Source organism: Castor canadensis, chromosome 1, assembly GCF_047511655.1.
Source record: "Castor canadensis chromosome 1, mCasCan1.hap1v2, whole genome shotgun sequence".
Classification (NCBI taxonomy): Eukaryota; Metazoa; Chordata; class Mammalia; order Rodentia; family Castoridae; genus Castor; species Castor canadensis.
Window position 1 is genome coordinate 62727404 of NC_133386.1, and position 288358 is coordinate 63015761.

The 288358-nt window shown below is 38.8% G+C and overlaps 3 protein-coding genes and 1 non-coding gene across 12 annotated transcripts; 3 read left to right on the top strand and 1 right to left on the bottom strand.

The window, feature by feature from the left end:
* The first annotated feature begins 2303 nt into the window (after nt 1-2303).
* Nucleotides 2304-29112, top strand: Pnisr (PNN interacting serine and arginine rich protein). Of its 7 annotated transcripts, none has more exons than XM_074077884.1 (14): nt 2304-2437; nt 11961-12027; nt 12973-13144; nt 13879-13996; nt 15421-15609; nt 16997-17220; nt 18794-18965; nt 20098-20288; nt 22343-22480; nt 23632-23731; nt 24450-24503; nt 25614-25784; nt 26536-27613; nt 27853-29112. In XM_074077884.1, exons 4-14 carry the CDS (start codon nt 13909-13911, stop codon nt 27881-27883), a joined length of 2436 nt encoding a protein of 811 aa, XP_073933985.1. In that variant the 5' UTR covers nt 2304-2437; nt 11961-12027; nt 12973-13144; nt 13879-13908; the 3' UTR covers nt 27884-29112. The 7 variants fall into 7 exon arrangements, with proteins under 7 accessions (XP_073933985.1, XP_020032953.2, XP_073933990.1 ...); XM_020177364.2 differs by having other exon boundaries at nt 13883-13996; XM_074077889.1 differs by having other exon boundaries at nt 12973-13089.
* A 2716-nt stretch (nt 29113-31828) lies between these two features.
* Nucleotides 31829-60229, top strand: Coq3 (coenzyme Q3, methyltransferase). Its single transcript, XM_020177367.2, has 7 exons — nt 31829-32549; nt 41154-41280; nt 44107-44259; nt 49900-49999; nt 51676-51918; nt 53594-53753; nt 55032-60229. The coding sequence occupies exons 1-7, from the start codon at nt 32441-32443 to the stop codon at nt 55247-55249; spliced, it is 1110 nt and encodes a 369-aa protein (XP_020032956.1). The 5' UTR covers nt 31829-32440; the 3' UTR covers nt 55250-60229.
* An 11041-nt stretch (nt 60230-71270) lies between these two features.
* Nucleotides 71271-135750, top strand: Faxc (failed axon connections homolog, metaxin like GST domain containing). Of its 3 annotated transcripts, XM_074077893.1 has the most exons (7): nt 71271-71406; nt 72197-72318; nt 77872-78007; nt 89314-89510; nt 98598-98821; nt 122382-122498; nt 129968-135750. In XM_074077893.1, the coding sequence occupies exons 2-7, from the start codon at nt 72212-72214 to the stop codon at nt 130255-130257; spliced, it is 1071 nt and encodes a 356-aa protein (XP_073933994.1). In that variant the 5' UTR covers nt 71271-71406; nt 72197-72211; the 3' UTR covers nt 130258-135750. The 3 variants fall into 3 exon arrangements, with proteins under 3 accessions (XP_073933994.1, XP_073933995.1, XP_020032955.1); XM_074077894.1 differs by lacking the exon at nt 72197-72318 and having other exon boundaries at nt 71284-71406; XM_020177366.2 differs by lacking the exon at nt 71271-71406 and having other exon boundaries at nt 71506-72318.
* LOC141415733 (5S ribosomal RNA) lies at nt 109043-109161 on the bottom strand. Its single transcript, XR_012440677.1, has one exon. It is a non-coding gene; the product is annotated as a 5S ribosomal RNA (ribosomal RNA).
* Nucleotides 135751-288358: the final 152608 nt, after the last annotated feature.

The window sequence follows — 288358 nt, forward strand, 5'->3', positions numbered from 1 at the left end:
CCTCCCCTAGAATCTTTTATTTCAAAAACTGCAAACAAAGGAAATTAATAAAATTAATTTTCAAAGTCCCCTGATTGTTAGTCCTTAACAGCAGACTGCCAGGTAACACTGGCATGAATGTGGCTGCTACTAGCACTTAGTAATCAGGATATAGAATGACCAAACTGAATTTTATGTACATGGCAGCTGCTCAAGCAGACACTGCAAACACTACAGCACACATTTTGAGAAAACTTGGGTGTTGAAATACATACACAGGAGCCCAGAATGGTGGCTCACTCCAGTAATCCTAGCACTCAGGAGGCTGAGCTAAAAGATCTTGAGTTTGAGGCCATGCTGGGCTACCTAGAAAGACCCTGTATCAAAAACAAGCAACCAAACCCAAAACAAAAATACAGTACTTTCCTCCATAATGTTACAGGGAAATTCTAGAAGAGAGTGGTTAAGAAAGGAAAATAGACTGTAAAATTCATTTTCTGGTCGGCAGTCAGTGATTGCTGAGTGTCTCATTGAACTGGCACCAAGGAGCAAAATGGTGTGACATCTAATAATCCCCTCCATATGACAACAGGTATATCCAAAATGGTGTACACTGGGGTCAATATTAATTAAATTGCTTGGCAAACAGAAAGCTTTCTGAATAATAAAGAAGTATGCTGAACACTTGGAGGGCAGAGGTGGGGGAAAATCCTTCAAAATTATCTCAATTTTACAAGAGAAACCAGCAAACAGTTACAGGACGATTATAGGGAGTATGAAGATAGTTCAGTAGGGTGGGTTTTACCGAGAAGACAGGCTTTTTCTCTGATTAGAATGTTTCTCAGAGAAACTTGGAAAATATAATCACAGAGCTAAATCAGAGACAACTACTAATAACATGGTATATATATGTCTTACTTTTTGCTCCATAAAAACCGTATTAGACTGTTGAGTCATCTTAAACACACCAAGTAGAAACAAAGGATGAACGCAATGGAGTTTTCCTTTTCACTCCAGTAATAGTCTCATGAACTCACCACATAGTATTGCCAGATATAATTAATAAACTTCTCTCCCAAAATAAAATTACATTTTGAAGGTTATTTAAGTTTGAGGACCAACAGCTCTTTAGTTGGTGACTTCAGTAATCCAGGAGTATCTGGATTTCAACTCTTTAATTAGAGGAGACTGAACTTTATACAAAGGGCATCTGTAGGCTCACATCTGTATTTATCTTCATCCATCCAGCTGCACTGTTTTGTCTCTATTGTAAATTTTCTGTTTCTCATGTACAAAAATTCCCAATGTAACGGTTTAGATTCTTAGTGCAATCTTTCTTTAGTCACCAGTTTACTTCTGGAAAAGTTTACTTCCAAGATTTCACTAAAAGACAAATACTGTACTTTTGGAGCATTTATTGAGCTTGTTAGTTTGAAGTTCCTGGCCTGGAAATTGGTACTTTTAACACCTGAACATTGTTCATATTAAAACACCGTGGGATGAAAGTGCACCGAAGTGCACTGCACACGTCAAATCGCTCGGAAAACTGCCTCCCGCCACTTTTTTCCTGAAGTTGGGGAGAAAGAACTTTTGACCACTGCTGCCATGTCCCCAGGATCCCAGGAGGGGGCGCGACGCTCTGGGGTTCACAAAGACCCGGCCGCCGCAGGCCCTGCTGAGGCCCGGGTTTGCCACCCGGCCGGACCGCTCGGCCGGTCTGGAAGTGGAGCCACGAACGAATCATCTTCCAAAGCCGGGATGTTTCTGGGGAGGCACACTTCCCCTTGAAGTGCAGGGCACTTAGCCTCTTGGCTTTCTGCCTACTGTACAGATGAAAATGGCTCAGGCACGACGCAGTCAGCATTAAGATGTAACGAAGGGCGGGCGGGTGGGGCACAGCTATGAATCTCAGCTGTTGTGAAGGAGGCGACGGGGGGGAGGGTGAAGTTAGCAAAATCCCACACAAGCCGGTCAGGGTGTTACACGTCTGTAATCCCAGCTATACCGAGGTTTAGGTAGGAAAAAATTGTAATCCGAGGCCAGTCCCAGCAAAAAAAAAAAAATCCGCCAAATCCGATCTTAAAAATAACGAAAGCAAAAACGGCTGGGGGATGGATCAAGTCCTTGCTTGGCAAACGGAGGGACCTGGCTTCAAAACCCAGTCTAGTTAAAAACAAAAAAAGTCCCTCATGTAGAAGAATGTTTCGTTGCAAAAGTGGTGGGTTTGCCCTTAACAAAAATGGCGGAGAAGCAAGTTAACTCGATACAATCACGTGCTCACCAGCCCAGATGAGAACTAGTATGGCTTCAGATGTGAAGCGGATGTTATTACTATTCACTTCCGGTTGAGACCTGCCGGGCGCCATCTTGTCTTCTTCGTGAAGAACTAGAAGCATCGAAAGGGTTGGAGCGGTATTATAGGAACGGTGGCGATAGCGGTGTTCCGGAACGGGAGTGGGTAAGTGATGGAGCACAATTATACGTGGGGACGTGCCGGACTTTTACAGTACTCTTGTTTCTGTAACAAAGGTAGCATGGCTTAAAACAGGCTGCGTACGCTGCTTGGCGCGACCGCTGAACCTTCTCTTAAAGCAGCGGCGTCCGCGCGACTTGGTGAATCGGAGCGCTGCTCTCGGTGAAAAAGAAATGTTCTTATTAAAGAGAATTCCCGACCCGTCTAATTAGGAGGTTCTTCTCGGATGAGAATGATCTAATTGTTGGGCTCCTACCCGGCCGTTAAGCAGTGCGCGTGCGCAGTGAGAACTGGGGAGGGGTGGAGTGCAGGCCAGACCTGGAACTTAAGGCCCGGTGCAGCTCCCACGACGCAGGCGCGGCTGCGCGGGACCGCGACCTGCTACAAAACCTTCTACATCTTGGGTTCTCCTCCCTTTTAGGAAGTGAGGGATGCTATGTGTTTACCCACACAAAGGAAGCTAATAGCATCCAGTATTTCAGTTTTGTCCTCTGATGGGGGTAGTATCATCTATACAAATTGGGCACCGGACAGATTTTGATTGTGTTAAATTAACATTCTTATTCCTTCTGGCCCAAATAAACTAAGCTTGGAATTCCTCATTTGAGTTCACCAAGGCCTAAAGAGGAACATTCAAGATTTTACTTGATGGGATTGTTTTGTAAAAGTGTTGAGGGGCTATAGGAAGACTAATAGAAAACCAATTTTTTTGAGACGCTCTTGAGAGGCGCCATATTTTTATTTTCGCTGGGACTGGGGCTTGAGTTCCGGCCTTTTGCTTGTAAAACAGGCACTCTACTGCTTCAGCCGGACCTCAAGTCCATTTTGCTGTGGTTATTCATTTGGAGATGGGTTGTCAGGAACTGTTTGCCTGGGCTGGCCTCAACCTGGGTTCTCCCTAGTAGCTAGTATTACAGGTGTGAACCCTGGCACCTGGCTTTATATTTTTAAAAATTATTAATAAGCTTTATATTTTAGAACTTTTTTTTTCCTTACAGAGAAATTGAGCATATAGTGCACCCAGTTAGTATGGAACTCATTACAATTAATGGACCAATATTAGTAAATTAACTGATAGTTTATTTCTAATTCCTTTGTTTTTCCTGAAGTTCTTTTGCTGTGCAGGGTCCTGTCTAGGACACCACATTACATTTAGTTGTCACGTGCCCTTAGGCTCCTCTTGGCTGTGGCAGTTTCTCATGCTTTTCTTGTTTATGTATCCCAACTACCCCACCTCCCCCTTCATCCCTTGAAGTCCTAACCTCAGAATCTTAGACTATAAGACTATTTGGAGATAGAGTCTTTAAAGAGGTAAAATGAGGTCGTTTGGGTCAACCCTAATCCAGCATGACTGGTTCCTTAGAAGAAGAGTTTTGAACACAGAGGGAAGACTATCTGTAAACTAAGAAGAGAGGCCTCAGAATGAAATCAGACCTGCTGAAGCTTTGATTTTAGACTTCTAGCCTCTAGAATGAGGAAATAAATTTCTGTTGTTTAGCCACCTACTCTGTGGTATATAATTATGGCAGCCCTAACAAACTTATGTACAGTGACCTTCACATTTTTTGAGGAGTGTTGATCAGGTATATTGTAGGATCCTCTAGTAGAATTTGCCAAGTGGTTTTTAGGGATTTGGGAAAGATGATCACAAGTAAAGTTCCCTTTTCATTGCACTTTGTCAGGGCTACATATGATTAACGTTACTTTACACCTTGATACTGACTTTATTCTCTTGCCTAAGGTAACGTTTGTCAAGTTTTTCCTGTACCTCCATGTACTTTTTGGAAGGAAATGGCTTTGCATTACCTACTTTGAAGGACTGGAGAATTCTACCCCCCTTCATTAGGCTAGAGTTTCATGATTATTTGGAAATCTTGGTTGTAGATTTGTTTCTTTCCTCTCATTTGTTAACTTAAAATTCGATACTACTTTATTTTGTTGATCAAATTGTTTGTTTTGACAGTTGATCTTTTTTTCCTACTTTTATTTTTTTATTAGCATGTTATTGTTGACTGCATTGTGGTATTTACAAAAGTGGTTACAGTTTATCTTAGATTCACCTTATTTGTCTCTTGTTCCCCTTTTATCTGTCCCTGTGTTTTCTGCCCTAGTACTAGAATCTGCCATTTCTCTAAGCACCCCTAATTCTTTTTTATTGCAGAATGATATTAGAACCAAGTTCTAAGTGCTTAGATATGCTCATTGCTACTGGGTGTTTTAGGCCTTTTCTCTACATTTATCTTTTAATTACCAGTATTTTTGAGGTATTTATAACCAAACTACTCAATTGTCCAATTTTTTTCAGTACCATACCTCTTTTGAGCCACAAGCTACAAAATATTTTACTATATACTAAAATGCATGTGAATCAAGTAGCAAAAAATTTTTACCACATCCCAAATGATTATAAGATTTATCATTACCAGTGCCATTTTTACCTAGCCTGAATTGAACAAATGAATTCTTTCTGTCTTTGAAGTCAGTGACTTGGCAGGGGCAAAGAGGTTTACTATATATTTTGTGATTTAGCTTTGTGTTTGTTTGGTGTGAGAACTATTTCACAACATACTCATCTAAGGATATATGTGTTTCTAAATCTCTTTGATTTTGCATTTGATGTTTAAGGGCTTTATTTTATTAATACTTGCTTTTGAGACATGGTCTCAATATATAGTCTAGGCTGGCCTCTAACTCACTGTGTAGCCTAGGCTGACCTTAAACATGAGATCGTCCTGCTTCAGCCTCCCTAGTGAGGGAATTAAGATGTCCACCACTATGTCTGGCTTAATTTATTTTTTTAAGACAGTGTCTTCATATATAGTCCACACTGGCCTCAGTTTGCTAATGTAACCCTGACTGGCCTTGAATTCACAGTCATTCCATCTCTGCCTCCAGGGTGCTGAGAGTGGGTCACCAAGCCTAGCTGGAATCAATTTTTCTTTCTTTTTTTTTTTTGGTTGGGACTGGAGTTTGAACTCAAGGATTGTGCTTGCAAAGCAGGCACTCTGTGGCTTGAGGCACACTTCTGGTCCATTCTTTTGGTTATCTTGGAGATGGGGTCTCTTGAACCATTTGCCTGGGTTCAGGAACTTGATCCTCCTAATCTCAGCCTCTCATGTGGTTAGGATTACAAGTGAGCCACTGGCACCTGGCTCTGGAATCAATTTTTTTTTTTTTTTTCTTTCAGTGGGCATGGGGTTTGCACTCAGGGTTTTGCACTTGCAAAGTAGGTGCTCTACTGCTTGAGCCATACCTCCAGGTCTGGAGTCAATTTTTAATGTTATAAAATTACAGTATCAGTATTAAAATGCCATTTTCATGTTTGAATATTAATGTATTGACTGGATGACATTTTAATGAATAAAATATTTAACCACTTAATAGTGATAAGGCACTATGGAGAACTCATATAATTTTCTTTGCTCTTGAGAAAGTTCTATTTTGAGCCAAGACAAAAATATGAAAATCCAATGCATTTATTCTATAAGAACTATTGTATATCATGGAAATTTTCAAACAATACAAAAGTATAGTGGACACCCAATCTTTAACAGTTGCCAACATTTTCCAACTCATTATTATTATTATTTTTTCTTTTTTTGATGATGCTGGGGTTAGAACTCAGGCCCTCACATTTACTAGACAGGCATTCTACCACCAAAGCCACTCAGCTGGCCCTTTTTTGTGTTGGTTTTTTTTTGAGATAGGGTATTGTGAACTTTTGCATGGCTGGCTTCAAAATGCAGTCCTTCTGATTTCTGCCTCCTAAGTAGCTAGGATTACAGGTGTGAGCCACTGGTGTCCAGCTTCCAAATCATTATTAAACCAGTGCATCAATGTCCTTTTTTAATGGTATGAGGTTACAGCATTCATGAAACCACACGGGGCTGGAGGTGTAACTCAGTAGTAGTACTTGCTTAGGTTGCTTGAGACCATGGCTCTATCCTCAGCACCTCAAGAAAAAAATAAACTGCAGTGAATTTAAAAATACAGTTCTCCCTCCCTATCATTGTGTTCTATGTGTGTGTTTTCAACCAACTACAGATCAAAAATACTTGGAGAAAAATGCATCTACATTGAAAATACACAGATCTTTCTTGTCATTCTTTAAACAACACATCAACTGTTTACATATCATTTACATTGTATTAGGTATTCTAAGTAATCTAGATTATTTTATTTTATTTTGCAGTAGGGGAGCTTGACCCAGGACCTTGTGCTTGCTAGGGAGGTACTCCACCACTTGAACAATGCCCTTAGTCTGAGATGATTTAAAGTATAAGAGAGGATGTCTGTAACTTACATACAAATACTATGCCATTTTATATAAGGAACTCAGATTTGAGTATGCTGGATGATCCTGGAATCAATCACCCCAAAGAGGGAGAAACTGTGTATCTTTGATGGTGCACCTTCATATTCCTTCTGTTTTCTAAATTTTGCATTTGTTAATTTTGTTAGTAGTGAATTATGGTAAAATGGAGAGAGAAAGAATAGGGCCTCTAAATTCTTGACATGAAATCACTGCAGTCTTGCTATTTAGTTAAAAAAATAATGAACTCTTTATCAAGTGTTATACTAGGTTAAAATTTATTTAAAAGTTTATATTAAGTATTTGAATAATTCTAGTTTTCTTTAACCAAGTCTGCCTAATATCTGTTCATTTTCTACAAATTTTAGCGTAATTCTAAATTTAGTTGTCATGACCAGATGTTCCTCTTTTGAACTAGATTATCGAAATTTATTCTAAATCCTGTAAAAAATGAAAAACAAAGGTCAGGTGATTTGTTCCCATGTCTCATAGTAGATGACTTTCATGTAAGTTTTATTTTCTATACCAGTCCTTTTGGATTATGCCCATCAGCTTCCCTTGATGCCTTATATCTTTTAAAATCTACATATTTGTAAAGGTACACTCATGATAAAATGATACAGAAAATACAGAAGCATATAAAATTTAAAAATCAAAATTTCCTGATTGTTGTTTCTCCTTTCCCAAGCTTGCCAGTTTTAAGGGGTTTTATTATTTAGTAATTTTCTGTATGTAATTGTATGGTGAAAAAGAAAAGGCTGCAAGTGGCATTATTTCTCATGCTGTGTTCTTATATTTTTTTCCATTTAGTGATATAGTTGGTACATTTGTATACATGTCAGTACATAAAAATCTTCCTTATTAATTTTAATGGCTAGTAGAGGTCCATTATATGGTTCACTGTAATTTATTTAACTTATTTTCTTTTACATAAATTGCACTAAAAGTTCATGTTTATTGTTAGAAAAGTTGCTTAGACATTTTGGGGGGAGGGGTAGTAATGGGATTTGAATTCAAGGCCTGGCACTTTTGCTAAGCTGGTAGGTGTTCTACCACTTGAGCCACACCTCCAATACTGCTCAGGTTTTTAAAAATTATACTGTTAGTATACTTATTTGGGGCTTTACTTTCTGAAGTAGAATTGCTTAGCTAGAGGAATGAGTGTTTGTAATTTTGATGGAATCATCTGTTTTATACAATTTTAGAGTGATGATTTAAATCAAATACATTTGGGCACAGTAGATCTTTGGCATGAAAAGCAGTTGTATTAGAATGGGCATCATGACTGGAATTATGGCTTAAGTGGTAGAGTATCTGCTTTGCAAGCATGAAGCCCTGAGTTCAAATCCCAGTCCCACCAAAAAAAAAAAAAAGTAGAATGGGCATCAGAAGCCAGGTTAGTGGCACAGGAGGTGGAGTTCAGGAGATCCTATCTGACCAGGCATGGTGGTATGTCTGGCATCCCAGGTATAAGGGGATGCACGAAGGGGAAGATTGTGGTCCAGGATGGCCTAGATATTAAGCAAGAACCTATCCCAAAAATAACCAGAGCAAAAAAGACTCAAGTGATAGAGTACCTGCCTAGTAAGCACAAGGCCCAGTACCACCACCAAAAAAAAAAAAATGGGCCTCAGAAAAATAGTAATTTGTCTGACACATAGTAACTAGAAAATAATTTTTGTATGATCACTTCAGTGTTACAAATCCTGAGAGTGTTATTTACTGGACAAATTAGGTCCTATCTTAAAATTAAAACTTAATTGGAAACAGTCCTTTAAAAATGCTTTGAGGTAGAAGTCACCTATATACTGAACATGAGTCTTTTTATATTTTATAAAGAGTTTAAACAAATATATCAAACAATTGCTATTCAGTGGTTCTTAAAACAGCTGTGAGTCAAATTAAGGATACACTGTTCCACAATTTCCTTTTAGTTGGAATTCTTCATTGCAGCTGCCACTCAGTCTTTGTCATTTATCTGCTAGTTGATGTCTTCTGTTGAGTGGATTCCATCTGAAGAATAGATTCCAACAACAAGTTTCCAAAGAGTAAGGTGCTGTTGGCATGAACCTGATTCTGACCAGTTGGTCTTCTTCATATATCTCTTGAATCTCCATACTGCTCTGTTACTATTTTCAGTTCTCTTAAGGTCATGGGCTTTTCTGGGTCCCATATAGTTTGAATCAAATCACAAACCTCTAGTGCTTTCTGTACCCACTCTGTCCTCACATTGTGCTTTCCCTGTCAACTGTCCCAGCCAACCTAAGTGTGTTTCAGAAAGACTAACCTTTTAGAGTTCTGTCTCTACCTTCATTCAGTGATCATCCTTGGTTACCAAATCAAGTTCCTCAAACCCACATTTAATAAAAGCACTTTAATAACTCCTGATTTCTTGGCTGTTACTGTCACCTTCTTTGCTGTTTTTTTTTTTTTTTTTTTTAATTCTCTCCTCATAAGTTCACATCTTTTTCTGGTTTTCTGTTTTTTTTTTTTTTTCTGGTTTTCTCAGTTTAAATGTATCAAATACTGTATTTGAATAGCTTCAAAAACTTTTGGGAAGACAAGCTTTGGAAAACATAGCAATAGTTATATATAAGTAATTGGTTTAAACATGTAGAGAAATGGCTATCTTTTAAGCTTTTGAAAATATGCAAACAAAATGTCTTTGCATAGGAAAACTTTGGAAAAAAAATTTGAGATGGGTTGGGGCTTGCTAAATTGTCCAGACTGCTCTTGAACTTGAAGCCCTCCTACCTCAACCTCCCAATAGCTTGTATTACAGGCACAAGACACCACGCCTGGCTTTAAAACAATAACAAAAGTATCAGTCTATGATTTTGTGAGAAGTACGGTCAGGAAGACAAACTCAGACTGAAGAACTTTTCCAATGATAAAATGAAATCTGGGTGATTCTTGGATTGCTTCTGGAGAAGCAGTAGTTGTAAACTTGAATAGTACTACTAGAAGTGATACTAAGAAAGCCCTGGTGATGATATTAAGCATCACTAATTGGAGGTTTCTGTGCTAAGTTTTCATATGTTTCTCACAATAATCAATAATCCTATTTGGTGGACACTATTTCTTCCATTTTACAGGTGGGAAATTCAGGGATTAGAGAGTAATTTGACCATGTTTAGACGGGTATGGTAGACCTGATGAACCAGGGCTTGTGTTCTGAAGTCTAAGTAACAAGTGAAAACCAGAAGACTTAAAAGGAGAACTGAAAAAGGTTGTCCATGATAGCCATTAAATACGAATAAGAAAAAGAAACTTAATTTTTATTGGTTTCTGGAAAAATAAAATTAATTAATTTATTGGCTGTACTGGATTTTGAACTCGGGATCTCATTTTTGCTACACAGGTGCTCTACTACCTGAACCATGCCTCCATTCCTTGGAAAAGTATATTTATTGGAAATGATGGCTGTCATTATACATCATTTAATCATAAAAACTGGTTTTACTATTTGCAACTCCTGTAGGTATTATATAGAGCTAGTGAAAATGTCTACATTGTACAAATTTATAACTCTGGACAGAAAATCCCATGCATTGAACTCTGATAAGCTGTTAAAGCCTTGGAAAAGAGGGTAAAGCTATACTTAATTATTTATTTGTGTTTTCTATGCTGTGGTTTGAACTCAGGGCCTTGTGAGTGTTAGACACTGTACCACTTAACTCACATCCCCAGTCCCTGCTTTAGTTATTTTTCCAGATAGGGTCTCTCATTTTTGTTTGGGGACCTCAGTCCTCTTACCAATGCCTTCCATGTAGCTGAGATTGCAGTCGTGTACCACCATGCCTAGTTTACTGGTTAAGATGGGATCTTACTACTTTTTTGCTCAGACTGTCCCTGAACCTCAATCTTTATCTCTGCCTCCTGAGTAGCTGGGATTACAGGCTGAGCTACCTTACTTAAACCTAGGCCAGCTTTTTGGTTGTCATAAATACGTGTCAACAGCTTCCTTGTCATTAACTTTTAAACTTAGAAAGGAGGAGCTAGTGACCTCGGTTATTCATTTGTGTTTATTTAGTGCCTGCTATAAATAAGATAGTTTCCTGTACCTTATGGAATTTATATAAAAGGTTGAGTAAATTTGACTATCACTTTTAAGAATCTCTTGCTGTAATGGAAAGAAAACTAAACTATTTCAGGGATACACTGGTATCTCTTTGCTGATGATAATTTCTAAGCATAGAATTCATTTTATTACCGCCTTTTCCCCATTTTTTAAATTGTTGTGCTGGGTGGGGGTACATTGTGGCATTTACAAAAGTTCTTACAATGTATCAGATATATCATACTTGAATTTACCCTCTCCACCATTCTTTATTCCTCCCTCCCTTCATTCCTGGAATAGTTTCAACAGGTCTTACTTTTCCATTTACATATGTGTGTACATAGTATTTGCACTGTATTCACCCTCCTACACCCTTTCCCCACTTTCTTCTCCCTCCCACTGGTACCAACCCTCCCAGGCTCCCAGGCAGGACCTGTTCTGTTTTGTTCTCTTCTTCTCCAATTTTGTAATACATTTTTGCTTGTTTTAGATAGCTACACAGGGAGTTTCCTTTTGGCATTTCCATGTTTATATGTATGATAGCCCAATTATTACCTCTTAAGTTAATACAAAATGGGTGAATCTTTTCCACTTTCTTCTTTTTTTTCTTTTTTTTTTGGTGGCACTGGGTTTGAACTCGGGGTTTTGCACTTGCAGAATAGGTGCTCTGCACCTATCTCCAGTCTTCCTTCCTTCCTTCCTTCCTTCCTCCCTCCCTCCCTCCCTCCATCTCTCTCTCAGTGTCAGGGGTCAAACCCAGGGTCTTGTTCATCCTAGGCAAGTATTCTACCTCTGAACTACATCCCCAATCCTAAAATCTTCTCAAATGTTTGTTCCTTTTTTTTTTCCCCTCATTTTCTAAGTTATATGATACTGTTTTGCATATGAATAAGTTCAAGTAAATAGAAGATATTTTGAAAATTTAAAGATGTTAAAAGCTTTGACTTTTCATTTCCAATGTGTCTTTCTTCCTTCACTTAGTAATGGAGATAAATTCCCCATTACAAAATTAGGAGAAAGTCTTCCTTAAAGATCCAAATTAATTTGGAGATGATCACACTTCCATATTGTATGACCAGAATTTATTTTTATTGTAATCATCATAATCTGTGAGTAAACACATTTTTTTCCCGTAGGACATAGATATTCTTCCTGCTGTGCTGTTATGCTGTAGTCCAAATCAGCTGAAGTTTTAAACAAAAGGTAAGCCTCTAAGATCAGTTAAAATAGCAGTTGGTATTTTCTTCTTGGTGTTTCTGTTTATTTATTCATGTATTTATTAACTTTAATCGAAATTAATGTAATTGAAGTTACTTTTCAAGGGCTCTGTTGACTAATTTAGCTTTTTGGTTTTTTTTTTTTTTTTTTTTTTTTGGCTGTGTGTATATTTGAACTCAGGGCCTTGAGATTGCTAAGCAGGAACTCTGCCACTTGAGTCATGTCCCCCATCCTTTTTGCTTTAATTCTTTTGCATAGTTTCTTGTGTTTTCGCCTGGGCCAGCCTGTACCCCATCCTCCTCTTTACTTCTCCCTCGTAGCTGGGATGACAGGTGCTCATCACCACACCCAGTTTTATTGGTTGAGATGGGGGTCTCAATAACTTTTTGCCCACGGTGGAGCTCAAACCACAGTCCTCCCCATCTCTTCCTCTTTAGTTTTAAAAGACTTTCAAGTTATAGTTGAGAAACAGGAGAGAGAAAGAAGGGGGAGAGAAAAAAACCCAAAACATTGAAGAAAGTTTAGAAAAAGAAGTATTGTTGTATTAGCTTGTAACTAATGAAACCCAATTCTGGTTACTGCCCTCAGTTGTAGTGCTGTGTAGTGCTTATTTTGCCAAATTCTATTAACACCATTGTAATAGACTTAAGATTAGTATTAACTAGAGGACAAGTACATTTGACTCATAAGTAAAGCAAGACAACACAAAAATACACCTTACAGTGTTCTTCAACTGAGAAATCAAGATCTGCCACTGATAGAATTATTTAACATTCTGAGAATACTGCCAAGACTGGAATGGCAAACTCTTAATAAAAGTTTGAATTGTAATAGCCAGCTGTCCCATTAGAGTTGCTGTCTTAACTTTCTTATCAAGTTTTCTTTTTTGTGTCTTTGTAATACTAAGGCTTGCTTTTGTTTTGTTTTTAGGATAAGGAAAGGAACAATCTAGAAGGAAGATTTATTTCAGTAGACATTTATTAAATACCTGCTGTATGTTAAGCCTTGGGATACAGAAATAAAGAAGAAACATACTGTGCTTACCATGTATGTCATTGATTCTTGAACAGGGTTGTATATCCATGTTGGATAAAGTACAAAGGTATTAGACTTGTAGGAATTTTAAATTTTATTTGAAAAGTTCTCAGACATATTTATAGGAAGAAAGCCTATGTGATGATTTCCTCTCCTTCCAAGCCTATTTCTTAGATTTAGTAGTCACAAACCAAGTACCTTTTCCGCTTCTGCTTCATGCTATTTATGTATTAAGAAACAGGTCTTGGGGGAGTGTCTTACTTTTGAGCTTTGCTTGATTGCTTCTTCGGATATCCTTTATCTTGATCATTTATCACCTGTAATTTCATTACACTGGAAGCTCAGTTGGATTCACTTAAAACGCTTTCGGTGAGAAAATTCGTAGTGATTCTGGGAACATAATAATGTTCCTTAATAGACAATAATAGATAATAATGTATCTTAATAGACTGTTCATAATCTATTGGGGGAGCTATTTTGGCAACCTTTGAACTTTTGATTTCTCATTAACTTTTCTTTTCCTGAATCAATTACTTGGCAGTATGGTAGTTTTTAAATTCTGTTTTATCTTCTGCATTTATTGGCTATAATTATTTATAAGAACTTTTCTTCATCAGCTAGAGCTATTTGATTACCTTTTTAAAGAAGTCTTGGTTGCAGGGAGAGTAAATCACTTTTTATAATCTTAAAAATAAATTAGATTTCTAGAGATTTATATTGAGGATATATATAGAGAAATATAGAGATGTAAATCTGTGTTTCTCTGTGTCTATCTCTTTCTCTGTATTTAATTTGTCGAAGATAGAAAACCAATATATTTTCAAAGAAAGGATGTGGGATCAAGGAGGACAACCTTGGCAGCAGTGGCCCCTGAACCAACAACAATGGATGCAGTCATTTCAGCACCAACAGGATCCAAGTAAGGGAAAAACTGAATTTGGACTGGGTTGGGGAAGTGGATACTTGGAGATAGATAGGAGGTAAGATGATAGAATTGGGATTGGTTTATTGAATCACTTAACGGTCAGAAGTAATCTTATAAATAGCCTTGCCATATAGTGAGAAATGCTTTTTTGTTTGACTTTCTCAGAAGATAGAAAGCTTTAAGAAGATTGTATATATTTAATCTGATTTAGTCTTATTTGTCTAAAGAAAAAGTATTAATAGAACATACTTCTTATTCTGAATCTTACAATTAAATTCTCTTCAACCATGGCATGGTATATCATTTTAAGATTTCTCTTCAGTATGGAATATTTCAAGCATATACAAAGCTAAGAAAGAAGAGTATAAGGAGCCGCCATTTATTTTTTAAATTTTATAGTTGTTTAACTATAACCAATTTTGTTTCATCCATATGACCACTTTAATTTTGATACAATTTTTTTTTTTTTTTTGAGTCAGGGTCTTACTATGTAGCCCAGGCTGGCCTTAAACTCACAGTGCCTCTGCCTACATCTCCCAAGTGCTGAGATTACTGGCATGTACCATCGCTCCTGGAGCACTGTTTCTCATATTTTAATAGCTATATAACATTCTTTTGTAGGACTGTACTGTACTGTAACAAACCCACATTTTGGATATTTGAATATTTATAGCTTTTCTCTTTTCAAATAGCATAAACTTGTATACATATCATTCACTTGTTCTTAGTAAAAGAGCTAGGTTTGCTAGATTACAGATTTTTATATATATATATATATTTATTTATTTATTTATTTATTTTGTTGGTACTGGGGTTTGAACTCAAGGCCTTGTGCTTAACTAGGCAAGTGCTCTTACCACTTCAGCCATGCCCCCCAACCCTCTTTTGTTTTTAGATATTTTTCAGATAGGGTCTTGAGCTTTTGCTCTGGCTGGCTTTGGACTGCAATCCTCCTAGCTTTGCCTCTTACATAAGCTGCAATTATAGGCATATGCCACCATGCTTGGCTTGTTTATTGAAATGGGGTCTTAATAACTTTTTGCCAGGGCTGACCTCAAACCGCCATCCTCCTGATCTCCACCTCCCAAGTCACTGGGATTACAGGCATGTGGTTTAAAAAGGGGAGGCTGACTTTTAAAACTCAGTTAGCTAAGATATAGGATAGATTCCCTATGACTTAGTATTAGAGATTAAGAGGTGTATGTGCGTGTGCATGTGTGTGTGCCTTTTCTGAAACTCTTAAGTAGTTTATGGTCTAGCCTGGATATGGATTGTTTTCTTTGCATCCTTTCAGACAAAAAATTCTGTAATATTTAAAGTCTGTAGTAAAGAATAACTGAGATGATTATTTTACATGGAGGCACTAGTATTGTAATTCCTACATTGTGAATGCTGAATTATACGTTAATTTATGTTAGGCCAGATTGACTGGGCTGCATTGGCTCAAGCTTGGATTGCCCAAAGAGAAGCTTCAGGACAACAAAGCATCGTAGAACAACCACCAGGAATGATGCCAAATGGACAGGATATGTCTACAATAGAATCTGGTCCAAACAATCATGGGAATTTTCAAGGGGATTCGAACTTTAACAGAATGTGGCAACCAGGTTTGTTTATGTTTTCCAAAATTTAGGACTTTTTAAAATGTCATGAGGATTAATAGTACATTGTTCAATTTGCTTAGTTTTATGACTTCTTGGAGTTGATGCTCCTTAAAGAATAGGCAGTCTCGATTTGACCTTGATGTTTTGTGGTTAAAATTGTTCTGTTCTCAGTCTGCTAGCATTGTGGCACTCAGTTTGATTTTTTTCTTGGTTCTTCATTCCTAGGCTGACAGGGGCTGGGAACACACTGGAAACCTCACTTGGCATCTAGGGAAGAGAGCATTCTTTGTCTCTCTGTTGCAACCTCTGGCCTTTTCAGAAGCAGCACTGGCAGAGTAATACATGTCTAGCTTCTAATCCAAGAAAAATTGTGTCACTATGTGACAAATAAGTCTGTCAAATATACTCTGCCCCTACCATGCACCCACCTTTTTCTTCCCTTTTTTTCAGATAGTGATGATCTTCCATAAGCTTTTGTTTGTTTTATTTTTTGTTTGTTTGTTTTGACTTCACAGTATGATTCAGATTCCTTGGTGCTAATTCAGTTTTCCATGGTTGTGTTACTATTTTTAATAATCGAAACCATTTATAGAAGAATTTAATATTTGGGTATGCCAATGGTGAATTCACATCTTCCTTTTGTTATTATTTATTGTTTCTCATATTACTGTAAGAATAGAAAACACAAAATGGAATTCCCTAATATTCTGAAAAGAATAGCAATTCTAACCTATCAAAGATTCTAATCTTTGATACTGTGAAGTGACTTATTTCTTTCTTCTTGAAAGCCAAATTTCCCCAAGTTTGAAAATGTTTTAGTTCCTAAGTTCAAGTTTATAAATGACTCACTCTGGCATCGTCTCTTCTCCCACCTCCCCCTCCCCCAATGGTGTACTTTACTGGCTTTCTTTATGACCCTGGGGAAGTTCTTTACCTGTGTGTGCCTCCCTTTTCCCTCCTGAAATTGGCAAATATAATATTTGTTTTCTCCCTACCTCACAGGGATGTTGTGAGGATAAATGTGTTCATGGAAGAAAGAAATTATATAGAATTTTAAGTTACTGTTTTTATCGTGTTATTCAACAGAAATAGAAAAATTCAACAAAAAAGTTGCTTTGGATTTTGTTTTATTCATTGATTTTGAGCGTTTAGTCTCCATTTGTTTAGGCTATGAATTAGAGTGGTATTAACTCATTCGAATTATTTATGAGATAGTTTAGTTCATTGCTTTTTTTTTTTAACATATACAAAAAGAATTTTACCAAGAAGCCATAAGTTGTTTTTTTAAATCTTTCTTTACTGAAAAATGTAGTTTTCTTGAGATCTGAAAAATTTGTGTTGATTTTGCTATAACCCCTGTTGAATATTTTTATACCTAAATCCTAAATAGAATGGGGAATGCATCAGCAACCCCCACACCCCCCTCCAGATCAACCATGGATGCCGCCAACACCAGGCCCAATGGACATTGTTCCTCCTTCTGAAGACAGCAACAGTCAGGACAGTGGGGAATTTGCCCCTGACAACAGGCATATATTTAACCAGAACAATCACAACTTTGGTGGACCACCCGATAATTTTGCAGTGGGGCCAGTGAACCAGTTTGACTATCAGGTGAAAGATACTTTACTGCTTTAATATCATAGATGTGCACGTAATCCATTCTTTGGAAGTGTCTCATCAAAAATACCTAAGATATGTGTTTTACTTTTCATAGTTGTACAGATAAGCAGTGTCTCTGAAAAATTACCAATTTTTTAAGTTTTAAAGTTATTTAATTTTTTTATTTCCTGAAAGTTTCTTTGTTAAGAAAATGGTACAAAGGATCGTTAGGGGAAGATTGGATAAAATGAAAATTGTGTAAGTGCGATAGCTAAAGATGCCTTGTTTTCTAATTTCAAGGTGATATATCTAAATGATAAATAAAGTTTAGAAAATGCACAATAGTTGAATGCATTATTTGTCAGTAATAATTACGGTTAAGACATGAACAAAATACATAAACATTGACCTTCTTTCTAACTATATATAATTCCTTCGATGTAGAATTTTGGCCTGTTTTTCCAAAAAGAGGTTTATTTTGTTTTGTTTTTTTTAATTTTCCCATTCTGACATGACATGTTCATTCCTAGGGACATAGAACTCTATGAGGAAGAGTATTAATTGTGTGGCCTTTATTCTCTTTATCTTCTCTGCTAAGGTGTATCCTTAAATTAAAACAGTAGATGTCATTATGAAATAATAGTATTGCAATTGTTACTTTGTAAACTGAATTGTCATAATTTAAAATTTTGAGAAAATATATATTTAACCACTTAATTCTAAGATGGGTTTGACAATATATTCACCTTGAAAGAGTCATCCTTCAGTGAATATATGTTCACTTAGTTCTTGTGTAGTCACACTTTATGCCAGTTTTTGTTTTGCTTTTGAAGAAATGTGGCAGGGAGCTGCTTCTTGCCCTAGTTTTTCTTGATGGATCCCATGTTAAGAAAACAAACCTCAATTGGCAGTTGCCTAAAAACCTCTGAAAATATCAAAATTGTTAAAAAAAAAAAAAAGTAATAATTGCTGTAGTAATTCAGTAACTGTCTTTGATTATAAATAAAAATATCCTGCAAAGTTATAGAAACAACTTAAGTTTATTGGAAATAGGCAGTTGAAATTGACAAAAAAATAATTTCCTGTATTTTTGAGTTAAAAATAAGCCAGGCATGGTGGGGCTTGCCTATAATCCCAGCTCTTGGAATATAGTCAGGAGGATCAAGAGTTTGAGGTCAAGCTGGCCTGGACTACATAGTGAGACCTTTTGTCATAAAACAAAAAGAAAAAAAGTGAAATTGAAACATATTTAATGTCTTGGTGGTGGTAGGTTTTATAAATAGATTCTGAAGAAATGTATATATGTATATATATATACACACACATACACGCTCTTCTTGATAGTAATGTATCAGCTGGCTTTTAAAGGATCTTTGCATTTACAAAGGCAGAATATCTTCATGCTTCTTAAGAACAAGTGAGTTTAGGTTCTTGGGATTATAGAAATGTCAGTGGACATTAGAACCTTGGAATTCTTGGATTTGCTTCACACATGGATTTCTACTGTCCCAGTTCATAACAAGCGTGTGTCCCACAGAGTATATTGTACTAAATTGAAGAAAAATAAAATGCAATACTCTTTCAGCATGGGGCTGCTTTTGGTCCACCGCAAGGTGGATTTCATCCTCCTTATTGGCAACCAGGACCTCCAGGACCCCCCGCACCTCCCCAGAATCGACGAGAAAGGCCATCATCATTCAGGGATCGACAACGTTCACCTATTGCACTGCCTGTGAAGCAAGAGCCTCCACAAATTGGTAGCTATTTAACTAAATTTGTAGAACCACAATTGGCACGATGCCTCTTTCACTATATAAAGTATGTTTTGTTAAATTATTCCTGTAGCCCTCTAAAAGAGTAGAAATAATGGTACTAAAAATACCCAGTTTTGTCATCATAAACCTAGAATTACACAAAGATACACTGATCAAAAACATTATATGTTTTGAATAATTTTCTTTAAATCCTTTATCTTCAACTGTAGATTTGTGATGAAATGTAAATTTTTGATGACCATAGCATCTTCATATTTTCTTCAATGTTGACATTTTGGTACTTATGCCGCCAATGAATAGTTCCCTTTTTTAAAACCTAGGTATTCTGTCTTGGGTCTCTTTCTAGTCTCAGTTTGTGAGATAAACTGCTGCCAGATTAGTTTTCCTTTGATTATTTCACTTTCTATGAGTATTCTTGTGCTTTTGTTTGAGTTGCTGTTTTCATATTTTGGAGGCAATTTAGTATCTAAGAATTTGGCTCTGAATTATCCCACTTCACAATATACTGACTTTTTAACCTTGGGCATATTGCTTTATCTCTTTGAGCTTCAGTTTCTGCACCTACAATAAAGATCAAATACAGTGATCTCTAGGGTTTTGTATGTATTAAACAAGGTGACAGTTTAATATGTTTTTATTGTTCCCTGGCAAATTGTAAGCATTGTTTCATGCTTACATTTGATTATGTTACATTGATCACGTTCCTTGCTGCTATTAAAAGTATTAAAAGGGTTGTTTTTTTTTTAAAGCACAGCATTAATAGATTTTGTTTCTGTTTTTTTTTTTTTTCTTTTTCTTGGTGGGCACTGGTATTTGAGTGCAGGACCTGCGTAAGAACACTGGTAGGCAGATACTCTTATCATTGACCCACTCAGCCATTTTTTGTTATGGGTTTTTTTGAGATAGGGAACTATTTGCCGGGGCTGGGTTTGAACCCGGAGCTTCCTGATTTGTGTCTCCTGAGTGATTAGGATTCCAACTGTGAGCTACAGGCACCTAACTTTGATCCTGTTTTTACTCACAAAGTTTGTAGACAATCAGGAGTAAGGAACTCATTTGTTTATTACGGTTTTGACTTAGTTGACTTGTAAATATTTTTTCCTGTGTGAAACAGATGCAGTAAAACGCAGAACTCTTCCAGCTTGGATTCGTGAAGGTCTTGAAAAAATGGAACGGGAAAAGCAGAAGAAATTAGAGAAAGAAAGAATGGAACAACAGCGTTCACAGTTGTCCAAAAAAGAAAAGAAAGCCACAGAAGATGCCGAAGGAGGAGATGGCCCTCGTTTACCTCAGAGAAGTAAATTTGTAAGTAGAATCCCCTCACCTGAAACTGTGATCATCTGTCTTCTGAGATCATTTGCAGTAAATATACTGGGAGCTTATGGGGGTTTCGTGGTTTTGCTTTGGCGGGGTGGAGGTGAGATGGGTCGTGTTAGGTAGCCCAGCAATTGCTGGCCTTGAATTGATAGTCCTTCTCCCTCAGCCCCCAAGTTCTGGAGTTATAGTCCTACACTACCATGCCTGATGAAATACATATTTTATGTATGTGTTACTGAGAGTAGAAGAAGGAAGGGGGCCAATGAATTTGCAAAATATTTTATTCCAAAGATACATTATTTTGAATAGGTCTTTTGTTTGTAGACTAATCTGTAATTGTTTGTTATGGTGTAGCTGACTCCCTAGTGGTGGATTTAGTTAAAGAAAACGATGTTAAATGGCAATAGAAAAATAAACCTGCCTTTCTGTGAATATTTCAATATATGGTTTTACTTAATGATATAATAATTTTCATTGTTTTTGACACAAGCACTGAAAGTAGCAGTGTTTTAATTCTTTAAATTTTCATTCATCAATTAGACGACATGAAAGATGTAGGAATTTTTCTATTCCTCAGTAACATGCTTCTAGCTGGTATGACAGTCACATCACTGGCTAGTGTACACCTCAGGAAATGGGTCGTCCTCTTAAGGCCATTTTCTGCTTCAGAAATAAGACAAGTAGAGCAGTATAACTAGATTTTTATTAGATAATGGTCATGTTTCAATGTTGTCATAAATTTATTTATCTTGAAAGACTCATGCCAAAGCTATGTTTTGTTCTGGATGTTAGGAAAATAAGAAACAACAGAAAAAGAGTAATATTAAAGTTTATCTTTTCTTAAAGAAAGAAAGAAATCTTTTCATGAAACAATAGTTCTCCAGATTTTTGGTTTTTTTTGAAGTATCAAAAAAATTGTTTGGAGATTGTTCTCCCAATGCCTTCAGACTTGTGTTACATATATTTGTCCCCTGGTTCAAATAGTCTTCCCATGGTAGTATTTAGGTGATCATTTCTTAGGATATTTCAGAGTGACTGTGGTAAGAAAGGGGTTTTTAAGGTATGGTATCTGGCTACTAAAACCATACAAAGACAGAGACAAACTGTTGGCATTTCCTTAGTCTAAAGTAGGTCTAATTTCTTACCCATCTGTCCATTATGTTAGCCCCTCCCCACACCAAAAACAAAAAGGGCACATTTCTCTAAGTTTCAGGACAAGCTGACATCTTGGAACTGACTAGAGATTTTTCATATTAAGTCATATGACTTCAGGTAAATAGCTTAAGTATATAGCTGTAAACGTTATATTGAATAATATGACTCTGGTCCATATTTCTGAAATTCTACAAACTGTTCATTTCAGGGCCATCATATATAAGGGATATTCAACAGATGTGTCTCTGAACATGTTTTTCTGATTGTTTACAAAGTAAGATAAAAATTGATTAAGCTGGATGTGGTTGTTGATGCCTGTCATCCTAGTTATTTGGGAGCCAGGTATTGAGAGGATTGTGGTTCAAGGCCAGCCTGGGCAAATCTCACAAATAACCAAAGCAAAAAGGACTGGGGGACACATGGCTCAAGTGGTAGAGCAGAACCTGCCTAGTAAGTGTAAGACACTGAGTTCAAATACTGGTACTCCCCCCCCAAAAAAAAATGGAGAGCAAAAGAAATTGAAAAAATAATTGATTTTCATAGACTTCTTGTGACCTTACATTTCTTCCCATGTTATACTTTTAAATTGCCAAATGAAATCTGTAGTACAGAAATGCAATGTAGAGTCAGGTGTGGCAGGCATATGCCTATGATCCAAGCACTTGGAAGGCTGAGGCAGGAGGATCTTGACTTTGAGGTGAACCTGGACTACATAGTGAGACCTTGTCTCACTTGCTTTAATAAAGCACTTGCTTTTGCATCCATGAAGCCTTGGTTCAGTCCCCAGCACCGAAAAAGAAAAAAAAAATGTAAAAGCAATTATACCTTTTTATTTCTGTTTCATCAATTATATAACTATAAATCTGAGTTATATACTATGTTTGTAGGATAGTGATGAGGAAGATGAAGATGCTGAAAACATTGAGGCTGCAAGCAGTGGAAAAGTCACCAGAAGTCCATCTCCAGTTACTCAAGAAGAACATAGTGAGCCAGAGATGACTGAAGAAGAGAAAGAGTATCAGATGGTAAAATATTTTTTACCATGTACAAGAATTTCTTTTGCTTGTAATTTTAACTGTGATAATAAACTATGTAAAACATTTAAACTGAGAACTTTGAAACAATTATGATGTATTTATTGCATAGATTTGCTAGATATACCATGTTAACAAAATTCAGATAATATTCCTAGTACCTCACCCACTCTACACAATCCAGATAATATTTACAATATAAAATCATAGCCTGTGAAGTAGTTATTAAGCCTATTTCTTAATACCAATATTATAAATGTTATTTTGCTATGTGAGACCCAAGGGAACTTTTTTTTTTAAATAGAATACTGAGAAATATTGAAAGAATTCAAGGAAGAATTAGTTTTATACGTACTGGGACTTGAACATAGTTAAACATATTTCTTCATTGTAAGAATTCGTAAAGCCTGTATTATCTGTAGAGTGTATTGCCACTTTGTGAGATTGTGAATATGCCTCATTTCCCATATTGAAAGACCAGTGATCCTTTGAATGCATTTAGGAGGTGCTAATTCATTGTACTCTTATTTTAATAAGATGTGTAATCAGCAGCACAGAGAGGCTAAGGGACAGGCTAAGAGCTTACCTTTCAGATAGTTGTTGGAGCCAAACCAGGGCTAGTATCCAGCTCTTCAAATTCTCTCTCTGTTACATTATGTTAACTTTTACTTAACATTATTGCTATAGTTTGAGTTTATTTCAAAAGGACTTTATCTGGCACAATGAAATAACAAAATCCTTCTTATTTTTCTTGTTTATTTCCCCCCTCAGATTTTTAACTTAACCTGGAGAAGTTACTTAAGAAATTAGCATTGTAATGCTTACCAATATCATTAAATGAAAAGATACTGATTTTTAACTTGAAAAACTTGCAGAAATTTTTATTAATAGAATTTTTTACTTTTTATCTATAAAATAAAGAGTTCTGTGTCTCTGTAGACAAATTTGTAGGGTTTTTATGATACCTATAATTTTGAATTTTTTCAGGTTTTAGTACATAATTTTCAAAATAGTCATAGTAATGGCTGGTCTGATCTCAAAATGTTTTATTAAAATGGCTTTGCACTTTTTTTTTTAATAAGCTATTAGTAGTCATAATGATTAAATTAGAAAATATTACTATATAAAATATTCTTCCTTAGATGTTGCTGACAAAAATGCTTCTGACTGAGATTCTGCTGGATGTCACAGATGAAGAAATTTATTATGTAGCCAAAGATGCACACCGGAAAGCAACGAAAGGTATATTGTGGGTGTTTTGGTTTTGTTTTTATGGGGTATTTTGGCTTCATTGAATATTTTGGACTTTTTTGTTGTCCTCTGGATTACTATCAGATACCAAATATTCTCTTCTTGCATGATTTAACTCTTTGAGAAAGATTAGATTTGTAGACACCAGATACAAATATTTTTGTTTGATCTGACATACCCGAGCACAAAGTAGCAATTACACTGTTGTACTGTAGAATGCATTTTGGGAAATTCCTAGTGTTCAATTTATTTCACCTGATTTTTTTTTTTTTTTTTTTTTTTTTATAGATACCATGGTATTTGTGTATGACTTACAATACAGGTTAATTTGACAGTGAATTTAAATTATAAACCATCAGAATTTTCAGTTTTATCAATTCTAATAGAAGCAAGTGATTTCCACCCTTCCCCGTGATTTTAGTAGCACTTGAAAAAAACATACTGAAAACAAAAATTATGTGTCATGTCTCAGAAATAGAAATACAGTCAACATTTTTTCCTCTTTCTGAACCAATTTCAGCTTACCCAGAATTATAATTTCAAAGCCAGACGTGCTACTGGTTTAAAATGAATGTTATGTTTTTAATGTTTCTTCTCTCCCCAAAAAGCAGCAATAGTAGTAGATTTAACAATACCGTAGACTGTCATGACTATGAAATCGTGGCTATTTGTGTTAACATGTTGTTCCTGTTGTTGATGTGATACAAAGCTCCTGCAAAACAGCTGGCACAGTCCAGTGCACTGGCTTCCCTCACTGGACTCGGTAAGTGTTCTCCTTATTTGTGAGAGGGCCTAAAGGGAAAAATCACACTTACCTTGTCTCTCTACATGTTCTGTTTTGAAACTGAACTATTCCTACTCAGTTTATAAAACCTAAGCCTCAGGATATCTGTCTTTTAAGAGGTTTTATCTATTTTTTTGACTAAAGCATTCACAGTAGAACAATTACAAATGTGGTGGACAGTTCATAATTTATTGGGGCAAGTTAAATGGAGGATTTTCTCATTAATTGCTCCAATATGTATATTTCATATATATGTATTTGTACTTAATAGATTTTATAATTTAGCATTGATAGTCTCTAAACTCACTCAGAATTAATTGCATACATACCTTAGGAATTTACCTATCTATCCACTAATGCTTTTCATGATTTATATGAATTGTGTGCAGTAAATCAAGTGTTAACATAGAGGAAAAGGGCTTATTTTATCATAGTATAATGGTAGTAATGTGTTCATAATTTGCTATTTGCATGATATATTATCAAGGCTCCAAAGCTTGAATTTGCCTTTTCCACATCTCCTTTTCAAATTAGTTTGTGTGAAGAAGAAGACAAACGGGTAGAACAAAATGCCCATTTGGTTTTGTTATGTTTACTGTTTAGATTGCTTCTGGGTGGGGAGTTAGTTCATACCATTTCTACATTAGTGAGAATTATAATATTCTAAGATTTTTTTAGGGAAAAATTGCTGAGCATCCTACCTTAGATTCAAAACTATGAACAATAAAAGAATTAATTTTAGAAATATTTTCAGGGTCTCAAATTTTATTAAGGTAGTAGAATTGGTTAAGCATTAGTGAGTCTTTTATTGCCCTGTTAAATGGTTATTATATCTGGCATTATTATGATTCCTTAATGATGTGAAATATGTTAAATATCTAGAAAAAATAAGATACTATATAACCATTGCCTGAGGATTCTGTGAGCTCCTTAAACATTTGAATTTATGCTTCTCCCCACCCCGAATAAGCATATTCTTCCCAGGAAAAAGCAATGAAAAAAACAAATGAGCTTTCTTCTCGGACCTTAAGAAGTTTTTAGTGGCTAATATAATTTTTTCATATGATAGACTGAGCTTTATGCACACAGGTGGACTAGGTGGTTATGGATCAGGAGATAGTGAAGATGAGAGGAGCGACAGAGGCTCTGAGTCATCTGACACTGATGATGAAGAATTACGGCACCGAATCCGGCAAAAACAGGAAGCTTTTTGGAGAAAAGAAAAAGAACAGCAGCTGTTACATGATAAACAGATGGAAGGTATATCTTTTAGATTTATGTAGTTTATTTTGTATGTAATTCTTTTAATTTTAAATAAAACTAAAAATATCAGAGGGTAGAATTTGAGGGTAGATTTTAAATAATATGTGATACAACTGTAACTAGGAAATCTATTTAGCTTATTTTTATGTCTTGTTTAAATTGCTGAAGTGAAAACAAAAACTTTTGAAATGAGGAGCCAGGTGCAAGGCCCTGAGTTTAAACCCCAGTACCACCAAATTAAAAAATATATGTATTTTTCATGAGAATGATTTAAGGTTTTACATGATAATACTAGAATAAATGAAAGAGAACATTTGCTTTAAGCTTCCTTTTTGAAGAATCTTGTTTGGACACATTCAAAAGTGATTATTAAAAGCTAACAGTTAAAATTTTCTAGGAATCACTTACCTCTAAACTGTGTAATTATACAAAAGGAAAACTTATTCCTTCATAAGTACCTTTGAAGATTTTACATGAAAAAAGAAAAAAAGGCAGGTTGTGTCAGTATTTTTTAAATTGATTATATATATTAAAATGATAATATTTTAGATATGTTGGGGTTATAAAATATTGAAAGTAATTCAACCTGTTTCTTTTTACCTTTTTAATGTGGTTACTAGAAAGCTTTGCATATGGTTGAACCCACTTCTGTTAAACTGTGCAACTTTACTGTTGTGGACTGGTAACTTCAAGTTTGGTGGTATGGGAGTTTTTCATTTCACATTCTTTTTGTCTTTCTCTGTTTCAGAAGAAAAACAGCAAACAGAAAGGGTTACAAAAGAGATGAATGAATTTATCCACAAAGAGCAAAATAGCTTATCGCTACTAGAAGCAAGAGAAGCAGACGGTGATATGGTTAATGAAAAGAAAAGAACTTCAAATGAAACTACATCAGTTTTAGAACCCAAAAAAGAGCATAAAGAAAAAGAGAAACAAAGAAGTAGATCAGGAAGTTCTAGTAGTGGAAGTTCCAGTAGCAATAGCAGAACTAGTAGTAGTAGTAGTACCGCCTCTAGCTCTTCATACAGCTCTAGCTCAGGTAGTAGTCCTACTTCTTCTCGGTCTTCTTCTCCTAAAAGGAAAAAGAGACATAGTAGGAGTAGATCTCCAACAATTAAAGCTAGACGTAGCAGAAGTAGAAGCTACTCTCGGAGAATTAAAATAGAGAGCAATAGGGCTAGGGTAAAAATTAGAGACAGGAGGAGATCTAATAGAAGTAGTGTTGAAAGAGAAAGACGAAGAAATCGGAGTCCTTCCCGAGAGAGACGTAGAAGTAGAAGTCGCTCAAGGGATAGACGAACCAATCGTTCCAGTCGCAGTAGGAGTCGAGATAGGCGTAAAATTGAGGATCAACGTGGAAATCTTAGTGGGAGCAGTCATAAGCATAAAGGTGAGGCTAAAGAACAAGAGAGGAAAAAGGAGAGGAGTCGAAGTGTAGATAGGAAAAAGAAAGACAAAGAAAGGGAGCGTGAACAGGATAAAAGAAAAGAGAAACAAAAAAGGGAAGAAAAAGATTTTAAGTTTAGTAGTCAGGATGATAGGTTAAAAAGGAAACGAGAAAGTGAAAGAACATTCTCTAGAAGTGGTTCTATATCTGTTAAAATCATAAGACATGATTCTAGACAGGATAGTAAGAAGAGTACTACCAAAGATAGTAAAAAGCATTCAGGCTCTGATTCTAGTGGAAGGAGCAGTTCTGAATCTCCAGGAAGTAGCAAAGAAAAGAAGGCTAAGAAGCCTAAACATAGTCGATCGCGATCCATGGAGAAATCTCAAAGGTCTGGTAAGAAGGCAAGCCGCAAACACAAGTCTAAGTCCCGATCAAGGTAGTATACTTTTTAAAGTATTTTGTCTGATTTTTAAAAAAAAAAATTGACTGAATTTATTCAAAGTTGAAAGTGTCCTTTCTCTCTCTCTCTTTAATAAACTCAGTTTGGTACTTGATAAATGATCATAGTTTTAAATAATGTTAGAAATCCTAATAATAGTATTTATTTAAAATTGAAGAACTTTAGTTTAAAATACATTTTTATTTTTAAATTTTGTCTTTTCCCTTTTTTTTCAGATCAACAACCCCTCCCCGTCGTAAGCGCTGAGGAATGATGTGGCAAGAATGCCATGATGTTGTTTAAAAATTCCATGAGTTTAAAGGGCTTGTCTCATTATAGAGGCACATTGTGGCTGTGTAGGTGAAACCAGAATCTTTTTTTTTTTTTTTTAATCTGTAAATAGGTGTACTTTTTCCAAATGCTGCTCCAAGTTACTTAATAGGATTTCTTTGTATTACATTTTTTCAAAAAATAGTGCATAATAAGACTATAAACATGCCATTCTCTTTCAGCTGTAATGTTCTTAAAATTACTCTTGAATGTACTGTGATGTCAATAAAGCTCTTTAGTTCATTTTTGTTAAACTCTTGCACCTTAATTTTATGATTTTAATCTAAGGAACGTACTTTTATAAAATGGCAGCTGGAATTTTGTATAACAGGTTTTAAAGGTACTTCTTCCCACCTTCCCCAAAGAAAATGGTTTAACTTAATAGTTTGTCAAAGTTTGTATATTGTACCCATGGACTTGTCAAATTCTAACTTTCAGAGTGTGGAAGAGGGCCAGAAAACGACCTTTACTTTTCATTTGAAAGCATTTGACCAGCTTTCTAAACTTTTCTTCTTGTTAGGGGGATTTTCAAGTAATATATTCTCTGTGTGTATAAAATATGGTTCACTCCTGTAAAATGAAATTGCTGGAATCAATCAAGCCAGTGCACCACTAGAGTTATTTGTAATGAACAGTTGTGTTTGACACTTAATAATCAAGTCTGGAACTATGTTTTACAGTCACCACTTCTCTTTAAACATGTTGGGGTTACTATAGAAATAGTACTTACAACTCAGCATATTTATTTATATTTTTAAAGTATAATGTGACCTCAGCTCAGTTTAGAAATACTGTATTATGCAGGTTTCTGTCAACTGCATAGCATTAAAATGGTCTGATTTTGTCAGTTTCCAAAAATTATGGTCAGTGGCTGGTCTTGTTTAAGGCAGTCATAACTTAAGAGTGGAATGAGGCTCTCAAGAATTTTAACTTAAGTGCTCAACTGCTTTCAGGGTCCATTTTTTATGATTATGCACTTATGCAGTGATAGATGAATCTTTGAAAACAAATGCTTTTAAATTTTAATTTAAAAAGAAAAAGCAAGTGCAGGACACAGAAAAGTTTTAAAGTATGCCTTCTTACAAGCAATAGTTAATTTTAAAAATAATGCCAGATTTTTGCCAAGATCAGTGTTTTCTCAAAATAAAGATTAAAATAGATTTGTATGGTGTGCTCTTGTACCTCTACTAGGTTCTTAAATAATTTTGAGCAGTTATGCATTTATCTAAAGGATATAAATCAACTGTGAATAAATGCATGTTTACCAAAATGGCTGTTTACAGTGCATTTAGTTCTGATGTTTATAAAGTTGACATTTCACAGAATAACTTTAAAATAGTTTGGAATTCTATATAGTTTAGTCATCAGTAACATCTGGAGACAGGAAAATGTGCAATATTTTTATGTAGGTAAGCTAACAGTGTACCTAATTGAATTACCTGATTAATTTGTAAGTTGTATAACATTTTCATATCTTGAAATGTTTTTAGATCAATCTTCAAGTGAATTATTTTCAAAATAAAATTCTACAGAAAAAATCTGGCTATGATATAAACATTTTTGGACAAGATAGGAGCTAGAGCTGAAAAAAATTTAAGTTATATTTGTTCTGCCATAGTTTGCAAGGTTCTTAATGTGTTTAAATCTGTAGATTTAAAAGAAAACAAACAAAAAAAAAACCCAGTACCCACAACATTTGTGATTACTAATAGATACATCACTGTTAGAATTAAATATTTGGGTTTTTCAGATTTTTATCTGAAAAATGGTAAGATTTTATGAAATAGGGCTTCCATGGTTTAGGATGTATATACTAAAACACAAAGGTTAACTAGATACAGAATTTGATTATGAAATTTTTCAAAAGTGACACCAGAAAATTAATAGATTCAACTTTTGAGACAGTCATTGATCTAGTTTGGATAGTAGAAACTGTCTTTAAGAGATTCTCTTAAAATATTTCTAGTGTATTAATCATACTTGTTTTTGTGGAGTGGGGATAAACTATACCTTAAGAGAATAAATGTCATTAGGAAGAGGTAATTGCAAGATTTGTTTCAGGCCCCAAAGTATAAATAAAGGTTGGTGTGGAATCTTCATTTAGTGCACATGGTGTCTGCCATTTTGTTGGCATTTTTTTCTAATGGAAAAACCTAATACATAATAGGTGAAATCCCAACCATAGTCTATTTTTTAGTGTGAATTACTTTGCTTCTTCAAAGAAACACATGAAGTGTAATGATGGATGAATTTTTAATTTTTATTTGGAAATTTTTACATACGACTTAGGTCCTTATGGATGCTTTTACATTTAAGTTTTTCTTCTCCTGTATAAATTAAACTATTTTAATTTATTGAAATTTCTAAACTATACTAAGACTAGTTTAATGGAAGTAGTACAGTAATTGCATTTAACCCAGCTCTGGCAACTGGTTTAGGCAAATCACCGAATTCTTATGGGCCTCAACTACACCTATATAAGAAAGGAATCAGGTGATCTCAAAAGTCATTGAACACTTCTAGTCTTTAAGTTCTTCAGCTTTAAGTAGAATTTGGTTGTAAAGTCTAGAATCTGGAGCAGAAAGCGAGCTTTTTTAATTAGCAACACACAAGTTACATTTGTATCATAAAACTTATCAGGTATCCACAGTTTTCCTATAAAAGTTATATCTTGGTTATATCTGCACATTCTGGTTATGATAGTGCAAATTATGATATAATTATCCTCAGTAACCAGTTAATGTAGAATTTTTTGAGTAAATATGAAAATTTGCCACTTAATCTGAGTGGGTGTAGTATATTATTTCAAAGGGGTAAAACTTAAGTCCTTTGGGACTGGGAAGTATGGCTCAAGCAGTAGAGTACCCCCCCCCCAAAAAAAAATCCTTTTTCCAGGCTCTGGAGGCCCAGGCCTATAGTCCTAGCTACTTGGGAAGCTGAGATCGGGAGGATGGTGATTTGAGGCCAATCTGCTTCTCACCCAGCCCTCCAAAAAGAAATGTGAAACTCCAATGGGAAAAAAAAAAAAAAAGCTGGACATCGTGGTACACATCTGTCATCCTAGCTGCTGTGGGAAGCATAAAATAGGATCATGGTGCAGGCCGGCCAGGGCAAAAAATGAGACCCTATCTCCAAAATAACCAGGGCCGGAAGTGTGTCTCAGGCAGTAAAACACCTGCCTAACAAGCACAAAGCACTGAGTTCAAGCTCCAGTACTGCCAAAAATTAAAATAAGTCCTTACTTGGCTTTGCATGTAAAATTAAATTCCAAGGTATTAAATAGGTGTTAAAAGTTACCAGTTTCCAACACATTTGTAACTGAGATCATAGAAACAGTCTAGGAAATGCCTCCAACAATGGCACATACTGCATTATGGTAAATCCAACTACTTCAACACAGTTCAGGTTTAAGGGTCATTGGAAAAGCTTTCCGCTGATGTTTAGAGAAAAGTACTTTGAGATAGTGTTGTATAGCTGGGCCAAACTCCCTCAGGGGATTCAAAAGAATTTTCCTACCAGAATTAAGGCAAATCCATGATTGCTTCTGTTGAACTGAAAATTTGTGGGAAGGCTCTGAAGTCCACTGCGGTATGGTACATTCAAATGAAGCACAAAGCATATGCATAAAGTTCTTAGTGGTTTTTTCCCCCTCGAATCTGTTACTTCAAGACGTATAAGACATACTAAATTTTCTTTTGTGCAAAGCTTTCTGCTTTTACTACATCTAAAGAGGAGATCAAAGAGAACATAGCTACGAGCCTGCAACGATTTAGGCTCAGGAGCTGTAGGTGAAACACTACTCCTGAGTAGTAAATTTCCCTAGTTAAAAAGAACCTTAGCTTATTTGAGCTTACCTGTTGAAAATGTAGAATTTTTTTTTTTGCCTTAAGTGTTGGAAATTTGTTACTCCTATGCAAGAAGGACTTTTGTACGTTTAGAAATAAAATGTTACCACTGTTCCTAGCTCTAAATGAAGTTGCCTAGACTGAGTAATAACAGTTTTCTGCTATATAATGTATATTGCATCCAGGATATGTTACTTGCAGAAAATAAATTTTAAATTTGGGCTTCTGGCCCTAAATAGTATTTAAGTGCCTTGAAAGGGAAACAATTCTACCCTTAGGGAAGAAGTGCTTCCATGTTTTCGTGATTTTAAGCATTAGGATCAGTGCGTTACAAGAATTTAAATGTCCTTGGGGACACTCAAATATGAAATGCAACTACTAGGAATAAAAGATAACAGCACACAGTAGCATGGCTGATGTCTAGTACGTGGTTTGAGGTGGTCATATAGGAATAGACAGGATATTCAAAGTCATTTATAGTATTGGTAAGATTTTACAAATTCATTGCATAAACAGTTTGTTAGATGTTGAGCTTGAATGGTAAGGGGCCACACATTCATTGAAACACAGAAGTCATTTGAGTCTCGGAACCTTTCTGTTGGGGATCTGTTGCAAGAGGGACCGGAAAAGGAGTTGGATTCTTGTCGCGATGTGGGGAGGCCGGAAACTGAGCTCCAGCGGGAGTCGTGTTTTAGGAATGCTTGGCTCTGGGTTCCGGAGCACACAAGCCGCGGGACGTCTCTTAGCTTCGTGGGCGGGTGAGTTGTGCGGAGGTCACTCATGCATCCTCCCTTTCCACGGTGTGGACGGGCGGTTCTGCGCAGGCGCGGGGAAGGGCGGTGGGCTCCCAGCACAGAAGCTGCGGCTCGGGACCCCGCCTGGGCTCTGCATTGAGCGTGTGGTGTAGGTGTGGTCCCCTTGTTTGCAGAGGCTGAGAAAAATGTGGGGACTAGAGGTCCTGGCCGAGAAGAGCGCGACCGCAGGCGGCCGCCATCGTCCCGTGACCTTTGCCTCGCTACAGTTGAGCTGCCCGCCGGATCGCGCCGCCCACGCCGTCAGTGCGGCCTCTGACGGTTCTGCCTGCAGCCTCTCCGGGCAGGAGACACGCGGCTGGTCTCACCATCATTCTGGTTCTGTGTGCCCGTATCTTGCTTTTTTTTTTTTTTCCTTCAAATATTCAACATGTTTGCAAATAAGATGAAGAAAATAATTCATTGCATTTGACGCAGTCATTAGATGACTGCCTGATTGTTGAACTCTCAGCATTATTAATCAGAAAGTTAACTTCATCCCCTACGTGCAACTCAATAGCTCTTGTATGGTAGGAACTGCCATTGGCACTGAGAATTTAAAAATGAATACTTAAAAAGTCTTTTTAAAAAACAGGATAAAACTAAGATGAGGCTATGAGGGGAAAAAAGGAGGGGGGGAGGTGCTAACAGCCTACTAGTAGAGTTAGTTAGTTGTTACCCTCATACAGTAAAAAGTAGTACAGCCAATACAAACGATTTAAATCCATTTGTATCCACATGGGAAAATGGTTAGGGTATAGTTTTAAGGACAAAAGTTGTAAGTCAGTATGTAAGTTTGATACATAGATATAGGTGGAGTTATATACCCAGTTTTAGCAATGATTGCCTATGATGGAGTAGGTATCATTTAAATACTTTTTTTCTGATTTTTAAAAAGTAAACATATGTCTTTTATAATCAAATTTAGAAAAGAACCAGTAAAACCATCTCCAGATTTTGGAAGGTGAACATACAAAGAACATTTAACCCATATTTGGGATCAGGAGAACTTCTTGAATGAGATACTTAGACAACTGTCTTGAAGGAGTTGGCCAGTTTCAGAAGCACTTAGAGAGGGCAAAGAACCAGTGAGAGAATCGGGGAGGAGTTTTGTCACAAACTACAAAGTGTTCCTTGAAAAGTGAAGTGTGTGGATGGAGAACAGGAAATGAGGGTAAGGGATGGGATCAGAGACCTTTGGGATGGTTGTAAGTTCATGAAAAGCCATGTATTCCTCCTGAGGTGGTCTGCATATATGGAGCACTATAGAAATTAATGAAGGAGCAGTATAACCAGACTTACTTGTTTAAAAGAAGTAACCCTTGGCAGCTCTGTAGAAAGTGGGATGGGAATAGTCAGTTCTGGGCTCCAAGAGAGGCCTTTGAGGAATCCAGACAATAGACAATGATTGCTGAAAAAAAGTATTGGTAGGATGAAAGTGTTGCCTGTCTTGTTCACTACTGTAAGCATGATGCTGGTTAGGTGCTGAAAAAAATGACTTGAATGAATTAAATGAAGTTTCCCCCATTCCTTTAAACTCTTAAATAACTAGGATTCAAGTGAGAGAATTGATAGCACTCTGTTTATTAATACAAACTCGGTTGCTTTATGGTAATAAAGTTTTTAAAGCTCTTGAGAACTCTTTAACAATGCTCATGAGTGAGGAACTCACTTTCCAGAAATTGAGGAGGTCCCAGGGAGATCAAGGGTTGTCATGGAGGGCAAGTACTATTAACATCTCAGAGGTTTGGATTCATACTAGTGCCTTACGTATTCATATCTGTGTATCACACTTTACATAATTCCTAATAAAGTCTCATTTACCTGTCTAAAGTCATATAGGAGCTGATAGCAAAAGGCAGATTAGATAGAGTTGGTGGAAGAGGGAGTAACATGAGCAAAAGCCGGGAAGCATGAACTTTATATATATAAAACACTACCATGTAATGTTGGGCCAGATTGAATGGCCTGTTAAAAAACAAAACAAAACAAAACAAAAACCCCATCTGATTGCTGGTGGTTCATATCTGTACTCCTGTTTGAAGCCAGCCCAGGTAAATAATTCACAAGACCCTATCTCAAAAATGCCCAACATAAAAAAGGACTGGTGGAGTGCCTCAAGGGGTAGAGTATCTGAACACCTGCCTAGCAAGCATGAAGCCCTGAGTTCAGACCACAGTACCACCAAAAACAAAAACAAAACAACAACAAAAAAACATAGCAAACAATAAAGAACCCAAGAGAAAACTATGCTTAGGCTAAAAAAAGGCAAAACATGTAGGTGACAGTTATACCTAAGAATGATAGTTAGCCTCACCATGATAAATTAAAACTATACTGATACACCATTTTCAGCCATTGGATTAGCAAAGATCAGAGCATTTGATTAACCTATTGTATAGGTAAGTGTGGGAGACCAGGCACTAGGCCCTCTTATATACTACCCATAAGATTTTAAATTGGTTCAACATCTGTGGGTAGCCATGACAAATTTATAAATGCACACACTCTTTGACATAATTCATGGGATTTCACCTATAGGTACTCTGAAACACATAGAAATTCCCTTTGTCATTCAATCTCATGATTTTGGTAGTAGCAAAAAGCCAAAATAATAACCTAAGTGCTCATTAATAAGGGACTGCTTAAGTAAATTGTGATATAGCCATACAATGGATTGCTGCACCACTATTAGTTTTATTTTTAAAAAAGGAACCTGTCTCCAAGACATATTGATGGCGGTGGGGTGGGGGTCAGTGTCCGAGAGCAAGATACGGAAGAGTATGTATATTCTGCTACGCTTTGTGTACAACGAGAGAAATTGATAAATTAAAATTATTGCATATGTATAAAATACTTCTGGAAGCTTACAAACAAATCTAGTAACATTAGTGGCCTGTCAGGAGAGAAATTGGAAAGCTGCAGTGAGGAAGGGAGGTACCCTTTTATACTTTGTGATTTTTTTTTTTAAAACTTTTTATTTTGAAATTATTTAAGAATCATAGGAAGTTGCAGACATAGTACAGAGTATATCCATATGTTCTTCGTCCATTTCCTCAATGATTACATCTTACATAACCATAGTATATTATCAAAGCCAGGAAAAATGATATGATCTAAACTGCAGACCTTATTTGAATTTCACTGCCTTTACATGCGTTCATTGTGTGTGTGTGTGTGTGTGTGTGTGTGTGTGTGAGTGTGTGAGAGAGAGAGAGAGAGAGAGAGAAATTCATCCTGTGTACAGATTTTCATAACAACCACCACAATCAAGATACATAATGACAAATTTCCTGGAGCTACTCTTTTATAATCAGATCCTACCCCTAACCTTAACCCTTGACAATCACTTACCCAGTCTCCATAACTATAATTGTGCCATTTCAAAAGCGTTATGTGTATATGTATGGAATTGTCAGTATATATCTTTGTATCTTTTAATATTGAGAGTTTTGCTCAGTATGAATACCCTTAAAACCCATCTAAGTTTGCATGTACCAGTAGTCCATTCCTTTTTATTTCAGAGTATAGTATGATATGAAAATACCATGGTTTATTTAGCTGTTCATTTATTATAGTCCATTTTTGTTGTTTTCAGTTTGGGCCCTTAAAAATAAAGCTGCTATAAATATTTATGTACAGGTTTTGTGTGGACATGACATGTTTTTCACTTCTCTGTGATAAATCACCAGGGAGTGAAGTTGTTGAATTGTATGGTAAATGTATGTTTTATTTTATTGGGAACCACTAGAGTGGCTTTACCATTTCACATTTCCACTATCAATATATAAGATGTAAGTAAGTCAGGCGTGGTGGCTCACTCCTGTAATATTAGCTACTCAGGAGGTGGAGGTTGAGAGGATTGGAGTTCCAGGCCAGCCAGGGCCAATAGTTCTCAAGATCCCATCTCAGTCAATAAAAAGCAGGGCATAGTGGCACACACCTGTCATCCCAGCTACACAGGAAACAATGGGAGTATTACAGTTCAGCCAACTCTGGCAAAAAAAAAAAGCCTATTTAAAAAAATAACTAAAGCAAAAAGGGCTGGGGGCATGACTCAAGTGGTAGAGTGCTTGCTTGCCTTGCAACTTGCAAACAAAAGTTCCCTAATACAAACTCCATTACTTTAAGCAAAAAAAAAAAAAAAAAAGATCTAGTTCTTTCACATCCTGGGTAAAATCAGGATTTTTTAATTTTAGCCATTTTGATAGGTGTATGGTAGAATCTTACTGTGACATTCATTTGCATTATCCTAATGGCTCTTAGTATCGGACCATGTTTTATACTTATCTTCTAATTCTCATATCCTTTTTATAATTGGATTCCTTTTTTTGGGAGGGTGTTGGTTTTTATTATTGAGTTTAAAAAGTTCCTTACATGTTCCAGATACAAGTCCTTGGCCAGACACGTGTTTTGCACATATTTCCTCCCAGTCTGGGACTTACCTTTTCTTTATTTTACCAGTCTTGTGTAAGAACTCTGGGCCTAGATTTCTTCTAAGTCTGTAGTTTTGTATTTTGTGTTTAGGTCATTGATCTATCATTATGAATTCTTTTTTTTTCTGGGGTTTGAACTTAAGGCTTTATGCTTGCAAAGCGGCCCTCTACCACTTGAGCCACACCTCCAATATATTTTGCTCTGGTTATTTTGGAGATGGAGTCTCAAGACTCCACATTGGCCTCAACTGATCTCAGCCTCCCGAGGAGCTAGGATTACAGACATTAGCCACCTAGTAACTGGCCTTGAATTCCTTTTTGTAAAAGATATATGATACAGGTTGAAGGTTTTTTTTGCTTATGAAATTCAGTTGTTTCAATATCAGTTATTGAAAAAGACTGTCTATTGAATTGCTTTTGAACCATTGTCGAAAATTATTTGGGTGACTATTTGTTGGTCTGTTTCTAGATTCTTTTGTTCCAATACGACACTGTCTTGATTGTCTCTCTAATAAGACTTAAAAATGGTAGTGTGATTCCTGCAACTTTATGTTTTCAATATTGTTTTAGCCATTCTATTTCTTTTGCCTTTCCATGTATACTTGGAATCACTTTGTACTTAAAAAAACTAAACTAAAGCTGTTAGATTTTAATAGGAATTGTGATAAATGTGTAGATCAGTTTGAAGGAAATTGATGTCTACTATGTTGTCTTCAATCAATAAACGTAATATGTATCATCTTTATTGGGCCATCTGATTTCTTTCATGAGCATGCAACTTTGTAGTTGTTACTGTACAGGTCTTATACATGTTTTGTTAGATTTACATAATACTGAAAGTACTTCATTCTTTTTGAAATGATTTTGTACGAAAGGGCATTTTGAATTTTGCTTTTCAGTTGTTTGTTACTAGTGTATAGGAACATTTGTGTATTGACGTTGTAATCTTTGGCCTTGCTGAACTCACTTTTTAGTTGCAGGAACTTTTTAAATTTTAGTAAGAATGGTGAGAATGGACATGCCTACCTTGTTCCTGACTTTAGGGAGTACCTGATTATTCTTTCATCATTAATTTCTATGTGAACTGTAGCATTTTTATAGATACTTTGTAAAATAATTTTCCTTTGTTCTTAATTTGCTGAGAGTTTTTTTTATCATAAATAAGTATGGGTTTTTGTAAAATGCTTTGTCTGCAAACCAGTATGATTGTATGTTTTCTCTTATTGTTATGTGATCAATTATATTCATTGATTTTCTAATATTGAACTAGTGTTACATGACTGGAATAAATCTCACTTGGTTGTGCTATTCTTTGTGTGTGTGTGTGTGTGTGTGTGTGTGTGTGTGTGTGTGTGTGTAATTCTATTGATAATATTTGTTGAGAATTTTGTGTCTGTTCTTGTGGTCTGTGTCCCTCACTCATGTTTTATGGAAGATTGTATAGAATTGATTGGCATTTCTTCTTTAAATGTTCAATAGAATTTACCAGTGAAGCTATCTGAGCCTGGAAATCTATTTTTAGCAGGCTTTAACTATGAATTCACTTTCTTTATTTATTATGAACTATTCAGACTATCAGTTTCATCTTTGGTGAGTTTGGGATGGTTGTAGTTTTCAAGACAATTAGTCTATTTTGTCTGAGTTGTACAATTTCTATATGTAGAGTTGTTTATAGTATTCCCCCATCATCCTTTTAATGTCTGCCAGGTCTGTAGTGATACGTCCTCTTTAACTTCTGATATTGGTAACTTAGGTCTTCTCTTTGTCAGCTTTGCTAGAGGTTTATCAATTTTATTGATCTTTGCAATGAATCCACTCTAGGTTTTATTTGCTTTGCTTTCAATATCATTGATTTCTACTTTTATCTGTATTTTTTTTTTGCTTGCTTTGGATTTTTTGTTGTTGTTGTTCTGCTTTCCAAAGTGTCATCCCCATCCCCTCATGTATCTTTCCCCTACCCCAATCCTGGGAATTGAATTCATGGCCCACAGGTCTCCTTAGGGATCAAACCCAAGCTCTACCAGTCTACCGTTCACTTCTACCCCAGAGCTATACCCGTTTTCCTAGTTTCTTGAGGAAGAAACTTAGATTGTTAATTTGAGAACTTTTCTTCCAGTATCAATATTTTAACACTTGAAATTTTTTTAGTATTACTTAAAAATACCCACAGATTTTTATATATTATGTATTTGTTTTCATTTAGCTCACTGTTTCTGAAATTTTGTCTTTGGGTGATGCATTGTTTAGAAATATGTTGTTTAATTTTCAAGTGTTTTTCTCCGTTCATTTTCTCTTCCTGTTACTTATTTTAATTTGATTCTGTTGTAGTAAAAAACTTACTTTGTATAATTTTAACTGTTTTAAAATTGTGCAGATTTGTTTTATGTTCCAGGATACATAAAACAAATGGCCTATCTTTATGAATGCTCCATGCATGCTTAAAAGAATCTGTTCCAGTTTGGGTGGAGTGTTTTTTATTTTTCAATTAGATTTTATTAGTTGATGGTGTTGTTCAGTTCTAGATCTTTGCTGATTCTTTACCCAGTGGTTCTATCAATTACTGAGAGATGTTAAAGTCCTCTGTTATAGTTGTGGGTTTGTTTATTTCTGCTGATTTCAGTTTTGTAAATTTTTGCTTTTTGTATTTTGTTTTGATCAAGGTTTTTTTTTTTTTTTGGTAGTATGAAGTTTGAACTCAAGGCCTTTGGTGTCACAGGGATTTGAACTCAGGGTCTTATGCTTGCTAGGCAGGTACTCTATTACTTTGGCCACACTCTCACCCTACATTTGTCACTCTTTGTCTCTGATACTTTTCTATGCTATAAAGTCTTCTTTGTCTAAATGTTTATTGAACAACTGAGTATTCTGCAACAATAGTAACTGGTTCATAAAGCAGTTTGAACATATAGACAGTGGGTATTTATTTTAGGATGTGTATGTATTTAAAATATGTTTTATATACTGTTTTCTCCCTATAAAGGGTGTTGAGCATATCTAAAAATCCGTATCATGTAGCTAATGTGGAATTGGCAGAATTTTTTTAAAAATTTTTTTGTGGTACTGGGGCTTAAACTCAGGGCTTCAAGTTTACAAAGCAGGGGCTCACAGCAGATGCTTGCCACTTGAACCTCACCTCCAGTCCATTTTGCTCTTGTTATTATAGAGGTAGGGTCTCCCGGGTTGTTTTACCAGGCTGGCCTCAAACCGAAGAACCTTGATCCTCCTAATCTCAGCCTTCCAAGTAGGTAGGATTATGGCATGAGCCACCAGCACCCCACATGCTAATTACAATTTCAGAAGTGTCTGTCTAGAATTAGATGGCAAAAAGCGAAAGCTTTATCTGAAATCCAAATTTAAGACATTCCGTTGTGGCTGGGCACCAGTGGCTTGTGCCTATAATTCTGGCTGCTTGGGAGGATGAGATTGGAGAAGGTTCAGGTCAACCTGGTCAAATAGTCACTGAGCCCCCCTCTCCAAAATAACTAGAGAAAAATGAACTGGTACAAGATACAAGTGGAAGACTGCCTGCTTTGCAAGAGCTTTTCCCTGAGTTCAACCCCAGTTTCAACAAACATAATAAAAATAAAGAGCTTTACTTTATTAAGTAAAATCCCAAGTTAAGAAACTCCTTTGTAGCTGAGTTCTGGTGACTCGTGCCTGTAATCCTAGCTACTTGGGAGGCTGAAATCAGAGTATCTCAGTTCTAGGCCAGCATGGGCAAATAGTTCATGAGACCCCTCTCAGGAAATAACTGGACATGTCCATTGGGAGGATTGTGGTTCCAGACCAGCATGGGCAAAAGTTAGCAAGACTCCATGTTGATGACAAAAAAGCCTGGCATGGTGGTACATGGCTATCATCCCTGCTATAAAACAGGAGGATCATGAGACCCCCTAACTCCAACATAACCAGAGCCAAAAGGGCTGGGCCATGTAGCTCAAGTGGTGGAGTACCTACCTAGCAAGTGAAGCCAAGTTCACAACTCAGTACTTCAAAAAAGAAAAGAAGAAATTCCTTTGTTTGTCAATTGCAATAAAACCTGAGAGTGCCATAAAATAGAAGTTATTCAATTATATGCATACCAGGAATTCTCACTATGTGGTGTTTTTCTCTAGTTATTTAATTTTTTTTTCAGTTTACTCAGAGAATCAGCTCAGTTGGACTCTACAAATTAAACCAAGGCTTTTCAGTGAATATAGAGCCATGTGGTTCGAATCCTATAGGATGATCTTTCCCTGTTTGACTAGAATAAAAAGTTACAGGTGAGTTTTTATTACTCTTGTGAATATTTATGTAATTATGTACTATAGTAGTCAGTATTGATTGTATTTAATAAACTGTTGGCATGTAATAATTCATGTGGTTGGTCTAAGGTCAAACCTTTATTTAAATAAGGGTATTATAGGGAAGTGAAAGTACTTCAAGTAATATAGTCTTCTAAAAATAAAATCTGTCTCTGAATTTGGATATTATACTGTATTACTCTATCAACTTTTGGTGGACTTGAAATTTTCCAAATTTAAAAACTACTAGAAAATAAATTAGTGAAACATTTCAGTAAGACTGGGCACCAGTGACTCTTGCCTATAATCCTAGCTACTCAGAAGGCAGAGATCAGGAGGATCACAATTTGAAGTAAGTCACAGCAAATAGTTCGTGAGACCCTATCTCAAAAAAACCCAATTCAGAAAAGAGCTGGCAGAGTGGCTCAAGTGTGAGACCCTGAGTTCAAACCCAGTACCACCGAAAAATAAAATATTTAAATAAATAAAAAGTAGCTTAGTCAAACCACATTTTTACTTTTGAAATTTCTTTTGATTATTGATTTATTTTACTGTGATTGGTCAAAACTGAATGTAATAAAATCTGTAAATAAGGTAGGCTTTGATTCATTCTTACTACCTATAATGTATACTTATTTTCCTTATCATATTTTTGTTGCTCCAAAATCATAAATGTCTGCATTATGCAGCTCAGTTGACCATGAAGAAGTTTTCAGTCAATCTGGAATTATTGTCATTTGTATATAAAACCATTGTGTGATCTGCTGAGTGTTTCCCTGACCTTAATTTTGGGAAAATATGCCTCCCAAAAAGTAAGTGGTACCCCCAAAGCAAAGTAAAAGTTATGGTAATCTTTCCAAGCCAGAAAAAAAGAAAGTCACTTAATATGCTTAATTTAAGTGATAAAACGAAAATTTGAGAGTTGTTAAAAGGTGGCATATCTTTGGCCGAAGTTGAGTGGCAACATGGGAAAAGTGGATCAAGCATCCACAATACAGTACTAAAGTCTATGCATCCTGAACACTTACTGTTTTCCTCAGTGGTGGTTTCCTTGGAACCATATACCCATCCATACCAAGAATTTACTATAATGTCTTTCTATGTTTATATTTTATAAACCATTTTCTAACCTTGTGAAAAATATTGCATAGCATTAATTAAGACCAGCTGTTTTCTAAATGCTTGCTTCTGCATCTTTGAAATTGGATGTGTGTAAAATCATTCTTAGTTAACTGAGCATCTTAGTCAACTGAGCAAATTACCTAATATTATCAATTATAAATTAGTCCTATATTACTGAGTTTGCTTCAAGTATGAAAAAGGAATCTAATAGTCCTAAGATAATATTAAAGAAAAGTGACATTTGAATCTTAAATGAAAAAAAAGTAGTGTAGAATGTATTCTCCATATGTAGCTAAGATAAACAGTGAACATTTAAATGTCGTTACCTTCTCTAACTTGACAACCTTACCATTTTTTACCTAAGCAGACCTTTAGAGTATTTTTCCTTACTGTACTCTGACTTAGAACTCAGCGTGGTGTCTATATAATTTTGGTTTTGTCTCTGTTTATTCTTATTTGTAATAAATAAATAAAAATTGGCAATTGTATGCTTTTCTGGGCCACTTCCTTCATACTACTTATTTGATAAATGTCTCCTGATTTGTTCCAGGAACTGTACTGGTCACTAGAAATAAAATTATATGCAAGATGCTTATTGTCTTCACAGTGCTTATGGTCTAGTGTGAGACAGACATGACCAAATAATTATATAATCCCATGAAGAAGTACAAAGTAATGTAGCAAGTTAAAATAGGGGACTCTGTCTCAGTTTTGAGGATAAAGGAAGACTTCATAAATAAAATTCCATTTAAAGTAAGACATGAAAATGAGAAAGAATTAATTAGGTGTTTGAGGAAGGAAAGTGGAGATGTGAGAAGTATGTTCCAGGCACAGGGGATATATGCGAAGCACCTGAAGAAAGTAAGCATGGCCAGTTTGAAGAACTGAAAGAAGGCCCATGGTGGCTAAGAGTGAGGAGGATGAAGAGAGTAAGAGAAGGTGAGTTTGAAGAGGAAGGAAAGTAGTGACTAAATAATTCTGAACTTTATAGCCATGCTAAGGATTTTAGTCTTTTGCCTAATGCTACTAGGAAGCCATGGAAGCATTTTTTGTGAGAAAATAGCATGATCAGATTTGTATTTGGGAATAACTACCCTAGAATGCATCATGGAGAAGAGATTAGGAAGCGATGAGGTAGGGAACCACCAGCTTAGTTAGCAGCTAGGACAATAGTCAGGAAAGAGATGATGGGAACTTGGAGTAGGATGATAGCAGTAGAAATGGAGTGAAGAAGGTAGAGGCACCTGTATTCAACTTCTGGCTCCACCACCTACTTAATTTCTCTGAGCCTTTCTTTTCTTACCTGCACCCACATTTCGAGCTGTCTGAAGAATTGAGTGAGATGACATGTGCAGAGTTCTGGTATTTAGTAAGTGCTCAATAAATGGAAGCTACTATTACTAATTTTAGATGTGACCCAGAAGGCCAAGTTTTATAAAATTCTGTTTTTAGTTGTAACTTACTTCAAAAGCAAATTAATTTTGTTTCTCTAAGAATATATATATATGTGAATATATATTTGTGTGTGTGTGATTATGAGAAAACTTAGTATTAAACCATAGAAATTGAACAATAAATATATTTAGAATCTAATAAATTAGAATACCTTTCTATACAATTTATCCCATATTATACTTTTTTAATAAAACATTATTTGCCTGACTCTTTGTTTTCCCCTCTTAGGTCTCCTTGGAAAAAATTATATAGTACTTCACAAACCACAGTCGACAGCAAGGAGGTAAAAACCTTCCTGGCCTTGGCTCACAAGTGGTGGGATGAGTATGGAGCTTATGCACCTCTTCATTCTATGAATGACCTAAGGATACCATTTATCAGGTAACATTCTGGGAACTAAGTCTTTACAAATGCAACTCTCTAATTATTGATCTTCTTTTACATTTGTTTTCTTTTGGTTTTACTTAGGTTCAAAATGCTGCATCTTAAGTTTGCTTTGGAAATTAGGGAGATTCTCTTCAATTTGAAACCATTTGAAACCATTAATTTTTAGTAAGATTACCCAAGGTCTAGACGACTTTCATAACTTAACCTGAAGCATTTTGGGTATATCTGTTATTTATAATTAAATTCTTTTGAAAGGAAACTAAGATCCCATGTTACCAAGGCCATTTTTATAGCTACTGACTTGCAATGGCCTCATCGACCTTGAAGCAGTTCTAATAAAGGGAATACTCTGGATACAGATTGATTCAACACATACTTATTTTTTTGAGACCGTACTTTGTATGGAGCTCTGAGGCTATATCCTGAAAGCCACTAAGATTAATGAAACATAGTCCATATGTTTCAGTCTGTGCATTTGCTGTAGGAGATAAAGGCAAGAGTTCACTTATTCATCAAACATTTTTGAGCAGCTGATATAGGCAAGGCACTGTAATGGACACAGAATAACAGAGTTGGACTCTCTTCTCAAGGAACTTCCTGATTGTTTTTTGCTGGTTTATCCAGAATCTGTGCAGTGAAAAGGGGAATATTGACACTTTTTTAGTACCACGGAATTTGTGGATCGCTGAAATACGAAGGCAGAGAAAAACAAGAATATTTACTGTTAGGCTAGATAGCATCAGTATCACCTGGGAACTCATTAGGAATGCAGATTCTCAAGTCTCATCCTAGACCTGTAGCTCTGGGGTGTCAATAATCTGTTCAGTAAATCTTCCAGGTGATTCTGACACATAATAAGTTTGGGAACTCTATTCAAACTACTATCACATCTTTTTTTTTTTTTTTTTTTTTCAAGGGCCTGGCACCAGGTCTAGTCTTTTTTTTTTTTTTTTTTTTTCATTTTTCTTTTATTATTCATTTGTGTATACAAGGATTGGTTCATTTCTCCCCACTGCCCCCACCCCCTCCCTTACCACCCACTCCGCCCCCTCCCTCTCCCCCCCCCAATACCCAGCAGAAACTATTTTGCCCTTATTTCTTATTTTGTTGTAGAGAAAGTATAAGCAATAATAGGAAGGAACAAGGGTTTTTGCTGGTTGAGATAAGGATAGCTATACAGGGCATTGACTCACATTGATTTCCTGTGCGTGGGTGTTACCTTCTAGGTTAATTCTTTTTGATCTAACCTTTTCTCTAGTACCTGGTACCCTTTTCCTATTGGCCTCAGTTGCTTTAAGGTATCTGCTTTAGTTTCTCTGCGTTAAGGGCAACAAATGCTAGCTAGCTTTTTAGGTGTCTTACCTATCCTCATCCCTCCCTTGTGTGCTCTCACTTTTATCATGTGCTCAAAGTCCAGTCCCCTTGTTGTGTTTGCCCTTGATCTAATGTCCACATATGAGGGAGAACATACGATTTTTGGTTTTTTGAGCCAGGCTAACCTCACTCAGAATGATGTTCTCCAATTCCATCCATTTACCAGCGAATGATAACATTTCGTTCTTCTTCATGGCTGCATAAAATTCCATTGTGTATAGATACCACATTTTCTTAATCCATTCGTCAGTGCTGGGGCATCTTGGCTGTTTCCATAACTTGGCTATTGTGAATAGTGCCGCAATAAACATGGATGTGCAGGTGCCTCTGGAGTAACAGTCTTTTGGGTATATCCCCAAGAGTGGTATTGCTGGATCAAATGGTAGATCGATGTCCAGCTTTTTAAGTAGCCTCCAAATTTGTTTCCAGAGTGGTTGTACTAGTCTACATTCCCACCAACAGTGTAAGAGGGTTCCTTTTTCCCCGCATCCTCGCCAACACCTGTTGTTGGTGGTATTGCTGATGATGGCTATTCTAACAGGGGTGAGGTGGAATCTTAGTGTGGTTTTAATTTGCATTTCCTTTATTGCTAGATATGGTGAGCATTTTTTCATGTGTTTTCTGGCCATTTGAATTTCTTCTTTTGAGAAAGTTCTGTTTAGTTCACATGCCCATTTCTTTATTGGTTCATTAGTTTTGGGAGAATTTAGTTTTTTAAGTTCCCTGTATATTCTGGTTATCAGTCCTTTGATGTATAGTTGGCAAATATTTTCTCCCACTCTGTGGGTGTTCTCTTCAGTTTAGAGACCATTTCTTTTGATGAACAGAAGCTTTTTAGTTTTATGAGGTCCCATTTATCTATGCTATCTCTTAGTTGCTGTGCTGCTGGGGTTTCATTGAGAAAGTTCTTACCTATACCTACTAACTCCAGAGTATTTCCTACTCTTTCTTGTATCAACTTAAGAGTTTGGGGTCTGATATTAAGATCCTTGATCCATTTTGAGTTAATCTTGGTATAGGGTGATATACATGGATCTAGTTTCAGTTTTTTGCAGACTGCTAACCAGTTTTCCCACCAGTTTTTGTTGAAGAGGCTGCTATTTCTCCATCGTATATTTTTAGCTCCTTTGTCAAAGATAAGTTGCTTATAGTTGTGTGGCTTCATATCTGGATCCTCTATTCTGTTCCACTGGTCTTCATGTCTGTTTTTGTGCCAGTACCATACTGTTTTTATTGTTATTGCTTTGTAATATAGTTTGAAGTCAGGTATTGTGATACCTCCTGCATTGTTCTTTTGACTGAGTATTGCCTTGGCTATTCGTGCCTCTTGTGTTTCCATATAAATTTAACAGTAGATTTTTCAATCTCTTTAATGAATGTCATTGGAATTTTGATGGGAATTGCATTAAACATGTAGATTACTTTGGGGAGTATCGATATTTTTACTATGTTGATTCTACCAATCCATGAGCACGGGAGATCTCTCCACTTTCTATAGTCTTCCTCAATCTCTTTCTTCAGAAGTGTATAGTTTTCCTTGTAGAGGTCTTTCACATCTTTTGTTAGGTTTACACCTAGGTATTTGATTTTTTTTGAGGCTGTTGTAAATGGAATTGTTTTCATATATTCTTTTTCAGTTTGTTCATTATTAGTGTATAGAAATGCTAATGATTTTTCTATGTTGATTTTATATCCTGCTACCTTGCTATAGCTATTGATGATGTCTAGAAGCTTCTGAGTAGAGTTTTTTGGGTCTTTAAGGTATAGGATCATGTCGTCTGCAAATAGGGATATTTTGACAGTTTCTTTACCTATTTGTATTCCTTTTATTCCTTCTTCTTGCCTAATTGCTCTGGCTAGGAATTCCAGTACTATGTTGAATAGGAGTGGAGATGGTGGGCATCCTTGTCTGGTTCCTGATTTTAGAGGGAATGGTTTTAATTTTTCTCCGTTAAGTATAATGCTGGCTGTAGGTTTGTCATATATAGCTTTTATAATGTTGAGGTACTTTCCTTCTATTCCTAGTTTTCTTAGAGCTTTTATCATGAAATGATGTTGGATCTTATCAAAGGCTTTTTCTGCATCTATTGAGATGATCAAGTGGTTTTTGTCTTTGCTTCTGTTAATGTGGTTTATTACGTTTATTGATTTTCGTATGTTGAACCACCCCTGCATTCCTGGGATGAAGCCTACTTGGTCGTGGTGAATAATCTTTTTGATGTGTTGCTGAATTCGGTTTACCATTATTTTGTTGAGGATTTTTGCATCAATGTTCATTAAGGAGATTGGTCTATAGTTCTCCTTTTTGGAGGTGTCTTTGCCTGGTTTTGGGATAAGTGTAATACTGGCTTCATAAAATGTGTTTGGCAGTCTTCCTTCCCTTTCTATTTCATGGAACAGTTTAAGGAGGGTTGGTATCAGTTCTTCTTTAAAGGTCTGATAGAATTCAGCAGAGAATCCATCAGGTCCTGGACTTTTCTCTTTGGGGAGACTCTTGATTGCTGCTTCAATTTCATTTTGTGTTATAGGTCTATTCAGGTGATTAATTTCCTCTTGGTTCAGTTTTGGATGATCATATGTATCTAGAAATCTGTCCATTTCTTTTAGATTTTCAAATTTATTTGAATATAGGTTCTCAAAGTAGTCTCTGATGATTTCCTGGACTTCCATGGTGTTTGTTGTTATCTCCCCTTTTGCATTCCTAATTCTACTAATTTGGGTTTTTTCTCTCCTCATTTTAGTCAGGTTTGCCAGGGGTCTATCGATCTTGTTTATTTTTTCAAAGAACCAACTTTTTGTTTCATTAATTCTTTGTATGGTTTTTTTGGTTTCTATTTCATTGATTTCAGCTCTTATTTTTATTATTTCTCTCCTTCTATTTGTTTTGGGATTTGCTTGTTCTTGTTTTTCTAGGAGTTTGAGATGTATCATTAGGTCATTGATTTGGGATCTTTCAATCTTTTTAATATATGCACTCATGGCTATAAACTTTCCTCTCAAGACTGCCTTAGCTGTGTCCCATAGGTTCTGGTAGGTTGTGTTTTCATTTTCATTGACTTCCAGGAACTTTTTAATTTCCTCTTTTATTGCATCGATGATCCACTCTTCATTAAGTAATGAGTTATTTAGTTTCCAGCTGTTTGCATGTTTTTTGTCTTTTGTTGTTGAGTTCTACTTTTACTGCATTGCTACTATCACATCTTTATATGGACCTTATTTGGTCCAAATATGAGGATCTTATTTGGATCCTCTAGGATGGCGCAAACTATGGTTGCAAATTTTAGCTTTCTTCTCAGCATCACTGGAAACCATAAGAGGGGAGTAGTAAGGTCTAAGTATGATACACAGAGTCATATTTTGATTGAAAAATGGATCCAACTTAATTTTTAATGGGTCCTTCCTATCCATTATAAAATCCCAAAGTGATGTACTTAACTACTGTCTGGGATATTCTAAGAATTCAACTCATTTTAATATAAGATATAACCTAAGGGCTTCATTTTATATATAATATTTATTTTTCATAAAAATAGTCCAGTTTAAAAGCTTAATTATAGTTATTTGTTTACATGTTCAAATGTGAAAGCACCACTAATTTAGAAAATTAAAAGAGACTTACTTAAGAAGGTACTATAGACAACTTCTGTAAATACAGGTCTTCTATCTGCTTCTTTTAAGCTCTGTGAAATAACCATTTGTTGTTGACATAAAGTGGTTTTAGCAAGAACTGACAGCATAGTCAGTAGATATTTATATTATATTTGTATTCACACTGTTGAGACAGTTTGGTTCAACAAGTATCTGAATAAAGCTAGGTTACTCTTAACGAGAGTATTTTGAAAATGTTTCTATTATTACTAAAGCAATAATTAAGGCATAATTACTAAGGGATTATTTTGGAGCTTTGCTCTTAAACTTTCTGTTTTTGATTATTGAAAATACTGTATGAATTATGTATAAGTTATTTAGTTCTAAAAATAAAAGACCTATTTATCCAAAAATCTCAATAATCCACTTAAAATGGTGACTAAGAGCCAGGCTTGGTGACACATTTTCTGTAATCCCAATCTTTGAAGACTAAGGCAGGAGGATTGTGAGTTTGAGTCTAGCCTGGGCTATATAATGAGATGGAAAAAAAGAAGGTAAATTAATTAATTAGATAAAGTAAAGATTAACATATTCTTAAAAATTGTATATTTTTAAGGTGTTTTACTGGTAAAAATTAATCATTTATTTTTACATATTTTGAATTTTTAAAAGAGACAATCTTTTGAAAACAGTTGCTAATCACCAGCCAGGAAAGCCTTTGTCAGCGATGAAGATTCTTGATGTTGGCTGTGGTGGTGGATTATTAACTGAAGTAAGTGATTTACAGCTTTTTGGCCAGTTTTAACTGGGAAAAAAAATTGAAAAGTGTTTTTATGCCTCATTTTGGCCTAACAAATAATCCTGTTTATTTTTAAATGAGTAATGTTGATTCTAATCTTTTTGTGATTATAAAAGTAGTATATGCGCTTTAAAATTAGAAAATATATAAAAATTTCAAGAAATTTTAGTGAAGTTTTTTTTTTTTAATAAAAAATAAGAATGGGTCATTCAAATAGCTTTGTGTGATTTCTTATGTCCCAAAAAATTAGGCAGTTTCTACTGTAAATCAATTTTAGGCTATCCTTTTACACTTTTTTTCAGTAACAACACCTCAACGGTTTTGTTTACTTGTGGGACTCTTTCCTTGTTAGTGATTTAGACTACTTGGAAGAGTAGTCATTTTTCCTATGAAGTCTTTTTTCCTATGGCTTTAGCTGATAGTAAATTTTGCACCTTACAGTGCTACTTTGAATCCTTGTATCAACACAGAAACTTTTTATTGTAATGTTAAATCATAATTTGATACCAAAAGATTATTTTCAGTAACCAGGTAGCAGGTGGTTCATGCTGAGATCAGGAGGTTTGTGGTTCAAGGCCAGCCTGAGAAAATAATTCAAGAGACCTGATCTCCAAAATAACCAGAGTAAAATGGACTAGAGGTATGGCTCAAGCAGTACAGTGCCTGCTTTGCAAGCACAAAGCCCTGAGTTCAAACCCAAGGTCCATTAAAAAAAAAAAAAAAGATTTTCTAGCAACAGTGGAGGATTCAGAAGTGGTGAGGCTCAATGGGATGTGGTACTGCTGAAGTCCATTTAACTCAGCCAAGTTGACAGTGAGACTAATAGAGGCCTTTGATGCACAGTTAAGTTCCTATATGCACAAAAGCATGTTTTTTTGTTTTTTTGTTTTTTTATGATGAAAAGAAAGCATGTTCTTTATCTGGCAGTGGGCTGGTTTCTTTTGACCTCAATCATAAAATTTCAGGAAACCTAAAATATGTGAAAATATATCCCTTAAGATCAAGAATATGTGGTGTACAAATTTCAGATGGCTAAGATTTTACCATGTGTTCAGTAGTTTGCTTAGTGTACTGTTTCTTATGTCTCTAAAGTGAAAATAATGTGACATACTTTTAGCCTATTGATTAACCTTATCTAATGTAAATACCGTGCAGCTTTGGTTAAAATTAAACATGTATTTAAATACTTTGGCATGCCATGGGAAGTGTCCAGATATGAAAGCCAAACAAAGAATTAGCTATGAAAAGTTATTTCTAGGGGCTCAGGATGCAGCTCTGCGTTTAATACCTAGTACCATAAAAGAAAAGAAAACTCTTAAAATAAAAATACTAATTAGAAAGTCTGAATATTTCCAAAATGATAGCTGCCTTTACCATGGCATGTTATATTCATTATATTTTAAATACATTAAAACTGTACTACATGCATATAAATTTAAGTTTGTTATTTTTGTCTCACTTTTAAACTTTTTATTATGAAAAATTTCAAACATACACAAACTAGGGAAAATGGTATATGAACCCAAGTACCCATAAATGATCTCAAGTAATTATCATCTCATGGTAATGTTGTTACATTTTTGATAAGCTGTTTATTATCAACATGTGTTCTGTTTTTTTCATGAGAATAATGCTTTTTATGCCATTAGCCTCTAGGGCGACTAGGGGCTTCAGTTATGGGAATCGATCCTGTGGATGAAAACATTAAAATAGCACGGCATCATAAATCATTTGATCCAGTCCTAGATAAGAGGATAGAGTACAGAGTCTGTTCTGTGGAAGAGATTGTGGAAGAGACTGCAGAAACTTTTGATGCTGTGATAGCTTCTGAAGTTGTAGAACATGTGATTGAACTAGAAACATTTATACAGTGCTGCTGTCAAGTGTTAAAAGTAAGACTTACAAAATTTACCTGTTTGTTTTTTGTTTTAAGTTTGTGTATGTATCCATAGCAACAAAATGTTCCATAATGCAGACAAGGTATAGGAGAGAAAGAACCAAGAAGCAAGAGCTGGGAGACAGCATTTCTGCTGAAGATCACATCTGCCTCTCTGATTGCCCTCAGTATTTATTTATTTATTTATTTATTTATTTATTTATTTATTTGTATGTATGTACATGTATATATATATGTATATATATATACATATATACACAAAACAGTTTTCAGCTTCTGAAAGAGTTCTGCTCCTTTATACATATGATCTTACTTAATATTACTTACAGCCAGGTGAGGAATGAAAGGCAGGATTTGTGAATATCACTGGGCCTTGAGGTTAAAGGTCACTGGCTCTTAGGTGGGACTTAAGGCTAGAATTTTTTATTCCAAGTCTGGTTTTTCTCATCACTTACTATGCTTATGTAATTTGCCACAGTTTTAGTCCTCTAAATGTGGTTTCAAATTTTCTTTTAATAAATATCCCTAAATTACCAGTTGCATTGTTATTTTAACTGGTGTTTATATATTTAAGATGTAGCACCCTAATGTCAGAAGCTAAAAGAATGAAATGCTTACCCCATATCTAAATAGAACTCTTAAAAAAGAAATCTTTATTTTAAATCAATTTTAGATTTGTAACATTAGATTAGATATTCATGAGCGATTCATAAGAAGGTATCTTGGAATATTAGAGTTTTGCAGAGAAAAGTTACAATGTGTAATGATGTAGTGTAATATTTCAGTTTTTAATTTAAGAGCACACCCCAATATTTCTGGGTCTCCACTTACCTTTTTTATTTTTGATTTGGGATGATAGTTGAGGTAAATTATCTTTTTCCCCATCATACATGCAGAGAGAGTAATATGATTATTTTGGAGGAAATGTTTGGCATTGTGTCCCTATCAGGCTAATGAGAATGTGTAAGGAGGGAAGGAATATTAATGTCCTTGCTGTTTTTGAGACTAAAAATAAAAATAAATATAAATATAGTCATTAAAAAATTATAGACTAAATAGTCCCATAAATGGTTTGCGTTTGTGTCTATCTTAATCTCTTCATAATCTTTTTGAAAGCAAATCACATCAAAACAAAAAACATTTAACCCGTAATCATTAATGTTTTGATCAGAGCACACTTAACTGCCAAGTGCTGCCCTGTACAAGATGTGTAGCTCTGTCCTTCATCAAACATGTTAGATAGGCTTAGCTCCTGAGGGATAATGAATAGAAAATATCCTATATGTTAGAATAGAAACATGGACATGTAACAAGCAAGAACAGCCTGATCTCATTTCTATATTTTATTGTACCATATTTGATATGTACAAAAGAATATATCTGTGTCATAAATGTGTCACAGTAATGCATGATTTTACGAGTTGTAAGCCCTGTTGTGTAGACTGAACGAGTGAGTCTGTAATAGATTGCCTAAATAGTGGATTTCCTAAGAAGAAAAAATATGATTTTGGTAAATTATGTTTTATTTATATTTATGTATATTAACCATATTTAAATCATTTGGAAAGGAGGAGGAGAAAGTGGGAAGCCAAGTCTTTTTCTGATACTTGTAACCTTTTAAATTTTACTTCTAGATAACTTTACTTCTATATAATTTTGCTTCTTTTTAGCCTGGTGGTTCTTTATTCATTACTACAATCAACAAAACACAACTGTCCTATGCCTTGGCAATTGTTTTTTCAGAGCAAATTGCAGGTTTTGTGCCAAAAGGTACTCATATGTGGGAGAAGTTTGTTTCACCTGAGAAGCTAGAGAGCATTCTGGAATCAAGTAAGTATGAAGAAATTTTTCCAGTTTTCAAGCCCTAAAGTAAATTAATGCACCTATAATTATTAATGCACCTATAATTATTAATCACACAGTCTAGCACTTAATTAAACACTGTTTAATCACTGTTTTTTTGATGCTGGTTTCATGTCTTCAGCTATATCATAAACTTCTTGAAGTTAGACTTAAGAAGTAGACACCACTTCTTTCTTACCTGACACCTAACCCAGTGCCAACCAAATAATAGATGATCAGTGAATAGTTTTTAGTTATTTAGTACTCATTTGTTTAAGGATGAGGTACAAATATCTATTGCTAACATATAGTTTGCCCTAACAAGTCCTGCTCGTATTGGCTTATCTTACATACTGTTTTTCCTGGTTCTTCTATATATTCTATATATTTTGAACTTACATGTCACTTTTTATATATTTTTATGTTACCTATAGTACACCTTATATTATGGTTATTTTCACTTTTTCTGGCCTGTAAGCTCTTTGAAGGCACAATTATGTCTCCTTCTTGTACGCTATGCAGTGCCTCACTCTGCTTTACATACAACAAACACACAATTTATGTGTTGAATTTCTGACAGTGTTTCTTAGTTCATTTATTTGGCATTTGCTATTCTTGTTGAGTAGTTGGATTCATTTTGTTTGTCATGCTTTTTGTTAATATAACAATAGATCAACAATGTAAGTTCTAGAAATTTCTGTAACTTTGTTGAAATAGAGTAGAAAAAATATTTTAAAGATACTTTATGGACACTGAATGCCAGTGGCTCATGCCCTAATCCTAGCTACTTGGGAGGCTGAGATAGGAAGATCAAGGTTCGAGGCCAATCTGGGCAAATAGTTCTCAAGAGCCCATCTCTAAAAATAACCAGAGTGAAAATGGACTGGAGGTATGGCTCAAGTGGTAGAGCATCTGCTTTATAAGTGTGAAGCCCAGAGTTAAAACCCCAGTCCTCTTTCCCCCAAAAAGAAAAGATACTTTGTGGAACCTATCTCTGTTGATGGATGTTTTCTAATCACAGCTAGTGTTTACGAGTAGTTAACCAAATTCCAGACGCTGAGCTACTTTACACACATTCTTCCTCTAATTCCAGAAGCTCTATGATATAGATTCTATACATGTGAGAAAACTGAAGTCTGGTCTGTACATGGTTACAAAGTATTTTTGCTCACTTAGCCATTCTTAATTAATTTGAAGGGTGTGGGTGACTTTTGGTCCTTGGAAGGCAAATGTTTATTAAGTCCATGCTTGCTTCTATTTTTTCAGATGGTCTGTCAGTTTTAACTGTGGCAGGAATGCTCTATAACCCCTTCTCAGGTTATTGGCATTGGAGTGAAAATAACAGCCTTAACTACGCAGCCCATGCTGTGAGATGCATGGTACAGGAACACCCAGGGCCTGCTGAGTTTGTTTTAATGGGTGAAACAGAACTCCATGGTAATGCTTCCACCAGTGCAGGTGTGCGTGAAGAGCTGAAGAAATGAATAATTTCTGAGGACTGTAGTAACATGACTTAGAAGTCTAATGTTCACGAATTTAAAAAATACAGTTTTTCTTTAGAGAAAGAATCATGAAGATAAGGTCAACCAAAAGGGCTAAATTCTTGAGCAAAAGTTCTTATGTTATTTAATAGCTACTTTTCAGGGATTTTGTGGACAAGATTTTTTTTGTGTGTGAATTAAGTTTTATCAAGGTATTGTGTGATCTAGGAGTTCCTCAGTCTTTGATATATAAAAAGGGTATGCATATTTCATCTTACAGATTATACATTTTTCCAAAATATGCCTATATATGCTATTATTTATTTTAACTTAATAAGAAATCTGTATTATCTGTTTCCCTCTTCATTTGGTTTTGATAAAGTCAGTAATGCTCCTGGCTGATAAAAACCAACCACATTTTTGTATCACTTATACTTGGGAAGATAAAATATATTTTTCCTTTAACTTTGTTGGAAAGCTGAGTTGTAAGTATGTACTGGATTTGAATTCAGACATTAAAATCAAGAAGTTGAGATTATGTTAGACACATTTTTGTGTACAGTTTCTAAAATCTTTATGGTGCTTTTTTTTAAATAGAAAGAACTTTTTAAAACTTAATTTAAAAATCAGTTATGAAAATTTTCTTTTTCAGATAATATTTTTACAGTTAAAAGGGCTGACTTGAAATACATATTTTTGCTTCTGCACATGTTACAAGTCTGGCTTTTCTCAAAGTCCAGATCTTGTATAAGGACATACAGACGCAGGGTATGTGTGGATTGAAAGCACGTGACCCTTGTAGAAGTCAGCTTTTCTAGCTTTTACTTGTACATTTTCAACTCATAAGTTTTCTGTATTCATTTGTCAATCTCTAGTGACAAACACTTCCTATCTTATCATTTGTTCTCAAAGGTATTTGTAGGAAGGAAACTGTAATTTAAAGAATTAGAAGAGAAATTTTAATAACAGGTATCCCTGGCTTATTAGGGGACTAAAAAACTAGGAGTTTTATTAGCTATCATTTAAAACTTTGATCCTTAGGCTAAATTCTAATGGTTTTCTTACCAAAATAAAGCCACCGCAATCTATCTTTTGGAACAAAAAGTATTGGTAGTAAAGAAAGAGATTATGAATGTTCACAATTACTGAATATATACATTGTTAAGTGATGAAAGTTGAGGATGGTTCAGTAATAACTGCTTCTGTGTCTTATTTCCTATGGGAATAAAGAGATAAAAATATTGTACCCCTGTGTATACTCTAATTTGAGCTTATAGGCCAATTTCAACCCAGTTCCAAGGAAAACAGGCTCAAAAGACATTATGATTTTTATAACTGTATGTGTAAACTTCTACAGCTTGAATAGCTCTAATTTCCAGAGTCACCTACTTTTGAAAAAATAGTAAATAATATTTAGGGTGATCGTAGGGCATTTAATCTATAAAACTTCCCTCAGAAACTCTGGGTACATGAGAGTCCCCTTCAAGAAACAATATGGAAACTTTAGGGCTGATAGTCCAACAAGAGATTGTATGTTGTTTTAGGAAGAAAAAGAATAAGGCAAGAGAGAACAGAAAAATGGATTTGCTTGGGATCTTGGTCTGAAGTTAGAGGAAACTGAGAGGTGACCTGTGCCACCTAATTTTCTTGAAGGGAGTCAGATTTCTCAATATTGGTCTGTCTAGTTTTCTTTATTTCAGAACAATTCTTCCATCTTTCTTTGACATTCATGACTTTGACAACTGAAGAGCACTGGAGTGTTATTTAGTTATCAAGTTGTATTGTTACACTGCAACTTTTAAATTTTCTTCATGATTAAATTCAACTATTACATTTTTGTAAAGAATTCCACAGAAGTGATATTGTGCCCTTCTCAGTGCATTCTGTCAGGAGACAACATGGTATCTCATTGTCTTGTTACTTACTGGTGAACTGGTGATGTTAACTTTCATCACTTGATTGATTAGTGTGTACTAGATTTCTTCATTATAAAGTTACTACTTTTCCCTTGGTAATAGATAAATATTTTATAGCATAATGCCTTGAAAATATTTTAAATATTCTATTTTTCTTCATATTTTCCCTACTAGTTTTATTGCCTATTTATAATTCTTACTTGAAACGATGACTATGGTGTTATCTAATGGTAGTTTTATTCTCTTTTTCTACACTTATTAATGGAATTCTGCTAAAAGGAAATGCTACCCTTTTTCCATGCACTTATTTATTCATTTTTATATTGGACTCATGTATATTTGTTATCTTCTATGAATTATAAATCCATTACTGTGCTTTTTGTTACATTGTTCCAGATTTCACCATTGAGAGCCTCTCTTGTGTCCTTCCATGTTCTCATAATTTTAGAACATACCCTTACTTTCTGGTAGTACAAGAGTGTCCAAGGTTGATCCATATTTTTCCTCATCCAGTCCTGGATTCAGGAGTCCCTATCCCTTTTCTTGGAGAATGAAATTTAGAAACCAAGATCTGAGTACTTATAAGGAGTGCTTATAAGACTAGCCAGCTGGATGCCAGTGGCTCACGCCTGTAATCCTAGCTATTTGGGAGGCTGAGATTGAGAGGATCGAGGTTTGAGACCAGTCCAGACAAATAGTCCATGAGACCTTCATCTCCAAAATAACCAGAGCAAAATGGACTAGAGATGTGGCTCAAGCAGTAGAGCCTGCTTTGCAGTGTAAATCCCAAAGTTCAAACCAGGTCCCATCAAAAAACAAAACAAAACAAAGAAAAAAGAGAGAGAGAGAGAGAGAGACTGGCCTACTTTAGGTTTAGGATGGCATGATAATATAAGGATGAAGATAGTTAAGGGGCAATGGTAGATACCCAGATCTTTATTTGCTCAGTACCCTTCTCTTGTCCATTTGGTGAGTCACTGACCCTCTTTTAAGACTCAGTCTAAATATCACTTCTCTGTGAGTCTGTTTCTGACTAGCTCCCCATCTCAGGTAGAATTGACTGTTCACATCTTAGAGCTACCTCCTTTCCATTCCCTCTTCCCTCAATCTGATACTCTGTATTTATTCTGGTAAGTATGTTTGTAATATTTTAGTGCTCTTAACTCTGTTGGAAAACTGTTCCTAGCACTCTGGAGGATGAGGAAGAAGGATCTCAAGTTCAAGGCCTACCTGGCTACATAGTGCATCTAATGCCACCGTGGGGGATATAGCAAGACCCTGTCTCAGAAAACAAGAAGGAAGAGAGAGAAAAAGAGAGAGCCAGAGAGAGATTTAGTTAGTTAGTTAGTTAGTTGTCTTATCTCTATATATCTTATTATATCTGACACATAAGTCCATTATAAAATAAGAGTTGAAATGAATAACTACTTGTCTTACTAGATCCAACTCAAAACGGAAGTATAGCAAGGCAACAGTGTCTCATGCGGATCGCAGTTTGAAGCCAGCCGAGGCAAATAATTCACGAGACCCTATCTCAAGAAACCCATCAAAAAAGGACTGGTCAAATGGTTCAAGGTATAGGCCCTGAGTTCAGGCTACAGTACCACAAAAGAAAGAAAAAGCAAGTATACCCATAAAATGAAATCAAGGTATAGGGGTCCACAATCTAGGTCATAGTCAATTTCCCTCAACTTTGAGATATTCCTGTTCCCTTTTAGCTTTGCCTCTACTTTCTTTTTTAACTGATCTATTCAGTCATTCATATGGAAAATTAAAGGCACTTGTATTGCCTTCAGTGAGATGGCTCATTCAGTCAAGCAGCCACAGTAAAAGCTAAAAACATTAATATAAAAATTTCAAACAGATTATTTGCTGGATGCCAACACCACCCAACAGATTAGTTACTCATTACAAATGAATAAATATTCCTTTAAAATAGAAATATTAAACTTAGCATCACTTACAATGGGACGGGTTAACATTATATCCTCCTGATATGGTATTTTCTTGCTAAAAGTATTGAAAGCTAATGAAACTTCTAGGCCTGTTTCTATAAATAAAGGACAGTGGGGAATAAACTGAAAGAAACCACAAGAGGAAAGCCAAATCCAGAATGTGAAACATTCTACACATTAATAGGCTTGTACTGAGAGGTTAAAAATGACCCACACAGTGCATGATCATTCTGGACAGAAGAAACAAAATCAGCACAACAAAACATATTTAAAATATGTTTGAGACAATTGGAGAAATTTAAATATGATTTGGATGTGTACTGTTTGTGAAGTAACATTGTGGAATTACAATTTTTCTAATACCTGATAATATGTCTATAAAGAAAATGTTTTTGTTCTTAGGAACTCCTGGTGAGGGGTAAAATATCTGCGAACTTTGTTCAAAGAGTTTTATTTATCTGTTTGGTGGTAGTGGTACTGGGGTTTGAACTCAGGGTCTCATGCTTGCTAGGGCAGTGCTCTACCACTTGAGCCACTCCACCAGCCCTTTCTTATGTGGGTATTTTTGAGATAGGGTCTTTCAAACTATTTGCCTGGGCTGGAGGATTGAATTGCTTCAAACTGTGTATCCTCCCCTGATCTCTACCACCTGAAGAGCTAGGATTACAGGCATTAGAAACTGGCACCTGGCTAAAGGGTTTTAAAAAGTGAAAATGTGGGCTGGTGGTATGGCTTATGTGATAGACCTCTAGCCTAGCAAGTGTGATGCCCTGAGTTCAAACCCCAGTAGTGCCAAAAAATGAAAACAAGCCATATTGTTAGAAAAGGATAACAGGAAAATGAGAATAATTAAAGACAGGTAGATGAAATACTTTTTAGAACTTTAGAACTTTTCTGTGAATGTGTTCTTGCTTATATGTAAACACAGAACATACATGTAGCAAAATGTTAAAACTGGTGAATCTAAGTGAAGAAATCATTGTATCCCTCAACTTTTCTGTAAGTTTGAAATCTTTCAAAATCAAAAAGAGCAAAAAACATTAGTGAAATTGTAATTTCTATTGGTAAAGGAAAAAAAAAAAAACCCTGCATCACTGAATGTAAAATTCTGCCTCATACTGTTTTTGAGAAAGAATTCATAAATGGCTTTTGTCACTTATGTAATTCTTTGAATTTATGAGGTGCCCGGACATATACTAAATGCTGTGCACACAGAATCTCACTGTACCCTCACAACAGCCTCATGAGGAGGGGACTGCTGCCAGCTCAGTTCCAAAGAGCTTTAAGTGACATGTTCAGCACAGGCAGAGTCTGAACCCAGGCAGTCTGATTCTTGACTCTGTGTATTTTACCTCCTGTCCGTGCCATCATATGTCACAGAAGCAACATGACACTTACAGAGTATTATCACACATTTGAATGGGCTGTGTGCAAGGTAGCATCTTCAAAAGCATTGAAATTAAATAGCTTCATGAAGTTTAGAATATGGCTATTTCCTTCAGTTTGCTTAGAGCTTCATTGCTCTTTTATGTCTAAAACAACTGCATACTGCTAATTTCAACTTAATAAAGGGCTTTGAAGAACTTGAATATCTATATTTCCTATATTACAAATGCAGGTTTCAGTGCTGTATTAATGATAAAGAAAAACATGGAGTTAAAATAGTACCCATCAAAATATCTTAATATAGCAAAAAAGTCAAATTTTTGTATACTAAAATATCTCCTCGATGTGTGTTAGGTACACTCAAGAAGGCTTTATGCTACTGTTGACCTGGAGCAACACTGGAAAGTACCAATTAGAGGTTTTGAGGCTGCTCAATAACCAGGCACATTCAAGTCACACTTTTTGGAAATCTTTTTAAACCTATGCTGGTGCGGTCCCTACAATTTCATAAAATATATTTGCATCATTATAGGCTACAGAAGTAGATCTGAACACTTAAGAAAGTGTCAGTGTGAACATAATGGAAACAAGACTAAATGAAAGTATTAGGGCAGTCAGTACATAGCTACTTTTATTAACTTACAATGTGACTCCTAGAAAGGAGATGCAAATGATGCAAATCCTTTCTGTATCACAGAAGCATCCCGACACTGACTTTTTGCACAAAAATCAAACAAAATATTTCATTTTGAGAGGAAGTTTTACATTTTTTATGAACCTTGGAGTTGGGAGATAGGTTATGTCCTTTCTGCTCACTGCCATTACTCTTGTGTAAAAGCTTATGTTTCTTCAGTCCTTAGTCCAGCTCTCCTGTCTACTCTTTTATTGCAAACCCCCTCTTCAGGTCACTTCTCTTACTCATAGGGTCTTTGTTTTTCTCCTTCCTTAGCCTTCTCACATTCCTGAGTAACTCCAATGAATGATCCTTGTATTTGGTTCACGTCCTGCCTCGTCAGCAATAGGACCTTATCTCCAGAGGTCTCTACCTTCACAGGCACACTTGACAAAGACTCTACAAACTTCAGTTTCAGCCAACCTCTCAACCAAGTCAGTTTAGCCAGAATCCCCTATCCTCTATATTTGATCACCCTTGATAATTGATCAAATTCTCTTTCCCTTCATCCCCCAGGTAAGAACTAATGATCCTGACCTGCCTTCAGCAAGATTCCTGTTAGGTAATTTTAACAACATAGCCATGATGTCTTTGAGTAATTTCCTATCCACTGATCTCCTCCCACCTTTACCTCTACAACCACCACGACCACCACCTGTCTCCCCATATTGCACCTTTGGCTATAAATCTCCACTGTCCCTTGTTGTATTTAAAAGTGAGCTCAGCCTTTCTAATTTTTTTTTTTAACTACAGAATCTCTTGAATAAGGCCTTCCTTACATTTAGGATCAGGGTAAGTTTTTCTTTTAACATACTCCAGCACTCAAGGCCCCCTTACAACACTGAAGTCATAAACTTGAACATCCCATTCAGAAGAGAAGGCTCTCTAAAATCATGTTAGAAAGCCGAGAAGCCACAAAAGAAAAAAAAAGTGAAAAACACCAAGCTGGGAAATTATTTGCAAATCAATTTATAGGTAAAGAGTTATTTCTCTCAACTAAGAGCTCATAGAGATCCATTATTTAAAAAAACAACCAGCCCAATAAAAAGCAACTCACAGAAAAGACAATACAAATGTGTCTTTTAAAAAAAAAATGCACAGCTGGATATGGTGGCTCATGCCTATAATCCCAGCTACTTGGGAGGCAGAGATCAGAAGGATCAAGTCCAACACAGACAAAAAACCAAGACCCCATCTCAACAAAAACAAACCGGGGATGGTGATGTGCCTGTCATCCCAGCTACAAGAGAGATGTAGGTAGGAAGATCACGGTCAGAGACTGGTCTCCAGCAAAAAGTGAGGCCCTATCTGAAAAATAAAGCAAAAAGGGCTGGGGTATGACTTGTGGTAGAGTACCTACCTTGCAAGCACAAGACCCTGAGTTCAACCCCCAGTACTGCAATTAAGAGACATTGCTTTCTCACTTTTAAATTAGGAGAGTTCAAACTATTTAAGACTGTCATGGGGTTTTAAGGGAACATATGAGGGGAAACAAGACACTTTCGAACTATGAAGAGTACCATTTATCAATTTTATCAAGCCTGGCTTCTGCCTCCTCAGTACTGATTGTCCTCACCCACTGTTGTGGTTTGTCCCTAAGAGTCTCTGTGTTGGAGTTTGTCCTCAAGGTGGTGGTACTGGAAGGTGGTGCACAACCTTTGGGAGGTGGGGCTAGTGGGAAGTTCTTAGGTCCTTGAAAGGGCATATTTATCTCCTAGAGTGAGTTCTTCAGAGAATAAAGTCATTAAGAAAGCCTGAACCTGACACCTGAGTCTCTCTGACTTCTCCATCAAGATTTGATCCCTTCCCCTTGCTGGCACTTCTGTGATCTGGTTCTCTCCAGAGCCAGTACTGTGCTGTTTGGACTTATAATCTCCAAAACTGTGAACTAAATAAGAATAGCTTTTCTTTTTTTTTTTAATAAAGTTAGGCTGGCTCAGGTATTTTGTTATAGTAATGGAAAATGGACTAATATATCTACTAGGGTCAGTCTACTGACTGCTCTGCTCTGCTGACTAAATGTATTTTACTTGACTTTTTGGAAGCATATGACTCTATTGATGTGACCTGAATTTTCTCAAAACTCTTTTTCCTTCTGTATCCCCAGCAACTGTCTTCCTTCCTACCCTGTTGCTGCATCTTAGTTCCTGGATGAGCCTATCTTCCTTTGCCCATCCTCTAAATGTGGTATTTGCACTGCCAAACAAATACACTGCCCAAACTCAAAATGTCCTAAAATCTTCTCAAGATCCATTTCTCAATTGCCCCTCACTCATCTGAGCCTAGTTATTATTTGCATATCTTTTCTCAGCACTAAGTTAATCCTGTAGGACTTGCTTTCTGAAAGTTGCTTTATGATTTATAAAATCCTCAAGTTCAGAGGATAAGAAAGTGGAAGGTTTGATGAAATAGCACAATAAATTTTATTACCTAGGAGTGGCGACAGTGTCAACATCACATGCAGTTATCACAGCAGCAAGGCCTTAAATCTCATAAGCTATATATTTAAAACTTGAATTATAATGTAAAAATAATTTCTAGTATAAGTTTTTAAAATTTGTATTTTGCTCATTTGCTTATGCTCTTTGTATTGGTGCTTAAGGAATGTGCCGTGTCATTAATTGCCCCAGCAGGGAAACACAAATCATGGTTTACTGGCCTTTCTCAGTTTTCTCTTATTCCTTCTCACATCTCTCTTGTCTCATTGCTTCCTCCCTCAGCATCCAGCACTTGGGCATCAGACATGCATTAATTACTCTTCTAGAGTCTTGGTCTATTTTCTATTCCTGATTCTCCCACACCTTTTATCTGTATGTGATGGCCAAACTAATAAAAAAATGGTGATTTGATTGGGTTGATTAGGAACTATCCAATAAGGGGATGCCCTTTGGGGTCAAAGTTCTTGATTCCTCACAAGCCAGAGGTGTAGATCATTGTTACTCAGTGTGATTTGCTATCACATGGAAACTTGAAATGCAGAATCTCAGGCCCCACCACATAACTACTAGATCAGAATTTGCATTTTAACAAGATTTCCCATAATTCTATGCACCGTAATATTTGAGAAGCATCGATCTAATCGTCCTTTATTTGACATCATTGGCAGAGCCCCAAGTGATAGGGATGCAATTTTTTTTTGTTTGTTTTATTTTGTTAAGAGAGGCTCTTGCTAGGTAGCCCAGGCTGGCTTCAAACTCTGGCTCAATCCTCCTACCTCAGCTTCCTGAGTGCTGGGATGACAGGCATGCACAACCATACCCAGCTATACATATGCACTTTAAATTTTGGGAAACACATTTGGCTATACCTTGTCCAATTGGCATAGCAAGGCTGAAGATCCACATGACACAGGGCATGGCAGTATCTGGAGAAGGAATTTTCTGAAACTCCCTTTCTCAAAAGGTAACAGTATAACTGAGAAGCATATGAGGTTTTGTAGTCACTCAATTTAGAGATAGTTCAGAATTGAGCCACAGACTGATAGCAGAAGGCTGGAATACCTGTACCTGGAGTGACAGTGTCGATTGTGGAAAGCCCACATTGCTGCTGATGTGAGACACATTTGGGTTTGAATCCTGGCTCTTACCATTACTCATCTATGACAACTGAAGTAGTTAATTGTCTCGCCCTCCTGGGGGTGGGCGCTCAGTTTTCTCATTTGTAAAATTGAGTGAAAATACTTATAATTTTTTTGACAAAGTACCCCCCAAAAACAGTAGACAGGCAGGTACTCAGTTCCTTCCCTTTTCAACAACTCAATTAAAATTAGTTTTTTGTTTAAAAAAAAGTCCTTGGAGGGTGTCCACTCTCTCCATTCTTATTCAACATAGTCTTGGAATTTCTAGCCAGAGCAATAAGACAGGAAGAAGAAATAAAAGAAATACAAATAGAAAAGGAAGAAGTCAAACTATCCCTATTTGCAGATGACATGATCTTATACCTAAAAGACTTGTAAAACACCAATAAACCTTCAGCAAAGTAGCAGGATACAAAATCAATTTACAAAAATCATAGCCTTTCTATACAGCAACAATGAACAGACCAAGAAAGAATATAGGAAAACAATTCAATTTAAAATAGCCTCAAAAAAATACTGAGGAATAAACAAAGAATATGAAAGACATCTACAATGAAAACTATAAACCACTGAAGAAAGAAATCAAAGAAGACTACAGAAGATTGAAAGATCTCCCATGGTCAAGAATTGGTGGAATCAACACAGTGAAAATGGCCATATTACCAAAAGCAATCTACATGTTCAGTGCAACACCCATCAAAATTTATCACAGAGATTGAAAACTCAACCCTAAAGTTCATTTGGAAGCACAAAAGACCTCAAATAGCCAAGGCAATACTGAACAAAAAGATCAATGCTGGAGGTATCACAATACCTGACTTCAAACTATACCACAGAGCCACAGCAATGGAACAGCATGGTACTGGTACAAAAACAGACATGAAGACCATAACAGAATAGAATCCACAGAGCTATGGCTACCTGATTTTTAACAAAGGTCCCAAAAGCATACAATGGAGAAAAGATAGCCTCTTCAACAAATGTTGCTAGGAAAACTGGAGCTCTGCCTGCAGAAAACAAACTAGATCCATGTCTTTCACACTGTTTAATTGTGAACTCAAAGTGGAGTAAGGACCTTAATATAAGACCTGAAACTTTGAAACTAGGAAAGAGCAGGGAATACACTGGAATCAAAAGGTATAGGTGATGACTTCCTAACTAGAACTCAAATGACTCAGCAACTGAGAGAAAGTATTGATAAATGGGACTACATGAAATTAAAAACTTCTGCACAACCAAAGAAGTGGTCACCAGATTGAAGAGGCTGCCCACAGAATGGGAGGAAGTCTTTGTCAGCTATATATCTGGCAAGAGATTAATAATCAGAATATACAGGGAGTTAAAAAAAAAAACTCCCCAAAAGTCAATGATCCCATGAAGAAATGGGCAAATGAACTGAACAGGGGTTTTCAAAAGAAGAAGTCCAAATGGCAAAAAAAAAAAAAAAAAGAAAAAACACATGAAGAAATGCTCAACATCCCTAGCCATAAAGGAAATGCAAATCAAAACCACATTAAGATTCCACCTCACTCCCGTTAGAATGGCTACCATCAAGAACATGAACCACAACATATGTCGGCGAGGATGTAAATTAGAATAACCACTATAGAAAACAGTAGGAAGGTTCCTCAAAAAACTGAAAAAAAAAAAAAAAACCTGCCATATGATCCAGTAATACCACTCCTAGGGATATACTTGAAGGAATGTAAGTCAGGTTACAATAAAGTCACCTGCACACTCATGTTTATTGCAGCATTACTCACAATAGCTAAGCTATGGAAACAGCCAAGATGCCCCACTACTGATGAATGGATTAAGAAAATGTGGTATTTCTGAAACTAGATCCCTGTGCTTCACCCTGTACCAAAATCAACTCAAAGTGGAATAAAGACCTTAATATAAGGCCTGAAACCTTGAAACAACTCCCAAGAAGTGGTAGGAAATACACTGGAACATATAGATACAGGGAACAACTTTCTAAATAGAACTCAAAAGGCCCAACATCTAAGAGAAAGAATGAACAAATGGGACTGCATCAAACTAAAGAGCTTCTGCACAGCTAAGCCCACAGAATGGGAGAAAATCTTTGCCAGCTACTCATCTGATAAGGGACTAGTATCCCGGCTCTATAGAGAACTCAAAAAACTTCAACTGCCAAAGAATCAACATCCCAATGAAAAAAATGGGCACAAGAATTAAACAGAATTCTCAAGGGAAGAGGTACAAATGGGTAAATACGTGAAGAAGTATTCAACTTCCCTGGCTATAAAAGAGATGGAAATTTAAAAAAAACACTTAGATTTCATCTCACCCCAGTTAGATTGCCCATAATCAAGGGTAATAACAACAACAAATGCTGGCAAGGATGCAGCATGACAGTAACCCTTTGGTGGGAATGCAAATCAGTACAATCATTATGGAAAGCAGTACAGAGATTCCTCAAAAAGTTAAAGATAGACCTGTCATATGATCTAGTGATATGGCTCCTGGGCATCTACCCAAAGGATTGTAAGTCAGGATACAATAGACACACCTGTACACGGATATTCATTACAGCACTATTCACAATAGCCAGGTGCCCTACAACTGATGAATGGATCAAGAAAATGTGGTAAATATACACAGTGGAGTTTTACTGAGCCATAAGGAATAATGACATGGTTTGAAGGTAAATGGATGCATTTGGAGAACATCATGTTAAGTGAGGTAAGCCAGGCTCAGAAAAACAAAGACCACATGTTTTCTCTCATATGTGGGAGATAGATCCAGAAGATAAACCTGTACACAAAAACAAGTGTGATCATATACAAACTCATATATAGAACATGTTTGCAATAGTGGATCTACTCTAAAGGAAAAGAGAATGATAGAGCATCAGTTACATCATAAAGCATAACATCTGTGAAGGTAGAGAATATCCAGATATGTATTGAAAAATGGTGGGGGAAGGTAAAGGGGTAAAGGAGAGCAATGGAAAGGGTTAAATGGACAAAAGTAAAGTATACCTACAGCGGGGATATATTGAGGAACCCCTTTGAACATCAACTCAAATATTAATCATGAAAAACAGGACTGTAAAATAGGTACAGTGCATATGTGTGTGTGGGTACAAATGGGAGAGGGGAGGGTGAATGAAGATTAAGGTAAGGTATATGGCTGATAGATTTCACCTATATGAAATAGAACAAAGAAACCTTGAAATAGTTTTTAAATGGGGAGGGGAGGAAGGTCGTAGGACAGATGATGGGGAAATGAAACTTATGTACAACATAAGCCTAATCAGAATTGTCATTATGAATCCTCTCATTAATAATGATTATATCATAATAAAAATTTAAAAAAGAAAATGTATTTATATGCAATGGAATTTTATTTAACCATAAAGAAAAATGAAATTTTGTCATTTGTAGGTAAATGGATGGAATTGAAGACCATCACCTTAAGTGAAGTTAGCCAGGTTCAGAAAACAAAGGCCACATGTTTTCTCTCATGTGGAATATAGACCTAACATGAATACAAGCAATATTACGAAAAACAAGTCACACTAAGGGGACATCACATACAAGAGGGGGAGAGTAAAAGAAGGAAGGTGAATATAGTTGTACTTCCTATGCAAGAATGAATATAGAATTTTTAAACCTGTTGATTCACCATAAGAAGGAGTCTAAGGCAGAAAGAAGAAAAACAGAGATGAACCAATTCAGGTTATAATACATATATACATGTAAATATCACAAGAAAACTCCCTGTATAGCTATTTTAAAAAAAAGGTTTTTTTTTTACAAAATTGGAGAACAGGAGGGCAGAACAGGTCCTGTCTGGGGGGTTGGTACCAGTGGGAGGAGAAAGGGTGTAAGAGGGTGAATATGATGCAAATACTGTATACACATATATGTGAATGGAAAAATGAGACCTATTGAAACTATTCCAGGAATTGGGGGAGATAAAGGAGAATGATGGAGAGGGTGAATTCAAGTATGATATATTTGATATATTGTAAGAACTTTTGTAAATGTCATAATGTACCCCCCAGCACTACAATAATTAAAAAATTACAAGTCCTTGTGTAAGGGGACCAATGACAGAGGTGACTCCATTTTGGATTAGAGAGGCACTTTAAAAACAGACATCTATCTAAAGTGCATGGGGAACAACAGGTTTCTCAGAGGAATAACAAGCCTCTCACTAAAATATCAAAATGCAGCTGCACAATATGGGTAGTGGACTCCAAGTCCAGGACAAGCTGACCAGACCTTCTTGGAATGCTCAGTTTGATAAGGAGAAGGATGTGCCAACCAATCACAAATGTAGTTTCAAGGTAGAATAGTTGGACCTAAGCCAGTTAGTGCCCTATATCATCTAGACTTCAGCCTTTTGTTTAACTTAGCTTTTTCACTAAGTGCCACCCATCAGGGTGCTTTGCTCTCCTTTTAGTAAACTTTGTGCTTGTTTTACTCTTAACTCCTGATCTGGTGTCTTCAATCATCGACTACGCCAGAACACGAACTTGGGATCAATAATCCAGTATCACTTGGAAAAAAAAAAGTTGCCTGTAGTTTCAAGCTAATGTCTGATTTTGACACTAAGTCTTTTAAAATTATTGGTAATGGTGGGTGGATGAGGTAAAGATGCCCACTCTGGCTCCTGGAGTCCTTATACCATTTTACTAGCTGGTGGAGCTTGGCAAGAAGAGCTAAAACTCAGACATGATTGGGTCCTACACTTCAACCTGCAGAGTGAAGAGGGTCTGCAGAGCTTCTGTGAGTAGAGCCTGGGACCTGGCTGTCCACTAGCCAGGAGTTGCTGTTCTTTGAAGAATCAGTCTCTCTGGTTCCCTGGTGAACCCTGCTCTGTTTAGCTCTCCTCTGTTGAGTTCATTACACTACTAGCACTTCTCTGGGGCTGAGTCCCTGCCCTTGAAAAGGAAACAGTCCCTGCCTGTTTTCCTTCTCTCCAAGGCTGGATTGCACCCTTAGTTTTTTCATGTGAGACTCAGCCTGACCTTGGACGAAGAGTTAGCTAAGGCATTGCTGCTGTAACTTCCCAGCTATAGCTGCTTTGCTTGTTTCCCAAAAGTTCATTCTTATACCAAACTTTTGCCCAACTCCCAGGCAGCTAAGAGCCTCTTCTGCCTCCTTTCATCTTACACAGCCTTAGAAATACTTATTTTTGTCTTCTGTGTCATGAGCCTAAAAGTTAAAATTTAACACACATCAGATTAAGATCCTATTTTAGCTTCTCTCCTGGGATTTTATTTTACCTATACCTGCTTCTTAAAGATGCTCGTTGCACTGCATTTGAAAATTTAAGCCATATTTGAATCAGAGAACAGATAATGCTCAACAATCATCCGATACTTACAGGAGGCAGCAGTGGACTACTGGCCTTGGTGAGTGGATGCATCAGATCTGCTCAGCAGAACAGTGGTAAGAGTGAATAGCAGTAGGTGGCTCTCTGGGGTGAATACATTAAAATTCCTCAGGTTTCTTTCTAACCTTGGTATAAGTTTCACCAGCATTGACTCCCTTTTTGCTGTCAGTATTTCTCTGCTCAAGGTAATTTATGCCCATCCCAATGGCTGGACCTAGATAGTCAAGCCAATATTTGGTACTTTGGTACCAAATATCAAGCTCACGTTCTTTACATGTTGGCTCAACGTTTACTGACGGCAAAGGCTGATGCTATGTGGGGAAGGCACAGAAGAAGCCTGGAGAAATCCGATAGGCTTTTCTTCCCTCTTCCAAAGTCTCTCAGCTCTGATCCCAAACTCACCCACTCTGCTTCCTATGGACAAGATCCACCTGCTTCTTGGACCCTCTCCCTAGAAGTTAGTCTGGTGACCATCAAGTCAACCTCTTCAGGGAAGTTTAACTTCTAACTACACACTCTACTTCCTTCTGAAGGTCAGGACTACTCCCTTTCCTGGTGGTGATTTGGCACCCAGAAATGCTGGGGCTTGGGCACCAGCCAGGTAAGCCCTTCCCTCCCTATTTCCTTGCGGCTTACAACATGCCTATATTTTATCAACAGTACAACTGCTTGTGCTAAGGGGCTTGTGTAGTTGTGGAAGTAAAAATGAAACGGGAACCCCTTTCACCCCAATCTCTGCCGCCTTAACTAAGCAAAAGCCTGGAGGTTTCCCATTTGCATCCTGTCGCCTCAAGAGTGATGAATCCCCACATCTTCAATTCTGTTTTCATTATCTCCAAACTAAAACTAGTCATGTTCTTGTTAGAATTTGTGTATATAAATTCATAAACTTCTGTGAAACATGATTCTGTTCTTTGTACTTAGAAACTTAATAAAAACAACGAAGGAGAGGGACACTGAACACAAACAGCTGTTTGACAAATCTTCTGCACTTAAAAAGGGTGTGGGACCCACAAAACCTTTATCAGCGAGCGTTCCACAATAATGATTTCAAAGGGGGAAAAGACAAGCTGGGTCTGTCAGAGAGAAATCTTCTCACAGTATGTTTTATTTGCCAAAACTTGGGCAACTGTAATGCCATAACTGTTTTTATAAGCTGTGTAACTCCTCAGCGCTTTCCCGATGGCCAGACAATCTGATTCCCAACCTTAATCCCGGCCCTGGTGCCCAGCCCCCGCCTGGTGGCGGTGGCGTTTCCTGCCCACAGCTCTGCGCGGCCGCAGGTGAGTCCCGCGCGCTCCCCGCTCTCGGGCCTGCGGGAGGGGCTGGAGCGAAGGCAGGGGACGGGCCCCGGAGTGTGTGTGTTGGGGCGGGGAGGGGGTGTGGAACACAGAGATCCGGGCCCGGGTTGCAGCTTGCTCACCGTGGAGCCGCATATCCAGCCACCTCCGCAGTCCTTGTCCTCGCGGGCTGCGGCGAGCGGTTCCTGGGCGTGCCTCCCGGAGGCGCTGAGCGTCCGCGGCGCGCCCCAGCCCTGCAGCTCGGCCCGGGCGGAGGCCGCCGGACCGCGGAGATGCGGGGCGGGGGCAGGGCGCGGGGTAGGTGACTTTATCCCGCCTCTGTTTCCCTGCCCGAAGGAGCAATGACATCACGCGGCCTTCTCCAGGAGCCGACACAAAGAGCGGCGTGGAGAGGCCGCTGCTGGGGGAGCCGGCGGCCGCTGCTGCCTCCCAGGACCTCGGGGCCTCGCCGGCCAGGCCCACCGCCCGCGGCCTGCGCCCTTCTTCCTCCTCCGCTACCACCACCGCCTCCGCGGTCGCCGCCGCCTGCGCCCTCCGCGCGCAGCTGAGCCCGCGCCGGGCCAAGCCGGCCCCTTCCCATGCGGGCGGCGCGGGCCCTGGGAGGGTCGCCCGGAGCCAGCCGCGCAGCATGCACTGGGGGGTTGGCTTTGCCTCGTCCAGGCCGTGCTTGGTGGATCTGAGCTGGAACCAGAGTGTCTCCTTCTTCGGCTGGTGGGCCGGGTCCGAGGAGCCCTTCTCTTTTTATGGGGACATCATCGCTTTCCCTTTGCAGGATTACGGTGGGATCATGGCAGGGCTGGGCTCCGATCCCTGGTGGAAGAAAACCCTTTACTTGACTGGGGGAGCTTTGCTGGCCGCAGCTGCGTATCTGCTCCACGAACTCCTGGTCATTAGGTGAGCCGGAGAAAGGGCCCCGCGCACTGGCGGCGAGAGGGGCACCTGGCTAGGGAGGGGCTGGCGCAAGGGGGTGGGGGTTGTCCCATGCCAGCCCCTCGGTCACGACATCCAAATGCCCAAGCGTCCTGCTCTTTCCTTCCCTCAAAGACATTTCGTGGTCACCTGTATGTGAGGGGCAGTTTAGAGTTGATGGGAGAATTAAACTGGTACTGACTAGGAGGGAAAAACATTTGTCTCTCACCGGTTCGTTGCTTTTAGCAAAGTGCTGTGTGTCATTAGTCGTTACGGAACAAAATGGCCTGTAAGAAACGTCCATAAGAAGATCCTAGGTGCAATCAATGCATTCGTAACAACAGAATTAGTCTTTGTAGAAAAACTAGTGGTTTATTGGCTGATAGGTAATAATGTTGAAATATTAGCTACTAATCTCATCTTTTCCTTAAAGGTTAGTGCTTCACTATCCCTCCCTAAATGTCAGACATCATCAAGAGGTTGCAGTAGCAAAAGCTCCCTCGGGTCCCTGTTAAAGATGAATGGCTAAATGAAGCAAACAGTTTTGATGCAGCCTTAACGTGGTTATCCACTCCTCTGATATTGAAGGCGAAGCACCTTGTGGCTTAAATGTCATTGTTATATGAGCAGTAGGAGATCTGAGGCAGGACTAGCACATGGGCGTGTTTGACATAACACAGAGTTCCCTGGGCAGTAAACAAAATTACTTCCACTGATGCCGCAGAATATTTGCTGGATTGACTTGAAAATTACAAAAAAAAAAAAAGCAAACGGAGACCCCTTTCTATTGGTACAACTAGCCCATGTGAGATCTTTGGTGGAGCAGAATACTGACACAATCTTTGGTCAATTGGTACATCAGTTTTGGGTTAAAATGTCCATGCATTTGGGCCCTCAGTCATTGGATGATTATGGGAAGCAGGCCAGTTATCAGGAGCTCAGAATATCCCTTCTGGCCAGTATTTTCTGAAAAAAGGAGAAATGTCCACACCACTTTTTTCCAGGGGTACATCCTGCACAAGTGGTTATAACAAAAGACTGTGGCAGGTGACCCTTAACAGGATTGCAGTGATTCCAGGAGAGCATTGTGACAGCCTCACTCAGTCTTGAGTATTTCTTGTGCCTGAGAGGCTCAAATCATTTAGGCCTGGGAAAATGTGTCAGCTTTCATATTGTTTAGCTATGATCGAGGACTGAGAAGTTTATTTTAAGCTTGCTACACATTTAATTCTCTGACTTAGCTCAGTGCCTTGAATCTAGCTGAGCCAAATAGAAAATTTTAAAGTGAATTATCTCCCTAGATTATTCCATATTTGTGTTAGTTTTAGAATTCTATTTCAAGTTAGGTTTCAAGCCATATAAAGAACTAAAACATTTGTGCAGTGTTTTAGATTGAACCAGTTGTGTTTCAATTACATTCCTCTCCAAAGCCTTTGAGGATCCTGAATCATGTGGTTCTCAGCATTTCTCCCGTTTGTGGAGGGAGTGAAGGCTTCCCAAGGCTGAATGCAAGCATGACTTAAATGACCTTGCAGAAATATTGGGGTGCTTAGAGCTCACTTTGCATTCCCTGTCAGGGGTGAACCCTGACACTGGTGAGCCCTTTGCTCATAGCTAGCTCCTTCCCTAGTTAGTGGACCAAAATGCCCAGTATTAGAGTACTCACTTCATTAAGGAGTTTTAAATCCTGTGTTTGTTCACTTTTGCTTCTTCACAAGAAGAATTGGTAACACTATTGCAATACAGACAATGAAAAGGGGCTACCCATTCTTGAGCACTTAGTAGGGACTCTGTTTTGTATATGTGGCTGCCTTTAGCCCTAACAACTATTACTTTGAGACTTGATCTCCATTTTGTAGCACAACTTGCCTAACATCACACAGTAAGGAAGAGGAGTAGGATTCAGATTCAAGTGTGAGAATGTGTGTTCCACATGGAATCTGCACTTTTTTAACACTGCCTCCTGGAAAGTGCCCATTCTGAAATGTTTTGTTGGGGGAAGCAGAAGAGGAGTGTGGAAGACAGGCCTGTGGTGGAGGCCCAATGTTCTGCCACCTTCTAAGGGCAGAAGGATGGGGGAAAAAGAGACTGGAGGGTCGAAGACAGACTTCAGAGGTTATAAAATAGAGACTTCTGCTTAGTGCCCAGTGGCTCACACCTGTAATCCTAGCTACTCAGGAGGCAGAGATAGAAGAATCATGGTTCAAAGCCAGCTCAGGCAAATAGTTCAAGAGACCCTATCTCAAAAAAAAAAAAAAAATCACAAAACAGGGCTGGTGGACTGGCTCAAGTGGTAAGAGTGCCTGCTACCAAAAAAAAAAAAAAAGATAGAGACTTCTATATAAGGAGAAATCTAAGTTTCAGTTGTTTATGTAGTTGAGGCAAAAAACAAAACAAAATCTGAAATGTGTGGGATGGAAGATACACCCTAAAATGACCACCCTAAGTTGACTGGTAATTGCAAAATTCTCCCCATTCTCTTTGGACCTTCTGCTGCACACACTTGACCTTAATCTGTGGCTATGTATCTGGAATGGAAAATAAAGTTGATAAATAGAATTATTTAAGAAGTCTAATTCATGAGTAGAACCAAAGCAGATATTTTCGAGTTTTATTTGTGGGGGGCGGTGCTCAACTGGGATGATACTTTGGGTTTTATCCATTCTTTTTCCACTATCATATTTTAAAACATTGTATTTTTAGACATTCGTTATTGTAACCCTCTAATTTATTTTCCATGAATAGAGATAGTCTGACAGCTATCTTAAATTTAATCAGGCATTTGGAGATTTGTTGTTTGTAAATTGAATGATCAAGCAATGTCTTCATTACCAGTGGCTCATTTGCACTTTTGGCACTCCAACTCAGCCTGTCCTAGAAAACTTACTTTGTGAACCAGAGCAGCCCATGGCTCCACATCTGGTCTCCACAAACTAACAACTGACTCATCAGCCATGCACAGAAGGCCCAGTCATCTGTGATCTCAATAGCTAAGGGAGTAGGAACTAGTTGGTACTCTGCAAGTTTTATCATATTCCAACCTCATGGTAAGGGCATTTTATAAAATACAGCTGTATAGGCAGCAACCCACTGGATCCTCTGATCATAAACTAAAGAGGTTTCTGACTTGTGGAAGGAGGGCTCTGGAGCCAGATCATCTGGATTTGAATTCAGATTCTGTGTTTAACCAGCCATGTCCCTTGGATATGATAGTAAGCTCTTAATTGCTTAATTTTCTCACTGTAAAATGGGGATAGTAATAGTAGCCCTGCTCATAGAGTTGATTTAATGTGTTAAGACATGTGAAATGCTCAGAACAGAGTTTCTCATTTTGTGCGCATTCAGTCAAGATAGCCTTTACCAGCTATCATGGGCAAATGGTTTGAGACAAACTGGCTGCATTAAAAAAAAAATAATTGGGGAATTGCCTATTTTGGTGTCTCTGAAGTGCTTCAGAGCTTAGAAACTGGAGTTACAGACTCAATCTTAAATTGATGTGCCTTGGGCAAATTACTTAACTTCTCTGAACGTTAGTTTCCTTGTCTACTGAAAATATAATTGGGCATGACGCTCTAAATTTAAACTACAACAATATCTGCTCTATAGTGTTATTGTTAGAATTCAATAAGCTAATATGCAGGATGTGTATAAAGCCAATGGCATATAATTGGCACATAATTAGAATTCATTATGACTTGGCCCAGATTAGCCACCAGAATTAGATCTTTCTGGCCAGTGGGGCAGGAGAGTTTGTATTTGTCTCCTCTCCTTCCGGTTCTTAAAATCTTGCCTCACTAATTTACATGAAAATACCACTTTGTGATATGAATTATTGTATTGTACATAATCAGTTAGTTAAATTGTGAAGTCTACAGCTCATCCCGTCTATAAATGTAGTCTGAGTGGGTTCTTTTTAAACATTTTTATTAGCATGCAATAGTTGTACAGGGAGTTTTGTTGTGACATTTTCATATATGCATACAGTGTACCCTAGTTTGGTTCATCCCTTCCAATTCTCCCTCTTCCCTCTCCCCCTCTGAGTGGGTTCTTGATTTTAATATCTGATCTACCACACTTCATCTAAAGGAAAGCTTTTATTTTTAGCAAAGATTGACAGGAAAAAAGCAAATATTTTTGCCCTTTGGACTTGAGCAGTATCTTTAGAATGAGCCACTCTGAGCTGTTTAAGTCGAATTGGTTTTGGGTGGTAAAAATCTCCAAGAGATTTTGCTTTACAGAATGGAGGTTCTGAAGTGAGTATCTATGTAGTGATGATAAAAAGTTTGTCTTTGATCAAGTAGAAATAGATGTATAATTAAACTAGGATCTATGGGAGGAAACCAAAAGTTTAGGAAGGGTCAGTAGAAAAGTGAAATTTATCTGACTGGAGCATAGCTAGGCAGAGTGAAAGATGGAAATTGGGAAAGGTTCCTAAGGGGCAGTATATGATTGGGGCATGTGGAGTGGGGAGATTTTGTAGCTTAAGGGAATGAGACCATATCTCTGGATGAGAATAAATTCCACTACTCTTATGTAATGCTTGGCAGCTCATTAAATGTTTGAGATATTGCCTAATGTAATCCACATGATAATAAATACAGAATTTGTACCGCCCTGACTCTCTGGGTGAAGGGAGGTAGAGAGATCTGGAGTGAGTTGGCCTGCAGGAAGCAGGGCTTATACTTGATCCCAAGTTTCCATACTTGGAATGCAGTATTTGTTCTACTGTGTGGTCAAAGAAAAAGGACACATGCCTTAGACAAAAAGGAGAAAAGCAGGATTACTAAAAACATATGGGAGTAGCCTCTGAAGGCAGAGAAGGGGAGGTAAGGGCACAGGCAGCTTAGAAGAGGGACCCGAGTGTTCAAAGTCTCAGATTCCCTGTAGATTTGGGTCATGGCACAGCAGATCTGCACTGTTAGTCCTGAGCCTTAATGATGGAGAATGTTTCACTTATAATCTAATGGCCAGGTGCATAGGCTCTGACAACCTGGTTCAGTCTAGATTCTGCTGTCTAGATTTACTAGTAACGTGTGACATTGGGCAGATTATCCTCTGTGCTCCAGTATCTTCATCTGTAAACCATGTGTGATAGTAGCACCTACTTTCTAAGGTTATTGTGCAGATTGAATGAGATAATACCTGTGAAACCCTCAGAACCAGGTGTGACACATAGTAAGCACAAAATACCATTTTTATCCATCCAACTTGTTCCTGGCAGGTAGAGATACAGCCTGCTAGAGAAGTGGTGGACCTGTTTCAGGAAATAGTCTTCCTGCCTGTAGGCTATAGTTAACAGAAGCAGGCTGATTTTTAGTTACTTTTCTGAGCCATTGGGGATATGCTGGTGTCAGAGTTTGTAAGGTCCTTTTGTGTTTTGATTAAATTTCCGTTCTTTAAGTACTGGGTGAGGTAAGTCTGGTAAGCCTTCTGACAAACATTTCTGCTTATTCACTGAGGACTGCAACCTCTCAAGACTTAAAGGAACAGAAGATACAACATGCAGATTGTTCTTTATTTATGTTTTGGTTTTGACAGGAAACAGCAAGAGCTTGACTCCAAAGATGCCATTATTTTGCATCAGTTTGCAAGACCTAACAATGGTGTTCCCAGTTTATCTCCTTTCTGTTTGAAAATGGAAACCTATTTAAGGATGGCTGACTTACCCTATCAGGTATTTGTTTACAAATATGTTTTATTCTTATGACATCAATATCAGTTAGAGGGGGAAATATTTAATGTCACATAAGTGGATGTCAGAGAAGGTGACATCTGAACGTAGCAGTGCCCAGGTCTTAGTAAGATAGAGACTTGATTCCAAAACTCTGGGCCTACTGCTTGCTGGGCGAGTGCTCTATCAGTTGAACCATGTCCCCAATCCCTGTTGATTTGTTAGGTCCATTTTAATGGTGGGTCATAAGACTTTTGAGGGAATCAGGGCTATAATATTTTCCGTCAACATAGAATATACTTTGATTGATAGTTTGGGTAGGCTATTGATAAGAGTGACAGTGCCACTGCCTGGTGGGTTTTTTTCCTTAGGTTTTCATTTATTGACAGCATTAAGTTTTATTCTTCATGAATCTGGGCTTAGAGGGCCCAGTAGGCACCAGGTAGGTTTTTGTCTATATTGTGAGCTTTTCCATGTTCTGTTCAAGTGGCTTTAAGGGAAGCACTTACTCATTTCAGCATTAAAAAAGGAACAGAAGAATGTATTTAAGGGTATCCATTTTCCTCTGAGGAATGCTTGAGCACAAATATGACACGCTGTGTTTTCAATGTCATTTAATTCTAGATATTTTTAAAGATTTCCTTTGTGCTTTTCTGTTTTAACCAAATTCTAGCCTTATGGATTATTTTCTTTCTTTCTTTTGTGGATTTTTTTTAAGCTTTGATTTTTGTGTTTGTAATTTTATGGTCAGAGAAGATAGTCTCTGTGATATTGATTCCTTGGAATTTACTGAGGTGTTAGCCTCAGTAAAATGGTTAAAATAATTAAATGATAACATCTGTGAGTATAGAGTACAAAGCTCTTTATATATCTACATGCTTGGACATGTTTAGTGCATTAGTTAGACCTGTATTTCTGCTGTTTTTTTGGAGGGGGGGGCGTTCTGCTTGTTTTACTAATTTCTGAAAGGAGTAATTAAAGATATTCAAGTGTATTTGTTGATTTATTTCCTGTCCTTCTATTAGCTCTTACTTCATATAATATTAATTATATACCTGAGGTTATATTGTTGGATAAATATAATATGAAAGAGCCCATCTTCTACTACTTTGTTTCTTCTTCCAATATATATTTTCCATCATTGTCTTTTATGATTATTTTAAATTTTGAATTCTGAAATGTCAGATATTAATATGGATTCTCCAGCTTTACTTTTTTTAAGACTTTTTATTGTTGTACTAGGGGTACATGGTGACATTTACACAAGCTGTTATAGGATATCATAGTTGAATTCACCGCTTCCATCATTCTTCTTGGTCCCCCCACCCCCTCCACCTTTCTTTTGGTTCATATTTGCTTGGGATATCTTCTCCATCTCTTTCTCTATCTTTTTGTGTATTTGTTTCTCATAAGCAATGTATTATTATGTTGAATCTGAGTGTCTTTTAATTGGTGAGTTTTACCCATTTATATTTGTAATGATTGTAGTATTAGGGCTTATTTTTAACATCTTATTTAATATTTTTGTCCTTACTATGCCTTCATTTCTTCCCTCAGTTCTTGCTTTCTAACAGACAGAGAAACATTTTTTCTTATCATTTCTTATCACAAGTTCTTATTTTCTTTTTTTGGTAATTGCTCTTAAGTCCCAAATTTGTGTTTGTTTTTTTGTATTCATTTGTTAAATTATTGACGTCTGTATTTGCCCTTCAGTAATACAAACACATTAGCAGTTCTTATGTACTTTGGATCTCTCCCTTTCTTCCCTGCCTTTATCCCAGTTGTGTTGCTATCATTTGGCATTTTAATTCTGGAATTTTGTAATCTTTTCCATTTTGGTTTGTTCTTCATAGATAACAAACTTTTCTAAGTTATTTGACTAGCCTTATTTCCATATATCTTATCCTACAGGATTTATTTATCTTTTTATTTGAGTAATTCTTTGATGAATATTTTCAGAGTAAACCTTTATCGTGGCAAACCTTTGGTACTTTGCATGCCTAGGAATACCTTTAGCAGAGCCTTAACGTTTGATAAGTCTGTGTTCATAGTTCTTTTCCTTCTGTGGTTTTTTTTATGTCTTTTTTACATTGGTGTTGCTATTGAGAAACTTGACCTTAATCTCACATTTCTTCTTTTCCTTTCTAAATTCTTTTAGAATTGGCTTTTAATAATGTTTTGTGGGACAACCTCTCTTGGGATTCCCTCCCAACTTTCTATCTCAATAAACTCACTTTACTGAAAAAAAATCTTTTGTGTGTGTGTGTGTTACTGGGTTTGAACTCAGACCCTTGTGCCACATCCCCAGCCCTTTTTTCCTCCAACTATATTTAAGGTAGGGTCTTGAATTTTTTTGGTCAGGGCCTTGAAGCCTGATTCCCCTACCTAGGCCTTCAACATGGCTGGGATCACAGGGGTGTGCTACCACGCCCACCTTTTTTTGTTTAATTTTTTGAGGCAGGTTCTCACATTGTAGCCTCAGTCCTCTTACCTTATCTTCTCACATACGTGCCACCACAACAAGCTTAATCTTCATATTCTTGAGTTTCACTATACTGTGCCTTACATTGGTCTTTATATATCCTCATTAGTTCTTTATAACCTCTTTTTATCTGGGGTCCTCCATTTCTCTTTTAGTTCTGGGAAAATTAATGACTAATTTTCTTAAAATGTGTCCTTTTCTTTTATATTTATTTACTTCCCCCTCTTCTTTCCTGTTCCCTATTATCTAGATATTAGAACCTCTGCTTTTACTTTCCTTATTGCCTTGTTCTATCTTTCACTTCTCTGCTTCCTGTCTCTGAGTTTCCATTGTACTTCTTTGTCCTATTTTTGCATTCATCATGTTATTTATCTCATCTGTTGTGTTCTTTATTTCAACTTTTGTCTTTTTTTCTTAATATTGCTCCATAGTTAGCATTCCTAATCTCCTCCTCCATCTCTTGGAGGATATCCGTTATACTAATTAAAAGTTTTTGGGGTGTCCCAATAACTGCTTCACATTGCACATGTTCAGTGTGTTACCTTTTTCTTGTGGTACTTGTGCTCCTCAGTGTCTAGTTGTTTGGGTTGAGAGCTCCTTTTTGCAGAGATCCCAGCTTCCCTGCCTGGGGAATTTATACTGAGCAAGGGTGAAAGCCTTGGCTATGATTTGTGTGCCTGAGAGGGAGTAGTCAGGAAAGAGAAGAGGTGAGCTCCAGATAGCATCCAAACACTGTGATGCATCCTTTCAGTTTGCTGGCACTCCTCCTGGATTTACTTTAGGCTCTTACAAAGGAGCAGCTTTGGGAGGAGGCAGCCTCCTCAGGTTGTAACAGACCAGCTGGTGGGCTGTATCCCCTCCAATACCTGACTCCATGTAGCCTCTGCTTTCTGAGCCAGGGTGGAAGAGGGGATGGGGCTGGCAGTGCTGGGACAAAGTGATAGACAGACACACTTTCAACTTGGTAAGTGCAGGCTATATGGAGGGGGGAGCACTGAATCTGGACTTCCAGTGGGGAGATCCAGGAGGACATGGAATGTTTGGGAATAGACAGGGAGTCTTTGTGACTAGACTGGAATGTAAGGGGTGGATCTGGAGAGAGAAGCAAGGAGGAGAGTGTGCAATGTAGCTAAACCAGCAGTGGAGAAGATAACAGTGAAAACAGACAAAGCTTGACTCATCTAAATGCATTGAGTCAGATTTAGAAGGTGATTGTTTAGCTTGGTGTTGGCAGCCATCACTGAAAGATGTGTGTCCCTGAGGTACTTAAATTAGAGGAAGAGATTATACCCAGCAGCCCCCTGTCCATTCCATCATCACTCTCACCTAGATCACTTCACTTAGTCATGACAGCCTTGGGACAATTAGGGTCCAAAACCTGGACTTTGTGCTTGACCATGAGTGGCTGCTTTCAAGATCTTGGGTGCTCTCCCACCCTTGATGAAATAATCTGCTGTTTGTGTGACTCCAGGGCTTTCTGCCCTTTCCTTTCTTTCCTGTAAGCTGCCAGTTGCTCTGTGATACCGACTTGTCTTTACCTGCAGCCTAAGTACCATTGCTCTTTGCCAGAGCAGCTGCTGTTAGTGACATAAGTGGGACCATAGGACTCATGCTCCTTGTGAAGTTGGAAATCTACTACACAGTGAGAAGGGGCATGCATACCCCTTCTAAAACTGTTTCCTCTTAAGTATGCTTTTTTTTTTTGTGGGATTGAGGTTTGAACTCAGTGCTTTGTGCTTAACAAGCAGGCACTCTACTGCTTGAGCCATGCCTCCAGTCCAAAATTATTATTATTTTTTTTTTGGTGGCACTGGGGTTTGAATTCAGGACCTCACACTTGCTAGGCAGGGGCTCTTACTGCTTAACTCACTCTGCCAGCCTTTAAGTATACTTTAAAAAAATAAAAGAATCATATAGGGTTGTTTTTGTCTTCTGTGAGATCTCTAACTGGAAAATAAATGGAAAGTATATTCATGGGTTTTCAAAGCCTAAGTCAAAGGAAAATGGTTCTGTGGTGCAAAAAGCAATGCTCTATGCTGGCTGAGGTTGTCCTGAGTACTATGCATTGGCAGCACATAGTTTTTTTTTTAATTCATATGTGCATACAATGTTTGGGTCATTTCTCTTCCTCCCCCCACCCCCTCCCTCTGCCCCCCACCCCCTCGCTACCTGGCAGAAACTATTTTGCCCTTATCTCTAATTTTGTTGAAGAGAGAGTATAAGCAATAATAGGAAGGAATAAGGGTTTTTGCTAGTTGAGATAAGGATAGTTATACATGGAGTTGACTCACATTGATTTCCTGTGCGTGTGTGTTACCTTCTAGGTTAATTCTTCTTGATCTAACCTTTTCTCTAGTTCCTGGTCCCCTTCTCCTATTTGCCTCAGTTGCTTTAAAGTATCTGCTTTAGTTTCTCTGTGTTGAGGGCAACAAATGCTATCTAGTTTTTTAGGTGTCTTACCTATCCTCATACCTTCCTTGTGTGTTCTCGCTTTATCATGTGATCAAAGTCCAATCCCCTTGTTGTATTTGCCCTTGATCTAATGTCTGCATATGAGGGAGAACATACGATTTTTGGTTTTTTGGGCCAGGCTAACCTCACTCAGAATGATGTTCTCCAATTCCATCCATTTACCAGCTAATGATAACATTTCGTTCTTCATGGCTGCATAAAATTCCATTGTGTATAAATACCACATTTTCTTAATCCATTTGTCAGTGGTGGGGCATCTTGGCTGTTTCCATATCTTGGCTATTGTGAATAGTGCCACAATAAACATGGGTGTGCAGGTGCCTCTGGAGTAACCTGTGTCACAGTGTTTTGGGTATATCCCTAAGAGTGGTATTGCTGGATCAAATGGTAGATCAATGTTTAGCTTTTTAAGTAGCCTCCAAATTTTTTTCCAGAGTGGTTGTACTAGTCTACATTCCCACCAGCAGTGTAAGAGGGTTCCTTTTTCCCTGCATCCTCGCCAATTGCTAATGATGGCTATTCTAACAGGGGTGAGGTGGAATCTTAGTGTGTTTTTAATTTGCATTTCCTTTATTGCTAGAGATGGTGAGCATTTTTTCATGTGTTTTTTGGCCATTTGAATTTCTTCTTTTGAGAAAGTTCTGTTTAGTTCACTTGCCCTTCTCTTTATTGGTTCATTAGTTTTGGGAGGCAGCACATAGATGTTGATGAAGCTGTGCCTCTGGAGAACCTGGAAGTGCTGGGGGAGCCCATTGCTTGACTGGTCAGAATGAAGGTGTTTGGTCATGGACCCAGGGAGCTCTACCCTCTGCCCCTTCTTTTCCCTGTGACATTTAAAAAAGATTAAAATTCCATGTTCCTAAGATCACAACTTTATATATGAAGCTTTTTAACATCTTTAATCTTAATGGGATGAGAATGAATATTTGATGATCACTAATAGGAAATTATGAGTTTTTTTTAAGCTTAATATATTGGATTATATATTTAAATCAACATATGAATATTGGTAGTTCAACTTTAAAAATCTTTTGTTTTGTAATATTTAGAGATTCCCAGGAAGTTGCAAAAAAATGCACAGGGAGATATGGCTAATTAAAAAAAAAACAAAACCAGGCCACTCGAGCCATGCCGACAGCTTAATGTATCTCCGCATTGTGTCTACAAAATGTGCTTAAATTATTTCATATTTAGCCAGTGGGAGATGTTTCATGATAGTCCCAGGGTACAGTGAATGTAACTGATAGCAGTTCAGCTGAAAGGTTGGGGGCTACCATAACAAGTCATAACCCCAAGGACACTGAAATCTCTCTTAGGCACTCAAATTCTTCATTTCAAGATGGTGGTGATGATGGTGGTGTTGGTTCATTAGTTAAAGGCATTCTGTCTCACACGTGCGTTTTCCCACTTACTCCTAGCAACTGTTATTATCCCCATTCTATAGATGAAGAAATTGAGGCCCGTGGAGGCTTGAGGGAGACACAGAAATATCCAAGATCATATATTGAATACATAATGGCACCAGATTTTAAAACCAAAGCCTATGCCTTTTGCTGCTGTGCTAATAATGTAGTGAACATTGAGCTGCCTTATTCTCACTTGGGTCAGACCTGCAGTGAGGAGCATCAGCTTGGAAAAAATCAATTCCAAAACTACTCAGTGGACTAGTCACACTAATTGCTTAAATAGCAATACAGCAGGAGTTCTCTAGTATATTTAAGGACGTTAAGAAAAATTAAGTATTTTAAATATATATATATATATATGTGTATATATATATGTGTATATATATGTAATCTTAATACAACCACATTCAGAAAAACTGAAATGTACTGGAAAGAAAAGATCACCTGCATTTATTTCACCCATAGTCTACCAATTACTTTGGACATTTTTGTGTTTCTCTTTACTATTTTTAAATTCATCTATTTTTACTTAGTAAGCAAAATATCACTTGTGATCATGAAAAACATGTAGACTTTTCATTTCCATAAACATTGATCACTAATTTTTTCCCTCTCTACTCTGATATTAGAAAATGGTCAACATAAATGTGTACTGAGAACCCAGAGCATAGCGTGGCCTAGAGGCCAATGTGTAAACCATTGTTCTGCATGGGAGAGGAATGTGTACTGTGCAGTGCAAAGCCTGAAGGAAGAACAAATAATGCTCTTACCTTGGTGAAAGAGTTCACTAAGACATGAACTTTGAACTGAATTTTTTAAGATGGATAGGACATCACAGAGGATGGGGGCAGGGATTCTTATAAAAGTTGGAGTGCACAGAGTAACTTGGCTGAATGTGGGCAGTTGAACCAGAAGACCAGAGGCTGACAGGTGGGCAGAGGCTAGATGGTGTGGCTCTAGATTGCTGTGTAAGGGAGGTTAGACTATGTTAAAGTCAACAGATAATGGCTTTTTGAGCACCAGAGTTCTCATTACAAAGAGTTGATGGCATATGGAGAATAGATTGCATCTAACATGAGCAGAGTCCAGAGAATGTATTAAGGAGATACGGGTAGTTATGAAGAGAAATCTGCTATGTCGTTTGGCAAATTTACATCTTTGGCATACAAATTATAAGAAGGTGAGATGCAGTTAGTAACTTTTAGAGGTATCATGGATAGTATCCATGATGATTTCTAAGGGTGCCATGCATGGTTGTGCATGTTGCTTGCAGCACAGTAAGTATCTGGCCAAAAATTGAGGTTGACATCTTGACGCAGTTCTACTTGCCAAGCTGTGAACCTTGGCATGGACTACCTCTACCCAGAGGAGATTCCCTTTTCTAAATTACACAAAGCCAACATGGCCAGTAACCCCACTACTTCTTACCCTTTCCCAGGGTAAGGCCTGCTTTCTTTGGTTATAATAAGCAAGGAGGTAAAGTATCAAGACCCTAAGGCATAGCAAGCTGTCAAAGTCTCTGCTAGTCTACTAGACAGTGGTGAGCAACACTTAGCTAGTACTTGCTCTGCTTTTCAGCCTTCCCCAAATGTGGTAATTGCTACCATTCGGAGACGCCCAGGACCCTGAAGCAGAGCCTAATTCCGTCCTGAGCACAAATGAGTGGCTGCCTTTAAAGGGCATCATAATCTTGTTATCATAGCCCGGTTTTCTCACTCAAGGCTAATTTGGTAGTCAAGCTTACATTAGTACATGATATAGAAGAAGCATAATTCCTAGAGGCCAACAGACTTATCTAAGAAATTTTGTAGTATTCCATTTTTATCTCTGGGGTAATATGTGCTATTTGGCTTTGGGGGAAAAGCACACACAGAAATCCTGACATGATTTAAGCAAGAACAACTTAAATGGTAGTCACCTTTGCTAATCCCATTGTTTTTCCACAGAAGCAGTAGTTGTTCTTTTAATCTCTCTGCAAACATTAGGGTTTCAAGTCTAAATGTGATATTTGGCCAGTAGTCTTCTAGAATGAACCCTCATAGTTTTTGTCCTAATACTTCTTGGTAGAGAGGTATCTTCTTGTTTAAGTCCTCATACAAATGGTTCAGTAATTTAAATTTTGTTTCTCTTGGAAGTAAAATGGGCAAGTGTTTGCCTTTAGAGCAGGGATTGGCAAATGATAGCCTGCAGGCCAAATCAGGCCTGTGAGTGAAGAATTTCTACATTTTTAAATAGTTGGGGAGAAAATGTCGAAAGAAAACAATATTTTGTATCACATGAAATTTAAATTTCAGTACCCTCAATAACTTCAGTGAAACGGTCATGCTCATTCACTTGGATATCATCAGTGGTTGCTCTCCTGCTTCAACTGCAGTGTTGAGTTATTGCAATAGAAGCCATGTGGTCTGCTTGAAATATTCACTACCTGGCCCTCTATGGACAAAGTCTTCTGACCTCTACTCTAGAGAAACAGTTTAAAGGCATACAGGATTGATACATCCAGAAGTTTATCTAATGTTGTCTTCTTTGAAAAACAAAACAAAACAAAACCCTACAACTTGCCAGGGGTGGTGGCGATGCTATAATTTTAGCTACTCGGGGAGATTGGGAGAATTGAGGTTTGAAGCCAAATGGGAAAAAAGTGAGACTCCATCTCAAAAAAATAAACAGAGAGTGGTGACAATACAGCTACAGGGAGGCATAGGTAGGAAGATCATGGTCCAAGACCAGCCTCAGACAAAAACATGAGACCTTATCCAACAAGTAACTAAAGCAAAAAGGGCTTGGGGGCATGGCTCAAGGCTCAAGTGTTAAAGCCTAGCAAGTATAAGTCCCTGAATTCAAATCCAAATAACCCCTACAATTTTATTGAGATATAATTGACATGTATCAAACTGTGCACATTTCAAGTATATAATTTGATAAATTTTGATCTAGATAAATACTCATGAAGCTTTTATTGTAATCAAGATCTTCCTTTTTTCCCTTCCTGTCCCACATTGTCCCCAACAAACACTGATTAGTTTGTATTTTCTAAAAATAAAATCTATGGAAGGTACTCTTTTTTTAATCTTAATTTTACTCAGCAAAATTATATTTTGAAACTTATCCATGTTGTATGTATCAATAGTATTCCCTTTTTAAAAAAAACTGAGTAGCATTTCATTGTAAGGGTATGTTACATTAGTTCATTACCTCATCATGGGCATTTTTTTCTGTTTCTGATTATTGCAAATAAATATATGAACTTTTGTGTACTAGTCTTTGCATGGACATAAGCTTTCTTGTTTCTTGAGTAAATGCTTAGGGATGAAATGGTTTCATTATAAGGCAGGTAGGTATGAACTTTTTAAGAAACTTTCAGAGGGTTTTTTTATTTTTTGGCAGCATTGGGGTTTGAATTCAGGGCCTTGGACTTGCAAGGCAGGTGCTCTTTTTAAAATTTTATTTTTATTGTTGTGCTGACTGGGGGTACATTGTGCCTTTTACAAATGTTCTTACAATATATCAACTATGTTATACTTGAATTCACCCCCTCTACCATTCTCCTTTATCTTTCCCTCCCCCTATGGGAGAAATAGTTTCAATAGGTATCTTTTTTCCACTTTTCCTTTTACATTCATGTGTATACAGTAATTAGGCAGAGGCTCTTATTGCTTGAGCTACTTCATCAGCTTCAAATTGGTTGTACCACATAACATTCCCACCAGCAACATCTTAGAGTACCAGATCTTTCATAGGAGTCAGTATTTGCTGTTACCTAACAGTGTCTGTACTGTCTGTTTGTATGAAGTATGAAGAGTTCGTAATAATCTAATTAATTTAGGCTTGGTGGACAGCAAAAAAACTGACTCAGTTTTAGCAACCTACTTGGGGTCAGAATGACCTAAAAAAGTGATTGAAAACCTGGAATTATTACCATAGACTCCCCTCTCATCAATTTGGTTATGATCTTGACTTTTTACACCGCAGAGGGCACCTGTCACTGTGTAATTGGAAGTGTCGATAAGGTATGTGACCCCAGCCCCTCACTCTGTGCTGAGACACTATAAGTTTCTACCATGTGAACAAATCAAAGGAAAACTTGTAAAAAGTTTGTTAAAAAAAAAAAAACAAAGAGTCAGGGCACTATCACTAAGACTCTGAACCAGAGGTCTGGACCACAGCCTAGGAACCTGCATGTTTTTAAGCATAAATTGTACAAAGGGGTTTCATTGTGATATTTCCATATGTACATATAATGTGCTTTGATCAAATTCTCTTTCTTCATTACTCTTTCTGCTCTCCCCCCTCCCTTTTTTTTTTTTTTTACAATTTTTAAGGGATTATTCTGTTTTCATAATACATATAGTGGGAACCTACATTTTTAAGAGGCACTGTAATCAAGTCTGTCATACATGCTTTGCTCCACCCCAGTGTTACAATTTTGGGATGACTTAGGTTCGGTGTGATGGAATTAGCTTTATTTGAGTATAACATACTGACTTCACGTGAGGTCTTTGGTTAGTAGCCTAGTTGGTATAAGTTTCCTCATGACTCATCTTTACTTATTTATAGTTTTTGGTAACTTATACATTATAGCTAGACTGACCACTACCAGGACCATTTCAACCATTTCAAGCCCTTTCTCTTCCCCTCCTTCTCCTGCAGGGTCTTTCTTTTTTTTCTTTTTCTGTTTTCCTTCAATAAGCCTGAGTCCAGAGTCCATGATTGAATCTATGGGACTAAGCTGATACCTTAATGTAAAGTAGATTTTTTGTTTTTGTTTTTTTTTGTTGCTTTTTTTTCTTCTAGAGTAGCCATTTATTGTGTTAAACAGTTCATATGCCTCTGTCATTCACTTGGACAGGCACTATCATGTATAAGGTTGGAATATTCTTTTCTGTTCATGATACAGTGAAATTTAAATATAATGTTGTTTTCTCTTTTTAAAAACACACCCTGTTTAGAACTATTTTGGTGGAAAACTCTCTGCTCAAGGGAAAATGCCTTGGATTGAATATAATAATGAAAAAGTTTCTGGCACAGAATTTATAATTGATTTTCTGGAAGAGAAACTTGGAGTGAATTTAAACAAAAACCTTGGCCCTCATGAAAGAGCCGTGTCCCGAGCAGTGACCAAGATGGTGGAGGAGCACTTCTACTGGTGAGTCCCCACGATGTGTCCCCCTCCTTTCAGAGTAAGCCCAAGTTTTATATCATCTTTAAGGTACTCCTCCCACCTCCTCATAAGTTTCCCGTTAACAGTTTGGGATGAGAAATCTGACTGACTTAGGGTTAAAGTTACGATTGTGGTTCCTAGGTATCTAGATTAGTGGTTAAAGGTATTTCCTGTAGATGTCCAGCTAGTTAATATTTTTGTAGATACCTGTCACAACTACTTAACTCTGCCATTTTATCACTAAAGCAGCCATAGACAGTGGGTCAGTGAATAAGCATGACTATGGTTTGTTAAAACTTTATTATGGGCATTGAAATATGAACTTCACTTAATATAACATAGCCTTTTGATTTCTTTCCAACTGTTTAAATATGTAAAACCGTCACAAGCCTGTGCCCTGCGGTTTGCTGGCCCTTGATCTACACTGGAACTCAACAAGGTTGGGCTTGGGACTCTTCACTAATGCAAACTGTGAGGAGGGAATGACAAACTAAATCAAGATAGAATTCCTAGGTGAAATAAGCTGCACAACCTTTATGAAATTACTGTCAGTTTTCCTTAGGTAATAAGACATCTCTGTGTTCTAGAGTAAAGCGTACATGTCTACAGCTTCTCTGTTCTGATTTTCTACCACTTAGTTTGTATTCCCCATGTGTGAAACATCACACAAGTTGCCCTGTTCTGCTTGCCATGGCCTTGAACTGGCTGCCCTTCCATGTGAGTGAAACATGTCTGGATCTTCTTACTTTGTGAACTCATTGCTGTCTCTCTCTTCCATTCATTTGCTGACATGTTGCCCTTTTCTCTACATCCCTATAAATGAGAGAAAGTTTATCCCTGAGTTCTAAAGTTTGTCTTGTCCCAAAGATTTAATTAAGAATTGTTAAGTCTACTTTTTTCACATTCATTGTTACTTCCGGACCAGATGCTGTCCTTGCAGCTTTTACTGAGAGATACCCTCTGTGTGGGGCTAATTGTAGAAGATTCTTTCTCCTCATCTCCCTAATTCATCCACTCTGCTTTCTTTCTAAATGGAAAACTTCCATTTCTGTTTGAGATTTTAAGTAAGATTTTAAGATTTTTCTCTTCCTACTTTGGGTTCTTGCTCAGTTTATCCTAAGTCTGACTTGCACTCCACTTCCTCTTGCCCCTCATTGTGGAGATGAAGGAGTACTGAGGTAGAAGGGACCTCAGGCAAGGGTGGAAACAGTGCGTACAAATCAGTGTGGAAGAGATCAGACTGTTTGGAAGGAACCTGGCTGTTTTCCATATAACACTGATGAACTGCTGGGGCTCTGCTTTCTGTGCAGACCAAAATGCATGACTGCCTATGACTTTCTTGGCTTCAGGGAAAAAGCTAAGGGACAGAGCCCATCTCACTTGATAGCCAAGTTCCAGACCCAACTCTGCAGTGATAGAGGGAAATAGAGAGCCCATACAGGGTCACGCTGACTCTCATACCTTCTTTTGACAGATAGGCATTGTAAGTTTCCTGAGAAGCTGAAGGTCCTACATTTTAGTTGGTACTTTGGCTAGAACTTCTAGATTTCTGTACTGGCTCAGAAAATGTATATTTTGGATAGAAAATTTCTCATTCAGCAGAATTCCCAGCTTCCTCATGTCAGTTTGCTGGGGATGCATGCACCACTTTATGTGACTTTACTCCCCGGTACAAAGTTCACAGACTGCATCCCCACTCCATCTTTTTGTTCACCAGCCCTCAGCTAGTGAGGGAAGGCAAGCTTGGATGTGAATGGAGAGAAGGAAGCAGCAGGTGTACCTTGATATGGAAGGATCTTTTTTAGTGGTGGTTGGAGAGTTTTGGGGTTTGAATTTAGGGCTTTGTTCTTGTTAGGCACACTCTCTATCACTTGAGCCATGCCCCAGCCCAGGGAACCATCTTAATTTTATGGATCATAAACTTCCAAGTGCTTGATTTGCTTGGGTTATATATAGACTCCTCTAAGGATAATTTTATTTCTTGATTCACTTTTTAATTAGAAAAATACTTTTTGGGGGTTGGCTTTTGTAGTGGACATAGGAAGAAAGCTCTTGATGGAGATTCAGATATCCAGTCAACTTTCAAAATAGCATTTCTAATTCCTCCAATTCCCTTTTCTCTTTACTAGAAGGAGAAAACCAAACCTTTCTCTGTTTCTTAAAGTTCCCAAGCCTTTAGCTAACACCTTGCTTTGGGGAGACCCTGAAGAGACTTTTCTGAGAACTCTAAGTACCAATTCAGAAAAGAACCACTCCCCCACCTCCACAAGAAAGTGCCTCAGGCAGAGAGTCCCCGGGCATTCTTCCCTCAGGCCCCTCTCTTACTCCCTATCGGCCCCTTTCTTACTCCCCACCTCCATTCTGGTCCAGGAGACCACACGCTTTTATGGAAGTCAGGCCTGACACCTCTGTGATCTTAATATGAGAGAGAATTAGTTTTCTGTGAGATCGTGTTACATTTTACAAACGTTGGATGTCTGGACTGTGTGTGTCTGTACTCACAGAGGTGAGGAGGAAGTTCAGTAAACCCACTGTTTACCTCAATTGTTTAATGATCTGGAGATTTTAGATATATTTTATTTTGACCCAAAATCTTAAAAATACTTCAGGTATATTTTTCTGAAAAGGCAAGAGCGATGTAAAGCTGCCATTATTATGTAATGTCATAATTTTGAAACTGTTCTAGGTCTGTTCAAATAAGCACACTCAGCTATAAAGTAGTTTTCTTGCATTTGAAATCTATACTCCTTACAGTACAGTCCCACTGTACCGTAAAAGCTGTAATTGAAGACAAAGAGGACTTTTTTCTTAACTCCTTTGTTCTGCTGAATGCTTAAGTTAGGTCCAATGCAGGGGAGCTGGTATAAAGCGATGTCTAAGAGGCAGGGGATCAAATTACTGGAATGAAATTGATTTTGGGTAATATTCTACAGCTTCTTTGGTGGCACGTGCTGCTTCCTTGTAGACACTGGTGAATGCCTTAAGATATCTCAACCCCATTGAGAAGTGTGCAGAGTGTCACTGGTTACACTATCTAGTCATAACATTTTCATCCATAAAAACATAGGCTTTAGAACAGTGAATTCAAATTTGCTTCTTGGTTGGCCATTATTTTAAAATTTTGACCTGGCATTTTTCTTTTGGTGCTGGGGACTGAACCTAAAACCTTGCACATACTAGGTAAGTGCTCTAGCAGTGAGCCACATCTCCAGCCTGAGCTTGACTTTTGATACAGTTTCATGACTGAAGGTAACAGGGTGCTCTCAGAGATGGTTTATCCAAGGAGATCTGTTTTAAAAGCCAGGACATATGCTCTGATTCCAACTCAATTGATGTGTTCTCATTCTTTTTCCTACCCAGTTTTAGCTATAGTCAGGCTCTGTTTGGAAGAACTAGTCTAAGGTTTGTGAAACTTGGTGAAATTACAGAAACACATCTTATATTCCTATATCCTCTAGCAGAGAAAGGCACCCACATGGAGAAAGGCATTCTTATGAGTTGGAAGACCTTATTCTGACACTCAGTAGCTTCCATGGTTTGCAGTTTTCCATATATAAATATTTGTTCTACCATAGGCCTTGCATCATGTCAGGTTATACTAAGAGATATCTTTAGGTCTCAGATATAGCTAGCAAGTACAAGGCCCTAAAATTGACTGCCTAATACAGCAAAACAAAAACTAACAAATAAACAACAACAACCAAAAGCCAGCACAAACCAGAGTTCTCTTCATTAGAACACTGGGGACAGCATTTCTTTGCCTGTTTTCTTGGTCTTTAAAATGTTTGAGCAAGCTTTATTCTTCTGTTCTAAAATAATTTAAAAAATTCCTTGACCCCATTTTTGCAGAAGAGATTAGATGTATTATTGTGATAAGGAAAATGATTGTCTCAAATTCCTGAAATAGGTTCTCAGATGATAAATTACTTTAATTGCTTAGCTTAGTCCACTTTCCAAAATGGCCTTTCATGCCCTGTCCAGTTAATAATTCATGATTCCCTGTGCAGTGGGCTTCCTCCCTGTGGAGAAGGAGGAGCCATAAAGCCCCGAAGAGAAGAGTGACAGCCCTTTCTTCATCCTTCCTAGCACTTCTCTCTCCATTTTTCTACTTAAGTATGTCATCCATTAGAAACACTACTTAGCAGTAGTTGACTCAGATCAGAGAAAAGCTGTTTTTTTTTCATTAAATCGATAATTCATTTTTCAGCAAAGGAAATGAATGACCATCAGTAGCCAGGCACTGTGTCCCTATCCTCAAGTGCCTTACAGGCTGAAGGAAGACATGAAATCTTATTATGGTCATTGCTGGGGACAGTATGACAGATCAGCTTTTTTGGGGTGGTACTGGGGTTTGAATGTAGGACCTTGTGCTTACTAGGCAAGCATTTGAGCTATGCACCCAACCCTGAGGGGAGAATGTAAAGAATAGAGGGAAGGCAGCAAGTACCTGCTGGAGAGATGAGGGAAGGCGTCCCAAAGGAGGCAGTCTAGGGACAAGTGGAGTAGCTATTGAAGGAGCTGATGGCAAGGAAGATTAGGATGTCCAGGCAGAGTAGGCAGCATCTGCAAAAGTTTAGTGGAAAAGAGGAGGTGTTTGGGAAGTGTCTTAGTCTATCCAGGCTACCACAACAGAGTACCATAGACTGGATTTTTTTTTTTTTTTTTGGTGGGACTGGGGTTTGAACTCAGGACTTAATGCTTGCAAAGCAGGCACTCTGCTGCTTGAGCCATACCTCCAATCCATGTTGCTGTGCTCATTTTAGAGACAGAGTCTCAAGAACTGTTTTCCCAGGCTGGCCTGGAACTGCAATTATCCATATCTCAGCCTCCCAAGTAACTAGGATTGTAGGCATGAGCCATCATCCCTGGCTGGTTGGGTGAATTATAAACAATTTATTTCTCACTGTTGTGGAGTCTTGGAAGTCCCAGGTCAAGGATCTGGCAGATTTGGTGTCTGGTAAGGGCCTCTTTCCTGGTTCACAGACAACCATCCTCGCACTGTAACCTCATATGGCAGAAGGAGTGAGGGAGCTCTCCGGGGTCCCATGAGCCTTCATGACTTAATCAACTGCAAAAGTCCCCACTTCTTAGTAGCATTACTTTGGGGATTAGGTTTCCTTGTAAGAAATTTTTGGGTACATGAACATTCAGTCTGCAGCAGAGAGGTGCCTGTAATTCTGTATGGTGGGTGCTTCAGGTGCATGGGAGGCAGTACAGAGAGATGGAGCCAGGAAAAGGCCAGACCATGCAGCGGTTAGACCACAGGAGTTTGAATGTCCAGTGATTCGTGAAGAATAACTCCTGGGATTCTGACTGGGTAAAGAGAAGCAGGATTGAAGTAAGCAAAGATGATGAATCCAGTTTTGGAAATGTTGGTTTGCATTTCCTGAGGCTCTTCCATGTGGAATCCATGGATCTTATGACAGATGTCTGAGCTGGATATGGATTTGGGAAACAGTTTGAATTCTTGACTGTGAATTAGATTACCTCATGAATGTAGAGTAAGTAGGTAGGAGGATAAAAGAAAAAACAGATAAAAATCTTAAGAACATGTGAGAGGCAGGAGAAAAAGCTGTAGAGATGTAAGTGAAGGGAAAGTTCCAGGAAAGAGGCTGATAGTATCAGATGCTATATATAGAAAGATGGTGTATTTGGATGTATAAGAAGATGATTGCTGATGTGGATGAGACTGGTTTAAGTGGAATGATGAAGTGGATGGACAGAGTTTTCAGGAATCTTGGCTGTAGAAGGAGATGTATTCTTGGTTGTAATGTATGGGCACACACACAATGTGATGTCTTCCACCTGTTATAGTTGACTTAAGAGTCTGTAATGCTCCCATTTTCTTTGGTATTTAAAGTTGATATCCACTTCACTAAGCTTGATTCCTAAAAAACCTGCCTGATCCTTATTTGTCTCGACACAGGTTTGTAATATTGGACACAGGAAGTGAAAGAGAGGAAGAGAAATGAAGAGCTCAGCAGGGAAAAGGAAAGAGGAAGACCAGTTTGTGAGGTCATTTTTAGCTGAAAAATTCTGGCTCCACTGCAGCCAGAGAACTTCACAACTTTGCATTGATAGAATCTCCTTCCTACTGGGCTCCTCAACAGCAGCTGCCTTTCTGTCACCTGCTACTCTATCCATTGTTGTATTCTACATATGCTCTGACACACATTTCCTGCCATACGGAGGAAATAGAAGCAATCAGCCAGGAACTCTGTACCTATCTGTCCAGCTGCTCCTTTCTCTTCTCCTCCATCTCAAATAAAGAGATGTCCCTACTTCTTTCCAAGCTGTACCTTCCAGTCTGGTCTTCTCATCTTCTAACTTTCCTTTGAACTATGATTTCCCCAACACTGCTTCTCACTCTAGAAACTTCCTTAGGTGACCTCATCTTCTTTCAGAGGTTTAGAATTGCCATAAACATGCCCCTGCCCACCAGTTCTCCATCCAGAGGCTAACCCTGTCTCCTTAGTTCTCTGTTTTCTAAATGTCTTTGTCTGGGGGTTCCATGGAGCCTTCAAGTATAACAGGCTAACTCATCTTTCGTTGCCCAAATCTGTTCAACTTTGTGTAATTCTGTATTGATTAGCAGACTGTCCACCCAAATCATTAGCCTAGGAGAAGGTACCTAACTTTCTTTGTTGCCTTGGCCAATAGACTCTTTTCCTTGTGCCTCAGTATTTCTTCCATACACTTCCTATGTAGCATCTCTGCTATTGCCTGCATCAGTGGTCTTGTCATGATCTTCAAACCAGCCTTTCTACCAGCATTGCTACAAGTCTGGTTATGTACCTTGTCTGCTTAAAACCTTCCAATAGTTAATCTTTGGTTTTGGAATAAAATGATTCAACCAGGCCTCAGGCCTGTTGGGATCTAATCCTTGTAACCCTAAGTCTCATCTCTTACAAGTTTCCTCACATGCACCTCCTGGAGTTCTCACAGGTCGCACACAGCCCGTGTTCTTTGTGTATGCACCTTCTCTCTCTGCTCACCTGGTGGGCTTCTTCTCGTCCTTCAGTGGTGCTGATGATAGCACCTGTGTAAATGACTGCAGAGAATTTATTTTCTCTTCATATCAACCTGTCAGCTTAGAGCCACATGTTCCTCAGTTTTACATTTTAGACACTTCCTAGACTCTATTATTACTTGGTCATGCTCATTTTAGGGTATTTTAGTTTTATCTTCACCATTGGCTTCCCAAATCATCAGTTGTTATATAATTCTTTTATTGGGAATTTACACCTAGCACAATTAAAATCAAAGCACTGAATTATTCTAATTGAATTTGAAAATTTCTACCTGAATTATTATAGGTGTAAAAAGAGCAAGTAGAAAAGCTTTTAGTTTTATATGTTTATATGGAATTTATCAGAATCAATGTGAGATATCAAAAGATCCATCAAATGCTCTGACACACAAATTAGTCACCATTTTGCTAAAACTTTTCCCATTTTCAGCAAAATCTATTTCTTGACTCTGCAATACTTTATTTGGAGAGACTTAGAAAAAAAGAGTACAGAAAGCCAGGCATGGTATGTATGCCTGCAATCCCAGCACTCAAGAGGCTGATGCAGGAGGATTGTGAGTTCGAGGCCAGCCTAGACTTCATAGTGAGAACTTGTCTCAAGGAAAAAAAAAAAAAGCCTCACAAAGCTTTTAACAGAGCTTTGTAAAACTTTCTATCAAAGATTTTCTGTTGAAAAGGTAATGAGCATTACATATCGTTGTAGGATAAAGAGCATGTAAAACTCAGAAAGATTTAAAAATTTTAGAGAATCTATTTTGTTTATAGTTTCAATCTGTTAGAGGAGAGCACACTAAAAGAACAAAACTATATAAAATGATAAAAATTTGGGGGCTGAGATAGAACCCAGGACCTCACTAGTGCTCTACCATTGAACTACAACCCCAGTCCTTGTGTTTTTCTTAAGGTGGGAAATAACATTTCATTGAAACTATAATTTATTATCAACCCTCGTGTTTTCTCAGAAATCTTTTTCACATTTCTAATTTTTTTGAAATGGCCATTGCTGCTATATTAACCTATATTAGGAGTAGCTGTAACCATCAGTGCTTTTTTTTTCACTAGGAAAAATTAGAATATCTTTTACCTGTACTCTCACAGCTACATTCTCCTCAGTGGTAAATCCTTTAATTTCTATCTACTAACATTATTAGCCATAAACACGTTCCTGCAATTACACAAGTTCAGAAAACAAAATCAGCAAAGGTCTAGATATTGCATCCATCAGGACACATGATCAGCAAGTAGCTTTTTAACTGATCATATATGTTGCATAGGAGCACCAGGATGGGTGAATTTGCCAGAAGCACTACCCAGATGGGAAAAGTGATTCAGCCAAGTTCTTTTTGTACTTACATTAGAATCTTTGAAAACAAACTGAGGTAGAGAGCTGATTTTCAGGAGAATAATCATTTACACAATATTTACAGATTTTATAAGTCATAATAAACACAGACAGGTATACCTTCTTCCTAATCCTCTGCCCCAAAAGTTTCTTTTCTAAAAACCTTTCTTATATCATGACATATAAAGTATATACACAGAGTGTACTGAACTAAAATGTATAGCTTAATTAGCACAGAGCACATACCTGTAGAACCATCATTATACCTGAGAAGAGACCCATGCCAGATCCGTTTTTGCTTCTGCCTGCTGCCATGTACCCCACAGGCACTTGCCATCCTGACTAAAAGACTGCAAAGTGGGTTTCTCCTTGTTTTCTGTGGGGTTGCATAAGAGGAATCGGAAACATAGCCCTGAGAGGTAGGGGTTGGAGATGGAGCTGGAGTGGGTGGCAGGAGAGTTTTGGTAGAACTGGAACCTATGGCATTGTTACATGGATTTTTTTTTTAACAAACCATTTTTCTCAATACCCATGCATTTAAGCATCAACCATAGCCTATTGTAATATCTGCCATACATATTAAAAACTGATTTTTCAGTTCCTCCAGAATGCACTAAATTCTGCACAACTCATTGAAAAGTGACTGTGGAACTGATGAATATCTGATGCCTGGTAGTAACTTGTTTCCGCACAATTCCAGGACATTAGCTTATTGCCAGTGGGTGGACAATCTCAATGAGACCCGGAAGATGCTCTCTCTTAGTGGTGGTGGTCCCTTCAGTAACCTGCTGAGGTGGGTCGTGTGCCACATAACGAAAGGAATCGTGAAGCGCGAGATGCATGGCCACGGCATTGGCCGCTTCTCAGAGGACGAGATTTACATGCTGATGGAGAAGGACATGCGGTCTTTAGCAGGGCTTTTGGGTAATGTACCACGCCTTCTATTCTGTATTTTATATATATCCTTACTTTCTGCATGATTAGTAAAACACTGCTAATTAACTTGGTTTCTTTGCTTCTGCATGTAGGTTGCAGTTCCACCATTTAACCAAGTCCCCTAATCTTTAGGATTGTGTTCGGTGTGATCACTGCTGTCTGTGATTAGTTTTGTGAGGTCCCAAGCTTTAGATCACTATCTAAGTGATCTAAATGATGCTGGCATTTCTGAATGTGCTGTGAGAAAAAGGTGATTTTGAGCAAGGATGTTCTTCCATATATAATAAGTCAGGTTAAAAGGCTGCTTGTGAACATACCTGCTCAGAAGTTTGATTGTGTGTTGGTCAACAGCAAGTAAAATTTGAGAGTCATGATGATAGCACTGGTTCTGACATGTTCTGTGTACATATGCAACCTTTGTCATTTTCTCATCCCTTCCATTTCTGTATGTATCCTTAGTCCTCTTCTTAGTAACATGTTTCCACCCTGATTTTATATTTATTTCACACAATGGGCTTATCTGTATCAGGGAAGCCCTCACAGAGAGGTAGAGCTTGTCCATGGGTTTGTGAGGGTGGATGCACTCTTGCTCACCTGGCTAGCTGCTGGTGGCTGGGCTGTTGTGGTTCTGCACTGGGCAGAGCTGGATTCTTGGCTATGACAGTTCGTGAAGAGATCATTTGAATTCAAGACCTTCTACGTGTGAAACAATGTTTTCTAACGGGTACAACTAATGTACAGAAACCCAGTCAATCCTTTGGTGGGGGGAGCTGCTGATTTTGTTTGAAGAAAGTAGGTTTTTTTACTAGTCCTCCTTTGACAGCAGTACTTTCCAGGTTCATCCTCATCCTCATTCTGGAGCCTGTTAGATATCTCACCTCCATTAGGCTGTGAGAGTGTAATAATTTGTTTCATGAAACCTGATGCCCTAGGTGCTGGAGTCTGTGCTAGCTACAACCTGTCCCTTGCAGAGTGACCTGCTCTGACTGCTCATACCACTACACACTCCAGACACTTGCTAGACCTGGAGTCCTCCCTTCAGCCCCAGACTATCAGTCTCAGATCCTGTGACCATATCCATCTCTTGGCCAGGTTTGCTCTGATGGCTGTCATCTGTGAGGGTTGATGCTGGCTGGACTCCTCCAAAAACTGTGTGTGGCTTGAAGACTAACCACCTTCTAGACCTTCTGTTGTTTTGTTTTACTGAGAACAGGTGGACCTGCTTGATGTAGATATGAATGGAATTAGCTTCCAGCATGCTTGTTCCTTTGGAAACAATACTGAACAGTGGCTCTGTTTCTGACATCCTCTTCTGCCTAGCTGGCTCATGCTGTTGGGAGCCTCAGCAAGCACAGGGTTGAGTTATAGCACAGATTGTGCCTATAAAGTGCTGCTCACCCTTAACATTTTAACAGTGTTGCTTTCTTAACCAGACAGGGGTGATTATCGTCCTTCTGGGGTATTTCTGGTCGAGAGAATCAAGGAACAGGGTGATAGCAATAGCAGTGATAACTGACAATATTTCTCTAGCGTTTAATGAATTAAATAATGATTTCTCCATGATTTCTAGGAGATGGTAATGATAGTGAGGCTGTCTACCTGGCAAGTATAGTAGTCCCTCCATCCATGGTTCTTTTGCTCTAGTTTCAGATACCTATCGCCAACTATGGTCTGAATACTAAGTGAGAAATCCTATTTAACAGGTACCATGTCACAGTGTTAAGTTGCGTGCTGTTCTGAGTAACATCGTAAAGTCTCTTTCCTGCTTGGCCCAGCCAAGCAGGATATGCCATCTTTGTCTGGCATATCCGTGCTGCATACACTGCCCATTAGTCACTTACTAGCCCTCTTTGCTATCAGATCAACTGTCATAAGGTATCATAGCACTTTCATTGAAATAACCCTTATTTTACTTACTAATGGTCCCAAGGTACAAAAGTAGTGATGGTGGCAAATTGGATATGCCAAAATGAAGCTGTAAAGTGTTTCCCTTAAGTGAAAGGGTGAAAGTTCTCAACTTAATATGAAAAACTAAAAAAATCCCATGCTGCATTTGCTGAGATCTATAGTAGTTTATTATTGTTAATCTCTGACTGTGTCTAATTTATAAATTAAACACATTACCATAGGTATGTAGGAATAGGAAAAAAGTATATAGCCTATGTACAGTTTGGTACCATCCGTGGTTTTAGGCATCTTCTAGGGGTCTTGGAATGTATCCATCAAGGATGAGGGGAAACATCTGTTCCTGTATCACAGGGTGAGGACTAGATGAGATAACATGCAAAGTACTCACTACAGGTTCTGGCTGTTAAAAAGTACTAAATAAATATTGGCTATTATCATGATCACTTTCACAGATTTTGTATGTAATATAACTTCATTAGAAATATTATTTTCTAATAGTGTTTAGGAAAATTTGCTGGTTGGGCTTTAAACGAGTGATTGATTTATCTTGTTAAATGTTTCATAGACCTTACATGATATGGTACACTCTTAATTATGCATTCTTCCATTTCCACATCTTAACCCAAGACACTATACTGACTGACTGATAGCCTAAGAAAGAACATTTGCTGCCTATTTCTTCCCTCTCCCACTTTCTTTGTGGTAAATTATGCAAAGATAATGCAGTTTCATATTACTCTGAATGAAGTAAAAACACAGCTTAACTTTGTAGCCAGACAAATGGTGATTAAGAATATTTTAAGCTAGATGTGGTGGCACATGCAGGATGATTGAGAGTTCCAGGACCATCCTGGGCTACAAATGAGACCCTGTTTTAAAAAAAAAAAAAACAAATTCAGCCACATGTGGGTAGTGGCTTATAACCTATAGCCCCAGCTATGAAGGAGGCTGAGGCAGGAGGAGCTTGAGCCCACAAATTTGAGACAAACCTGGGCGACAGAGTGAAATACCCTTTGTGGGGGGAAAGACTATTTCAAAGTTCCAAATTTATTGAAATTATTTTATGAGAAATCATAAATGTAATTCATTAGTAGAATGTGCTTGATTTGGGCTTACTTAGAGGAAAAGTGTTCAAGTTGAAGTCGTTTAAGCTTATTTTAATCAGCTTTGAGGCAATAAGCTACTAGCTAATAAAAACGGAGATACTTTCATAAAAGCTAACTCTTGATAGCATTTCTTTCTCTAAAAATGAGAGAACATTATGTCAAGATTTGTACTCTCAGATAATTTGCATGAATACATTTTTAAGTCCCTGACTTTTGCAGAATTCCCTGTCAAATTCTCACTGACTTATATGAGAAAAGCTATCTTTTGCTTGAATTCTGATGGAATTTAACTCCTTTCAAGGGATATGAAAAATTCATTGAAAAGAATAATGCGTGTAAATTTCAAAGGTTCTCAAGTGTCTGGACTGAAGGCATTGTTCTCATTATGGCCAGATAAATGGGAGAATTCTGTACATGAATCATGCTATATATTAAATCAGGACATCACTTAAGTATTAATGTTGTGTGTACAGATTGTTTTAGAATCTTTTTTGCCTAAATAAATGTTATAAATTTAAAAAAAAGAAATATTATTTTCTGGGAAAAATGCCTTTGTAACAAAAATCTTTTTTTCTGATTTTCAAATTTATTAATTATAGGAGTTTGGGAAGGTTCAGAAAAGCATAGAGAAGAGAAATAATTCATAGTAATTTTATAACCTATTGTGAACTACAGTTACCATCTTGGTGTATAACTTTCTCTTATGCACAATTTTGAATCATATGTATACATATATATTTGTATATATATTATTTTCCATTTCTTCTATTTTTCCATTATTAAGTGTTCTCTACCCATGTGACTCTATATCCCTGGCATCATACTTGATGCCAGAAAAACTGATACAAGACTTATCAGACAAAATACCACTTTGCCTTCTGCCTGTTTTATATTTCTGTTCTATTATTAATCTATGCATGATATTGAAACAAGCAGAAAATAAGACAGAATGAAAATAAGAATTGTATAGCTGTGTCTGTTATTAGCGAGGAGATCCCCAGCTGTGGTCATTAGGTATGAGACGAAAGTAATAGTAGAAAAAAAGAATCTAAGACAAAGTCAAATAAACCACCCATTTGACAGATGAGGAAAATGAGGCAAAAAAGGTTGAGGGATTTGCCAACAGTCACACAACCAGTGGGGTCAGGAATCAGATTCAACATCCCTATTATTTTCAGACCCAAGTACTACCCCAAAGTTCCTTATGAATTGTGCTTCAAAGTAAAGAAGTTATATTATTTCAGGATAACTTCTTTAGAACATTTACGAGTCACCAGAACATTTACTGACAAGTTAAAATGTTGTCTCCGGAGTGATATTAAAGTATACTTTAGTGGCTCCTGGAAGCTGACTGCAAAACCATTTCTGACGGCCAGGGTTGTCGCACACTTCCCTAGCAAGTGCAAGGCACTGAGTCCAATCTCCAGAACTGTTTTCAATTATATCTGGAGTATTTCCATTGGTCTAGAGTTCCTGAGTTTTGTAAGTTGAAGTCGTACCCTTCGTTAGGAGACCTGCTCCCCAGCCTTAGGCTGAAGCACATAAGTAGTTTGGGAAAAGGATCTTGCTTAAGGGCCTGCTCCTGAAAGAGCCAAGTGATAATCACGATTTGTAAATGGAAGCAAGAAAAGCTGTTTTCCAGCAGGCTTCACATGACTCATAAAAAATTAATGTGCTTTTTCTTTTGGACAGTGTAAAGTGTTTTATTGAGTCAGAAAATAACTTAGGGTGTCTTTGTTTTCCAGAGTCCTTGTTGACATCAGGTTGGCACATTTGTAAGAACCTAATCTGTTGGCTATTTTACTAAACATCTATGATCTTGACTATTAAGAAAGAGCAAATGTATACAAAGTAGTGCTTCCTTTCAAAGTCACTAAAAATGAACCATTTGCTGCTTTGTGTCACTTCCTAAGCATGTGTAATTGCAAGGCACTATAGTTTTTGAGAATGATTCTCTCTCTCGTTGGCTGATCAGAGTTAAATCATATAGAGAAGACCATAGTTAAGCTTTTTTTTTTATTAGTAATAGAAAATCTCTAGCCCACTGTTCACCAAAAATGCTTTTGGGGTTCTGTACCCACAGACTGGGCAGCCTTGCTCTGTAGCAGAAAAAGCTGGTCACCATGAGCTCAGAATCCAAAGGAGGAGGCTGGGCTCTTGTAGGACATATACGGGGGAGGGGAATGCTGTAAAGACAGCATGAGAGGGTCCCTCTGTGGTAAGTTGTGCCAAACCCGTTCTATGGTTTTCACTTTTTTTCTTCAGTACTGGGATTTGAACTCGAGGTCTCACGCTTACTAGGAAAGTGCTCTACCAATTGAGCCATGCCCCAGCCCTCTTTCTATCGTTTTATGCACCTTGTCTTATGGTTCTCAAACTTCTCTCACCCACAGCACAATATTGCATTTAGATGCTTTGGAAGGTAGCTTTCATAAAGTTGACCAGCTAAGAATTATTAGAATGTTGAGGCAGTCTTCTTATGTGTGGAGGATTAAGGGATCAGGGAGTAAGTTGAAGTGGGTCTGAATTTGTTTTCTAGGAATGTCTACTGACCCCCTGAGGCTCATGGTAGAGTAACAAGCTACTGGATTGGTAATTTGATGACAGTTTTAAAGAATGTGTGTTTATCTGATCATGATGAAGCAGCAGATCTAATGTTTCTTTGCTTTTAATTAAACTTTTTCAACCCTGGGTATTGACATAGTTATCTGATGGGAAAAGTAAATAAAAAAATTATTAAATAGAGTTGGTTTTGGAGATAAAATCATATGGGGGAAATAATAAAAATGCAGCTTCAAGTGTTGGGCTCAGCTGTGCATACCTGGTGGCCAGTAACTGCTGAGCGAATAAAGAAAAGAATGGACAAATGTCAATGTGCAATTAGCAGACAGCAAACCATGAACTCTAGGATCTGTGCATCCAAGAGTACATTCTAAGCAGAAAATTTATGTTTTTAAATACATTTAAGGGTCAGAAATAGTAATGGGCTCTCCAAATGGAACCTGCAGTGTCCTACCAAAGAATGTTCTTTTCAGCCACTGTTCCATGGTTAGAGACTGTAAGAAGACAGAATATTTATACTAACTAGAATTCAGACAGAAGGGTAATTCATTTGATTTAAGAATGTATGATCAAAACAGATAGGCATGGAACAGTGCTGAGGTTTTTGTAAAGGGTTGAAGAGTCCGTGGTGGACAATTTGGACACAGGCCTGAGTTACCAGGGCTGCTATCAGAGGGAGATGTTGTTGGTAAACAGCTCTTGAGTGCCTCAGTGGAGAAATGCAGGGTGCAATGAGGCATTTTTCAGGGCAAGTGAATGTGGGTAAGGAACCAAAAAAACAGAATTTGTAGTCTTTTATGAGGGTGGTAGTCAAATTCAGAACAAATTGGACCTACTTTACAGTGTGTGGAGGTGACCCTTGTTGGAGCTGTCTCTATGGTACTTACTGTGGTCCTTCTTTCCATGTCAAAAACCTGTTATTGTAGACTGCAGATTTTTTTTTTTGTGGGGGAATGAATTTTAGACACTTTTTATTTAAAAAAAAATTTTTGTAGTAAAAGTAATAGTAAAGTTTATTAGGAAAGGAATTTAGTATAACAGGATAAAAGTGGGGACAAACAGGGAAAAAGAGAGAAACATTTCCTGCTCCCCAAGCAGAAAATGGGAGTAAAAGACTCCTGGGCACTGTTTTTAATAGTACCTGAAGATGTTCTGGTTTTACGATACGCCTAAGAGCTAGGTATTGTACAGACAAAAAAGCCAAGTGAGGTTGAGAGTCTAGGGAGTGGCGTCTAAGACTGTTCAGCTATGACAGTAGTTTTTTTCTGCTCCAGTATGACTTCTGTGTTTGTTTTGGTGTTTCATTATTGCATACAAGAAAAGTAATAATTAGACTTGGAAACCATAATCCTATTTTTAACTTTTATTGATTGGGCTCTGGTGAGGGCTTAAGCTTTTTACAAGATCATACTGGAGTCCTGGTTCACTGATGGAAGTGATTTACTCTGAAAGATCTTTACATATTATTCAATAACTCTAAATTGCTTTCTTCTCTCTAATGGAGAGGACCATTAGATCAGATACTCAGAAAGCATTAACTTTTCTTTTCACTTATTCTCTTCACTCCAGACTTCCAAAAAAAAAAGAGGGAAGAATGGCCTGAGGGATAGGGATCCTTAAACAGCCATGGAGTATGGAATTAGAGCCCATCAATAGGGGGACATCCTTAGGGGACTAGGCAGTTGCCACCCATAGTTTGTGGTTCATTTCTTTTCCATTTTCATTGTTGCTATTTCAGTTTATAAAAATACATTGATGCATATGCAAACAAAATTGCTTTTAGAAGAATAAAATTAAATGTTATTAATAAATACTGAATTCCTAGAATCTTTGTCATATTTTTAGCAGTACAAATTGATTGATATAATTCTGACACACTGTGACTGGTCTCTGTTTTATTCTGGGGTACACTAGCCTTTTCTATCTTTGATAAATAGAAGGACTTTATTTTTAAATTTCAGGGTTCCAATTCCTGAATGATTACAATAAAAGAAAAAAATAAAGGAAAAATCCTTACAAGATAGCACCATATAGACAGCAGACCTTAAAAGTGTTTATGTGTTAAGGTTGAATATAGAATAAGAGGGCTTAGCTCCCTCACCCATGTTGGCAAATACAGAAGCACCCCACATGCACCATTTGTGTTCTGTTGAGATGACTTACTTGGATAAAAGTTGGGAAGGAGTTAATTACAGACAGAGTGATGACCTGGTATATCTTAATACATTAAGTCAGTTGTTTTGTTCTTGGTCAACCCAATAGCATATTTCTATTTATTTAAATTATTTAATTTGTACTAAAGGATAATAAACCTGTCTTTTAAAAACTGGAATCTATATATCTCACATCATTCTATAGCTTCCCCTGGAGACTTCATTTTCCATTTTCATCTCTGTAGGCTCCCAAGTCTCCCCTAGAGAGGTATGAGTCTCTCGCTGTGTAAGGTGACCTCTAATTGTTGAGTATAACAACTACTAATAAATGTGGGCATTTATTCATGCCAACAATGTTCTAGGTGTCCTTCAGGTGTTATTAACTGTTGCCAATGAGCTTATCCATGAGGAAATTTAGGCACAAAGCAGTAATCTGCCCAGAGATACCCAGCTAGTAAATGGTAGAGCTTGTAGTTGAATTTAAGAATCTTAGGGCTGGCAAAGTGGCTTAAGTGGTAGAGTTCCTGCCTGGCAAGCATTGAGGCCCTGAGTAAACTCCAGTACAACAACAGCAACAACAAAAAGAACTTAAGGATTCTAGGACTCTAAGCCAGAGTTGCTGAATACTTTTTAGCCTTTATCTAACTGATGGGATCTCTCTGATCCTTCTTTCCTACTTTACTTTTTTAGGTTACTTAGATATCAGCTGTTCTAAATTCCATCCCCCACCTCTATTCATCTCATATTGCACACTCCCACACAATTATCTTCCAGCCTGATCCCTCTCTTCAATCTCAGATATTTTCTGTATGTCCCGTAGTCAGCTCAAATTCAACACACTCTAAATCAGGATCCATCACCTTCTCACCAAACCAGCATCTGCTGCAACCTCTGTTGGTGAATGGGACCATCATCGTTCATTTGCTCAAAAAGGTCCTGCCTTTTTTCCAATCTCATTTCTTACCCCCAACCCTTGCCCACTATATCCCAACCATGTTGCTCTTCTCTCTGCTTCACAAATACGCTGTTTATTCTTATTTTCAGGGATGTCTCTTCGTTGTTTTCTTGCCTTGAATTATCATCCTGTAGAACATTGCGTTGCTGGGTTCTTTTTGACATTCATGTCTCTGTATGTATCATCTCCACAGAGTGGCCTTCTCTGACCACCTACTCTAATGTATCTGACAGTCACCCTCTGTCACATCACCTTACCTTTGTTCTCCGTATAGCACTTATCACTAGCTTTCTTATTGAATGATTGATTTGTTTTCACTCCATGAGAGTTTGTTCATCTCTGTGTCCCAAATACCCAGGGCTGTGTCCTGTATATAATCAGAATAACGTTGATAAGAGCTGACATTTACGCAGCATTTACTGTGTGCCTAAGCAAATAGTAAACAATATATAACACATACCTATGTCCAAAATAATAAACATATTATGTACTTAGTGTACATGTTAAAATTTAAAGTACTGTAAATTATATCTTCTCAAAGTGATACAATGACAATACCTATTTTTGTGTGCATTTGATGAGAATTAATTGAGGTAGAAATCATTTTCACTAATTCTTATCAAAGGCATATGAGGGTAGGTATTATGAAATTACTACCAGTAGTGTTACTATACCTGGTTTGTAAATGGGGAAATGAATTTACCGAGATGGGCCAGGGATTGTGACTATGGAGTCAATGATCAGTAAGTGCTTGCTCACAGAGCAGATGGATATAATTCATCTCTACAATACTCACTAAATACCTTAATCTCCTACCTCCTTTTTGCCCCACGGCTATGGTGAAAGCACTTGATGTCTCTTGCCTGGATTTTCCTACAGCTTCTTACTTTATGTCCCAACCTCTAGTTTTAGTTTTAATTCTAGAGTAGTTTAATCTACAATGTAAATCAAAACATGAGACCCTCAGTTTTTCTTAGGCTAAATCCAAGCCCATTTTCCTCACAATCTGAATTCTACTCCCATCAGCATCCTGACTTCCCACTTCTCCCCCATTTGCACCTTTCTTTCTGCCACGCCATTATTTGCCAGTTTGCTATGTACATGGTGCCTTTGCAGCTTCTTGTCTTCGCCTAGGCTCTTTCCTCTGTCTTGCTTAACTGGACAGCTATTTAAGATTTATTTCCACTTATTTAGAAACTTTCTTAATGTAATGTTCTGCCTCACCTCTCCAATCTCATGGTGCTACTTACAGTGGTTGTTTGTCTAAGTAGTTTCATCTTAGACATTCATCCACCACGGAATTACCATTTAATATCTCTCCGGGTTTTTCCTGTGCCCCTCTCTCCTCCACTTTCTTCCAGCCTTGCCTGTGGACATTATCATCCTGAAGGAATTAGCCAACTGACTTTCTCTAACCCTGGTACCTAAGAGAAAAACTCAGGAAATAGTAGGCACTTGATAACTATTTGCTGTATGAGTACTAACTTCTCAAAGAATCTGAGGCATTTCTTTTTTTTTTTTTTAAAGCCTACAGCACCCTGTATTCCCAGGTGGTCTCCCATCCAAGTACTAACCAGGCCCGACCCTGCTTAGCTTCCGAGATCAGACGAGATCGGGCACATTCAGGGTAGGATGGCCGTAGACTGAGGCATTTCACAATGGTATAATACATATAAGACAGCAATAAAATATACTCAAAATTAATACAAAGTGTCAGAAACCACTTAGGAAAAAAAATCATTTTCTTGGAATGAGCTTATTCCTGGAATTGAGTATAATTTAACTTTCAGCAACCAAGAAAAAAGGGAAACATGTAGAATGGGTTTGTGTTCATTTTCTAAAAAAAGGAAATATAGAAGTTCTTTTATTGAGACAATTTTTTTCCTGGTCCTGGGAAGAGATTCTTCCATGGGTGTTATTATAACAGAGATAGATTTCCTTATGGAACTGTGCTTTTAAATAAGAACTTTCAAAACAAAAGCTCAAGTTTTAAAATTGAATTAACACTCCAAAAGCATTTATTATGGGCCAGTTTAATAATCCTATATTTTTTCTGATGACTTTGTGATAGAAATAGAGTGTGGCAAGACTAGAGCAACCATTGAAGGCACCTCTTAAACCCACTGTCTAATACAAGTTATTTTTTGGCTGAGAGTGGGCAAGCTTTGTTAAGTCCTGAATGAACTATTTTGCCCTTAATTCTTTGGTGACTTCCAGAGGTATAGCTTTTCCAGATCAATGATAAGATAGAAGTCTTACTATATTAGATAACAAGTGTTCTAACCTTGGACATTCTCTATGAGAACTTAAAGGCCTGAACTGTGTTTCTGGCATCTTGCCTCCATGGGCCAGAGTGCTCCAGCAGTATGGGGCAGGCCAAAATAGTTCTTCATCTGTTTGTTCAATCATCTATACAAGTCCTTGGCTGAGCTCCAGAATTCTGTACTCTGCAGTTCTATGACATCAAGTACTGGAAGGGCCTATTTGTGTCTAAAAGGTTTAAGGATACAGTATTATAAAATGGTTGACTTTTACTTGAAAAACAAATTTATTTACTAAGCATCTACAGTACACTGGGCACTAGACTAGGTGCTGGGGACTGCAGGTTAGTGTTCAAGCAGAGCTTGTCATCTAGTGTGGTTTCTGTCTTTCTTGAATTTGTAGTCTAGACGAAAATCACAAGAAACCATTCTGATGTGACTATCAGGGCATCTGGGCACCAAAAAAGTCCCTTAATGACTGAGTTCATTTGCTGGTTAGATGTGAGCTATTTAGCACTGCCCTTTTCCTTACTTACTTATTTTGAGACAGAGTCTCATTATGTAGACCTAAACTCATGATCCTTCTGCCTCAGCCTCCCTAGTGCTGGGATTACAGGTATACACCACCATGTCCAGCACCACTGTTCATTTTAACATTAGAGGATGTCTGCCAATTATATTATAATTTAAGGTTAAGTGTAGTTGATACACTTTATCTCTTTGAATCATTATTAGTGAACAAGATTAGGTAATTTTAGGTTTTTTGTTAAGAAAAATTTTAAACAAAAAGTAAAAGAATAGTATAATGAATAGTTTTATAAGCACAGACTACATTAAATAGTTGTTAACATGTGGACACATTTGCCTCTCTTTTTCTGGTGTGTGTATGGAAGAAGTATTTAAAAATAAATAACAGCTATTGTGACATTTAACTTTCAAGGCCTTTAGAATGTAGTTCTGGGAAGTAAGGATGTTCTTGTCCAAGATGGGAAGTAAGGATGTTCTCGTCCAGATGCCATCTGGTGTGCATCCTCTTGTGTATAGGCTGGATTTAGTGATCTGCTTCAACAAATAGAATATAGCAGAAGCCATGCCTGTAATCCTAGATACTCAGGAGGCAGAGATCAGGAGGATTGCAATTCAGAACCAGCCTCAGGCAAATGGTTCCTGAGACCCTATCTTGAAAAAAAAAATCACTCAAAAGGACTGGTGGAGTGGCTCAAGGTATAGGCCCTGAGTTCAAACTCCAGTACCACAAAAAAGAAAAAAAAGATTTGATTACAAAAATACCATAACTCCATCCTAGGCCTCCTCTCTTGCCCACTGGTGCTCTCTCACATGCTCTGACAAGCCAGTGCTGCAGTGAGCTGCTCTGTGGAGAGGAACAGATATCTCTGGCCAAGAGCCAGTGAGGACCTGAGCATGCTCTCAGTCATATGAGTGATTTTGTTATCAGATCCCCCCCAGGTCAGTCCTTTAAATAATCACAATCCTGGTGTGGTAGTGAGCTTTCTGGTACTATAAAAAAATACCTGAGATAATCAACTTTTAAAGAAAAAAGGTTTATTTAGTCTCGCAGTTTTGAAGGTACAGTTCATAATCAAACAGACCCATTGCTTTGGGCCTCCAATGGAGTGCTGGATAACAATGGTAGGAGTGAATGGCAACACAAAACTACTCACCTCATGGCCAGGGAGTGAGAGAGAGCGATAGAGATAGAGAGAGAGAAAGAGAGAGGAAAGAACCAGGGCCTCACTGTCCCCTTCAATGGCACTTAAACTCCTCCCACTAGGCCCCACCTCATAAAGGTTTCACCATCCCAAGAGCACCTCTTTGGGGACCAAACCTTCAACACAGGAGCCTTTGGAGAACATATAAGATCCAGACTGTAGCTCCTGGCTGACATCTTGATTATAGACTGAGAGACCCTGAGCTCCAGCCTCCCAGCTAAGGCTGCCTGGGGTTGTGTGTGTGTGTGTTACCAACAACTAAACCTAGGTCCTTGTGAATACTGGGCAAGTGCTGTACCACTTGAACCACACTGGTATCCCTCAGGCTGCCTGGATTCTTGACCCATAGAAACTGTGAGATAAATGCTTATTATCATAAGCTGCTAAATTTGAAGGCAGTTTGCTATTCAGCTAGCTGTAATATATGCTCAACATAGCCCCGATCCCATTAATCACAATAGACTCTTTCAGCTACTACTGAGCTGTCACATGTAAAGCCAGCTTGTCAGCGGACGGAAGAGTGTTTATTCTGCTTTGGTGGGTGACAGGCACCAGATCTCAGTTTTTTAAAGTTATTTAGAAAGGAAAAAAAGCTATTTAGATAAAAGGGTTTACATCTTTTAGAAATAGAATCTTATCATTTAGTCTCTTCTTATCTTGGCGGTGAAGAAACTGGGACCAGTTCTAAGATTACAGAGCATGGCACATGGGAGGCTTCTGTCTGGATTGAGAAAGTAGTAAGCACTGGGGAAAGAGTTCTAAGGTCATCCTCAGTATTTTGATTGTCTAGTCACAAGGATAGGAGCATTCAGTGGGGGAATAATCGGGTCTCCCACAGAGTAGCAGAGACTCACTACTGCACTTGAAAAGAAGCATCACACAGTTTTTTGGCCTAACGGGTATATCGCTTGACAAGGTGTGAGACTCCCATGTTTAAAGATGAGGTCAATAGCAGTTGGATTTCCCTCTAAGGGACATGGGCCTCTGAAGATCGTCTGAGTAAGGTTCAAAGGCAGGTCCTAAACAGTACTGGTGGTTAAAAATCTTCACCAGGATCAGCAATTGCTTAGATGTTTGAAAGTGACCAAGGATCCTGGGTTCCATCTAAAGTGACATTTGGGATACATAAAATGAAGAAACGTCCTTCAGAATTATGGAGTCTGCTTAGAAAGTCAAGTTCTTCTAGCCATGATAGCCAAAAACAAAAACAGAACCACAGCCTATTACTATTCAGCTTTCTTAAAAGAAAGGTAACTTCCTTGTAGAAGGTTTTGAACTTAGATTTCAACATGACATTGAATTCTGTGTGTTCTATGTGATATATTTTTTCATTAAACAAAATTTAGGCCTTCCAGATAGTCTTAGTAAAGAATAAAACTTTGAGTAAAGAGGTAAAAGAGCTGGTTCCTTGATGCCCAACACAGGGCAGCCAAGGCAGAAATGAAAGGGGAACCTGTCCTGAAATGCAGCCTGAATTGAGTGTTCTATATTCTTTTACCTGAAGAGTGTATTTGGGAACCTGAAACTGGGAAGGATACCTGACTTATCTAATTTTTATAGCCCTCAAATCTCACCATTTCTGCCAAATGTATAGTCAGACTCAGAAGCAGCAATATTGTTGCAACTTGGAGGAGAGTGACCAGAAGGCCAATCATCAGTGATTTGAAACCACTGACACCTTTGTTCCCCATTTTGACTGTAGTCTTTAAGATTTCCAGGAGCTGCTGTTCAGTGATGTTAAATTATAACATGTGAGTCTCAGGACACATTTACAACTTGAGAGGAATACTTTCCTCATCTAGATTTCCCATGTGTCAAGTTTTCCTACATGGGTGCAAACCCTCCACCCAAGTTTCCTATGAGTATATGGAGCTCAGAAGGTGCTAAACCACGTTAGTGGGACTGAAGTACAGAAGAGCACGCACAACCCATTCCTTATACTGGGGGGAATTTAAGTGCTCTTTAGTCTTATTCATAAGGAATTTTAAGATCTGGGACAGCTGCAAAGGGAAGATTGAGGGGAAGAGACAGGGTAATTGCTATTGGTGGTAAGTAGGGAAGGTGTAGAGAGTTAGACAAGCTGGAAGAAATTCTTTACTTTGGAATATCTAGTTGCTTTCTAGAATGAAATAAGAAGAGAAATTAAATTAAGGAGCTTCTTCTAATATATCTCCCCAGGTTGTGAGCCAATTGGTCAACTAGTAGATGTCAGAAAATTGTCAAATTTGGTGATTTTAATTCTGAGGACCATTAATAACCAACTCCTCATAGTTGAAAGAACAATCTATGCAGTAACTTTGGAGTATTACAGGAATGTGAACAAAGGCTTTTTTTTTTTTAAAGTGGCCTGACACATATTATTTCTGACAAAGAGTCTGATCAGGTATATAAGAGGAAATAGAAATAGATTATAGTTTTCTTGTAGTTTGCCATCTTGGAGATTTGCATACAGAAAAGAAGCTTAAAATGTTTGTTCTTTGATAGTTGACTCCTAAGATTATTGTGGCTTCCTGTGCTTTTTGGTGAAAACACTCAAAATCTTTGAGTCTCAGTTTTTTTCTTCAATTACTAGGTAAAGATGAGAAAGAGACAATTAGAAATATGTATAGTGTCCATCTTGACTTCACTGGTATTATCTTATTATTCATATCAGTGTTGAAGTGTAGGTAGCTCTCTGTAGGTAAAACACACAATTGCTCTTTATTTCTTAGAGTAAAAGAAAAATGACAATCTTTTGACCATTTTCTTTTAATTGCTCTCTTAAACTTATACTTTCTAGTACAGTCAGTTTATTCTGCCACTTACAGCATTTGGACATTTCACTAAATTGCAGAGGTAGAGATCAGAGTGACCAGTGGAAACTGTGAAAAGAATTAGTAAGGGAGGAAAGAGATACTATTCAGAGGCTCATCTCTGTAGCTCTGTCCAGTGCTCTGAAAAAAATGCTCTATGCACTACCCCATAGTGATACATGTGAAAACAAGTCAATTTTACTTAGAAATGTGTTAGTGGAGATTAGAAGTGGGTGCTATGATAAATTCTTTGTGTGATTCCAGAGGAAAGAATTGGGAAGTTCTAAAGAGAAATAACTTGTCCCATAATATAGAACTATCTAACCAGAGACTAGTCTTCCCTGCCTAAAAAATTATGAAGTAGAATCCCCAGTAGGGTTGGGGTTGGGCAGTATCTGGTAGGGAAGTTAGAGAAGGGATTTCTGTACTGGGAGAAAGATTGGACTGATTCTGTCTGGAATTAATTACTTGTTTTGATTATTTGTGATGAGTATAAAATCCTAGTGTTAAAATAGCATCTTAGCAAAATGCTTTCACATTGCCCCTTTTAATCTCTGTGATAGCTCTCCATCCTATGCAAAGAACAGAAATCAAACATAGTTAAGGGTAGCTTCACCATAATTGATGGTTTCTATTGTGATAGTTGCAAGATGGACAGAAAAGTAAAATAGAGGCTTAAAAACTGTGTGAGGAAACAGGACATACACATAAAGAAGACTGCAAGCTAGCCGTGTGAATTGTATAATGAGTGATCTAGACCGGTGTTTCTCAAGTGAGCCTGGAACAGCACTGTCAGCATTACCTGGGATCTTGTTAGAAATGCAAATTCTTAGGTTCTGCTCTATTTACTGAAAACTCCTGGGGCAGGGGCATCATTGGTTTTGGATTTTTGGACTCTAGGGTCTCAAGCATGATAAGCATGAGTTCTACCACTGAGCTACATCTGCAGCCCCCATTAATGTTTCAAAGATGATTTTAATACATGTTCAAGTTTGACACCACTGATCTGTTCTAGTCTAGCTCAGTGCTTCCCAAACTTTAGTGTGCATAAAAAGCACTGAAACATCACTGTTCAAAATGTAGTCTAGCTGGGCACAGTGGCTCATGCCTGTAATCCTAGCTACTCTGGAAGCAGAGATTGGGAGGATCATGGTTTAAGTAGGGGAAATTCACAAGACCCTATCTCAACCAATAAAATCTGGGGGTGGTAGGATGTGCCTGTCATCCCAGTTGCTTGGGAAGCATAAAAATTAAAGTCTAGGCCAGCCTGGACATAAATATGAGACCCTATTCAAAAAATACCTAAAGCAAGCAGGGTTCGGAGCATGACTCAGGAGGTAAAGCACCGGCCTACCAAGTACAAGGCCTTGAGTTCAAGTCTTGATACCACCAAAAAAAAAAAATGTGTGGTCCAAGAACAACAGACTCCCAAGTGATTTTATGCCTCAAGATTGAGATGCATTGACCTGAAAGCTGGTTAAACATGAATTTTTAGTCTTAGTCCCAAATAATCTGTTGAGTTGATGGGACCTGAGAATTTGTGTTTCTAACTTACTCTTCCGTGCTGCTAGACTGCACTTTGGGCAGCTATGCTCTAGCAGTATGTGCCTTTGAGATTTGGCAGAGGAGTGGGCAATGAGAAGTCCCAGTAGACTGTGACAGTGCAAGAAGCCTTTGTTGAGGGAAGGACGTGAGGCTTGATCTGAGTCTTCAGGAAAGGGTTAGTGACAAAAGTAGAAGTTATTTAGGGCAGGGAGGATGGGGTGAGTGTTGCTGATGGGATGATTACCTGCGTGTTGGACTGAATTATAGAACATTCACAAAAGATAGACCTTGGCATGTCTGGCTTGGGTGTGGAGCGTGTCACCCACTGTCAGCTTTCATCTCAAAGAGGAGGTTTAGAGCCAGGTGAACAGCCTAGAATTGTGAGCATTTCCTCAGTGGCACTGTATTTTGATCCCACACTCTAGTGGGACTTTAAAGCCCATATGGCTCTCAGCTTTGTCCCCTCCTATTCCCTTGGTTCTCTTGCTCATCGAGTTCAGCTTGTGTCTGCAGCTTACTTACTCCTTCAATTTGGCTTGAGTCTTCACAATTGGATTCTGCCCTTTCTTTCACACTCAATGTTTGTTTAATTCGCCTCACACAAGTGTACTGCTTTGCCTTCCATATTCACCTGCACCCCATCTCCCATCACCTCAGTTAGCACCCCAGTGGGAGTAAGGGAGGTCTTGGGGTTGAGAGACCCAAGCTCACATGCTCAAATCTCTTCTACATTCTCTGTCTTTGTTGTGCCCTGGTATTTCCTGATTCCTGTTGTTGCTGCCCATGATAGGAAAAGTAGAAGACAGTGTGTGAAGGACTAGAGGTCAGGCTTGTAGGTCAAGATAAGCAGTCTTGAGTTAATGGAGGTCACTAATGGTTTATGACCAATTATCAATGATAAAATCTAATCACTGTAAGTTCAAGCCTGGGGCACTAAGAGCAAATATCCATCTGGGCCCCATACTATTCTTGTTATTCACAACTCAGTACTCTCACTCAGTTCTGTGTCATCCTTGTGTTCCCCAGTAGTTCCTGCAGCTATAGGATGACCTTCCTCTCAGAGAGTTGCTGCCTAAGCCACCAAGAGCAGGTCATATCAATTTCTAAAAATGCCTAGGACCAGTCATTGTTCCCTAACCCTTCAGTAGAGCTAGCTCCTGCCACTGTTCCCATGGGATCTCTCTCTCCAGATCCATGTCATTGCCATACTTCCATATAGTCTCTTTCCTGATGACCACTTGAAGACTCAGCCATGGAGGTCGGACAGTCACCTTGCACCTGAAGTCACCTTGCAATTGTTGGGATATAGGTTCACCCTCACAGGCAGGAAGGCTTTGCCCTTGGGGAGGTCCCTAAGCTTGAGAGCCACCACCTCTGTTGGTTCATACTTCAGGTAGTCTCATCCCGGGGCCTGTCACTACTGAAGGTTTCATGTTTCCGACCTTTATTTGCCCTCACCAGTGATTCAGAGTCCACACTCCCAACCTGAAGTCTGACAGGGAGATTACAGGTGCTCAAATATCCTCCAGCTGCTTTTGTCTGTCTCTACAGAAGCTGTCAGGGTGAGTCACTTGCCCAAACTGAAGCTCGAGGTGTTCCATTGCCCATGCTTGCCCCTTCAGTGCCCTTTGCCAGTACCCTCAGTGTTTTGTTTGTGTCCAGTCCCTCTGGTCATGGGATCTGGGACCACTCGATGAACCTTGGGAGTGCTGCAGACTTGAAACTGTTACCTTGGCTCCTTTGTCTCTAAGCAGAGTCAAGTTTAATTCCATTTCCCTTTCAAAAATGCATTCTGCCAAACGTCCAAAGTCCAAAGCTGGGACAATTCAAGCAACAAAACAAATAAAGAGTATTGATTACTCATAAAATAAATCGAATACCCATGAGGCCATACTTACATAAATAATTGAATACGTTAGTAAATGAGGTGAAAGAACAATGGAATTCTAATCAATACATGTAGAAGGAATGAGAGAAATAGAAAATCACAATTAAGCAAACACCATAGCAATAAGTGTTTCAGATAGCATTTATCAGGGGATGCAAACTTTAGTCTGCCAGAGTTTGGAGAGAGGCCAGGATATTTGTACTCTCAGAGTACAAGGTCATTAATTACAAAGGGAATATAATGACTTTATTATGAAGGGACCTTTCAGATACCACCTTTACCATGTGATCAGGGTTAATATCACCAGTGATAAGACTCATAATTATATACCCATGAAATGATACCCTCAGAAGGTATTAATTAAGATTCTCCAAAGCAACAGAACCAATAAAACATAAAGACATTTATTATAAGGAATGGCTCACACAGTTATGGAGGCTGACAAGTCCCCAGAGCTACAGAATGAGCGGGAGGCCCAGGAGAACCCATTGTTAGAGTTCTGATGTGATACTGAAGAGCTGAGAACTAGGAGAACTAATGGTACCGTTCTGGTCTGAGGCTGGCAGGATTGAGAGTAGGGAAGAGCCAAAGTTTCAGAATGAGTCTGAAGGCAGGAAAATGCCAGTGTGAAGGCAGTCAGGCCTTCTTACTGGGGAAAGGATCACCCTTTGCTGTATTTGTAGACTTTGCTTCACTCAGTCCATCAATGCAGATGCTAATCTCACCTGACCTGGTCTAGTTGGTACATAAAATTAAGCATCAAACAACCATACACTATTTCTGTGGTACTCTTGCCAAAAAATGAATGGCCTCATCTAATCATAAGAAAATTGTACAAAAGCCCAAGTTGATGATACTTCACAAAATAACTGACCAATATTCTTTAAAATTGTCAAGGTTACTAAAGACAAGGAAAACCTAAAGAACTTTCATCAAGTGAAGGAGTCTAAGCATTTGTGTGGGATTTCAAAGTAAAAGCTTAAAAAAGTGGTCTGTTATTGGGTACTCTGAAGACTTTTTAAAGACAAGAGGATATTTACATTTATAACAACCCCTTGTGGGTGTATACACATATAATTTTGTATTTATCACTCAACATTTTCTACAGATAATAAATTCCATTCCTACTTTTTTTGTAAATACCTTTTAAAAAAATCTTAGATTTCTGTTCTTTTTTCCCCTTCTCTATTTTATATTCCTTCCAGAGCAGAGCATCCTTCTGCAGACTTTCGCAGCTCAGCCTTCCTGCTGTTCCATGGGGGTCTTCAGCTCTGAGATGATATGGAGACAACATTGGGCTGAAGTCAGAAGGCCTGGGGTGCCAGCATTCTTAGTCTGGTTCTGCTACTAAGCAGAGCCCCTCCACTTTTAGCATTCTGAGAACAAATGGAAAATTTTGGTTAAACACTATATGCACTAGTTTATGTATGGGTTCAAATAATTATGCTAACATATTTTTTTTGGTGGTCCTGTGGTTTGAACTCAGGGTCTCCTGCTTGCTAAACAAATGCTCTACTACTTGAGCTGTACCGTGAAAGCATTGTATTTTTACATTGTTTTCTTTTTATAAAGGTCCTATATACTCTGTTTTATCCATATGTATAATCCCCTAAACTCTTTGATTTTTGCAACAGACTTCCCAATTTACACTCTTAACATTTCCCTTAGAGAACTTTTTTTTAAAGCAATTCAAGGAAAGCAATATTTTCTTTATTCCTTTTTATTTATTTTTTAGTCAGGAATCTGTTTTTGCTTTTTTTAAAAAATCTTTGTTTCCTTCTCTCTGAAGCTGTGTGTAACTCTTCTCACAGTACCTCCAAAGCCAACTCATGGCTGCCTTTGGAGGACTGACCAAGGTTGGGCCATGAATGGACAGAGCCTGGGCATGATGCCATAGGGAGGACTCTGGTTTTCTGACTGACATAACTCTCCTTTCCCAACAGAAGTCATAAGCCCTCTGGGGAGGAGTCCCTCTGCAACCTGCATTCTTTTTTTTTTTTTTGGTGGTATTGGGGTTTGAACTCAGGGCTTCATGCTTACTAGACAGGCACTCTACAAATTGAGCCTCTCCACCAGCCCTGTTTTTTTTGAGATAGGCTCTCATGAACCAAATGCCCGGGCTGGCTTTGAATCGCAGTCCTCCTGTTCTTTGCCTCCTAAATAGCTAGGATTGCAGGTGTGAGCCACCAGTCCCCCACTAACCTAAATCTTAATTCCAGCCAGGCAGTGGCTGAGGCATGGAGCCAACAAGCTGCACCATTAAGAACTGACAGGGCTGGGGGTGTGGCTCAAGTGGTAGAGCACCTGCCTGGCAAGCATGAGGCTCTGAAAAAATGCCAGTATCACTAAAAGAAAAAAAAGAAAGAAAGAAAAGAAGTAATTGACAGTTTTGGGAACAAATGATACCTAGTTGTTGTTATCATTGTTAATTTTGCTCAAGTAATATTTCCACATTTCCTCAGCATTTAGGTAACAGGCTTAGATTCTGGGGCAAGACTCAAATGATGGAGAAGTTGGTTAACAACAGGAAATACTCAAAGGCTTTAAAATGGATAACTTGATCATCCTCACCAGAAAAGACAATTTGGTTAGGTTCAGCATATTTTCCTAGTGTAGGATTTTTCTTGGTAGAAATGATTTTTTAAATCACTTCCAGCTATATTTGTGCAATAATGGTTTGTTGACTGCATTCCAATCTCCAGGAGATTCCCCTCCTCTTACCTATGCAATATTATCAGATATCAGACTTCCTCAGTTGGCCACTGATGAGTGGCAGAATGGACACATAGATCTAGAGAACACAATGTAGAACTGTGCTAGGGATGTAGAAAACATGGTATAAGAGCTCATTAAGTAAAAATAAGAAATGACTCCTACTTTCAGAGAGCTTGCCATTTAGCTGGAAGAACAAAATTAATAAATAAAAAGCAACCCGTGAGTGCATAGCACAGAATTGACAAAAGCCACTTAAAGGGCCTGAGAGGAAGAGGTAGGAGGTATTTCTGTATGGTCTGCACAAGTCACATCAGCTATTCTTGACACCTAGCAAAACTTCCCATTTTATACTTCAGGAAGTTGAGGTTCATAGGCATTAAACATCATAATGTCCTATAAAGTCTACATACAAAAGTGACATTTGAGCTCAGGGTTGTATGGGTTCAGAGTGCCTATTGCCACCAGCTAGAGGAGGCAGAGAGAGCTTTGAAAGGAGGCTGGGGCTAGACCTCAAAGGATGGATAGAATTTGCTCCATAGAGAGAAGTAGGAAGCACATAAATGTTGTGGGGGTCAGGGAAAGGGGTGGGCACCTCATGAGCAAAGGTGTAGCAGTGGAAAACACAAGGTGTGCTGGGGAATGGCAGGTGCTCTTCAGGTTTTCTAGAACATGGATTGGTAGAATTCTAGGCCAATGCTTTGAACATGGCTGGGCTTTATGAACATACAAAGAAGGCTGTGATATCTGGGTCTTGTCTATGTCATAACTCATTTCATAAACTATTGAAAGTGTTGGTCAAAGAGTGTGATGGAATGAGTGTCTTAGGAGACTGAAGTTCAGGTGGGATGTGGAATGACCGGAGATGGGGGGTGGGGGGAAACTGTCATCACGAACGCTACTGTTTATTGATTTACTAAAATGCAGTACTATGTGCTTTACCTGCTGTGTGATTTTCCTCACAGTAGCCCTAAGGAATAGGCATTTTGGAGATCATCCCCATTTTGAGGCAGGAAAATTGAGGCTTTGAGAGGTTAAGTACTGAACAGGATGAGTAACAGTGTGCTAGGATGTGACACAGGTAGACTCATCTCCCCCTGTGCCGCTGGCTGCAAGAGCACTTGACCACAGCTTAGGAGACAACTCAGGGCAATTATAATCAGTCAGCTGTGACAGTTCAGGTGGTAAGGCCTGAACCATGTTAGTGGTGGAAACAGATGGCGGGGCCTGACGCTGGGACTGACCTGTGGCCTCACAGCTTCTTTTAGCTTAGTGTTTCCTGAGGAATCTGGTGCTCAGTGTTGAGAACTTGCCAACCCCATGGGGGGATCATGGAAAACTTTGTTTCCAAACTTCTTAAGTAGCCTTGGCTTCTTGTTTTTCTTGAGGAAATGGATTGATTTACTCATGTAAGCACTGGGGTCAAGTGTGCTTGGTCTGGTTTATTTTGGAGGTGGTTGAGGCAAATTTCCAGGTATTATTAAACAGCACAGATTTAATTACTATAGCTCAACAGGATGTTCCCTGGAGGTCAGTTGGTGATCAGTTCTTCCCTTTTTTCTACAAACACCCTCCCTTATTTGCTTATCTGGATACATTTCTCCTCTGTGGGCCAGTGTATCACAGAATTGATTAATCTACTTTACATTTGTTCTAATATTTTTTGTAAAGAAAAAATGCATGCATTTTTACTCTGCAAAACTTTCTGGTGCAGGGGCTGGTGAAATGGCTCAGGTGGTAACAGCACCTGCTTAACAAGTATGAAGCCCTGAGTTCAAACCCCAGCACCACCAAAAAAAAAAAAAAAACCCAAAAAACTTTCTGGTGCAGTTAAATGAGAGTATGATGAGAGTGTACTGAATGCCTCTGTGATCGCTGTGGCAAGCCCTATGATCACTGTGGCTAGCCCTGTGATTTCTCTGTTCTTTTGCTGCAGGTGACAAGAAGTACATCATGGGGCCAAAACTTTCCACTCTCGATGCCACCATCTTTGGACACTTGGCGCAGGCAATGTGGACCTTACCAGGGACAAGACCTGAGCGGCTGATCAAAGGCAAGCTTTACAAACCTCTTCAGATTTAGGAGGTGATGGGGGTGGTGGGTAGGGGTAGCAGCATGTAGAATTCTAGGCCAATGCTTTGAACATGGCTGGGCTTTATGAACATACAAGGAAGGCTGTGATATCTGGGGCCAGGATCAGTTCTCTGTCTGCTCCTTGCATAGTAAGTAGCCCTGTTGCAGTAACAGGGCTTGAATTATACCTAGTACCTGTGTTTTGTTGGTCTTTCTTTCCTATGGTATATCACTTTCTGATGTATCCAGTACTACAGCAACCAGGGCAAGGTGAGACCAATAAACTCACTGCCTACCTCAGATGCTCTTTTTGAGTCTGAATTGGTCTCAGATATTTCACATGTAGTATAAGTACAGTTGAATCTGGGTCACTTGAGTTCAAGGCATTTCTTCCTTCTATTCCAGTGAGGGAACTGTAGATCAGAAGAGCTAGAAAGCTCAAGACTGTAGGGAAATGAGGAAATAGTCAGCAAATGCTAAGTCTAACAATAAGAGTAGTAGCGTTAATAATATTATATATGCAAAGAAATACAGTTTTGGTATCTTTGTTGTGTAAGGGTTATAAGAATTATAATCCCTGACGATAGGACATTGTTAGAAGTGGGGATGAATGGGACCAGTGCAACACAATGAATATGGGATGGGATGGGGTTGGTAGCCACGAGTAAAATTCATGGTGGCAAGGTGGTAGGGAAAGTCAACTCACCTTGGGTTGATGTCCGAGGACCAGATCTTGGTGTACACGTGTGTGGTGGGGTTGAGGTTGGGATGGCAGCTGGGACTATCACCCCTGTGTAGGTGGGTGGTAACTGTTTGAGGTCATTTTCAGTACAAAGCAGAACCTGGTGGCTAGGGATGTGGGAATCAAAGTTCAATAATTAGGTTTGGGGGAGGAGATTGACAAGAATTAACAAGTTTATGCTCAACTGAGCAGGCAGGGGTGTGGCTGATATCACCAGTGGAAAGGTACATGGAATACTCTTCTTTCTTTTTTCCTTTGCAGTTCTGGGGATTGAACCCAGGACCTTGTGCATGCAAGGCAAGCTCTCTACCACTGAGCTACATCCACAGCTTTTATGTGGAATACTCTTAATAAGTGTTGCCTGGGTGAATGGGCAAATGGATGAATGGGAACCAGTAAGGCAGAATCATATGAGAAACTGAAGCAGACAAGCAGTATGCATGATGGCCATGGTGGGGAGACTGGTGAAACTTGCAGCTGTGCATGTGTGTGTGTATGTGTGTTTGCACATGTGTATACCCAAGATTTCAGACCAGCAGGGGGCTAGCACACTCACGCTTCAGATCCTCTTACTGGTGGGGATAGGACTCCAGATCATGACCAGACTTTGCTGCAGTAGATCAGGAGTTGATTGAAGGTCTTCTGGAAGTTCAGTGTCTCTAAGTCTCACCTTAGGCACTGTTTCACTCCCTTTTTAAACCTTTTAATTGGATTTTCCCAAGAAGGAACAAAAGAAGACTTGGTAGAAACAACTAAGAGCTCAGGTGGATAATTGAGATCTGGCTTAAACCCATGAGTGGATGGGCAGTTTTCTGCCTTAGCCTTGGAATAGCTAAGGCACTGCTGGCTTTGCCATCCATGTGTATAAGTATGTGAATGAATATTTGTTTTTAATCCTAGCTATTATTTAGAAAGTCACACAAGCTAGTTCTGGAGCCATCTTGAATAGGAAGAAATTTTCTTAATTTAGGTGAATAGGAGTACAGACTGAATATTCAGCAATTCTTTTTTTGGGAGGTGGGTACTGGGGTTTGAGCATTTCCTAGGCAGGTACTCTACCACTTGAGCCATGCCCCAACACTTTTTGCTTTAGTTGTTTTTCAGGTAGGGTCTCGTGTTTTTCTTGCCTGGTGGTCTGGACCGTGATCTTTCTATTTATGCCTTCCACATATATGGAATTACAGGTACACACCACTGTATCCACCTTTTTGTTGAGATGGAATCACACTAACTTTTTGCTTGGACTGACCTTGAACGATGATCCTTCTGATCTCTACCTACTGAATATCTAGAATTATATGCATGATCCACTATACCCAATGCCAGAAATTCTTAAAATACGCATGCGTGTGTGTATTACGTGTGTGTGTGTGTGTGTGTGTGTGTGTATAAAATATTACTTGTTTACTGTAGAAAATATAAAAGGAAAGGTTTTGTTTTGGCAGTACTGGGGTTTGAACTCAGTGCCTTGTGCTTGCTAGGCAGGTACTCTATCACTTCTCCAGCAGGATAGAAAAGTTTTAAAAGAAAAAAATTACTTGTGACTTCATCATCCACAGAAAACTACTGTTAATTTTGTACCATGTGCTTTCATCATTTATCAAGTACAAGTATGTATATATATTTAAAAAATGGAATCATAATGTTCATAAAAATATGCTGTGAATTCTGGCTTTTCCCTTTGTCACTAAATATTCTTCAAAAATTCATTTGTAGTAGTCACATAATAACCTATCACTATATTATAATTATTATTATCAGCAACACTCTTAATGTGGAGTCAGAATTGATATCAGGGAACTTATCTGTGCTCTAAGAAAAATTTCATTCAGCAATTTTCGCCAACGATGACTTTTGTACCTGGATGCCTTCTTGTGCTTATTACTTAATAGATTGAAAAGTGGGAAAATGCTGGATATCCTTGAAAAGCAGGTTGGTATATCCTTACCCCTGCACTCCGTGGTTGGTTCTCTAGCTGGAAGTAGTCAGGAAGAGGTTGTTGGGGGGATCCAGATCTCAGGAAAGGGCTGGGTCAAAAGGCCTTTGTGGGTGTTTGTGTTTCAGATCTGTGAATTAGTATCACAGATCACCATATTTTTACTGTCAAGGAGAAGGGGCAAAAGGGATGTTCTCATTACAGTATTCAAGTATGCTAAGAACTTTTCAGAAGAGGATATGCTCCAGTACCTACCATGGGTCTGAGACAGGGAGGTGCTCAGTATATACCTGCAGAGTACATGTGTGTATTTGGGCATTAGCCCCATGTTTTCCAAATATTTCCTGGTCAGTGACCCAGGACAGGCCAGAGGTGCTGGACATGTGGCAGGCTTCTCCTTCACTGTCATCAGGCACCTGGAGAAATATGATTCTGGGTCTGGCTAACGGTGTTTCCAGTGTTAAAATGTACAGAATGGCTTTGATTTTTAGAAAAATTAGAGTGATACAGTTACTGTTTTCAAAGAGCAGTGGAGGGCATTTCCATTTGAGAAACTGTAAGAAGTGTCTGCATTCTGTCTTGGATTATCTTCAGGGTAGAAGAGTGATCAGCCCTGGTAAGTATCCTTCTAAGTTGTATGACAGCATCATTTAGTTTTTGCTAATTTATTTAATTGGATTATCAATTTTAAAAAGTAATATGATGCAGTCACAAGTAGAATCAGACAGGAACAAATTTAAAAATGTATGAACTCCCTTCATCCAGTGCCAGTATCACCCCATATGGAATAATCAATACTGAGGATTTAATGGAGATCCTTCTGTGCCTTTTTTTCCCCTGTACAGATTTACATACACAATCTATGTGTTTGTTTTGGGTGTTTGGATGTTTTTTGTTTTTGGTGGTAGTGGGGTTTGAACTCAGGCCTCACACTTGCTAGGTAGGTGCTTTATCACTTGAGTCATGCCCCCAGTTCAGCCCTTTTGCTTTAGTTATTTTTGGACATGGTCTCCCATTTTTTGCTGTGGACCGAGATCCTCCTACCTATTCTTTCTGCATAGCTGGGACTTCAGGCATGCACCACCAATCCTGACTTACTTTGTTGAGATGGGTTCTTAATAACTTTTTGCTTGGGCCGACCTTGAACTATGATCTTGCCAATTTCCAACTTCACGGTATCTGGTACTATGGATCTGAGCCACCACACCTGTTTGTTTTGACTGTTTAAACCAGACAATAGAACACTATACACATTACTCTATGCCTTGCTTTTTTCACTCAACAAAATGTCATGTCTCTTAAACAGCTACATAACATTCTATGGAGTGGACAGTTTATTCAGTCATTCCCTATCAATGGACATTTCAGCTGATTCTTTTATTTCCCTCCTTCAACCTGCTCTTCTTCATTTCCTTCTCTTCTGTTTAACATCCATGCGCATGTACCCTTACATACTGTCGCTTCTATTTTAGTAGAGTACTAAAAGTGGAATCCTGGACCAACAGATCTGTACTTTTAAAATTGTATAGATAACATCAGATTACTTTCCAGGAAAAGGTTATAGCAGTTAATACTGTCACCAGCTATGTAGTGCAGTGCTTGACCTCTACATTCTCAAACTTAAATTTTTAACAGTCTAGAGATGAAATTGTTTTGTAGAAGTTTTTCTATTATTTCACAAATTTACACCTTCAATATAGGCATTTATATTAATGCAGGTGTATCACATACACACGCGCGCACACACACACACACACACACACACACACACACACACACACTACTTCATGCCATCTATTTCTACTGCCAGCCTGTTCTATGACCCATGTTGAGTGGGTCAACTGATTGGGAATTCAGTCACAGAATGGAATGGGCAGAGCCAGATAAAGGTAGAGCCCAACTCTAGATGTTCACATTTTGGTTTTTTTGCTCTTTTTCCAGGGCAGGGTATGAGAGGGCTGTGAACTCCAGTCCTTTTTCATCAAAACAACTCTTTCTCAATAGAGTGGTAGGATTCCTGCTTCTTTCATGACAACTCACTGCTGTTAGGGATGGTTCCTGTGCTCTTATGGTTCTTGAGACCCAGGAAGAAATACATAGAAATAGTCCATGACAAGTAGCACACAGCTACTAATTCCTAGGCCAGGCTGTCCAATCATCAGTAGAGACAAAAATAGAGTCACAGTGGAGGTCAGCAGACCAAGGGAGTTAATAAGAATTTAACAGATGAGTGAAGCACTTCAAAGAGTGTCTGGTATACAGTAAGGACTATACAAGTGCATATGATCATCAATTTTTATTATTGTACACTGTAGTAGAATTAGTGTCACACAGTCACAAAGGGGCAACTCCTCTAAAAGAAAGCGGAAGAAATAGGGTGTAGAAAGAAAAGCTACAAAGAGATGGGTAGCATCTTAGATCCATGCATCCTGCGGGTCTTGTGAGCAGATTTTGACTCTCTAGTTCCTTGGGAGCAGCTCCTGGGGAATGGATTTGATTGTCTCAAACAGGGCCATTCCCAGGGCCTACTGTGAAGTGACCATAATTTATCTTTAATATATCTTTACCTTTCATATTAGGTCTATTCCCTCCCTCTTACTGCTGCTTCCCCATCCATTTCCAATTCTTGCTTACTTGTGTTTGGCAGTGGTACCTAGGGAGGTGTGGCATGACTGTTCCCCAAGGGAGAAAATAAGTGGTTTTCCATGCATCTCCTTAGAAGAAGCAGTGACACTGATTTTTCAGCTCCTGCTTCTGAGCATGTCTATAAGCATCTTCTAGTAGAGGACCAATCAAAACAGAATCTTACAGTGCGAATCACACTGTCATGCTCTAAGACTGAAAACGGTGACCTGGAACCAGTATAAGTCTATTGGTTTACAGGATCCCTGAAGCAGGGGTATTTTCTTGGTTGTGTTTATAGAGGATCTGTTTGTTTAAGAAAAACAGCAATTGGGTCTTGAAAAATTTTAATGACATGGAAAAAGTTTTTAATGATAATGTTACTGGGGATAATAGGTAATAATAATGGCAATAAATAAACAGAAAAATATTGAAAGAAAATTCACCAAAATGTTAATTGTGATTATTCTGGATTGATGATATCATAGGTGCTCTTTGTTTTCTTCCTTATATATTCATACAACTATATACAGACTTTTAATTTTTCAAAATGACAATATATTACTTTCTGTAATAAAGAAATAGATACTTACAGACTAATAAACACAGCTATTACTGTAGACCCAACTGAAAAGACCTGTGATGGGGATTTGTAAAAACAAAATTAAACTATGCTTCATTCACATAATAAAATACTATGCAATAAATCACAATAGGCATAGTGTGATTCAAAGATTTTTTATTATGTATTGTTAATTGAAATAGCAGGACAGGGAATTGACTATAGTAAATCCTACATAGCAAATGTAAATATATTTAAAAACATAAACTTCTGTAAGAATATAAAGAAAATATATATGGAGAATGGAATTATTGGTAATCCTTTTATTTTTTGTTTAGATGTATTTTCTAATTTTCTTCAATAAAACATGGATTACCTACATAATAAGTGAATAATTATAAACTTAAAAATTTTCCAAAGAATATTCTTAGGGTAATAATATCCTGTTAGAGATAGTGCCAAATTATGTATTTATAAGCAATGTTGCCATCTGGTGGATCAAAGGCAAAAACTCATTCTTTTTTCTTTGTTTTCATTTGCAATTAGGAAGTGAAGGCCAAAGACCATGTCATGTTTAGACAAATGCCTAGACAATGCTAGTGACTTCATAAAAGTGTTCCTTTGATTCAGATGAAAAAGAAATAGTTCAAAGATTGGGAACCCAAATGTGGGTACAGCTGTTTAATTTAAAGAAGTTGAAGGATTAAAAAATACCAGTTTTAGCAAATGTGTTGGTAGACACACATATCCGTAAAGTTAATTCTGAGTTATCCAGTTGATGGATCATTTAGAGAAAAGTTCATATCCTAACACAATTTTTTCCATCTACTTGGCAAAGTTCCCAGCCTATAATAAATGCTATAAAAATTTGTGGAATGAATGATTACCTCTGGCTGACTTCACACAACCAGCAGTTGGTGTATTTTCATGGAATATAAATTAATTAAATGTGAACCAGTGAACACATTAGTTCTCTTGATATGTAAACCTAAAATAATAAAATGCTTCATGAAGCCAAATGATGGTAGTTTATTTGCTATTTTGGATAATCTTTCCTTTACTTCCCATCTCTGGGACTTGCTCCTTTATTTCAGTCAATCCACTTATTGAATTTACTTTTTCTTTTAATTTTTGAATTAATGTCTACTCTCCCTCATTCTTCCCAGGAATCCCAGTTGCTCAATGTCTTGCTTCCAATACCATAAGTTAGGTGGCTTGTAAGCAACAGAAATTTTTTCTCACAGTTCTCGAGGCCAGGAAGTCCAGGATCAGGGCATGGCAAGTTCGGTGTCTGGTGAGAGCCTGCCTCTGGGTACATAGATGGCAAATGCCTTCCTCCTGTGTCCTCATGTGGTTGAAGGGGCAAAGCAGCTCTCCTGAGCTGCTGTTAGAAGGCACTGATCCCAGTCATGAGGGCTTTGCCCTCACAACCTAATCACTTCCAAAGGCCCCATCTCCTATACCATCACTTTGGGGGTTAGATTTCAACATTTGGATTGGGGGCAGGGGGCACAGGCATTCTAACCATAGAACTATTAGGATGTTGCCTTTGAGAGTTAACCCTTGCTTTTACTTTGCACACTGCAGGTGAGCTGATCAACCTTGCCATGTACTGTGAGAGGATAAGGAGGAAATTCTGGCCTGAGTGGCACCACGATGATGACAACACCATCTATGAATCTGAGGAGAGCAGTGAAGGCAGCAAAACTCACACCCCCCTGCTGGATTTTAGCTTATACTCAAGGACAGAGACCTTTGAAGATGAGGGAGCAGAGAACAGTTTTTCCAGAACCCCAGACACAGATTTCACCGGACACTCACTCTTTGATTCTGATGTGGACATGGATGATTACACAGATCATGAACAGTGCAAGTGACGTCCAGCCTTGTTGACCCTCTTCCTTTGGAGCTGCCACAACTTGGGGTCGGCCCATTTTCCCAGGTAGAAATCCATCTGAGCTGGGAGGAGATCTTCGTGCTTGGCCCAGTTTTCACATGCTAACTGGACAATAGCCGCCTTATTTCTTTTTTGTACAGAGAAAACACAGAACCATTCAAATGACTGCATTTAAAGCAAACAGGAAAAAAATCAGCATGGTTCCTGAAATCCATTTTTGTTTTCATTAGAAAACTAATATTGTGTGGCAGAGCAGGTAAATAAGTGGATTGTCACCTCTTCAGTTGAGGGCATAGTTGTAAAATGGATTTTTGAGCATCCTTCATCCACTAGGAGTTGACAAGACTTGTCGTCAGACAAGACTTAGGAGATAAATGTTCTTTGGTGGCCACTTGTATGTTATGTGTATAATTGAATGTTGAGAAATAAGTCAAATAAAGTCCACAGGTAACCAATGGACACCTACTATGTGCAAAGCACTGAGCTGGGTGCTAATCAGTATCAGTTTTATTCTATGCCCTGCCAGTGACTAGATGTGTGATTTTGGGCAAGTCCCTTAACTATTGTGTGCCTCATTTCTCCCACCTGTAAAGTGGGGATAACAATACTCTCCACCTTCCTACCTCACAGGGCTGTTGTGGGGATTCATGTGGTAACATTCGTATGGCACTGGAAACCTCTTAGAAGTGGTATGACACGTACACATTTTATTCTTTCTTATGCTTCATACATGTGACGATCTGAGGGCAAAGGATTTTCATAGCTAGGCAACAACAACCACAATTGCTTGCAAAAGTTGAGCAGGTGAAACACACACAAAGCCACAGTTAGGACTTTGTCATCATTTCCCTTTGTGATCTGGCTTGGGTCAAAATATTTTATTGAAAGAACCTTGGAAATGTTTTTACAAATTTCCACCAGCTACAAGTGGTCATCAGCTCCACTGTGTAGTTACAGAAAGGTGTTCCTTTCATGAGCTAAACTCACACTGGATTGTTTTTCTTTCTTGCCTCCAGAGTGTTAAGTTGCCCATGTGTGAGTTATTTGGAGAGAATAAAGTTCAAGAATAATAGTTAATAGAGGTGAAGAGGAAAGTATTTGATCTTTGTAGGTAGAAGCTTGTCAACTTGTCTTTTTGAAAACTTTGAACTTTGTGAAGATGTATTGAAAAGAGGAAGAAGCTCATGTTACTTATATCAAAGCACTCTATACAGTGATAGACCACATGTAGTTTTATTAATGCATCTTATCTGGTATTTTCCACCATTGCCCAATGAGATCCGGGCAGCATTGAGGTCAAATCTTATGTTTCTTAAAGATTGCCCATCCCTAATGAACTGTTGGGGTTACCTGTACTTGCAAAGGCACTATATCTTAAAAGACATAACATTTGTTCACTGACGATATTTTCTTAGGAAATATGACTCAAGAATTCTGTGTGATAGCTGTGAATTTGGGCTAGGAAAGCCAGTGTTATCATTTGTAAATTCAAATGGCTTTGCCTCTGACTGGCTGGATGAGGATTACTCATTATGGGGTTAAAGTGGTACTTTGTACAAAACAGAAGCTTCTGAGAAATTCATGTACTTTACTTGGAAAAAATCTTTTTAAATATAGCTTTTGCCTAACAATCTTAAAAAACTGCTATGGATCCACAGAGGCAAAGGCGGGAAAGTTTTTGATGCTATTTACCAGTTAAACAACTACAGAGCTTATGTAAGTGGGAATAAATGCTGAGGTACCTTAAGTTAGAAATTCTTTTTTAATTCTCCCCCTCCTCTAGAAATTCTTATTCTTCAAGAAATTCAGCTGTGAATATTTTACTAAAATCATTCCCTGTCAAGGGGACTGTTTGGTGCTTAATGGGAATGGGGTGGAAAAGCATGAATAACCCTGCTTTGAGTCTCAGCATCATTTGGGAAGATTTTTTGCATCCTCTGTTTAAGGAGTGTGTTTGAGGGCCAGCTGGTGACAGTTCTGTGTGACTAGGAAAACTCCTGGCCTGAAAATGTGAATATAAGGGTCTGTCTTCACAAAGATTGAATTGCTGGCCTCCCACCCTCAGCTGGGAAGAAATGTCCTAAATTTTGTCTGCAGACAATTTATTATTACTGTATAGCATCAAGTGTGACATGTTTTCACTGTAAGAATTATTAATTATGAGTATGTAGATTAATATATGTTTTTTATGTGCAATACTTGGAGGGCAACTAGGTGGAGAGTCAGTGTTGAAAGTTACATTGTAGAACAACAACGCATTTCATCTAGGTAGTTCCTTCGGGTTCATGAATAGACATTGTCAGTTGGAGTCTTGGGTAATTGGACAGCTTACAACTGGGCACTTAGTGTTTTGTAGATACAAACTGAATTGGAACTCTAGAATATACCCCAGTCTTATTTTCCCAGCATAGGTTATGGAAACAACATGACCAAGGCAAAATCACCATAATATTGGGAGGGCTTTAATTTTTGTTTCATTCTTAAGCTGTCCAGATCTGAAGTGTTCTATCTGATGAACAGGTGCTATTTATAAGGAAAAAAAACCCAAGAAATTAGGAAACATTTTGGTCATCTGTCTCACTTGTTCAAGTTCTGTTTCTTTTTTACTGGAAAATAACTAGAGGAAACATCTGTTATGTTAAAAATGCTTTTGATTGGGCAGAAGATCTATGAGCTACCTGTTCATTTTCACCTTTTATTGTAAAAATAAAGTCTTCTCCTGTATCTACCTCGTAACCCCCACACCCATCAGAATCAATGAGCACATATGCTTTTTGATCCATCAGAGCAGATATAAGGACAATTTAAATTTATGCAGAGATAGACTGTATTGTCATCTTTGCCATTGTATTGTTACATAATTAATTGAGAATAGTGACACTACCAAGGCCATAGCTACCAGCCATGAGCAGACTTAGAACAACTTGGACCAGAATCACAACTGCAGTCCAGTCATCAAGTAAGCCCTGCCATATATACAGAGGTATTGATGTATCCTTTTTCGAAATGGGCAGTGTTCAAGAAAAGGAAGTGAAAAGTATTTTAGCTTCATGGGTCTTTTGTAGATTTGTTTGAGAGAAAGTATAGCATCATAGAATTGTATAATTCTATGAAGAATTAATTCTAAGAAGCTCCTTAGGCAGATTCAAGAATTAGCTCTAAGACGCTCCTTACAAGAGAACCCCAAGATTGCTATTGTCTCAGTGTCACATATATACATATCTGAAAGGCAGGACCAGAACTGAGGTCTTTTTCCTTGCCCTAAAGGACTCTTTTCATTACACCACCTTGTTTGGTTTCCTTATAAAACCTATGTTCCTGAGGAATCACTCCATGTTCACATAATGAACACATACCTAGCCTCTCTCAGAGTGTGCTTGGAATCCTCCTTTATTCTCACTCCTCATGTCAAGTCCCTATGTCAGGTCTAGGCCAATTTGAAAGACCTTTCTTTGGTCTCCCAGTACCAGTGTATGGTACTGCTAGGCTCTTTGAATTATAGCAAGATGGATTTCCAAATGACTGAGTTATTCACCTTTGTGCCTCTGCTCATACCGCCCCCTCTCCTGATATGCCCTACCCTCCTCTCCACTGGCCCAAATCATAACCTGTCTCTTAAGGCCCAATTTTATCAGTTCTGCATGAGGAATTTAGAGCTCATTATAGCATCTCCTTCCTCTAAAAACAAAACATTCATCACTTCCTTCCCTGAAATCTATATGAGAAAGATTTGCTCAGAAAAGAAAGTGGTTTTTCATTTGTGTGTGTGAGAGAGAGAGAGAGAGAGAGAGAGAGAGAGAGAATGCATTGATAATCTGTCCTATTCCTATCCCCAGAAAAAAAAATATATATATATACATATATATGTATGTATGCACTGATACCTAAAAATTTAAATGTAAATTCAGGAGATTTAGAGACTTAAAATTGTTCATGGATTCCTTAGGGAGTCATAGACTCTAGTTGAAGAAGTCTAATTTTAAAAAGTCTTTCAATGTTACTTTTTTGGTGTTTTTTTCTTGTCTTTAACTCATCTAGAGAAGAAAAATTAGTATGAGGTATACAAGCAAAAACCTCATGCCCCATGGCTTTTTTTTTTTTTTTTTTTTTTGGCTGTACTAGGACTTGAACTTGCTAGGCAAGCGCTCTACCACTTGAGCCATTCCACCAGCCCATCCCATGGCTTGTTTTAAAAATAGGATTTAGCTTTTGAATTGTCATGATAATTACTGGAGGCTAAATAGATAACAAATAATATAATGGTTTGTTGGAGGGTTAGAAAAGAGGAATGCTTTGGATGTTTGCTATCTTCTTCCTCTTCAGAAACACAATCTGTGGACATTCTCCTTTAAGAGTAGTTAAAAATTGAAGTGTTCTTTCATATTTCCTTGTATGCCCTCCCACACAAAGATTTTTTTGAAAATCTTTGTAGGCACCCCAGATTATCCCTATTTAGTCAGTAATCTCCAAACTTTTGTGTTTATTCACTTTATCAGTAAAACTTTCTGCCCACGCCCCTCAATGTATTTGTTGAGAGGATACATATGTATACAGGTGTATACAGTGTATTTGTGTGTTTATGTTGCCATATATGTCTATACTGCTAGACCTGACATGTAACATAGGGTAAAAACCATAGCAGGCACAGAAATATAAAAAGTATACTCACTGGCACTCAATAGGCTTTAAGGAAAGAGGAAGGGGTATTTAGAGGTAGCACCCAGAAGGTTGTAGTTGACCAGAGACTGTGTCTGTAATGTGGCAAAGTAGATATAAAATAGGTATGGACGCCTGACTTTATGTCAAGGTGTTTAGTTATTTATTTTACTCAAAATAGGCATTTTTTGGTTAGGTGAAGGAAAGAGTGAGCAATTAGATGTCACTTTTACAAGAGCTCTTTTTAATTCTGGTTTTGGGACCACTTAATCTAGAATACCTTGAAAATTCCTGAAGGATTTCACATTACACCAGTTTGCACAAAACAAGTAAAGAAAGGGGGAATGACCCAAATAATGTAAACACAGGGTTTATTGTCAGAGAATTTCAGCACCCACCTGAGAAAGTGTTTGAGAGTGGCTGGTAATCATCATCTCACTGATTATATGTCTTACTTGTTTAAAATCTCCTGTATGCAAATGTGTGGAAGATATACAGATTTATTTCCACATATCTGAGCTAGCAAGGGCCGACGTTTGCATGATTTGAACCCACATTTCAGCTGCTTGGGGCTGATGGTGGACACTGCCTGGAGACATTTACCTGCACCATCTGGATTGCAAACACAATGAATAGCATCTCTGATCAAGGGCCTGATGCAGAGGCGGCATTCCAGTGTTTATTTCTGGACCTATGAATTATTTTAGCACAGTTATTGTTAGTAGTTTTAAAGCCATATTTAAACTTGTACACTTGATTGTAAGATAGATTTGAATTGTGCTCTATTTGATTACTGTATATAAATGTGGAAATTCTGTATATTTGTTCTTAATGCTATATGTATTTGATGTGTAAATGATAACTAATGGATATGAAATAGCTTGCTGTGAATGTCTTCATTCCAATTCACTTCTCTTTTGCAAATTTGAATGTTTAACTTTATACTCATGGGGAAAATCTGAGATTTTTGCATCTAATATACAGTTAAGTGGTGGTCTGTTAGATGATTAGGAGAATATTTTAGTTGTAAATGTCTTGCATAATTAGAACAAGGTAATGAATTTTTTAGTCATATAGCATTCTGATAGAATTTAAAATGAATGTTTTAATTTTTTAAAGAAGAAACAAAGCTCTGGAATATGCTGCCCTCCCCTCTCCTACCCCCCAACCTGCCCTCTCCAGTGAGCCCTTCAGAGCACCGTGAAGAGCAGTAACCCTGGTAGAGATATGAAGAGGAGAGGGAGAGCTGAGAACCCATACTAAGACTTTTGCTGAAGCTAGACCCTATAATGGACTAACTTCTCCTTGTATAAATCTTGTCTAAATTAGATTCCATACTTCTTCAATAAAGTAACTATGATTCTCATTGTACAGATGAAAAAAGAGGCTTGGGGAGGTAAATGTGCACAGTCGTGTGGTTAAGATATACACAGGCCATGTCTTGGGGTCAACGATGCACAGTAAGGTTTTGGAAATATAAATCTTATATTAAGTGTTCCACACATATGTATATGGAAAAGAACCTGCATTGATTGCTATAGGCATGTCAGGATCTATATAGACATGCAGGATGCTTGAAATCTTATCTTAAAATTTGACCACCCAATACTCAGATATTAGCTTCTTACTATTTAGAACAAATTACAATAAGAGAACATCCAAAATTCTATCCCTTTCCCAGTCATGAGAATATGTACTTAGTAAAAAACAAGAGTCCTGCTTATTAACATGGACCCTAATCAGCAACGTTTGGGGACACACCTACATCTATTCCAACTTAAGTTAGCTCCACACCCTTTTTGAACTCGTGTGTGTGTGTGTGTGTGTGCGCGCGCGCGCGCGCGCACGCGCGTCCTGGATGGCAAGCTTAGAGTCTGTCCTACTAGAAGGCATTGCTCTTGTTCCCTTTAGAACTCACTAGAGGGAAGGACATTGTTTGGCTTTCCAACATGCTGTGCTCTCAGAAGTGTGAAGATGAATGCTTTGCTGCCATTTGTACTGAATGTTCCATGGCTCAACTTTTCATGTTTTTGTCCTTTCCTCTAAGAGGAGCCACAAAAGAGCTAGTCTCCTTGGCTCTCTCAAGAGCTGTCTGTTTTGTTTGTAGATGAGGCCACCCATTAAACACTTCCCAGTGGGCTGGTTCCTCTTAGCAACAGACTTTTCTTTTAAAAACTGCCAAGGTTAAAGAAGTTTATCCTTTGGATGAAAGGGAACTTTGGAAAACAAAGAGAAACCACTTTCTTCCTCAGGGAATTACTGTGTTGCCGCTCTGTGTGCCTGAGAGATATCCTGTTTGTCTTGGTGCCTGTGTGCTTGTTATGAAGATAGGGGAGCTGTTGCTAGTAGGGGGATATTAGGACCCAGGGCTGAGGTTATCTACTGGAGGCAGGGAGGAGAGGGAGAGTGGTGAGAGCTTGCCCCGGACAAGCACACTGGGTAACTCACACTCAGCTCTGTGTCCTGGTAAATACTGAATAAAACAAATTCCTAAGGCCGCCCTGAAAAGGAGGAAAGTCAGGAGCAGGTGGTCCCAAACCCATTCTCTACCCTGTCTGAATACACGTGTTGAGAGGAAGACTTGAAGCTTCCTTCTCCTCCCTCACAGGCCTCCCTCCAACTTTAGTGGGTGAATGGAAGGAAGATGCTAGAAATTCTGAGGACTACTTAGTGGTGTCAAATAGTACAGCTTTGCTGGTGAAACAAGCACTGGCAAAAGTGGGTATGTGAGGAGGGACTATGGGACCAGACTATTTGGAAACCACCTCCATGATCTTTAAGAGGGTTTTGAGTAGGGGACGAACATGATGAAAGAGTACTGTATTTAAATGAGATTTATCCCAGGACAGCCTGGATACAAAACTAGTCAGAGAAGTTGTTTCAGAGCAACTGAACCTGATTGTAGGCTCAGAGTGAGTTTAGAGGCATGAAATGGGGCACAGTGGGAATGGTGGGGAGGGGAGAGGAAAGGAGAGTGGGAGTGGGGGAGAGCAGCCACCATGCCCAATAAGCATTGAATTCTTTGGGGTGAGGTGCGCTGGGAGAGGGAGACAATGAAAGTGACCCTGAGTTTCTGCTCTGTGATGCTGTTGTCAGGTGTGGGAAATGTGGAGGAAAAATGTGAGTGGGAAAAACTGGGGAGGAGTTTGATTTTTGTGACACTGATTTTGAGGATCCAGTAGGAGATATAAGACTGGAACTTGTGAAGGGGGTAAAGGTGAGACCGCAGCCCTGAAGGGATAGTTGAAGCAAATGGGCTGGAGAGAATAACGATTAATAGCAACTTGGGTTTGTATGATGATGTTTAATTGTCTTTGAGATAATGTCAAAGTAGGTCATTGCTAGGCCCTCAAATAAAATGAAAGGGCTTGCAGGTTGATCTTTGACACCTTCCAGCTCAAACCTTCCATCCTTCCCTGAAAGTGAGCACCACTTTTCTACACATATTGATGTTCCCTCCTGATTTGATGATTCTCACAGCACTGGGAAGAGTTTATTGGCCAAATCAAGTAATTTCTGATAACATTTACATATTGATTCCCATGTACCAAAGACTGTTTTTAGTAACCTGCATATATTAACTCGTTTAATCCTCAAACAATTCTGTGAGATGGGTGCTGCTGTCATTGTCACTATCATCATAGCTACATCCATCATCATCACCACCATCGTCATCATCCCCATGGTCATTCATTTCTTCAACAGTGAGTTAATAATGGTTATTTTTATTAACTATCACTTTAACTTTATGATGGCTAATTTTATGTGTTAATGTGAATGACCCATGGGGTTCCTAGATTAAACATTGTTTCTGTGTGTGTGTGTGAGGATGTTTCTGGATAAGGTTAGCACTGCAGGAAGTCATACTGCAAGAGGGAGTTCACACTGGTACAAGGCCTTTGAAGAAGAATTCAGCAATGACTAGGTAAACTGAGCTGTACATTCCTATTCTATTCCCAGCTGTGTAGCCTAGAGAAAATTTCCCACATATTCACAAAGAATTCATTGACCTTCCTCTAGGTGGTTGGTCACGGTCTAGTCCTTTTAGGGCCTGAATAGTACAAAAGGTAGAGGAAAAAGGAATTCTATACCCCCTTTTCCTGCCTCAGTACTTGACCTGAGACATCTCCTGTTATCTGTCCTCGCACTGAGATTTGCATATTAGCTCCCCTGATTCTCAGGCTTCTGGGCTGAATACACCACTGGCCTCTTAGGGGTCCAACTTGTAGATGGCAGATCATGGAACTCTCAGCCTCATAATTCCTTTTGGTTAAGTTTCTCTGGAGAACCCTAATACAGTGGTAGATATAAAAATCAAATAATAGTCCTACCCTCAGTGGCAGGTGAGTTATGAGCACAAAAATTTCTGATTGAAGGTAGGTGCTGCTAATACCTAGAAACACAGCAGCCTCATGGAGGTGTTCTTCCAGGCTCTGAGTCTCTCTTCATTGCTCTCCTGTCTCAGAGTACTGACAGCTAACCTATTTTTTCCAAGTCAAAACACCAGTACTTCTCTCTAACATAGAGATGAGGAAGCATGTCTTTCTTTGATTAAAAAGATTTTCAGAAGCCTGGAAAGTTTAGGTAATGGTGGTCCATACCAAGAGACCTGAATTCTAATTAATAAATGAGAGGATCTGTTATATCCTTGCCTTCCTCATACTCACACTGTCACTCTTCCTCCACCATCAGCAAACTTAGACAGGTAAATAATATTAGTACTGAAGGGATGAAGGAAGTAACAAGGTGTCTTAAAAGGTTAAAATAGACAGGAGTGCATGTGTAGTAGGCAAGGACCTGGTTTTACTCAATGACATTCTGCTAGCTGGTTGGAGTAGGTGATGTGGGTTTATTGTGTGTATGAATCTTAGGTTTTTGCATCAAGTAAGGGACTCCCTTTCTCCTTAAAAGGAGCCTCCCTAAGTCATTGCGTATCAGTTTTCTCCTATTAGTGGGGTTCTGGGAAAATGCCTGGACAGAGCCCTGAGGATGAAATGCCTTGGGAACACTGCCCTGAAAGGCTTGTGGCTGTGTCCCTGGCTGTAGAATGTCTGACTTCTGGTGTCGGGGAATATTAACTTTTTAAAGCCTTCCGCAGCTGGAGATCCAAAGGGGATACACAATCCACTTCTCCCCACAGCAGGATACGTGTAGTAAATGATCAATTAAAACTTGTTATAGGAACAGACAGATTCTTGGGTTAAAAAAAGAATCAAATTGCAAAGAAATATCTGAAGTTTGAAGTTTGACACAACATTCTCTGCAAAGGCAGCCAGTATATTACTCATAGGACAAACCACAGGTGACTGAAATATAGAGTAGTAATTTTTGTAGGCTCGAGTGGTTTATGCAGTCCTCAGCATCCCTCGATGGAATTATAGCCCATAATTCAAGTAGCTCCTGTTTTCTTGACACACATATACCATGGACATGAATTCCAAATCCTGTGTTTTTCTCCACCTCTGCACTTTTGTGCTGTTCAATAGTCTTTTGTTGACACCTTTAGTTTTTGGTGTCCTCACTTCTGATTACCAAAAATACAGGTATATTCAACTATTTCTTTTACATTATATTGTTTCTATGTATGTAGCTTATTAATGAAACCATGTACATTAAAACTGTTTATGGATTTCTTTTGAGGTCTTGTAAGTTTATTCCCTTTAGCCATCGGATTTTACATCCTGCAGGAAGTAGAATGAGATTAGTGATACATCCTTTGCTTAAGTATTTTTTAACCTGAACTTTGTATACAAAAACAGGTGGAGAAAATCCTGGGTAGGAATTCACCTTCTTTAACTTTTTCCTCCTCCTGCCATAACTCTTTCCTGATATTAGAAATTTGAACTCCTAGTAATTATTACTTTTAGTCCTCTTTCCTATGCTGTCATATATATGTAGCAATGTCTCAAAGTAGGCATATTAGGTACAGCAGCTCTATGGCACTTGTTTACCCGTGATGCCTGATACCATTTCAGACAAGCCTCATTATTCATCTGCTTACTTTTAGACAACCAAAAGCTCAGTGATCTCTTCTTCCTCAAAAACAGTTGCAGTTCTGTTATTAATATCTCAAGAGTAGTAATAAAAACTCTGAATTGCATTTGCCTCCTGTCCTTGGGCCTCCATGTGAAGAAGGGCATGGTACTTTTATTTTATTTTATTTTACTTCTACCTCCTCCCCCATCCCAACCCATGCATGTATTAGCTAGCCACAGCTGTTGACCCCTCTAGAGTTGGAACAGAGGAAGTGTGAGGAGCTTTGAGGAGATGTCTAACTTTCCTGCCACCCAAATGGTTGCAGATAATTGCAGATGTGTAAACATGACTCTCATGGGCCTTTTGGAGACTCACTGGTATCAGAGATCTATCACCTGGCAAAGCAGGCAAATGCATCTCTTGTGGATGACCTTTTATGACTCTGTTGTTGCCTCTAAGTTGAAATTCTACCATTCTTCCAAAGTCCTCTTTGGAAAAGTCTCTTTATGTTGGTGCCATCATTCTTACCTCTCGTTATGCTAAAATGTAAACCACCAGGATATTAAAATCTAGCAAGCCTCATTCACTAAACTTGAAGGGATTGGATCTTCTGGCCCTACCCTATCCCTCACCCACTTCTGCTCTTATTATCTAAAAACTCTGAGGAGTGTAGGATTATTTGATGCCTATTGTCTTAGGGCCTCAGTTGAAGGTGAGGTCACAGTCCCAATTTTGCATCTTATAAAATGTAGCAAGTACAGGTGAAAGAGAAGCAAATAGTTTTCTAGATGGGCTTGCTGGTCCTAAGTCCATAGATGGTCTCACCTAGATGGGCAGGACCTTGACATCTAGTTCTTTTAGGCTCAGTGTGGAGGCAGCAAGGGCTCTGCCCCAATCATCCTGACCTCTTTTCCTTCTCATTGGCTCTTATTTCTTCCTTTGTCAATGCAGAGTAAGAGAATGAAAAATTCTCCCTTCATCCAACTAGCTGGTTAATGTGGAATATTTCATATCTAAAGCCAAAATACAAGGGTAAGTTCTTCATAGAGATTTATTCCCAAATTATGACTCAGGGAAATTTGATGATTTGTGTTTTAACTATAACATACATAAGATTGCTATACAAGTAATAGTATATAAAATACACTATTTATAAAAATAGTAGAAATTCATGCTTTTAAGGTCTGGGTGCTATGTGCTGTTGTATTCCTGACACACTATTGTCTCTTGGTGACAGATACACAAATTTCAGGAGCAGTAACCAGAAACAAATACAATTTTAAAGGTTGAATTTGTTTAAAGAGAAAAACTGGCAAAATGATGAATTAAAATGATAAAATAAGTGGAAGAGTTTATAGGTGCAGGTGAAATCAGAATAAATAATGAGTGTGGGCAAAAACAATCATCAGTAGCCCTGAAGAGTACTCTATTTTATTATCCTCTCCTGTTTACCTGTAGCACAGAGGTGAGCATGATGGTGATCTATACTTGTTGCTTAAATTCTTCTTGGGCTTATTTTTATTTTTATGCTGTTCAGACACTTGATATAATGGGTTCCACATACATCCATACTCTTGTGCAAAGAAGTTCTTCCTTTTATTTGTCCTAAATTGCCCTTTATACTGATGATCCTATTTAAATCATAAGGTCTATATGCCTTTTAAAGGTTAGGGCACTGTTTAGCCAGCCGGACAAATATTTATACACTGAGAACTACATGAGTGTTGTCTGATTAATGCTTGTCTTCTTGGGAAAGCTGTGAATAATGTCAACATGAGCTACGTTATCCCTGCTAAAAATTCATCCATTTAGTTTAACTTGCATGTAACGACACCTGAAAGTCAGGAGCTGTTTGCTGAGCGTTGTTGTAATACTGTCATAGCTCATTCACAACGAATGGCGATGAAGTACCTTCAGCATACCAAATGGGAGCATCGGCACAGATGGGAAATTTAGGGGCTCCTGGAAACCTTTAATATGTGATGAATATAAAGAGAAAATGCAACAAGTCCCAGAGAAATCCTTGGTTGGAAAAAAAGACACCTTTAGTAAGAAAATTCAATTGGAAGGTAAAACTATGGTATTAACCACATGCTTTACATTAATATCAGTTGAAATTTATCAAAGTAGCTGAACAATAAAGAAGCTAGAGGCTAGAGGTGGAGCTATCTAGACACAGAAAGGACCGGGGAAAGGCAGAACTTTTCCATTTCCCTTTTACCTCTTTCTTTCCTTTTTTTGGGTTTTTTCCTATAATATGACTTTGTTCATGAATTTTCTTCCCCCCTCTTTTTTTTTAAGTGGGATTGGGGTTTGAACTCAGGGCTTCACATTTGCAAAGCAGGTGCTCTACTGCTTGAACCACACACCTCCAGTCCATTTTGTTCTAGCTATTATGGAAATTGGGATCATGCAAACTACTTGCCTGGATTGGCCTTGAACCACAATTCTTCCAAACTCATCCGTCCAAGTAGCTAGGATTACCAGCGTGAGCCAACAATGCCGGTCTTGACACTGTCATGTACCCTGGTCTTTGTTTAGAATCCCCTCTCCCTCTCAAATTACAGGCTTCTACGATGGCCCCTCACCATTTGCAGAATAGTCTCTACTCTCCTTTTTCCTGCTCTGTGAGTTTATGCTTCCTCTACCTCAGATGTACAATTTCCTTTCCACTGTAAGTTACAGAAGTTTGCAATGTGAGGGAAGTTGAAACCATTTCACTAGTCTTCTCTTAGAGGTAAGGTTGAAAAGCCTAAGAGAAATTAATTTACTTGCTCAAGTTACACAGACAAAAAGTGATAGGATCCCTGCCAACCAAAAGTACCACATCTTAGCATAGAAAGAGACTTTATACCACCTGTGCCACCCACCCATCCATCCATCCATCCAATACAGAAGCACTTTCTAAATATCCTGAGTTATTTAGCCTGTTTGAGAGTACTTCAGGGAGAGCAGCCCACTTCTTAGATAGGAACACTATTACATTGTTGAGCAATTCAGAAAGATAGCTCTCCTTTACATTAAATCTGGCCTTCTTATAAATTTTCTCCCACTGATCCTGTTCCTGACCACTAGAGTTACAACGGGGACTTTTGTGTGCTTTATCTTTAATATGTGATGAAGAAATTAGGTTCTTAAGCCTTTTCTTCCCTAAGCCATACACACAACATCCTGTTACTTGTCCCTCATGTCACATGGTTTAGATCTCTCTCATCAGTTTAGAACCCTTATCTGAATCATTTCTAGCCACTGTCATCCTTGTAAAGTGACAACAGATTTGGGCACAATACTTCAAACAATATTTAATACCACAGACCGCAGAATCATTATTACCTATTTTGATCTGGGATTTTTATTTTGAGACAGGGTCTCACTTGGAACCTACTTGTAGTATAGGCTAGACTTGAACTCACATTGATCTGGGAATTTTAACAACTTCTCCTCATATTGTACTTATATAGTGTTGGTTTATGCTAAGATTGGGCTCACCTGAATTCTTAGGTCCCTTCATGTAAACCAACAAGAAGCCTGATCCTTCCAGCTTCTTTTATCTGTTATAGCATGTGATTAATGCTATCTATAAAATTATTTTAGGTCTAATAAATATTCTTATAAAATTCGATCATTTTGTTTGGTACCATTTTCCCCAGAAGTCTGGGCTCTTTCTAGGTTGCCAGTTTTACCTGGGTTGCTGGACTTTGCAGTGCATTGACAGCTTCCTAGTAGTGAACAGCCCACTTTGATCAACATGAAAGTTTATTTTTGCTATAATGAAGTATTCATATTGCTATAATGATATCTGTTATATAAAATATTAAGTGACAAGGTCTTGTGCTGCAGAGTAGAATAGATTCTACCTCATATAAGGTTAGTTAAGATTCATTTACTTACAAGCACTAGATATCAATTGCAAGAGCTCTACTGTATCTGTCATAAAGGGACAGGTGGAATGGGACAATCAACCCTCAGTGTGGGCTATTTCGTGGTAAGTGTTCATGACATTTTCTAGAGCTATATGACTCCCAATCTTAGGTCTTTCCATTCTTCCTTTAAAAATTCTTCTTGAAATAATCCAGATGATTGAACGTGGGTGCACTGAAGTCCCTGAAACTGCTTTGGTTACTGCCCCCTCACTCTTGGTTGTCCTACTTTGCTTTGGATCATGTAGTCAGAAGTGCAAGGTTTTGTTTTGCATACACAGAGCCAGTGGTACCAGGTCTTATACCTGGTCTTAGTGAAGGGAAGATATTACAAGTAAGTCAGCCCCAATGATGCCTCCTAAAGGTACAGCATAGTGTAAGGAGGAAGCAAATGAAGATAGTGTATTTACTGGAATATAGCAGAATGTTGCCTCATTAGTATGTAAGAGAGCAAGGTCAGACCTGTAAAGAGATTTTCTCAAACAGGTACACAGTGCTGAAAGGCAATTAAGGGAATAATGAGGGGTTTAAAGACACCACAAAACTTGATTATACTGTAAGATTGATTCTGCCATGATTTTTTTTTTTTTTTTGAGGAAGGACATAAATTTGATAGATTTTTTTTATTATTATTATTATTTTTTTCATTTTTCTTTTATTATTCATATGTGCATACAAGGCTTGGTTTATTTCTCCCCCCTGCCCCCACCCCCTCCCTTACCACCCACTCCACCCCCTCCCGCTCCCCCCCTCAATACCCAGCAGAAACTATTTTGCCCTTATCTCTAATTTTGTTGTAGAGAGAGTATAAGCAATAATAGGAAGGAACAAGGGGTTTTGCTGGTTGAGATAAGGATAGCTATACAGGGCATTGACTCACATTGATTTCCTGTGCGTGGGTGTTACCTTCTAGGTTAATTCTTTTTAATCTAACCTTTTCTCTAGTTCCTGGTCTCCTTTTCCTATTGGCCTCAGTTGCTTTAAGGTATCTGCTTTAGTTTCTCTGCATTAAGGGCAACAAATGCTAGCTAGTTTTTTAGGTGTCTTACCTATCCTCACCCCTCCCTTGTGTGCTCTGGCTTTTATCATGTGCTCATAGTCCAATCCCCTTGTTGTGTTTGCCCTTGATCTAATGTCCACATATGAGGGAGAACATACGATTTTTGGTCTTTTGAGCCAGGCTAACCTCACTCAGAATGATGTTCTCCAATTCCATCCATTTACCAGCAAATGATAACATTTCGTTCTTCTTCATGGCTGCATAAAATTCCATTGTGTATAGATACCACATTTTCTTAATCCATTCGTCAGCGCTGGGGCATCTTGGCTGTTTTGCTGACTTTATTTGTCATTCATTTGCTAAATATTATTATGGGTTTACTGTGTACCAGTCATTATTCCAGGTGCTAGGGAAACCTTGGACATAGTTTTGTTCTGATGGAGCTTATATTTTAGTGTATATATGGGCACAATAATCAATGAAACAAATAAGAAAAATAATTTCAGATAATGATAAGTGTTACAAAGAACAAGTAGTGGGGTACTGTAAAGGAAAATGGGCCTGGTGCAGTCAGGGAAAGCCTTTTTGGAAGACAACATTTGAGCTACTCACCCATCTTAACATCTCAGGGCACAGCCAAATCAATAGACTTGTACAGGTAATGGTATTTAGCTTCTTTCATCTTATTTTGAGGTTTTCAGGATCTTTAACTGTTCCCCAAAATTCTAGTATCTGAAAGTTAATCACAAACACACAAGTCTGGGAGTCTGGCCCTTGGTAGATTGCCATCAAGTTGTGAGACTTGACTTGGATGTAGAAATCTTGTAGCTCTGGTGGCTTGCCTGAGGCCACAACTCCTAACGTGACCAGCTTTAGGAGTATGAGCTGGGTGGGGTACAAGGAGAATAAGCAGAGATTTAGTTGTAATTTCCTGAAATTTCTTTATGAAGAGTGCGGAGTTCAGATCCTCTATTTTTACCATCCTGGGCTGCCTGTTGTTCCCCCTTGGGCTCCCTGCTTGGATGTAGATCCGGTAAGAATTTAGAGGTCACCGGCCCAAATCCCCACTTGATAAGTTAAAAAATAGGAGGGGTAGTGTCTTGCCTAAGGTCATAGAGCTAGTTTGATTAGAGCCAGGATTTGACTCCAGACTTCCTGTTTCCCAGTTCAATTATCTTTCTTCTAGATCATTGACCCTGAAGATAGAGGAGATGGTTTTTGAAAGGTCTATTTCAAACTATGGTGCTATCAGAGACCATCTTCATTTGAAAAATAATAGGTCTCAAAATTTCTAAATATTATTAATAAGAAAATATTTTTATAATAAAATATATATTGGTAGAATGTATTACTAACATAATTAACAAGTTATATTAGTCAATTTTTGTTGTTGTTAGAACACGGTATCTGATGCTAGGTAACTTATAATGCTTATTTAGCTCATAATCTGGTGGCTGGAGGGACCAAGCAGCATAGTGTTGGTATCCTGGTGAGGGCTTCCTGACTGTGTCACTACATGGCAGAGAAGAAGAAAGGGGAATGGTCATGTGCAGAAGAAACCAAGCAAAGGAGGTGAATTCGGATTATAAGTAGCTCTCTGAGAACGGATTTACTCCTGTGGGACACAACCCATTCCAGGAATCTATTTGTGAGGATGGAATGCCATGACCTAATTACGTTCCACTAGGCCTCATTGCTGAAAGGTACTAGAATCTCAGATTCCAGCACATGAATCTTTGGGGGTCAAACCAATAATAAATATTTTATAAAAAGATGAACAACTATAGAATTATTCATGAGACCAATGAAGCATATATAGAGGGTCCTCAACTTATCATGTTCAACTTATGATATGAAAATAAAGTACATTCAGTTGAAACCATATTTTGAATTTTCAATTTTGGTCTTTTCCTAGAGTATCAATAGGCAGTGCAATAGTCTCTCAAGATGCTGGGCACAAACCAGGCACCCATGACTCCTGCCTGTAATCCTAGCTACTTGGGAGGCAGAGATCAGGAGAAGTGCCAGCCCAAACAAATAGTTTGTGAGACACTATCTCCAAAATACCCAACACAAAAAAGGCTGGCAGAGTGGTTCAAGTGGTAGAGTGCCTGCCTAGCAAGCATAGGCCCTGAGTTCAAACTCCAATACAGCAAAAACAAGCAAAAAAAGATGCTGGGCATAGTGACAGTGAGTTAGGGCTCCCAGTTAGCCACTCACTCACTAGGTAAACAACTGATAATTTAAGATTTACTGGGTTGCTAGGTTATGATGTTTGGTAGGTTAGTTATATTAAATGCATTTTTGACTTACAGTATCTTCAACTTACAATGAGTTTATTGGGATGTAATTCCATTGTAAATGAAAGAGCCTCCATAGTTATGTGGTAGGAGAAAGTGGACCATGGGGAGATGCAGAGAGGAGATGATACTGAATCTGGATGAGTAAGTAGATCACAGGTAGCGGGAGTGGGAAGCAGAGGGAGATACCCCAGGGAGATTAATGGAAGTAAAGGGATTCAGGCTAAATATGGAGATATTTGGAAGAAGAAGAGCACTTTTCAAAATCTTGAACATATTTAATATTTCCACTGTCCAATATGGCATCCACATGTGGCTACTGAGTACTTAAAATGTGGCTAGTGTAATGGAGGGACTTTAATATTATTGCTTTAAAATATAAATTTTAAAGGACAAGCTCACCTAGTGGCTGCCATATTGGACAATGCAATTCTAGACTGTGGGGGCTGAGTTTCCTGATAGGTGATGAGGCAATCAGGTATGAGCTTAATGAGTCATCTATTTGAGGAATCATTAATATGAAACTGTGTCTAAGAATGCTAGAACAGTCAATCAAGTTAGAAAGAATAAATTCATCCATTGATTTCTACATTTAGCAGACTTAGAATAAAACAATGATCTTGGCCTGGAGGACACTTATAAAGTAGTCCTTTTGTGCTGTGAGTACTCATGGGATCAGAATGAATGCTACTTCAAAGCCACTACTCTAGTAATAGTGTTAGTAGGCTTTATACTGTGATATATCAATAAAAAGATAATAGCAAATCAAATACTGTTTTTATTAAAGTTCCTCTATTTCCTTAGATTATTAGAATGTACTATTGCATTTGTGTAAGGTTTCTGAAATTTCATGTATATATTGAGAATGTAATGATTTAAAAAAATCCATTTGGGTTCATTTTTCTGTCACTAGTTAAGTTGCAAATGATGTGGTGTCTAACAGGGAAATCTTAAATCTTTCATTAGCACAGGCTGATCTCTAGAGGGACTGTGACTTACTCATTTTGGACATATTCCAAGTCAGGGAGGGTATCTTTCAACATCCCTAAAAACAAAACCAATTCTCTTTGCTTCTGATGGGCTAAAAGTCTTGTTTGGCCCACTGGGGACAGGACTTGGACCTCTGTGTGTGTGTGTGTGTGTGTGTGTGTGGTGGGGGGTGCATGTGTGCACAGTATATGCTTCTAGCTTAGAAGGCTTCCAGTCTTTCCTCTGCTCCCTGGAGCCTGGTTTGGTTTCACAGTTGATCTGGTCGATTTCAAAATGGGTCTAAGCCCCTGATCAGCACTACCCTAGAGAACATATAACCCTAAGGATTGCTCCTGAAATACCTCATCTGACTAATTCTCTTACATCTCTCACCACCCCTGGTTGACCTAGGATTAGGCCAGTAGCCCAATTCCAAATTTGTACCACAGGAAAATTACAAGCATAATGACAACCCAGAATTTTTGTCGCTTCACCTCCTTCCCATTTTCCTACGAAGTTAAGAATATAAATTCTTTGTGTACCCAAGTCCAGAGCAGAACAAGACTGATTCCAGACACTCAGGAGATGAGTACACACGTGCGGGAATGGACAGAATGCTGTTTTCCAAGGTCATGGCAGAGGCAGGTAGCACTTTTGGTCATGTCCCTAGACTTGAAAAGTAAGCAGGACAGGATAACAAGTCACCCACAAGAGGGCAGCAAATGATTTCCAATTTAGTCCTGTTTCCTTTTAAAAATCATCTTGTATCTCTTCCACAGAGCCTCTATTTAGTCAAGAACTAAAAAAAAAAAAAAAAAAAAAACTTGATGCTGATGGGAAGAACGAGAGCTGGGTTTCATTCCCTTGTTAGGATAGCTTATCACTGGAGCATGGCCAGTGCTGGCTGGAGGTCTCCTGGCTCAGTCACAAAGGATGGAGAGCTCTATGGGGATGGCAACTTTTTGTCTGTTTGGCTTTTGAGGTCAGAATTTATTTCTGAGGAAAGGAATGTCGTCATTCTGCATCTAGTAGAGTACGCATCTATTTTCTTGTTTTAACACCCCTTGTTCATAAAGACCCCTTACATTATGCCTCTCACTAAATTCTTAGATGCTGATCAGTTGTCAGTTTACCTACCTGGGAAGCTGAACGTGGTGTCTTGAGAGTGGAGGTCTTTTCCTCGTTAGCCGTTGAGTTGAACATTACCCTACTAGTGAATGGTGTGTCATTATTCCTGTGTCCCCACTGTATGAGGCACAGTCAGATCTAGACTGAATTATGAGTTGAGCCCTTACCTGGAATTCGAATTTCATTACCCTTTCTGCATGCCCTTCTCCCTCACAGGAGGCTCTTTCTTTAGTCTCCCTATTCAAATCAATGAATATTTATTAATCATTTCCACTGGAAAATCACTGGGTAGATGCCAAAAGGGCCATATAATGACACCAACAATAACTTACTTATGAAATGTGTATGTTTAGCTCATTTGATGACATTTCATTATCCTCCCCCCAAAACAATCCTATAAAGTAGGTGTTATTTCTAATGTGCAAATGAAGAACTTGAGGCTGTGAGAAGTCAAGCAACTTGTCACTGAGCTAGTAAATGGGGAAGGATCAAGGAGTTGAATGTGACTCCAGGCCCCTAACTGCACTGCTGTATTGGTTTTCTTCCTAGAAAAGCAGTTAGTCTCAAAAATCTTATAATTTAATGCAGTAGCTTTCTAGCTTGGAAGCATATCAGAATCATCTTGGGAGCTTTTAAAAATCCTAATGCCAGGGCCTTATCCTAAGTCAGTTACATCAGAATTTGTGTGCGTGTATGTGTGTGTGTGTATGTGTGTGTGTGTGTGTGTGTGTGTGTGTGAGAGAGAGAGAGAGAGAGAGAGAGAGAGAGAGAGAGAGAGAAGAAAGGTATGTGGGGGAGGGAAGGTGGTGACCCAGGCACTGGCATTTTGAAAAGGTCCCCAGGTAACTTCTCTGCTTTTGAGGATGGGAAGGGATGTGATATGAAGTCAGGCACTAAAATAGAGCAGCCTCATTGTCAGTGGTGCTCAGCCCTCTTCAGCAGGCAGTTGACCATTCCTGTGGAGGTGAGCACCTGTGTGCAGTGGCACTCCCACTTGATAAGTTATAGTACCAATTTTTTTGTGTGCTTGCCCTTGTGGGGCACAGTTCTAAGATTACTCACCTGTATTAACTTTTTAATTATTATTATAATTATTACCACATATTAATTGATCAATAGATTTTATTGTGACATTTACATACATGAAAATATTATGCTTTGACTATGACCTCTCTTGCCCTTCTCCTTCCCTTTCCCTGTTCCCAGTCCCTTCTCCATTCCCTTATGGTCCATCTTTTCTTTTTTAAGTTTTCACCTAGCAGCAATGTAATAGAGTAGCTCTTACTTTGTTAAAGTCACCATAAGTTATTATTTTTTTCCAGAGATGTGAAAATGTGAGAAAACAGGGATTTTAATGTTAGTGAAATGTAGATCAGGAAACAGGCAGAGAAAGCTTACGTCACGTGTCCAAGATCACTCACGAAGGAAATATATTATAAGTAGTCACCTTGTCCTCAATATTCTTCTTAAATAGAATTTTAATGGCAACATTAAGTTTCACGTAAATATACTGTAACTACTTTAATTGATTCCCTAATTTTGGTTGATTATATCTTGATGTGTATGTGTCTTTTTTCCAGGGCATGCCCAACTACGGATTAGGTACCAACTATTTTGTAGCCAACAATTCCACTGAGTCTCCATGTGTTGTCATGTGAAGAAGATGCAGGGACACTAGAGAAAGGTTTTGTGGACCTTTCTCTTTGTCATGGCTTTTTGTTAAACACTGTGGGTGGTGAAGTGCTGATGGTTTGCTCATTGCTAGTTTCATTATGCAGGGTCACTAGTCCATCAGCCCAAGTAGGATCACTCTCTGCACTCACCCAACTGCTCTTTGGGACTGAGGGACAAATGATAGCATAATCAGGTTTTGGATGCACTGCTTCTCCTTCAGTTTTGGAAGAGAGTTATGAATATGCTCTGAGGGGAGCGCACACTTGATGATCAAGAGAAAGTTGCTGGGGCTTTTTGATTCTGGGAGATCCAACACTCTTCTACAAATGTCTATAGACTTCCATTTTGTGTGATTCTTGGAGACCATGACTTTTCTATGAGGAGCCTGACCAGTTTCTTGTAGTCTTTCCTGCTTTTCAGCAGTACGACAGAGTGGGAGCTTTTAACCTCTATGAAAGTGACGTAGTTTATAGTTTATGGGGAAAGGTGGCAGATTATCTCAGCTGGCTGAGAATTCTGCTGATCACACCTGAAGGCACTCCTGTCTCCCTCTGAAGGTCTTGTAGCTGGATCCTGACTCACCTGTGCTTTATCAATCACCCTGTTAGCTAAGCATTACATGTTTATCCTATACACATTGGGACTGTAGCTGGTCTGTCAGTTGACTGCAGGCTGTTTATCTAAAAGAGGTGGTAGTTTTCATTTTCATTAGGTAGATTTCTGATAGGTAGGCTTAGACTGGGGTTTGAACTCAGGGCTGCACACTTGCTACACAGGTCCTCTATCGTTTGAGCCATGCCTGCAGCCCTTTCTGCTGTAGTTATTTTGGAGACAGGATCTCACTTTTTGCCCAGACCAGCCTGGACCACGATCTTCCTATTTTATACTTCCTGCCGTTGCTGGGATGATAGGCATGCAAAATCATGCCCAGCTTTTTTCATTTAGATGAGGTCTTGCAAACTTTTTATGTGGGCTAGACTGGAAGCACAATTTTCCTGACCTCAGCCTTCTAAGAAGTTGAGATTACAGGCACATGCCACTGGTCCTAGCTATTGCTTGATATGAGGGTCTCATGAACTCCCTTCCCTGGCTGACCTCAAGCTATGATCCTCCCATTCTCAGCCTCTCAAAAAACTAAGATTACAGGCATGAGCCACCGGTACCCAGCTTAGACTTAGTTTTTTGAGATGCGAAGACCATATCTGATTTACCAGAAGTATATTGATTCAGTTATTATTGCTGGTAATGAACCTCCCTAAAACTTGAGGGGTTATAGTGAAAACCATCATATTAACTCTTATTTGACTAAGTAGGTTAACTGCTTATCTGCTTATGTCTGCTTATGTGGAGTCTGTCATGTGACTGCATCAGTTGGTGTCTGGAACTGGAGTCAGCTGGGGGCTAGAATGGGATGCTGGAGGGCTGGACCTCCTTCCCTCTCCACATAGTCATAGGCCTTTCTTCTTTATGGCATCTCTCCACCAGGGTAGTCAAATTATTTACACAGTGGCTCAGAGTTCCCCAAAGAGCAAACGTGGAAGTTGCCAGGACTAATTAAAGCTTAGGACTGGAACTGTCATTGTGTCACTCCTATTCACTAAGGAGTACTACGGTTTGGATCATGCATGTCCCCTAGAGATGCACGTACTAAAGGCTTGGTCCCCAGGGTAGTGCTATTGGGAAGGAGTGGAACCTTGAAGAAGTGGAGCTTAGTGGAAGGTCTTTAGATTATTGGGGCATGCCCTTGAGAGGAATTAAGGGACCTTCGTCCCTTCTTTTCTTTCTTTTGCTTCCTCATCATGAGGCCAGTAGTTTTGCTTTGTCATGTCTGCCTGCCATGATGTACTGCCTCACCACAGACCCAAAGTAGCAGGACTGAAACCTCCAAAACCATGGGCCAAAATAAATCTTTCCTCCTTGTAAGTCAATTATCTTGGGTATTTTGTTTTAGTGTCAGAAAGCTGATTAACACAGGGACCGAGATCAAAAGGAAGGGCTAATAAACTAGAATTTTATGGGGTGGGCCATATATATTTGTGGCCATCTTTACAACATATGTTCACACTTTGGGTATTCGTATTGGTGAAAGTAGGCTTAAGAGATAAATCTGACCCCAAGGGTATACAATTGCCTTCCTGCCACTGCTGGGATGGCAGGCATGTTACTTTGGTAAAGATGCCAAATGGGTCTTGCATACATTGGCAGGGTTTTATCAAGAGGAAGCTGGAAAGCATCCTGGGCAGAAGAGGGTGCTTATGGTCTTTCTGCTTTGGGCATTTACTATCTAATCCAAGAACAGAGAGGGGAGTTAGGCATTCTTCCTAATTAAAAAGGATTTTTTCCTACACTGGCTATAATTTGTTTGCTGTCATATCTTTCTCTGCTTTGGCTGGTGAAGCTCTTGTCTCAGCTGTTGGTGCCCGTGGGGAGCTCACGGCAGAGCCTGCCATGGGATGAATGGAGAGAGACTCTGGCTCTTGCCTCCTAAACTACATCTCCTGGAGGTCAGGTCCTATGCCTGAGCCCCATTAAAACTGCAGCACCTGCCAAAGGGTAGACAAATGATGTGGCTTGACACACTTGCTGTTAAAAAATATGGGGGCGGGAGGAAAGGGAGCTTAATAGAGGGGTAATCTGATTAAAGTAAAAAATATTCATGTGTGAAATATCACTGTGAAAGCCCTTTGAACAATGAGTATACACTGAAAACAAAAACAAAACTACTGAAGGACAGGAATGTACAGGAGGTCCTGTTTGGAGGTGGATATTAGTGGGAGGGGGCAGTGAATGGAGTAGGGGAAAGAGGACGAATACAATCGGTGTACTTGATGTACTTGCATGAAAATAGATAATGAAACCTGTTGTAATTGTTTTAAAAATGGGGACAAGGGTGTGGGAGAAGGAAGGAGGGCATGAATCTAACCGAGGTAGGTTGTAAGCATATTTAGAAATGTCACAATGAAACCCCCTATACAACTAATAAATGAAGGTAACAGGATAAACCTAGGTAAGCCCATACAACAATAGAGCAAATGTAAGAGAAAGGAAAAATAAGATCTCTTCACACACAGCTTCATGTTCTGTGGGAGATGGGGCAAATAGTGACAGTGGACTGCAGATGTAACAAGATTATGAGGCAATGCCCTTCTGGAAGCAGGCATGTGGGAGTGATGGGAGAGGATGGTTCCAGGTTTTTGTGTATTTATTTTGCATAATTTCAGCAAGTTGGCTTTAGACATTATCTTAAATGTCCCCCATTCAACTTTTTCTCCTGTGCATTGGGATTCTATTTCACCAGCCCCACCCCCTTTAAAAATAGTCTGAGAGAGTCATTTCTGAGGGAAATAAGGAACTTGCTAATTTTTGAAACTACTTTGAGATTACAGACAGATGTTACTATCATCCAAAATTCATTTGAAGATCAAAATGATGGCTAAAGGCCGCATGCCAGTGGTTCACATCTATAATCCTAGCTACTTGGGAAGCTGAGATTGGAAGGATCCCCAGAAAATTAGTTCACAAGACCAATCTCCTAAATTATCAGAGCAAAATGGTGTGGTTCAAGTGATAGAATGCTTGCTTTGTGAGCATGAAGCCCTGAGTTCAAACCCCAGTCCCACCCCACTCCAAAAAATGATGTCTGAAGACTTCAAATGGTCAACAAAGATGAGAAATACTGAAAAATCTATTTTCCAGTTAAGATTGTTATTTATTCCCATTTTTCATAAATGGTGTGTCTTTCATTTTCCCAGTTCAATATGGCAACCATTTTAAGAAATGTGTGGTTACTTCTACTTCTTAGAATATATGTTTAGGCTTCCCAATAAAATCTTGTTCTTCCTAGGAGCATAAGATATTGACTCAGGGGACAAGAAACCACTGACCTTGATGATAACTAAACAGAACTCTGTGTCTCGATTCCATCTGAGATCAATGGGCCCCATGGCCACCATTACTTTCAAAGTGCGAGGTGAGTATAGGCTGTAATGGGAAGTTTGCTCTCAAGATTTATGACCTCTAACCAGTGCTAGTCACTGTTCAGATAAACATAATCTCCTCTTATCACATCCTTTCCATCATAATTTGATAATAGTAGTCAGGGTCCAAACCAACTTGAGTTCAATGGGTGATTTTTGTTTCATAGTGTTGTTTCTGGTGTATGCTTCCAAGCTCTATGAAATGTGGTATCTTGTTTTTTCTATACAGGAACTGTTGATTTGTAATGCTCATTTTCCAGATAATTGTTTTCCTTGGTCTAATATTGCTGTAAACCACTCCCTGGAAAGCTACTCCTGTATCTTCTTCTTTTAAAACAGTCTAACTTAGATAAGGAAACATGATTTCAGATCTTATCCAAAGTTTATGCAAACCACTTTGGTTTAGAAAATTGGTCTGTTAATCTTACAGTGTCCAGAATTTTCTTGGGCACTTACATGATTTCAGGTGGGTCAAGAAATATTGATACAGTCTGGCCTTGGAATTACAACATTGCTCTCTGAAGCCAGTCTGTAATTGCAAGTACCAGGAAGTATGAAATGGGAAGGAAAGGTACTTGAATGTTTTGAACTCTAAAAAGAACTTGTGTCTCATTTCTATTTGAGTTTAAAGGTCATTCGTCTCCAATGACAAAGTCTAATTTGTCCTAAGAAAATAGCCCATCCTTCATCCTTGATAAGAAAGCATTTACCTGTTCTCTAGGAGCCATGGCTAAAGGCAGCCAGATTTGGGTATTGGTGCATCCACCATATGTGGTGAAGTCGAGCTGTATTTAGACAGTTATTAGAGAACACAGCAAGAGCCTACAGGTTGTTGATGTGCATGACTTGTTAGGGGAGAGAACAATGAAGCTTGTTCCCATTTACTGTATACCTACTGCATGCTGGACTCTGTATCTCCAATCATTTAATTCTCTCAGCAGCCCTGTGCATTCTTTCTCATTTCCCAGTAGAGGAAACTGAGCCTCAAAGAAGAGAGGTCTTTAGCTGTCTACCTGGATGACAATGGGAGGACTTGTGCTGAAAAATTACCTAGATAGACCTCCACCCCCAACCTCATCCATCTCTTTTGCTTCTTTGTCCTACCCCCCAATCCTTCCTTTTTCCTTTGGGGATCCAGAAAGAGTGAGAAGGGCAGCAGGCATAGAAGTAGAAAAAGAAGACAATGTTAGCAGTTCAAGCTAGGAAAGAGAATGAGTAGAGGTGAAGGATAATGGAACAAAGTTGCTCCATCTTGATCCTTTAGATTCCAACACATGTGAACATTGTTTCATGAGGAGACATGAGTGGTCTGTCCAAAATCTTCTTTGGCTGACCAGGTAGCACAGAGATGGAGAGAGGATCCCTGGGGGGAGCTCCATGGCATCAGTGCCAGCATCAGTGGACTGTGGTGTGGTGTGAATGATACAGGAAACTACAGATAGGTCTGTGTTTTCTCTTGAACATTCAGAGTTCAATTAGTTTTTTTTCCTTTTTTCTTTTTCAGAACAAGGAGCCAGACTTTGGGAGAAGCACTCTTTTATGTTTTTAGCCCTACACTCTGTCACAGGGGTGAGGATGCTGCTGTAAGCAGCTTTACAAAGCTGTGGGATGTGAACCACAGGCCTTGGTTCTGGAAAGCCAAGTCTTTCTTCTGGAATCTTCCATAGTGATTGTGGTTTGCAAGGCAGCCTCTTTCCTTTCTTTGAAATTGGGTTTATTTGCTAAGCACAGACAGTACCATCACATCTTGCTGGTGCTTGGAGCAAACATCAGTAGCAAATGATCCTCTTAAGCAAGTGCAAGTGGCTGGAGGCAATGCTGGGGGCTAAAAACACAGAAAGGACTAAAACCACAACAACAGTTCAACCTCAATGCCACCGAGGAGTGCGTCAGAGGGCCCCTTCAGAATACTGATGTGGGGAAGGCTCCTCAGAACAGGCAGCTGATGGAGTGGGACAGGGGCTTCTTTCCATGTGAGCAAACTGCTCACATTCTGGGCACCCAGTCATGACTTCAGCCCTCCTCTTTGGCTGGAGAGTGGCTCAGGCGTGAGGTTGACCTAGGTAAAGGTATAACAGGTGCGGATCCAGGCTGGAAAGGGAAATGCCCTCTGCACATTCTGGCTGTTTGATTCCAGCAAGCAGTATTCATGTGAGCCCAATGGGTCATTGCCCATCCTTCCCAATGGATGGGAGAAGTCCTTGGTACAAGGGTGACTGGGAATGGTGGCAGATGCCTGGAATCCCAGCACTGAGGAGACTGAGGCAGGAGAATTGTGAGATCAAGGCCAGTCAGGACTATATAGTAGAGACCTTGCCTCAAATATGAGAGAGAGAGAGAGAGAGAGAGAGAGAGAGAGAGAGAAGTTGAAATGTTTTTGATTTTGGAAAAGGAAATCCTTGAATATTTTTTCATGTAATTCTCACTCAATCTTAGCATTCCTGTGAGTTAATTCACCTAGGAATTGTCTTTTCTGATAGAAGCCTGGGGCAGATGGCTGTGGCACTGTGTTACTAGTTACAAGTGTGATTCAGGCTCATAGAATGCAAGCACATGAGGATTCTTGACCATAAAGCTACTTGTGGAGTGGATGTGTTTTTAGATAACTGTCATAATGGCCCATGGGATTTGAGGTTTGTGCTTTTTTGGAACCCCAGTTAAGTTTCCTTCTCTTCTCCCTGGAGTTGTTAGGGTCCTGTTTGCTTCTCAGGTTGTCTGGTTTCCAGTTTTTGTTACCTCTTCACCCTGGTGCTGGGTCCTCCAGTATAAATCACAGCCTCAGTTCTGCCCTGGGTTCAAGACTACCTCCAGGCAGATGGATTTAAGGACCTCCAGGATTCAGTACCAGGCATTCTCAGTGCTAGTTTAACTTTGACCTTAGGCCCCAGTTCTGATGACTGAAGCTGGGTGTTGGTCCTGAGACCCTCACCCTGTGCCTTAGGTCTGAGAATTGAGCTTTTGTCTAAGTCTAAAGACCAATTTGTTTTCTCCTTAGAAAACAACAGTTGTTATTTTTTCTTTAGCTTTTGTGTTATTTGTGTATAAATTATTATTTCAATCATTCCATTGATTTTGGTTCCTCCAGGGTAAGAGTTCTACTCTTATTAGATCCTCTCTGATCTCTCTCCACGAATACCTTTCACCTGCTGGTGGAGATGTCTGATGCTGTCTGCCTATTTAGGGGCTGCTGACTTTCTCCTGTGTCTCTCTTGTCCCCTGATTTGCTGTCTTAGTAGGTAACATGATATCTTCTTTAGGATTCTGACTCTGAACATCTGTCCATCCATCCACCCAGGAGTTACTGAGTGCCAAGCATCATCTTCTGTGACTATACTGTGACCATGTTCCCCCTGGCATGTTATGGTTCCTTCTAGCACTTACAGCAAGATCTATCATTCAACTCCACTGAGTGGATCCAAGTATGGAGCTTTCTTCCCCAATGCCAGACCCTTCTGGCTGTTCTGTTTAGTTGCACTTTACTGAGATGTCTAGCTTGTGCACATACGACAGAGCTCTCAACTCAGCATTCATTCTTCCTTTTATGACTCTGATCATCATTATGAAATTTTTAATATTTTAAACTCAATTATTATTATTATTAAATCCATGGTAGTCCCTTAATTTTATTAAGACTTAGAATCTGGTCATTATAAACATGATTCCCTTATTTCAAATATGTTCAATTTCCTTCTCAGTTGCATAGTCCCATATTAATCCCTCTGCTACTTCTGCCTTGATTAATTTCTTTTTTTGGTGGTACAGGGGTCTGAACTCAGGGCTTCATGCTTGCTAGACAGGTGCTGTACCCCTTGTGCCATACCTCCAGACTTCAGCACTTTCTGGTCTGGCTGTTCTGGAAATAGAGTGTTGTTTTTTGCCCAGGCTGGCCTGGACCTCAATTTTTCTGGCAATGACTAGAATGACAGTTGTGTGCCACCTTGCTCAGATTTTTTTTTTTTTGTGGTACTGGGGTTTGAATTCAGGGCCTACACCTTGAGCCACTCCACCAGCCCTTTTTTGTGATGTGTTTTTTGAGATAAAGTCTCTCAAACTGTTTGCCTGGGCTGGCTTTGAGCTAGGATGCTCCTAATAAATGCCTCCTGAGTAGCTAGGATTATAGGTGTGAGCCACTAACACCCAGCCCCAGCTTCTTTCTATTGAGATGTTCTTGCCAGTGTTTCTGCTCTGGCTTGCCTAGAATCGTTATCCTCCAGATCTCAACCTCCCAAGTAGCTAGGATTATAGATGTGAGCTACTGGTGCCTGACTGCCTTAATTTTAATGTTGTGTCCTCTTGAGAATTTTGCACCATTTTGTTAAAATTGATCATATTTTTAAGACCCTTCTGAATGGAAAAAATGAGGTGAAAAAGAATATATGTCTTTCCTAACTCAGAAAACCTCCAAGAATAACAGAACTCCAGAGAAAACTGTTTTTTTTTCTTTTATTGTTGTGCTAGGTGAGGGTACATTGTGGCATTTACAAAAGTTCTTACAATGTATCAACTATATCACACTTGATTTCACCATTCCCCTTTATCCCCACCCCCTTGATTCATGGAACAGTTTCAACAGGTATCATTTTTGCATTTACATATATGTGTAGACATTTTTTGCACCGTATTCACCCTCTTACCTCCTTTCTCCACCACCTCTCCCTCCCACTGGTGCCAACCCTCCCCCCTGCACAGGACCTTTTCCACCCTCCTGTTCTGATTTTGCAGAAGAGAAAAGATAAAAAGAAAAACATGATATTTTTGCTAGTTTGAGATAAAGATAGCTACACAGGGAGTTTCCTTGTGATATTTCCATGCATGTATGTGTTATGCCCCCAATTGTTTTATCTCTTCTAATTATATACATTCTGCCTTAGACCCTTTCTTATGGTGATTTCAGACTTTTATGTTCATTCTTGTATAGAAAGTACATCAACTATATTCAAGTTCTTAGTTTCCTTCTTTTACCTTACCCCTCCTGTGAGTGACCTCCCGTTAGTGTGACCAGTGTTTCATAATTTTGCTGTATTTGTATTAGGTTTGTATCCTACATCTGAGAGAGAACACACAGCTTTTGGTCTTCTGAACCTGGCTAACTTCACTTAAGATGATGTTCTCCAGTTCCATCCATTTACCTGCAAATGACAAAATTTCATTCTTCTTTGTAAAAGAGTAAAATTCCATTGTGTATAAATACCACATTTTCTTAATCCATTCGTCAGTAGTGGGGCATCTTGGTTGTTTCCATAGCTTGGCTATTGTGAATAATGCTGCAATAAACATGGGTGGGCAGGTGTCTTTGTTATAAGCTGACTCACATTCCTTTGGTTATATGCCTAGGAGTGGTATTGCTGGATCATATGGCAGGTCTACTCTACTTCTAATTTTTTAAGGAGCCTCCATACTGTTTTCTATAGTAGTTGTACTAGCTTACATTCCCACCAACAATGTATGAGGGCTCCTTTTCTTCCACATTCTCGCCAACATTTGTTGTTGTTTATGTTCTTGATGGTAGCTATTTTAATAGGAGTGGGTGGAATCTTAATGTGGTTTTGATTTGCATTTCCTCTATGGCCAAGGATGGTGAGCACTTTTTCATGTGTTTTTTAACCATTTGGACTTCTTCCTTTGAACAGGCTTATTCAGTTAATTTGCCCATTTCCTCATTGGGTCATTAATTTTTGGAGAGTTTAGTTTTTTTGAGCTCCCTGTATATTCTGGTTTTCATTCCCCTGTCAGATGTATAGCTGGCAAAGATTTTCTCCCATTCTGTGGGTGGCCTCTTCAATTTAGAGACCATTTCTTTTGTTGTGCAGAAGCTTTTTAATTTCATGTAGTCCTGTTTGTTGATCCTTTCTCTTAGTTGCTGAGCCAATTGAGTTCTGCTGAGGAAGTCACTGCTATGCCTATTGCTTCCATTGTATTCCCCACTCTTTCCTACACTAGCTTCAAGGTTTCAGGTCTTATATTAAGGTCCTTAATCAACTTTGAGTTGATACTTGTACACGGTGACAAACATGGAATCTAGTTTCAGTTTTCTGCAGGCAGATACCCAGTTTCAGGGAAAACTGTTCAATTCCCTCCTTCCATACTGCTCAGTGAGTAATTATTATTGAGTTTTGCAAACAAGCATACTGTTTAAAATTCTTTCATGTGATGTATTTCTGCAAAACAGAGCCACTTGTGTACCCGTGGTTATTGCAGCACTATTCACAATAGCCAAGGTTTGGAAACAACCCAGATGTCCCACAACTGATGGATGGATTAAGAAAATGTGGTATTATACACAATGGAATTTTATTCATCCACAAAGAAAAATGAAATCTTGTCATTTGCAAGTAAATGGATGGAACTGGAAAACATCATCTTAAGATGATGGTGAAGTTAGCCAGGCTCAGAAGGCCAAAAACCTCATGTTCTCCCTCATATGTGGGATACAGATGTAAAACAAATGCAGTAATATTATTGGACATGGGTCACACGCTAAGAGGAGAATGCTCACAGGAGAAATTGGGAGGGGGAAGGAAACCTGAAACTTGAATGTGGTTGACATGCATACTGTAGAGTAGTGAATAAAGTAATCTTAAACTGGCAGAAGCCTCTATGGGAAGCGATCAGGAAGTAGTGAAGAGATCTGGTAGAGATGAACCAGTGTGGGTTGCAATATACAAGTGCATGGAAGCAACACGAGGAATCTCTCTGTATAGCTCTTTATTTCAAACTAGCAAAACGCTATATCTTTCTTACCATCTCTTATGTTTTCTCTTCAACAAAATCAGAGAACAAAAGGGTGGAATAGGTAAAAATGATAAAATTAAAAAAGGAAAATGTGGTTTTTATATACAATGGAGTATTAGTCAGCCATAAAGAGGAATGCAATTATGTTGCTTGCAGGTAAATGGATGAAACTGGAAAACATTATCTTTAATCAAATATGCCAGGCTCAAAAGGCCAAAGTTTACATGTTTTCCCTCATATGTGGAAGCTAGGCTTATAAGATAAATGTACATGTAAATACATATATGATCTTATGTACATATACAGATATATGTATATATATAACATATATATATATAATACAATTGTATTAATGGGTCTGTCTGAGGGGTTTATGGAGAGGTAGGAGAGGAAAAGAGAATGTCAGAGAGTGGAAAATATTGAAGCATTGCATCTGTATATGAAGATAATATAAGCACTGTAAGCTGTTGAATAATAGGGCAGCAGGTGATAGAGGAAGAGTTGGTGATAGAGGGGTTAATCTGATTAAAGCATGATATAAAGATGTCTCAAATACCAAGGCAAAACCCCCTTGGACAATCAATATGCACTTAAACAGATGAAGGTCAGGAAAGTAAAACAGGTGTTTTTCGGTTGTGGGTACCAGTGGGATGAGGGAGAGTAAAAAGGAGAGGGTGAATATGGTCAATATATTTTATATCCATATATAAAAATAGAAGAATGAAACCTATTGAAATTGTTCTAAGGAATGAGAAGGGGAATGAGGGGGCAAATCTAAGATACATTGTAAGCACATATGTAAATATCACAATGTATCCCCCTGTGCAGCTATTATATGCTAATAAAATTTTTTTTTAAATTCTTTTCTGTAAAGCATTTCTGCAAAACAGAAAATGATAGAAAAATTAAATATTAAGAAGGCAAAAATTATTTGGATTAAAGAAGTATGAAAAGACATTCGATAATCTGAAAATATGGTGAATACTTTTTTAACTTAAGAATAATGAATGTGTAAGGCAAGTGGCAAATGGAATTTACGTGCTAAACTCTGACTGATCAAATACAAAAATATCTCAGGGAGGGGAGATTGGTACTTTTTGAGGAAGATTATTGGAATAAGGGTGACATTTGAGAGAAGGCCATAGGTCCCTGGGTGCGGGTGAAGGCATTTAAAGACTAGCACTAGACACTTTCCATTAAGCTTCCAGTCAGTGTTCTGAATGAGCCCTTGAATAGCTCCTCTGGGCAAAGCCCTTAGATGTGGTGGCTGAAAGCCAGTTCTATTATCTCCTCAGTCCTCCTTCTCTCTCTTAACTTTATAACAATCCACTTGATTCCCGAATGAAACGTCTCTCCCACTACAGCCTCTGATCTGGCATGTCAGTGTCACATCAGATTGTGTCACCTGCTCTCTTCAAGCCTTGCATATCGTCTTACTCTGTTTCTTCTGAACTTCACGTCCCTTCGCGTTTGGATCATTGTGTTTGAAAATGCTGTCTCGACATTTTCCCTATTGTATCATGTGTCTTGTGCTCCCTCTTGATTGGAAATGAGAATGCAGAGTTAAAAGTACCCCCAAACATTTCAGTTAACAAGATAGGACGCATGTGTACCATGCATTGGAGTACACCTGAAGAGACAGCTGTAAACATAAAAGCATACACACACACACACACACACACACACACACACACACACACACATTCTTGAAAAGACTGCATATACGTTCATTTAAAGTAGTTACATATAAAGTTTAGAAAAGTCTAAATTCTGTGTAGACTCTGATTTACTTTCTTTGGCTTAAAAAAATTGCTTAGCTAAGACCTGCCTGCGAAGTGGTGCAATTTTCTCTGCTCTTGATTAAAACATGCTATATATTATTTATTATGGGATAATATTATAGTGTGTTATATGTTAATTATGAGCACAATCATCTTGATTCTCATCAAATTTATATTACAATTGGTTCAATGTATTAAGTACATACTGTATGGAATGGTGGTTTTCATACTTGGGGTGCTGGACCTCAAAGTCACCTAGGGAGCTTTTTAAAAATTCCAGCATTCAGGCCATACCTTGGGTTGGTTAAATGAGAACCTCTGGGGAGGGGACCCAGCCATCATAGTTTTAAACATTTCTCATAGGATTCCAAGATGTCGTGAGGTTTGGGAACGAGGCATAGAAGTCACTGTTGCTCAGAGCCTGGTCTGTGGACAGCAGTGTTGGCAGTACTGGACACTCGTTGGAGCTCTTGAGCTCCTTCCCATTCTTCCTGATGGGAATCTTTGTTTCCTCAAGATCCCAATAGATTTCCATGTGCACTTTAACACTTCTGAGGCACGGATGGCCACTGAAGGATCCTCTGCCAACCAAGTGTTTTAGTCAGTCATTCACAAGCAACTTATTAAGCTCCCCCAGTGTGCTGGGCTCTGTGCAAGGCATGAATTTATGCCACCTGGCAAAGTGGTAGTTCTGCATGATTTTAGGAGGAAATTGAAGCATGGAAGATAAATACCTCAAAACTGGTCGGTCAGGATTCAAACTCTGGGACCTATTACTGCAAAACACAACCTTTTGCCATAGCAACATACTTCTGCTAGTGTAGTGTAGAAAATATTGATATTTTCTATAGTAAACAAAATAAACAGTACTTCCTAAATTTTTACCCTACTAATAAAATATTTGAATCTATATCAAGAAAGGAACGAAGACGATTACCTGCAGAAACACGGGGTTCTTGGCAGAGATATCTGGTAAGGTGAAGGATGTATTACAGTTACGGGTGCAGATAGCAGGATGCAGGAAAAAAAAATACTCCCCTTTAGTTATGAGCGACTCCAGGGCACACACTGAATATTCATTTTAAAGAGGAAATATCCTCCGTTAGTTAGGTGGGGGTTCCAGTGTGCCTGTCATAGGGTGACTGGCTTGGAAGAACCACAGTTTCTTTTTTTTTTTTTTTCATTTTTCTTTTATTATTCATATGTGCATACAAGGCTTGGTTCATTTCTCCCCCCTGCCCCCACCCCCTCCCTTACCACCCACTCCACCCCCTCCAGCTCCCCCCCTCGATATACAGCAGAAACTATTTTGCCCTTATCTCTAATTTTGTTGTAGAGAGAGTATAAGCAATAATAGGAAGGAACAAGGGGTTTTGCTGGTTGAGATAAGGATAGCTATACAGGGCATTGACTCACATTGATTTCCTGTGCGTGGGTGTTACCTTCTAGGTTAATTCTTTTTGATCTAACCTTTTCTCTAGTTCCTGGTCCTCTTTTCCTATTGGCCTCAGTTGCTTTAAGGTATCTGCTTTAGTTTCTCTGCATTAAGGGCAACGAATGCTAGCTAGTTTTTTAGGTGTCTTACCTATCCTCACCCCTTCCTTGTGTGCTCTCGCTTTTATCATGTGCTCATAGTCCAATCCCCTTGTTGTGTTTGCCCTTGATCTAATGTCCACATATGAGGGAGAACATACGATTTTTGGTCTTTTGAGCCAGGCTAACCTCACTCAGAATGATGTTCTCCAATTCCATCCATTTACCAGCGAATGATAACATTTCGTTCTTCTTCATGGCTGCATAAAATTCCATTGTGTATAGATACCACATTTTCTTAATCCATTCGTCAGTGCTGGGGCATCTTGGCTGTTTCCATAACTTGGCTATTGTGAATAGTGCTGCAATAAACATGGATGTGCAAGTGCCTCTGGAGTAACAGTCTTTTGGGTATATCCCCAAGAGTGGTATTGCTGGATCAAATGGTAGATCGATGTCCAGCTTTTTAAGTAGCCTCCAAATTTGTTTCCAGAGTGGTTGTACTAGTCTACATTCCCACCAACAGTGTAAGAGGGTTCCTTTTTCCCCGCATCCTCGCCAACACCTGTTGTTGGTGGTGTTGCTGATGATGGCTATTCTAACAGGGGTGAGGTGGAATCTTAGTGTGGTTTTAATTTGCATTTCCTTTATTGCTAGAGATGGTGAGCATTTTTTCATGTGTTTTCTGGCCATTTGAATTTCTTCTTTTGAGAAAGTTCTGTTTAGTTCACATGCCCATTTCTTTATTGGTTCATTAGTTTTGGGAGAATTTAGTTTTTTAAGTTCCCTGTATATTCTGGTTATCAGTCCTTTGTCTGATGTATAATTGGCAAATATTTTCTCCCACTCTGTGGGTAGAACCACAGTTTCTTACAGGGAAGCTTCAAGTAATCCTACATGCCTTCTTGTCATCTTGTTCCATTGTTTGCCTCAAGGGCATCACTCCAGGGCCACTTGTTCCAAGATTTTGTTTAAGCAATTCATGGAGACTGTGGAAGCAAGGATGCGAGGGATATTTGATGTGACTAGAGATGTGTTTGGCAATGTATATTGTATGTACTGATATTATTTCAATTAAACAGTAATAATGGTCTGCCACTTAGTCCTCTTCCACAAATCTTGGCTATCTGTGTCAGTTTCTCTCCCAAATTACAGATAGTTTTAGTGGAACATTTATCAGACATATTAGACATAATAAATAGGAGTAGGCAAAGGAAGCCCCACCTTTTCACTTAACCGCAAGTCTTTTTCCTGTCATTAAAAACCATAAATATGCAACAACTTTTAAAAATTACAGCTTAATATTCTATTCTACAGATACATCATTTGCTTCATCATTGTTAAACCTTTGGACACTTCACATTTTTTTTTCTAATGAGTGTATTTTTCTATACACCTTTGCTCATAATTTAGAAGCTTTCCTTAGTATCTATTTTCTAAATGGAGATAGTCAAAGAATATGGACACGAAAATCGGAATGGGAATATATTCATTTACAGTGAGAAGTGTAATTATCAAAAAGACCATTCATCAGCACATTCTCTCCTTGTCAAGGAAAAGTGCAGAAATTTTGAAGGCTCACACACTGTACAGAGGCCCTCCAGAGAGTTGATGCAAGTGTGCATTTGTTCAAAGAGGTGCATCTGTACACCGGTTGCCCCTTGAGGCCTCGTGATGGAGTGTCAGTATGGCGGAACAGTCATGAGGACTGGAAGTGGGAAGAGGTAAGACATGATCGAGAGTTCTAGCTTTGCTTAGCCCTGAGCTCTGTGACTTTGGTAGCCATCTGTGGTTGGTGTTTCTTGAAATACAAAAATAAAACACAAAAACCCACACACTAGTCATCAAAACCAGAAATTGCAAGAGAATGAACCGCCACAGGCACAACTGGATCCAGTGGCTCTGTAGGTGTCAGCGGGACACTGTCTCTCCTCTTAGATTTTCTTTTTTCTCAAAGAGTTCATTCTCAGGCGGCAAAAGGTATGCCTGGGAAGTTTTGAACTTAGATATTCTTCATGAATAGCAATCTGGGGTAAAAAGTATGGAGTCCTTTTCCCCGTGTCCATACCAATTCCCAAAAATGATGTAAAATCACTGTGTTTGAGTCTACCCAAAATCAGATGTAGTTTTGGTGGAGACTACCTGCCAAAACTAAGCCCTGTGTCCTGGGGAATGAGTATTTTCTTTGGCCAGCCAGAATCATGTTCCCATTTCTGTGTGTAAAAGTTCCACCAGACAAAGTAAGGAAATTACCCAAAGAAAAAGCTGGAATCAGACAAAAAAGTAAACATGCAAGAAAGGGATTCCTTGTGTGGTTCTCTGGCCTCTGGTTTCTTCAACAGTAAAATAGAACAAATTGGATGGGACAGTTTATGAATTTCCTTTAATAAGCCTTGTTGGTTTATATGATTCTGAAACTCATATATGTTGATGAAAAAATTAAAACAGACCTGGGCACAGCTGTATGTGCCTGCAGTCCCAGCTACTCGAGAGGATGAGACAGGAGAACCACTTGAGCCTAGGATTTTGAGGCCAGTCTGGCAGCACAATGAGATACCATCTCTAAATAAATAATAAATAAACCACACAAATTTATAATGCAGAAAAGGAAAACCAACTAATCTCCAATTTATTACTTTTAGGCTTTTCTCCTCCAGCATGCCCAATATTTTTGATCAAAATTTTGTCTAGTACTGGACTTACTACTTTTATATTTTATAATATATATTGGATATTTGTCTTCCATAGGATTCAGAAATCTGTTTTATTCCTTTTAGAAGTGCAGTAAGATTTAATTGATGGATATACCATACTTTATTTATCAATCCCCCTTTGATGTGTGTCTCTTTTAGCTTTTTGCTATTGTAAACAATGCAGAAATACAATTTATTTTGTACATGGATATGTATATAACTGAAAGATAAATTCCCACTAGTAGACTTGATAAAGAAAAAGTCATTTCAAGACTTGTCATAAGGTGGCCCTAGTTCATATAGTCAATGATCACGTCTACGATTTCATGTAAACTTGGGTCAGCGTGTTAAAGTTTTAAGGATTTTGGAGGGTAAACATGGGTCATAGCAGAACAATATGTGGTTAGTAGAAAGTTTTGTATTGATTAACTCACTCATTCAGTGTAAGACTGTGGTGGCGAAGCTGTAGAAGTGAATAACGTAGATACAGTTCTAGCCTGCTTTTCTTTTTCTTTTGGGGTACTAGGACCTTGTATGTGCTAGGCAGGTACTCAACCTCTGAGTCACACCCCCACTCCTCCAGTCCTCTTTTTTAAGGAAGGAAGACAGCTGTCATATAATTAATTACTAAAAGGGAAAATATGGTGCACTGGGAATTTAAAACGGGGAGACCAGAAATTGGGGGAATTAATTAAGCACCCCTGAGAAAGTGACATTTGTGCGGCAGCCCAGGGAATGGTTGGCTTGAGAGGCAGGACACAGAATACTCCCAGCAGTGGGATAGCTTGTGGGAAATATGAGGAGGCCTGGAGTTGAGAAGGAGTGTGGCTGCTTTAGCGAAATCCAGAAGGACAGGAAACCGGAGAGTGGCTGGACATGGGCAGGGGCCAGCCTGCATGAGTCTTGTAGACTTGGGGTCTTTTTCTAAGTGCATTGGGGAACATAGAGCAGAGTAACGTGATCGTATTTGCATTTACAAATTTCACTTTAGCTTACATGTGGATAATGGATTGCAGATAACCAAGACTGGGGGTGTAGAGTCAGCTAGAGGCTGTCCAGGCAGGACATGGTAGTAGTCAGTGGCACTGGGATTTGAACTCAGGACCTAATGCTTGCTAAGCAGGTGCTTAATCACTTGAGCCACTCCTACCAGCCCCTTTATGCTTTAGTTATTTTTTGTATAGAGTCTTATGTTTTTGCCTGTGTTGACTCTGAACCATGCTGGTCTTTACCCATTTCTCTGGCATAGCTGGAATTACAGCATTCACCACCATGACTGGCTTGTTTGTTGAGATGATGTCTGGCTAATTTTTACCTGGAGTACCTTTGAACCATGACCTCCCCATCTCTGCCCCTTGAGTCCCTGAGATTACAGGAGTGAATCACAGCACCTGGCTCAATTTATTGATTTCTCAACAGCTTTATTAAGATATTAATGACAGCTGGTTGCCAGTGGCTCATGCCTGTAATACCAGCTATTTGTGAGGCTGAGATGGAGAGGATCACAGTTTGAGGCCAGTCCAGGCAAATAGTTTGCAAGACCCCAGTTCCAAAACTCAACCAAAGCAAGATGGCTCAAGTATAAAGCACTTGCTTTGGAAACATGAAGCCCTGAGTTCAAACCCTGGTCCCACTAATATATATATATATATATATATATAGATATATATCTCTATATATCTATATATCAGTCGGTAACCTGTCATATTTAAAGACTATGATTTAAATTTTTACATATGTACACAACCATGACACCATCATCACAAGCGAGTCAGTGACCGTATCCATCACTGCCCAAGGTTTCCTAGTGCCCCTTTGTACTCCTTCTGTCCTGCCCCATCCCTTAGAACCACTGATCTGCTTTGTGTTACCATAGATTCGTTTGCATCTTTGACTTTTTACATAAGTGGGATTGTACAATATTGTGCCCATTTTGGGGGGAGAGAAATTCTCTGATGAACATTGTCTTAATTATTATAATGACAGCCCTATTATCAAGGCACTGGTATTTGAAGAGGCTAAGTTCCAAGCTCACCTAGCTAAGCAGGGGCAGTACCCAAGCTTCCTCCAGTGCCACACATAGCCTCACGGGGTAGTCTGAGATGTGTCTGAGACCTGGGTGCACAGAGGAGGGGCCTAGCCCATGTCCTGAGGGTTTGGGGGTTGGAATTATGTCCTGGGATATCTGTGATGAGCTCCTTACCTCTCCCGTGACAGAGTACATGTGAAGAATCATAGCGACAGAGCAAGCAGACAGGAGTGGCCTGAAGTTTCATAGAGACTTCATTGGTGATGGTCACTGGAAGCCTCCACTGTGGAGACACTGGGGTTGCAGGGGTAACGCCTCCCTTGGTTTTGAAATAGAACCCAGGGCAGACCTGGGTTCTGATGCAGGAACAGGGCGTTGGTTGCCCACCTCAGTGTCAGCCAGGGCAGTTCTATTCTGCTCTGTTTCATACATTGTGCCTCTGGGGATGCTTTCTTTGACCAAAAACCTTTGTCTTTAAAAAAATTTGAGGGCCAGGGTATAGCTCAGTGGTTGAGTGCAAGTTTAGTATGCATGAGGCCTGCAACAACTCCTCCTCAACCAGAATTTGGGAAGCACTAATATGGTTTAATGTTTCATTAGAGAAGAGTAAACTGAAGGCTTGATGGGGGTGCCAGGTAAAATGCAGACACTCCACCAAATTTGAATTTCAAATAAAGCGTAATACATGGATATAGAAAATTGCATGGGATATACTTGTGTTAACATTTTTTCATTTTTGCTGACTCTGGCAGGCCGGGGCCTAGAAAAGCACAAGTGTCCTGCCCAAGAGGCAGCCAGGGCTGGGGAGGTGAAGGGGTTGGAAATGGGGCTCATCCAAATGAATGGCTTCCTGATCAGAGTGGCCCTTCACTAGATTGTCTGCTATTAAAGAACAGATCCTCCTTTACTGGGAGCCTAAAAACTGTTTCTGGCAGAACTACACTTGATCAGGGACTGGAACCAGAGAGACTGGTGGAGGCAGGACTGGGTGAGGCCAATTTTCTTGCTGGCCTCCTCCTGTGTGCCTCCTTGTTTTCCCTTCCCAGCTGTGTCCTAGGCCCTCGGGGCTGTGTAGCCCAGTGCACCGGGGGTGGTGAGGTGGGCTCTGGCCCTGGCACAGGTACTTGGTGATAGAGGCATACTGAATCCTTGTCCTGAAAGCTTCCAGCTCTGTCTGGAGTGGGGAGAGAGGAGGAGGAGAGAGATGAGGGCTGAGAGTTAACAAGCAAAGTCACTCAAATGATCTTCCTTCTTCCCCTTCCCTGACTCAGCCTCATTAACTTAAGGAGGCTAATATTTGGCTCTGGAGTGCAGGCAGGACTGAAGTTCTCTCCAGGGGCTCTGTTAAATGTCATAAATTGCGAGCACGCAGCTTGAGGAGTTTGTGAGAGGCATCTGAGCCCGAGGCCATCTAGTAATATTTATACTGTGGAAGTTTAGCCTTTTTCCCTTTTAGGAAAAGTTTCCGATTTGTTTCAGAAGATGTCCTTCTCAATCACTGTTTCTGGATGGGCTAGATTTTCCATGCCAGCTGTCAGAGGAAGGCTGTGGTAGAAACAGGCTTCTTGCTGGGGAAGGGCTCACAGGGGCTCACATCTAGGACCTTTTATTCTGTCTACACCTCCTTTCTGTTTCCAGTACAGTAGGAAACAGGTCTCTAGCTATTATAGACAAAGAGAATCATGGTTATTTTAGTCTATGAAATCCAGAGAACCATTAAACCTGACTGTTTAAGCCATGCTCAAGTGTCATGAAACCCCTCAGCAAGAATAATGGAATATTACCAAATGAAATAAAATTATAACTGACTTGTTCCTAGAACTTACTTGCCAGGCCCTGTTTTGAGCTTGTTTGCTAGTCATCTATTCCTGGAACAATTCTTTGAGGTAGATACCATTAGGACCCCCATTATAAAAGCTGGGAAACTGAGTATGAGATCGTATCCTTATCATTGTTACAGAACTAGACAGAGGATCTGCTAGCTGGTCACGTGTAGGTTGGCATCTGACACCCATATCCTGTCATGCCAGGCCCATCAGTTTGGTCCTAACCTGAATTTTCAACTTTATCATGCATGGCACATCTTTGAGCATGTCTCAGATGCAACACATGCACCGTCTTGAGCTCCCATGCACAGCCCTCCTTGGAGACTCAGGGTACATTGGGTGCACTGGGAATGGTGTCTGCACATCTCATCACGAAAGCAAAAAAAGTCCGTACAGCTTTGGATCAAGACCCACCTTCTACCCAGGTGGCCTCAGGCCATTCCAGACCGCAGAGAGTTCTCTCCTGTTCTGAATTATAGAAGAACTGCTCCTTGGTTGTTTAAGCCCATGCAGCCTTGAAGTTGCCTTGTACTGCTATTCATGTCTGGTGCTCTTTCTTAAGGACTCATCTCTCTGTCTTGTACCCTAACTGGATGACAAGCTTTGGGAGGGAAGAGGCCTTGTATGAACATAATGGTCCCTCAGTCAGAGACTGCAGGCATAAGGGGCTGAGAGCTCTATCTTTCACTCGCTGACTCTTAAGAGAGTCACTAAGGAGGGAAGTGGTGTACTTCTTGGACCACTGGGATGCTCAGTGGTATCCCTTGCAATAGCTGAGGCCTGCCATTTAATATAGAACGTAAGCAGAGAGCTCCTTCACTTACGACATACCGGTCTTACGCAAATTCTACTCTCCTCAGATTACTCTATAAAACACAATATATTTTAGAGTTGCAGAAAGTTTGTGTTCTTCCAGAACACAAAGCCAACTATTGTGAGTAGCAGAGCAGCTATGAGCAGACCTTTCCCTTTCTTTCTGGCATGATTCTGGCAACTGTAGGATTCATGATGGCTAATATAGTATGTCAGGGCTATTTGTGTGATTTGCCCCTTAATTGGCATTTGTTACCTTTCCCATTAATTGCAGAGCAATGATTTAGGAGAAGCTAAAAGCCTGACTGAAGGTTTAAGGGTCAAGTACAGTGATGTCAACACTGACTTCAAGTCTGGTCATGAGTGGTTCAGTATGTTTAAAGTTTATTCTTTTTTTTTTAAATTAGGATACAGTCATTGTACAGGGGGGTTCATTGTGACAGTTCCAAATAGGCTTATATTGCACACATTGGTTAGAATACCCAGATCATCAATCATCTCTCCCCTTGATTCCCTCCCCACCTCACTTAACGCAATTGCAAGAGGTTTCTTTCTTCTATTTCATATAAGTATATAAAGTCCATCAACCATATTCCCTCACCTTAACCTTCTTCATTCACCTCCCCCTCCCACAAGTACCCCCCACACACTGTATCTATTTTACAGTCCTGTCTTTAATTGTTAATATTTAAGCTGATGTTCAGAGGGGTTTCTCAATGTATCCCTGCTGAGTCTACTTTCCTTTGGTCTGTTCAACCCCTTCTATTACTCTCCCTTACCCTTTTACCTCCCAACCCCCATTTTTCAACAGCTTTCAGTACACATCCTTATATCCTCTACCCTCACAGGTGTTATGTTTTATGATATTGTTGATGCTCTATCACTCTCTTTGCCTTTCCCTCCTTCCCCGAGTTTCATAGAATAGTTCTGCTATTATAAACGTGTTCTGCATATGAGTTTGTATATGATCATGTTTGTTTCTGTGTATATGTTTATCTTTTGGATCTATCTTCCGTGTATGAGAGAAAACATGCAGCCTTTGTCTTTCCGAGCCTGGCTGACTTCACTTAACGCTGCAGTTAGAATGGCCATATTCGACAGCAATAACAACAGCAAATGCTGGCAAGGATGCGGCAAAACAGGAAACTTTTTACACTACTGGTGGAAATGCAAATTAGTTCAACCACTATGGAAAGCTGTATGGTGATACCTCAAAAAGATAAAAACAGAACTGCCATATAATCCAGGGATACTCCTCCTGGGCATCTACCCAAAGTAACATAAGTCAGGATACAGTAGAGACACCTGTACACCGATGTTCATGGCGGCACTATTCACAATGGCCAAGCTCTGGAAACAACCCAGGTGCCCTACAATTGATGAATGGATCAAGGAATTTTGCGAAATATACACAATGGAGTATTACTCAGCCATAAGGAATACTGACATGTGGTTTGAAGGTAAATGGATGCAATTGGAGGACATCAGGTTAAAGCTCATTCTTGATGTTTATAAAATGGAAAGGAAGCTCGGGAGTGGACTGACAGGAACAGAAAAACACATAGCAGTGCTGTGACTGTCATAAAATTTGAGTTTTGCAGAGCTCAAATAATACAAATCCCTGTCCTGAAATGGTCTCTGGAGCTGGGAGGGAGGGAAAGAGGGGGACAGTTGGGTATCTCAGGGAGCATTTGTGATTTGTGACTCTAGTTAAGGTAAACCAGAGGTGATGTGTTTCTGGAAATGGATAAGCATTCTGCACCTTTCCCCTTTGTGAGGTCTCCAGACTCCATTCCCATGACCATGGTACTTCTTGGCCTCCAGGCCTGTTTTCAACTTTCCTCACTACCCAGAGAGCCATTTGTCCTCACTCCAACAGGGAGGAGACCTTCTGGGGACAGAGAGTAATGACTGTTTTTCTTTTATATTCATCATAAAGATCAATAATCCACATATAATTTCCATAGTGGGCCATAAGCATGAGTAATTATGGAATAATTAAATGTGCTAAGGGTGGCCGGGACTGTTAAAAGAGCAATTATGTAGCGAACTCCTCTGGGCTGCCTTCACTCCGAGTAGAAATGAAATAATTTGAAATATAACATCAAATTTCAGAATGAACACTCAGAATCCTCTTCTACCTGTAATAGAACTTCTTTCATTCTCAAAATTTAATGAACAGATACTAGTCTCAGTGCCTTCAAGCAAGGGCAGAGAAAAAGGGAATTCGAGACCATGCCAAGGTAGGGCTCTTCATGCCCACCTGTGTGTGTCTCTGCTAGCGTCTGCCAGTCTTTCCACATCTGGTTCCAGTGCCACTCTCTCTCGAAGACCTCTGTGATCCAGTCATACTGAGTCCCTCCTTCCCGACGGTACTTTTTACTTCTACAGTAGAACATTGTAAAATTTGTCTTATTTTACAGCTCTTTGATAATAAAAGTAATAAAAACCTTCCTACAGTACTCCACAATTTGTAAGGCATTTTTATGAACATTATCTTTTTTAATTCTTATAACCCTGTGAAAATACATAGCATTGCAAATTTATTAATGAAGAAACTCAAGCTGAGGCAACTTAAAAAAGACTTTTCAGTTGAAGTGCTGATAGGAGTCAAACAAGTACAAATGGAAATTAGCTCTTCACATGTGGGTGGCAGTCAGCAGAAGCTAAGGAATGTATAGCAGCAAAACGATCCTCAAATGTCAGTGGCTTGTGTTGCGAGAGGCCTATTTCTCAAGCATGTTCGTGGTAGCTTATTTCATGTTTGATGCAGGTCAGCTGTGGCCCTTTTCTGAATCTCTTCACTCTGAGATGCATGAAACCAGTAGGGCCTTTTCTAGCAGGAAGCAAGAGGTAATATGGTGGACCCATGTCATGGCTCCCAACGACCCTGCTTGGAAGTGGTGATTACCTCTTCTGCTCGCAAATCAAAGCATATTCTTTTCCTCCGGCTTCTTTAACACATTTACAGAAATCAAGCACTCAGTGAGCATTAGGGGTCAGCAAATGCTCATTGGATGAAATGGGTGCATTACCTGATTTTATACTACCTATTAAATAAGAATGGTCTTACATTTCTACAAGTCTGAAATAAATCAAAAGAAGAAAAATGTTTTGTCATACATGAAAATTGCATGAACTCTCTCTACAACAAAATTAGAAATAAGGGCAAAATAGTTTCTGCTGGGTATTGGGGGGGGAGAAGGAGGGGGAGGAGTGAGTGGTAAGGGAGGGGGTGGGGGCAGGGGGAAGAAATGAACCAAGCCTTGTATGCACATATGAATAATAAAAGAAAAATGAAAAAAAAAAAAGAAAATTGCATGAAATTCACATAGCAGTATTTTTGTTAATAAAGTTTTGTTTGGATAAAGCCACTCTCTCTGGGTATGAATTGTTTTTGACTGTTTCCAGGCTACCATAGTAGAGTTGAGTAATGGTGATAAAGATTTAGGTCCTCAAGGTCTAAAATATTTACTGTCTGGCCCTTACAAAAACAGTTTGCTGCATACTAGTAGAAATCACTTGGCCATGCAGAAGCTTGAGAGTCAGTCCCAGGCTGCTTTTTCTTTCCTTTTTTTCTGTCTTTGTAAACAGTGTGCTTGGATACCAAGGCCACTGCATATGCTTGTACCAGGGGATGGTGCTGAAGTCACTTCCAGTGTGACTGGAACCCACCAGCACATATTAAGGTCTGTATGCAGAAAATTTCTTACCTCTAATATGGAGCATTTTCAAAATGGCATATGAGTCATAAGCAATGCAAAAAGATACCTTAAATAATGTTAAAAAGCAATGATAGCGTGGGGGAAACACTGATAACAGGTATGGCAGATTAAAGATTAATATTTTGATGCATAAAGAACCCTTACAAATTAGTAGGAAAATAAATACTATAATATAAAAAATGGATAGAGGTTTTTAAACATTTAATAAGTATCCAAAAACCATATGATGAAATGTCCACTTTCATTAGTAAAGAAAGAAATACCAATTAAAACAGTGAGATCCCAGAATATCATCTTAAGTGAAGTTAGCCAGGTTCAGAAGGCCAAAAGTTGCATGTTTTCTTTCATCTGTGGAATATAGGCCCAATACAAATACAGCAGTATTATGAAAAACAAGTCATGCTAAGGGGAGGTTACAAATAAGAAGGGCAGGGTAAAAGAAGGAAGTTAAGAAAGTGAATATGGTTGATATACTTATACAAGAATGAATTTAGAATTTTTAAACCTGTTGAAATCAGCTTAAGAAAGGGACTAAGGTAGAAAGAAGAAAAATAGAAAAGGTGAACCAATTTGGGTTTAATATTACATACATAGAAATGTCACAAGAAATCTCCCTGTGTAGCTATCTTAAACAAACAAAATTGTCATTTTTGTTCTTTTACAAAATCAGAGAACAGGAGGTCTTGCCTGGGGGAGTGTTGGTACCAGTGGGAGGGGGGAGAAGGTGGAGAAAGGGTATGGGAGGGTGAATATGGTGCAAATACTGTGAATGCAAATATATGTGAATGGGAAAATGATATCTGTTGAAACTGTTCAGGAATGGAGGGAGGAGAGGATAAAGGAGCATGGTGGAGGGGTGAATTCAAGTATGATATATTTGATAAATTGTAAGAACTCTTATAAATGCCACAATGTACCCTACCAAGCACAACAATAAAAAAAAAAAAAACTCAGTGAGATTCCAACATTATCTATTCATCTGATAAAACAAGGAATTGTCTTCCATTGGCAAAGACACAAGGAATAGGGCATACTGTACAGATGTGTACAGCTTTTGATAGGCAACTTGCTAACACAAACCAAAAGCTTAAAAAAAATTCATATTCCCTGACTTTGTCTAGCTCAAGGAATTAGCTTTAAAGAAATATAATAAGAGATACATAGAATGATTTACGTATAAGAACTTTTATTGCCAGTGTTATTTCTAACAGAGAAAATTACAAACAATTTAAATATCCAACAGTAAATTCTATACAACCATTAAAATTATGCTTTAAAAGTAAAACCAACGCCACAGGAATCTTTAAGATATATCACTGAGTGGGATAAACAGGATACAAATAGTATTTATAATATGCTCCCGTTTTTGTAAAGTAACAGCAAAAAATAGGAGAGACGAAAGTATATGCATAGAAAACACTGGAGTATTTTTACTAAAGTGATAATAGTGTTTGTCTCTGAATTATTGGATTATAGTTGATCTAAATTTCTACCGTTGTACTTTCCCAACGAGGAGAAAAAGTCTATGAAATTATTTGGATTAAAGAAGCGTTGTACTTACAAGGTGCTCACGAGCGTACTGGGGATCATATCTTCTTCATTATTGCCTTCAACTTTGAGAAAATCGTCTGTGAACCACTTTCTGGGTGAGTCATGGGCCTTGTTTGGCTTTATGTGCTTAAAAAAAAAAAAAGAAGAATGTGTGATTTCTGATTGTGTTGGAAAAGGACCAGCTTGCTTTGATCTCTCTTACCTGGCTATTAGAGAGAAAATGTCTGTCTTAGATGCTCTGAGGTATTTAGGGAATTGCTACAACTCAGCAGGCCACTTTATTACTGTCACCTTGACTCAAACAACAAAGGGAGGCCAGAGTGCTTTCTGAGCTAGAACGATCCAGCTTTGAACAGAAATGGTCTAAACTGGGGCAGGACCTCACAGCATGTGGTTTTCATTGAGACAGCATGCCTCCCCACCCCTGAGAAGAGTGGGTGCCTCCTTGCCCCAGCCCAGGCATGTCTGAGTGTCGGGGTCACTGCCTGGAGTAGGTCTCTCTTCAGAAAGTTTGCTGACTGCCATTCAGGAAAATCGCTTTAGTTTTCTAGTTCTGGGTTTCTGCTGGTTTGGCCCTGGTTGTCCATAGTAAAGAAATTTCTAAGCAAAGTTTGAAGAAAATTGAAGCTACCTTTGGAGCTTCTAAGACTAGAAATCTAGAATGTTCTGGGCTAAAACCTGTTTATTTCTTCTGCTCAGGCCTCTTGGACAAAGTTCTTTAAAAAAATTTTATTTAGCAGGACTGGAATTTAAACTCAGGGTCTTATGCTTGCTAGGCAGACACTCTATCACTTGCGCCATGCCCCTAGCACTTTTCGGATAGGGTCTGGCATTTGTCCAGGGCTGGCCTCAGACGACAATCATCCTATCTACGGACTTTTGTGTAGTTGAGATCACAGGTGCATATCACCATGCCCAGGTTATTGATTGAGATGAGGTCTTGCTAAGTTTTTGCCTGGGCTGGCCTAAAACCATGATCTTCCTGAACTCCACCACCTGGGTAGCTGTGATTGCAGGTGTGAGCAACTGTGCCCGTCCATGGACATAGATTTATCACAGTGCATTATCTAACACTCTGGTAACAGAATTCTTCCTTTCCTTTCTTGGGATTCATGTTGCCCTGATCAGGTGCTTACAGGCAATCAGGGTGAATTAAAGGGAACTAAGAGGCCTGGAACTATTCCTGGCTAAACTGCAGGGACAAAGGGAGGATTGGTTTGGCCAGTACAGGAGATCCCAAGGTGTGTGGAAATATCTTGGCATAGACCAGCCATACAGTCAGTCAGGGGGATCCAAGACAAAGCAGGTGCAGGTTCTAGCAGACACAGACCCTAGGAGGGGAGTCCTGGGGTGTCAGTGTTCTAAATTCCCCCGAATAGTCAGTCCACAGGTAGATGAATGCTCAGAGAAGACGGATATAGCACGAAAGCAAAAGTGTATGATTAACTGTGTGGGCACTGGCAGGGGCAGGGGCCTCAGAATCAGACAGTTCTGGGATTAATCCTGGCTTCACCACTGATCTGCTATGTGCTGTTTGGTAAAATTGTCAGGTGCTTTACCTGTGGGCAGGTAAAACTGTCTAGCTGTGAGATGACAGACCTAGGGATCAACTTGTCTCTTGTCCCAGTTCTGATTCAAAGGTGGGAGCAGTGCTGAGCTGGCTAGGTGAGCTTCAGGGTCCCCAGTGAGGGACCTGCTGTGCTGAGTCAGCAGAAGCCAATTTGCACCTCACAGTGTTGGGAGGAATCTTAGCGAAGTATCCCCTTGGCTTTTCCTACTTCTTCTATTGGCTTCTCTTTGAGAACTCAGGGATTTTATCTATTTAATTTGATCGAACTCTGAGAAAAGAATGGGGTGGTCTGGAGAACATCTGAAATTTGACTTGCAGAGAGAATTTCAAGATGTAGTAGAAATTCTTACAAAGAAATAAAATTATGAACATTTGTTAGAGAGATAGTAAAAATGTACATTGTTCATCTTACATTGCTTCTCAGTTTCAGTGAAAGAAAACAAGTATGGTTTTATCCCTCAACAAAGAGTAGTCAAGCTGAACTGAGTGACAGCCAAGATCTTTAAATGAACATGCTCCACTCTATCAAGATTTATGCAAGAGATATGTAAGATGGTAGTGGTGCTTTGGATGTAGGGAAGTTAGAATTCACACTATAAATGATTTCTTTCTCTCAGTCTCTCTCTCTCTTTCTCTTTGGTAGTACTAGAGTTTGAACTCAGGACCTTATGCTTGCTAGACAGGTGCTCTACCACTTTAATCATGTCCTCAGACCTTTTTATTTTCTTCTCAGACTTTTTGCTTTATTTTGCCCAGGGCTAGTCTTTTTTTTTATTGTTTTATTATTCATATGTGCATACAAGGCTTGGGTCATTTCTCCCCCCCGCCCCCACCCCCTCCCTAACCACCCACTCCGCCTCCCCTCCCTCTCCCCTCCTCCCCCTCAATACCCTGCATAAACTATTTTGCCCAGGGCTAGTCTTAACTGTAATTCTATGTATGCCTCTTGAGTAGCTGGGGTTTCAGATGTGCACCACTATACCCAGTTTGTTGGTTGAGATGGGGGTCTCACAAACTTTTTGCCCTGACTGGTCTTGAACTGTGATCCTCCCAAGCTCCACTTCCTGAGTAGCTGGGATTACAGGCACAAACCACCAAGCTCAGCTATGAATGATTTCTTACTTTGTAGAGTAAAAAATAACTTTGAAGAGAAAGCTCTTATACCAAATTGAAAACAACATCCTACATTTGGAAATTCATCTTTGAATCCATTTTTGGGCAACATGTTAGCTTCATAAACTGAGGAACATAGATACTTCTTTTTGTATTAAAGTTAGTAAGGGAAAAAAACTTGATTTTTTCCTTGAGGTATCAGATAATATGTGGCTCTCTGACCCTGGTGGGAAAAGGAACATTTCTGGGTCGGCTGTGGACCTCATAGCTAATTTCTGAGACCAAAATTCTCCAGCTTATCCACCATAGAGCCTTTGGACATGTGATGGAGGATTCGTTCTGGGGACAGAAAGCCATCGCTCTATTCTTGGCAGAAATGAGGAGCATGTTAAGCCTGTGGATAGAGGTGCTGGAGTATGAGTCACGTGACCTTCTAGCATCTACCATTGTTGGTCTGGGAGTTCTTCCTAGTAGAGAGCTGAATGTCCCTGTAGGTTTTTGGGCCTCAGGGAGAGATTCTAGTTACAAAGAAACCAAGGGGCAAAGGCAAGATCTCAGTAGAAGGGATGCACCTAGCAAGGACAAGCCCTAAAATCCAAAAGTGGTGTATATACAATTCTGCTATAACATTCTGCCTAGTTACCTAGTTTGCATTTTCCTAAAGTTATTTATCAATACCAAGAGCCAGACCACCGACATATTTGAAGCATGATTTGTGAATCATACAAATCAGTAGTGATAATGTTTCGTGATCAATATTGGGGTTACTCTCACATAATTTTAGCTATAAAGACTAAGTCAATTTGATGGGAGCCTTCTCCTTGGTCAAGTAGTTTGCCATTGAGAGAGAATAGGGTTCTTCATGTAGGGACTAGATTTTTAAAATGCCATCTGTATTTAATAATTATTTCAAAATACCTTATCTCTCTTGATGCTATTGCATGCTGATAAACAATCAATTTTCTCTCTCCCCATGTTTCTATATCTCTTGGTTCTCCATGAAAACCAAGGCTCAATTTTGCTGGATTGTTCATTGCTCCCTTTTTAAAAACACTGTGCCTTTATGCAGGCTGCTCCTTCACCTGAAGGTCCCCTTCCTTCCTTCTTCCTCTTTCTCTCTCTTTGTCTCTCTTTCTTTTGGTGGTACTGGGGTTTGAACTCAGGGCCTTATGCTTGCTAGGCAGTCGCTCTACCACTTGAGCCATGCCCAGGCCTTAGTCTTTCTTTAAGATAGTTCAAATACTGGTTCTCAGTAAGAACTTCTATGGCATATGTGCCCCACTCATTGTCCTTTAGCTACCTGGAGGACTCAAAGGAGGTTCCTCTAAACACTGAAATTTCCTGCTGTCCCCTGGAGGGTGTTTCTGGCCATATGTAAGAATTTGGGCTGCTGGACAAAGGGGGTTAATGCTCCAGGAGCACTCTTCAATCTTGAGGGGTGGGGTTTTTGGGATAAATGCTCGGTCTTTGTATATTTCACTGCAATGAGGTGTGTTCAGCCTGGTGTGTTTGAGCCACGTTGCTGATGGTGGTAACTTGCTCAGTAAAAGATCCATTATGGGTTTTTCTTCCTTTTCTATCTCTGCTTCCACTCCTGTGTGTCTTGAGATCTCCTCCCTACCCCAAAAGTACTTGTACCCACATCCTTGTCTCAGGGTCTGCTTTGGGTAAACCCAAATTCTAGACAACTTCCCTGATATTCCAAATGCATGTAATAGCTTTCTACTTTTCACGAAAATAGGAACTATTATATAACTGTATCATGCTTAACTAATATATAACTATATCTTAGCTATTACATATTACTTAATCTGAACTTTTCTCATTGCTTCTGGTGTATTGTACTTCATTATAGAGAAAGTTTCATCTGTGGCTTCTGTCCTGTATCAAAGTGTGACCTTTTGATACCTAGTGAGTGTCCTTTTATTTTCCTCGTTGCCTAGCACAGTACTTTTCAAAGAGTAGATATTCAGAATCTATTTATTGAATAAGTGGATAAATGAATGATGAATGAATGAATGACAAAGATCCTCCCATCTTATGCTTAATCAGTGCAGATTGAAGGCAGAACACATCCTAGAGGGCTGTGTTCCCAGTCTTTAGCACATGGGAGGAGCTTAAAAGATACTAGTGGGATAAAAGAAAAGTGCATCTGGCAGAAACAAAACAATCTGCTGTACGGGACAGCAGAGTTTTTAATCAGACCTGTGTCTAGTTTATGGTCAGTTGATTCAATGGTATTCCAGAAGCCTGTGTGTTTTGCTGACTTTAGAGTCAGAGAGGCTGTTTGCAGCCAAACTCAGTTAGATAGGACCTCATGGAAACAGCCAAAACAGTTTGTCAGTCTGGACTCTATCCCTGTCTCTGTGAATGAGCCTCAGGACTGGCCAGCGGCAAGTGGGAAGCCTGTCTTTCTGACAGCTGTCAGCTGCCCATGGATGTAGAAAACCAACTCAAGTTACAGTGTAAAAAATTCAGAGTACTGTGAACCACTGAAAGGAGGCCTTAGAATCTCTCAGATAGTGCCCTAGGGCCTGATCTCAGCCTAAGGAAACCCCTGGGGTGTGTGTGTGTGTGTGTGTGTGTGTGTGTGTGTGTGTGTGTGTGGAGGTGGGGCTGGAGCTTGGTGGACTCCACAGGATGGGGGGAGGAGGAGCCCAGCTATTTCTTTGGGTTGTAACAGTGTTGAGAAGATGCTGAAGCCCAAATTCAGACTTTCACCCACTTGAAATATTTTCATGTGATACTCTGTGTTGGTATTACAGGTTTCAAGAATTAAGAAGCAATACTTAGTTCCTTGTGTCAAGGGAGTTGGTGTATTAGGGTAAGACTTCACCAAAAATGAGTGTAGGCCAGGACACTAATGTGTAGTAAGTGACCACTCAGCGTAACTGCTCACAAGGAGTGGGCCTGGGAGTTGATATTGGTAGGCTGTCAAACATGCTTACCTTCAGTTGCCTTCCCTGTTACTGCGAACAACAATGATTGCCTAGGACAATTAAGAGGGTCACTAGAGGAAACGTATGTAAAACCCTCGGTCATAGTAGGTAGCCCAAACATATGTCCTTTCCTTTTGTGCTCTTGTCTTCTCTTCTATTTTCTTTCTCATTTCCACTATGCCTTGAGAGAAAGAGTACTAAACCTGTATTCTTAAATCATCTAGTGGTTTATGCTCATCATTGATAAACTAGTCATTGACTTGAAGCATCTGGGGTTTTATGATTACAGTTGAAAAACTATTAACAGGAGGATTCCAAGATGGCGGCTAGAGGTAGGAAGCAGAAAGCGACCCTCCTATAGTGAAATCTTGGAGAGACGCTGGAGACACACTTTGCAGGCATAATCACCGAGAAAGGGCATAACTTTGACCCCTCCACATCTCCAGCTGGTGCAGAGAATCTCCACTTCACGTTAAACGGAGAAACGAGGAGGGCCCCCGGGGCCGCCAGTGGCCGGCACCCATATGGCTTGGGAAGACGTGGACCAGGTGAGCTTCGCGGTACCGCGGTACCCCTACAGACAAGCCTGGGCCAGAGCAGCATAGCCCCCTGGACAGACTGACCTCCACCTGAGAAAAAAAGAGAAACTGAGTAATAAGCAATAAGAACAGTTAAGACGCTGGAAAGAGGGTGGGGCGCCCTGAGCGCTGAAGATTGGGGGAAGGGAACCCTTCCCGGGACTGTAAATAAACAAGCCGGGCGGGCAGGAGAGCCTCTGGCGGGAGCGGGGTGCGCACCCAGCAACCAGGAGCGGAGAAGCTTGTGAGAGTGGCGGAGGGAGAAAAACTCCACAGGAGAGAAGGGAAGACCCACTTCCCACGTGAACTGTAAACAAACATGGTGGCCGGCAGGAGCAGCAGCACCGCCCAGTAAGCAGGAGCAGGAAAGCTTCTGAAAGTGGCAGTGGGAGGAAAACTTCAGAGGAGAGGGGGGAAGACCCACCTCCCACATGAACTGTAAATAAACACGCAGGCCTGACAACGCGGGGGCAGTGACACCTTTTCCAGTGCTTGGAAAGGGGAAAGCCTGTAGCAGAGGCTCCTGCACAGGAGAACTCCGAGCAAACAAAGCCTGTGGGACCAGGTGAGTGCTAGCTCACCCCAGAGATCTGCATAAATAACGCCACCAGCTACAGGCTGAGAGCAGCAGGCAGGCAAGCCACAGTTGCAGATACCACTCTCAGAACTGTCTCCAGACGCTTTTTTTCTTTTTCTCCCTACCTTTGATGAGAGAACAACCGAATTACACCTGCAAGCCAAAAAACTTACTGAAGCTGTATTGCATTTGAACTGGGGACACTTGGTGGGGCTTTTTGTGTGTGTGTGTGTGTGTGTGTGTGTGTGTGTGAGTGTGTAGTTTTGTTCTACTTTATGCATCCCCTTTGATGAGACAACTACAGAACAACATCTGAGGCACCAACTCCAGGACTGGAGATTGAGGCGGACATCCAAATTATTAAGACTGAAATTGCATTGCATATAAACTTGGAAGTTTTTTGGTTTTTTGGTTTTTTTTGGTTTTTTTTAATTTTCTATTTTCCATTTTATTTTAATTCATTTTATAAATAGATATTACTTTCATATACTTATTTTTTATTTTTTTTATTTTGATTTTCAATCCTCTCTCTGTCACTCTATTGTCTGTTCAGCTTACTGTTGATTAGTACACTAACACTCCCTGTTTATACCTTTGAAACTCTCTTGTCTGATACCTTGTTCTGCTTTCTCCCTCTTGTCTGTGTATTTGTTTTCCCCTTTTCTTTAACTTCTTGCTTTCCATCTCAGCTCACTCTTCCATTCTCAATATTACCATTGTTATTATTACAAGCTAGAAAATACTTAATTACACACAGTACAGGGACAGTAACAACACCAAGGACAATGACAGGAAGACAGAAAAAACAAGGAAACCAGTTTCCCCACAGCAAAAAATTAGTACAGGAACCAGAGGGGAATGAAGAGAACAGAAACTCAGAGCCAGACTCCAACAAAATGAAGATAAACTATGCCAAAGGACCCAATGAAGCCTACAAGAATAATTTAAAAGAAGACATACTACAAGTACTCAATGAGAATTTTATAGAGATGATACTGGATAGGGTCAACCAAAATGTACAGGAGACACTCAAGAAATTCCAAGACAATAAAAATAGAGAATTTGAAAAAGCAAAAGAAGAAATAAAGGAAACCATAGAAGCACTGTATAAACACCAAAGTGAAAGAGAGAACACAATGAATAAATGGATAAATGAACTCAGGACAAAAATAGACAACAATAAAGAAGAAAACAGCCAGGAAATGGAAAACCTCAGAAAAAAGAACGAAACAGAACTGCAAAACAAAACGGAAGGCCAATCCAGCAGAATAGAACAAACAGAAGACAGAATCTCAGAACTTAAAGATGAAATGGTAATTAAATGAAAAACTGAAGAACTACTAATTAAACAACTCAAGACCTGTGAAAAGAAAATGCAAGAACTCACTGACTCCATCAAAAGACCAAACTTGAGAATCATGGGCATCGAAGAAGGAGAAGAGGTGCAAGCGAAGGGAATGCGTAATATATTCAACAAAATAATAACGGAAAATTTCCCAAATCTAGAGAAAGATATTCCCATACAAATGCAAGAGGCCTCCAGGACACCAAACAGACCAGATCAAAATAGAACTACTCCACGACATATCATCATTAAAACAACAAGTTCAGAAACTAAGGAAAGAATATTGAAGGCTGCAAGAGAGAAAAAACAAGTAACATACAAAGGTAAACCCATCAAAATCACAGCAGACTTCTCAACAGAAACATTAAAAGCAAGAAGAGCGTGGGGTGAGATCTTCCGGGCACTGAATGAAAATAACTTCAACCCCAGGATACTCTACCCAGCAAAGCTATCATTCAAAATAGATGGAGCAATAAAAGTCTTCCATGATAAGCAGAAACTAAAACAATATGTGACCACAAAGCCACCATTACAAAAGATTCTGCAAGGGATCCTGCACACAGAAAGTGACACCCAACTTAACCATGAAAAGGCAGGCAGCACCAAACCACAGGATAAGAAAAAGCAAGACAGTAGAGAGTAACATCAAGTTAGGTACACACAATCAAACCTTCAAACAACTAAGATAACTAAATGGCAGGAATCACCACATACCTATCAGTACTAACACTTAATGTTAATGGACTTAATTCACCCATCAAAAGACACCATTTGACAAAATGGATTAAAAAAGAAGATCCAACAATTTGTTGCTTACAGGAGACTCATCTCACCGACAGAAATAAGCATATGCTTAGGATGAAAGGCTGGAAGAAGATTTACCAAGCCAATGGCCCCCGAAAACAAGCAGGAGTAGCAATACTTATCTCTGACAAAGTAGACTTCAAACCTACATTGATCAAACGAGATAAAGAAGGACATTCCATACTAATAAAAGGGGAAATAGACCAAAAGGAAATAATAATCATCAATCTGTACGCACCCAATGTCAACGCACCCAGTTTCATCAAACATACCCTGAAAGACCTAAAAAGCATATATAAACGCCAACACAGTGGTTGTGGGAGACTTTAACACTCCATTATCATCAATAGATAGGTCATCCAAACAAAAACTCAATAAAGAAATCCAAGATCTAAAATATGCAATAGATCAAGTGGACCTAGTAGATGTCTACAGAACATTTCATCCAACCTCTACACAATATACATTCTTCTCAGCAGCCCATGGAACCTTCTCCAAAATAGATCATATCCTAGGGCACAAAGCAAGCCTCAGCAAATATAAGAAAATAGAAATAATACCATGCATACTATCTGACCACAATGCAGTAAAAGTAGAACTCAACAACAAAAGTAAAGACAAAAAACATGCAAACAGCTGGAAACTAAATAACTCATTACTTAATGAAGAATGGATCATCAATGCAATAAAAGAGGAAATTAAAAAGTTCCTGGAAGTCAATGAAAATGAAAACACAACCTACCAGAACCTATGAGACACAGCTAAGGCAGTCTTGAGAGGAAAGTTTATAGCCATGAGTGCATATATTAAAAAGATTGAAAGATTCCAAATCAATGACCTAATGATACATCTCAAACGCCTAGAAAAACAAGAACAAGCAAATAGAAGGAGAGAAATAACAAAAATAAGAGCTGAAATCAATGAAATAGAAACCAAAAAAACCATGCAAAGAATTAATGAAACAAAAAGTTGGTTCTTTGAAAAAATAAACAAGATCGATAGACCCCTGGCAAACCTGACTAAAATGAGGAGAGAAAAAACCCAAATTAGTAGAATTAGGAATGCAAAAGGGGAGATAACAACAAACACCATGGAAGTCCAGGAAATCATCAGAGACTACTTTGAGAACCTATATTCAAATAAATTTGAAAATCTTAAAGAAATGGACAGATTTCTAGATACATATGATCATCCAAAACTGAACCAAGAGGAAATTAATCACCTGAATAGACCTATAACACAAAATGAAATTGAAGCAGCAATCAAGAGTCTCCCCAAAAAGAAAAGTCCAGGACCTGATGGATTCTCTGCTGAATTCTATCAGACCTTTAAAGAAGAACTGATACCAACCCTCCTTAAACTGTTCCACGAAATAGAAAGGGAAGAAAAACTGCCAAACACATTTTATGAAGCCAGTATTACACTTATCCCAAAACCAGGCAAAGACACCTCCAAAAAGGAGAACTATAGGCCAATCTCCTTAATGAACATAGATGCAAAAATCCTCAACAAAATAATGGCAAACTAAATTCAGCAACACATCAAAAAGATTATTAACCACGACCAAGTAGGCTTCATCCCAGGGATGCAGGTGTGGTTCAACATATGAAAATGAATAAACGTAATAAACCACATTAACAGAAGCAAAGACAAAAACCACTTGATCATCTCAATAGATGCAGAAAAAGCCTTTGATAAGATCCAACATCATTTCATGATAAAAGCTCTAAGAAAACTAGGAATAGAAGGAAAGTTCCTCAACATTATAAAAGCTATATATACCTACAGGCAGCATTATACTTAATGGAGAAAAACTAAAACCATTCCCTCTAAAATCAGGAACCAGACAAGGATGCCCACTATCTCCACTCCTATTCAACATAGTACTGGAATTCCTAGCCAGAGCAATTAGGCAAGAAGAAGGAATAAAAGGAATACAAATAGGTAAAGAAACTGTCAAAATATCCCTATTTGCAGATGACATGATCCTATACCTTAAAGACCCAAAAAACTCTACTCAGAAGCTTCTAGACATCATCAATAGCTATAGCAAGGTAGCAGGATATAAAATCAACATAGAAAAATCATTAGCATTTCTATACACTAACAATGAGCAAATGGAAAAAGAATGTATGAAAACAATTCCATTTACAATAGCCTCAAAAAAAATCAAATACCTAGGTGTAAACCTAACAAAAGATGTGAAAGACCTTTACAAGGTAAACTACACACTTCTGAAGAAAGAGATTGAGGAAGACTATAGAAAGTGGAGAGATCTCCCATGCTCATGGATTGGTAGAATCAACATAGTAAAAATGTCGATACTCCCCAAAGTAATCTACATGTTTAATGCAATTCCCATCAAAATTCCAATGACATTCATTAAAGAGATTGAAAAATCTACTGTGAAATTTATATGGAAACACAAGTGGCCACGAATAGCCAAGGCAATACTCAGTCAAAAGAACAATGCAGGAGGTATCACAATACCTGACTTCAAACTATATTACAAAGCAATAACAATAAAAACAGAATGGTACTGGCACAAAAACAGACATGAAGACCAGTGGAACAGAATAGAGGATCCAGATATGAAGCCACACAACTATGAGCAACTTATCTTTGACAAAGGAGCTAAAAATATACGATGGAGAAATAGCAGCCTCTTCAACAAAAACTGGTGGGAAAACTGGTTAGCAGTCTGCAAAAAACTGAAACTAGATCCATGTATATCACCCTATACCAAGATTAACTCAAAATGGATCAAGGATCTTAATATCAGACCCCAAACTCTTAAGTTGATACAAGAAAGAGTAGGAAATACTCTGGAGTTAGTAGGTATAGGTAAGAACTTTCTCAATGAAACCCCAGCAGCACAGCAACTAAGAGATAGCATAGATAAATGGGACCTCATAAAACTAAAAAGCTTCTGTTCATCAAAAGAAATGGTCTCTAAACTGAAGAGAACACCCACAGAGTGGGAGAAAATATTTGCCAATTATACATCAGACAAAGGACTGATAACCAGAATATACAGGGAACTTAAAAAACTAAATTCTCCCAAAACTAATGAACCAATAAAGAAATGGGCATGTGAACTAAACAGAACTTTCTCAAAAGAAGAAATTCAAATGGCCAGAAAACACATGAAAAAATGCTCACCATCTCTAGCAATAAAGGAAATGCAAATTAAAACCACACTAAGATTCCACCTCACCCCTGTTAGAATAGCCATCATCAGCAACACCACCAACAACAGGTGTTGGCGAGGATGCGGGGGAAAAAGGAACCCTCTTACACTGTTGGTGGGAATGTAGACTAGTACAACCACTCTGGAAAAAAATTTGGAGGCTACTTAAAAAGCTGGACATCGATCTACCATTTGATCCAGCAATACCACTCTTGGGGATATACCCAAAAGACTGTTACTCCAGAGGCACCTGCACATCCATGTTTATTGCAGCACTATTCACAATAGCCAAGTTATGGAAACAGCCAAGATGCCCCAGCACTGACGAATGGATTAAGAAAATGTGGTATCTATACACAATGGAATTTTATGCAGCCATGAAGAAGAACGAAATGTTATCATTCGCTGGTAAATGGATGGAGTTGGAGAACATCATTCTGAGTGAGGTTAGCCTGGCTCAAAAAACCAAAAATCGTATGTTCTCCCTCATATGTGGACATTAGATCAAGGGCAAACACAACAAGGGGATTGGACTATGAGCACATGATAAAAGCGAGAGCACACAAGGGAGGGGTGAGGATAGGTAAGACACCTAAAAAACTAGCTAGCATTTGTTGCCCTTAACGCAGAGAAACTAAAGCAGATACCTTAAAGCAACTGAGGCCAATAGGAAAAGGGGAACAGGTACTAGAGAAAAGGTTAGATCAAAAAGAATTAACCTAGAAGGTAACACCCACGCACAGGAAATCAATGTGAGTCAATGCCCTGTATAGCTGTCCTTATCTCAACCAGCAAAACCCCTTGTTCCTTCCTATTATTGCTTATACTCTCTCTACAACAAAATTAGAAATAAGGGCAAAATAGTTTCTGCTGGGTTTTGGGGAGGGAAGAGGGAGGGGGCGGAGTGGGTGGTAAGGGAGGGGGTGGGGGCAGGGGGGAGAAATGAACCAAGCCTTGTATGCACATATGAATAATAAAAGAAAAATGAAAAAAAAAAAAAACTATTAACAAACTACTAACCGACTGGTCTGTTTCCTGAGCACTATGAAGTTGCATGCAAGATGACTTAGGCTCCATAGCCCCTTGACAAGAGCAGTCACAGCTGCACAGGCCTTTGCTTCTAATTCTTTTCCAGGCTTGTCTAGATTCTGAGGTTCAGAGACTGCTCTCTCCTCACTCTTGTGCCTTGGCTGAGGCCTGTTCTCACCCTCCACCCTAGACCCCAAGAAGTCTCCAGGAAGGCAATTCTCCCAGGTGCCAGTAGTTACCTGAGGTTGTCAACTTAATAAGATTTGGGAGTTTAAGAAAAATAGAAAAACAGAAGCAATTGGTTGGTGGACATAGGATTGTATATTCCTGTCTCCAGAAAGGGAGCAGAGAGAAGTACTCAGTTACAAAAGAGAAGACTGAGCTCCCAGCTACTTGGAAGGCCATAGTTAGGAAGATCACGGACTGAGTCAGGCTTTGCACAAAAACCAGGAGACGCTACCTGAAAAATAACTAAAGCAAGAATGGGCTGGAGATGTTGCTTAAGTGGTAGAGTATGGGGCCCTGAATTCAAACCCCAGTACTCTCCTGCTCCACTCTCTTAGAAAGGAGATAGAGTCTCCTGGGAGCATCCCCTATAACTCAGAAAAGTAATTAAAGACTCTATAACTTTCGGTATTAAAATGCTTATAATTTAAATATATACATGATAATAGAGAAACAAGAATGCTATGTACATAATGAGCTTTAATACTTGTGTTTTTGTTGGAAGGTTAGAAACAATCAGGAGAAAATAAAAATTTACATTCCAAATCTGCTTTTTAAGGAGAGAAAATAAGATTTCAAGTCACAGATAAGTGAGAACTCTCTTCTGTCACACCTTTGTAGGCAGCTACACTTTCTAGAACTTTATTAATTTGTCTACATATCTAATTAATTAATTAATTAATGTGCATACTAGAGGTTGAACTCTGGGCCTTGTTAGGCAGGCGCTCTACTACTTGAGCCACTCTGCAGCTCTTTTTGTGTTGGTTATTTTTGAGATAAGGTCTTGCTTTATGTCTGGGCTGTCCTGGATTATGGTCCCCCTACTTATGCTTTCCTGTGTAGCTGGGATGACAATGACAATGTGCTTCACTGTGCCCAGCCATTGGTTGAGATTCAGTCTCATGAACTTTTTGCCCCGGCTAGTCTGGAATCTTGATCCTCCCTATTTCTGCCTCTCGAGTAGCTTGGATTATAGGCTTGAACCACTATGTCCAGCCTACATCTTTTTTAAATGATCATGTTTCAGCAGAGTTACAAGGGCTTTGTGATTTTATTGATTTTTGTCAATTATGATGAGGTAACGCACATTTTGATGTGTTAGCACACAAATCTGTTAATCAAGTGCTACAGGTTAGTTTTATTGCTGTAAATTTCCAATCAACATGGCCCTGTCGACATTATAAATACTCCTTTGGACAGTGGCATAACTTTAAATGCTTATGTATGAGAAGATTATAAGAATAGTCCAGCTTTGGGACTCCATGTGAGTTTAGTTGCTTAAAGCTATCTACCACAAATGTGGAAACACCACCTTGATGTGTGGATGGTGGTTGCCATAGGGATTGTTGCTGGCCTTAGGGGAAGTGGTATGGAGGGTTGGAATAGTAGATGGGCAGGGCCAGGGGCAGGGGAGGCACATCTCCTGAAAGGTCATTAGGGGGTCACACCAAGATGAGGACCACTCATGTCCACATTGCTAGAAGGAATCAAAGAATAGTGAGGTCTCATGTAAGAGCAGGTGTATGTAGTAGGAGTCATGGGGAGCCTGGAGGTTGGAGAAGAGGAAAAATTAAAGAGCAACCAGATTTCTTGATGCAACCTGATTTCCATCAGTCATGGACTCAACAGAAAAAAAGGCCCTGAAACCTGATGAACCCAGGACTGCAACACTGGACTAAATTTCTACGGGATTAGAGAGTGATACTGATGCAATTTAGAAGTATGGAAGCAGAGAGATTTAGAGTAGATGATGGAAAAAAGACTTTACGTTAATAAGAAGCTTTGGTCCCTGAAGTAGAGTCATGATAATGACACCCATCTTACAAACACATTGTTGGAACCCTCCTTTGTACTTGTTGCAGGCAGAAGAGTGGCTGCAAAGATGTCTGCAATTTAGAGCCCAGAACCTGTGAACATATTAGCCATACATTGCCAAATGGGCTTAGCAGACATGATGCAGTTAAGGACCTTGAGATGGGGTGTTATCCTGGATTGCCCAGATGGATCCAATCTAATCACAGGAGTTGTTAGCAGAAAATTTTTCTAGGGTTTGGTCAAAGGGAGATGTGGCTTCAGAAAACTGGTAGGAGAAATGCAATATGGCTGGTTTGAAGATGAAGGAAGGGGGCCACAAACCAAGGAATGCAGGCTGCCTCTAGAAGCTGGAAGAGGCAAATAGATTGTCCTGTAGAGCCTCCAAAAAAGAACACAGCCTTGCCAAAACCTCAGTTTCATGTGGGGCTTCTGATCTGCAGAGCTGTGAAATAATAAATGTGTGTTATTTTAAGCCACCAAATTTGTGGTAATTTGTTACCACAAAGAGCAATAAGAAACTAATACAATAGTAGAGAACTGGACTAATTATCATAGCTCTCTTAGAGTGTTTCTAGTATTACGATTCCTATAATCTAAACTGGCTTATTAAACACTTTTTCTCAGATGGATAGTTTCCCCATTACTTTCACATGCTTCCAGACAATGTGACAGCATAAAACATTTAAGTCAAGACAAATAGACTTAATGAGTTGGCTTATCTTGATTTTTCTAAACATTTTCTCATTGATCAAAGACAGTGGTTTTTTTTTTACCCCCTCTGTTCACTCAGAATAGGCCAGTTCAGACACACTCCTTTTGAAATGAGTTCAAATGCATGTCCCCTGCACATTGTCAAGGTTTTGTGCTCTAGGACCTGAGGAAATTAACTTTCATGTGTTACCTTTTAGCTGCCAAGATGGGTTACTGACACCTTAACAGATGAGATTTAATTAAAGCATGAGTGACAGTGTGACCAGAGCAAACCAATGTCTGTAGGAGAGGATGACACTGATTCTGAGAGTCAGTTAGCAGGAAGAGAATGTGGGTAGGAAGTCATTTTGGCTCAGGTCTCACTTTACTGCAAACCCCATGGGATTTGTTGATGAAGGGATTTCCTTTAAAAGCAGCCATTGGGCAAAACATCTTAAAATGACATGTTTTAAAGATTGAAATGAATATTTATATTCAGAAAATTGAAAGATTTTGGAAAGGTCATTGGGTCTATCCTATTCTTTTCTATGGTATTCTTGCTTAACCTGTTTGCAACCTCAGAAAGGAAGAGAAGGTACAGAGATGAATCTATTTTCCAAAGATAAAAAAATTAAATGTCCACTTTTCAATAGGTGGGAAGGTCACAGCTACTGAACCACGAATGTTTTCAAACTCCTGTCCTTCAGACTTCTTTCTACCTCAAAGTTTTCTATAATCTGTAGAATCCAGTAGAATTTTATTCCACTCCACTGAGTTAAATTAAATTTATATTAATTGAGCACCAATTATGAGTTATGCTTCAAGAGTCGAGAAAACAAATCAATAAGGTACAGTCTTACCCTGAAGGGATTCACTGTGCAAGACTTTTGTAGGCAAAGAAAGAAGCTCTGTGGGTGAATTGTCTCCCACCCATGAGTGGTGCACTGAAGTTTTTCAGAGTAGATGGGAGACTGAGGGCTAGTGAGTATATTAAATACAGACCTTGTTTCCAGAAGAACCTACTTGTGAATCTTATCACCTGCTTCCTGTGTGACCTGTAGAAAGTTACTTGGCCTTTTAAAGCCTTAGTTTCCTTTTCTGTAAAATGGAGATGCTAATAGTGGCTACCTTACAGAGCTGTTCTCAGGATTAAATGAGTTAATTTTTGTATGTGTGTATTCCTTGAGATCTGGTGGAAAATAGTATCTATTAATTTTGCTACTTGTAAATATTGTCCTGTAGGAACCTGATGGCTACTCTGTTCTATTGCTAAAATTTGATCTATATCACAAAAATATCACGGATATTAACTTCATTTTCTCTTTTTAGACAAAGTCATTGGAGTTAGAATTGATCAGTCATGAGCAGTGGTGCAAATAGATGGCATTATGCAGGTGAAACAGAGGAGGTGACAAGCAGGGCTTGTTTCATGGGCATCGAACCCGGGTTCCACAGGGCTCCATATTCCAAAGGGCTCTGCACTTGTTTCTGCTGTCATTGCCTTGTAATTCTTAATATTTTTAAACAAGGAACCCAGCATTTTCACTTTGCACTGTGTTCTGTAAACTATGTAGCTATCTTAGTGTTGGGGCTTAGGGGGCAGCCTGCCCCTTCTGTCCTATGCGCCTCTCTTGCTCAGGGTCCATGGGTCATGCTCCTTCTTGAGGTCATTCCCAGGGGAAGAGCTTCCTCTCTTTCTGTGGATCCCCCATGCTTCCTGCTCCATGGCTGAGGCTGAGCAAAACCCACTTGTGAGTCAGCTTGTTTGGCTGTATTCTGGGCATCCAATGCCCAGGTGAGTTTGACACAGTCTCCATTTCAAAAAGCACATGCTGAAGACAAGTGACACAGAAGCAATGGCAGATTGACTTAGCAGGTGCTGGAGCAAAGATGTGAACAGTGATGAAGAAGCCCAGAGTAAGCTGATCACAGTGTACGTGAAATACTTGTTGCCTTTGTGTATTGGTCTTAGGTTTTCTTGGTAGGATGAATTGTTTTTTTCCAATTTTATTTCTATGAATGAAGATCCAGGCAAAGAAAGGTTTGACAGTACAATTCTTAAGCACAAGGACGCACAAAACTTGGATGAATTTGAGTGACCTTCTGCCCCTGAGAGCCTAGAGTGGGTTCTGCAGGCTCCACATCCCCAGATTGTATCAAAAACTGCAGGTAACTCTATAATCTGGCAAACAGGTACCTGAAGTTGACTAGGCTTTTTGTCATTGGGCTCTTTACCATATTTCTTAGTAGCTTTTCTCTTTGAAATCTTGTCATTTCCATAATAAGCATATCTCTCTTCTCACTTGGAAACACTTGAGTGGTCTCTTTACTAGAGGCAAAAGTGTCCTATGAAGGATTTTTATTCAGTGTTCTCACCTTCAAACATCTTCATTGACCGACCAAAGAAATGATTTAGGGGAGATCTAGGTTTTTCCTCCCTCTCTGACAAAAGAATTACAGTTGGCCCTCTGATGGGTCCTTCTTCCATTGATCCAACCAACCTCATGTTGAAAATATTTGAAAAAAACCCCAAAAAACAAAACTGTCCTTGCTGAGCATGTACAGATTTTTCCTGGTCATTGCTCTCCTAAACAATATCATAGAACATTAGGTGTTATAAGTAATCTAGAGATGATTTAAAGTATACAAGATGATGTGTGTAAATTATATACAAATACTAAGCCATTTTATATAAGGAACTTAAGAATCCTTAGATTTTCCTATCTGTGAGGTGTCCTGGCAACTATCCCCAGCTGACCAAGGAACAAATGTATAAACAAATGTTTAGAGTGCAAGATGGGCCTAAATACCAAAACTGTCTCTCTTCCAAGTGTGCCCCAGAAAGGAAGCCATCTTTCTATTTGCCTCTGCTGCGCCTAGCACAGTGCCTGCGCACTGGTAAGGGTTCAAACAATAGCTGTTTGACATGGAATAGAATTATAGTGGAGTGGGAGTGAATGCTCTTTGCAATGTGAATACCAAAAAAAAAAACAATTCTGAGAGGTAAAATGAGCTTCTACTGCTTCAGTTGCTACCATGTCAGCCCCCATTGATCAATTTAGGGCCCTGGAAGGCATCTATCTTTGAGCGCCAAGGTTGTGACTCCTTGATGCCAAGCAGTTGGATGAGCTGATTTTTCTGAATTGGCACGTGAGTTGCTATTCATACAGAGAGGCCAGCAGAGTGCGCCACTTTCTCTTTAGTCATGTAAACTGAGGCCTGAGCTCCTGTCCACAGTATTCCCCAGATGAGTTGATTCAATGTGATGCATTATTCTATTTAACCAAATACCCTTTCCAAGCATAAATAACAGACCTGGAATCACAGCCAAGACACAAACGTGCACATTTTTAATAGATTGTGGTGTTCTTTGGGAGCCAAATCCCACCTTCTGATTTTGACATTGCTTTTTTTTGAAGAATAGCTGGGAGTGGGGAGCCCAACTCTGCAGACCTCAGGCTGGCCTTTTGATTCCAGTCATGTTATTCAATAGCCAAGGACAGCATTTATGGTGAGCTAGAGCATCTCACCAAGTGCTTGTTTTACTTGATGGGAGAGAAAGAGAGCAGAACCCAGTAAAACAGACTCTATTTATAGTGGAACATCTTCACAGTTGGGGATCTGAATCCTGCTCTGATGTTCTTCTCAGTTCTGTGTCAAATTTGTTATTGGTCAAATGAGCATCAATACCACTGTGTTATGTGTCAGTCACACAGCCCTAGGTATGTGCAAAGGGATTTATAGTCATATCTTATGATTTAATAAAGAGAAAATAATTCTTTTAAGTGAACTGATGCTTCATCTGTTGATTATGTCTAGTGCTCTTTGGTTTACTTAACTCAGTAAAAATAAATGACTCATTTTCACTTTTGAATTTGAGTGTAATTGTACATAACTTTCAGGTATTAGAATTTACCACTAGTGAAAAGCAAAAGCCAAGTATAATTTTTGTGGATTTTTTTTATGGATGTGGTAGATGTATTTTTTCTTTCTTGGTCCCAATGTATACTTATCAAATGATTTGTTGTAAAACCAGCTCCTTGCTTTCTTTTTCGTAACCACATACAGAAACACACAGACACACAGTTGTTCTATGACCTCTGCTTTGCACTGTCATTTGGTATATTGTGCTTAAACTGCTTGAATAAAGAAGTCCTGGTCTCCTAATCTTTGAAACCGCCTTTCTCCCTGTCTCAGATCTGAAGTACACATTAGTGGCACTAGCACTATTCAGGCATTTAACTCCCTTTAATGTCTCAACTGGGGTTTAAATAAATTTCTTCACTGAGGTGTGAAGAAATTCTGAATTCAGTATTCGTCCCCTAGATGGGAATCCTTGGGTTTATGCTCCACCTATTGCTCCAACTTTCCCATCTGTGCGAAGCTGGTGATGAGCTGAAAAAGGAGTTGATGTTCAACAAATACACTAAGGAGAACTTACTGTGCTTTAATCATTGGGAGGCTGAGGGAGAAGACCTATTGCTGACCACAGGGATTTTGGCTTAGTTGAGCAGTTGAGCTGTAGTCATATGACAGGCTGCAGCTATGAAAAACACAAGGCTATATATGATTAAGGGTTTGATGGGATGGGCGGTTTAGATAATAAGTGCTATAGGAATCAAAGAAAGAAGAGAGCTGTGGGAACAGAAAAGATGGAGAAGTACTTACTGGAGACAATGGGATTTTGATTTGGGATTTTGAGTAGTGGCTACTTTGGGTTGCAAAGATACTCTAAGCAGAGAGAGAGAGAGAAAATATGAAGTGTTAAGATGGATATATTGGGCAGTGTTCTGGCTGTTATGTGACTTCAGGCTCACATACTGCTTAAGGCCGAGGACCTGCTGAGGGATGTTTCAGGGGGACCACTTTGCCTGCAGCGTGGGCCGGGGAGGGCTGGATGATGAAAGCGCTTGGATGAGGGGAGGCCTATTCTGTGCTCCATAGAGCAATCGTGGAGTCAGGGGAGGGCTTCATCTTAGTGTGGAGGTCAGAGTGAACAGAGTGGGCCAGATATGGGATTTAATAGCTGATTGGTCACAGGTCAGAAGATAAAACTTGACTGGCTAGGGAAGTTAGTGGCAATGACCTGCAAAATGGGAGAGCTGTTTTTCTAGTTTTGGTGAACATGGGTGGTACCACGTTCTAGCTTTGAGGCCCGGTGAACACAGGTCCCCTGAGTGTCATGCACCTATGCTGCTTCTGTTGAGATACCATGCGGGACTCTGCTGGCCCTTCCCTTGTTCCTGACTACCTTATTCCTGATCACAGGCATCATCAAGGCCCTGGCTCTCAGCCCCTTCCCTCCTCTCCTAATAACCTGAGTGTTGTTTGGCTGTGTTGGTGCTACTCTGGGCTACAGATTTTGTGAGGCCATCAAAGGTCTGTGTACTCTTGTGCCACTCCTGGACATACTGACTTGTTTTGCTGCTCCAGTGCTTTCCTGGGAATTCTTTCTCTTTCTCCTCTCTCTCTGCTAAAGCACCAATCAGTATAGACACAGAGCATGGTCATTATTTCCCTGGCATTAGGAATTTTATGTCACTTTGCTGATTTCCTGGGTTCTGCCTGGAATGGGTCTGGGTCTCTTTGCTCTCAGTCTTTGACAGGCCCTGTGGAGGCTGCTTTGATCTCCTCACAGTGCATCTTTCCAGTTACTTTGTCTATGTCAAGGCTGAGGCATTTGAAACCAAGAACTGATTCCTGTGTTTTCTACTTTGTACAACACTGTCATCTCTTCTTTGAGGTACATAATATTACTTGGGGAGGAGTAGCAGTAATAAGCAGAAATATGAGGCAAAATCTTGATTAAAAATTCAATATATGAAACAAATTTGGGAATTTTCTTTTCAAGACTTTTTTTTTATGTTCAAACAACTGAGTGATGAAAAACATTGTTCATAAGTCTTTACTACATTTGTCTTTATTTTCTTAATATGAATTCCTGAGGAGGAATTGCTGAGTCAAATCACATGATCTGTTTAAATTGGCCTCCAGATAAGTTGTTCCAAATACTAAAAAGTGTGGCACCTATCTGTTCATGTTGTTAGTAGCCTTGTCAGATGAAGCATCATTAGTTATAAGGTCTTTTTCGTTTTGAGATTCATTTTTCTGTGTATTTTTAAGTTGGATGTCTTTATTTGTGGTGAAGTTGAATCTTGAAAGAGTATTTTGGAAGCTTTGTGAAGTGAGGCTTGGGAAGGAAGAAGAGAAGAGGGGCCTTGGAGAGATTCGGGTAAGAATAACTGTTCCTGCCTAAGAAGGTAGGTGGGAATATGGGGTGAGGAATGGGAAAGTGAGGGCTTGGGCAGAAGTGGAGGGTGGGAGTCTTCCTAGGAGGAGAGGATGATCCAGGACATCCTGCTGCTTGCTAGGCCTTAGACCTTCAACTACTCATGAACCTCAGTGAAATTACACTCACTTTTATTTTGCAGTTGTCATATTAAAAAAGAAAGCTTCCCTATTTTTACCCTAAGTAAACTAGAAGACAGAAAAACTGTAAGGCTGACATGTAGCACATTCCAAGTGGGACTCATTTGCTGGCTAAGCAGTAGATCAGCACAAATTATGAGCATTTAGGCATGCGTTAACCTACTAATTGAGAGTAGGGGAACACTAGTTGATGAGGTCTCCCTATATGACCTTGCTCTTCCCCCTCCTGATTTCTGAAACACCAATTAACACTCACAGTCAATACTAGAAAACATATGGTGAAAATAAACCCTATCCCATAAAGAATCTCACCCCTGCTTGTCAGAGGACATTAACCGACCCATACTGGCACCCTAAGGGAGTGATAGCAAATTGTAATGGAAAAGTTACCATTATCATTTAACTTTTTATTTGAGAGAAAGGTCTTTTTGATGTCTAAGAACTACACAACAAAGTTTGTGTGTGTGAGAGTGTATGTGAGTGTGAGTGCACGCATGTGACTTGTGTGAAAGTGTGTCTGTGTGTGTTTGTTAGGTCCTTCATGGTCTGTCTCATTCTTATTCTCACTGACATGTGAAGATCTTTCTTATGATCAGAATGCTTTTGCTTTGGGAATTTCCTGTTTTTTTGGTTTTTTTAATTTATTTATTTTTTTGGTGGTATGGGGGTTTGAACTAAGGGTCTCATGTTTAGCCAGGCAGGCATTCTTTTTTTTTTTTTTTTTTATGGTTTCTTCAAGACTTTTTATTTATTTATTTATTTATTTTTCATTTTTCTTTTATTATTCATATGTGCATACAAGGCTTGGGTCATTTCTCCCCCCTGCCCCCACCCCCTCTCTTACCACCCACTCCACCCCCTCGCTCTCCCCCCCACCCCCTCAATACCCAGCAGAAACTATTTTGCCCTTATCTCTAATTTTGTTGTAGAGAGAGTATAAGCAATAATAGGAAGGAACAAGGGCTTTTGCTGGTTGAGATAAGGATAGCTATACAGGGCATTGACTCACATTGATTTCCTGTGCGTGGGTGTTACCTTCTAGGTTAATTCTTTTTGATCTAACCTTTTCTCTAGTACCTGTTCCCCTTTTCCTATTGGCCTCAGTTGCTTTAAGGTATCTGCTTTAGTTTCTCTGAGTTAAGGGCAACAAATGCTAGCTAGTTTTTTAGGTGTCTTACCTATCCTCACCCCTCCCTTGTGTGCTCTCGCTTTTATCATGTGCTCAAAGTCCAGTCCCCTTGTTGTGTTTGCCCTTGATCTAATGTCCACATATGAGGGAGAACATACGATTTTTGGTTTTTTGAGCCAGGCTAACCTCACTCAGAATGATGTTCTCCAATTCCATCCATTTACCAGCGAATGATAATATTTCGTTCTTTTTCATGGCTGCATAAAATTCCATTGTGTATAGATACCACATTTTCTTAATCCATTGGTCAGTGCTGGGGCATCTTGGCTGTTTCCATAACTTGGCTATTGTGAATAGTGCCAGGCAGGCATTCTAACATTTGGGCCACTCTGCCAGCCCTGCTTTTGCTTTGATAAAAGTTCAGCCTAATTGAAATGGTGGTTTAAGAAACAAGTACATGCTATATTTTGAGAAATCATCCAAGTAACTTTCCAAATGAAGCCTGAAATTTTGTCATTTGTAGCATTTGTAATGCTCTGCATCAAGTGTTTCCTCTTCTTCAGGAGCTCCCGTGTCAAGGGAAGGAAGGCCATGGAAGTTCCTTAGCATAAAATGAGTTCTTCACTTCACAGCGCTTTCTGGTAGGCAAGCTGGAGTCATCTAGAGGCAGGGGTCACTGGTGGGCCCCTCTAGGGAAACAGCAGTGCTAGTGCCCTACTTTAGGGCTCTCCCAAGGCAATGATCCAGCCTGTGACCCTTTCCTGCTCCATCCTGGGCCAGTGCCTCCCAAGATTTTGACACTTTGTTATTCCTGTTCTGTGTGCCTGTGAAAGGCAAAATGATTACCCAAAAAGTTACCCATATACTAATTCTTGGGATCCATGAATATGTTAAGTTACATGGCAAAGGGAATTAAGGTTGCAGATGTATTGAGTTTGCTAATTAGCTGACCTTGAGATAGAAAGACTATACTGGATTATCTAGGTGATTTCAATGTGTTCATGATTCCTTACAATTGTAAGAGGGAGGCAGAAGATTGAGAACCAGAGGGATGGCAGTGTGAGAAGGAGCTAGCCTGACATTATTAGTTTTGAAGATGGAAAAATGGAGGCATGAGTCAAGGAATGCTGGTGGCCTCCTGGAGCTGGAAAAGGCAAGGAAAGGGACTCTCCCCTTGAGCCTCTAGAAGGAATATATTCCTGTTGACACCTTAATTTTTGTTTAGTGAGACCAGTTTTGATTAAACCTCTGAAATCTAGAACTTTAATAAATTTGTATAATCCTAAGCAACTACATTTGTGGTAATTTGTTCCTGTAGCAATAGGAAACTAATAGAATGCTCAAATTGTCTGCCCTTCATCCTGGGAACTCAGTAAGGGTATTGTCTGAGTCCCACTTCCCTAAGATCAATGTTGTGGTTAGTTTCTGGGTTGGTATAGACTGGCCATTTGGTAGAAGCTTATAATTGCCAGGAATGGAATGTTTGGGAAGATGTGGCAGGATATTTCTAAACTGGACCAACTGGGTTGATGAGGGGATGGGAAAATGCAAGGATGATACTTTGAGGCCTGAAATCTTTTTTTAATTCATGAGGAGTACTTGCTGTCCTCTTTTAAATCCTTAAGATCTGCTTTCCACTTGAAATCCACTTTGTGTTCTTCTTCATCCTAGGCAGTTATTCCAGGAAGTTTGTGCTATTTAGAACAATGAAGGATCATTTTAAAACTAGGTTTTTCTCTCCAAAGCACTGGGCTGACCATAAACAATTGTCCATTCACTCAATTCTCTAATGCATATTAACATATTGTTTCTGCTATGTAAGCTGGCATGGTATGCATTTCTCCTGCTCAGGAAATGTAAAACTGTGGGAAGGTTGAAGGGAAGGACAGGAGATGTGCCCTTGAGATACTTACCCTTTAGTCGAATAACTGAGATGGACAAAATAAAAATGACTATTTATAAAGGAGATTGTGGCAAGAGCGCTATGAGCAGGGCATAGTGGAGTTCACAGCAGGTAAAGAGCAGTGCTTTAGCATAGGCTAACACTGTGAAGTGACAGGTGTTTGAGGGAAGTTGGAGAACTCCTGCAAGAGTACATTTGGATATCTTTGACTCGGAGAGATGCTTTAAAGGAAGATAGGATATATGAGGCAGAGCTTGTAAATGCAGCCGGAGGTTACTGAGCAAGTTCATAGAGGTAGCAAAGGGAATTTGTCCATCCATTTGTTCTTTATTAACTCTAGGTTGGGCACCTACCCACATGTGCTGGGGAGTGGGCCAGGCTCAGGGATATATTGTTAACAAACTTTATGGAAATTATTTTATAATTTTTATGGTGGTGAGTTCCATGATCATGATGTACTATGTGCTATGACACCATGAACTTGGACCCCTTCAACTGTGGATAATTTGTTGGAATACAGGGTATGGTAAAGGAAACACTGGAAGGTTGTGTTGGAGTAGTGACCTAAGTGTGAGCCATTGCAGGTTTTTTTGTTTTGTTTTTGTTTGTTTTTTTAAACAGGCTTTTCATTATTGTTTTTTTAATTTTTATTTTTTTATGCTGCTGGAGGTTTTTGAAGTAGCTCGTGACCTTGGGGAAAGATGAGAGCTGGAACAAACTTCCTGTTTTGAAGGAAGAAAGAGAATTTTATTTGGAGAAATTGCAAGCCAGCTTGTGACATCCAGTACTTGTTTCCCCAACGACATTTCCTGGAGAGCTCTGGATAAAAGATAAAACATACACTTGGGACAGGCATTCAGTCTTTAGAATGGGACAGATATCATTGTAAAAGTTCACCTTATCTTGGAAGAGATTTAATGAGCAAGGCCAAGTTTGTTTTGAAAGAGAAATTTTAGTGTGGTCACAGAAGCAAGCCAGAATTTACTTTTAGAAACAAAAGATTTTTGTAAGGGATTTTTAAAAGTGGGTTTACTTTCTTTCAGGTGACATGATAATAATGCAAATAGGAATATGTTGAGCAAAGGGGCGGGGCTGTGAATGCAAGTGGTCAAGTGTAACAATGTCCTGAGGATGTGGACCTAAGAGGGCAACTCTAGAGTACTTAAAATTGAGTTGCTTTGTTATCTAAGCTTGAGTAATGAGCCAAGGAAGTATCTGTGAGTCATCCTACTTCTATTTCCAAAACAGACTCACTGACCTGATTTAAAAAGCATTAAATGGGAAGAAGTTGACATTTACAAATATATTTAACTTATTTGTCTTGCAGGCAGGGAACATGTTGGGACAACTTTCAGCTGCATTATGTGTGGTCTGGGAGCTTTGATCTCTTTATGCTTTCTTTATATTGGGAAAAAGCTTTGAAGTATCCTGCAATTATGAATACAGTAGACGCCTGTCGTAATGGGTTGCTATGAAATTGATTTGGCTCTACTAAGGGTCAACCCTCTTCTCCTGATGAAACCCTCATGTGTTTTAAAAGCCTTTTGCCTCTTAGGAACCTCAGGGATGAATGTTAGTCATGCTTCCTATTTTAGCTCAGGGAGGGGTATTTACCATTTACATTTCTCCTTTAAGTCATTGACTAGAGAGGGTATCTGTGTCAGAATAATGTTCACAATGGCTAATGCAAGTGGAGGTGACGTGATTCCATGCATCTGCATCTGGTGACTTTTTTTCAGTTGGAAATGGACTTTGAGTGAGGCTGTGATTTTGATACAATCCTTTTTCTTATTGATAAGGGAAAGGAAAACTTTTTGTGCTGAGATAGGCTGGAGGGGAGATGGGGCTGTGCCTAGGTTTTGCCAAACCGTTGTCATACCTCCTGTGAACCCCTTTTCCAGTGGAAAGGGTCATGAGGCTTCACTGGATTTTACACCTTGTGGATGAGTCTGATTTTCCAAAACATGGTACCGTACTTAGAAGAGCACGCAGGAAGCACACAGGTAGACCCAGCAAACAAACTTTTATTCTGTGGTGGGGAAGACCGTGCTTTCATGATTTAGAGAGTGTAGTTGTAGATTTAAACAATGAGTACTGGAACTCAACAGTGAGACAATAGTCTTTAATAAACTCAATAATCTCTTGCAGGACTGACTTTCATTTCAGGAAGATCAGCTTTTGGCCAGAATCACATTGCTCCTTTAATGGGAAAAATAGTGACCTGGGATGAGAAAAGCCTGTTTAGAGCACAAATAGCTATTATTACAATTTTAGATAACCCAGTCTAACAGAGGGCTATGTGATTGAAAAGACAGATGATAAAATCTAAATGCAAGTGGAGCCTGAGAATATACCCTTTCTTCTGGCGCTGACTGCCTACTTGTGTTTGTTATCTAACCCTGTAATTAGGATGGCATTCAGAAAATGGGAGGAAAGTTGGTATTCTTTTCATAACCCCAAATCTTTGCATTGCTGCATGAAACTTTTGGCTTCAGCTTTTCCCTGTTCATTAACCATGCCAAAATTTTTAATCTAACACCACTGTTAAAGAGTGGCAGGCTTCCAGGGAAATATATCAGCCAGGCTTATTAATTTCATGCCAAGTGCTGGAGGCGTGAATGTAGAGAACGCTGTTTGACTTTGGATAATAGGAATCAGGCAGCTTAAAGGCAAGGGATAAAGATCAGGAGCCCCACGTCTCAGGAGGAGGCGCAGGTGCAGGCTTCAAGCAAGGCCTTCAGGCCCAAAGGGGCAGCCCGTGCTTAAAACAATCTGCAGTGCTGCTTTTTTTTTCTTTTTTTTTTAATTTGGCGTGTGCCTCTCACAGCTTAACAGATCGCTGCTCCACAAAGAGGGGTAAACAGAGAAAGGGAAATTAAAAAGGAAAGTCCCAAGGTAGACAAAAACAAATTAGGGCAAACAAATTACACAGAGTCAACAAATAAACAAGGGAACATCTGTGAATATATTTCTTGGACTTTCTGATTTTGATGCAACCTGAGCAATGGTAGAGGGAGGTGAGTGAGCAGTGTAGTCAAGAGCAAAGTCCTCTTTGGAGGAAATGAACAAGCAGAATAGCAAAAGAGTCAGAAGTACTACCTGGGAGGCCAGCTCAAGGCAGGGTGTCGGGGAAACTCTGTGGGTGGTCTACCCTGTCTGCAGTGCAGTCTGCAGGAGCTGACCACACTGCTTTCTCTGATGCACCCTGGCTTCCCTTGAAGGGCAGTTGGTACCCTGGGCTCTGCCCATCTTCACAGAGAAAAGGGCTATCAAACTGTAAAGAGGTAGCAGCCTGCTCATATGAGAAAAACAAAATAAAGCAAGCAACATTCCAGCACGGGACATGTGTTCACCTTATCCATCTTCCACATCTGTTCCAGTGGGCACACTAGCTCTTCCAACCACTAGATGTTTGCCAGGTGTTGACTGCATGTTGGGAAACATTTGAGCTGTTCCTTCTGGCAGTTTGGTTGCTACTGACACAATTTCCCTTTTACCCTTAGGCTGGTGAAACAGTTTCAAGGTTTTGAAAGAAGTTCAGCATATTGTATACCATTAACAAAAGGCATGGCTGAATTTAGAGACAGATGAAAAGAGTAGGAATTCGTTTACAACATCTCCCATAGATATTCTCTCACTACGCAAGGTAGGCAAAGTAAAATATAGGAGCAAAGAAATGACAAATCTTTGATTTATTCATTGCAAAAACTCAAATGATACTCAAATAATTTCTGAAACTTCTCCTTTGGATTTTCTAAGCTTCATGAAGTGTGCAGTTGTTTAGAATCTATATTACTGTTATTGTTGTGTAAAATGCCCTATTACCCATCTGCTCTTAAACCTCCATCATGCAGGCAATAACTAGAAACATTCAACAAGGTGAGAATTCTTTTGGGGTGTTTAAATGCAAGTATGAAATAGCCTCTGGTCTTCCCCCATTCCTAATTATATTATTTTGCTTTATTGCCTATTTCTAAATGGGATATAAAAAATGAGCTGTGCAATGCAAGAATTATACTAGAGGTGATCGGTTTCCAAACATTAGAATATTTCCACTATGGAGGATAGCTGTGCTTAGATATAGTCTAGTGGCCAGGTGCAGTGACTCAAGCCTATAATCCTACCTACTTGTGAGATGGAGATCAGGGGGATAACGCTTCAAGGCCAGTCCAGGGAAAAAGTTTGGGAGACCCCATTTCAATCAATGACTGAGTGCAATGGTATGTACTTGTCACTCCAGCTACATGGGAAGGTAAAAATAGGAGGTTCATGGTCCAGGTCAGCTCAAGAAATAAAGCAAGATTCTGTCTCAAAAATAACAATGCAAAAGGAACTAGCAGAGTGGCTCAAATGGTAGAGGGCCTGCCTAGCAAGTGTGAGCTTCTGAGTTCAACCTCTGGTATTGCCAAAAGAATATAGTCTAGTTATTAGAATTTGGTCTATGAAGCAAAGAGTATTGGAAGTAAGTATAACCAGTAAGTCAGTATTAATCACAACTCATTGAATTGGTAGTGGGGACACCCAGACACCTTTCCAATGAGGTGGGTATGTTGTATGAACTTTGTTGAAATATTTGGTCTCTGCGTGCTTGCTGGTTTACACAAGGAGCAAAACCATTTTTCTCTACAGTCTTTCAAGGAAAAGAAGAAAGTCTGATCAGTGTCTGTGAGAAACTTTCAATTTTGATAGGAATTGCCTATAAAAATGCTAGCCTCCACCCATTATTAATTCTCAAGTCACAGGGCTGTAAGGGGCCTTTTGAGGTCAACTTGTTCTCACTCAGTTTGTGGTGTTTGGTATTTGGAATCCCAGAGAAGCACAATGATGGATTATTCCAAATTCCTTCATGTCAAGAAATTAAGATGAGGTACCCAATTACTATCAAAGCCCTACTAAAAACTCATTGTAGATGCAGGAAATTGATACCATCAAATATTAATTGGGTGTCTATTGGGTGCTTTGTGTTTAATTTGTAACTATTTGCTATGATTTAGAATTAAGATCTATAAGTCCTTACTTAGTTATTTAGTAACTTTTCTCCCTATTCATTTTTCTTTTTCTTTCTTTGTTTTTCTTTTTTTGTAAAAACATTCAGGTTCCTTTTATAAGTTGAATGTGCCTCTTGAATGAACTTATAAGAAATTTGTAAGAAATACAGATTTAACGTCAATTCTGGAGAGAAGGGATAGGAAAATCTCCATAGAGTAAACTATTACTTCAAAGGCTATTGCTACAGCAAAGCTGAAAGGATAACAGAAGATGGTTTGCAATACTGTTAAGTTTTCACTTACACAAGAAAGCCAGTTCCCTTAGATTACAGTATGTTGTCTTATGGAAAATTACTTCACTGTAATTGTGTTCTTAAGAACTGTGAGTGGACTTGATACCAGTCCATTTACTCTGCTTGATGAAGGACTCAAACTAACACTTAGCTCAGGCTATACGTTTTCCATATCACTTTAGGGCACCAGAGGTTATGGGGAGTTATGTGCTTACTACGAATCATGGTATACTTATGGGGAGTCTATTTCTTGGGATTTCAAACCACTCTGATGATTTTGGCAATCAGCATGCTTAGTATCTGTTTTTACCTGATTTCTCTGGATAATTATGTACCCGTGGACTTAAGTTATTTTATTTCTCACATCAACTTTAAACTTACAATTTCGAACTGAGAGAACTAGTCTTTTGTTAATGTATGAAAGTGCTTTGAAATCCTTGAAATTCAAGGTAGTTATTAGTCTAATTAACCAAATAATTTAATGAATCCAATTAGTTCTTAACTTTGCATTGCTTGTAGCCTATTAAAAAGTAATTACCACTCCTGCTCTTGATTAAGATTGAGTAGCTAGTAGCAAACTAACCCTCCTGCTAAGAATAGCTATAAAACAGATGTTTGTAGACAACAAAGGGAAATCAAGGCAGCCAGGACAGACAAGTCAAGATCCCTAAAAGAAGGAAAATGCATTAAAATGGGCTCTATATTCACTGTCAATTTTTCCTTTTGGAGCATTGGCCAATTGTTGCACTCAACAGAGAATCTGAACAGAGAGCTCATTGGGCTGGGAGTCAAATATCAAGGTTCCCAAGGCAATCAGAAGTAGAGGAAAAGCCAGGACTAGAGGAAAGGGTACTGTAGAATGTTGAGCCCAATATTCTCCTTGCAGTTTCTCCTTGAGTCACTTGTCACATTCTAAGACGTACACATGTGAGATGAGATGCTGAGAAATTAAGCAGAAAATAGCTGCAAGAGGCTTAAAAGCGGAGCAGAGAGGGTAGTGTCACAATGCTGAGTGAACTCAATTGGTCAGATGATTTCCTCCTTCTCGATGTGTCTCCCAGGAAAAAGAATTCAAATCACCTCCATGCATCTATACACAGAGATTATTTCTTACACATTAAAAAATTACTTAGTCGGGTGCCAGTGGCTCATGCCAGCAATCCTACCTACTTGGGAGGGTGAGATTGGGAGGATCTCAGTTTGAGCACAGCCTGGGAAATTAGTTCATGAAACCCCCCATCTCCAAAAATAGCCAGAAGAAAATGGACTAGAGGTGTGGCTCAAGTGATACAATGTGTACTTTGCAAGTACAAATCACTGAGTTCAATCCCCAGTCCCACCAAAAAAACACCCCCAAAAATAAAAACAAAACAAAAAACCTGATTCCAGCCAGGCTTGGTGATTCATGCCTGCCTGGTCCCATCAAAAAAAAAAAAAAAACTAGATATAATAGGAAACAGGAACAAATGGACCAAAACCAAAGCCCAAAACCCAAATAAAAAACAAAACAATAATCCTCCTGAAATAATGGAACAAAACAAAAAACCTAGGAAAATACTATAAAACAAATAGTCAAAAAAAAAAAAAAAACCCACAAGTGAGCCAGACATTGGAGTTCTCAGACACAAGCCTACTTATAAATAATTGATTAATGTGCTCAACAAACCAGAGAAAACAATAAAACATTTCACTGGTGAACAAGAGCATACAAGAACAAATCACATTAATATTATATAACTAAAATTATTCTAACTGAATTTAATCATTCAAAAGATAGCTTAATAAGACATTTACTATTAAACTGGAAGACAGACCAGCAGAAAATATTCAAACTGATGCATGAGATAGGAAAAAAACGAATGTGAGATATGAGATACATTTGGGGTTGGGTATAGCCCAGTGGTAGAGGGCTTGCCTAGCAGGCTCAAGGTCCTGGGTTTTATTACCAGCATTATAAAAAAAAAAATACATATATATTATATATATGTAATATATATATATATTACATATATATATATATATGTAAAATGGTAAAGAGGATCAAAGTTCCAGAAAGAAAAAAGAAAGAAGCCAGGCATAGTGGTTCTGACTTACAAACTTAGCTGTTTTGGAGGTGGAGATATGGAAGATAGCAACTGAAGGCCAGCCTGGGCAAAAAAGTCTGCCAGACTCCATCAATTAATAAAAGCTGGGAGTGGTAGCATGCTCCAGTCATCCCAGCTGTGTGGGGAGAATAGATAGGAGGACTGAAGTCTAGGATGGCTAGGATATAAAGTGAGACCCTGTCTCAAAAATAATCAAAAGGAAAACAGAATAGGGATGTGACTGAAGTGGTAGAATATCTGCCTGCCTAGCAAGTGGGAAGCCCTGAGTTCAAACCCTGCCCTCCCCCCCCCCCCTGCACCACAAAAAAGAAACTGGTGAAAAACAAAGACTAAAGTAATCTTAAATGTTCCAGAAAGAAAAGAACTATGTTCAGGGAAGCAGCAGTATGATCAACACCTGACTTTTAAGAAAATGAATGGAAGCTATGTAACAATAGCTTGGGATACATAAAGTGTTGAAAGAAAGTAACTATCTATTTAGAGTTTTACACCAAGGAAAATGTTTTCAAAATGAATGTGAAACAATAAATGATGGTTTGAGACAAAAGGTTACAGAATTCATCTATAGCTAATGAATAATAAAAGAAATAGTAAAAGGACCTCTTCTAGCAGAAGAAAAATGTTTCAAAATCCAAGTGTGAAAACAAATGAGGAGAAAGGGTAACTATGTGAAAAACATAAAAAGAAAGTACTGCCTGCATAAAAGCAACAACAATAATATTAGGTTCAGAATATTTGTAGAATATGAATAGATCATAACAATACCTAAAAGGGGAGGGAGGATTGTATAAACTAAATCGTCAAAGGTCTGAAAGCTGTCACTTGTACATGGTAGATTATAAATTAAAAATGTATGGTGTAATCTCTAAAAAAGTCAACTATAAACCCAAGTAAAAAATTTTTAAATAGTTGAATTATCACAAGGAAAACAAGGGAAGAGAAAAAGGAATAAGAATAAGTGGTACAAAAAAAACAAAATAAATTATAGGGTAGTAGATTTGAATACAAATATATCAATCTTTTCACTGAATGTATATGGATCAATTCTTTCAAATCAAGTAAGATTATCAGAACAGATAAAAAACAAAAACCCAAAAATGTTCCTCTTTAAGGAAATAGACTGAGGTTGGGGATACATAGAAAGCTGAAAGTCAAAGGGTCCAGAAAGATATGATATGTATTATTAATTAAAAGCAATTGGATTTTAATGTCACATACAGTAGATTTGGAGGCAAGAAGCATTATTTTAGATACGAGTTTGCAATTCTGTACAATTGGTATTTTTGGCCAGAAAATTCATTTTTGGGAGGGACTGTTCTGTGTATTGTAAGGTGTTTATCAGTTTCAGTATCAGGACTGTTCCAAGGGGTGACAACCAAAAATGTTATTTGGACATTTCCAAATGTCCCCAATTAAGAAGGACTATTACATAGAGAAAGATGTTTCACAGTATTAAGAGGGTCAATTCAAAAGGAAGGTAAAACAATCTTATATTGAAATCTTTTTTCTTCTGAACATAAGTATTAAGGGTGTAATTTTTCTCTAAGCACTGTTCTACCTAAGTTTCATTGTGAATATTTGATACCTGTATTAATTGGTTTTGTATTGCTTGATTTCAAAACATTTGGTGATTTTATAATTATTTTTCTGGTACTAATTGATAGTTAACAAAATTAGTAAGCATGTGGAACAAAAATTAGTAAGCATATCGAAAATGTGAGCAACATGAGCTGCCAAATTTACCTTTCTGCATATCTGAACACTACTGAATGACTGAAGAGGTACACTTTCCTTTCAAGTGCATGTGAGACATTTGTTGTGTGCTGGGCCATTAAGCACGTCTTAACAAATTTTTAAAATTTAGAATCATACATAGTATTTTCTCTGACCACAATGGAATTATGTAGACATTTCAACAGGATAAGAGAAGAAAAATACTATTTGTTCAATAAAATAAGAAACAGAATTTGATACTTTTTATTATTATTGTACTGGGGTACAGTGTGACACTTACAAAAGTTTTTACAATATATCATCATTGAATTCACCTCCTCCATCATTCTCCTTTACACTGTAATTTGATAAAATTTATTGCCAATTCTTGAAAAAACCCTTAGCGAACTAGGAATGGGAAATAATTTTTTTAATGATAAAGAGTATTTGAAAAAGCCCCTAATAAAAAATATAACAATAAACTCACTAACTACAAGCATCACTCTTAATGATTAAATAGTAAAAATCTTGCTCCTGATATCAGGAATGAGGCAAGGATGTCTTTCACTGATACTTTTATTTATCATTGTATTGGAATACTTAACTATTACAATTAATATTAAGCAAAAGATATAAATATTTTATAGGAAGAAATAAAATAGTTTATATTGACAGGATTGTAGTTGTAAGGGCCAAAGAACTAACAAAAAATGAATTATTAGGGTTAATGTTAGTTAATTTAGCAAGGCAACTGTATGCAATGAAGTCAATATATAAAATTCATTTGTACTTATATATATCAGCAACACCAAATTAAAAAATGAATTTTAAAAAAGATATCATTTGTACTACTATAAAAATATTAAATAGATAAAAGAGATATGCAAAGCTGATATACAGAAAACTATAAAATATTACTGAGAGAAATCAAAGACCTAAATATTACTGAGAGAAATCCATCCATGGATTGGAAGGCTCAATATTGAAAAGATAGTAATTCTCCCCCAATTGATCTGCAGAACCAGTGCCATCTTAAAAAGTCTAGTAATTTTTTTGGTAGAAATTGACAAACCAATTCTAAAGTTTTTATATAAATGAAGATAGTCATGAATAGTGAAGATAATCTTGAGCAGGAGCAAAGTTAGAGATGTAGACTTTTGATGTCAAAATTTCTTATAAATCCATGGCAATTAACATCATTTTCTTGGCCCAAAGATAGACAAATCGACTAAAGAAACAGAATAGGAAGTTCAGAAACAGAGACCCACATATATTTCAGGTTACTTTATTTATGACAAAGGTAACTCAACAGAATAGTGCCTAAGGCTGTTTTTTTCTTCAGTAAATGGATCAATTGGATATGAATATGGAAAAAAATTGAACCTTGTCCTCCATCTCACACCACAAAAATCAATTCTCAGTGGATCATAGGTCTTAATGTGAAATAAATTTTCTAGAAGATAACAATGTGTATTTAATGTTTTAAAAACATGTATCTAAGACCTTGGACTATGCAGATTATTGGTATACAAAAAAGCAAACTAAACCCACCATAAACTGAAAGGCTGACAAACTGACTTCATTAAAATCAGAATCTCTTTTCTTATCATTAAAGAGAATGAGTGGAAAGCAACAAAGGAAGATATTTATATCAGGCAAAAGGAAATAGTGCATTAAAATGTTAGACAAAGGATCGATGGATTAGTTGGACTTTGCATTGCTGTGACAAAATATCTGACATAAACAACTTTATGTGGGCAAGATTTATTTTAGAGATTCAAAGGCTTCAGTTCATAGTACTGGTTCCATTGACTCTGGCCCCATGGTGAGGCAGAGCATCATGGCAGCGGGAGCATGTGGCTGAAGCTACTCATCTCATGGTGGATAGGAAACAGGGAGAGAGAGGAAAGAATCAGGGACCAGGTAGAACCTTGAAAGGCACATCACCAGTGACCTATTTCCTCCAGTTAGTTCTCAGTTCCTAAAGTTTCCACCACCTTCCAAATTAGCACCATCAACTGGGACCAAGTTTTCAACAATTAGCCTGTGGGGCATTTCATATTCAAATCATGACGTTCTACCCCTGGCCCACAAAAGCTCATGACACCTCATAATGCAAAATGCATTTAGTCCATTTCCAAGAGTCCCCAAAGTCTTGACAGTTCCAACATTGTTCAAAAGTCTAAGTCCAAAGTCTCTTTGGAGACTCAAGGCAAACTCTTAGCTGTGAGCCATGGTAAAATAAAAAAGGAAGTTACAGATTTCCAAGATACAATAGTAAATAATAAATATTCTCATCCAAAAAGGACAAATAGAATAGCAAGAAAGGATTGGAGGAAAGCAAGATTGAAACCCAGCAGGGCAAACTCTTCACCCTGTAGCAGCATGTCTGGCATCTGGATACATGGTGTTGTGAACTCCAGCAGGCTTGGGCATCCCTTACTCCTATGGCATTGCCAATTGCAGCCTATCTGGCCTCCCTCAGGCTGACTCCATTCATTACTGCAGCTTTCCTCAGCAGATATTTCACATTGCTGGTATCTCTAGCTTCCTAGGATCTCCATTGCAGCCTAAGCGTCACCCTCACAGCTTCATGAATCACCCTGTTAGGGTCTGTCTGCAGGGTCTCCAACTCTGTTGCACATTGCCTGGCCTCCCAGCCTTCCTTTGAAATCTGAGTGCAAGCCTGCATGACTCCATAGCTGTTGCATTTTGCCTTAAAAATAGCATCACATGGAAGATGCCAAGGTCTGCCACTAGCTGAGGCAATAGTCAGTCCTTTTAGGACCATGGCTACAGTGGCTTCTGAATGGTTGGGTGGTTGAATATGGTGAAAAATGTCCTGGGGAAAATTCCTAGATGGCCCTGTATGAGCAGGGTGTCCAGGATGTGTTCATTTCTCAAGGGAAAGTCTTCCAAATAAGTTTACACTTTCTTACCCTTGAGTCTGCAATGGGTGAGTGGGGTCTGATTAATTCCTGAAATGACATCAGGGGATCTTTCTTATTGTCCTACTGTAAAGTACTTGGCTTCTCTTTAATGGTGCCAATCTCTTCAGAAACCATGCTCTCCATAGTACCACTTTACACTGCCTTTTCTGACCAAACTTCAACTTTTAAAAGTATTTCTACTTTGCTTTTTGCTCCCAGTTCGCATTATAAAACTGGCTATAACCATCTCAAAGGTGGAATGTATATAGACAAGTTCTTTGTCAAAAATGTAGCACAAAAGTTATCATATCCAATTCCCAATAGTCCTTGTTCCCATCAGAAACCTAATGAGCATAGTCTTAACTACTCACATTCCAATGGCGCTGTGGTCATCTGAGCTCCCATTAAGCTCTATGTACAGCTAGCTTACATTTCCAAACTTTTCCAAATTCTTCTTGCAAACCAGTTCTAAAGGCTTAAGAACCACATGGTTAAGTTTAGTCACAGCAACACAAACCCACTGTTTGATGCCATTTGTGTGTGTGTGTGTGTGTGTGTGTGTGTTAGCGTTCCACAGCTGTGAACAAAATACTAGAGAGAACAACTTAAAGGGAGGAATTATTTATTTTGGCTCAAGGTTTCAGTTCATAGCCTTTGGCTCAGCTGATTCCAGACACCTCTGGGTGAGGCAGAACCTCATGGTGAAGAGGAAGCTGAAAGAATGAAAGAGACCAAGGATCAAAAATAATAACCTTCAAAGGCATTCTTCCAATGACTTACTTCCTCTAATTAAGCCCCACTTTGTAAATTTTCCACCACCTCTCAAAATAGCACCACCATCTGCGACCAGGAGTTCAACACATGAAACTGTAGGGGACATTTCATATTTAAATTACAACATCCAACATCCAAAATTTATTAAAAACTTTCCTACAGGTCAATATGCAAAGGAGAGTGCCCCCAAAGTGGGTTTAACAAGAGTCAAACTGGCATTTTAAAAAGAGAATGTCTCTATGACCAATAGTCAGATGAAAAGATGGCCAACATCAGTTGTCATTAGGGAAGTTCAGATTAATACCACATGAGCTATTATGACCACCCATGAGAATGTTTGCCTTTTTTTCTTTTAATAGTTTACATTTTTCTATTGTTTTTAAAATAAATTTTGTATTAGCATATATCAATTGTACAAAATATTAGGTTTCATTGTGACATTTTCATTCTCTCTCTCTCTTTCTTTCTTTCTCTCTCTTTCTGGTACTGGGGTTTTAATTGAATAACACCACCAGACTTGCAATTTTGTAAGCTGACAACACTGAGTGTTTTAGAGTGCAGAAAACTGGATTTCTCATACATTGTTGGTGGGATTGTAAATTGCCAAAATCAGTTCATAAAACTTTGACAATATTTTTAAAGATGAACATGTGCATAGCCTATGATGTAGTAATTCTTAGGTATAAACCTGATAAACATTCGTAAGTGTGTATACCATAAGACAAAAGTAGAATGATTATTTAGTAGCATTACTCACCATTACTAAAACTGGAAACACAGATGTCCATCAATAAAAGAATCAACAGATAAATTGTGGTATAATCATATCATAGGATATGACACAGAAATGAAAAAGAATGAATTAATGGCACCCACCATAATGTAGATTCATTCCACGGACATAATATCTGAACAGAAGAAGTCAGGCATATGAGAACAACACATCCAGCGTGATTCTATTTATATAAAGCCCAAGTGGGCAAAGCCTACCCATAGTGCTAGAAGTCACTGTCACTGTGACAGTCATGGATTGCACTCACATTTAGCTGCGATAGTCACTGGGAGGGGGGCATGATGGAGACTTCTGCAATACTGGTAACATTCCAACTCTTGATCTGGTGCTAATTACACAGTAGCATTCAGGTTGGAAGAAATCATGAGACACACACTTGAAATTTGTCCACATTAATGATTTATGCATTCATCAAAAGTTGACAAAAATAATTACTTCCTTATAGTTCCTAGAGAAACCATGGGGTTGCTTTCCCAAGTGTGTAGAAAAGAACTTTCAGTGGAATTTTGTGAGGTTTTTAAGCGCAACCTTCTAAGGAGGGAAAAAAGCCCTCAAGTTCCTCTAATTCTCCTTCAGTGGAATTTACCTGGTGATCACATTGTTATGTTAAATATGAGGGGTGATTTTTTTTTTTTAATCAGACTGATCAATTTAGTCTGGTTCAAGGACAAAGGATTATTTAAAGAATTTTGACAAAAGCCACACTTGGAATGAATAAAACCTCTTTTTTTTTTTTTTTTAACCTTCTCTCTAGAAACTTGGGGCCTGACTGAATTGGGAAAGTTTTTTTTAATGCTTGGTTTTAAGTCAAAGAAAAATTACCTCCAGCCTGGCATTTTGGGGACAAAACAAAGAGACCTGTGGGCAATTCTGAGGGTGAAAGTGTGGGACTGTGGTAGAGGACTGAGAAGGGCCAAGAGAGCAGGATTCCCAGCAGCAGGAGGGAGGGAGAGTGTCAGAGGCCGAGAGTTAAGAGACAGCGGGGGAACCTGGAGTGAATCTGTATTTGTTCATTTGGATATGTAAAGCACCTCAGGGAGAGAAAACAGGTGCAATCTGAATGCATTAATGAAATGAAATATGAGGCTTGACCTATGAATAAATATTTGGAATAAAAGCATTTTAAAATGTATCTTGGTTTTAGGGCACTTACTTTGTCTGGCAACTAATTCAAAGTTTTCATGGTCACACACACTCACATGGTTTGTCAGCTTTGGATGACTTGAGCCATACTTGCTGAGTATCTCCTGGTCTATGTGCCTTCTTCTCCCTTTTATGGCTCAATCTTGTTTTCTTTTATGCACAGAGTCTGTCTAAATTATATAAACAAGATTCCTTATTATATGGATTCAGATATTCCAATTTTGTGTTCAGAAATCATGATTTGAAACTAAAGTCTCCTCCCACTCCCACAACAGTCCTAGTGGTGGTTTAGTCCATGTCTCCCAGAAGAGAATTTGATGACACTGGCACTGTGACTTCAGAGTTTACTCTAGCTCAGTGATCAAAATTTTATCAGAAACCTGTTAAAGAAAGGATGTTTATTAGTCCCCTCTCCCTCTTAGAAACATGTGTGGCAGGTTGAGTGGTGCTCCCCCAATGGTTCAGATATGTAGGGAAATAGGCTTTCAAACAATTTCTCAGCCTGGAGATGTATAGGGGCACTGGGAAACTAGGATTTCCCTAAAACTGTCTCTTTAGTCTGAGAAATGAGAGCAGAATGAGGCTTTCCACAGTTTAAAGAGGTGGCCCACTACCATTCTGCCCAAGTATTGAAAACTTTCTTCTGACTCAAGGGAGACAGATGATTGGGACACACTTATAAGTACTTGGGACATATGTCCACTCTCCAGCTGCAGTGTTCAGCCTTCTCAGTAATGCTCATAGCTCACTCCTCTGTTTGTCCTGGGGTTAGTCCACCCTCTTTGCACTGGCCAGGGTGCTGGCTTGGCTTATCCTTTTTAGCAGTCCCACCAATTGTTCCTTGGAGTCTTGGTCCCTGAACAGTTTAGTTTATCAGGTCAATCTCAGAAGATACAGAAATAAATTCAAAGGTAATTTTACACCTTAAGTTGATTAGAAACTGATTATTCTTGCTACTCAGCACCAAATCAAGGCCTTTTCATTCCCAAATAGAATAAAAACTTATCAGCTGCAGTCCTGCTTAATTTAGGTATTTAGAAGTTTTAGGTTTAAAATAAATGGTACCCTACAAAGTTAAGAAAGAAATAGAAATCTATTTGAACAATTCATAACAAAATAAACAACCATAAAGTAAACAAGAAATATAAAAGACTATTTGTAATTAAATAAATGAAAATGAAATTAAATAGACAGTAATAATATTAAAAAAGAAATCCAAGGAAATGTTATTTAGCTCTCAAGCCTCTGTTTAATTCAAAGATGTCAAACAGATTTTTACCACATTTAGATATCAACCATTTTTTTTGAGTTACAAAGGAGGAACCCATGAGGCTATCAGGGGCTGGGCATTAGTTAGGGGCACATGTCATGTTGCTTTCACTGTGATTCTCTGTCCCCACGGGGTCTTTTGTGAAAAGCGACCTGGGGCCTTTCACTTTTCTGAATCTCCCTATTCTGTAAGATTAGTTTATAAGGAAACTTCATTTGGTGTCAGGCAGTGATTGACCAAGTGTTGCAATAACACATTTGTGTTTTCTCTGGAGATGGGGAGATTGGAGTACTGACGTTTGAGTAATGCCTACTAAGAAAACAAAACACAGAAATAATTACTTAAGTGATACATTTGCTATATAAAAATGCAAACAGAGTATACAAAATAAGAAGGAAGAAAGTATTCCCTTTGCCAACGTATCTGTTAAAAGTTTAATATGTATCCCCCAGACACTTTTTCTATATACAAATACAAAATTTAGCATCAAAGCAAAATGGGTGCTTATCATACATACCAGGCTGCATTTTGTCTTTCCAACTTATTAATAATGTCCTAGAGATTTTTCCATGTCATGTCATATAAGACTTTCTCTTTAATTGTCTGGTAGCAGTAGATGAGATGGAAATAGCACAATTTATTTCCCATCATGTTTTAGGTTATTTTCATTTTTAAAGTTATGAACAATGCTACCACAGAAATGTTGGCATATGTGTCACTGTCACTATGTGTTTGGCACATAGATCCTTGTAACTTCTATATCATTTCTGTAGTGTATATGCTTACTTCAAATTTTGAAACACACTGGTAAACTAGCATAGAGGCTGTTCAGGTGACATCCTCTAATCAGTGCAGAGTCTTTACTGCCCTTATTTGAATTTTTATTTCCTTGATCACTAATTGTGCTTATTTGCATCAATTTGTTTTATGTTTTCAGGTTGAACTTATTATTATCATTTTATTTTCAGTATTTTGTAATACAGGGAATATTTTGGTTATCTTCTTCAGTGTTTTTATGACTCACATCCTGCTTTAGATGTCATGATTTCTTACTCCTTTGTTTTTCAAAAATTCTCCTCAGTTTACATTGCATTGAGGATCAAACAATTTAAGGTAATTTTTTGCTCTGCTCCTCTTCCATATGAGATGGGTTTTGGCATGATTTTACTTTATTTTCCACTTCTGTTATTTTCACCAACCACCTCCTCCCACCTTGATTTCTACTGAGTTTGGAAATGCTGGTTGTTGTTGTTCTTTTTTTTTTTTTTTGGTAGTACTGGGGCTTGAACTCAGGGCCTCACACTTGTTAGGCAGGTGCTCTACTGTTTGAGCCACTCCACCAGCCCAAGTTATTATTATTTACATTTCCATCTTTCCCTTGGAGAACATTTCTAGATATATGTATTTGATTTTGTATCCATATGTGCCTTTTCTTGCCTTTGACTACTTGCAATATTGACTGCTAGTCATGTTATACCACAATCCTCAGCTCAACATTCTGATTTACACTTATTTAACTGTAGTAGGTTTTTTGTTTTTGTTTTTTCCAAGAAGGAGAAGCATTTGGTATGTTTTCTGGGTGAGCCCTGCCATGCCTGAGGATGTTTTTCTATTTCCTTAACAAGTGAGTGACAACTTGGCTGGGTATATAATTTCAATCTTTTTGGATTTAGTGTCTAAGTTCAAATTGATTTTGCTTTTCCTTTATAGGAAATCCCTCTACCCAATTTGGTTGTCTGCAAGACTTCTCCTCCTTCTTTTATTTAGGTAAGTTTAAAAGTTACTGAAAAATATAAAGAATAAAAATAATTAACATTCTCAGAACCCAAAATATACACATGTTTATATTCTGTGACACTTGCTTTAAGCCTTTCTTTCCTCCCTCACTTCCCCTGCCTCCCTTCCTGCCTCCCTCCTTAGCAAACATTACATAGCCAAAGTGCTCCTTCACCAGAACCCACTCCCCATTTCACTTCTAGTTCCCTCCAGGCCCAGGCAAGAACAACCATTATTAGGAATTTGAAATTCAATTTTTGGACTATTTCTCTATAATTTTGCACACATATTTATACATCCATGAATAATATATACTATTGTTTGAATATGTTTAAGTTTCCATTATTTATACAAGAGGTATCATACTAAAATATTCTGTGTGTTCCTCTTTGAGGAATTCATTTTCCTTTAATCCCCCAAAATTTCTATGATATGTTAAGATGTGGCCTTTTTTTTTCAATTTTTTATACCATGCTAATTTAATTTTATCATTTTTAAAATTCATTTTGGGTGTTTTTTTTTTCTCTCTTAACTTGTCTTTCAGGCTTTTTCATTTTGATTTTTTTTTTCTTGGTAGGACTGGAGTTTGAACTGAGGGCCTTGCACTTGCAAAGCAGCCATTCTACCTTTTGAGCCACACCTCCAGCCTCCTAGGGTTGTTTTCATTTAATTATTTCTTTGTTTATTGCTTCTGGCAAAATTATTCTAGTCTTCCTTTATGGATACCTGTAATTTATAGGGTGGATCGAGCTGGTGACCATTCATTTTTTTCTCTTTATTCATGTTTTGATGTGGAGATATTAATCCAGACTCAGTGTTTATTAATAAAACAAATGTGGATTTATGTAATTCAAATGTGCACTGCTAACACACTTGTTAGGGTTGTAGCCGTGGGGAAGTTTGATGTGTGCTATGTCTAGCTAATGCCCAATTTTTATCTTGGACAACTCTAGTGTATTACAGTGGGACCAACTTTTCCCTCTAGATCCACATTCCTTGTTGCACTAAAAAGAGGGAGTCAACAACAAAAACAAAAATCTAAAATCTCCAATGTCAACTTACCCCAGAAATCTTTTATTGGTAAACTAACCTACCTCATTTACATAAACTAACCTACCTCATTTATATATGGAATAAACTTCTAGGCATGCTTTGCAGGACCAGCAGAATCTCCATTCCTGTTTCTCTCCAATTCCTACCTTGTTTTCTGGAAACTGTTACCTCAGAATGGATAAATATTTAGAAGGAAATGAACTGGCAAAATTCATGGGTCAGCCTCTTGCTCCTGCTCCCTCAGGCTGAAGAGAGTGCCTTGGTTTTTGACTCTCTGCCCCAGACATGGTATTTAAGAAGGATCATGGCAAGACAGAAGTCTGCTAAAGTAACTCATTTTCCCAGACTCCCATTTGAAAAAACAGAAGTCTAGTAGCCTATGGGGAATTGAAACAACAAAATAATGTAATTTATTTTTAAAACTAATTACCAACATTTAAAAGACTACTTCTGTAGGAGGTCAAAATGAGCCCTTCATTCTAAACTGACCTCTTAATTATGCAATCACTGAAGTATTTTTTTTTGCCCGAAATAGACTAATATTAAAGAAACATTTTTTTGGGGGTGGGATAAGATTCATTTATTTGCTCAACAAATACTTCTGCATAGCTACTTGGTGGTAGGCACTGTTTTAGGCTGTCTCTTCACGCTAGTGAGTGAGTAAAGTGATAAATGGATAATTACCATACTATATAGTATAATAATATAATGTTATATTATCAGTAAAATATGCTATATGTAAAACATGACACTACTTTATTGAGTAAGATCCACTATGACAAAGAGTAAAATTAATCATATTGATAACAATTTTAATATATTTGCTAACAATACATTATAATTGTTTAAGTTACATAATATAATGTCAGGTTCATGATAGATACAATAAAATTCATAAACTCACAAGGCTTAAAGATTTATTCCTTTAAGCTGGGTGCATTGGCTTATACCTGTAATTCTTGCTACTCCAGAGGCTGAGATAGAACAGATTGAGGTTTGAGGTCTGCCCAGCCCCCCAAAAAAGGTTTGCTAGGTGCCATCTCGATCAACAAAAAGCTGGGTGCATTGGTACAGTCCTGTTGGCCTTGCTTTGTGGGAAGCATGAACAGGTGGATGATGGTGCAGGCCAATCTGAGCATAAAAAGGGGACCCTAACTGAAAAATAACTAAACTGAAAATTGTTGGTATAGCACTGGCCTAGCAAGCACAAAACCCTGTGTTCAAGCCCCAGTACCACCTGTAAAAAATTCATCATTTATATCATTCTGAAATAGAAAAAAAGATGATTCATTCTTCAGAAAAGACAATTAAATAAAGCTTCTTCCTAAAAGCAGGGAAGGGGCAAAGAAATTTCTAAAGGCTGCCTTGTTACATCAAGTAGGAACACTTTGGCCTGCAACTCTTCCTCGAGTGACAAAGCATCAGGGAGGCAGACACCTATCAGAGTTGGCTCAGCAACTTAAGCATGTCCAGGTCAGCTTTTCTTTGTGCTTGCTACCTCATCGTCACAAAATGGCTGCTCCCCCTTCAGGTATTGCCCCCACCTTCAAAGCAGAAAGACGGGGAATGGGACAAAAACAATTACATATTTCTCTTTTATCAGGAAACCTAAAGCATTCCCCAACCTCAGCAAATTTCTGGGGCATTTTATTGGACAGATCTGTGTCACATGGCTATCCCTGCCTGTAAAGGAACCTGGGCATGGATATACCTGGGATTTCATGTTCTGTAGCAGATGGCATCATGGGAGTAAGGATTTGGGTGGGGTATTGCCCAGTCAGTCAGAGGAGTTGCTTCTGAGATTTTAGGGATTTTAGCTTCAGGGGCATAAAATGCACTGGCTTGTTTGCAAAGCTCTCTTGTATTCGTCTGTTCTTATCTGTTGTCTTGGCTTGTTCTTTGAAGAACGGCACCAATGGCGGAGGTCACAGAGCCTCAGGATGAACTATGCATTTATTTTGAGGAAGGGGCTTTGGGAAGAATGGATAATCATAAGGATGGTACAAAATGAGAGCGTCTGGTTTAAGATGAGGAAAAAAATAAAAGCAAGGCGTTAAAAGTGGTGTAGCTCCATGCTGGGAGTGGGGAAGATGGCAGATTGATGAGACTGAAAGAAAGGAGAGGAAGTGTTCCTCTTTGGCAGGAAACTGGCGGCTGAGGTCATGGTGGCTATGGTGGCAGGGTGGGCTAGTGCCTTCTTCAGGCTGAGTCCCGATGCAATACAGCCGGGAAGTTCCAACAAAATAATGGGTGGTGGGTGGTCCAGAAACATCTGATATGGAGTAGAAAACGCAACATTGGGAGAGCCAGGTTGAAAGAGTAAAGGTGTCTGGTTAAAGCTGAGAATTTTGCTTATGAGGGAGTAAAGCAGGAGAGGAGTGGGCCTGGTCACATAATTGGAGGGCTCGAACAACACTTGCTTGGGCACCAGGCAGGAAGCAGACATGGAGAGACAAAACCAAAAGGCACCAGAGGGTGTGTTGGGGGGGTTCCACCCCATTTGACCTTAGGACCAAGGTAAGGACAGATCCCATTATTCCTGTTGGGGTATTTGGATTTATACTTGTCTACCACATGCCTATTTAATGAGTTTGAAATAAAACTGGGTCAGTAGTGTGACATATGGGGTTAATTCACTACTGTTGCATGTAGGGTGGTCTTTTTTATACAGTGATAATTTTTGCCTATTGGATGAGAGAGCATTAGATGTTGCAAGAATCCCCCTAAAACTCTCTAGAGGTTTACATATGAGACTGGGGAACATCCTCCCATGACAGGTGTGCACAGGTGATGTTGGAAAGCAGGAGCATCTTTCAGAAAGGTACTGGGTCTCAGTTTATGAATATGAGATATGACCACCATTAGGATATCTAAGATTTCAGGGCCCTTTGTAGGGTTACTTGAAAGAATGTGTACTGCAGTATTAACAACCTAGCTACTGTTGAATATGGCGAGAATCTTAGGGATTTGCTTTGCATTTAAAGACATGATCTAGCAACTGTAAGAAAAAGTAATTTCAATTTTTGCTTGTATCTCATGAAGGCTTAAACACAGATTCAATTCATAACTTACAGTTCTACTTACCAAGCCCTCCTCGCCTCTCTTTCCAGAAGATGCTCCCGGCTTACTGTTCTCCTAATCTCTCTTCATCACAACTTTCTCCAACACCTTGGGCAGTTTGTTTTTCTGTCATCGTCACTTCCTGATTTCTTCAGCACATTAATAAGCCTTTTGTTTCATTTATGTTTTCTTTCCCCATGGGCTATTTTTCTGAGTTTTCCACACTAAAGGAAGGTTAGGCACGGTCCCAATAAGTAGGATTCTCAAGCCCCTGCCCCCCTCGGGAGCTAGGACATTTGAAGCTGCTTCAGTACAGACACTTGGAGGAAGCAACACACTCAGAAATATTGCCCACAGACAGTGCCTTTTGGTGACTGTGCGTGGCCTTAGAAGCAGATGGTCTCCTTTGTTTAAATTATTTGCTGGAAGCACTAACATCTATGATGGTGAAGAGGGAAGGCAGGAAGAGGCATATGAATGGGAGCAGACAGGGGAGCAGAATTTGCTAACTTAGCAAGGTCAAGGCAAGCAAAACAGCATTTCATTTTATTTATTTCATTTACTTTGAGCAGGGAAGTTTAATATAAAGAATTATTAATGTTAGGCGGGGCACAACTCAGTAGTAGAGCAAGTACAAGGCCCTGAGTTCAAACCTCAGTATTGCCAAAGAAATTATTAATGTTAACCAAAGACTGGAATAACAGGGTATTAAATAATAAGATGGAAAGAGAATATAATAAGGAATAATGGACACAATGAGCAGCCCTCCTCCTCCCCAGGAAGACAGGCTTATCCTTCTCAGCTTCCAGCTGGGATCCAGACCTTATTGGAGAAGACTTGGCTGAGGCTCCATCGATGGCAGGAGGGTTGCTACAATCAGAACAGCCTAGCTACACTAGAATTTGGGAGAAACCTCTGCAGGGAGGTGCAGCACCCCCAAACTATCTGTGAAGCCACCTGAGGGGCACCCAGGAATCCGCTGAGCTGAGCACTGGAGAAGTCATGTGTGCCACAACTTGTTTTCTGTTTCCACCCAGGAAAGTACTCTAGGAGCAAACCCAGTGGTTTGTGGATCTGAATTTCTTCCTTGTTAAATAATCAAGTAGGTACTTTTTGTCAGGTAACTTGAGTCTGTGGGGGAAATGGCAGAAAAATCATTGCAGTATGGTATGTTCACATCTGTAGGAGCTGTCCTTTGGCTGGAGGTATTATACTCTGTTAAAATGCAAATACCCTATAGAAGAAATGGCATTTTAAAGCTATAATCAATCATTTATACCTTAGTGTCATGTAAGTACTGTCTCCTTTCCAGAGAGCAGGCTTTTTGTGATAGTTGATGGTGAAGGGAGATGAGAAGACCCTGTACAGCGAAGGACTTTGGAAAGGGATGCTCCTAACCTGAGCAGACAATGGTGGGGAACCAGAGCCTGGGGTACCAGTCATGACCCAACCTACTTCACAGGTTTTGGGAGCCCTGTCCTGACTGAGTTCCATCAAAACATCAAATGCAAAAATCCACTTTCTCTGTAGAACATTTCCTTCTGTTTCTCCCTTTTCTTACTTGCTTCGGGGAGGTTTGTAGTTTGAAAAATTAAAGTGTGGATCTATTTTCATTACCAAAGGATTTGCAAAACTGAGCTGGGCCTGTCTGAGCTCACATTTGCATTTGCCATCCCTTAAGCTGATTTTCAGTGCTGAGCAGCTATTTTAAATGTTTTCAAGAGCCTCCTTTTTAACTCTTTTCCTTACTTGTGTTATCTATTTCTGCACTTTAAAAAAATTCCACTGCTGATTCTTGGTGGAAAATCCCAATACCAGATACAAACTGCAGTCATGGGCAGGACTGTTTGCTCAGGGAATATTGGGTAGTTGGGGCAAATATTCAAGAGTGTCTTTTCTCAAAACGCTGGGGAGGGGGGGTGACCACAGACCTGTGGCCTTAGAGGATTTAGATGTCTTCAAGATTTCTTTATGAGTAGATCAGTGATTAGCCCAGAGTTGCTATTCAAGAAATATTTGTTGAACTCATGAACAGGCTAAAGGAAGAAAAACCATTGCTGGGGAAATGAGGAATTTTCTGTTGTGCAATAGTGCTAGGTGACTGTCTTATTGGCTAGTCATTTCCTATAGGATAGACCATGAGTCCTTTACCAGATATGACTTCACAATCTGATTCTTGCTTGTCTGTCCAGCCAGACCCCGCCCCACGAGCCTTCACCCTTTATATCTTGATCTGCAATGCTGTTTAGCTGTTTTTATGAGGGTTTTCCTCATTCTTCCAATGCAGAGGTTTTCTGGGCTCCCATTGAAATAATGGTCTTTAAAAAAAAAAAAAAAAAACCAAAGAGAAACACACACACACACACACACACACACACACACACACACTTTAATTTAATTTGTTTGCTTTTCTGTCTTCCCGCTAAGTTAAAAAGTTGTTGCCTCCAGGCATCATGTCCTTATCTTTGAACCCGTTACTGTTTGTTGAATGAATAAATGAGCTGGTAGCTATAAATTTTAAGTACATTAGCAGGGATAAATTTAAGGAGCCAGAAGTATTTATGGCTTTTGGGTTGGCATCCAAAGTAGTTGGTGGTGAACTCTTGGTGTTTGATGGTGAAAAGCCAGTTGGGAATTATCCCTAAGAAGGCTAGCCCAATGCTGCTACTAGGACCAATATTAGCTTGTCTGTGTGTTTGTAAGAAAACAAGGATTATGGTTGACTTTTTGTGTTTTATTTATACTTTCTATAAGTTCACCATCTCCTTTTCAAACATCTTTTTGCCATTTGGGTTGTAATGGAGAGGTTTATTTACATAAAGTTATATCTGAGAACCCAGTTTATAAGATTGTGTGGGGAGTCTCTGTTAAAGCAGGTGGAGAGGAAGTGGGGTCTTCAGAACTGTTCCCTCTGCTCACTCTGGGACTGATAGACCCTCACGTACCAAGGAGCACCCTGTGCAAGCCACGGATTTGGATTAGGAAGAAAGTGAGCACATGGGAATAAATCCTTTCTGGATATATTAAGCAGTAACACTTTGTCAACTAGGATATTTACCAAGCCTTCTATACCTTTCAGAAAGCTGCACCTCCGACTCAGCTTTTGCAGCTTAAAAATTGTCATTGAAATGGTTTCTCAGGTTTAACTTTAGAAAACTTGGGTCAATCAATATGTATGACTTTTAAGTTTAATCCTTCCTTTGGGGATCACGGAAGCTCCTTCCGGCTCCTGTGCTTTTTGATTTTCTGATTGTGAAGGGCAAGGTGGGAAAGAAATAAACAAGGTGACTAGGTTTCAAGGGCTAGCTTTCTTGGCATGAATGAGTAATTGGAAAGCCAGCATAATCAAAGTAATTTCATCCATCATGTACAGAAAGGGAAATAGAATTCAGGTTATTAAGGTTGCATGAAACTGCTTTTTGAATGTATGTACATATTTCTTCCTAGGGCTAGATAATGCTTCCATTTTTATTTCTAAAAGGAGTTATGGAAAAAAGACAACTGAAAATAAAACAGGAGCTATGGTCTCAAAACAAAACTAGAATAATTCATTAAAGAAAGAAAAGGGTTTCTCTTTCAAAAGAGCAAGCTCACAAAGCAGGACATTTGCTTTCAGCCCCTGAAGGGCATCCAGGCCGGGAATTAGCACAGTCCTTGTGGTTTCTGTTGAGAGCAGGGCCTGGCCTTAAGAGGAAAATGAGAAGCTTAGTTTTTAGCTCATTAGACTGAGGTCTGGAGAAAGGAATCACTTAACTTGTTTATGAGTTTCACAATTTCCTAGGTGTATGGCCTTTTGGAGTTTGGGGAAAACAAACAAAATGGGGAAATGAAGAAAAAGTGAACCAAGGAGGGCCAGCTCCACAAAGCAGAAGAGAAGTCAGTTGCTGAGTGGGAGGATAGGGAGGAAGTTACTTCCTGGGAAGGAACCAGCTGAGAAAGGGTCATGAGCACAGGCATAGATAGGTAAATCTTCCTTATTGAAGAGATTTTTTTTTTTTTTAACTAGGTTGACTTTCACTAACTTATGGGGGATTGGAACCAAGGTTTATCTCAAGCTTTCTTCATCTCACTTTTTAAAATATAAGCTGGTGAATTTTCTTTGATTGGCATAAAAGCTCCAAGATCATAGTAACTTTGTTGATTCAAAACTGTGTCCCTGGCATCTAAAGCAATGATAGGATTTGATAAAAAAAAATCTTTAATACATAAATGAATGGACAAATGAATAAAATAACCTTTATGGTTCTCTTTTCTCCTCTTTATTTTTCTTTATTAAAAAAAGATTGGAACCAGTAGAAACTGTGATGCCTTCTGTGTAATTAGAGGTGGGTGGGAAGAGAGTGGTTGTATTTTCCCAACATTAAATCAGCCTGTATTGCTGAGCCTTGCTGTTTTATTTCATCCATCATTGTGAGTAGTTACCAGTTTGTTTAATTACAACAGCTCTCCCACTTTTCTCCTACCTACTATTTCTAATTTGCTCTTTCTTGAAGTCTAGGAAGAACCAAAGATTGTCTAGAGAAGAAGAAAACCAAATTTGTCAAATCAGGCATGCTGTTTTATATACTCCTCTAAGGAATGGCCATAGGCAAAGGTGCTCCTTTTTTATTAATAAAGGAAAAAAATGTGGGAGGAAGGCCTTAAAGGTCATTTTACACACATATAACTCCATGCATAAATGACAAGCCTTTCCCTGCACATCCTCTGGAGACAAGTTTTGGAACCATCCTTCAAAGCCCAAGTGCTTGAATTCCATGAAGTCTTTCCCAATTATTTTCATTTTAATTTTCCGTCTATGAACAACCATGACATTAATTTATTACTTAATCATAAATTATGGCATGCAATTCCCTAATTGATGTTTGTGGGCTTTTCCCCACAGCTAGATTTTAATTGCCTTGAAGACAGAAGCCATGCACTCATTGTGTTAAAATACCCATCTCCTGCAGTTCCTTGCATAGTGCTCTGTGCACAGTGTGTTCATGTCGGCTCACCAGTTTGTTCTTCACACGAAATGCCCAGGGAGACCTTGTACAGAATTTATACCAGGCAAGTAAAGCATGCACAAGATTCCCCAGCCTGCTGAAGACCACAGTGTGCTATGGAGTCACCACAGCTTCCTAAATCAGTAGGTTCTTCACTTTATTCTTGATGAGAAAGGAGACGAGGGGAGACTTCTCCCATGAGAGAAGTAGGACACACATCTGACCTTCCAGCTTGGAAATCAACATTTGATACCAAGCCAAGTCACCTTTATTTAACTTCACAGAATTTTCTAAGCAACAGCCACTTAGCATAAAACAAAACAAAACAAACCCCAGCAATTTTGGAGATCTAAGAAGTGAGATTATTGTTATTTAATTATTGTTATTAATAGCTAGATATTTTGTATCTGTCTCCTGGGGGCTGAAATAAACACTAGACATCTTAATTATACATAATGTCTCTCTGTTTAACCCATTACATCCTACAAGATCCCTAAACTCTGTTTAATGAGACTATTTGTGACTTCTACATCTTTCTTCTCTCATCCTCACATTACATCTGTGATTGCAAAAGCAGAGAACTCACGAGAGAAAGAAAGAGAGAGAGAGAGAGAGAGAGAAATAAAGTTGGGGGGTGGGGGCTTGGCATTATTTCTACAGTCTCACAGCTTTATTTGATATTTTATTTATACAACAGAAATTTCAGGTTCCCTGTGACATTTATTATTACAACTCTGAGGGTTCATTCATGATAACATAAAGATGATCTGGCCAGAATATAATTATGTTAGAAATAATTTTTAGCTTAGTCTCTCATTTTCTAATCTGTAGACCTTGGAATTATGGAAAAATCTCAAATGTAATTCTTAATATCAGTTTTCTTTTTTAGTTACAAGATTAAATTTTAATATGGAAAATTTAGGATTTTCTTTTTATTGAATTAGGACTATATTATTTATAGGGAAGTTATTTTACTTATTTAGCATTAGATTCATAGAAAACAATGGAATTTGAGAACTATAAGCATCACCTGGAGAGGTGTTAAAAAAAACAGGGGCACAGAGCCTCTTCCCCAAGAGTCTATTCCAGGTGGTGTGTGGCCCAGGCTGAGAATCTGGATTTCTGTTACAACCAGTCAACCTGAACTTTCGAACCATGAATTTAAAGTTCATTTTGTGTGATTCCAAAAAGATGGTAAAAGATATTTGCCAGAAGGGATCAGTTTTTTCCCCTGAGATCAGTTACCTCTTGGTTTTAACTTTAATACTTTTGGGGCTTACATTAATGATTTAAGACAAATGTGCTTGATGAGTGAACAAAAGTTCCCTCATCTGGTTGTTGTAAAAAAAAAAATCCTTGCAATTCTCAAAGGCATTTTTTATATACAAGACAAAGGTACGTAGGGAGAATCATACTCACTTTTTCATTTTGTGGCTTTTTCCAACAAAAGTAATTGACAAAATCTAGATAAAATAGACCTGATTTTGCCAATAAGAAAAGTGTGAGGCATTCAGATTTTTCATATTTTAATAAATGTCCTCTTCTAGGACTTTCCAAAAGACATCTTGCAGAGACTTCTCTCTGGAGAGCTGAGCTGCCCAGATAACTGGGGGTTACTCCAAGTAGGTGTGATTGGAGTCTTCATATCTTCATATCTTTTTGTTTGGTATATTTTCTGGTACATGGCTACACCACAAGAATTGTCTTTTAAAGAACATGTGAATCAAGCCACAAGTCTCATCTTATTGTTATTGTGTATTATGAATGTCTCTGCCTTTTTAGACTAACCAAATGTAATTTAACTTTATTTTTTATGATAGCTTAGGCCATCATGCTGAGCTCTAGTGGCCTCGGGGGTCTGTTGTAGGATGTAGAATGTTTTTATTCTGCACTGAATGATTCTAAGTTGCTGTGATTTTTACTTCTTTTGTTTGCCTTCTATAGTTATGCCTTGCTTTCCACCCTTGCTGTTAAGCTATCAACTGTCACTCGTTACTATTATCGATGTGCCACTTCTAGTCCTTTTCTTTCATTCTTTATTCCTCCTACTCCTCTTCTTTTAATTTGCCTCTCTTATTGGGCTGTTCAATTGAAAACCACATCACCAAGCCTGTTAGAATTTCTTACTGGGAAAGACAGGCTGGGAGTAAGGACCCCGGGAAATGCTATTCGGTGGAGTTCATTAGTGAGGGCAAGCTCTGTGGTGTAGATGTTGACTGCTCAGAGGTCTCTTTTGTTTGTTTCTTGGTTCTTAGCTGTTTTCCAATAAAGCAAGTGCCAAGTAAACAAAGTGCCAGTGTATCTTTAAAGAGAAACTAGCTCCCCTTTTCTGCATTCCAATTTCTTGTACATCTTGGTGATTGAGGATGCTCTAAAAACATTCTTGTCTTCATGCTTCTCCTCTGAGAAAGGAATTTGTTTGAAGTACTCAGAAACCTGATAAAGCAGCTTGGACAAGTTTGGTCTTCATAGACCCACGAAGGTAAAAAAGGGTTGGCCCCTGTGCATTGGTGTTTTTTGAAACAGAGTAGAAGGAAGGGGAGAATTCGTAAACCCATGAGCAAAATAAGGCAGGTATTGTAACCGCCTTTATTCCTCTCAGTTTAGAGATGAGGGAGGTAAAGCATTTGCTCTAATGTGGCCATTGGGACCTAACTATAAACTTTGGTTGAAATTAAATTCTACTCATTTTATAATCCCATGGGCATTTTCAGCCCTTCTCTCATAGGATGGCACTCCAGATCTGTGAGCTTGTCCCCTGGAAATGCCCCTTTTCCTTGGTTTTACAGTGACACTTGACTCTCCTCTTTTAGTCTGTGCCCCCTTGGCCTTTTGTCTCAGTCTCAAAATAAATTCTTCTTCTCCTTCCTGTCATCGGAATATGTTCTTGATCTTCAACATTGCCCTTCTTCTTTCCTTTTTCCTTATAATTTCCCTGGAGAACACACCCTAACTCTGGACCTATCTGATTTCATTGCTTCTTATAAACAGCAACAACACAGAGAACAACCCTTTCCCCTCCCCTGAGAAGTTACACAGGCCACTTCCTCCCCCATCTTCTACCTCCTGCTTCCTTCCTCCATGCTCATTGGCCACCATGGTTACTCTGCCTGCTTCAGCTCCAGATGTTGGTTCTTACTTTTCATGTGGCCCCTCAGGTCCGGCCACTGAACTTGGGCCTGTTCACCCTGGGTTGAACATTGGTACCTTTTAGCGTTAGGGCTTCACATCCACTGCACCATATATAGCAAATGCCCATCAGATATAGCAAATTCAACATGTTCAAATTAAAACTTTCTATAATCCCAAGCCAGTGACCTCAGAGCCATCCTTTTCCTTATTAACTCAAACTGTATTTCTTGTCAATTTTCTGTCCTGAATATTCTGCTTATTTCCTGATGTCTATAGCTATATTTATTTTCTATTGCTGTGTAATGAATTACTGCAAACTTAGAGATTTAAGCCACATATTCATCTCAGTTTACGTGTGCCAGGAGTCCAGGCACTGCTGCTGGATCCTTAGTCCTAGACGCCTCTGTGTGTCCTCATGGATTTCCTTCAGGGGCCCTCTCACAGTACAGTGACTTGTTTCTTCAAGGCCAGCAGAATGTCCTTGCTGCTTCTAGTCTCTGATCTCTAGATACTTGTTCAAAGGCTTACTTAATTTCATTGGGTTCATTCAGTTTAATTTCACTTTTGGTGAATTCAAAACCAACTGATTAGGAACTTCAGTTATAACTGCATAGTCCCTTTACCTTTGATATGTCATAAAAGTGAAATCCATCATATTCACAGGCCCCACCCACACTCAAGGAGGAGGTATTATATAGGATGTGGGCACCAGTGAATAAGAATCTTGGGGCCATCTCAGAATTCTGCTTGCCACAATCTCTTCTTAGCTCTTGCCTGAGTATGATAGACTCTTTCATTCTTCCTGTCCTACTCTATCTAGTCACAAATCCATCACTAGAGACCAGTGATCTTTCTGATGTATAAATGTGATGAAATAATTGCCTAGTTGGAGTCTTCAAAAGTTTGTCATAGGGCTAGTGGGGTGGCTCAAGTGGTAGAGTGCCTGCCTAGCAAGTGTGAGGCCCTGAGTTCAGGCCCTAGTGCTGCTAAAAAATGTTTGTTATAAAAAAAGCAGGATAAAACAAATTCTTTTATGTAGCATACAAATTCTTACATGACATAAAAACCGTTACTACTTTCCGTGTCACTTCTCACTTCCCAGCACCAAATATTGTGCTTCAGCAAGTGGACATATATTTCCCTGGGCTCATGACTTTTTTTAATGTTCCAAGTCTTTGAACTGACTCTTCCTCTACTTTCTTGGTGTCTCTCCCTCCATCATGCATACTGGTTGTCAGAATAACAAAATTCCATTCATCTTCCAAGTCTTATCTCCTCAGGGATGTTACAGACTTCAATGCTTTTTCTGAGTTCTAGCTGCACCCCACTTCACTGCCACTGGTGCTGCCCTCAATGCAAAGAGGAAATCACATGCTTCACATGTGATCTGGTGGGAGAGAGACCCACAAAATTTGTGGGCATTGAGGCTAAGAAGCCTCTTGGAACAGAAGTCAAGCTCTGTCCTTTTTCAGATGCAGGCTGAGTTAGTGATATCTGCACAGCTGGCAGAATGGTCAGGTGGAAGGATTTTCCAAGAAGGTCATAGGGCCCCTTTGGAAGCTTGGATTTATCTCCTGGTCATGCTTACACTGCCTCACTCTTATAGGTCTGACTCTTACTGTTGTGTAAGGAAAGACCATGTGTATTATTCACTAAATTCTGTCAAATTTCCTTAGGACCCAAAACATAACAAAACATGAACAAGAGAGGGTTGTCTCCTCCTACTCTGCTGCAGACTGTAGGATGGACTTGTGCAAAGAAGACACTTGGGGAGGGTGACAGAGGTGTGGAGGAGCATCATGGGCTATCATGGCAGAGGAAGCAGCTCTGGCAGAGCCACGGGAGAGACTCTGGATTCCACAAGATGGGTGGTGGTAGCAGCTGGACCTGACAGAAGAAGAGTTGCTGGAGCCATTATGAAATAACTGAGGAGGTGTTAGTATGGAGAGCTTCTGTGATTGAGTACACTGACAGGTCAAACTGGGGAACTTCTGTTACAGAACAATTCTCACTTTGAAGGGTCATTGCTGTTGTACTTGTCTCTTCAGTGGGCAGGATGTTTTTAGAGGACAGACATAGCATTTCCTATCCTTGGCATGTATGAAACTGAAAAACTATTAGGATAAGGGAATGAATGAATGAGTGACTTTTTTTCACCAGATGAAACTGAACTCTGGCTCTCATGGACACAGAGTACATACGGAAATTTGATCAGACATTGTGACTACATATTTAGTCTTAGGTAAAGACTTTTAGTTGGTGTATAGGGTTGCCTGTTGCAAAATTAAAAAATTGTCATACAAAAGCATATATTGATGTTCTTGGCATAAAATAATAATTTTCATTTGTTTCAGAGATGCCTAACGTACTTAGCTAGTGGAGCTTCCTTTCCTCATGTTCCCTGCAGAGTGCATGCTTGACCGTTGCAGTGAGAAGGGCGGATCATGTGCGGAATGGCTCCAAAGTGGTTTATGATTTGAAAACTACTGGCACAGATAATCCCCAGGGTCTTCTTCCTGCTTCATGTGTTCCAGGCAGCTGTGTAAATTGATCCAATTTGACATGAAACATGGCAGACTTGGAATCCCCAGCCTTTTCCATTCCTCTTCCAGGCATTAAAAAAAAAAAAAAAAAAAAAAGGAAAAAGCTTTCTCTTTATTGGACTCAAAGTTTGGCAAGATTACAGATGTGAGCAGGAGCTCAGTACAGGATATAAAGCAACATTGGTCAGCAGATTTGTATATGATTAAGTAGCTAGTTTCAACATAATTCCATTAGCCTCATTATTTTGTAGAAACAATTAGAAAATTCAAATGCTGTATTTGTAAATTGCATTTGGGACTTAATGGTGGTATTTTCTCCCCAACTGGAATGCCTCTGTGAGTTACCCTCTTATTCCCATTTATTATTATTATTTTTTTTTATGTGTGAGCCTAATTCACATGTGGGTCAAAATGACAGCACTTTGTACAATCTTTTAACTGCTAAGTTTGCCATCCATAGAGGTCTTGGGGTCCTGACAGAGTGTCACTCTTTTGACTGCTGATCTTAAAAAAAAAGAAAAGAGCTCTCAGGAAATGTGGCAAAACGGCTAACATTTGAATATAGCTGTTTTTTTTTGGTAAGTACATATTTCAATAATAATCATCTTGCCATTGAATATGCTAGTCATAGTCTGATACTGAATGAAATCTTCCTGTTGTTGTCTTGTAGCAAATAATGATGTTTTTGTGCGTGTATATTAAAACAGTATTATTTTCTCAACCATGTGAATTAGATAAAAAAGTCACAGGAGAATTTATTTATAATCAGGATGCAAGTGGGTATTTGAATGTAGAGTAATTTTTCCTTATTTTCTTGTATAATGAACAAGCATTTTTTTCAGTCAGGTTATTAGAACTCTCTGTTTAAGAGTGATTATTTTTAATTATCTATCTGTCTATCTATCTATGTACCTATGTACCTATGTACCTATCTATTTTATTCATTAGTTTTGCCATAATTCTTTCTCAGAAGAAATGAATTTGGCTACAGTTGGCTGGTGGGCATTCAATAGGCATCCATTAGACTTCATTTCGGGAGTAGAAACTGGAATTGCTCATGTGAACTTGACTTAGTTGAATCCTAGTCACCAAACCAGGGAGAATTTAGGCCCAACTAGGGGAAACATGAAATAACCAAAAGGACGTGTCTGGAAAAGCCTATATGATAAAGACTAACAATTACTTGTTAATTGTATATCTATAAAAGTATTCTCTAGTAAATAAGTGTCTGGCAAGAATTCACGTTGAGGATATACAGTTTCCTTCTTCAAGAATCCAAAATATGCTGAAATTTGAATGCATTTTCATAAGGCTACATGCCATATATAAATGTATTTCCTCTGTCCCCTCCCTTCTACCTCACACATACATATATTGATGAAGAGAACATGGTCCTTGGAATTAAACAAATAGAGGTTCAAATACTGAGTCACCTATTTATTGTGTGTGAACTTTAAGTCACTTAATCAACTCTTATTTCCTCACTTGAATTATATAATGAGGACAATAAATACCTTGTTGGTTGTTGTATGAGATAGAGATAATGTATATAAAATACCTTTTATGTGTAGGTATGTTTATGGAACTTAATTATCTATATGGGAATCTGATTTAAACATATTATACATTTAAAGTATGATCTTACTGTTTCAGAACATAGTTCTCCATTGTTTATGATAGCTGATGTAGTCAAAACTGTTGTTTCAATCTTGTACCTTAATGAAAACATCCAGCAACTGTCTTCCTGCAAAAGCTTCTACACCCCAGCAAGCTGTGCAAGTCCTCCTTTGTCATATCCTCCATGACTTGAAAGACAAGTAGCTGTGGCTCCTTGAGGCACTAAACATTAATTTATATGTTTACTCTGAGAATGTGTGCTCTCTCTAACCAGAAATCTCTGCACATCAGCCCTTGTCAGGAGGAAGCAGTATGGCTGTTTTCTAGGAAGGTAGGCCAGCTGGATCTCACCAAAGGCATGTCTTCCTTGGGAAGGAGCAGAGGACATTTCCCCAATCCTTTTTGTCAACACAGTGGGAGTTATCTGAATTTCATTTGGGTATTAACTGCTGTGTAAGTTGGGTTTCTCTCTGTTAGAGGAGCTGATGTTATTGGATTAAAACCACAGTTGTTGGGAAGCACTTAAGACTCCATTGGGGATTTCTCTATCAAATAACAGGGTCAGAGTTTTGTTTTTTCTCTTTTCTGGTAAACCCACTTACCAGAGTCCCGTTTTCCAAGGTAACTATATCACTTAGCTGGGAGACCAAAGAAGAATTATTTTCTTATTGCCAAGGTGCTGGACCATTCAGCTTAGAAGTTATCCAATTTTGCTTGCAACTGGAACCCCAAAGTTATTGGGAATACAGTACTCAGCTGTAGGGGAAAATTTCATGAGCAACAAACTCCAGGTAAAGCAACACATTCTTATGTTCAGTGGAAACGCCATCTTGCAAATATTAATTCACTCCCATATCCTCCTGTGGTCTAGATTCACTGTAGATATTATATTTCTATGTGGTCCTGGCGGCTTTGGTGTTCTCTTTGGATGAGAGCTGGAGGCCACCCCTGAATTCCAGAGATGGCCTGGGTCTGGACCACTGGTACATGCAGATTGGCATCCATTGGCCCACATTCTAACCTTAAACTTCTACCTGTGCTCAGCTAACATCTCTACCCTGTAAACAGAAATGTATTTGAATACCTTGAAAGTTTAGCATCTGCTTCGCCTTGGCTCCTGCTGCTTTAGAAAACCTTCGGAAGTTTCTGTTGGATTTGGATGAGACGGGGAGAGCATATTTTCTGTGTCTCTCCAGAAGCTTACACCCCACTTTGGGAGCTTCATTTATATGCATATCGGATGCCGTCTGACTGCCTCGGACTGTACCTTTGAGCAGATCCGATGGGATCCCCACATGCATGTAAATGAAGCTCCCTTCACCAGAGCCCTGCTCCAAAGAGGCAAAGAGCAGGCTTTTCTTGAAACTTGTTACTGTGACAATTTCAAACCAGACACCACAATAAGGATTATTTTTTTTCTTGCTAGAGTGTATGCCAGGAGGACGCCACATAACTTGGTTTTCCAGACTGAGGTAATTTATTTAAACATGGATTATTTGAAAAATGGGAAGGGATACAGGGCTTGATTTTAATCCCTGCTAACACAGAGAAAAGAATGCTTGTGTCACAACTCAGTGAGTGTAAAAATTAAAAAAGGCAGAGACTATTGTTTGAAAACAGGCAAAATAATTAAAATTATTATGGAATAATCACATATCACACAACAACCTCCCACTCTTACGAGCAACAATCCAAAACAGCTCCTCCAAAGCGGGCCCAAGGGCAGAGGTTCTGTATATCATTCAAAGACCATCTGTCGTGCAATTCCTGTATCGCCTTTGCACTATTCGGAGGGCAGGCTGAAATTTAGTCCTGGCAGTTCTCTTTCCATTTGCTAACAAACAGCAGTGATGGCAGATAAATATGGCAAACAATAGGTGTTTGTAATGAACTGGAAAGGGATGAGGAGTTTTGGAATCGGCATCAGAATAAGAAGTTTTGGGTCCTGTGCTGGGCTCCTGAGACCCCCAGGGCCAGTTCCTGCCATGTGGCAGCTCAGACAGACATCTGCAGGCTGAGCGAGGCTTCCATGAGCTCAGCCAACCTGCTATGGGCCTGATTTAAATAAAGTTCTTTTTTTCTCCTTAAAAAAATTAATAATCACAAAGACTCACAGCTAGTTTTTTCTCATTCCAGGAAACTCATACATTGCAAATAGTTCTGAAAGCTTACCGTTTTTTTTTCACTTGCAACCTCTCCTTTTACTCAGTGGCCTTGACTTCCCAAAGCAATCCTCACTCATGTGCTCTTAGATTCTGCCTAATTTCATGGTTTCATAGAGCCTGTTAGAGCATAATCTTGATGACTTTGCTCAGTATGGTGCTTATTGTTCATTGTTTTAGAGGAGTAAACTTGAGATTTATTTTATTTTATTTTATTTTTGTGTGTGTGGTGCTGGGGATTGAACCCAGGGCCTTGTGCTTGCTAAACAAGTGCTGTTACCACTAGAGCTATGCCCTCAGCCCTAAATTTGAGATTTAATAGTTTGATGTTGAATGAGAGAGTCCAAATTATTATTACATCTACCTTGAATAAGCATAGTTTTAATTCACAAGTTAGTAACACCTGAGGAATTCTAGATTGATGCTCTTGCTTTGAATGTTCATAGCAGTTTAAAATTCTGACCCAAGTGCTCCTTTAACTGGCCATCTTTCTGTATATACACACAAGCTCACAGGCTCATATACCCAGCAGTGTATACCCCATCTGCAATCCCTGATCCCCAGTTTTTCTCTCTCTCTCTCTCTCTCACACACACACACACACACCTCAGACATACACAAACGAACACAGAATTCCTTAGTCAGGAGTTGGCAGAAGACTTCATGGCAGATTCAAGACTGAATCACGTTAGAGAACAGTGTTTTTTGCAATAGGCCCATAACTTAATCTTTAATAATTTTAATTTCTAGCTGGAATAAAAAAACATTTCTCATAATTCATCTTGTGAAATTACACTTTACACGAAGGAGGGCACTTGTCTGGAGCCTATACGGACCTTAAATAACAAAGTCATCTTAGACATGCTCTCTGGATTCTGGGGAAGGGTGGCATTTGTGTGCCTGACCATTGAGGCCATTAACAGAGACTAGGGATGGGTGTGAAGTTCAGAAACAAATTGCAGTCTTCCATTACTGGAATTATTGAAGGGCACAGAGCTGATATGTGGTGATCTCTCTGTGCACCACCCCCCTACTTTGTTTTTCACTGACAATTCTGCCCAAGTGCTATGTCAGCTCTAGAGTGAAAGTCCTAATGACATGTGCTGTAATTCCAGTAGGTTTTTATTTCCTTCAGTACTGTGGAGAGGGCAAAGTTTAAACTCCAAAAGAAGTGAAATGATTAAAAGAAAATTCCATTTAGAAGCCTAGCATTTTAGATTCGGATGAAAATTTAAAGAGGGTTAGTTATCTATAGGTAAGACAGGCAGACCTAGGCAACTTAACATGGTTTCACAAAGTCATTTGGTTAAAGAACCAGGACTGTATTTTGGTCTCTCTAATTCTAGGTCAGTGTCAGGCACTTTTTGCCATAACACACTGTTCCATCAAAATATGGTAACATAGCTCAAGAGACATACTGTAGTTGGCAATGTAAATTGCTGTTCAGGCTTTAGGATCATGGAGTCCAAAGCCTGAAGGTCCTGTCATTAGATCACTACATGCCAATGTCATGGCATGCACCTGAGACTTCTCTTGTGTATTCATAAAATAATTATTCAAGCCTTATTATCAGTTGTGCTGGATGGTATCAGTTTGAATGGCTTTCCATGTTACTGACCTATTTATCTGCCTGGTTTGGGGCAAATAAGTATAATTTATAGTTTTTTTTAAACCTAAAAAATACTGATTTAGTTTTTTTTAAATCCATACCACTTGAACATTTTTTTTTTCTTACAGGGTGAAGAAAAAGCTGTGGTATAGGGTAATCTTGTTACAAGTGATTTCTTCTCCATCTAGTGTTGTGCTGGTGCCAGCCTGTAGCAGCTCAGAAATTTTGCAGGTCAGTTATTGCATTGTCAGCAGTTTTAAATTGACAAGGTAGAGCATTTATACCAAAGAAATTGACAAACATTACAAGTCAGGGTTCCCTGTCCTCAGAGGGAGCCAGTTGTTCAACATTTACCAGCACACCACTGCTCCCATCCTATTTTCCTGTCTTTTCTACGACCAAAAGGTGAAAAGGTTAGGGTTTAACACTACTTTTGCTAAGAAATGCTTGGTGAGAAAAACATAAACAACTATGCTAATCAACAATAGTCTGACAGCATTATTGTTTTTTATTATTGTCACTGGTGATGGTGACTAAATTGGAGATCTGTAGAAATACCTACTTGTAGATCTTTCTAGAACTGTCTTATTTTTATATTTTACCTGAAATATACCAAAGTATGATACCAGGAAAGAATCCAGAGTACTGAATAAACTGAATAGATGTCCATATAATATCTGAGGGATACTGCTGTTTCCTTCTTTTACATGAAGAAATGAAGGTTTGGTGATGTTAATTCTTAGAGAAAGAAATACCTAAACTGAGTACATCATTGCAATTCAGCTAATTCAAGATAAACTTATCAAGAGCCTATTATGTCTAAGGCACTGGGCTGTAGTAGCCCACCTAAATTAACAATACTAGACATAGCTTCACACTTTCTATTTTTTTCATGTTCAAAACAAATTCACACACATATTTGCTCCAGATGAGGGCTGAGCATGTCGGTTATCCACTCACAAGCTCTTAGTTCTGAAGAGGACTTTAGAGTCTTCACAAAAATCAAGACAGGGAAGATTCTATGCTCTTGAGCCAGCATAGAGAGGATTAAACAGCAGTGAGTGGCAGCTGGTCAGTTTACCAGACAGTTCTAATGTGGAGATGTTCCTAAAAAGAGAGTAGAGATTTTCCATCCTGTCCTGGGAACTGGCCCATCCTTCCAGGGCAATTTCAGGCTCAGTCCCTGCCAGCTACCAGTAAAACTGGAATGCTTGCCGAAAGCAGATGCTGTTAAAAATCAGCCGGAAAGTTGTGTTGCTCCAGAATTTCCTGGATAGTAAAATCAGGAAACCAAATACAGAGTTTAAAAATCAATGCTAGGTCAACTACTTACTCACCAAACCTGGTTAGGAAATTTGCTACTCTTTAATCATATTTTTTTCTCTCATGATACCTCCTTTTCTGTATTTCTCTTTCAGTGCAAGTGAACAGAGTGGGTCAGCTCCTTAAAAAGCATCCTGTTATAAGACAGAACTAAATTTCATTCCTAGTTTTATTGTTGATGAGCCAGCCATGACACTAGGCAAATGAGCTCAGCATTAGAACATCAGTTAACTTGCCTCTAAAAGATATTTAAACTAGATAACCTGGTAATTCTTTAATACAATCATTTGGTGTTTCCTCATCTCCTATCACCCACATTTTCTCCATATAATGAATTTATTTTTACTTTTTTGAAAGAAAATTTAATACTCTAAATAAAGGTCCCTTTTTAATTGCCATGATTACTAAGGAGTGGTCCCCAAACCAGCTTCACCAGCTTTACAGTTATGGTTTGTCTCCAAGGGCCCATATGTTGGAAGCTTGGTTCCCAGTATGGCTGTGTTGAGGTGACTGAATCTTAAGAGGTGGAGCCTAGTGGGAAGTGGTTAGGTCATTGGGGGTTCTGTTCTCACAAGAGATTAAAGTAGTTCTTGTGAGATTCTCATTTGTTCTCTCCAGAAGTTTGTACAAAAGAGAAAAACTAATGCTATTCTTTCTTTTGGGCTTCCTGTCTTAGCAGGCGATAGCTCCCTTTTACATATTCTGCTACCACAGTGCCATCTGCTATGTGACACAGCCAAGGAAGCTCTTACCAGAGCTGGGCAAGTGCTGGTGCCATGCTTTTAAACTGTGAAACGTGTCCAAAACAGAACTAAATATAACCATTTTATTTATAAATCACCTAGCCTTAGGTATTTCATTATAGCAATAGAAAGTGGACTAATTCAATCACTTAGGAACTTGTTACAAATGTAATTCTTAGGCCTAACATTGGATGTACTGAATCAGACACCCCTTTGGTTGGGCCAGTAATCTGTATTTTGACAAGCCTTCCAGGTGATTCTAATGCACTGATACAGAGAAATTTTAGGTCATGTTGAGAATAGCTGTCTCAAAATCTCTTGAGACGTAAAGGCCAAAATTCTCTCTAAACCTGGTTGCCTTCATCCTGTAGGCTAGTTTACAAAAAGTATAGTAGATGCCAATTGACCAAAGTAGTGTCTGATATTGCTGGGTGGCTGAAACCTGCATTTCTTGGCTACTGAGATCAGGAGGATTGCATGTTGAGGTCAACTCCACAAAAAATGTTTGTGAGACCCCATCTCAACAGAAAGAATGCTGGGCGTGGCAGCACATACCTGTCTTCTCGGTGATGACAGGAAACATAAAATAGGAGAACCATAGCCCAAACTGGCCTGGACAAAGAAGTGAGACTCTGTCTCTAAAATAAGCAGAGCAACACGGTCTGGAGGTGTGGCTCAAATAGTAGAACGTCTGTCTTGCAAGTGCAAAGCCCTATGTTCAAACCCAAATACTATAAAAAAAAAGTCTGATATTATTATTGCCAGTAGTAGTGGCAAAATCTTATAAGTGCCACACAGATTCTGCTACTGTCTTAGATTTGGATCAATGACCTTTTCTGGAAAATTGTAGATCTAGCAGACCAATAATCACCCATTTCAACCAATGGCAACCACGAGGAAAATAATTTTCACTTTACGTCACCTAACTCCACGAACAAACAGGTTACAAGCAAGAATGGCTTCTACAGCTCATGGGTGAGAGATGCCTGCTGATTGGGAATTGCTTACACTGAAAGTTAGAAGTGGCAGCAGGATTGTGTGACATATGGCCCTCAGGCCTCTTGCTCCTGTGATTGGCAGGTCACACTCCCTGTTCTTTTGACTAAGACCTGTCACAGTTGAACAGACAGCTAGTGAAACGGTTTTCACTTCACTGAGGGCCATGCCACAGGTCACCCAGTGCTGCCACCTTAACAGTGAAATGCTGTAATGCATCTTGGTTGAGCACAATGCTTAGGGTAGTTTTACTTGACTGTGTATTGCTGCTGGATGAAATGGTTGCCAAGTGGACTTATGGAAAGAAGGGGAAAGATTGTGACTACAAATATTTACTGAAGCTGACAAGACGATGTATTATTTGTTAACATGCTTATATAGAAGTTAAAGTCACAACTTAGTAAGAATAAGAAAAAATGTGTCTAAAATGCCTTGTTTTAGACCAGAATTAAGAAATAAACAAGACCTCACTAACATCCTGATTAAGTAGGAAATTTATAAGGGATATCTAGAAGACCATCACTGTAAACTTGATCTGATTTGATAGAATAAAATCATTTGGCTACAAAACTCTGCAGTGTTTCCTTGGCTTGTACACATCACACAACATTGGATATATGTTAATGCAAATACACATTTAATTGTTCTTAAAATTAAGTTATATGATATTTCTCAATTGTGTGTGTGAGAGAGGAAACAGAGAGAGATAAAGAAAGGAAGCAGGGGAGACAGGAGAGAGAGAGAGAGAGAGAACTTATTTTTGTTAGCGAGGGTCCTTGACAATTTAGAAGAGTGTGGATTATTCTGGCAGATATTTTCAATGTTAGGATTTGATAGAAGTAGGAATGGTGGAATGGTAGGGAGCCTGGTCTCTGCTTGCATTTCTCTTAAGCAACACCTTCCTTCCATTTTTCTTTTCTTTTTTTAAAAAAATCTTCAATTGTTACTCAAATCCATTATGGGACAAGATTAGAAAAACAGAAAATTATGTCAACTATGATAACACTGGTGAAATATCCCTTTAAAGGGATTTAAAAAATCTAAAACCACATAAATGTGAGTATCTGGCTTTAAAATCTTCATTTCATCCTGTTTCAGAAGGCACATTGATTTTTGAGTGTCGTCCTTGATGCATCTGTTGAGATCAAGAGATACAGCACAGTACGCTCATCACAGGAGGGGAGGTTCATGGGATGGTTAAAGAGCAAATTGTAGAGAAAAGTGTATATTCTCTCAAAGTGAAATAATTCTATGAAAATGGTGATCTCTCCCTTGTCTTACTTGTTTTTTTTTTAATTCCAAGTTTTTCTTTTATTTTTCATCCTCTCACAAGAAATGACAGAAAAAGATTAAGCTTTGACATTCATATTTTAAATTTTCTGGGTGAATTGACTGTGCACATTATAATTAAAGACCAACCACTGGCTGATGTCCACCTGGTAAAATGATTAGCAAATTAATTAGAGTGTCTTTTATTCTAGGTAAACAAAGGTAGTTATTTTTGCTTTTATTACATCAGTGAAAATGATAATTATTTTGAATTTCCATAAATAGTTTTAAATTTATATACCTATTTCAGTTCACAATAGGGACCCATGCTCCATCTTTTCTCATGGTGAAATTTAGTTTTTCATAAAGTAACAAGTGATCATTCCTCATATTAAAAGCTTAAACAAAATCCACAATTTTTGAATTGCTGTTTTCTGACAGGGATTTTATTTAGTGATTTTACATATGCATGTTTGGTCTTACCCTGTCTGTTCATTTCTAAGGTTTACCACTATGTGAAATTCATAACTCACTGGGTGGCCTTGGTTCAGAACATCCTCTACTTGCTGTGTGCCCACCTGGCCTATTGTGGTTGTTTTCCTTGGTGTTCATTTTAAGCTATACCTTCTCAGGCATTTTTCTCATGGCTGTGTATATGTGAGGTCAAGTGACAAAGAGGTTAGAAATCCTGCCACCAAGTAAACAAATGCCCCAGTTGGCTGGGTGAGTAAATTCATTTTCTTTAAAGAGCTGAATTCTATCAATGTAGTTGACAAGGACACCTGACTATGGATGTCAGAGGAAAGGTGTGTCTGTCTATACCTAAGAATACAACTCACCTGGATCTTATTCACTGATTATCCAAGTTATGGTTTGCTCTTTCTTTCCTCTGTGAAACCATCTGTACTTCACAAGTGGACAGACTGGGGTGAGCAGAGAATTATGTCATCTGTCCCCTAGGTTTTCATTCAATTAGCAACAAGACTACATGTGCCCATTTTTACTGTAAGGATCATAGGGAAGAATAAACATTCACTTTGGAGGGTCTTAGTGAGTTGTCCACAACAATGTTGTTTTTTCACACTCTCTGGAGATACTTAGCTTTGTTTTTTTGTTTTTGGTCATGCTGGAGATGGAAACCAGGACCTTATACATGTTAAGAAAGCACTCTACCACTGAATTACACTTTTAGCCTAATTCTGAAACCCTAAACAAACTGGAATAAATTTTACAACTTTACGTAGTAGGTAGTGTTAAATGAAAGTTATTAGCAATCCCTGGCTTATATTAATTTCAAACATTAAAAACTGCCTTTACTTCCTGATTTTATTTAACCCAACCCCTCTGTCTTTTGTGTGATTAGTGTGCTAGCCTTCAAATTCTGACCTGGCTCCTGAAACAGCTAATTGCAATTTTTTTTCCATCAAAGTTCTTTTTGAAGAATAGTATATAATTATGCCTCTTAAAAATATTTTTCTTACTAAGGAACTAAAATTTATTGTAGAAGTATAAATTAGCAATGAACTAAAAATCACCTTTAATTTCACCTTGTATAGATACACACTCCCAATATTTTGAGGAATGACTTCCAGGCATTTTCCTCTTTGCATATAAAAAGCTCATGTTATTTTCTTATAGGGTCTTAAGGGGTTAAAAGGGAAAGAAAGGATTATTTTACTTCTTGCTTACATTTTCAGTTCCCTCAAGGTCCCCTCTTTAACAGACTGTCTCAGGAGTGATTCAGGATGCTGAAGCAGTGGATCCCTGAATAAATCTTCCCTGACTCTGAAAATGTTACAGTATTATGCAGTGCACAGCGTGGTTGCAGCTGAGCTGCTCCGTGGCCAGAGATGATCTCTGGGTAAAGAAATTGCCTGGAATTACCCAGGGGACTTTGCATTTCAGCAGCAAAATAGTGAGTGCAGGAATGGAATTGAGTGACTTGCTCAAGATTTTTGGCCATATAAACACTAAGCGAGGGCTGGTGGAGTGCAAGATAAAAGAAATCTCAATATCATTTGACTCAGGGAAGAGGACACCTTATAAATGTCACTCATTAGACAGCCCCAGAAATGGGCCATTTCAAATACATCACTTGATTGCTGGCAGGATGGAATGTCCTGGAAGCCCCATTTTCTTGGAGCCACCCTGAACAAGAAAGCCATGTAGCATGAGGTAACGTCTGCTTCAGAGTTTCTGAGCTTCAGATGCCGGCCTGTCCTCTCTACTGGTCTTGGGATGTTAGCCATGGGGGAATAACCTTTCAAAATACATTCTCTTAGAGGTCTATTTCCCTAGCCCTTGGGCTGTGAAGAATCAGTTTTTATATTTGGATTTAAAGGAATACTTTGATGCTTTTCTAGCCATTAGAATCATTTTGAAACATATTCCTCCAAACTGTGAACTACCTACTCAATTTTGTGTTTTTAGTGTTGAGGTTGGTGGCTGGTACATATTAGGTGCCCAATAAAAGGTCCTGAATAAAGAAATGAGCAAAGGCATATAGTTAACATTGACTTAAGACTAGCTATAATGTGTGAAGGGCATTACCATATCCAGGAGGAAATAGCATTGTGTGCCATTTCTGCTTCATGTGTCAATGGAAGAAAACCTTAAGATCTTGGCAATATGACATGATCCATTGGGATTTCAGTCTGTGAGCTTCAATTCAGTAACACATGCATTTTCTAGGGGTGTAAGGTGTGGGGACTGCCAGACATGTTTCATAGTATTGCTGGAATATTTATTTTCTTATATACAGCCTTACATTACCCAAACTTTCTTGCTCACTTGTGAAGACATTTGAACTTGAAACCATTGATGTGAGGCAAAGATCCCTCATGTTCCAGATCGACTGAATCTGACTCTTGGGGATTGGCGGGAATTTATAATTTCAAAAACGCTCTCCAGATGATGCAGATAGAGGTGGTCTGCAGCTAGGCATTTGAGAGCCAGTGGCATAGTGGGAGGATATTTTTCTATAATTTATGTGAACCATTTAGTCTTAGTGTCCAATTACTATGCAGTGTCATAACAATTACCACATGTATTTTGTTAAATGTGTGCCTGATTAACTTTATTACAGGTTGTATCTGAAATAGCAGTAACGGTTCCTACACAGGGTCTTCGTCTTCAGAGATTTTATGAGAAGAACATTAGAAACATTTAAGGGAACACAATTTAGGCCCAGAATTCAGTATTATGGTCATTGTAAGATTTTACATGTCTAACTATATGGAAAGTTAAGCTGTAAATAGTTTTTCATCTTCTCAAATTTATTTTTTAAGTTGGTAGAATATTATTGCTATCCCCTTTGTGGTACTTGGATTCTCATTTCTTTTTGATAAGCCTAGAGGAAGGAAAAGGATAATCTAAATGCACGCAGAAGGAAAATTCCACTATGATGGCAATCCTCCCTTTTCTAGCATGTTTTTGCTCTCACATCAGAAACTATCTGGTGCCCATCAGCCTGCCTGATGAAGAATGGACATGACCAAGAAAGCTTGAACCAGAATCCATATTGAATTCAAAGATCCATGCCAAAGAAAGAAGACTAAAAATGGGGTGCTGGGCACCACTTGCTTACAGCATACACATTGCTGGGAAAGACTCTGACAATGGTCTATAAGTAAAATTTTAGCAAGTTGCCACCATCTGGTGTCATTCTAGAAAAAAAAATTAAAAAGGCAGACCAAAAGGATAATATGGGTAAAATAAGTATACCATGAAGCAAGATTGTGGATTTATAAAGTTAGGTAACTACTGAGGATGGTGGATGGATGAGGAAGTTTTGATGGAATGATGTACGGGGGATAGAATGATGACTTACTTGTCCCTCACTGTTAGTTCTCAACTTGTCAAGCTTCTCTTGTCATCAGCACAAATCTTTCTTCCTGAATTACTCAGCCATTCATTGGCATGACTCCTGTTAAGTTTAGTGAAGAGCTGGAGTTCCAACAAAAAGAAAATGTCCTTCTGTCGCATCATATATACCCTGAGAGATCTCCCAGGGAGGAGGGGAAGAGTGTGCAAGGGTGGGCTTGGGTGGTCAGGCCCACCTGACTTCACATTCCAGCCAATGCTAACTTCTGGTGTATATGTAGGATGCTGATGCCTACTGTGTAGTGTTGTTTTGGAGATTAAGTGAACTTGTACGCTTAACCTATGTACAATGGGCTGTCATATGGTCAGATATCACTAAGTGGTGGCTGTTTCCCTTGGTAGGGACTGTGGACCTGGCTCAAAGTTGTCCTGAGACCAGAGAGCAGATGAAATATCCCTTACCTGTGCAGAGGGATCAGTAAGGCTTTCAAAGGGAGGTGATCCTCTGAAAATCATGCCTTCCTCAGGAGCATGGAACATTTCCATGTATCCAGAGACTTTAGTTTGCATCTGGTGACTAAATCTTTCCAGAAGCACACTGAGAAGTCTTCTCATAGGTCTAGGCCCATTAAAATATAATACAGAGGCTTGGTGCAAACAGGCATTGAAAAGATGCTGCCTCCTTGGGTATGTGAAGTGGGAGGAGGGAAGTGAGTGCCAGGAACCACTAGAGTTCAGATTTTGGGTTCTTTTGAGAGCAGCAGTTGTTTACAGCAATGGTTTTAAGGAGAAAAGCAGATTAGTTAAAGATACTGCATGCAGTAGTGCTGTCTTCTGCCTGATGTCTCCTACTCTTTCAAGCCCTGCCTCCCTCTCACATTTCATGTGAACCCACTTCAAGCATTATCTTCTCTGAAGGGCATCTTGTGACTTCCTATCCATATTCCGTATTCTCTTTTGCTCTTAGGCTAATTCTGTGACACCTTGCTGGACCAATGTTTTGGTGTGGTTCTTTTTCTTGTCAGTTAACTACTTAACACATTTGCTTCTTATTTCCTCTGAGAGAATGTAAGCTTCTGAAGGTGTGGGGAGAAATTTTCCATTTCTTTTGTCATTCTTTTAGCTCTTAGTCTGCGCATGCATATGCCTGGTTAATGTGGCAAAAAATACCGATTGAATGAACAGCTTCACATTTCTGAAAGGCCATTGGGTGCAGTCAACAGTCTCATTATAAGAAAAACTGAAAGACTGGAATTCAGAGGGAATATATTTTATTAACTCTCCTGGTCACATTAACTCAATGGAGAATAATCAGCATGGTTGAATCTTTATTTGCTAATTAAGGAAGCAATGCTGGAATGCTGGGGGCACACCTGACCAGAGGTTAGGCTTGGGTTTTTTCTAAGTGGAGTTGTGACTTAAACCAACTTACTTCATTTCTCTCTGCCTGGTCTTCCTCCTCCATTAAATGGGGGATATTAGAACAGATGACCTCTAAATTTCTGGTATTTCTATGATTGTATCTTTCAATGCTTTAAGGTCTCTGTCATGAATACTCATTATATAGTTTCATAACTATCTCTGGAAGGTATAGAAATTGAATTAATCACCCTTTAAAAAAGTTATATTTCCAATGGATGATTTTTATTGTTGTTGCTTATTTTTGGTAAAGTTAGAAAAAAAATCTGATACAGTAAGTGTTTTGATCAATGAAGGTTTTTACACAACTTGAGGAGTCAAAAAAACAATGTTTTAAAAACATTTTAAAACAACAAAGAAAGCCTTTCTAATAATCTTTATGAAAAATATTATATAGCGTTTTTATGATTATGTTTTAAAATTTTGTCTTTAATTTAAAAATCTCAATGTAACAGAGCTATAAAAGGTAGAGACTAAGAAAGAAAGTGATGTCTAGAATAAATACATTTTTCCTGGTAAAATTATAGACAGTATTATGAATGTTCTGCCTGATTAACTTCCGATTATAACATCCTAATTGGAAAAGTCCTTCAGGTAAAATAGGACAAGCTACGTTATAATAGGCTGAGAAGCACATCTTCTTGTACACAGTCAGGCAACAAGTATTCAACAGTATTCCTGGGGTGTGGAGTTCTGGCCTGGGGACATGCAGGGTAGATTCTGTCCTCAGAACATTTGTATTCTGAAGTAGGACCTGTATTTCCTAAACAGTAAAATATTGTTATTTATGTTTATCTATTCCTATCTCTCTATTAGCTAAAAAAAGAAACCCATCCTACGAAGCTCTAATTTTAAAAAGCAAAAGATAGAGTGGTAGCCTTGAAATATCTTTTCCAAAGTAATTATCAACATTCTACCCTGAAAATTTTATATTGGCTGTCTGCACTTTGAGCTCAGTGATTGACATTCTGATAACTCTTGGCCTGCCCAGAGTATTTTTTCTTAGCTGAAAATAACACAGCATTTGCCTAAAGACAACATCTTTGTGTAATCTTATGAATCCAGATTCCTTTATAAACCACTTACAAAGAAAAGATGACCCAGAAAAGACACACACAAAAAATTGTGATTTCTTTTAGACCCTGAGCTTGAGTTTATTTTCATGTAATCTCAAAATTCTGTATTTATTTATTCATAGTCTGTTAGGATGTAAACTTACTCTATGTTCTCTATATTTATCTCTTAAGCGGAACTAATTGTAACAAATCAACCAGATAGTACAAAGTGGGTCCTGTGTTGAAAGTGTGGCATATAACCAAATATCACTGAGAAATTAGAGAGGGGGGCTGCTAGAAAGCCTTTTGAAGATGGAATATCCCCACCCACCCACTGACCTTCCTATTATCAGATTTTGTTAGACTACTTCTTAGGAATCTTCTGTAGACAGCATTTAACTGGGTTAAGATGCTACCTGGGAGAGATGCCAAGTAAACTAATCTGTGTTAATGTGTAATATATCTGATTAATTCATGGTTGCAAACACAGTGGCCTCAGGGGCCAGGCCAGTGGCTTCTGGCAGGACTATTAGGGTGGGCCTGATGGAATGGGGAGTTCCAGGTTCTTTGCTTGAAGGGCCAGTTGTGTGTGGCTGATTCCTGGTGATTTGAAGGACTGGGTCCAAACAGCTGTTTTGACTTATTTTTTAAAAGACTAATATATGAAACGTCCTGATTTTGAAACATTGATAATGATTCAGAAAATTTGAAAACACTGCATAGTCTAAAAAAAAAAAAAAGTCTCTCTGCAGCCAGACTCAGTGACTCACACCTGTAATCCTAGCTACCCTGGAGGAGATCATGAGAATTACAGTTTGAAGCCAGTTGAGACCCCCACCTCAACCAATAAAAGCTGGCTATAGTGGGTTGCTTGTCATCCCAGTTACATGGTAAGAATAAGTGGGAGGATCGGGTCCAGGCCAGCCTGGGCATAAACAGTGAGACCCTATTTGAAAAATACCTAAAGCAAAATGGACTGGGGCATGACTCAAGTGGTAGAGCACCTGCCTAGCAAGTGCAAGGCCCTGGGGCTGCAAAAACAAACAAAGAAACAAACAAACAAAAACTCTCTGGCCACTCTGATTTGGTTTGCAATTTACCACCTCTGGATTAAGTGCATTAGTCTTGGCAGATCTTGGAGCAGGTGTTTGTTCTGAGTGCTCTGGGAGCCCAGGTCCTACTGGTGTCAACCTGAATGAGGATGAGGAGCAGAGGAAGGCTTCGTGGGAGACATCTCAATTCATTCTGCCTGGGATAGACCTGAGTGGCTAGGAGGCTTCTGTCAGCATTGGAAAATGGCACTCATTCCTTTGATGTGGAAACTGCTGTTGTCTGGGAAGTCTGTGTATTCTTTGGTTTTTGAGGCCCTCCTAGCAGAGTAGATACTAGAGTCCTGCCCTCCATGAGACTTCCTGGCTGGTTCTCAGCCAGAGGGGTAGCAATAATGTAAAGAACCACAGGAATACACTTCCAAGAGCGTCTTCTTGGCATTGGAGTCAGCCAGCACTGGTCTTCAGGAGAAATGCAATCCTTTATTCCAAGACCAAAAATAGAAATTTTCAAACAGCACCTGAGAATCCTCTGTAACAGTCTCATACTTATGATGTGGAGACATCAACTAAGCCAGGTTCAGTGTGAAGGATCTCACTATGTCACATGCTGGGTCTTTGTGGGAACTGTGGGGACGCCCAAATGACCCTGGCCAGTGGGACTGTAACAGAGAACCTGTGGGTGGAGGCAGGGAAAACTGTGGTTGCAGGTGAGAGAGTACAAAGGGAGCATTAGTTTCTTGAACATGGATTAGCACCTGACGAGTGCTTTATTTTGTTTTGTTTTGTTTTTGTAAATAGAAATGTAGGACATTATCTAATTTCTTGCTCTCCATTTTTGAAAAATATTTTCCCTCATGGGCTGGTCATTAGGGGGAGCTCTGTGCTTGACTAAGATGCATAGATGGCTTAGGTCGGCCACATCAGATTTTCAGAGGACTCCAGTCCTTTTATATTCTTTTTCATGCTATGCCTTTTCCTTGCTCAACAAGTGATAGCTTTAGGACCTTATTTCAGGAATGGGTACGAGAAGGCACTGGGACTGAACAAAAGATGATGTTGCTTTTAGTATTTTGGAGCAAGAGGAATTTCTGTTGCAAAGTAGTATGTGTGAATGTAAGAGTGAGGAAAGAGAAGAGAATGAGAGAGGAAGAGAAAATTTTACTTATTATGAGGACTCTGTATACATGTTATTTATGAGTCTTATCAAGGGCTGATTTCTTTTTTTATTGTCATGAGCACTCCTTTTCCCTGTCATAGACTCTGATGATAATCACAGGCTTATCATAAGATAGCAGCTGACCAGCAATAGATCAGATAGAGTTAACTTAAGAACAGTCAACAATTTTAGTGAATTGGTCATTAGTTTGATAATAAGTGCTTAGAGTGAGGGCAATCACAACCAAGATTTTGCATGGATCCTTTCAGATTGTGCTGCTGACTTCAAGGTATTTTCAAAGTCAAGATGAGAATCTGGAAATAGGATAGTATCTGTATCCATTCTGCCACTGCATACACACGAACACCCAGTGTGTCCCCCTTGTCATGAGGAGGGATCCGGATGCCAGTAGCTTCTTTGCACCATGCCTCCGCCCCCTTTCCTCATCTTCCCATGCATAGAGTGGATCAGGCATGGTTTATTTCCATTCTTATCAGTTAGGAAAAAATGGAATGAAGAGTAAGTAAATGAGGTTGAATATGCTAACTTACTGGCTTTTTTTTTTTTTTTTAAACGAATAGCAATAACAAAAATCTTTGGCTAAAACAGAACCTAGGTTCTATTTATGGAATTTGATGATCCAGACAAGCCTGGGCTTCTACTACTATCTATATGTATATTTCTGAAACAGCAATATCAGCAAAGCTTCACAAGCATTGGGGTAGGCAATAATATTTCTTTAAAATACTTAGGAGAAGTAAAAGTCATTTCAAAGGACTTTAATTGCTATGGAGTGATTCCACTTCCCACTTAACTTTTTTTTTTTTGCCTCAAGGTCCCCTCTGCACAGACTGTCTCAAGCATGATTTAGGTTTTTGGAAGCAACTGATGGTGGCATAAATCTGGCCAGACAGGGAGGGTGCAAAGGAACTGGCAGTACACCCTGTGCTCTGAGTGTCATAGGAAACGCTAGTGAATGAAGCAAGCAGGGGTGCTGGGCACCCTGACAGTGCGAATAGATACACAAGAAGAGGAGAAGAGGTGGGCTCATGTGTTTAATTTAGAGAGGTGAAATTCAAGCTTGGATTTGGCCCTGACCTTGAGAAGTGTTCCTCAAAATGGGATCTGGGGAATCATACCTGTGGCTCACTGCTGACTACTGTGTCAGAGCAAGGAAATGTTTATTTTAAAATGTGACCCAGGTCACGAGTACAGCAGAGGGACTGTCAGAACGAGGAAGGAAATCAGAGGTAGGAGAGAGACACATAATGAAATACATACATAATGTGTATATATATATATATATATATATATATATGTACATATCTTTGTATAGATATATATATGTGTATATATATATATATATATATAGCATAATGAAACCCACCAAATAATGTTTGAAAAGGGGGGGATCAAGAGAATATAATAGAGGGGGTGAACTTGTTCAAATTACACTATATTTGTCTATGGAATTATCACAATGAAACTCCCTAGTACTAAATAAAAAATTTAAAAACTGTTCCAGATGATTCTTTGTATACTGAAGTTTCAGAACTACTGCCTTAGGGATCCCAGGGGTGCTATCCTAAAAAGGGTGGTGGAGGAGGTGCTGTGGTTCCCTGGACCTTTCTTTCACCTGCATCCTCATACTACCAAATGAGAATGATGCCAATGAAGAAGTGGAAGAACAGAGAGGTTAAGCAAATTGCTCAAGGTCACATAGCTAGTAAGAGGTACTAGTAAGAGGCAGAGCTAACCTCAATAAGTCATGAAACAGAAGAATTTTAATTTCCTTGTCAGAGTCCCTAGATACCATTCATTATAACCAGGCACGAAAAGCAAGAGTTAATTCCTGTTTCTTAACATTTGTTCAGGCTCCTCTGAAACTCCTGAGAGGAGAGCTCTGATGTCTGCCAGCTGTGGAGCCAGTACAAGCTGTTTCTGCACTGTTAATATGGCCACTCTTTTCCCTGGGACTACTCTGCAAACTGAGGAGGGAGGAAAGTTTCATGCCCTGTGTGGGGTGGGGTGACTGAGATCTCCTCAAAGTCAATCAGTGTGAGGTAGCATGTCTTATCCTAATCTTTGTTTTCCATTGTTTGTAAAAACAGAAATAAAATCTCTTCTTAGGTGAATTTTATTTCAAACTACTCAAGTTTAGCAGTATTTATTATTATTATTATTATTATTTTGTTGTTGTTTTATTATTCATATGTGCATACAAGGCTTGGGTCATTTCTCCCCCCTGCCCCCACCCCCTCCCTTACCACCCACTCCGCCCCCTCCCTTCCCCCCCACCACCTCAATACCCAGCATAAACTATTTTGCCCTTATCTCTAATTTTGTTGAAGAGAGAGTATAGGCAATAATAGGAAGGAACAAGTGTTCCTGGTTGAGGTAAGGATAGCTATACAGGGAGTTGACTCACATTAATTTACTGTACATGTGTGTTGCCTTCTAGGTTAATTCTTTTTGATCTCACATTTTCTCTAGTTCCTGGTCCCCTTTTCCTATTGGCCTCAGTTGCTTTTAAGGTATCTGCTTTAGTTTCTCTGCGTTAAGGGCAACAAATGCTAGCTAATTTTTTAGGTGTCTTACCTATCCTCACCCCTCCTTGTGTGCTCTTGCTTTTATCATGTGCTCAAAGTCCAATCCCCTTGTTGTGTTTGCCCTTGATCTAATGTCCGCATATGAGGGAGAACATACGATTTTTGGTCTTTTGGGCCAGGCTAACCTCACTCAGAATGATGTTCTCCAATTCCATCCATTTACCAGCAAATGATATTATTATTATTATTAACGAGATTTTTAAAAGAACATTTTAGTCTATAAAGAAAAGCTCTTAAAGAGGTTTTTCCCATGGGGATTTATCACCTAGCCTTGTGGGTTTTTTTTTTGCTACTTATTTTTGAGCATCTCCGAAATGTTTCCTAGTGAAATCTAACCTGAAACATTTGCCTTTCTGAACAGGAATGGAATCACAACACTTCATGATAAGGTTTGGGCTCTGGGCATAGACAAAAGCAAGCTACTGAACTGTTTGGCCCCTGTTTCCTCAACCATTAAATAGGAATGATAAAAAGAAAAGTTCCCAGGGAGGATGTGATGGTTAAATGAGATGCAGGGTGTGTAGAACCAATCTAGGCTGGTACAAAGAAGGAGTCAAATATCAGCTCATTCCTTGTTTCTGGAAGGTGAGAGAGATGGAGCAATTCATACAGGACAGGAGCCTGATGCAACCAAATGTCACAAACAGGGAAGGGATCCAGTTGATTGAGACCCAAATAAAGGTGTTTCACCTTACAAGAACTGAGTTGTGATTGCTTCTATGACTCCAAGCTACCTAGCCATATAGGTTCACCTGTAAGAGGACTCCGTCTACCAACGCAGGTAGGTTTGTATCCTAGTTCTACCACTCATCAGTGATATGACTTCGGGCAAATTACTCTCTCAATTTCTTTCTCCATAGAGTGGTGATAAAAATGGTGCCTATTCCAAAAGTTGTGGTCAGGATTATAAGCAAAGTGCTTCCACAGTGTCTGGCAGGTAGTAAGTGCTCAATGAGTGCTATCTCAGTCTTCCCATTCTGTGAAGTATCTCGTTATTATTCACATTGTGCTGTTGGAAAAACTGCTTTAATGGATTGAGATTCTTTCTGTCCCCAAGTGTGTGAATGTATGTAGGGGCAAAAAGCAGCATCTAGTTTTTAGAGGAGGGACAGTGTGAGGAAGAGAGTTGTTCAGTCATTTGCTGAGCAATGGATCACATCTACCCAAGTCTTTTTCTGCTAAGTCTAACTTTGGTTCGAAGTCTATAGAAACTACATCCTTATTATCTTTGATTCTTCTTCCTAATTATCCTACTAGCTTGATTCAAGTAGCTCTCTGGTCAAGTTTTGTACTTTTGTTTATCCACTTAATAATTGCATTAATGCTAGGCTTGATGATGCAATGTCTGCCATCCCAGTACTCAGGAGGGTGAGGTAAGAGGGCCACAAGTTCGAGGCCAACCTAGGTAACTGAGTAAGTTCAAGGCCAGCCTCAGCTGCATAGAAAGACCCTGTCTCAAAAATTAAAAAAATATATTGACATACCCAGCAATGGTAGAGTATTTTATTTTGGCTCAGCTCTGCTGGAGGAATAATTAGAAACAGCTGGACAAATATCAAAACCCATTCACCTGCAGGCATTGAAGAACTATTGTGTCAGCAAGGACTAGAGATCACCAGGATCCTGAGAGGAGGGGAAGTCCAGAGAGGTGAACTGACATTGAGGGTAAGACATTTGCTCGATGAAGAGTGGCAATGGGGCTGAGAGGTTGAGTGGAAAGTGGCTGGGTGGCTTAGCAAAATGCAGAACCCTGTCTCCCGGGTCTTGCGGATAATTGGCTTTCAAGACCCACCAAGGAGGAGGCCATCACTCCAGGACTTCAGCTGGGTCCCTAATGCTAGTCACCTTTCTGTTATGTGTTCTCCTTTGCCACTTCAGTTGCTAATGAACACTGGTGTGTAGAACAGGCTAACTCATTCCCACCATTCTAAACAATGGATGCAAAACTGAAGAAAAAAATCAACTGAGTTGCTGAGGAGGGGTGCTTCTTCAGGACAATTCTCCCTCCTTCTAGCCTAGAGAAAGTCACAATCACTTCTTCAAATTATTGGATCAGAAAGGAGTTAGATAAAAACACAAGATTGTGATCCTGGTCTCATAACTGAGAGCTGACACTGAGTTGTCAACCTCTTGGACATTTGTGGGCTCTCAGAAAAGAGAAATTTAAAACATGTTGGTTAAATAAAAGAGCAGTGGGAATGTATCTTACAATGGTATTTTTCCCCCCAAATTCCATTTTATGTCTTTGACTGAATTGTTTTAGAATGCCATCTGTCTAGATACTTTGCTTTTTATGTTGGAATATTAGAGCATGGTTTGCCAAATGTAAAATTTCTTTAGAATTCCAATGTTGAAGAGTTCATGGCTTTTAAAGGTAGCATGCAGTTTTGTTTTATTGGTTTTCTTTTTTGCATGACAATTTGTCAGAATAGTGCATGACTGCCATCAACAACCTTTATATGTTAGGAACTGGAGAGGTTTTTGAGTACAGGATGTCTTGGCTCAGGTAGAACAGATTCACTTAGAGTGGGTAAAATGTGCCAGTCCATCTCTGTATCGCGCCCTATGGTTTATGTATCTATTCAAGTGAAATAAGATGAAGTATCAACCTCAGGGTTTGAAATTCTTTTGAAATGATTTTTATTTGAAAGTAATTTTAAACTTGCAGAAAATTTGCAAGAATTAGAATCCTGCAAATATAGTCTTTATCCATATTTGTCTATCTATTGTTGATATTTGCTTCATTTGTAATCTCTCTTCATTCCTGCATGTATCTGTATCTCTACATATGATACATATACATGTATACATACCCATACTATTTTTCTGAATCATTTAATGTTACTTATTATATTATTGTCTTTTATGCCAAAATACTTCAGAGCATATTCTTAGCACAGGGCTATTTCCTTATATAATTCCAATGCAACTGACAGCTTCAGGAAATTTAATGTGTTTTGTCTAGGGTAGCATCCATATTTTAATTTTGTTAATTGGCCCGATACTGGCCTGTATGATGTTTTGCTCTCTATTTACAGGATTCAGTCTGTGGTCAGTGTTGCGATGAGTTGTCCTGTCTTTAACCTCCTTTACTGCAGAACATTGAACATTCCCTAAATGTTTTTTGACATTGAAGAATATAGACTCTCATCTTTTTTTTTTTCAGTAGAACATTTCTCATCTTGCCAGATGCTTCCTCATGGTTAGAGTCTGGCTAACTTGAACATGGTCTTTGCCAGCGTGCTCTACAGTTGATCTTGTGGCAGAGCAGAAGCAAACAATGGGCATCTCCCTTCACAGATGATGGCAATTTCAATCACTCTGTCAAGATGTTACCTGGATTCTCCTTATTTAATCCTTATTTCTTGCAATGAAGTAGCCTGTGGGGAGGCACGGAAGACCACACAAACATCTTGCCCTGTACCAAATTTCCCCTAAATTTAGTACTCACTGATGATTCTTACAGATCCATTCTTCACACTAATGGTGAAAGACAAGCTTTTTAATATTGAATATCAAGCAGTCTTAGGTAATTTGTTTTAGAATGTATGTAGCTAATAGCCAGCATCAGCTTTGAAAGTCTAAAGTCTCCTTCCCTTTTCTTTTTACTCCAGGACACCAGAGAGTGTTGAGGTTAAGTCCCTGTTTTTCCTAGCTAGTTAGCACACTAGCACACTTAGATGAATTGCTGCTATCCTCCTCTTGTACATGACCTGTCTTTGGCCATCTGACCTTGGGATTTGGTGAGGATGGAGTGGGTAGGGACTCATTATAGGGCTCAGAAATCAGCGTATTATCTGTTTTTCTTCTTGTTGTCCCATCAAAACAGATTGATCCACATTTGGACTTCTCAGGGTTTCCTTTACTTAACTTGTTAAACGGTTTTTCTACTCCTGACCTCTAACACTTGGGATAGGAAGGGGGTGGGAGTTGGGGGAGAAACACCTACCTCTCAAGTATTGACAAAACAGTGTGTAGACAGAATAAATAAATAAATAAAAGAAGGCAGGCAGCCAACTCAGAGGAGCTTGCAGCCCTGCCCCCTGCCAGGAGTTTGCACTTTGGGGTCCACAATTCACACATTACAACACGATAAGCAAGAAGATAGTGGTGCTGCGCCTCTCTGCCTCGGGGGGGCTGCTTTTCCTGTGGCAGAAACTATCTGTGCTCCCCAGTAAGTCCAGGAACAATCTCCACTTATTACACCAGCTCAAAACCCAGGACTGTTTACAGCCTCACGCCGACAAGACACTAACCCTCACTCATTACTGTCGCTGTGGGGATTTATCTGCTCCACACTTGCCTTGCATGGGGCCCACATTTTCATCCAGTAAAATCACATGTTGTTAACTCAATATATACAGCGAAAACAGCATGAATAATGGAACCTTTAATCCTTATTTCTCAAAATTAGATTTCCACTTTATCCTTCTCCCCTTTCCTCTCTTTTAAAATATTCTTCTCAGTGCCAAGCAGAATAGATATTGTAAAGACCTTAGCTCTAAGCAGATTCAATGGTATTTCCATTCCATTACCAGTTACCTTCACAGATCCAATTTCTGGATGGATTGATTGTATTTCTTCCCTGGTCACTTCACACGTGACTCATGAGAAATTAACATGATCCTTGTCACAGAGAAGGAGTTGGCCCATTGGCATGGTACACTTCAGCAAATGAAGTGAAAACTTTATATTGGATTAAACACACACCTGTAAGCCAGAACATGAAGACATGTACGTGCCTATCTTTTTTAGATTTCCTCTGCAAGAAGATTTGTTGGGTTGGAATTATTTTTGGTATTAAATCAGAAACATCAAGGATGGAATTTATCAAAGACTGGTGGGAAGTATTAAGACCCTTTTGTTAACAAACAGTATTATACAGTATGCAGACAAATATATCTAAAGGTTGTATTCAGCTTGTTAAATTTTCATTATTGCAGAGACAGTAAAACCAAATGGATCAGATTTGCATTGGATGTTAAAGTGGTTTACAAGCATAAATTAACTGTTCATTCCTTTAAAAGGTTTTGAAGAACTGTATGTTTGAGTATCTGAGTATCTGAGTAAACCTTTACAAAATATACATGTGTATTGTAATATGAGAGTGTCCGTGCGTGTGTGTGTGCATATGTGCGAGTGTGTGTGAATTGATGACTAGATTGCTTGTGTTGTATGGAGTGTGTCACAGTAGTTAAGGAGGGAAGTCTCTAGAATTCACTGTGTTCTAGTCCTCTCTCTGTTTCCCGTTTCCTCATCTGTATGCTGGGGACAATCACAAACCCTCACTGCAAGGCTGTCATGAAGACGGAATGGAGTCATGCATACATATAGTGTCAGCCTAGTGCCTGGCATGTACCAACTGTGCAATAAATATGAGTTGTCATTACTACAGAGATAGTTTAGTATGGAATAGATTAATTGAACTGTGGCTCCTATGATCATGATCTTAAACCAATGTTTTAAAAAATTAAATACTCTAGCTAAGATGAGATTGATCTACACTGATCATGAAATTTGCCAAGATAGTAGACTGGTTAGGAATAATCTATTCATTTCATGAATTTATGTGTGTCTTACCAAATTCCTTATAAGTTTGTATCTTTTTTATTACTCTAAAATTTTAAAGAGATGGACAAATTTTAAAGACATTTCCTTCCACATGCTTCTCTCTTTGGATTGCTCATTTCTAACAAATGAAAGCCTTTGTTAATGTGTTTGAAGAGATGTAAAGTCTTCATCAATGGGAACTTCGTGATGGGAAATAAGTTGCAGCTTACAACTGTCTTTATTGTTTCATCTCACTAGGCTTTTAGAAGCCTGACAGCAAAGCTGCTCATACACCCAGGTGCCCCCGAGAGGAGAGTTGTGCCCCTGTTCCCACTGGCTGTCAGCATTTGTTCATTTTAGAGAAAAAATAACTGTGAAGAAGGGAGAGGAGAATGGGGTTAGGTCTGGTGCTCATGCACAAACAGAGCTTCATGGCTACCCCATTCAATATGGGGTAGCCAGCTTGTGTGTGCTAGAAGAACCTCACTCCAATACACCTATCACTTTACACCATCAAGGCATTAGCAAAACACCTCTCTCAGGTGTTTTCACTTCATAAGTGGAGATAAAGGGGGAAGAAAGGACAAGATTCATGAAATCCTTCCCAAATATGCCTGCTTTAGCATTGGTGGAGGATCCCATTTCTGAAAGCAGGGTGGGTTGATTTCTCTACTTTCCCCATCCATTTGCCTGTGCTTTTGTTTTTTCTTTTATTCTTTTTTGCAGTCCTGGGGTTTGAACTCATAACCTTGCATTTCTAAGCAGGTGTTCTAGCACTTGAGCCATGTTCTTAGACCTTTTTGCTTTTGTTATTTTTGATATAGAATCTCTCATCTATGCCTGATCTGGCCTGGACCTCCATTCTTCAGTTTACACTTCCTTTCCCACATACCTGGGATGACAGGCATGCAGCACCATGCCCAGCTTTTTTATTAGCATGTAATAGTTGTACAGTGGGGTACATGTTGTGCCTATAAGATATCTTAATTAGATTCACCCCTTCCTTCATTCTCCCTCCTTTTATTGTAGAATAATTTCAATAGGTTTCATTGTTCTATTTTCATGTATGAACACAAAATACATCCACAATATTTGTTCTCCTTCACCCTCTCTTATGCCTTCTCCCTCCCACTGGTACCCACCCCAGACAGGGCTGTTTTACCTTCCTGTCCTGCATTTTTTTAAGAGTATATTGATTGTTCAAAGGAGGTTTGCCTTGGTATTTCAGACATGCATATATCATACTTTAGTCAGATTAACCCCCCATTACTTACTCTTTCTCTAGCTCCCTGCTGCCCTATTTTTCAACAGTTTACAGTAGATTGTGTTATATTATCTTCATATACAGATGCAATGTTTCAGTATTTTTCGTTCTTGCCTCCCCTTAGACAGATTCATTAATACAATTATGCTCTCTCTAAATATGTATGTGTGTATGTATATGAATATGTATATAAAATCATATGTGTGTTTATGTGTACATTTATAGGTCTAGCTTCCACATATGAGAGAGAACATTCGACCTTTACCTTTTCAGTCTGGTTTACTTTGCTTAACTTCATTCTACAGTTCCATCCATTTACATGCAAACAATATACTTTCATTCTTCTTTATGGCCAACTAATACTCCATTGCATATACACCACATGTTCTTAATCCATTCATCATTTGTGGGGCATCTGCATGCCCAGCTTGTATTAGTTGAGATAGGGTCTTGTGAACTTTTTGCCCAAGCTGGCCTTGAACTGTAATCCTCTTGATCTCCAGCTCCTGAGTAGTCAGGATTACAAGTGTGAGCCACCCTGTCTGGCTTGCCTACACATTTCTTTTAATCAAGTAATGGAATGAACACATCCCCAAACACTCTCATAAGCATATGGAGTCCTTATGGTTTCAGAATTTATTCTGTGACTCTATCATATTTATAGGATCACCAAAACTTTCAAGAGAGATGCATGTGTACCTGCACACTTGTGTGTGTGTGTGTGTGTGTGTGTAGCTGTGAGGAGAGAGCAGTATGTATCCAGCAAGTTCCCAACAAGAGAACAAGAGAAGAACAGAGCTGGGTTAAGACAAGCTGGTGACAGTTATCTGTTGTGAAATCCCTGAATTTAATGAAGTTTGATGCTGTTAAAGTTACCTATGTTGACTTTCTTTCTCTCTCCTCTCCTCTCCTCTCCTCTCCTCTCCTCTTCTCTCCTCTTCTCTCTCTCTTTCTCTCTGGCAGTATGGTTTGCGCTCAGGGCCTTGCACCTCTACACTTGCAAGGTGGGTGCTTTACCACCTGAGCCATGCTCCTGGCCCTCTTTTGTTCTTTAAAGAGGTGATGATTAGAGAGTTAGAGTTAGTCTTCTCATTTCCCTAGTCCTATAATCCATGCTCTCCCTTCTTCGTCCTCTTTCTCCCTTCTACGAGTACAGGTCTTTGTGAGAGATAAGTTACCACTGTCCCAGGACTATCCAAGGCTCTGCCTGCTCTGTGGAGATCAGGTGTGGTCATTGCTGGAGGAGCCTATTAGCAGATGGACAGTTTTATAGATGACAGCATTACTTCATTTCTAGTCTGTCCGGTTCAGACTCTGCAGCAGGTTTAATGACTGGACATGTGATTGCTTCAGCAATATGTCATTTTCTCAGAAGCTAAATTTGGTTTAAATGGAGTGCCAAGGTTTGGTATGAGTAGCCCAGGATTTTGTCAAAGCATAAGTGTCCTAAAGCCAAGGAAAATGAATATAATGGGTAATCCATTCCAATTTTTATTAATTGGTGATAGGTTATTTCTGACAATACCCAAAGCACTGCTGTTTCTTTCTGTGTAACCTGTCTTCAGTGCTGTGTGGTTTCCAACTTCAAAGTCAGGGGCAATGTCCATTTAAATGAAATTGAATAGCATGTTGTACATCAGTGCTGCTTACATACTATTTAGTTATTCTCATGATGTCTTACCTATGACTTCTCTGTGGTAAGGATGCAAGAAGATGAATTCTTTATAAGTTGATTGAGTTTATAGTTAATTCTATATCTTACTCTGTCCTAGAAGTGGGAAGAATAGAAATAGAAAATGCAATAATTCTAAAAAAGTAGAATAGCTAAATAAGGCTAACTAGTTAAATGAGTTAAGCCCAGAAATGAAATGCTTATTTCTAAATTTCCATTGGAATTAGTGTATAGCATGACTCTGTAACAGATCAGAGATGTGCTGAAATTCAGTTGGCTTTACCATGGACTTTCTGAAATACCTTTACAGCAAAGGAAATGGTTTTTTTTATGCCTTAATAACAAAACACATGTATTGATGTTGCAAATATGGGTTAGTGCCAAATAGTTCCAATAACTGTGTTCATAACATGCTTTGTTGACTGAAGGACATTATGTTAGATAGTCAACTGATATCCAAGTGTTGATTGATTGATTGATTGATTGTGTGTGTATGTTTGTGTGTACTACATTAATTTAAACTCCTCTATGGTTTATCCAGTTTAGATCTTGCATAAAACATGTGATAGTCCTTTTTAAAGCCCATGGACTCTGCAATGAGTGGAAAGCCTACTATAAAAAAGCATAGAATCTAGTTCAAATTACCTGGGTGAGTCATCTCTGCAGTGAAAAAAAAAAGAGATCTAGATGAAACTGAAGGATATAACCAAGGTGAGTGCCTTGTGATTTTACCCAACTTGCCCACAGTGAATTCCAAGTAGAAAAGAACCCCACATAGAAAACAGTGCTGTGGTCCTTTATTAAAGGGACCTGTTTTTTTATTTTTTCTGTCCAGCAGGGGGTAGTCTGACATCAGAATTGTCTAGAAAAGACATGAACTAGAACTCTTAGTCTGTAGTCTCTTAGCTTACACTGGAGGAAGAGCCATCCAAACCAGGACAGATGTTTCTACTTTGATGAATCAGACCTGCCGCTCAAATGTAGAGTTCAATGATACTAGCACAAAGGCCACCACTCAGTTGCTTTAGAAGTGCACCTTAACTACAGATAAAAGAATAAAAGATAGCATTTAGTCTCTTGTACAGTATATTATGTTTTGACAGATCCACATTTGTTTCTAGTTTCTGCTTTGTTGTCCTCTTGGGAGTTTGTCCTTAAAGGCTGCCATGTTGGTCCTCAGCCTCCCCTGCTAAATCATTGCCCGGATGGTGGATGTCATCATTAACAATGGGAAGACTTCCTACTCCTGCTTCTTTTTTGACAGGCTGAGCTATGGATTGGACGCCCCCGCTAGTTAAAGGTGAGATGATTCTCAACAAGCAAAACTGTTCTTAGGTGTTAAAAACTTGAAAATGTGAAGCATGTACTGACTTTGAGAAAACAGAATTGTGTGTACATAAACTTGAGGAAAGTCTAGATTGGTATTGTCTATTATGGTAGCCATTAGTCACATATGACTTTTAAATTTAAATTCATTAAACTTAAATTAAGCAGTCAGCTATTCAGTCACTGTAGACTCATTTTATTGTTCCATAGCCATATGTGGAGAGTGGCTGCTATGTGGGACCCTGCAGGCACTGAACATTTCCATCATCTCAGAGAGTTTGAAGAAACAATCTAGAGGCAGTCTGCCTTTTCTTATTGCGAGGCAAAAGTTTCCTGAAGAGCCTTCTCCATGTTACTATTTCCATAGTCACATCACTGGGATGAGTGGGCAGAGGGACTCCTTTACTCAGGTCAGTGTCTAACTCTCTCCGTAGGATATCAGCAATAATGGTGTTGGTGTGGTGGTGAGTGTCTTATGTCTACAGGTATCCATAGTCACTAATCCTACCTTGTTTGTGACTGTTTTAGTCAGATCAGCTAAACATATGCTGCAGAGAACATTGGTTTAAAAAAAATGGAAAGAAGGAAAAATCAGATTGTAATGGGGTCCTAGCAGAGAATCAATCTACTCTTAGATGGCATTTCTTCCACATGCAGTGTTAGAAAAGAAGACTGACCTGAGGTAAGAAAAAAGCTGGAAACTTGGTTTATATTTTTGCAGTTATGGAAAACCCTTCCCCACACTCCATTGTTTACTTCTCTGTAAGTTCCTTCCTTAAAATGTGAGGTTTTGTAACATGTGGACAATGTTTAGTAAAAACACTTATTCAAAATATTGGGAAATATTACTTATTAACTACAAAGAAATGAGAGAGGTCTGGTGCATATTTTTTCATGGCTGCCACCCTTTTTTCTCAAAACTGTCCAGTTTGGGTAATCACTTACATGGTCATTATATATGTTGTATAATAAACCTTAAATGTTTACAAATTGAGTAAATTTAGGAATGTCCTCCTTGTTAATATTTTAGTTTTTGTTTTCCTCTGAGTTGCATGAAACTTCTTTTTTAATATCTCTAGTTCTCTGATTTTTTTTTCCCCCTCTCTGCTATGATAAAAAATTTATCACTCTAGGAAATCTCCTATCTCCTTTTAGGCCCCATTCCTATATCTGTGTCTTCCTGGGGAATCATCTTAGAATTCTGAGATAGGATTCCATGATTACATTTGGATTTGCACACCTGAAAGAATGTCAGTCTTTTCATCACAAGACAGTTCCCTTTGTTGTGATGCCAATTTATTTTAACAACTTTGGCCAATTCTGTGCTTTTGTGCCTCAGTTTTTCCATTTATTAAGTGGGGCTATTCGTGCTTGAAAGCTGCCTTATGGGAATGTGATGGGGAAAAAACAAGATCGGATTTTAAAGTGCCTTGAAGTTTTTAGATGAAAGATATTGCTGTAATTCAAAGCATTAGCTGAGAAATATACCAAATTGTTTTACATATATATATATTGCTTAACATCTTTAGATGAACAGCACAACTGTCTTAAAAAAATACACGCCTCATGCCTTATTATTAATCACTACCCCAGTGACTGAAGGAAATGTCCGTAGGTATCCATACTCAATGTAGAGCTAGAAGCATGGGTTGCAGGGTCTTCCCTTTTCTGCAAACACCTGCCGATAGAGGAAGAGGGACATGTTTTCTCAGGACACAGTAAGGGAGCAGCCTCTGACAGAAAGACAGCTGCCAAAAGCCCTGTCTGGGCTGCATATGATTTCATTTGCATTTTGATTTCTGTGATTTAACTAAAGGCACAGGTTGTCTCTGCCAAATATCGCTGGTCTACCAAGGGATCCAAGGTAGAACTGCCCAGAGCAGGCTGACTTATGAGGACTGCCATGGCAGCACAACCAGTGCATCCCTAAACATTTAGTAATAAAAAATCTGTTGTTCTTTGGTCGCCAGGATTTAACAAGCCTAATCCCTAGGAGAGGCGATAAAAATTCATTAATCTAATTAAATACTTCTTATTGCCAAAGTGACTTTGTAGAGTAGCTTTGCTGAAGGATAAGTGCAAAGTAAAATGGGGTCCCAGCAGAGAAACAAACGTTAGACTTGAGCAAGCTGGTGCACGCTTCATTAAACTCATAATTATCCTTTGGTTCTAAGTAGCTGATAATATTTAATGAGTATCCAAGATAATTTAAAGAAAATGTTTACTAATGAGGTACAAACAGTGCCATGGAACACGGATACCTAGGGTGCCATAACCGTGTATCTTCTTGCTGCATCTTGTTTGTTGGATATTGGGAGAGAGACCGCAGACATTGTCACAGACATTTGAGCCGAGTGGAGTAAATTTGATGGTAAAAACATATTGCTAGAAGCCAAATGTGTAGAAAGTTCTATGAGGCAGAGAGAATGCTAAAGAAGTTTATTACCAGAACGAAGCTTTGGAAAAACAGAATTATTGAGAAAAGACCAAATGCCATGTTCAATGAGAAATTGTTGAAAGGCTTGTGTGTTTGAGATGTTTGTGGAGTTGTCTGATAGAAGATAAATAGATTTGTTCTCACTGACATAAGAGCACAAAATGAGGCAAAAGGTCCAGGGAGACAGATTTGCAATCAGCCTAAGGGACATCTTTCTTATTCTTTGTACTGACTAAAATTCCAATGGACTTCTTTGATATGGTGGTAAAGCCCTAAGCATTGCCTGAATGACCATTTGGGGGAGATGCTGAAGAGAGAATATTCGTAAATTTACTAAGTATTCTCTTCCCCTCTCTCTGCAGGAGAGTTTTATATTTGTTAATTTCTGGAGTAATCATATGATGCATGAGAGTGAGCAGAAGTGATATCTGCCAATTCATAGCAGAAAGTTTAAGAAAATGGTGTGGTTTATTGTGTCTCTTTTCCCTTTAACATGAAAAAACTGTTGATGTGTGGACATCCTGGGCCCCAAATAAACAGTATGCAACAGAACCTCAGGGACCTACAGTAGGCATGTAGCATGGGCAGAAACAAACCCTTGATGTTGTTTTTGAACCATGGGGTTAACCATTTGGGATTATATTTTACCTGTAGCATAACAGAATCTAATCTGACTGATACAGACTCTATTTTGGATTTAGGTGACCTACAAACCACTTCCATAGCTGAGATTTCAAAAATAGTTTGATAAGACTTATTTCAGAATGTGAAGCCATCTGTAGTATTTTGTTCCTTTACTTCTTTTCTCATATTTGAGCTATAATTGTCAGAGGTTATAACATCAGTGAAAACTCATTAATTGTTGAGTAGGATATAGCTCAGTGATACAGTGCTTGCCTAGTATATTTAAGGCCCTGGGTTCAATCCTGAGTATGGACAGAAAAAAATCATGAATTGCCAAAGTTATCCTTGAAAATAATAATTAAAAACACTGACAAAACAATAAATAGTAATAGTATATGAGCAACCTTGTATTATATATACATTTACAATAAAGTAGTTGAATTTTGTTTTTAAAGATTTCATTGCATGCAATAGATATCTTTAAATTATGAAATTATACACAGAGTAGCAAGATACTTAGGTTTTGAGAATCACCAGAAAGCTGAGTCCAAACTGAGGAAAAAGAAATTAGTGTCTCCCATTTCTTGTCAGTTTGGGACTTGTGCTCACCACACGGAATGGTGGTAGAAACACCCGTGATCTCAATGTTCTCTCTCTCTTCCTCTCCTCCCCCTATGTACTACATTCACCTAAGCTACATGCATTTGGCTGCAGTGTGGTTTTACTGCTCTTCCTTTCTTCCTTATTGTGATGTGAGTGTTGGAAAGCAAGGACAGATCTTGAACCAAAATTTTGGGTTACAATAGGTTTAGGAAGACTACCAAATTTGGATATAACCTTTTGTGTTTACCTATTGGCAGGGACTCTGGGGAGAAGTGTGGTCTTAAATCCAGTATCCTCAACCCCATTTTCTGCCAATCTTTTCCTTGGATGGAAGTTGGTAGAGCAATGGGCTCAAAACACATGGGCAGCTACATTCTCTTAGACTGGTTCATTTATGAGGAAGAAAACATGGAAACAAACATGACCCACAGAAAGTTTTGGCACTGAAGGCAGTCAGATGGAGATTAAAATGGAGTCACTATGGCATAAAGACACTAAGCTGTGCTTTATTATTTTGCTGAATCACTGTAAGAGGAGTCAAGTAAAATAAAGAGGCAAAGCATATTATAGGCTCCCCTTCTGATTAACAGCAGCAATGTCACTGTGTTGGGAGAGAGGATAAAGGTGATTAGCAGGATTAAAGGGAAGACAAGGCAAGGCCAGACTAATTCAGGTCTTCAGACATGAAGAAAGCAAACAAAAGCTTCATGTCAGTCATTAGTTGCAACAGTCTGCTATGGGTCACACCTCAAAGACCAGTAACTACTCAAGGTTTGGGGTCTCTCTATTGTGGTAAGTTGAATAATGGGCATTCAAAGATGTCAAGTCCAAACCCCTGGAACTTATAAATGTTACCTTATTGGAAAAAGTGCTTTTGCAGATGTAATTGTTAAGAATCTTGAGATGAGAAGATTATCCTGGATTATCTGAGTGAGCCTTAAATGCCACCATGGGTGTCATAAGAGAGTGGCAAAGGGAGATGGGGTGTATAGAAAAGGCACTGTCACCACAGAGGCAGAGTTTGGAGTGATGTGGTCATAAGCCAAGAAATGCCCATAATCACCAGAATTGGAAGAGGCAATGAACAGATTCTCCCTTAGAGCCTGGGAGGGAGTACAACCTTGATTTCAGACTTCTCACTTCTGGAACTGTAAGAGAATGAATTTCTGTTGATTTAAGCCATCTAGGTTGTAGTAATTTGTTTCAGCAGCCTTAAGAAACAAATACAGACTTCTAATGAAAAATGTGAGAGGATCCTAGACTACCATTTCTTGAATGCTGCTGGCCAGACATCTAGCTTCCTAGAAAATGCCAGAAGTTTCCATGAAGAGTTCTGCCCAATCTCTTATTTTGACCAAGGTCCCTGGTTTTACTACAGAACCCCCACCCTCCACCCTGCCCGAAGGTACCCTGTTGCTCCAGGGTAGTGTTGAACAGAATCTGCACTGAAATGCATGATTCTGGTGGGTAGCTGGGTAGGCCTAGGGAGGGGAAGAAGAGGCTAGGAATGAGAAACTTCTGATTGCTACCACCTTGAGATGTCCTCTTCTATGGAAATAAATGTTTCCATTTAAACTCCAACACAATGGGAGACTGGTTGCCTAATAGATAAGAATTAGGGGGTCTATAAGCTGTAATGGTTTGGCTTGTTGCTTCACAAGAGCTGGAATTCTTACTCTTAACAGAAGACCAGCAACATGCTTCAATGATATTTTCAGAAGACTATATATATATATATGCAGCTCATCAACAGAGATCAGGTAAAGATGACTTCTTAACAGTATTCACAAGGCTCAGAACGAGGGGGAGGTTTTAATGCAGAAAGAGTGTAATTTTAACAGCTGCCTTTCCTGCTTCTGAGAGTGAGCGGGTTTTGCAGATGTGTTACCTATTGTGCACCACAAAAGGTGCCAGCATAGTAAGCAGTCATCAATACAGAGTCAGGAGCTGTCTGTTCACATCCTGGAAATATAAGCACATGATAACAGCCTGAATACTTCATCTTGTAGACACAGTGAGATTCATAAAACTGTCTTTTAGCCATTTTGGAGTTGAATCTTTCTCACCCTCCAAAGCACTCCTTCAAAAACTAGCAGGCATTTTACAATTGAGCAGAGAAGCTGATACTTTGAAAACTGCTTTAAGGGGCATAGTAAATGGAAATAGCTACCTTAACATCAGACCAGCTGGGAAGGCAATCTCTATTTTATGTAAAATGAAATGATATCTGGTTAGCTTTATTTTTAATACTCATCTTTATTATTTTTTCCTGATTTTTATGGACACTAGAGAAATATTCCATTTATAAGGTTACATTCCCAGCGTTAACTTACACAGAATGATTGTTTAAAGCTATTAGAAATTTTCCTATTCTCTGTTGTTCATTATGGATTCAGTTGCCCCTTGCCACCCAGCCCCACTTTGACCAGTAGTTTTCCCCAATTCCATACTTGAGGCAATTTTCTGGGTAATTGAAAATGCAAAACCTCATTCTAACTAGGAAATACTTTGGACTAATTATTCAAATCCTAGTTACTTGAACTTCCCTATAAGACCATTTGAACTCTGCTTCTCCAATTTTTAAACCTTCCTTCTATCTACAAATCAACAAGTACCTGCTATAACATCTCATTTTCTTCAGGTCTTGCTCTTCACCTTGCAAGGTAGGTTTTTGGCTAAAAGAGATATTAAGTTTTATACTTTGTACTGCATTTATTTAGGAAGAAAAAAGACTTTCCCTCTGACATTTTAATATTTTAATTCTTTTTTAATTTGAAGAAATCATGTTACATATATCCTGATAGGCAGGAAAAAGCATGGGTGATCTCATTTTTTAGAACAAAAATTTCTTAGAAGACTGGTTCTGAGATTTTCTAGTCTTTATGTGTAATATATTTCTTAGGAAATAAATCTTGACTTGGAACATGTGCATGAAAATAATATATTTCAATTCCAGCCAAAGCAAATGCCTCCTTCAGAAGTTATATGTTGGTGGTAGTGATGGGGTGGGGGTAGGAGAGGGAGAGTACAGTAATCCAAGCTGAAAAGAGTAAGATAATGATAATTTCTGCAGCAGAAGTGGTTTGCAGAGAGAAACTCATGCCATTTATAAACAGGAAGGAATTCAGTATGCCTATAATAGAAGAGCATATATATATGTGTATGTATATATATATATATATATATATATATATATATATATATATATATATTAAAAAATACTATCCTATGTTAGTGTAGGTACACTGGCTTTTGTTTCCCAGAGCTTCAGTTCTTCTGTATTACTTTTTACATGAGCTTGCCTTTCCCCCTTGTCCTTGGAGGGTCATTGGATTTCCAGCAGATCCTATGGCAACTCCACTCTGTGCTGTTCAAACAGACTGGAGAGCAGGCCTCATATATACATGCCATATTGTGCTTCCAGCTATAATGTTTTTTGCTGTACTGAGGTTTGAACTCAGGGCCAGGCAAACTTTCTACCACTTGGGCCACATCCCCAGCCCTTTTTGCTTTAGTTTGTTTTTCAGATAGAGTCTCATGATTTTGTTCCAATCAGCCTCAGACCACCATCCTCCTACCTCTGCCTCCTGAATAATTACTGTTGTGTGCCATCACACATGCTTAGTTTTTAGACAGGGTCTTGCCAACTTGTTAAGCTGGCCCCAGATTGAGGTACTCCTACCTCTACCCCTTCCCCACCAAGTATCTGGGATTACAGGCATGAGTCAACAAGCTATAGGTTTTCTCAATATGGTGTTCTATTTTCCTAATTCCATAGTTCAGGTAGTATGTGGCACAACTGGCACAGCTTGGAACTTTAGGTAGAATTTTTTGGTATAGATTAAACCTCAGAAAGACCATTTTAAATGTCTGACTCACTCAGATATATTTCTGCACATGGCCTTCCATAGCTCAGGTTTTGGTGAGGGATTTAATTACCTGTTGAGTCTATGATGCTCCAGAAAATTCCTAGAATGCTAGAAAGCTAGGAATATATCACCAATTCCTTTCAAACAGAGAGCAAAACCAGAGAGAACTAGATTTCACTACATTTAGGCTAGTGACTTTTTTGGTCACTATGTTATTAGAGAAGCTGCCACTATAGCTATGGATTGTTTTTCTGTTAATATATTTTGCACATACAAACAACATTTTCTGTATTAACACTCTGGAACCCGTCTATGAGCTCCCATCAATAATCCAGGCATTAGATATTGCCTTGTAAAATGTGAAATGAAATGAACACTCCAAATCCTATATCCAATGACTCAAAAGCTGTGAACAGAGAATGATTTATTATCTATAAGAATTCTGGTTACCTTAGCTTAATGGACAGAGGGGAAGTAGGGACCTGCTCAAGGATTATGGACCTTTTTTTGTTTCATTCACTTACAGCAAATGAGATGGGTATTTTTCATTTAGTGGCTAGACTATCAAATTTAATGTTCTAACCAAAATAATTAGACTTTTGGTGAACAATTTTCTGTTTATGTTATTTTAAGAAAGATATTGATGACAATTTCTACATATATTGCTGTGACTGATATTTTTATTTAATTCTAGAGACCATGGGCATGTGCCATAAAATATAGGAGCAGGGACAATGTACACAGACATTTAGGATTTATTATTTCAATTATTTATCAATTCACCAACTGTTTATTAAGGACCCCTATGTGCCTGGCCAACCGTTGCTGGGATACAGTAATGGAGAAGATGGATATGATTTGGAATAAACTTTGTATGTTTTTTTTAAAGGAACAATTTCTCCAAGGGTATAAAAAGTTTACTGGGAGAACAGATGTACATTTTACATTTTCTTTAAAAAATGTTAGCAGTTGATTTCTGGATTAGAGGAAATGTACTAAGAGAACACTTACTAATACTGGAAGGAGGCAAACACAACGGATTTAACTCCAAAAGCTATAATGACTGGCAGCAGGAATGGAGATTCCTCAGTACAGAGAACACTCGAGAGAATTAAGAAGGGAGAGAAGAGAGACTTCACCTAGCTTGGAAAATTACCCTACTGCTTCAATCGTAAGAGCAGCTTCCATCGTAATAAGCTATCAGGTGAGGAAAGTCTAGTGAGTCAATTATCTCCACAACCATAAAAGAGCCTCCTCTTCTGTAGACAAGATGAGAACAGCAATAAAGGCATCTGAGGGGCCAATGAGGCAACTCACCAGCTGCCTGGCTACGGAAAAGGCCAACTGCAGGTGATAAAAGTTGTTGAGGTGTAAAGGATACCTGCCAGGACTGGCAAAGGGGATACATGGAGTGCCAGGCCCCCTTGGCTTGCTTCACTTAAAAAGGGAAAAGTAAAGAAAGATCATCAGTTGGCTTTCTGTATATAGTAAAGAAGTGTAATTGGGAAGGCTCTTGTTATTAGTGTTGTTATTTATTTACTTTCCTTCTGAGACAGGGTCTTGCTGTGTAGCTAGGGCTCACTTTGAACTCATGACCATCTTGCCTCAGGTTCTCTAGTGCTGGGATTACAGGTGTATGACACCATGTCTGGCATATTATTGATATTAAGAGTAATTTTTTTGTGTAATTTCCTGTATCCTGTAGTGTATGGTGAAGCTATTGTTTTGTAGGTAAGATGAAAATAATAAATTAAAAGTAGTCAGAGGTAAAAATAGGCTTAAAGCCACATATTTATTATGTATTTCATCAGCTACCAACATGATAGGTTGGAATCCTGAGAAATTTTTACTTATCTATTTTTGTGGCACTGGGGTTTGAACTTAGGACTTAGTGCTTTCTAAGTAGGTCCATAGCTTCAGTCATGCCAACAGCCCTTTTTGCTTCAGTGATTTTGCGGATAGGGTCCCATGGACTATGGTTCTCCCATGTAGCTGGAATGGCAAGCAGATGCCATTATACTCAGGTACAGGTTGTGACTAGTGCTCGCCAACTTTTTGCCTGGGCTGGCCTGGAACTGCAATCTTCCCCATCTTTACCTCCTGAGGAGCTAGAATTACAGATGTGAGCCACTGTGGCCAGCCCTGGGAAGTTTTTAAAAATGAACTTTGTCAAAGTAAAATATTTTTTCCTATATTAGTAGTTATTTTATATCACCATTGCCTTTCAGCAGCAACAGGATCATCAGTATTGGAGAGGAAGAAATGTAGAGTGGGAGATACAGACTTATATCATACATGGTTGTCTAGCACCGTTTGTAAATATATGGCTTACCATATAGAGAATATCGTTTTCCAAAGACAGAGTCCAAAACCTATATTTCTAAGACTTTCTTTCAGTTGGGAAATAGGTATAGAACTTAAGCTTCATTATATTAAAATATTTGAAGATCAAACCTGGGACCTTGTGCATATAAGACAAGTGCTCTACCACTGAGCTAGCTATACAGTCAGCTCAGTATTGAAACTTTAACACAGAAATAAGCTCAGGAGGTGGTGACCTAGTAGGGAAATCTATTCATCAGCACAGTGGTGAAAGTCTCTGGCTCTTAAGGGCTCTGTGATAGAGCTCCAGGTTCCTTAGCTATCACCTAGATCCCAGCTCTGTGGTTTATAACTTTGAAGGTTAAACTATCGTGAGCAAATTTTGCTATTTGTAACATAGAACATTGTCTTAGTTCATTTTTCTGTTGCTGTACTGGAACACCTAAGAGTAAGTAATTCATGAAAAAAAAAGATTCTTTTGGCTCATAGTTCTAGAGTCTGGGAGGGTGGGGTATCTTCTTGGCTTATGGTGAGGGTCAAGTGTTGTATCATATCATGGCCCCAAAGCAGGAAGTGGAAGCAGAAGGATCACATGTGGGAGGGAAAATGAGAAGAGATGCAAGTCTCACTGAAGCTGCTCTTGCTGTAACAGCCCACTCTCATGGGAAATACATATTAACTCCTTCATAAGGGTACAGCCCCCTTGTCCTAATAACCTGTTAAAGATCCTACCACTCTCAGAACTGGTACATCGACAATTAAATTGCAACATGAGTTCTAGCAGGGACAAACCACATCTAAACCATAGCAAATACTAATCAATAATAAGAAGTCAAAGAATTGGTTTGAAATTACCTGGTAAGTTAGGGAAAGAGTCAGAATTGGAGTTAAACTGCCTCATTTTCCAGTGGTAACACTCAGAAGGAGTTAGTCTAACATGGGATTGCAAGTTTGTGCCCTTACCTTTCCTACTTAGCTGACAAGCAGATTTTGGTCCTCATGGATTCAGTGCTCTAGCCCAGGAGTCAGTAAACCAAATCTGACCCACAACCTGTTCTTATAAATAAAGTTTTATTGGGACATGGGTATTTATTTATATATTATTATGTTGCATTCCCAGTATAATAGCAGAATTGAATAGTTGCCAGAGAGACCATATGGGATGCAAAACCTAAAATATTTAACATCCTACTCTTTATAGAAAAAGTTTGCAGGCCACCCATTGGTGGGTAATCAGTATCTACCAGTAGGATCTGGCAGGTGAAGTAGAGCCTATTTGACTTTCCTTTCTAACATGTCCTGTTATTCATCCATTACAACTTTTATTAGCAGTGTTAGTGTTCAACATGGTCTCTGACAAGAAGGCTAGTGGAGATATGGATTCTGCAGATATATAAATAAGGGAAGAAATTCACACATATGATAGAGGATATGTACACTATTTATCGTTCCACTATACATGACCTTTTATTAAAGTGGATAATTTAGGAACTTGTGCCTTCTTACTAGGTGGATATTACCTCTGTAAATGATTACACTGGTAGATTTCAACTAAGAAAATAAAAAAAAAAGAGAAAAGAAATTTGTTTGATTGTTTCTTTTCTAAGCTGGCATTTAGTAAATGTCTTCAATTAAACTAGACATTGGCCACCCTTAAAAATGATTGGTTCAAGTCAAGGACATGGGGAAAAATCCATAGGTCATAGTTTCAGACCAGAAAGATCAATATTATTGCCATCACCTGGACTTTTAATAGAGTGTTCCAGATAAGAAAAATAGGATTTCTCAAGAACTAAGGTGGAAGTTACTGAGTTGACTATGTCTCCAGCTGAAACCCCCGGAGTTATCTCAACTGCTATAATGGCCAACAGTTTCCCAAATTTGCTGATCTGTCTAATGCTTTGAGGTTTGTGTGGCATACACGTTCTCCTTTGTCTAATTAGCTTCTCCCAGTTAGGGAGGGATCCCTTCCCCGCCCTGGGCTTTTCAGTGTCATGGGCTCTTCAAAACACTTGTCTGTTTAGTTCTTTGCCTCCTCCAGTTGACTGTACAGGGGCTGCTTTATTTATTTATTTATTTTAAATCTTTGTTCCCTGAACATAGCAGAGTGCTCAGTACACAGTAGGTATTCAAAATATTTTTATTAAAAGTCCCATGGAATTGATGCTCTTATTGAGAACAGACACACCATCAAGTAGATTAGTTATCATTTATTACAATGTTAACCTTTAAGCATGTTAGCTAGTTTTGAAAATTCTAAATAAAATATCAGTGACTAAGAAACAGAAGTAGACTTCCTCTAGCTATAAGTGCTATATAATTATGTTGAAATATTAAGATGGCAAGAATAAATATTGGGTTTCACAAGATTTAGTTTGGCCCTGGTATTCACTGTAGAGTAGGTTCCTATGTTCAGCTTGCTTTGATGTCAGTGAGAACAGAGACGGTTTTTGAGAGTTGTCCTTATTAAGAGGTCTTCTGTGTCTTAAGAAGGAACACAAATGAAAAGGCTTCCAGAAGCATAAAGTGAAAAAGTCCTTGCTCCCTAGACTCAGGAAAGGCATTTGCTGCCCACCCTGGCCAGGAGAGTGTGTCGATGCGTTTGCAGGCCTAGCCATCAGCTATAGGGATCACCAGTGAAGACAATCAAGTGTAACTGTGAGGATTGCTTAGTCAAGTGTTGCAAACTCAAGACAAAAGACTTAAATGCAAAGTCTTATGATTATGAGTATAAATAAGGGGCATAAATAAGCAAAGTGATAAAAGTGAAAGCACTGATGATTTTGATCAGGCTGCCTGCACTTACAAACTGTATGAACCTGTGACAGCAAGCTTGCAGGCACCTCTGGCGGCACTTGCCCAGGGTCACGGTTATGCACAGGCACACATACTGACTCACTCATAAACCCCCACAACAGAGTATTCAGACCATAGCCACATTGTTAATGGTTTATGCTTGCTCCAGAATATTTTTCAAAGAGTTGGTCATTTGGAAGTCTGTTATACTGTCCTGGGGAGATGTATACAACAGTATACATCTAGGACTTAGTTTTCAAACAATTAAGGATACGGGTTGAAATTTTAGTTACTCTTATTGCATGTTAATTCATGAAGAAGCTCATCTGAGAGCATAAATTAAAAATAAGTGAACATCAGGCATTCTTAATTGACATAGATTAAGAATGTTTAAAATTTTGGGTGGGGTTCATTTCCAATTATTCAAATTTGAACTAAATTTTAAGTGTGTTGGAAAAGTCATTGGGTTCACTAATATCTCCTGTATTACAATTTGATTCTTAATTCTGTGATTTAATCAAATAATCCTTTTTATCCCTGACCAAAATTACATTGGTAGATTTCATGTGCTGTTTGTAATAATTATCATCACATGTAACTCTGACCCTTGGAGCATTCATCACTGTGTTCTTGACATTGTGTTGATGATGAGGATGTTATGATTAAATGAAAGGTAGAGTTAGAGTGAGTATTTCAGACAGCATCCTTCAAAAGCAAGTGTTAGTTTTTAAGAAATCAGTTTTTAAGTAAACTGGATAGTTGAAAATTTTACCTTTCTTTACCTCCAATATCATAGCTCTCTGGCAATTCATCTGGAATGCAGGCTGGGTGAAATGCCAATCCCTGATCAGGTGACATTAATCCCTGTTTGGTTACTAAGCCTTGCTGAGGTATCATCACTTTAATTTTAATTCTGTTGATCCTCAACAAAAGGGAAAATACCTTTGTATTGATGTGCAATTAAACTGCCGTTCTGGCAGTTCTCATGTTCAAAAATCTAAATGATTTTTCATCTCAAGGGGAAAGGATGATGGCTCTTTCACATCTCTGTAGAGGTTTCTCTGCTGAAACAGGGAGAGAGTCAGTATGATTTTATGGAAAGCAGCATTTTTCTTTGGAGATTCTCTGCATGCACTTGAAACTGCCCGACTGTGGTGCTTGTTAGCATTTTGAGCCTTCTCCATCTGCAAAGTGCTCACCCCTCACAGTATCTGGGGAGGTAGCTCCCTATTATCATTTTCCAGATGAGAAAACTAAAGCTCGAAGGGATTAAGTGACTTCCTCAGATTTACACAGTATCTGACCATGCAGCTTGGACTGGAGGAAGACTGGAATAGCGGATGTGTTCAGAATAGACCACAGAGCTGACGGATTCAGGATGCTGGAGTCTCTTCCTCCCAGCTTGCTTAAATCCCTGTTCTCTCCCGGCCCCTTTCCTCAGTAAGTCCTTCTGCATGAATTGCTTGGTAATGGACTCAACCCTCTCCCCTCCCCAACATCTTACTTTGCTTGTAGGAATGAAGATTTAGAGAGCTGGGGACTGTGGACAAGTCTTTGTAGAACATTGTGCAGTTTATAATTCATGGTCAGGTTTTCTTGGGAAGAAGTTGATCACTCTCTTGAATTGTGCTGAGCATCTAGCAAGAAGGTCCTTCAGCTATGGCTCTTCTGATTTTCTCAGGCCATTCTGTCTCCATTAAGGTAATGTGAATAAAGTAGCTTTGAAGATACTGTTCTTCAATGAGGATCTTTGTGCCTATCTCCCTATAGACACCACTCATTCTTCACCCAACAACTACTAGGTGCCAGGCATTGCTCCAGACACTAGTGAAACAATGGTCAACAAGAATGAGAATCCTTTGCTCATGAAGTACATTCTAGAGAGAGACAGAGTGAGGAGAGAGAGAGAGAGAGAGAGAGAATGAGAGAATGAGAGAGAGAGAGAGAGAGACAATGTCCAAGGAAATGAATAAATAAACAAGTGTTATATTGTGGAATATAACAAGGGCAATAAATGGATCTTGATAGAGAGTATTTCAGGAAGATGGTTCTTTAAATAAGGTCATTTGGGAAGACCACTCTAAGGTATTGACTTTTGCATTCATACCTGACAAAATGGGAGGGCTCAGCTTTTCCAGAACCTGGAGAAACACTGCCTGGGCTGAGGGAACAGGAAAATGCTCAGAGATGGGGAAAGTCTGACTTATTTAAGGGGTTGGAAAAGGACCAGCGTAGCTGGAGCAAAGTGAGTGATGGGGTGTGGTAAGCAAAGGGGCAGGGTCAGACCCCATCAAGCTTTGTGGGCAGCAACAACTCTTGTACAGAACTCACTGATACAATCATACCCGTTGTTTATAGTGAGCATCCATTTGATTGGTCAATGCCTTGTGTTAGGTATTTTTATTCTCATCCTGATCATAGGACATAGCAAGGATGATTGTACTGTAAACACATGTGTTTCTTATCTCAGGGTATTGCTTTGGGTGAGGTGTCAAGAGCTGAGAAGCTTGGAATATAGGTTGTCCATGTTTTTGTCCTGACCTTCTTGTTTATCCAGAATCATTCTGAGCCACTTGCATTTCCTTTGACAGCCCACACAGCACTTAGCCCCCACCATGCAAATTAGTATTAATCTATCAAGAATTCTAGGCCAGCCTGTTTTTGTCCCCATTAACCTCTGGCTAGCCCCACACTTCTCCAATAAAAAGAGTTCCATTTCCTAATCAGTGGTCACTTCCCGATGGAAATCATAATTATGGTTATGCAGCATTTGGTTAGTATATACAGCTTTTATGAGTGTGATTGACAGAAGTGAGGCAACAGAACAGAGTGGGTTGTATGTCCTGTTGTTTTGCTCATCTTATTTTACAGGTTACATAGGTTGGCCATATTTATTGTTCAAACAGGGGCACTTTTGAGAGTGAAGGGAAGTCTATTAATAATTATGACATAAAAGCCAACATGAGCTAGGTTGGGTGGTCACCCTAGGTTTTTAAAATTTTATATCAGAAAGAGTTATTATATTTTCTAGGCTTTGCTGTGTAACAGTGAATAACATTCACTCTTTCTTTATTACAGTCAAATATCTATCTTATAGATCTAAAGATAAAGTCACAAAATGACCTTCCCAACAGACTTTACTTGTGTTTATGCCAAGGTTATGGAACTAAGTCAAAGCTTGGGAACTTGGCATTTTCCTGAGGCCCTAGACGGTTAGGAAAGTGGCGATGTCTTAAATCAGTTTGCTTCCCTCCTGTCATCTCCCATTGTATGAGGAAAGTACCTCTGAAAGGGGTGAGTTGGAGGTGGGATGGAGATAATTTGCCTGGTGATCTCTGGTCAGACCACCTGCTAGTGACAATGAAGGTGGAAAAGGAGCTATTCTCAGGATAACAAATCATTTGCCACAGTGAGAACCTGTGAGGGAATAGGAAGAAGGAGATAAATCAAATTTATTGCTGTTGACATTATTGGGAAGAAAAAAATACATAATTTTGAATAGCCTCAATTTGCAATAATAATTCTTTTTAGAGACCTTTTAAAAAGTCTTGGTTGAATATATGTTTGCTTATTTGCTGAAAGAGCACAATATCTTTGGTGGATCAATTTAACATTGCATCGTGTCCTGGGACACCCACCCATCCATATTTAAGCCCGACTTTATAAGTCAAGTTAAAGATACTGTTCAGGCCTGGGGATGTAGTTTAGTGGTAGATTATATGCTAAGCATGTGTGAGGCCCTGGGTTCAATGCCCAGAATTCAGGGTCTGGGGGGAGAGATGCTCTTCAGATGCTGAATCTCAATGAATTTGTCAATAAGTGATTCTTTTGATTAGAATAATGTTCCTAAAGATGCTAATTAATACAATTAGCAGGAATCAATGGTATAACTTTTCTGAGAACAATTTGTTTTCTTTAATATGAGGAACTGACCAAGGAAATAATGTGAGGAGATTATTTAGTTAGATGATTTAGACTAACAAAGTATCTTATAAAACAATTCCCCAACAAGGTTTTAGTAAGCCATGTCAACTTGCTGTGTTGTTGACATTCACAGGGAAGCTCACCTAAATCCTCCAGAGAGCCATCTCCTCTTTTCCTCCTAGTCCATTGTACTTTCCAACCCTTTCTTATGTTCTTTACACCTACAGTAAAAATGAGCCTTCCTCCCTTGTTTTACAGCTGTCCCCTCAAGCCCCTAACTGTATACTTAGTTCAATGTAGTTTAGTCTGGAAGCAATTAGTCTTAGGAAACTAGTAAATAAAGCAGGGATGGTACTGTGATTTGATTCTATGGAAAAATAACAAATTACCTTTTCCCAAATCTCAGAGATGAAGGTTTAAGGACACTCCATCCTAGAAGTATTTTACCACCTATGCTAGTGCTGTCCAATTAAGATATAATGTGAGCCCCACATGTGATGTGAAATTTCCTGATAGCCACATTTTTAGAAGTTAAGTTATTTTTAGTAATTTATTGTAGTTAACTCAATATATGCAAGATATTAACACCTCAATGTGTAATCAATATGAAAAAGTATTGATAGGGTATTTATATATTTTTTCTTACATGAAGGTCTTAGAATCTAGAGGATGTTTCAAATCAGACTAGCTATAGTTCACATGTCCCATAGTCGCATGTGGCTCTGGCTACCACATTGGACAAGGTAGTGCAGATTTAAACTATTGTTACAACATGGCCCATAACAGATGACATTCCACGAACTGGCATAGGTCCACAATGAAATAAGTTCAGAAATTTAGAGGAAGTATTTTAAAACTTCAAGAGCATAACTTGATATTGCCATGACATACAAATATGAGGGAATCTCAAAGTAATTTTTGTTGTATTTTATAGACTATTAGTCTGTATTTGATTGGGGGATCTGACTCTTCCTCACAGCTTGGAAAGCCCTGGTATAGATCTTTTATCCTCTCCTCTTTGCGTTTCTCAACCTCAGGTTAAGGGGGAATTCTGCAGAAATTGATCACTTGAATGTCACTAGCACATCTCATTGTGAAACTATGACTATTCTGTTTCTTATCTGCCTAATGTTTTATGATTTTTAACTGTTGACCACCTCTTGTTTTTAAAATGTTCTCTAAGATTATTGGTCTTCTTAAGTGATTTCTTCATATTCCCCCCTTTCTATTTTTTGTTCACTAGGGAAGTCAGCTGGATGTGAGCTAATTTAGGAAAAATAATTTTTCTGTTGAGCATAGGATGGTAACAGTAGGACACAAAAGGGAAAGTCAACAGTGAGAAGAACAATGCGTATGGAATTCGGTTGAGAGATGATGAGCCCACATAAAGGTCAGGTGATGGAGAGGACAGGAAAGGACCAGACTGAGAGGTGATTAGAAAGGACACAATGGCAGAATATGGGGTGGGAGAGAGGGAACAGTTTACACTGACTCCCAGGCTTCAGCAATGAGATTCTAGGGAGGGCCAAATCCATCTTCCTAGCACCTGAAAGTTAAGGTCAACATATCTGAAATGACTTCTATTTTCCTCCTCTTCTAGTCCCTTCCTCTCATTCTCAGTTCCTCCTCCTGACTGCCATCTGTGAGTAGGACACCATCCTTCCTATCATCTGGGCTCAAAACTTGGAGTTGCCTTTGCTTCCTCTCGTCTATGTCCCATCCCTTGAGAACTCTTATATTCTATTTCCACATACTCTCTTTTCTGGTCTCCACATATATTTATATTTCTTAACCATCATCTAGATCTGACTTACTGCCTCTATCCAGGATTTGTCATCCCACTCTCCTTACTACCAGCCTTCCAAGTGACCTTGCATGTCACTGCCATGATATCTTAAGAGACAGCTTTAACTCTGCTTTCCCTCTCCCACATCATCAATGTCCTCTCACTGACCAACAATGGCTAACTGCTGCATGGGTTCAAGGCCCTCCTTGATCTGCTCTGGTAGATGCTTTAAGGATCATCTTCTACCCTATGTTATTGAACTCTCTGCTTGTGGGACACTGTGGTGGATGCTGAAGGTGCAACTTTAATGCATGAGAGACCATGGAGGAATGGCAAGGGTCTCCGGAGCACATGAGCAGGAGATTTCACATGACATAGGTCTCTGATGAAGCTGGGACCTAAAAAATTTTTATGAATTAAATTAAAAATTAACAATTTTAGGCGGTGTTCTAACTGATACAGGCATTTACTGTTGGTCACCTCTTTTTTTCCATAAGACTTTCCTCACTAAAATTTTAAACCTACGTTAATTTTTATCTCCATGTAAGTTGAGCATTCCAAGGTTTATTTTTTCAGGAAGCTATTTCATATAATATGTGTCTTGCATGCACGTGTTCTCTGGAACACAATTTGAGAAATGCTAATTTAAGTAATTTCTTCTGCTTGGGATGTCCCCCTGCCTATTTTTCTGTTGAAATCCACTATTCTTGCTAGACACAGATTCAATTCATGTTTGCTGTCCTAGCTCCATTATCAGGGCTTGCTGAGATCCTGCTGGCCAGCCTAGACTCAGCTTTCCTCATCCTGTAAGTCAAAGTTCCTTTCAGACCTTAAAAGCCTAAGTTCTGGACTCTTAGAGACCACAGGTTTTTTTTTTTTTTTTTTTAAACTCTGATACTGCATTGTTGATACCTGTCATGAGCACTCATCACTCTACTTTGTTTTAGAACAGGATGTGGTATGTCTTATTTCTCCTTAAAGGCAGGGACTACAGATGACTCATTTCAGAATCTCCCTCACACTCCCACTACCTCTCCCCGAGTTAGGACAGTGCCTTACTCAGAGGAGCTTGATTGGTGTTTAATTAATTTCCACTCCTGAGAACCAACCTCCACTATTCTAGGCCATGTATAAATACAGCTCCTTTATCTCCGGGCAGAACTACAATCCTCCAACCTTGACTGGTGTCATCAGTGTCCTGTGCCTACAGGCATGCTGGAGGGAAGATGCGACAGCCAGGGGAGAGCTTTCCCCAGCTCAGTCCATTGGGATCCAAAAAGCCCTGGAAAACTCTTCTCACCCACACTTTACTTTTCTCCACTAAGTGGAGGGTCTGGAACACTTCCAGAGTTCCTCCAGGCACATTGGGAAGGTAGACCAAGAAAGACAGTGAAGGGTGTGTTCCTGTCTCTATTTAGTGCTTTCTGTGTCTCCTAGTTGGTGGACCAGAGAAGGCAACTTCTGTTTCTTGTGTGTCTATGGGTATGTGCCTCTGAACAGACTTCTTTTGGCCCAGAAGGTATCATAGCTATGTCTCCTCTTTTGTAATAGCATGTGTGTGGTGAAGGCAAGTGGGGAATAATGGCTTTTGTCAAGGAGTCTGTCCTTTATGTCATCAGTGTCAGCTTCCCATGCCGGGGCTTGTTCCCCTCACTCCTTATGGGAAGGACTGTCAAAGGATGTCAGGATAAATTCTCTACTCCTACTTGTGCCTTTTTTTTTTCTCTGTCTCCCTCCCTCCCTCCTCTCTTTTGATTCTGTCTTGATGTCATCTCTTCAAAGTATACTACCTGTAAAATATTGATTCACAGCAGGCTGCATCTGCCAGGATCAGATTTCTCTTCTGCTGGCAGCAGTAATAAACTACCACAGACACTGCAGACCTGGTGCCAGCTTCATCACCACTTCACACACACAGCCGTCTGTCTTTTGCCTGACTCTACATAATAATACAGCATCCAGAGACATTTCAGAACTAGGCAGACCAAGCAACAACCAGTGGGGACATAAAAAATCCAGGGACGCCAGCAAATGGAGGTTGTAACAGGTTTTACCCCAAGCAGCAGATAAATAGAAGTTCCCTGGTTTCCTGATGGCAATTGGAAAAAATAGCAAAGGAAAACAGTCACCCAATAGGAGTATGATCTCCATGGTCTTTTGCTTCCTGTTCTTCCTCCCCTTCCCCATCATGTTGAGCCAGCTTGTGGGATGGTACCTTGAAGTAATGACAAGTAGGAGGTTTGCTGAGCACATCATACTCACAAGATGATCTTATGTATAGGAGGCATAATTTTGTTTGCACAGGAATAAGAGAAGTAGCAAAAGACAGTAGGGCATGGACTTGAACCTGAGGCTGGGTTGGTGCCTAGGTCTTACTATCCATGTCACTTGAGGCAACTCTTCCGACCTTGTCCCAGTTCCTTTGTTAGTATAATGGGATTGTTAACTGTGATGAAATTTACAGTTGTAAGGCATTTTGAAGACTGCTTGGCACATACCATTATTGAAATGTTTATTAAATTCATACATATTAGTTTTCCTAGTAGGAAATCAAAAGTCCCATTTAATGGGAAGAATGTAGACATTTGTCTTCCCTTTTGGGGATGTAACTCATCTTTCTAGAAGTGACCAGGGCACATAGGCAAATGAGCAAACACCCAAGAGAGCCAGGCATTCTTCTTTCACCTTTTCTGCAACGTGCACTTGTTCAAAGGTGTCCCACTCTCTGAGAAGGTGATCCCCTTCAGAAGCTTAGCAGCTGTGGGAAGTTTTCTGAGCCTCAGTAGTGTGTATCTCTGTCATTCGTGTGTCAGCTGGGGAGAAACGTATTAAAAAGAGAAGCAGCCATTCGAAGTCAGTAAATCCGTCATCAGAGATGACAGCTGTAGGTTTGCATTCT

Coding starts and splice junctions, on each gene's coding strand:
- Pnisr (XM_074077884.1), top strand. CDS start 13,909: ATGTGGGATCAAGGAGGACAACCTTGGCAGCAGTGGCCCCTGAACCAA. Junction 23,732..24,449: donor ACACCGGAAAGCAACGAAAG/GTATATTGTGGG, acceptor TGTGATACAAAG/CTCCTGCAAAACAGCTGGCA. Junction 24,504..25,613: donor GGCTTCCCTCACTGGACTCG/GTAAGTGTTCTC, acceptor TTATGCACACAG/GTGGACTAGGTGGTTATGGA.
- Coq3 (XM_020177367.2), top strand. CDS start 32,441: ATGTGGGGAGGCCGGAAACTGAGCTCCAGCGGGAGTCGTGTTTTAGGA. Junction 44,260..49,899: donor CTAAGGATACCATTTATCAG/GTAACATTCTGG, acceptor AATTTTTAAAAG/AGACAATCTTTTGAAAACAG. Junction 50,000..51,675: donor GTGGTGGATTATTAACTGAA/GTAAGTGATTTA, acceptor TTATGCCATTAG/CCTCTAGGGCGACTAGGGGC.
- Faxc (XM_020177366.2), top strand. CDS start 72,053: ATGCACTGGGGGGTTGGCTTTGCCTCGTCCAGGCCGTGCTTGGTGGAT. Junction 78,008..89,313: donor TGGCTGACTTACCCTATCAG/GTATTTGTTTAC, acceptor CACCCTGTTTAG/AACTATTTTGGTGGAAAACT. Junction 122,499..129,967: donor ACCTGAGCGGCTGATCAAAG/GCAAGCTTTACA, acceptor TGCACACTGCAG/GTGAGCTGATCAACCTTGCC.